The sequence below is a fragment of the Nilaparvata lugens genome, chromosome 9, assembly GCF_014356525.2.
Source record: "Nilaparvata lugens isolate BPH chromosome 9, ASM1435652v1, whole genome shotgun sequence".
Classification (NCBI taxonomy): Eukaryota; Metazoa; Arthropoda; class Insecta; order Hemiptera; family Delphacidae; genus Nilaparvata; species Nilaparvata lugens.
Window position 1 is genome coordinate 13315186 of NC_052512.1, and position 225192 is coordinate 13540377.

At 35.9% G+C, this 225192-nt stretch overlaps 2 protein-coding genes and 4 pseudogenes across 4 annotated transcripts; 2 read left to right on the forward strand and 4 right to left on the reverse strand.

Moving 5' to 3' along the window:
* Positions 1-514: 514 nt before the first annotated feature.
* LOC120352918 lies at positions 515-1842 on the reverse strand (annotated as a pseudogene).
* A 3543-nt stretch (positions 1843-5385) lies between these two features.
* Positions 5386-9357, reverse strand: LOC111055231 (annotated as a pseudogene).
* A 7592-nt stretch (positions 9358-16949) lies between these two features.
* LOC120352919 lies at positions 16950-20917 on the reverse strand (annotated as a pseudogene).
* A 1149-nt stretch (positions 20918-22066) lies between these two features.
* LOC111055232 lies at positions 22067-24219 on the reverse strand (annotated as a pseudogene).
* Positions 24220-67135: 42916 nt separating this feature from the next.
* On the forward strand, positions 67136-163162 carry LOC111060342 (microtubule-associated protein futsch). Its single transcript, XM_039435254.1, is given in 12 exon segments — positions 67136-67268; positions 136560-136658; positions 138807-138979; positions 141050-141337; positions 145707-145771; positions 145773-145932; positions 147798-154143; positions 154203-154335; positions 154416-159091; positions 160185-160442; positions 162309-162506; positions 163106-163162. Coding segments are annotated over 11 exon segments (12498 nt in total). The 5' UTR covers positions 67136-67138; the 3' UTR covers positions 162479-162506; positions 163106-163162.
* A 12758-nt stretch (positions 163163-175920) lies between these two features.
* On the forward strand, positions 175921-220537 carry LOC111051124 (cilia- and flagella-associated protein 58). Of its 3 annotated transcripts, none has more exons than XM_039435515.1 (8): positions 175921-176168; positions 184867-185054; positions 186189-186297; positions 187713-187891; positions 199192-199365; positions 216911-217073; positions 218478-218711; positions 220428-220533. In XM_039435515.1, exons 1-5 carry the CDS (start codon positions 176132-176134, stop codon positions 199348-199350), a joined length of 672 nt encoding a protein of 223 aa, XP_039291449.1. In that variant the 5' UTR covers positions 175921-176131; the 3' UTR covers positions 199351-199365; positions 216911-217073; positions 218478-218711; positions 220428-220533. The 3 variants fall into 3 exon arrangements, with proteins under 3 accessions (XP_039291449.1, XP_039291450.1, XP_039291448.1); XM_039435516.1 differs by lacking the exon at positions 175921-176168 and adding an exon at positions 179294-179403 and having other exon boundaries at positions 220428-220537; XM_039435514.1 differs by lacking the exon at positions 175921-176168 and adding an exon at positions 182024-182633.
* Positions 220538-225192: the final 4655 nt, after the last annotated feature.

Consider the following 225192-nt stretch of genomic DNA (forward strand, 5'->3'; position numbering starts at 1 on the left):
GTTGCATGCACGCTATTGTTCCCCCACTTCAAAAACTACAAAAGGAATGATTTTATTCGTTAAAGCTTTAGTTTTTATCTTCTTGAAAGATTTCAGCGACCTTCTTTTACAATTTTTATCAAACTTATTTTTCCTCTCTCTCTCTTCCTAGCTTTGAGTAATTTATCTTTACTTCTCGATTCATACTTCAAATCAATGGAGTTGATATAATTATCATTATCAATGCTATGCACTATACCTCTATTCGCATTAGCATTGCAGTTTCCTCTCTTATCAAATTCAACTAGTCTTGCTTGTTTATTTCTACATTCATTGGCATAATGTCCTATTTTCTGACATTTGAAGCATTTCATATAACGCATGGTTTTAGTGCCATTAGTAGAATTTGAAGATTCCATTTTATGTTTATAATCTGTTCTTTAAAACTGTCATTGTTAGGATTTGATCTACACACTTTAGCCATATGACCTAATTTTTGAAAATTATAACATCTTAATGGGACTGTAACCCCTTCTTTAAATGTTCCTTGTACGTTTCTATCTGAATGTGACTCAAATCGATCTCTTTCTCTATCCGCAAATAGAAGATTTTGTGATTGAATGCATATTTCGTCGAGGTCCCTAAAATTTCTAGGCTTGAACTAGAATACTAATCTTGATCTTTCCTCAGGATTTAAACCTGAACATATATTAGTGACAATCTCTTCTTCTGATTTTTTCAATTGCAATAATTTGACTGCCTCTTTTATAGAGGCATTAAAGTGGATTAAGCAAATCTGAAGCCCTCCGAGCACTCGTGAATGGCTTTCAGAAGGTTGTTTCGCAGCTTCTGACTGTCCTCATACACTGGCAAGTCAAGTTGATTGAAACAGGTATGAGCCGAAGGAAAATCTGTCGGTTGACCTCTCATCATGGTGTATCTGGAATTTCTTGACTCCATTCATACCCTCAAGGGCTGAGAAGCCTTGGAGTGGCACTTTCGATGTACCGGTCACGAACTGAAGGAACTTTGCCCTTTCAGCTAGGTTGAATTCACATAGGGCTCTCCAGAACCATTGAATCTGGAGGGAGCTGTGTTGGTAATTGTAGGCGAGTAGGCGAGACTTTTGTAGGAAGTGTAATCCTCACTTTCCATATCTGTTTACTTGACCGGAATATCCAGAATTCGCTTGTAGAAGGAACAAGTAAAGTGGCACTGGAGAAGTTTGTTGTCATAGATTGCTTTTGCAATCACCCTCCTGATGAATTTGAAGTGGAGAAGATGGTCCGGGTTGTAGTGCAATGAGGTATTTATAGTGTACATCACTTTGTCGCCCTCTGATGTAGTGAAAAGTGCATAATCCGGGTTGAAAATATCCCTCGATATAATCATATACCATTCTCTCAACAGGCCTCCGGCATCCTGCCCTTTTTTCCCTTTGAAGACGTTGTAGTAGCGGTTATTCCATTTTTCAGGAGTACAATGGTGCAATTCGTGGAAGGAGTCCTCAAAGATGGATGCCATCTTGACGTGCAAAGCAAGTTCTTTGCGATGAGCCGCCTCATCAACACACTCCAGCTCACTGCGGAAATAACGTCATTCCACGTCAAAGTCCAACATGCGGGTATGTTTGACCAACACCAAGAAAGGCCTGTCCACAAGTGGCCTGCTGCTCTGGCGCAGAATGTGATTCAGCACTGTACGGTGCGTTTTGGCAAATTTAAGGAACTTGGATTGGGTAAATTCAGGTTGTGATGATGATTCACTCTCCAAGCCATCAGTAGGCAGAGGCAAGAGAGGGGGCGGAGTGGCCAACTCACTTGAGAGCCAGCACCTCCCTTGCTGCTTGTGGATTGGCTGCATGTGGCCTGGTCGCTTGTGGCCTGGCTACTGCCCTGGTTGCTTGTGGCTGGCTACTGCCCTGACTACTGCCTTGCTCGCTTTCTTTGCTGGGTACTGCAGCCTCTGTGCTGCTGGCGTGCACTATAAAGAATGCTTTGACGGCCAGCTGCAAAATGAGACAGGCGTGAGTGTCTTGAGACTTGTCAAGTTGACACAAACAGTCACTGAGCGATGTTCACAGATCATCCAGTTTCAGAAGTTTGCTGAGAGGTGTAGGAGTATTCCTTTTTCTCTCTCTGCCAGCTCCTTGGCCATTTTCATCAGCAGCCTTTCTGTCATTGCTTCTCGCCTGTGCCTGCAGGTATAGCTACTGATCCTTATCTTCTCCCTCTTCATCATCTTCATCATTTTCTTCATCGTCCTTGTTTCAAAAGCGCAAGTTGAACTTCTGATTTGGACAATGACTTTAAAAAGACGCAACATGGAGGATTAGCTGGATGTTTTTGAGATCAAAGGTCCCATTGCAGACAGTTGAAGATCGATACTGGTCTTCACTCTTTTTGGAGTGGACACCACTATTGTATCATTCATAAATCGGTTCTTCAAGATTCCTTCCCTGATGGTCTCGGTTTCGTCATTCTTTTCTTCATTCTCTGCCTTGCTTGCTTTCCAGTAGGCAATCACTTCTTCCATCAAAGTCTTTATTTCTTCGTTGATTTTCTGTGCCAAACTATTGCAACTGTCAAGCAACATGTTTTGGATCAGCTCTCTGATTGGCTTGAGTCGAACGGACATGTGGAGCAGAAGTGCGGTGGCATCCTGAATGCCCTCCTCAGTGCAGCAAATCGATTGAAAGTTACCTAAGTAACAGATACTTTTCCTGGATGAGTTGGGGAACAACCAAAGCGAATTATTAAAATACGACGATATTGGTGTCCCACAGGGTAGTATCTTTGGTCCTGTCTTCTACAATATATATATTAACTCAATTTCAAGCATAATCGGAAATGGTGACATTTTTATGTATGAGCTGATGAAACAGCTTTAATTGTTGGTCATAAAAATCTCAAAGTTGCAGAGCAACAGTTGCATTCTGAATCTAATAGGATTCTTAGGTGGTCACATGACAGAAATTCAGTCATGAATAAGAAGAAAACAGTTTTAATGCATTTTAAATCACTACATGAGATGAAATGAAACTCAAGAGTCATGACTGCCTCTGTCTTTCTAAATCACTTCAAACTTGTAGTTGCCCATCACTAACTCAAGTTGACGATACCCAATACCTAGGTGTGATAGTTGACATGAGAATGAGATGGCATCCACACATCAACTACATCTCGGATAAACTTCAATCATTAAGCGCAAAAATATTTCACATGCATAAAACTATTCTACTCAATTTAGGTGTCTTCACCTAATTTATAAATCTCCAGTAGAGTCCATCATTAGGTATGGTATGGATTCATGGGGCTGTGCAGCTGAGTATTTGTTGCACAGAGTAGAAAGAATTTAATTAAGAACCCTGAAGTGCATAACATCTCGATTGCCTCTTATCAACTTAAAAATTAACTTCAATAATCTTTCTAATGTACAATTTTTTTACCATACACTAACTCCAAAAAATTCTATATTTATAAGATTATAATTTTTTTCAAGAATAATATTAATACAGATCCTTTGCTCCACCATCTCCTCACAATTTAAGATCACCAGTTATATATCAGTTACCTCGATTTAGAAATATATATATGGAGGAAGATCACTCCTCCACATGCTTCCTAAATTATCAAATAAATTGCCTCTGAATATTCGAGATTATTCAAAAAGTGATGTTCTTAGCTATGTAATAAATAACAATAATCTCATATAAAGAAACAGTTAGCAGAGATTTTGCTGGTACATTAATTTTATTGAGTCACTGCCGCCAGCTAGAGCAACTACTTATTCCTTGAAATTAAAACTTCATTTCTCAATTTTTTCCCCCATGTATGTTCATTATAATTTGTGTTTTCATAAATAGTAAATACTCATTTTTGATGATTTATGATTTTATTTGATTGATATTTTTCTTTCACTTGAGTAGTCTATCTCATTTCTTTTCTTTAATTCCATTATTTATAAGATGATTGTATATAGAACGGAAGTCAAGGCTTGTGCATCTATACTTATACTGATAGGTTGTTCTCTGAGTACAGAAAGTTGTTAAATGTTTACTTTCCTCAGATAAGGGCATCTGATAATATGCTTGATTTAAATCTAACAACGAAAAATACTTGGCATTATGGAACCAGTGGAATATGTTATCCAGATTGGGCAGCGGAGTAGAATCTAATGATATCTTCTTATTTAGTGCACGATAATCAACGACTACACATTCACCTCCACCCTATTTTGATACTAAAAACGCTGGGCTAGAATAACATGAAGTCGACTTCTCAATTATTCCCTCTTTGAGCATCTTCTTGATTTTCTCATTCATGATTTCCATTTTCATAGGGTTTAATTGATAGGGAGCTTTTCTTACTGGTTCCTCTGATATAAGGCAAATTTTATTCTCAACTAAATTCGTTTTTTCCAATTTATCAGTGAGCACATCATCAAAGTTGTCTAGTACTCTTTGCAATTTTCTCTGTTGCTCAGCATTCAAATTATCTTCACTCATGTCTGAACTAATTGCATTTTGTATTTTCAATAAATCTGGATTCATTTTACTTTCAAAGGAAAATTTGAATCGTGGTCTAAAATTGAAATAATACCTCTTGTTGAATAAATCAATTACTAACTGTGTGTGATGTATAAAATCACAGCCAAGTATAACTGAAGCTGAAAGATTTTCACTAATATGAAATCGAAATTTCCAATTGGAGTATTCTACTTTAACTTTTATGAACGCTGCTTCCTCCAAATTCAAACATAAGTTATTAGCTGTGATACAATTTAGGATTTTTTGATCTTCTTTAACTCATAATTTAGGATTAGCAATCAATAACTCATCGGAAACCTTTTTTGAAATGATACTCCTACTTGCACCAGAGTCTATCAAAGCGGTTGCATGCACGCTATTGTTCCCCCACTTCAAAAACTACAAAAGGAATGATTTTATTCGTTAAAGCTTTAGTTTTTATCTTCTTGAAAGATTTCAGCGACCTTCTTTTACAATTTTTATCAAACTTATTTTTCCTCTCTCTCTCTTCCTAGCTTTGAGTAATTTATCTTTACTTCTCGATTCATACTTCAAATCAATGGAGTTGATATAATTATCATTATCAATGCTATGCACTATACCTCTATTCGCATTAGCATTGCAGTTTCCTCTCTTATCAAATTCAACTAGTCTTGCTTGTTTATTTCTACATTCATTGGCATAATGTCCTATTTTCTGACATTTGAAGCATTTCATATAACGCATGGTTTTAGTGCCATTAGTAGAATTTGAAGATTCCATTTTATGTTTATAATCTGTTCTTTAAAACTGTCATTGTTAGGATTTGATCTACACACTTTAGCCATATGACCTAATTTTTGAAAATTATAACATCTTAATGGGACTGTAACCCCTTCTTTAAATGTTCCTTGTACGTTTCTATCTGAATGTGACTCAAATCGATCTCTTTCTCTATCCGCAAATAGAAGATTTTGTGATTGAATGCATATTTCGTCGAGGTCCCTAAAATTTCTAGGCTTGAACTAGAATACTAATCTTGATCTTTCCTCAGGATTTAAACCTGAACATATATTAGTGACAATCTCTTCTTCTGATTTTTTCAATTGCAATAATTTGACTGCCTCTTTTATAGAGGCATTAAAGTGGATTAAGCAAATCTGAAGCCCTCCGAGCACTCGTGAATGGCTTTCAGAAGGTTGTTTCGCAGCTTCTGACTGTCCTCATACACTGGCAAGTCAAGTTGATTGAAACAGGTATGAGCCGAAGGAAAATCTGTCGGTTGACCTCTCATCATGGTGTATCTGGAATTTCTTGACTCCATTCATACCCTCAAGGGCTGAGAAGCCTTGGAGTGGCACTTTCGATGTACCGGTCACGAACTGAAGGAACTTTGCCCTTTCAGCTAGGTTGAATTCACATAGGGCTCTCCAGAACCATTGAATCTGGAGGGAGCTGTGTTGGTAATTGTAGGCGAGTAGGCGAGACTTTTGTAGGAAGTGTAATCCTCACTTTCCATATCTGTTTACTTGACCGGAATATCCAGAATTCGCTTGTAGAAGGAACAAGTAAAGTGGCACTGGAGAAGTTTGTTGTCATAGATTGCTTTTGCAATCACCCTCCTGATGAATTTGAAGTGGAGAAGATGGTCCGGGTTGTAGTGCAATGAGGTATTTATAGTGTACATCACTTTGTCGCCCTCTGATGTAGTGAAAAGTGCATAATCCGGGTTGAAAATATCCCTCGATATAATCATATACCATTCTCTCAACAGGCCTCCGGCATCCTGCCCTTTTTTCCCTTTGAAGACGTTGTAGTAGCGGTTATTCCATTTTTCAGGAGTACAATGGTGCAATTCGTGGAAGGAGTCTCAAAGATGGATGCCATCTTGACGTGCAAAGCAAGTTCTTTGCGATGAGCCGCCTCATCAACACACTCCAGCTCACTGCGGAAATAACGTCATTCCACGTCAAAGTCCAACATGCGGGTATGTTTGACCAACACCAAGAAAGGCCTGTCCACAAGTGGCCTGCTGCTCTGGCGCAGAATGTGATTCAGCACTGTACGGTGCGTTTTGGCAAATTTAAGGAACTTGGATTGGGTAAATTCAGGTTGTGATGATGATTCACTCTCCAAGCCATCAGTAGGCAGAGGCAAGAGAGGGGGCGGAGTGGCCAACTCACTTGAGAGCCAGCACCTCCCTTGCTGCTTGTGGATTGGCTGCATGTGGCCTGGTCGCTTGTGGCCTGGCTACTGCCCTGGTTGCTTGTGGCTGGCTACTGCCCTGACTACTGCCTTGCTCGCTTTCTTTGCTGGGTACTGCAGCCTCTGTGCTGCTGGCGTGCACTATAAAGAATGCTTTGACGGCCAGCTGCAAAATGAGACAGGCGTGAGTGTCTTGAGACTTGTCAAGTTGACACAAACAGTCACTGAGCGATGTTCACAGATCATCCAGTTTCAGAAGTTTGCTGAGAGGTGTAGGAGTATTCCTTTTTCTCTCTCTGCCAGCTCCTTGGCCATTTTCATCAGCAGCCTTTCTGTCATTGCTTCTCGCCTGTGCCTGCAGGTATAGCTACTGATCCTTATCTTCTCCCTCTTCATCATCTTCATCATTTTCTTCATCGTCCTTGTTTCAAAAGCGCAAGTTGAACTTCTGATTTGGACAATGACTTTAAAAAGACGCAACATGGAGGATTAGCTGGATGTTTTTGAGATCAAAGGTCCCATTGCAGACAGTTGAAGATCGATACTGGTCTTCACTCTTTTTGGAGTGGACACCACTATTGTATCATTCATAAATCGGTTCTTCAAGATTCCTTCCCTGATGGTCTCGGTTTCGTCATTCTTTTCTTCATTCTCTGCCTTGCTTGCTTTCCAGTAGGCAATCACTTCTTCCATCAAAGTCTTTATTTCTTCGTTGATTTTCTGTGCCAAACTATTGCAACTGTCAAGCAACATGTTTTGGATCAGCTCTCTGATTGGCTTGAGTCGAACGGACATGTGGAGCAGAAGTGCGGTGGCATCCTGAATGCCCTCCTCAGTGCAGCAAATCGATTGAAAGTTACCTAAGTAACAGATACTTTTCCTGGATGAGTTGGGGAACAACCAAAGCGAATTATTAAAATACGACGATATTGGTGTCCCACAGGGTAGTATCTTTGGTCCTGTCTTCTACAATATATATATTAACTCAATTTCAAGCATAATCGGAAATGGTGACATTTTTATGTATGAGCTGATGAAACAGCTTTAATTGTTGGTCATAAAAATCTCAAAGTTGCAGAGCAACAGTTGCATTCTGAATCTAATAGGATTCTTAGGTGGTCACATGACAGAAATTCAGTCATGAATAAGAAGAAAACAGTTTTAATGCATTTTAAATCACTACATGAGATGAAATGAAACTCAAGAGTCATGACTGCCTCTGTCTTTCTAAATCACTTCAAACTTGTAGTTGCCCATCACTAACTCAAGTTGACGATACCCAATACCTAGGTGTGATAGTTGACATGAGAATGAGATGGCATCCACACATCAACTACATCTCGGATAAACTTCAATCATTAAGCGCAAAAATATTTCACATGCATAAAACTATTCTACTCAATTTAGGTGTCTTCACCTAATTTATAAATCTCCAGTAGAGTCCATCATTAGGTATGGTATGGATTCATGGGGCTGTGCAGCTGAGTATTTGTTGCACAGAGTAGAAAGAATTTAATTAAGAACCCTGAAGTGCATAACATCTCGATTGCCTCTTATCAACTTAAAAATTAACTTCAATAATCTTTCTAATGTACAATTTTTTTACCATACACTAACTCCAAAAAAATTCTATATTTATAAGATTATAATTTTTTTCAAGAATAATATTAATACAGATCCTTTGCTCCACCATCTCCTTACAATTTAAGATCACCAGTTATATATCAGTTACCTCGATTTAGAAATATATATATGGAGGAAGATCACTCCTCCACATGCTTCCTAAATTATCAAATAAATTGCCTCTGAATATTCGAGATTATTCAAAAAGTGATGTTCTTAGCTATGTAATAAATAACAATAATCTCATATAAAGAAACAGTTAGCAGAGATTTTGCTGGTACATTAATTTTATTGAGTCACTGCCGCCAGCTAGAGCAACTACTTATTCCTTGAAATTAAAACTTCATTTCTCAATTTTTTCCCCCATGTATGTTCATTATAATTTGTGTTTTCATAAATAGTAAATACTCATTTTTGATGATTTATGATTTTATTTGATTGATATTTTTCTTTCACTTGAGTAGTCTATCTCATTTCTTTTCTTTAATTCCATTATTTATAAGATGATTGTATATAGAACGGAAGTCAAGGCTTGTGCATCTATACTTATACTGATAGGTTGTTCTCTGAGTACAGAAAGTTGTTAAATGTTTACTTTCCTCAGATAAGGGCATCTGATAATATGCTTGATTTAAATCTAACAACGAAAAATACTTGGCATTATGGAACCAGTGGAATATGTTATCCAGATTGGGCAGCGGAGTAGAATCTAATGATATCTTCTTATTTAGTGCACGATAATCAACGACTACACATTCACCTCCACCCTATTTTGATACTAAAAACGCTGGGCTAGAATAACATGAAGTCGACTTCTCAATTATTCCCTCTTTGAGCATCTTCTTGATTTTCTCATTCATGATTTCCATTTTCATAGGGTTTAATTGATAGGGAGCTTTTCTTACTGGTTCCTCTGATATAAGGCAAATTTTATTCTCAACTAAATTCGTTTTTTCCAATTTATCAGTGAGCACATCATCAAAGTTGTCTAGTACTCTTTGCAATTTTCTCTGTTGCTCAGCATTCAAATTATCTTCACTCATGTCTGAACTAATTGCATTTTGTATTTTCAATAAATCTGGATTCATTTTACTTTCAAAGGAAAATTTGAATCGTGGTCTAAAATTGAAATAATACCTCTTGTTGAATAAATCAATTACTAACTGTGTGTGATGTATAAAATCACAGCCAAGTATAACTGAAGCTGAAAGATTTTCACTAATATGAAATCGAAATTTCCAATTGGAGTATTCTACTTTAACTTTTATGAACGCTGCTTCCTCCAAATTCAAACATAAGTTATTAGCTGTGATACAATTTAGGATTTTTTGATCTTCTTTAACTCATAATTTAGGATTAGCAATCAATAACTCATCGGAAACCTTTTTTGAAATGATACTCCTACTTGCACCAGAGTCTATCAAAGCGGTTGCATGCACGCTATTGTTCCCCCACTTCAAAAACTACAAAAGGAATGATTTTATTCGTTAAAGCTTTAGTTTTTATCTTCTTGAAAGATTTCAGCGACCTTCTTTTACAATTTTTATCAAACTTATTTTTCCTCTCTCTCTCTTCCTAGCTTTGAGTAATTTATCTTTACTTCTCGATTCATACTTCAAATCAATGGAGTTGATATAATTATCATTATCAATGCTATGCACTATACCTCTATTCGCATTAGCATTGCAGTTTCCTCTCTTATCAAATTCAACTAGTCTTGCTTGTTTATTTCTACATTCATTGGCATAATGTCCTATTTTCTGACATTTGAAGCATTTCATATAACGCATGGTTTTAGTGCCATTAGTAGAATTTGAAGATTCCATTTTATGTTTATAATCTGTTCTTTAAAACTGTCATTGTTAGGATTTGATCTACACACTTTAGCCATATGACCTAATTTTTGAAAATTATAACATCTTAATGGGACTGTAACCCCTTCTTTAAATGTTCCTTGTACGTTTCTATCTGAATGTGACTCAAATCGATCTCTTTCTCTATCCGCAAATAGAAGATTTTGTGATTGAATGCATATTTCGTCGAGGTCCCTAAAATTTCTAGGCTTGAACTAGAATACTAATCTTGATCTTTCCTCAGGATTTAAACCTGAACATATATTAGTGACAATCTCTTCTTCTGATTTTTTCAATTGCAATAATTTGACTGCCTCTTTTATAGAGGCATTAAAGTGGATTAAGCAAATCTGAAGCCCTCCGAGCACTCGTGAATGGCTTTCAGAAGGTTGTTTCGCAGCTTCTGACTGTCCTCATACACTGGCAAGTCAAGTTGATTGAAACAGGTATGAGCCGAAGGAAAATCTGTCGGTTGACCTCATTATCATGTGAGAGAGAGAGAGAGAGAGAGAGAGAGAGAGAGAGAGGAGAGAGAGAGAGTGAGAGAGAGTGAGAGAGAGTGAGCCCGAAGGTGTTGAGTGGGAGTGACAGAGTTCGATATATTATATGCTATATGGTGGGTGAGGAATAATAGTGTGTCCCTTACGCTACACTCACAGATATATATATATATATATATAGTACATAAACCATATCCATAGATATTGGAAGCGGCATGCTATCTTTTCAATCTTTTGAAACAGCATTTATTGTCTAAGGTTGGTGAAAGAAGTTTTCTGCATTCCATAACAACAATCTGCAGACTGACGTCTCGGGTATTAGAACCAAAAGGCCTTGCTTTATAGAACTATAAATACTCATTCAGTATTACAATGCCTTGCTTCCATGAAACAAAGCAAATGTTTCCCGTTAGGTACTTCTGGAAAGCCCGGTCAATTTGTCATCGGTGGTGTCCAGGTAGAACTACCCTGCTCATAGACTATGTTCACTGAAGCGTGAAACCAAAGTTAACCAAATGCTTCTATTTCTAAAAATTCTATTGCCAGGTATAAAGTACTGCACTTTGGCGGCAGGAAGAAGATGAACAATAATAAGAAGAAAAATATAGATAGGAGAAGATTATAACCGTTGAGTACACTATTTTATCTATAACCACTCTTTTGACGAATTGAAAACTTATAAATTACTGGTGGTACTCCCATACAGTAATAGTCAGGGGTGTATTCAAATACCGTTGGATAACATCTTTCCAATATTGTTACATTCATCTAGAAGTATATAATCTGTTCTTTCTTACATTGATATCACTTATGTATAAGTTACTGCAGAATCAAAATTATTTTATATTGACTGAACAATTAAAAGTCACATTGAAATAGTTATTTTGGAGTTTGGTGGAAATAATACATTTACATGGAACTCAATTTATTCATTTAAGGCAATCTACATAATTCTAATAGGTTCTGATAACACATAATGATAAAATAGGTATTCAATGAATTAATGAAGCCTAACAACTTGAAATATATTTCAAATTATTTAAGATTAAATTGATTCTATCTCGGTGCAAGTCAGCTTCACATTTGTACATGTATCATTGTATCGAATTATTAAATATTTGATGATTTTGGTAAAACAACATTTTAATCCTGGACTAGTAGTTCTATGAACAGTAGACCTCGCGCAGTATAAAACACAGCCTCGTCTCATACTGTCCATAAGAGTAAATCCTGTTTGTATGTTGTGTCGGCAAGATGTCGGTGTGAAAACGGCTAATGGCTGTTGGGGTTAGTGTATCAAAAATATGCTCACATCAAAATCTAATCTCCTTCAACTTACTGGCAACAGGTCAGACCGAGTTGAAAGCAGATCAAGGTCGAGAGAAAATACTATGTTTTCTTTCCGTTATTAATTGCATGCGTCATTGCATGCAATGAAAAGTCAACACGACAGCTGATTTATTACTAAGTTACATTGATATATTAATTACATGCGTTATTGCATGCAATTAAAAATCCACTCAACAGCTGAATTATTATGGATGATTCTATTCTGATTTTTACTGTAATATTGGCGTTCGAAGGAGACTTACCTATTGTATTAACCTTAAAATGCAAATTTTAAAAAACCTTGTATATACGTCGAGGCACAATTTAAAAAGAAATATACCTGTCAAATTTCATGGTAATCTATTGCTGCGTTTCGCCGTAATTGCGGAACATATAAACATAAAGAGAAATGCAAAGCCGTCGACTTGAATCTTAGAACTCATTTCGCTCGGTCAATAAATCGAAATTTTAAGAAACCACAAATATCCTGGATGAAAAGGGGAATCAATTGTTATGTATAGATTTGAATCTGAATGTCTAGGATCCACTAAACAGTCTACTAAATTCATCATTTTTTCTCCACAGGAGAAACGTTTAAAGCTGGCTTCAAATGATGTCACCACATTATTAACATATGTAAATTATATATTTATATATGTATGTCACGTGGATTGAAGGAGCGTTGTTTGTGACGTTGTTTGTTGATTGAAGGAAGATTCTATTTTACTATTCAAATAAATCATAATGTAATTTACTTATCCACTTCGAGATTTACATAGTGATAATAAGTAGGAAATGAAATGTATAGCAAACACTTCAGTTGCTATGTAGGCCTACTGTATTGTATTCTGTAGTGTCTTATTTTTTACTAAAGTGATGAAGTATCAGAAAATACTATCATTCAGCATTGTTATGTATTATTTTCTATGTCATTTTTTTCTCTTTCTTTTCAATAATTTAAAATTTGTTATTATTTGAAATAAGTAGATAACTTAACTATTGTTTGTTTTTAATCATATTATTTGTATTTATTTTTTTCGTATTGTTATAATACTTGATAGAGAGTTGAGTGTAAGAGAGGGTCGACTGCGCCCTAACTTCGCTTTCTAAAGGCAGTCATTCTATTCTATTCATGTCACCATAATATAGATGTATATGTATTAAAAAACAGACGCTTTCTAAGAAAAATAAAGGCAGTCATTCTATTCTATTCATGTCACCATAATATATATGTATATATATTAAAAAACAGATGACATCCAATTTATTAGAGCAAATGGAATGCCTTCATCTTCATGTGTAGGCAACACACCACACCAACCTTGTTCCTGTGAGACCGACCTTGTCTCTGTGACACTACACTTGTTCGAATGGGACTCTACCCCTCTTCTTGTTCCACTGACACTACTTGTTCCAGTGAAACAGACCTTGTCTCTGTGAGACTCACCTTGTCTCTGTGAGACTCACCTTGTCTCTGTGAGACTCAACTTGTCTCTGTGGGAACTGCAGCCTCTGTGCTGCTGGCGTGCACTATAAAGAATGCTTTGACGGCCAGCTGCAAAATGAGACAGGCGTGAGTGTCTTGAGACTTGTCAAGTTGACACAAACAGTCACTGAGCGATGTTCACAGATCATCCAGTTTCAGAAGTTTGCTGAGAGGTGTAGGAGTATTCCTTTTTCTCTCTCTGCCAGCTCCTTGGCCATTTTCATCAGCAGCCTTTCTGTCATTGCTTCTCGCCTGTGCCTGCAGGTATAGCTACTGATCCTTATCTTCTCCCTCTTCATCATCTTCATCATTTTCTTCATCGTCCTTGTTTCAAAAGCGCAAGTTGAACTTCTGATTTGGACAATGACTTTAAAAAGACGCAACATGGAGGATTAGCTGGATGTTTTTGAGATCAAAGGTCCCATTGCAGACAGTTGAAGATCGATACTGGTCTTCACTCTTTTTGGAGTGGACACCACTATTGTATCATTCATAAATCGGTTCTTCAAGATTCCTTCCCTGATGGTCTCGGTTTCGTCATTCTTTTCTTCATTCTCTGCCTTGCTTGCTTTCCAGTAGGCAATCACTTCTTCCATCAAAGTCTTTATTTCTTCGTTGATTTTCTGTGCCAAACTATTGCAACTGTCAAGCAACATGTTTTGGATCAGCTCTCTGATTGGCTTGAGTCGAACGGACATGTGGAGCAGAAGTGCGGTGGCATCCTGAATGCCCTCCTCAGTGCAGCAAATCGATTGAAAGTTACCTAAGTAACAGATACTTTTCCTGGATGAGTTGGGGAACAACCAAAGCGAATTATTAAAATACGACAATATTGGTGTCCCACAGGGTAGTATCTTTGGTCCTGTCTTCTACAATATATATATTAACTCAATTTCAAGCATAATCGGAAATGGTGACATTTTTATGTATGAGCTGATGAAACAGCTTTAATTGTTGGTCATAAAAATCTCAAAGTTGCAGAGCAACAGTTGCATTCTGAATCTAATAGGATTCTTAGGTGGTCACATGACAGAAATTCAGTCATGAATAAGAAGAAAACAGTTTTAATGCATTTTAAATCACTACATGAGATGAAATGAAACTCAAGAGTCATGACTGCCTCTGTCTTTCTAAATCACTTCAAACTTGTAGTTGCCCATCACTAACTCAAGTTGACGATACCCAATACCTAGGTGTGATAGTTGACATGAGAATGAGATGGCATCCACACATCAACTACATCTCGGATAAACTTCAATCATTAAGCGCAAAAATATTTCACATGCATAAAACTATTCTACTCAATTTAGGTGTCTTCACCTAATTTATAAATCTCCAGTAGAGTCCATCATTAGGTATGGTATGGATTCATGGGGCTGTGCAGCTGAGTATTTGTTGCACAGAGTAGAAAGAATTTAATTAAGAACCCTGAAGTGCATAACATCTCGATTGCCTCTTATCAACTTAAAAATTAACTTCAATAATCTTTCTAATGTACAATTTTTTACCATACACTAACTCCAAAAAAATTCTATATTTATAAGATTATAATTTTTTTCAAGAATAATATTAATACAGATCCTTTGCTCCACCATCTCCTTACAATTTAAGATCACCAGTTATATATCAGTTACCTCGATTTAGAAATATATATATGGAGGAAGATCACTCCTCCACATGCTTCCTAAATTATCAAATAAATTGCCTCTGAATATTCGAGATTATTCAAAAAGTGATGTTCTTAGCTATGTAATAAATAACAATAATCTCATATAAAGAAACAGTTAGCAGAGATTTTGCTGGTACATTAATTTTATTGAGTCACTGCCGCCAGCTAGAGCAACTACTTATTCCTTGAAATTAAAACTTCATTTCTCAATTTTTTCCCCCATGTATGTTCATTATAATTTGTGTTTTCATAAATAGTAAATACTCATTTTTGATGATTTATGATTTTATTTGATTGATATTTTTCTTTCACTTGAGTAGTCTATCTCATTTCTTTTCTTTAATTCCATTATTTATAAGATGATTGTATATAGAACGGAAGTCAAGGCTTGTGCATCTATACTTATACTGATAGGTTGTTCTCTGAGTACAGAAAGTTGTTAAATGTTTACTTTCCTCAGATAAGGGCATCTGATAATATGCTTGATTTAAATCTAACAACGAAAAATACTTGGCATTATGGAACCAGTGGAATATGTTATCCAGATTGGGCAGCGGAGTAGAATCTAATGATATCTTCTTATTTAGTGCACGATAATCAACGACTACACATTCACCTCCACCCTATTTTGATACTAAAAACGCTGGGCTAGAATAACATGAAGTCGACTTCTCAATTATTCCCTCTTTGAGCATCTTCTTGATTTTCTCATTCATGATTTCCATTTTCATAGGGTTTAATTGATAGGGAGCTTTTCTTACTGGTTCCTCTGATATAAGGCAAATTTTATTCTCAACTAAATTCGTTTTTTCCAATTTATCAGTGAGCACATCATCAAAGTTGTCTAGTACTCTTTGCAATTTTCTCTGTTGCTCAGCATTCAAATTATCTTCACTCATGTCTGAACTAATTGCATTTTGTATTTTCAATAAATCTGGATTCATTTTACTTTCAAAGGAAAATTTGAATCGTGGTCTAAAATTGAAATAATACCTCTTGTTGAATAAATCAATTACTAACTGTGTGTGATGTATAAAATCACAGCCAAGTATAACTGAAGCTGAAAGATTTTCACTAATATGAAATCGAAATTTCCAATTGGAGTATTCTACTTTAACTTTTATGAACGCTGCTTCCTCCAAATTCAAACATAAGTTATTAGCTGTGATACAATTTAGGATTTTTTGATCTTCTTTAACTCATAATTTAGGATTAGCAATCAATAACTCATCGGAAACCTTTTTTGAAATGATACTCCTACTTGCACCAGAGTCTATCAAAGCGGTTGCATGCACGCTATTGTTCCCCCACTTCAAAAACTACAAAAGGAATGATTTTATTCGTTAAAGCTTTAGTTTTTATCTTCTTGAAAGATTTCAGCGACCTTCTTTTACAATTTTTATCAAACTTATTTTTCCTCTCTCTCTCTTCCTAGCTTTGAGTAATTTATCTTTACTTCTCGATTCATACTTCAAATCAATGGAGTTGATATAATTATCATTATCAATGCTATGCACTATACCTCTATTCGCATTAGCATTGCAGTTTCCTCTCTTATCAAATTCAACTAGTCTTGCTTGTTTATTTCTACATTCATTGGCATAATGTCCTATTTTCTGACATTTGAAGCATTTCATATAACGCATGGTTTTAGTGCCATTAGTAGAATTTGAAGATTCCATTTTATGTTTATAATCTGTTCTTTAAAACTGTCATTGTTAGGATTTGATCTACACACTTTAGCCATATGACCTAATTTTTGAAAATTATAACATCTTAATGGGACTGTAACCCCTTCTTTAAATGTTCCTTGTACGTTTCTATCTGAATGTGACTCAAATCGATCTCTTTCTCTATCCGCAAATAGAAGATTTTGTGATTGAATGCATATTTCGTCGAGGTCCCTAAAATTTCTAGGCTTGAACTAGAATACTAATCTTGATCTTTCCTCAGGATTTAAACCTGAACATATATTAGTGACAATCTCTTCTTCTGATTTTTTCAATTGCAATAATTTGACTGCCTCTTTTATAGAGGCATTAAAGTGGATTAAGCAAATCTGAAGCCCTCCGAGCACTCGTGAATGGCTTTCAGAAGGTTGTTTCGCAGCTTCTGACTGTCCTCATACACTGGCAAGTCAAGTTGATTGAAACAGGTATGAGCCGAAGGAAAATCTGTCGGTTGACCTCTCATCATGTTGTATCTGGAATTTCTTGACTCCATTCATACCCTCAAGGGCTGAGAAGCCTTGGAGTGGCACTTTCGATGTACCGGTCACGAACTGAAGGAACTTTGCCCTTTCAGCTAGGTTGAATTCACATAGGGCTCTCCAGAACCATTGAATCTGGAGGGAGCTGTGTTGGTAATTGTAGGCGAGTAGGCGAGACTTTTGTAGGAAGTGTAATCCTCACTTTCCATATCTGTTTACTTGACCGGAATATCCAGAATTCGCTTGTAGAAGGAACAAGTAAAGTGGCACTGGAGAAGTTTGTTGTCATAGATTGCTTTTGCAATCACCCTCCTGATAAATTTGAAGTGGAGAAGATGGTCCGGGTTGTAGTGCAATGAGGTATTTATAGTGTACATCACTTTGTCGCCCTCTGATGTAGTGAAAAGTGCATAATCCGTGTTGAAAATATCCCTCGATATAATCATATACCATTCTCTCAACAGGCCTCCGGCATCCTGCCCTTTTTTCCCTTTGAAGACGTTGTAGTAGCGGTTATTCCATTTTTCAGGAGTACAATGGTGCAATTCGTGGAAGGAGTCCTCAAAGATGGATGCCATCTTGACGTGCAAAGCAAGATCTTTGCGATGAGCCGCCTCATTAACACACTCCAGCTCACTGCGGAAATAACGTCATTCCACGTCAAAGTCCAACATGCGGGTATGTTTGACCAACACCAAGAAAGGCCTGTCCACAAGTGGCCTGCTGCTCTGGCGCAGAATGTGATTCAGCACTGTACGGTGCGTTTTGGCAAATTTAAGGAACTTGGATTGGGTAAATTCAGGTTGTGATGATGATTCACTCTCCAAGCCATCAGTAGGCAGAGGCAAGAGAGGGGGCGGAGTGGCCAACTCACTTGAGAGCCAGCACCTCCCTTGCTGCTTGTGGATTGGCTGCATGTGGCCTGGTCGCTTGTGGCCTGGCTACTGCCCTGGTTGCTTGTGGCTGGCTACTGCCCTGACTACTGCCTTGCTCGCTTTCTTTGCTGGGTACTGCAGCCTCTGTGCTGCTGGCGTGCACTATAAAGAATGCTTTGACGGCCAGCTGCAAAATGAGACAGGCGTGAGTGTCTTGAGACTTGTCAAGTTGACACAAACAGTCACTGAGCGATGTTCACAGATCATCCAGTTTCAGAAGTTTGCTGAGAGGTGTAGGAGTATTCCTTTTCCTCTCTCTGCCAGCTCCTTGGCCATTTTCATCAGCAGCCTTTCTGTCATTGCTTCTCGCCTGTGCCTGCAGGTATAGCTACTGATCCTTATCTTCTCCCTCTTCATCATCTTCATCATTTTCTTCATCGTCCTTGTTTCAAAAGCGCAAGTTGAACTTCTGATTTGGACAATGACTTTAAAAAGACGCAACATGGAGGATTAGCTGGATGTTTTTGAGATCAAAGGTCCCATTGCAGACAGTTGAAGATCGATACTGGTCTTCACTCTTTTTGGAGTGGACACCACTATTGTATCATTCATAAATCGGTTCCTCAAGATTCCTTCCCTGATGGTCTCGGTTTCGTCATTCTTTTCTTCATTCTCTGCCTTGCTTGCTTTCCAGTAGGCAATCACTTCTTCCATCAAAGTCTTTATTTCTTCGTTGATTTTCTGTGCCAAACTATTGCAACTGTCAAGCAACATGTTTTGGATCAGCTCTCTGATTGGCTTGAGTCGAACGGACATGTGGAGCAGAAGTGCGGTGGCATCCTGAATGCCCTCCTCAGTGCAGCAAATCGATTGAAAGTTACCTAAGTAACAGATACTTTTCCTGCATGAGTTGGGGAACAACCAAAGCGAATTATTAAAATACGATGATATTGGTGTCCCACAGGGTAGTATCTTTGGTCCTGTCTTCTACAATATATATATTAACTCAATTTCAAGCATAATCGGAAATGGTGACATTTTTATGTATGAGCTGATGAAACAGCTTTAATTGTTGGTCATAAAAATCTCAAAGTTGCAGAGCAACAGTTGCATTCTGAATCTAATAGGATTCTTAGGTGGTCACATGACAGAAATTCAGTCATGAATAAGAAGAAAACAGTTTTAATGCATTTTAAATCACTACATGAGATGAAATGAAACTCAAGAGTCATGACTGCCTCTGTCTTTCTAAATCACTTCAAACTTGTAGTTGCCCATCACTAACTCAAGTTGACGATACCCAATACCTAGGTGTGATAGTTGACATGAGAATGAGATGGCATCCACACATCAACTACATCTCGGATAAACTTCAATCATTAAGCGCAAAAATATTTCACATGCATAAAACTATTCTACTCAATTTAGGTGTCTTCACCTAATTTATAAATCTCCAGTAGAGTCCATCATTAGGTATGGTATGGATTCATGGGGCTGTGCAGCTGAGTATTTGTTGCACAGAGTAGAAAGAATTTAATTAAGAACCCTGAAGTGCATAACATCTCGATTGCCTCTTATCAACTTAAAAATTAACTTCAATAATCTTTCTAATGTACAATTTTTTTACCATACACTAACTCCAAAAAAATTCTATATTTATAAGATTATAATTTTTTTCAAGAATAATATAATACAGATCCTTTGCTCCACCATCTCCTTACAATTTAAGATCACCAGTTATATATCAGTTACCTCGATTTAGAAATATATATGGAGGAAGATCACTCCTCCACATGCTTCCTAAATTATCAAATAAATTGCCTCTGAATATTCGAGATTATTCAAAAAGTGATGTTCTTAGCTATGTAATAAATAACAATAATCTCATATAAAGAAACAGTTAGCAGAGATTTTGCTGGTACATTAATTTTATTGAGTCACTGCCGCCAGCTAGAGCAACTACTTATTCCTTGAAATTAAAACTTCATTTCTCAATTTTTTCCCCCATGTATGTTCATTATAATTTGTGTTTTCATAAATAGTAAATACTCATTTTTGATGATTTATGATTTTATTTGATTGATATTTTTCTTTCACTTGAGTAGTCTATCTCATTCCTTTTCTTTAATTCCATTATTTATAAGATGATTGTATATAGAACGGAAGTCAAGGCTTGTGCATCTATACTTATACTGATAGGTTGTTCTCTGAGTACAGAAAGTTGTTAAATGTTTACTTTCCTCAGATAAGGGCATCTGATAATATGCTTGATTTAAATCTAACAACGAAAAATACTTGGCATTATGGAACCAGTGGAATATGTTATCCAGATTGGGCAGCGGAGTAGAATCTAATGATATCTTCTTATTTAGTGCACGATAATCAACGACTACACATTCACCTCCACCTATTTTGATACTAAAAACGCTGGGCTAGAATAACATGAAGTCGACTTCTCAATTATTCCCTCTTGAGCATCTTCTTGATTTTCTCATTCATGATTTCCATTTTCATAGGGTTTAATTGATAGGGAGCTTTTCTTACTGGTTCCTCTGATATAAGGCAAATTTTATTCTCAACTAAATTCGTTTTTTCCAATTTATCAGTGAGCACATCATCAAAGTTGTCTAGTACTCTTTGCAATTTTCTCTGTTGCTCAGCATTCAAATTATCTTCACTCATGTCTGAACTAATTGCATTTTGTATTTTCAATAAATCTGGATTCATTTTACTTTCAAAGGAAAATTTGAATCGTGGTCTAAAATTGAAATAATACCTCTTGTTGAATAATCAATTACTAACTGTGTGTGATGTATAAAATCACAGCCAAGTATAACTGAAGCTGAAAGATTTTCACTAATATGAAATCGAAATTTCCAATTGGAGTATTCTACTTTAACTTTTATGAACGCTGCTTCCTCCAAATTCAAACATAAGTTATTAGCTGTGATACAATTTAGGATTTTTTGATCTTCTTTAACTCATAATTTAGGATTAGCAATCAATAACTCATCGGAAACCTTTTTTGAAATGATACTCCTACTTGCACCAGAGTCTATCAAAGCGGTTGCATGCACGCTATTGTTCCCCCACTTCAAAAACTACAAAAGGAATGATTTTATTCGTTAAAGCTTTAGTTTTTATCTTCTTGAAAGATTTCAGCGACCTTCTTTTACAATTTTTATCAAACTTATTTTTCCTCTCTCTCTCTTCCTAGCTTTGAGTAATTTATCTTTACTTCTCGATTCATACTTCAAATCAATGGAGTTGATATAATTATCATTATCAATGCTATGCACTATACCTCTATTTGCATTAGCATTGCAGTTTCCTCTCTTATCAAATTCAACTAGTCTTGCTTGTTTATTTCTACATTCATTGGCATAATGTCCTATTTTCTGACATTTGAAGCATTTCATATAACGCATGGTTTTAGTGCCATTAGTAGAATTTGAAGATTCCATTTTATGTTTATAATCTGTTCTTTAAAACTGTCATTGTTAGGATTTGATCTACACACTTTAGCCATATGACCTAATTTTTGAAAATTATAACATCTTAATGGGACTGTAACCCCTTCTTTAAATGTTCCTTGTACGTTTCTATCTGAATGTGACTCAAATCGATCTCTTTCTCTATCCGCAAATAGAAGATTTTGTGATTGAATGCATATTTCGTTGAGGTCCCTAAAATTTCTAGGCTTGAACTAGAATACTAATCTTGATCTTTCCTCAGGATTTAAACCTGAACATATATTAGTGACAATCTCTTCTTCTGATTTTTTCAATTGCAATAATTTGACTGCCTCTTTTATAGAGGCATTAATGTGGATTAAGCGAATCTGAAGCCCTCCGAGCACTTGTGAATGGCTTTCAGAAGGTTGTTTCTCAGCTTCTGACTGTCCTCATACACTGGCAAGACAAGTTGATTGAGACAGGTATGAGCCGAAGGAAAATCTGTCGGTTGACTTCTCGTCATGGTGTATCTGGAATTTCTTGACTCCATTCATACCCTCAAGGGCTGAAAAGCCTTGGAGTGGCACTTTCGATGTACCGGTCACGAACTGAAGGAACTTTGCCCTTTCAGCTAGGTTGAATTCACGTAGGGCTCTCCAGAACCATTGAATCTGGAGGGAGCTGTGTTGGTAATTGTAATACTCAGTGTTTGCTTTGAGATCATCGATGAAGATTGGGTAGGCCGAAAATGAGCAATTCAAGTTCGTGTTTGTTAAAAATACCCATCAGTCGGTTGGGAATGATGTCGTAAAATCCTTTGAGGAAAGCATCCAGTTGCTTGCGGATGGCTCTAGTCATTTTCATCTGACAAACTAGATGTATGTACTCGAGCTTGTTCTCTTCAGTGACGGGTATGTTCTTTGTCCATCTGTTTTCAGTTCCCTAACCTCAGTCACTCCAACTCCTTGCACCTCTGCACTGAATGTCAAATCATATCCAATGCTAGAGATATGGTTCTTCTTCAAGTAGGCGAGACTTTTGTAGAAAGTGTAATCCTCACTTTCCATATCTGTTTACTTGACTGGAATATCCAGAATATGCTTGTAGAAGGAACGAGTAAAGTAGCACTGGAGAAGTTTGTTGTCATAGATTGCTTTTGCAATCACCCTCCCGATGAATTTGAAGTGGAGAAGATGGTCCAGGTTGTAGTGCAATGAGGTATTTATAGTGTACATCACTTTGTCGCCCTCTGATGTAGTAAAAAGTGCATAATCCGGGGTTGAAAATCTCCCTTGATATAATCATATACCATTCTCTCAACAGGCCTCCGGCATCCTGCCCTTCTTTCCCTTTGTAGACGTTGTAGTAGCAGTTATTCCATTTTTCAGGAGTACAATGGTGCAATTCGTGGAAGGAGTCCTCGAAGATGGATGCCATCTTGACGTGCAAAGCAAGTTCTTTGCGATGAACCGTCTCATCAACACGCTCCAGCTCACTGCGGAAATAACGTCATTTCACATCAAAGTCCAACATGCGGGTATGTTTGACCAACACCAAGAAAGGCCTGTCCACAAGTGGCCTGCTGCTCTGGTGCAGCATGTAATTCAGCACTGTACGGTGCGTTTTGGCAAATTTGAGGAACTTGGATTGGGTAGTTTCAGGTTGTGATGAAGATTCACTCTCCAAGCCATCAGTAGGCAGAGGCGAGAGAGGGGGCTGAGTGGCCAACTCACTCGAGAGCCAGCACCTCCCTTGCTGCTTGTGGCTTGGCTGCATGTGGCCTGGTCGCTTGTGGCTTGGCTACTGGCCTGGTTGCTTGTGGCTGGCTACTGCCCTGACTACTGCCTTGCTCGCTTTCTTTGCTGGGTACTGCAGCCTCTGTGCGGCTGGCGTGCACTATAAAGAACGCTTCGAGGGCCGGCTGCAAAATGAGACAGGCATGAGTGTCTTGAGTCTTGTCAAGTTGACACAAACAGTCACTGAGCGATGTTCACAGATCATCCAGTTTCAGAAGTTTGCTGAGAGGTGTAGGAGTATTCCTTTTTCTCTCTCTGCCAGCTCCTTGGCCATTTTCATCAGCAGCCTTTCTGTCATTGCTTCTCGCCTGTGCCTGCAGAAATAGCTACTGATCCTCATCTTCTTCCTCTTCCTCATTTACTTCATCGTCCTTGTTTCAAAAGCGCTAGTTGAACTTCTGATTTGGACAATGACTTCATAAAGACGCAACATGGAGGATTAGCTGGATGTTTTTAAGATCAAAGGTCCCATTGCAGACAGTTGAAGATCGAGACCGGTCTTCACTCTTTTTAGAGTTGACACCACTACTTTATCATTCATAAATCGGTTCCTAAAGATTCCTTCCCCGACGGTCTTGGTTTCGTCATTCTCTGCCTTGCTTGCTTTCCAGTAGGCAATCACTTCTTTCATCAAAGTCTTTATTTCTTCGTTGATTTTCTGTGCCAAACTATTGCAACTGTCAAGCAACATGTTTTGGATCAGCTCTCTGATTGGCTTGAGTCGAACAGACATGTGGAGCAGAAGTGCGGTGGCATCCTGAATGTCCTCCTCAGTGCAGCAAATCGATTGAAAGTTACCTAAGTAACAGATACTTTTCCTGGATGAGTTGGGGAACAACCTAAGCGAATTATACAAAAACGACGATATTGGTGTCCCACAGGGTAGTATCTTTGGTCCTGTCTTCTACAATATATATATTAACTCAATTTCAAGCATAATCAGCAATGGTGACATTTTTATGTATGAGCTGATGAAACAGCTTTAATTGTTGGGCATAAAAATCTTAAAGTTGCAGAGCAACAGATGCATTCGGAGTATAATAGGATTCTTAGGTGGTCACATGACAGAAATTCAGTCATGAATAAGAAGAAAACAGTTTTAATGCATTGTAAATCACTACATGAGATGAAATGAAACTCAAGAGTCATGACTGCTTCTGTCTTTCTAAATCACTTCAAACTTGTAGTTGCCCATCACTAACTCAAGTTGACGATACCCGATACCCAGGTGTGATAGTTGACAGGAGAATGAGATGGCATCCACACATCAACTACATCTCGAATAAACTTCAATCATTAAGTGCCAAAATATTTTACATGCATAAAACTATTCTAGTCAATTTAGGTGTCTTCACCTAATTTATAAATCTCTAGTAGAGTCCATCATTAGGTATGGTATGGATTCATGGGGCTGTGCAGCTGAGTATTTGTTGCACAGAGTAGAAAGAATTTAATTAAGAACCCTGAAGTGCATAACATCTCGATTGCCTCTTATCAACTTAAAAAAAAACTTCAATAATCTTAGTAATGTACAATTTTCTACCATACACTAACTCCATAAAATTTCTATATTTACAAGATTATAATATTTCTCAAGAATAATATTCAATACAGATCCTTTGCTCCACCATCTCCTTACAATTTAAGATCACCAGTTATATATCAGTTACCTCGATTTAGAAATATATATGGAAAAAGATCACTCCTCCACATGCTTCCTAAATTATCAAATAAATTGCCTCTGAATATTCGAGATTATTCAAAAAGTGATGTTCTTAGCTATGTAATAAATAACAATAATCTCATATAAAGAAACAGTTAGCAGAGATTTTTCTGATACATTAATTTTATTGAGTCACTGCCGCCAGCTAGAGCGACCACTTATAATTATTCCTTGAAATTAAAACTTTATTTCTCAATTTTTTCCCCCATGTATATATATTATCCTATTTCCTAGATAATTTTACCTTCCTCACCACAATCCTTCCTTTACATCCTCTTCTTACTTCTCAACTTCCCTTTGCATGCAAAAGAAAATTTTTTTTCTCTCTTCCTCTTATCAAATTTGTTAATTTTGTTTCTTTGTAATGTACGATTCTATTATTTACTATGTATACTTATATAGGCACCTACTGAAAAACCTTCGGGTTTAGTGGGACCTCCAATGTAAATATTTTGTTCAATAAAACTTGATTGAGTGATTGATTGAATCTCAGTTACATATTGGAGATCGACCCCATCACGGTCCTTAGACCAGCAAGAAGTTTAGGAAACCCTATTTTAATCAGGATCTCAGTTACAGACTAGAGATCGACCCCGTCGCGGTTCTTAGACCAGCGAGAAGTTTAGGAAGATACTTGTAAATCCTTTCCTATCCTCTCATAATAGTCGACATACTGACTATTAATTTAAAAGCGTTTTGGACGATTGAGAGCGATTCCCATTCCCTTTAGAGGCGGCTGATGTCAGCTGTGGAAGCCCATCCCATTAGCCAGGCAAAGGCTGAAAACCAGTGAGGATAGAATCTTAACATTCTATACTCTCTGCTAAAAACAGTACAGTGTGAGAAGCGAGAGCGCTAGGTGAGAGAGTGAGTGAGTGAATAGAAGTGCAAATACAGAGGCAGATGGCCATAACCAATCGATTGTTGAAAAGTCTGTCCAGTCTAGAAGCAAAGAGAACATAATAATTCTTCTATTCTTTTGTCTCTGCAAAAGCAACAAACAAGTCTAGAACTCAAGTCGAAATCACAGGCAAACACCTTGAAAACAAGATGACAACAAAAAGTTTCATGGTCCTTTTATATCGCTTGTATTTTGATAATCATTCAAGTTATTTTACCGTCTTTTGCTCAAACATTTTTGGAAAACCTTCCTTTATAATTTTTGATATGTGCAGTTCACCCCTATAACACAAATTTTATCCAGTTATTACGTTGTAAAAGACGGAAAAACGTTTTCTGACATCTGTTTTTCATGATAAAAAATATTATTTTTGAGATTTCCATCATGGATATTCATTGAATCCTTATTGGAGAATTTATAATTTGAATCTTTTATTGTGTAATTTTAGTTTATTTCCTTTTTTGATATTCCCTGAAGTTAGTAGGGTAATTTGTCGATTCTGGGACAATGATTGACAGCTTATAGTTCTGTTCTTTAATCCGAGTAACCAATTATTATTGAATGAGAATACGGTGTTAGTTATAGATTTTGATATTCATTGAAGTTAGTAGAATAATTTTGTCGATTCTGGGACAATGATTGACAGCTTATAGTTCTGTTCTTTAATCCGAGTAACCAACTATTATTGAATGAGAATACGGTGTTAGTTATAGATTTTGATATTCATTGAAGTTAGTAGAATAGTCTTGTAGATTCTGGGACAAGTATTGACCACTGATAGAATTGTTCTCTTATTTTAATCAACCAAATCTTGTGAATGAAAATATTGTGCTCATTATAGATTTCTGATATTCATCAAGATTAGTAGTATAAATTTTGGAGTTTCAGAACCTGTAGTAATTATATTCTGTTGAGATAGTTTTATTCTTGCAGTTAGTTAATAAGAGAATTTGGCAAGGCCACCCTTGTGCCCCGAAGGAGAAGGGCGTAGAATATAAGCATTTGTCGGACATCTTTGTTTTTCTGCCGCACCACCCCAACCCCTAGTTCGGTTACAATAAGCTTCATCAACTGCCTCAAGTCCCATGTATGAATAAAAATTCAGGAGCTCCGCCTCATCCATGCAAAGTTTGATTTTAGATTTCCAATTATCAGGCTCCAGATACAATTCAAACAAAAAAATCAAGTGGAATAGATTGAGCATAAAAATCTCTACAATCAATGTTCAGTAACATTATCACCTTAAATTGAAAATAAGCTCGAAGTTCGAGAAAATGAGATTATTGAATTGCAAACTGTTGATGCTATTGAATCATTTACTACGAAGAGATAGCAGACTTCGTGTGTCTGCAGCGTTATTGTCCTGTCACCAGCTGGCTTAGATCTTTCTATTGTAGACTTGAGATTCGCGTAAGTTTAGGAGCATAAGGTAAGAGTATAAGGTAGAGCTTATTCATATAAAAATGAGCTAATGCTTATGCTTTTACCTAATGCTTATGAGCAAAACTTATGCTCCATGCTCATGCTCATAGGCATTTGCCCAGTTTCTATTCATATGACCCAATATCCCATGTATATTCATCATGGGATAAAGCCGTACCCCACCCGCTTATCCTGCACGACCACTTTATTTATTGGAAATTCCATTCTTTCTAATTTTGTGGAGAATGATTTTTCTTGAGAATCTCAAGGTTTTCGTGATTGAATTGGAGAATTGGAAAAAGTCCGAAATTCAAGGGGGTTTTGGGGGTGAAGCCACCCTCTGGCATATCAGCAAATTTCATATTCGAATTCAGCATCTCAAAATAAATATGTATTGAAATGTCGAGAAAAATTCTTACTGAGCTGTATCCTGGAAAACGACCATTTGACTGGACTAATAAAGTGATCAGAGTCACATACATACAAACAGACTATGAAAATCCGAGTTAAAAGATAGACCTCACTGTGTTCGGTCAAAAAGTTGAGCTTATTATTTGTGACCAAATTTCATTTATGGGATTCTGTATTCATGTGCGAATTTTCCATGCTAAGGGTGGTAGGAGGTAAAATTTCTAGTCCATTGCAACGGTGATAAGGGAAGTACTGACTTTTTCTCTCATAACCCACTGCATTCTTCCTTTTCTCCCTCCCACTCTCATTCTCTCTTTAAACCTTTTCAAAAATATTCAGCTGTGCTGATTGAAATCCTTGACCTAAAATTAAAAATAAGCTCAAAATTCGAGAATTGTGATTATTCAAATGCAAACTTGATGAGAGAGCAACTGTTGATTCCAATGTACCTAGAATGTATTCTTGATTGAATCTATTGAATCATTCACTGGTAGAGATAGCAGAAAAAATGATCTCGCCAGCTGATCAATTTTGAACTAGTAGCTCTGTGAACATTTCGTCGCGCAAAACCCAGTACTTTTGTCATCATTTCCAGTATACAGCTCAGTAAGAATTTTTCTCGACATTTCAATACATATTTATTTTGGGATGCTGAATTAGAATATGAAATTTGCTGATACGCCAGAGGGTGGCTTCACCCCCAAAACCCCCTTGAATTTCGGACTTTTTCCAATTCTCCAATTCAATCACGAAAACCTTGAGATTCTCAAGAAAAATCATTCTCCACAAAATTAGAAAGAATGGAATTTCCAATAAATAAAGTGGTCGCGCAGGATAAGTGGGTGGGGTACAGCTTTATCCCATGATGAATATACATGGGATATTGGGTCATATGAATAGAAACTGGGCAAATGCCTATGAGCATGAGCATGGAGCATAAGTTTTGCTCATAAGCATTAGGTAAAAGCATAAGCATTAGCTCATTTTTATATGAATAAGCTCTACCTTATACTCTTACCTTATGCTCCTAAACTTACGCGAATCTCAAGTCTACAATAGAAAGATCTAAGCCAGCTGGTGACAGGACAATAATGCTGCAGACACACGAAGTCTGCTATCTCTTCGTAGTAAATGATTCAATAGCATCAACAGTTTGCAATTCAATAATCTCATTTTCTCGAACTTCGAGCTTATTTTCAATTTAAGGTGATAATGTTACTGAACATTGATTGTAGAGATTTTTATGCTCAATCTATTCCACTTGATTTTTTTGTTTGAATTGTATCTGGAGCCTGATAATTGGAAATCTAAAATCAAACTTTGCATGGATGAGGCGGAGCTCCTGAATTTTTATTCATACATGGGACTTGAGGCAGTTGATGAAGCTTATTGTAACCGAACTAGGGGTTGGGGTGGTGCGGCAGAAAAACAAAGATGTCCGACAAATGCTTATATTCTACGCCCTTCTCCTTCGGGGCACAAGGGTGGCCTTGCCAAATTCTCTTATTAACTAACTGCAAGAATAAAACTATCTCAACAGAATATAATTACTACAGGTTCTGAAACTCCAAAATTTATACTACTAATCTTGATGAATATCAGAAATCTATAATGAGCACAATATTTTCATTCACAAGATTTGGTTGATTAAAATAAGAGAACAATTCTATCAGTGGTCAATACTTGTCCCAGAATCTACAAGACTATTCTACTAACTTCAATGAATATCAAAAATCTATAACTAACACCGTATTCTCATTCAATAATAGTTGGTTACTCGGATTAAAGAACAGAACTATAAGCTGTCAATCATTGTCCCAGAATCGACAAAATTATTCTACTAACTTCAATGAATATCAAAATCTATAACTAACACCGTATTCTCATTCAATAATAGTTGGTTACTCGGATTAAAGAACAGAACTATAAGCTGTCAATCATTGTCCCAGAATCGACAAAATTACCCTACTAACTTCAGGGAATATCAAAAAAGGAAATAAACTAAAATTACACAATAAAAGATTCAAATTATAAATTCTCCAATAAGGATTCAAATGAAGTTAGAAATTAAATTAACAAACTCAAAGACAAAAACTAAAATCGAAAATAAACTAAAATTACACAATAAAAGATTCAAATTATAAATTCTCCAATAAGGATTCAAATGAAGTTAGAAATTAAATTAACCAACTCAAAGACAAAAACTAAAATCGAAAATAAACTAAAATTACACAATAAAAGATTCAAATTATAAATTCTCCAATAAGGATTCAAATGAAGTTAGAAATTAAATTAACAAACTCAAAGACAAAAACTAAAATCGAAAATAAACTAAAATTACACAATAAAAGATTCAAATTATAAATTCTCCAATAAGGATTCAAATGAAGTTAGAAATTAAATTAACAAACTCAAAGACAAAAACTAAGATCGAATTAATGATTACAAAATTAAAATTGTTCAATAGCCTAAACAGATAACATATAAACTCTCCAATATAGATTCAATTTAAAATCGAAATTAAATTGTCAAAAGTCAAAGAAAAAATCTAAAATTGAATAAATTGATAAAAATTTAAAAATCGTTCTATAATCTAATCCAGATAACAATATCCACAGGTCATTTACTCTCTTTCTCTTTCCATTAGAAGTTACCAGAATAATTATTCAAAATGCTTGTTACTTGTTAAACAAAACCAAAGGGAGCCCGCCCTAGTCTGCCTGCAGTTAAAAACAACTAATTTTGGACTGAATTCGATAATAGGAAAATGTTCGAGTTTTTCACTCACCAATCGCCATCAATAGAAAAAGAACTGAAAACACCATTATGCTGTACGGATAGTCCAGTGGAACCCGTCCAGGCTGGATACGCTCGCTAACACTGTCCCTCGGCTACTGCGCCGTTTTTTAAAATTCTATTAGCAATGAGCTAATATTTCTCTAGCCTGGGAAAAGTTTTCCCACTAGAATAAAAATCATGCCACTGTCAAGAGAGAGAAAGAGAGTACTAATTCTACTTGAGTTAGACAGAGACACTGTCTTGCGCTGTTGCTAATGCCAGGCGCTAAAATGCTGAGGCATCAGCCATTGTTAAAATCACCATCACTTTTTCATCAATAGGATTTCCACTCTATTACATTACCCTCCCCTTCAAATAAGAGGGTGGGTTTCACTTGGGGAGCTTTGCTCCGTCACTTTCACAAGCACTGGAGCCTTGCTCCGTCACTGGCACAGGATTCATCTCGATGCACTCTGCTGCTGGTTGGTCTTCTGCTGCTGATGATGGTCCTGGGGTTGGAGTAGTCACGACCTTGTGGCTTCTCCATGGCAACTGTAGAGATCCCCTCCAGTACAGCAGGATTGCACAGGTGGTGACCGCCAAGAGGCCTCCACCAAATGCCAGCAAGATGATGGTGGTGTGCTCAGCCTCTGCCTCAAGGTCAAAATCTGCCAATCTCTGGTGGATGTTGTCCAGGGTGGTCTCGGGTAGGCCTGAGGTTCCCCTCCAATAGGGTCCCTCCTGCTTTATGTCGCTCATCAACTTCTGCAGCTCTGGTGGCCCCTGGGTGTTCCTTGGAAGTTGGAGCACCATGGGCAGGGGTGCTGCCATGGTCAATACTCGCTTGGGCAGCTCCAAATCCCCTCCAGCTCTAGTAGTTGGTAGCAGGTCATAGAGGTTGGTGGAGAGGGTACAGCCAGCTGTTGCTTTGACCTCACCAAGGCCAGTGATGTCAACTTGGGTGACGGTGGTCTTGTCTCCTTGCCGGCAGTGGGACACCAATCGCTCAGAGGTGGCCACGCTGTAGATCCACACGTTTCTGGGTCCATCCCAGATCCAGGTATCAGGGGGTTGGCCCAGTAATGCAGTTCTAGGGCAAAGTTGTAGGGCTGTGGCTGAATCCTCCAGGAACAGCGCACTCAGACAGGATAACTGGTGACTCTTGAACACAGGCAACTGAGCTGGGCAGATGATTACCTCGCCAGGTAAACATTGGGCAAGCAGCTCTTGGGTTGGTTCTGCATATCGTTGCCGATCCTCACTGATGAGGAGGTGATGCTGGTGTAGATGCACATGGGTTGCCAGGCGGTTGGTCTGATCCGCAACCGGGATGGAATGGGCCTGAAACAACTCAAATCGCCTTCCTGCTTCCGTCAGTGGTAAGTCTACCAGGATCTTGATGATGCCATCCACTGAGATTGCCCGAGTCTGAGCTAGCCGGTAGTAGTGATAAGACTGGTCCGGCCCCTCTAACAGCCCTAACCCCCTTGGCAGACTAGTTTGGACTTTGACAAGAAGTTTCCCTAACTCATAAGGAGTGATTAAGCCTACGCTAAACTTATTCCTAGATACATTTTCTATGGCTAACAACAAATTTCTTAATTCTAATAACCCAGTCATGACCGCCAGCTCTAAGTCCTGTAACTTAGTCGTGATGTTTACTGTAATCTGTAAAAGTGTGTCATCTTTTGAGATTTTCTGATTCACCTGGTTTGCCCATGCACCAATTGCTTCTGCTTCCTTGCTGAATCTTGCCGCAAGTTGTCGGATCAGTACGGTATTTGCCTGCGTTCGTCGGCTCAGCTGTCGGGTTACAGTTACGTGTTCATGCTGAAGGTGGACAATCTCTGCGGTTTGTCCCTTCAGATGCTCTATGGTTCTCTCGAGGTGCTCCACATCCTCCTGCTCAGCTGTTCCAAACAGCATTCTCATTACTTTTCCTCCCAGGTTCATCAGGCCTCGACGAGGTCGTCCTGATGGTAATAAGTCCTTCAAGGCTTGCCCAGCCTCTTCCAGTTGAAGCCCTGAATTAATCAGGCGATTCAAAAACTCCTTATACACTTCTAACTCTGGTACTCTGACACTTGCCTTCATCCATGTAGCCTGAGCAGCCTCCACCTGGGCTCTCAGCTCCCCTATTCCTTGACAAATCTCGGTTGCATTAATTGATACTATTATTCGCCAACGGTCTCCAGTCAACAGCACACTCCCCTGTCGCACGAACCACACCCCTAAGTCCTTGGACTTATGATCAGATAGGGTTGGTTGTCCTGTAAAAATAAAACCGTCATTACTCCTAGGTTCTCAGTTATTCTTCTGTTACTTACTCACTTTTTACTTTCTATCTTCAGTTTCTTGTCCAATCAAGCTATTACAGTCTGGGTTTCTTCTACAATATTCCCAACACTTCTCTGCCCACATCCCCAACAAGCACCCCCTACTCAGTTCAGAAGTGGCTTGCTGGTTCCTTAGGCAGTTAAGTTAGGGAGGGTACTCTGTTCCTCAATGGGTAGGGTGATCGTTGGGTCACCCTTTCTTCTTCTACTTCTTCTGGTTCATAGGTGACATCATTTGGGTCATCTACTGGTACATCTGGGCTGGGTAGATCAAAGATTTCTTCTTCTTCTGGGTCAGCATTATTTTCTCCCTCAACCTCCTCTGGCTGTGGTCTTGGATCTTCCTCATTGTCTGTCTCTTCCTCCGAATCTACTAGCAGTGGATAATCTTTCCCATTAGAGTCTTCTGGTTGAGGTACTGGGGAAGTTGTCAATTCTTCTTCTGGTTGAATTTGATCTTCTTGCTCCACCTCTCTTCCAGTAGCTTTCCCCTCCAGGCAGGGCTTCATCCGATTGATGTGAACTATCACTTGCCGACCATCTGGCAGGTTCAACATGTAGTTCACGTCAGAGATTTTCTTCTTTATTTGGTAGGGACCTCCCCAAGGATGATGCCATTTCTTTGCATCTCCTGGTCTTAGTGCTGGGTCATGTGAGTAGACCATTTCTCCCTCCCGAAAATTTCTAAGTTTTCTGTCTTTGTTAGTTGTCTGTAGTCTCCTCTCAGCAGATTTGCTGGAGTTTCTGAAGGCTTCACTAAATGCTTCTTGTAGTTGGTGCTTCAACTGTTTTACATGCTCTTCCACAGGGGCTCCTTTAGATCATTTGGAATGGGGAATTCCCCTGGTAAAATCATTTCTCTACCATGTTGCATGTAATGTGGTGAATAACCTGTTGATGCATGAGCCACACTTCGATAAGCCATGAGGGCATATGGGATCCACTGGTCCCAGTCGGTCCCATCTTTCTGCACAAAGTGTGCAATACTATCATTCAAGGTTCGATGAAGTCTTTCTAGGCGCCCATTTGCTTGGGGATGATATGCAGTGGTGCGCAGTTTATTGATTCCTAGAAGTTTACATGTGGATGTCAATAGTTCTGATAAGAAGTTTCTGCCCTGGTCAGTCAACAATCGATCTGGTACTCCATGTCGGGTGATAATGACTCTTACGAATGCCCTAGCCACAGTTTCTGCAGTCTGATTTGGCAAAGGAATACCCTCAGCATATCTGGTGAAATGGTCAATAAAGCTGAGAAAGTATCTATTCCCAGAAGTACTAGTAGGTAATGGGCCAACAATATCTAGGCTGACCATTTCCATAGGTCTGGTTGGCTCGTAGGCTTTGACCAATGGTGCTGCCAGTGAGTTTGGGATTTTTCGCAAGGCACAAGAGTGGCAACTATTCACGTAAGCCTTCACCTCATTGGCCATTCCTTGCCAATAGCATCGCTGCCTGACTCGCGCCAATGTGCGTTCCACCCCAGGATGACCTGCCCATGGGGCATCATGGTTGATCTCCAACACTTGCTTCCTGAGGGATCTTGGTATGGCCAATCTCCAGGAAGATTTATCAGGATCACCATTTGTCCACCAAATAATACCATCCTCAGTAGTCCCCTTTTCAGTCTTTACCAACTCTGTGCACCAGTCATCACTCTGCTGCTGGGTCTGTACTAACTCATCATCCAGTCCTTGTGTCACAACAGTAGTCATGATTCTCCTACTTAAGGCATCTGCATTTGAGTGGTGCTTTCCAGGTTTGTGTAACACCGTATAATCATATTCGGCCAGCCGTAAGGCCCATCGGGTGAATCTTGATGATGGATCCTTCAAGCTAAGCATCCAGCGGAGTGCTGCGTGATCGGTTATCAAGGTGAATGTCCGACCCAACAAATAGCAGCGGAACTGCTGAGTAGCCCACACCACTGCCAGTAGTTCACGTTCTGTCACTGAATAATTTCTTTCAGCTGCATTCAGTTGCCGGCTAGCATAGGCTACCGGCTGTTCTCCCTTATCTGTCACTTGAGAAAGAACAGCTCCAATAGCTGTGCCAGATGCATCTGTGGCTAGTAAGAATGGTTGGCTGAAATCTGGGTATACCAACACCATGTCTGAGCACATTATATCCTTGAGCTGCTGAAACGCCTTTTCCTGCTCGGTATCCCAATGATATTTCACATCTGACTTGGTGAGAGAAGTAAGTGGTTCAACTAACTCGGCAAAACTGGGGACAAATCGGCGGTAATAGCCTGCAAGGCCCAGGAATCCCCGCACCTCTCGGACATTCTTTGGGGTTGGAAATTTCTTCACCGCCTCAATTTTCCCTGGGTCAGGTTTGACGCCATCAGAGGTCACCACATGTCCCAAGTAGTTTACTTCTGGTTGAGCAAAATGACACTTCTCAATGTTCACCTTCAGGTTGGCTTTTTGTAGAATTGCAAAGACATTCTCCAGTCTTTCAGCATGTTGGGTGATTGTGTCACTGAAGATCACCACATCATCCAAGTAGACTAGACATTCTGATCCCTTGATCTTTGCTAGCAACTGGTCCATCATTCTTTGAAATGTTGCAGGCGCTCCAGTTAGGCCAAAGGCCATCCTCTCATATTGGAAATGTCCACCAACGGTGGTGAACCCAGTCTTCTCACGATCTTCTGGTGCAATCGGGATTTGATGATAGCCGCTGTGTAAGTCAATAGTGGAGAAGTACTTGCACCTCCCCAAATTCTCCAAGGTTTCGTTGATTAATGGAAGAGGGTAAGCATCTGCTTTTGTTATCTCATTCAGCGCTCGGAAGTCAGTGCAAAATCGCCACTTTGCACTGCCATCCGTTGTTTTCTTCTTCACAAGCACCACTGGTGCCGACCACGGGCTGGTTGATGGAGAGATGATCCCTTTGTCAAGCATGTCTGCCAGATGCTCTTCTACAACAGGACGGAGATGATAGGGCACTCGATATGGTCGTTTGGCTATAGGTGCTGAGTCAGCTGTAGGGATGCGGTGTTGAACATTCACCTGACAACCATCTCTACCTGGCTCTCCAAATAGGTGTTGATACTTTTCCAGCACTACCTGAATCTGTTCTGCTTCTCCTCTTGGTAGGTGCTTGGTCTTTTCAACAAGGGTCTCTTGCAGTTTGCCACTAGTTTCTAGGGAGCTGATGGCATGTACTTGGAATGGTTCCACTTGATCATCCTCCATTTCTAGGAAATCTACTCTCCCCAAATGTTGCTGTTTATCTATCTGAATGGGAGCAGCTGTCAAGTTCATCACTCTCACAACAGTGTTGCCAGCCCTTGATACATTGAGGCTGGGACCAATGCGGATTCCAAGTTGTGGTTGATTCAGGGGCTCTGTTACAAATAGTTGACCATCTGCCAAGTTTGTCTGTGCCTGGACTGCCATTTCTGAATAAGCTGGGATGGTGCGATTTTTGCTTGCAGAGATCCAGTTCATGTTGTCTTGGGTGTCCTCCCTTAGTCTCCGTATTGTTGACACTTGAGGAGACTGCATATTGGTCCTCACTGGGTTAGGTCCCTGAACCAGAGCTTGAGTGGCAGCTCCCTCGATATTATTTATGCCAATAACTGAGGTGGCAACCCCCGTGAAGGTAATGATCTGGCTCTTGGCATCAATCACTGCCCCCAATTTCTTTAAGACATCCCAGCCAATTAATCCATCTCCTGCTATGTCCACTGTAGCTATTACAAATTGATGGGTTACTTGCAAATTTGCCACCTTGCAAGTAACTTCTTGAGTGCCCAGGATGCCCAGAGCTGCGCCTGTAACTCCTCTAGCTCGAATACCTGCAGCCTTGATGGGAACCCCTGGAATTGCTTCTCTCAAAATACAAATCTCAGCTCCTGTGTCTACCAGCAAGCTTTTGGTCAGCCCCATTATTTCCACCTCCACCATTAGCCCACTATTGGTGGTGTTGATGCTGGGAATCCGCTTATATAGTGTTTCCGAGTCTACTGGCCGGGAAACGAGGTGGTTCCCGGCCCCTCCCCGTTTGGGGAACCAGTTCGCTGTTGGGTCTTGTCAGCTACCACTTGGTCTGCGGGTTGGGTCCGCCTCTGTGGGCAGTTGAACGACAGGTGATCCCTTTTTCCACAAACAAAGCAGAATCGACTACCACCTCTGGCATTGGTGTTGCGCTGCGCCGGTTGGTTATTGCTGGTTCGCCACTGGCCCTTGGGTTGGGTGCTTCTCCATCCATCACGATTGGAATTGTTGGACCTACATTCCCTTGCATAGTGTCCAGGTTTCCCGCAGGCAAAACAATTCTGTTTGCTAGCTGGTGGTACTCCAGCTTCCACTCGGGCTACTGCTGCAGCACAACCTGTTGCTCCTGGGTCAGTCTCCACCATGAAGATATTTGGGTGATTTGGTTTAGATGGTCCACTGACAATCCCCTCCATTCGCTCCCCAATCTTGATGGCTGCCTCCAGGTTGGCTGGTGGGTACAACTGTAGCATTGTTGCCGCTTGGCTCTTCAAACCTCGGATGAAGGATATAAGGATGGTCTGGTCCATCTGTGTACGGGCCCAATCCCACTGGCCAGGGGTGGTCTGTGGTGGTGGGGCCCGTTGCCCTAGCATCCTACATCTATCTGCAAAAGCTCTTGCCGTCTCGTCTGGTCGCTGGGTTGTCATCATCAGTTCGAGTAGATATTGTTGGGGATCTTGGGTTTGTCCAAATCTTTCTCTCAGGATGCATTCCACCTCTGCAAATCCAACAGTTGGTTCAAACAGTTCTGGGTAGGAGTCGAGACATGCTGCTGCTGTTCCTGTCACCTTCAGTCGGCAAATTAGTTTTCTATCTGTCTCCTCCCAGTGGCCGGTTTCTGAAGCTTTGCCTGTGAATGGCTTTATCAGCGATTGTAGTGATAGGTCCTTTCTGACTCGGGCTGGTCCTGATGCTTGCTGCTGTGGGGCACCTCCCTCTGTTTCCACTCTCTCCCTGAGAGAGCTGATGTCACTGGCCATTTGGTTTCGCTCTTCCATCAGTCGGGATATACGTTGTTGTAGCTCCTGTACCTCGTCTGCATTTGTTGGCGCATCTGCCGAGTTTGTTGGCGTTCCTGGCGGATTCGTTGGCATTGTTGCAGCCACCCCACACCTGACACCAAATTATGTAACCGAACTAGGGGTTGGGGTGGTGCGGCAGAAAAACAAAGATGTCCGACAAATGCTTATATTCTACGCCCTTCTCCTTCGGGGCACAAGGGTGGCCTTGCCAAATTCTCTTATTAACTAACTGCAAGAATAAAACTATCTCAACAGAATATAATTACTACAGGTTCTGAAACTCCAAAATTTATACTACTAATCTTGATGAATATCAGAAATCTATAATGAGCACAATATTTTCATTCACAAGATTTGGTTGATTAAAATAAGAGAACAATTCTATCAGTGGTCAATACTTGTCCCAGAATCTACAAGATTACCCTACTAACTTCAGGGAATATCAAAAAAGGAAATAAACTAAAATTACACAATAAAAGATTCAAATTATAAATTCTCCAATAAGGATTCAAATGAAGTTAGAAATTAAATTAACCAACTCAAAGACAAAAACTAAAATCGAAAATAAACTAAAATTACACAATAAAAGATTCAAATTATAAATTCTCCAATAAGGATTCAAATGAAGTTAGAAATTAAATTAACCAACTCAAAGACAAAAACTAAAATCGAAAATAAACTAAAATTACACAATAAAAGATTCAAATTATAAATTCTCCAATAAGGATTCAAATGAAGTTAGAAATTAAATTAACAAACTCAAAGACAAAAACTAAGATCGAATTAATGATTACAAAATTAAAATTGTTCAATAGCCTAAACAGATAACATATAAACTCTCCAATATAGATTCAATTTAAAATCGAAATTAAATTGTCAAAAGTCAAAGAAAAAATCTAAAATTGAATAAATTGATAAAAAATTTAAAAAATCGTTCTATAATCTAATCCAGATAACAATATCCACAGGTCATTTACTCTCTTTCTCTTTCCATTAGAAGTTACAAGAATAATTATTCAAAATGCTTGTTACTTGTTAAACAAAACCAAAGGGAGCCCGCCCTAGTCTGCCTGCAGTTAAAAACAACTAATTTTGGACTGAATTCGATAATAGGAAAATGTTCGAGTTTTTCACTCACCAATCGTCATCAATAGAAAAAGAACTGAAAACACCATTATGCTGTACGGATAGTCCAGTGGAACCCGTCCAGGCTGGATACGCTCGCTAACACTGTCCCTCGGCTACTGCGCCGTTTTTTTAAAATTCTATTAGCAATGAGCTAATATTTCTCTAGCCTGGGAAAAGTTTTCCCACTAGAATAAAAATCATGCCACTGTCAAGAGAGAGAAAGAGAGTACTAATTCTACTTGAGTTAGACAGAGACACTGTCTTGCGCTGTTGCTAATGCCAGGCGCTAAAATGCTGAGGCATCAGCCATTGTTAAAATCACCATCACTTTTTCATCAATAGGATTTCCCCTCTATTACATTATCAATGACTTTTTTAAGTGAAAATGTGATCAAAATCGTTCAAGCCGTCTTCGAGAAAATCGCGAAAAACCCTGTTTTTGACAACATTCTCGCCATTTTAGCCGCAATCTTGAATTGCATTCGATCGATGTTGTTCAGTCTGGATCCTTATACACACACATACACACACACACACACACACACACACACACACACACACACACACACACACACACACACACACACATACAAAAAGACACACACGGGTATCCTGGCTACAGTTTCGAACAGCCGAATAGAAAAGAATATTATTGCTACTTATATAATTATATAAAATAATCAATTTTTGATGCTAGGTTCTATGATACTTACTGGTCGGCAACGTAAATAATTGGTCAAGCCGTATAAATTGAAATTTAGCCAGACACCTGTGGCAAATTTAGTTGTATACAAATAGCATTTGCTTAAAATGTGATCCAAGGATTTGGTAACCACATGGCATGTTAATGTAAAAGGAAAAACATTTTAAAGAATACAAAAAAATTTATTATATCAAACGAGCATGTACAAAATATGTAAAATACATAAAAATATTAAGGAAGTGTAGTATATTCTACTTGGCGCATGGATACATTGTAATTTTAGAATAAGCCAATCAGAATACAGTAACCGACTGGCAGTAAAAGCAAGTCAATTCAAAAATATACTTTATTTATTATAAAAATGATAATAATTTGTAAGTTATACAATACTCAGTTCATGTAACAGATGCAATTTGAAAAATTAGAAAATATAATGTGTAATATTTATGCAATAACCTAACAGATTGAAATGGACTATTTTGATTATTTAATTGCATAGCAGTTGAATATTTAAATAATATGCAAATTTGGAATACGGAAGTATGATCATAGAAAGAATAGGGAAAGATGAGGGCCCACTTGCTTGCCAGAGGTCAATGGGAACAGCCACCAATTTTATAGAGCACAAATCCCTTTTTTAATAACTGTACGTTTAAAAAGTTTAAGTTTGAATTAAAAATTAATTTCATAAGACTGAGTGAGGTTGTATTAAGGCGTGAGTCATATAGAATACTTTATTCATTGGAGAAGACGATATCAGCCCACCAGAAAAGCCTAGGACGTCAAAAGAATCAGGATCATCATCATACTTTGTGAAATTCGACACGTGAGTTCTATAGTAAAAAAGAAATTTCAAGGGCGGCCTCAGTGCTTCAAATAAATCAAGATTCATAAAGCTAGCTTGACGAAAGGCTATTCAAATATTGAAATTAATATCAAACTGGCGCAAGTCTTTAAACTTAAAGGGAATTCTATTACAAACGATATATCAGATTTACATGTTTAAATATGCACAGATAAAATATTTATTAAATTTTGATGTTATAATATATATGCTCACTCGATCATTCTTTTTATTAGTAAATTATAAAGATGTAAATGAAGCTCATGTTCATTGGATAAATTGATTTATCTGACTTCCACCAGAGGCCAAACCTTTAGCCCTGAGAGTTACATATTAATATATTCAGAGATTTAAAATTTATAATTGGTTATTTATATTAATTTGGGAAGAAGATATAGATAGCTTACTTGTAAAACCTTGTAAGTCTGAATTTCATGGATTATGGGTTTTTGGTACCATTTTATTCATCTTTTTTTCGAGCTCTATCAGGTGATCAAAACATTGTAAGTCTGTGTCGACTGTAGCGCTTTCTATGAGCAGTTGAAATAACTTGTAAGTTTTCATCGTTTATATGCAGGCAGTAAGAGCTTGTATGTCTAGCAGTGCTGTGTTGTATTTGAGGTTAGAAGCTCATTGTTTTCTTTTGGTTTCTTCTGTGGCAAGTTTAGGTCCTATCGAATCTCTGCTATGGGAGAAAAGAAGAATAAAACTATTCCATTGGTAAGTAAACTTTACTATTTTCATATTAGTTGCAATTTATTTATAAATAAGCAGTTCAAATCCGGTATAGACTTGCAAGGTTCTATAATTTTAAGTCTATGAGTTTGAAGGTAAATCTTTGACAAAAATAAATTATAACTACATCATCTACTATTATTCTGATTTCCTTTGCTTAATTTAAATTTTTAATGGTCCTGTGTTTGAATTTCCTTGCAACCTAATTTTCTTAAAAGCACAATGATAAGTTGAATTGTAAGGTACATTTCAATCTAATAATTATTCTAATTTCGAAGGCGTTTCATGATGATATTAATGTCTCTGAAATGGGAATGCAATTATAAACAACATCGCAAACTCTAGTGAATTTGACAGAAGAAAAAACTTCTCTTGTCAAAAATTTGTGAAAAATATCAAATGAAGCCAATTTTAATCTTTCAAATTTACACCCTATTTACCACACAGTAATCAAGTAGGCTAATTATTGTAATGCTTCATTAATTTTTTCTGTTTTGTATAATAGTCCAGTCAAATGGTCGTTTTTCAGGAGACAGCCTGAAAGATTTTTTCGCGACGGTTCTATATGTATTTTGGGCGCTGAATTCTAATCTGAAATTTGCTGACACGCCAGAGGGCGGCTTCACCCCCAAAACTCCCCAAAAAAAACAAAATTTCGGAATTTTTTCAAGTTTTCCATTTAATCTTGAGAACCTTCAACTTTTCGAGATAAAGCATTCTCTAAAATATTGAAGATAATAAAATTTCCAATAAATTGAGTGGTCGTGCAGAACTCTAAGATTTTTTATTTCGGGGCTGAGAGTTTTCAAAAATGGGGTATTTTTTAAGGGGTTTTCAAAATTATGCAAACCTACCACTTCTACCCTATACAACTAGGATATTTTTCAAGTAGTGATAGAAAGCCACACATCACGTGAATTAACAATATCAATTCTGAACAGAATTCCTTAGGTATTATTGAATTTAGTAGTGGTGGCAGGGGGAATACACCCAAAAATAGAAAATCATGTCCTTCTGCCAAAATTCAAATTCTCATTATAATACCTTATCATGGCCTTCCTGAAAAAAAGAAACATATTTCGGCAGAAATCACCTAACGAAGGTTATGTTCTATGAGAATCACTCGTTAGATTTCAGTATTTCCTAGTGGGGGCACACAATAAGGATACGTCCAGGATCAAAACTTTAATCACTTATAACTTTTGACTGAATGATCACATCTCCTCGTACTACAGCTCGTTCATATCAGCTCGTCAAGGCGGTTGAAAATCATGTATCATAACATTAAAATTTGTAAAAAAATAAGAAATTCCTCCTTTAGTGTATTTTAGCCCATACTTCAATGCATAGAAAAATGACCGATTTCTATATTCAAAACTGTGTGTCTCGGTAACTCAAAATGATACCTTGTCTTGATTTGAAGAAAAGAATCTCCTCTTTTATGTGAGGTGAATGATTTTTGTAAAAATATAATCGTGAAATTAGATACTTTTCTTTCAAAAAATCAAGAAATTTGCGATATTTTTCTCATTTTCACAGTCTCGACAGTTTTTCGATATAAACAGTAATGCAAGATCAATTTAAGGCAACTCAACTTATAGAGCATGAAATTTTCTCTCATTTAAGACCAATCGCAAGTTTCTATCATGTATTGTACTCAATTTAGAGACTCTTTAATAACAGTAAAATCGCAAGAAAAATTAGAAAATAAAGATCATCATTCAATTGGCTGTAACTTTTGAACGATATTAGAAACAGAATTATAATTAATGAGAGTAAGAAGAGGAGAAAATTCATCGCAACCTCGACTACTTTTTGGATTTTTTATCTGAAGTGTTCCATAAGATATGCAACGTTTCATTTGCGAGACTGTGAAAATGGGGGAAATATCACAAATTTCTCGCACATTCAAAGTTGCGTATCTTGTGGATCACTTCAGATAAAAAATCCAAAAAGTAGTCCTGTGCGACCACTCAATTCATTGGAAATTTTATTATCTTTAATATCATATAGAGAATGCTTTTTCTCGAAAAAATAAAGGTTCTCGAGATTAAATGGAAAACTTAAAAAAAGTCCAGAATTTTTATGGTGAAGTTGCCCTTTGGCGTGTCAGCAAATTTCAGATTAGAATTCAGCGCCCCAAAATACATGTAGAACCATAAAAAAATTCTTTCGGGGCTGTTTCCTGAAAAACGACCAGTCAAATGGACTATGAGTTGTTATCCTATTATATTAAGTGAGCAATTTCTGTATATCTGTTCATATTTTTCTATTTTTAAATCTGGCTATCTGGTTATATGGTTATTTTTCAGGAGACAGCCTGAAAGATTTTTTCGCGACGGTTCTATATGTATTTTGGGCGCTGAATTCTAATCTGAAATTTGCTGACACGCCAGAGGGCGGCTTCACCCCCAAAACTCCCCAAAAAAAACAAAATTTCGGAATTTTTTCAAGTTTTCCATTTAATCTTGAGAACCTTCAACTTTTCGAGATAAAGCATTCTCTAAAATATTGAAGATAATAAAATTTCCAATAAATTGAGTGGTCGTGCAGAACTCTAAGATTTTTTATTTCGGGGCTGAGAGTTTTCAAAAATGGGGTATTTTTTAAGGGGTTTTCAAAATTATGCAAACCTACCACTTCTACCCTATACAACTAGGATATTTTTCAAGTAGTGATAGAAAGCCACACATCACGTGAATTAACAATATCAATTCTGAACAGAATTCCTTAGGTATTATTGAATTTAGTAGTGGTGGCAGGGGGAATACACCCAAAAATAGAAAATCATGTCCTTCTGCCAAAATTCAAATTCTCATTATAATACCTTATCATGGCCTTCCTGAAAAAAAGAAACATATTTCGGCAGAAATCACCTAACGAAGGTTATGTTCTATGAGAATCACTCGTTAGATTTCAGTATTTCCTAGTGGGGGGCACACAATAAGGATACGTCCAGGATCAAAACTTTAATCACTTATAACTTTTGACTGAATGATCACATCTCCTCGTACTACAGCTCGTTCATATCAGCTCGTCAAGGCGGTTGAAAATCATGTATCATAACATTAAAATTTGTAAAAAAATAAGAAATTCCTCCTTTAGTGTATTTTAGCCCATACTTCAATGCATAGAAAAATGACCGATTTCTATATTCAAAACTGTGTGTCTCGGTAACTCAAAATGATACCTTGTCTTGATTTGAAGAAAAGAATCTCCTCTTTTATGTGAGGTGAATGATTTTTGTAAAAATATAATCGTGAAATTAGATACTTTTCTTTCAAAAAATCAAGAAATTTGCGATATTTTTCTCATTTTCACAGTCTCGACAGTTTTTCGATATAAACAGTAATGCAAGATCAATTTAAGGCAACTCAACTTATAGAGCATGAAATTTTCTCTCATTTAAGACCAATCGCAAGTTTCTATCATGTATTGTACTCAATTTAGAGACTCTTTAATAACAGTAAAATCGCAAGAAAAATTAGAAAATAAAGATCATCATTCAATTGGCTGTAACTTTTGAACGATATTAGAAACAGAATTATAATTAATGAGAGTAAGAAGAGGAGAAAATTCATCGCAACCTCGACTACTTTTTGGATTTTTTATCTGAAGTGTTCCATAAGATATGCAACGTTTCATTTGCGAGACTGTGAAAATGGGGGAAATATCACAAATTTCTCGCACATTCAAAGTTGCGTATCTTGTGGATCACTTCAGATAAAAATCCAAAAAGTAGTCCTGTGCGACCACTCAATTCATTGGAAATTTTATTATCTTTAATATCATATAGAGAATGCTTTTTCTCGAAAAAATAAAGGTTCTCGAGATTAAATGGAAAACTTAAAAAAAGTCCAGAATTTTTATGGTGAAGTTGCCCTTTGGCGTGTCAGCAAATTTCAGATTAGAATTCAGCGCCCCAAAATACATGTAGAACCATAAAAAAATTCTTTCGGGGCTGTTTCCTGAAAAACGACCAGTCAAATGGACTATGAGTTGTTATCCTATTATATTAAGTGAGCAATTTCTGTATATCTGTTCATATTTTTCTATTTTTAAATCTGGCTATCTGGTTATATGGTTATTTATGTTCAATGGATCTCGGAAACGGCTCTAACGATTTTCACAAAATTCGGAATATAGTAGGTTTATGATATCAAAACTCGATTGCACTAGGTCTCATCCCTGATAAAACTCCCTGAAGGACATGAAAAGGATAATTCATCCTTGGAAAAACAGATGATGATTTCGTCATCTGTCGATAACAGAAGATGCGTGTGCCTGTGTGGATCAGCTGTGTAATCAATTAGCTTACCGTATCTCGCGAGAAATCTAGAAATTTTAATTGACTCGATCAAAATACAGTGATATGATTTGTTGACATGAGATGGTATATATCATAATATTCAAAGTTAATAATTATTTTACAGTTCTAAGTGATTAGTGAGTGTTATTTTGTTATTAGTGAATAAATCAAAATTCGGGGAAGAAACAGTTTTTCAGTACTAACATTTTTCCAGTACCAATGCCTGTTAGTACTTCCCCAATCATTTTAAAGAATTGAGCTCTGTTCATCAATGAATAAATTACAAGCAAAGCTCGGTGCCCCGATATTTGGTACAGCCTGTCAGGAATAGCATGAACTCAAAGTTCAAGATGCGCAGTAGCCCAAAAGAGAATTTTAGTGGTGGGGGAAGCATTTGACTCAGTCACAACTTGACCTCCGTATGGTGCACATCGCTCCGGTCAACAACAAGCTCCAGCCACCTCCCCACTCTTAGTTTCGAGCGGCCTACCCACTCTCACTTCTTTACCTCTCATCTCGCGCATCTCACAGTTCATGCTATTCCTGCCTACCAGTATTAATAGATAGAATTTACAAAATGTACTTGTTCAGATGATATCTTTATTCCAAAAACCAAACCATTTAAAGATACATTTTGTTCGACTTGTGTGATTTCCTCCTGTAATGTTAAAAAGTGAATACTACCAACAACACAACATCAGTGACAACCTGTTCCATCCAATTTATGATAAATATTGGGACACCGAGCTCCGCTCTGGAGTACCTACAGAAGCATATTAAAATTATTACAAAAGAAGAAATTATAAAAAATATTCATAGTTCATACAGAAAGGTTCTATCTAATCACAGTGGATTGAGATTAATTCACAGAGGAATGCAAAAATTTCTCTCACAAAAGCATGTTGAATTTTAATCCTGATTAATTTCACGTGAACCAAATCACAGAAGACCATCTCAAGAAGATAGCTTATCTGATTGGTTCTACTGGAATTAATCAGCATTAAAATTTAACCGACTTTTGTACAACTGCCACTAAGTACCTGAATGAATTAGGTACCTACAAAAGTTCAACAGCTGAGTCATAATTTTGTCTCAGTCCCACACTCATGCACTCGCTCACTCACTTCCATCATCAACAGACGACGAAATTATCAGCTGTTTTTCCAAGGATGGATAAATTCTTTTAATGTCCTTCAGCGAGTTTCCCCAGGGATGAGACCTAGTGCAATCGAATTTTTATATTATAAACCTACTATGTTCTGAATTTCATGAGAATCGTTAGAGCCGTTTTCGAGATCCGGTGGAATACAAACATCTAAACATTTAAACATCAAAACATGTAAACATCTAAACAGAAATTGCTCGTTTAATATTATAGGATTTGGAATACCTAAACTTGCCGATATTATAATATTGTATGAATAAAATCGTTCCAAATTTTTATGTATGTTTAGGTACCAAAATTGCTATGCAATATTCTTTTGCAATAAAGAATTATCAATGATATTATTATTCAACTTTTTATAAGTAACCTCAACATTTAAAAAGCAAAGCCTCCCTTACTTATCTTTTAATATCCTATTAAAATATTTGCCATGTAGTATTTCCTGATGTAATGTAGTACTTTCTAGTCCTCCGAACAAGAACGGATGCACTGCTAGTCTCAAAAATATATCAAAAAGATACTTTATTTCTATTTTAAACGAGATAAGAAACGATGGTTGTAACAATAAATATTGTTACAATAGTGAGTGATGAGAATTATGCGAATTAGCCTGAGAAGTTAGCCTGTTGTGAAAATGGATTTTGCTGTTTTGCTTTTCTACGTTGTGTTGTGTTGACTCTGTAAGTGTGTGCATAGAAGCTATAATCCTAAGAATAACAACAATTTTCCTGGAGTATCAGCTTAGTTCATGACCCTTGCTTTTCTGCGTTGTGTAGTGTCGACTCTGTAAGTGTGTGTGTAGGAGTTGTGGTACTGAGAAGATCAACAATTTTCCTGGAGGAGCAGTCTGGTTCACGACCTTATAAGGCAAGGAATTTATAGCTGTCAAGGAAAAATAGCTGTCACTTGGTGGGAGAATGTATCTTAAATTGTAGTTGTAACGTTCCTTTCTATTGGTGGAAATTTTTCTAGAGAATAGTAACTGCCAATCACAGTTACGTTGGTTGGTCTATCTAGTATGGACGATCACACAGCTGTCCACGGCAAGACGAGAAAAGCAAAGTGGATTCACTCAGCGTCTATCCTCCGTCATAAGCAGTACAAAATGTAGTCTGATCAATATTTTTTGTTAATCATGGCTTCCATGCCAGCTTTAGGCTTTTTAGTGTTTGATGCTGAAACCTTTTGTTCCAGTAGCATTTTTAGTTTTTTCCGCCTCAGTAGTTGCTTTAATTAAGGAGAGAGAGTATCAAATTGTCACCTCACAATGGAGATTTTCCTCCTATAACCGCTACTAAAGCGGTGTAAGTACGAGAACATCAAAGTATGGGATCAACGTGCGAATCCATCAATTCGTATGTATCCATGAACCCGTATCATGAACGTGTGTCTTTAAGCTGCTGAGACGCCTCTGAATCGATGGCAGTCCTAGAAGTATGGGGTATGCTGTCTCCTGTCCATCTGGACGTGTAGAGCTCGATCACCGAGCCTAGATTCAATTTGAAGAAACAGCTATGAGGTAACAACTTTTTTCCAAATTAAACGAACGTCCCAGGAACTCCGGATGTGACAGAATGGGTTTTAATAATGATAGACTTTCAAAAAAGGGGAAGGGTGTAAAACGTGCGGAACTAGACTTTTTGTTAAATCGTAATTTTGAGACATTATTGGGGATTGATAGTTTACACATTTTATTAATTTGGTTTGATTAATAGATTTCTGGTTGTATCTTCACATTGAAATGTGAGACCATATTTTCTCTGTAAGGATCCAGCTGGAATTTCAGTTTTCTTTAAATTTGTATTTTATTATCTTCTAAACTACTAAAAGTTGAATTAGTATATGAAATGTTTAAAGGTCCCTTATTGATAAATTGATGTTTTAAAATAATTTTCATCTTAAAGTTGTAAAGGATCAAATGAAGTTTCAAGGACCCTAGCCTTTCTAAATTTATTTTGATAACACATATTTTTGAATAGTCTTCTACGTAGAATTTCGTGATGTGATACTTGAGGAATGTTTGTCTTTGCCGTTTTCATGATATAAGATACAGAATAGTTATTATTGGGGATTATTAATATTTGATAATGTTTTGATAGTGTTTTAAAGTTTCCAAGTGTGTTCTAAATTCAATGTTCTGAGAGTTTCCTGAATTTTATGTTGATCTTTTCTTAACATGTATAGTTATTTATGATTAACTTCTGAAGAATATTTATGATAGCTTTTAATTCTTCTTTCTGAAATTAGAGTCCTTTAAGCTTCAATGATTCAATCTAAAACGTTTCCAATGTAAAGCAGACAAAGTAGGTTATTACCGAATTATCTATATCAGAGATAACTTTCTAAATTTAGTAATTTTATTATCGGTTTTCATGATGTAACTTCTTTTGTTTTATTAATTGTTGAATTTTACTGTAAGAGGTGACATATAGTTGATATCTTCTCTCTATTTCGTTGTCTCTCTTGTCATTTCTGGTTTCCCATTCTCTAGCACTGGTATGTTTATCAAGAATCCCGTTTATTAAGTTATATTGTGTGTGCTTCTAAATTCTAAATTCCAAATTAACTTTCTAATTCATAGCACGGCATATGGTATATATTTTTACAATATTATGGAAACAGAAAGAATTCCTCACAAGACCAAAGGTAAATAATGTCCTTTGGAAGATTAGAATGTAAGATGTGAATTTTATTGTCATACACTGACTAATGTTAAAAACTAAAGGGTTGGGAATTAGGGTACTTTGGGGGGGCATTACTCTTGGATTGGGGGGGGGCATGCGCCATTGCCCTTGGGGGGCTGGGCACCCCTGAAGGAAAAAAAATCCTGAAAACTTTGACAATGATGTGAAATGCCAGGTGATAATTTTTGCTTACTGTAACTTAGGCTTCTACAACTTTTTATAAACTGTTATGGTATTGTTACAAACAATGTCTAAAGCTACCGGTACATCGCGCCCAGTGTACTGCTAGCTTCACACTTAAAAGATGAAGTTTAACCAACAGAGACAAAATGCATATCTGCATTAAAAAGTGGACAAAACTATAATTTGATGTGTAATACAGTATCTGCCATAACACCAGATTATTCATCATGTACCTACTTTATCATCTACTAGAAAAACACATTACTAAAAAAGAATCAATTTTGTATTAATGATTTTTATCAATTTGTTTCAGGTTTTAAGTACAAATGGCTTATTGGATTCAAACCCAAGTGATAATGATGAGGAAATAATGAGTAATGCTGTGCAACATGCATCATCATTATCAGGAAATGAACAGATTCTGAATGTTCCAAATCAGAGCATAACTTCCACAAAAATAATAAGCAATGCTCTGACTGATAAATCTCTTCTTTCAGAAATGGATTTTGATAGGATGGAGGTAATTTTTCACAGATTTGTTTCATAACCGAATTTTTCTCACACCAGATTATTCATCAAGTACCTACTTTGTCATCTCCTAGAAAAACACAATACTTGAAAATAATAATTTCAATTTATCACATCAGTAGGTAATATAATTTTGTATTAATGATTTTTATCATCAATTTGTTTCAGGTTTTAAGCACAAATGGCTTATTGGATTCAAACCCAAGTGATAATGATGAGGAAATAATGAGTAATGCTGTGCAACATGGATCCTCAATATCAGAAAATGAACAGTTTCTAATAATTGTTTCAAATCAGAGCATAACTTCCACAGAAATAATAAACAGTGCTCTGACTGATGAATCTCTACTTTCAGAAATGGATTTTGATAGGATGGAGATAATTTTTCACAGATTTGTCAAAATAATAATTATCATACCATTTTACACTCTTCTTTGTGCTAATCTATCAAGCTACTCTTCTCTTTCTCCTGAAGCTTTCAATAATGCTTTTACAACACTGTAGAAGTATGGGGTGGGGATATTTTCACTGGGAATCTTTACTTGTATTTCAAGACCTTTCGTTTGTAATTATTAACTCATTATTCTCAGTAAGTACTGAACCAAGCATTGAAACTTGCATATTATTTTTTCAAATACATTGTCTCTTACAAGTAACTGTGAGTTTCGACCTCCATACTACTATCACAGAATCAATTTCAGAATGTTTGCTCTTTGCTATGATTTGCTTCTCTATACTTCATACTGTTCAATTCTTATTAGCTGAGCTCATTTTTTCTTGGTCAAAGGCTCCTCAAAACTATTGTCAATCACCAGACCTCTAAGTGACAACACAAATCGAGTTTGTAAGGATTATTTTACATTATTTTACTGATATTTTTTTACAGTCTGATGATGTCCTTCTTCAAGTAGCTGATGAAACTGTATCATTACTTGTCGAATCTACCACTGCAATGGAAGAACAACTTTGTGAAGGAGTGACTCAACCTCTTGATTCAGATCAATACACAGTCAATAACGAAACCTTTGGAAAAGAACTTATTTGTGAAGAAGTGATACAACTCACTGATTTAGAGCAGCAGATCACCTGTAATCAGACCAATGAGGGAGAATTCGTTTGTGAGGAAATCAGTGAGCACAACAGTTTAGACCAGCATACACCCAGTGACCAACCACATGAAGAAGATGCAATAGGGCCTAAAAGACTAAAGAAAGCTAATACATCTTGATGGATTCGACTCAGTAATCAAGGAAAGCGGAAAAGGGGAGAAGAATACCATGGAGTGAAAAAAGTATCTGCAAGTTGGCATTATGATGTACGGTACCTAGACCAGCAAAACAAATGAAAGAGCATTGTAATTGTTCTTTGAGTAAGAAAAGTGGAAGAATCAACTGTAATTTGTTCCAAGAAATAGAAAGACAAAATCTAGTTGATCAGTTCTGGAAAGAGTTTGGATGGGATCAAAGAATAACTCATATTCAAGACATGGTGGACTCTTTACCAACCAAAGATTTGAAAAACAAACAGAATGAAGTTTCACATAGAGAAATGTCATTAGTTCATAATTTAAAACTTGATGGTAGAAGATTATGAGTATGCAAGAAGATATACTCCGAATATCTCAAATCTACCATCGAATATACTGTTTTGCCATAAAATGTTTGCATGACTTGTTCAATCTGGTCGGGTCCTTCTCGATCGTCATCCAGTATGCGGTTTAAAGCGCGAGCATCTAGGCATAGTCTCACGGTTCCATCTTTCTTGATCGGTAGGCTATAGGGTGCCATTGATTCCTCTATGATTCCCAGTTGTTCCATGTGGGTGATTTCTGCTATAGTGGCTGGTCGATAGATGAATGGTATGGGATATGATTTGCGGTAATAAGTGTCATGTGGCTTAACTTTGAGTGTGCATTCAAAGTGAGTAGCTAGTCTGGGTTGTTCAGAAGAAACGTCTGCATTTTCACGGAATACTTGAATGATTTCATTTTTTATGTCAGGGTTCCAATCTGTATGCTGATGGATCTTATTTATCAAGATCTCTAATAATTCTTCAGTGTTAGAGTCTGCTCCTGGTTGTACCTGGTTCTCAGTTGTCAGACTTAATACTTCTATATCCTCCATAGCATTCTTGATCTCGTGATACCCTACATCCTTGGTGCGCCTTCAATGTAATGAGCAAAATGTATCTCCGTGACTTCTTCAGTGCACTTCTTCAGATCCAGTGGTAATATAATCTCATGTGATTCAGATTCGGTAAAAGCGTGAAATTTTAATGTTTGAAAATTTAAGCAGGCTTGGAAGTGTTGGAGAAAATCGGTACCTATTATTAAGTGTGGACCGGGTACAGGTAATACAAGAAACGTATAGGCGAATTGTTGTTGTTGAAGGTCCATTTCCAGTAAACATTGGGTGGTTATATGTATTCGCCAAATCTGTATTGATGCCTGATACATATACATTTGTTAGCGGTAGTGTAGCAAATTTTGTTTTCTCTTTTATACTCTAAAAGCATCCGATTGTATAAGACTGCATTATGAACCACTATCTACTAATGCTTGAACCTTTAATCCATATAACTCAATATCAATATATGCTTGCATTTGTGTGTCGGGCATCCTGTGTTCTCTTTCCGGTTCTTCTAATAATATTTCCGGTAAATCGTTCAAAAAGGTGTTATATGAGGCTGAGATATCTTTATTTTCCTTATCTATTTTTTCTGAGCTTATGTGGGTTGTATTGAAGGTATCATATAGTCATAATTGTTCAGATGTAGTCTTCTCTGTATTTGGTGGTGGGTTATCTCGTGTTGGTTTCTGTGTTTTTTGTTTGTTTAATCAGGTCACATGCTCTACTGTATAATTTGTACTTACTTGTTGTGGTGGTGGTTTATAGTTTCTGTTGTAATTATTATTGGTATATCTGGTATTAGCATTCAAACAGTCACGGCCATCATAATAATTTCTTCCGTTTGCCGGTTGTGAATAATGGTTTGTTGAGCAATTCTGAAAATTCCCATTATTTATGTTATTACTCTGATTCTGTTTGTTGCAATGCTCAAAACGAGGTGGCATTTGGGAACGATCATATGTTGACGATTCATAAGCTTGGCCGCATACCGATTAGCATTTGAATTATATTGATTTTGTGTTCATGACTGATCTGAACAGTGGTTGGATATTGCCATCACAGATTGTATACCGTATAAATGATTTATCAGATGTTTACAACCGGTTATTGGCTGTGTAGCGAGTGCCATTCTGACTTGGAAGGGTAGTTTTTTCAAGATTATGTTTGCTAAGGCAGAATCATTAATTGGTTCTCCCCAATGAGAATTTTTAAATTGGAGGGCAGTGACGAAAGTAGTATATGCACCATCTAAATTGGGGTTGAAATCGCATGATATGATATCTGCCAGTGCATCCAACTGTTTTCTTCTGCTCCAATATTGTTCTAGGAAGACAGCGATAAACTCATCCAACAACAAAAATTCATGTGCTCTACTCCGGAAAAACAACAGGGGTTCACCACTCAGCAAGCTGGTTAAGTGGAGCCGCCACATATTCCAAGAGTTGGGTGCAAGAGTTTGAACCAATTTTATTTGGTCAATAAACGGTTTAGGGTTGCAAATGGCAATTGGTATTATCAAATCTGCCTACCTCATCTGTCTATATCTACTGCATCTGTATTTGCGGAATCCAACAAATCAGACACAGAAACTGTGAACTATTGGAGCGGCCGACGTCAGTAACCAGCAAAAGCAGAGAACTGTGGAAGCTCCTGAGAGAGCCGGTAAGAAATTGGTATTATTACTATTCCAGGAACCACAAAAAGGGTTATATATCTTACAAATCTTGCTCTACCGACTCCAGCCAAGCAGGGCAACACGTTACTGAAAAAAATAATGTGACAACACACACACACACACACACACACACTTCTTCTTCTTCTTCTTTTTCTCCTATTTCAGCCTTATGTGAGATACTTCTCGTATCAGTGTGGTTCACGATGGTCAGTCCATAGAGTTCATCAATTTTTTGTGAAGAATGAAAATCGCTCAACCATCGTGATGTCATGGTCTCTGATGCTAGAAACACGATTCTCGAATCATATTTGCAAAATTCCTCACCGTTCAGTAGATTATGACCATTTGAAAATTGAAAATTTCATGTTTGATGCTTCATCTCCTCCTTCTTCTTCTTCTTCTTTTTCCTCTAAATCGTTCAAAAAGGTGTTATATGAGGCTGAGATATCTTTATTTTCCTTATCTATTTTTTCTGAGCTTATGTGGGTTGTATTGAAGGTATCATATAGTCATAATTGTTCAGATGTAGTCTTCTCTGTATTTGGTGGTGGGTTATCTCGTGTTGGTTTCTGTGTTTTTTGTTGGTTTAATCAGGTCACATGCTCTACTGTATAATTTGTACTTACTTGTTGTGGTGGTGGTTTATAGTTTCTGTTGTAATTATTATTGGTATATCTGGTATTAGCATTCAAACAGTCACGGCCATCATAATAATTTCTTCCGTTTGCCGGTTGTGAATAATGGTTTGTTGAGCAATTCTGAAAATTCCCATTATTTATGTTATTACTCTGATTCTGTTTGTTGCAATGCTCAAAACGAGGTGGCATTTGGGAACGATCATATGTTGACGATTCATAAGCTTGGCCGGCATACCGATTAGCATTTGAATTATATTGATTTTGTGTTCATGACTGATCTGAACAGTGGTTGGATATTGCCATCACAGATTGTATACCGTATAAATGATTTATCAGATGTTTACAACCGGTTATTGGCTGTGTAGCGAGTGCCATTCTGACTTGGAAGGGTAGTTTTTTCAAGATTATGTTTGCTAAGGCAGAATCATTAATTGGTTCTCCCCAATGAGAATTTTTAAATTGGAGGGCAGTGACGAAAGTAGTATATGCACCATCTAAATTGGGGTTGAAATCGCATGATATGATATCTGCCAGTGCATCCAACTGTTTTCTTCTGCTCCAATATTGTTCTAGGAAGACAGCGATAAACTCATCCAACAACAAAAATTCATGTGCTCTACTCCGGAAAAACAACAGGGGTTCACCACTCAGCAAGCTGGTTAAGTGGAGCCGCCACATATTCCAAGAGTTGGGTGCAAGAGTTTGAACCAATTTTATTTGGTCAATAAACGGTTTAGGGTTGCAAATGGCAATTGGTATTATCAAATCTGCCTACCTCATCTGTCTATATCTACTGCATCTGTATTTGCGGAATCCAACAAATCAGACACAGAAACTGTGAACTATTGGAGCGGCCGACGTCAGTAACCAGCAAAAGCAGAGAACTGTGGAAGCTCCTGAGAGAGCCGGTAAGAAATTGGTATTATTACTATTCCAGGAACCACAAAAAGGGTTATATATCTTACAAATCTTGCTCTACCGACTCCAGCCAAGCAGGGCAACACGTTACTGAAAAAAATAATGTGACAACACACACACACACACACACACACACACACACACTTCTTCTTCTTCTTCTTTTTCTCCTATTTCAGCCTTATGTGAGATACTTCTCGTATCAGTGTGGTTCACGATGGTCAGTCCATAGAGTTCATCAATTTTTTGTGAAGAATGAAAATCGCTCAACCATCGTGATGTCATGGTCTCTGATGCTAGAAACACGATTCTCGAATCATATTTGCAAAATTCCTCACCGTTCAGTAGATTATGACCATTTGAAAATTGAAAATTTCATGTTTGATGCTTCATCTCCTCCTTCTTCTTCTTTTTCCTCTACTTCTATTTCATCAAAATCTGAGATACTTTTCGCCTCGGTGTGGTTTCACGATGGTGAGTCCATGGATTTCATCGAATTTCTGTGAGAAATTAAAACCGCTTAATCTTTCTGAACTTATGGTCTTTGATGCGAGTAACACGAATCTGGAATCATATTTGCAAAATTACTTACCGTTTAGGAGATATGACCATTTGAAAAATTGAAAATGTCATGTTAGATGCTCCTTCTTCTTCTTCTTCTTCTTCTTCTTCTTCTCTTCTTCTTCTTCTTCTTCTTCTTCTTCTTCTTCTCCTCTTCTTCTTCTTCTTCTTCTCCTCCTCCTCCTTCCTCCTCCTCCTCCTCCTCCTTCTTCTCCTCCTCCTCCTCTCCTCCTCCTCCTCCTTCTTCTTCTTCTTCCTCCTCCTCCTCCTTCTTCTTCTTCTTCTTCTCCTCCTCCTCCTCCTTCTTCTTCTCCTCCTCCTCCTCCTCCTCCTCCTCCTCCTCCTTCCTCCTCCTCCTCCTTCCTCCTCCTCCTCCTTCCTCCTCCTCCTCCTCCTCCTCCTCCTCCTCCTCCTCCTCCTTCTTCTTCTTCTCCTCCTCCTTCTTCTTCTTCTTCTCCTTCTTCTTCTCCTCTTCTTCTTCTTCTCCTCTTCTTCTTCTTCTCCTCCTCCTCCTCCTCCTTCTTCTCCTCCTCCTCCTCCTCCTATTTCAGCACTATCTGAGATACTTCTCGTCTCAGTGTGGTACACGATGGTTAGTCATGGTTAGTCAATTTGTTGTGAAAAAAATAAATCGCTCGATCCTCGTGATCTTATGATCTTTGATGCGTGAAACACGAATCTGGAATCATATTTGCAGAATTCCTTACCGTTCAGGAGATATGACCATTAAAAATTTGAAAAAAATTGAAAATTTCATGTTTGATGCTTCTTCACCTTTCCTACTTCTTCTTCTTCTACTTCTATTTCATCTAAATCTGTCATCAATTTTTGTGGAAAATAAAAATCGCTCAAACTTCGTAAACTCATGGTCTTTCATGCGAGAAACACGAATCTGGAATCATATTTGCAAAATTACTTACCGTTCAGGAGATATGACAATTTTTAATTTGGAAATTTCAGGTTTGATGCTCCCTCTTCTTCTGGTTCCTTTCTTCTATTAAGGCTAAATATGAGATACGTTTTGTCTCGGTGTGGTTCACGATGGATTTCATCAATTTTTTGTGGAAAATAAAAATTGTTCAATCTTTCTGATCTTATGGACTTTGATGCGAGAAACAAGAATTTCGAATCATATTTGCAAAATTCCTTACCGTTCTTGAGATATGATCTTTTGAAAATTTGAAAATTTCATGTTTGATGCTTTTCTTTCTCCTTCTTCTTCATCGTCCTCTTCTTTTTCTTCTTCTCCTTCTTCTTCTATTCGAGGAAAATCTGAGATATATCTCGAAGGGTGGTCCATGGATTTCATAAATTTTTCGTGAAAAATGAAAATCGCTCAACCTTCGTGTTCTCAAGAGGTCTCTGATACGAGAAACACGATTCTCCAATAATATTTGCAAAATTCCTTACCGTTTAGGAGATATGACGTTTTTAAAAATTGAAAATGTCATGTTTGAGCTCCTTTTTCTTCTTCTTCTTCTTCTCCTTCTTCTTCTTCTTCTTCTCCTCCTATTTAGCTTTATCTGAGATACTTCTCTTCTCAGTGTGGTTTACGATGATCAGTACATGGATTTCATCAATTTTTTGTGAAAAATGAAAATCGCTCAAATTTTGTAATCTTATGGTCTTTGATGAGAGAAACACGAATCTGGAATCATATTTTTTGTAAAATTCCTCACCGTTTAGAAGATATGACCATTTAAAAATTGAAAATTTCATGATTGATGCTTCTTTTTCTTCTTCTTCTCCTTCTTCTTCTATTGAAGCTCAATCTGAGATACTTTTTGTCTCGGTGTGGTTAACGATTGTTGGTTCATGAATTTCATCATTTTTTTGTGAAAAAAAAATCGCTCAAAGTTTGTGATCTCATGGTCTTTGATGCGAGAAACACGTATCTGGAATCATTTCTGAAAGATTCCTTACCGTTTAGGAGATATGACCATTCTAAATTAGAAAATTTCATGCTTTATGATTCTTTTTCATTTTCTCCTTCTTCTTCTCCTATGTCAGCTGAATCTAAGATACTTCCCGTTCCAGTGCGGTTCAGCATGGTTAGTCATGGTTAGTCAATGTGTTGTGAAAAAAGAAATCGTTTGATCTTCGTGATCTTATGATCTTTGATGCGTGAAACACGAATCTGGAATCATATTTGCAGAATTCCTTACCGTTTGAAAATGTCATGTTTGATGCTTCTTCTTCTTCTACTCCTTCTTCTTCTACTTCTATTTCAGCTAAATCTGAGATACTTTTTGTCTCGGTGTGGTTCATGATGGTTATCATCAATTTTTCGTGGAAAATAAAAATCGCTCAAACTTCGTAATCTCATGGTCTTTCATGCGAGAAACACGAATCTGGAATCATATTTGCAAAATTCCTCACCGTTCAGGAGATATAACAATTTTTAATTTGAAAATTTCATGTTTGATGCTTCCTCTTCTTCTTGTTCCTTTCTCCTATTTTTTTCAGCTAAATATGAGATACTTTTCGTCTCGGTGTGGTTCACGATAGATTTTATGGATTTCAACAATTCTTTGTGGAAAATAAAAATCGCTCAATCTTTCTGATCTCATGAACTTTGTTGAAAGAAACACGAATCTCGAATCATATTTGCAGAATTCCATTCCGTTCTGGAGATATGACCATTTTAAAATTCGAAAATTTCATGTTTGATACTTTTTTTCTCCTTCTTCATTTTCCTCTTTTTTTCTTCTTCTTCTTCTTCTTCTTCTCCATCTTCTTCTTCTTCTTCTCCTTCTCCTTCTCCTTCAAGGGTATCTAATTCTAATAGAAAATCAGCACCCTACTGTTATCTATTATCCTATCACTCCCACTGACCATATGCTAACTCTACTTTTAACGCTGAACCACGTTTACTTGTAGATAAGGTTGCATTTTTATCATGATTCATACGGGGTTTAAACTAACAGCTGACATTTCTCCGTTTAAGAGCTAATATGCTAACACCACGTTCAACGCAAAATCACGTTTACTTGTAGATATTGTTGCATTTATCATTATTTTTTTGTTTCATACGGAGTTTAAACGAACAGCTGAAATTTCTCTGTTTAAGGGCCATATGCTAACACCACGTTCAAACGTGGTTTAGCGTTTACTTGTAGATATTGTTGTATTTATCATAATTTGTTTCATACGGGATTTGAAGGAACAGTTATCATTTTTCCGTTTAAACTGAGTATCTGGCTGCATAGAGGCCTTACGGGCTTACTATAATGACGGTATGCCATTCATTGGACGTGTCTGTGATCAGCTGATTGAAATAGTTGGCCCCGGTTGGTGCAAGGCATGAAAATATCGATCTGACTCAGGAAGGGAAGAAAATCACGTTGCAACGTGCTAAGTCATCCCTAACCCTAACATCAGCACAATCAAGCAGCTGTATCTTCAGGGAAATTTTCTTTGTCGATGGGAGTTTTCGGTGTGACTTTGCCAGTACTGGCTGCTGAGTTCGTTGTCGTCTCCTATCAGGAGTACTTGACACTACAGACAGACAGAACATATTTATGGCGCATGAGCTCTGTATTGTTCCATCAATAGACACTGTGAGCGACTCCGTTCGGCGCAACTCAAAAACTTTTTCGCCAATTTAAAGGTTAGTTTTCTGCAAATTTTTCTGCCAGGTAGAGGGTTATACAAGTGGACAAATGATTTACAAAGTGATGAATAATACTATCACTATTAAATACAATTATATCATATTTAAAACTTGAAATTCGCTACGGAAGGTTGAATAGCTTTCGTTCATTATTTTTCAATAATATTGACAGTTTTAAAACACATAATTTTCATATGGATTGACAAATAACTGAGAAAAATGAAAGTTTTGAGAATCATATAAACTTGTGGACGTATGCAAAGGATACTTCACTAATAATATGCTGTAAATACTTCACCAACACTATAAATTAATGTAAATCAAAAGTTAGTAGAATTTAATTCTAGTTCAATTATGTTAGAACTCAATCTACATCAATGTACATCCCACCAATTAATCAACTATTTTGTCTTACATAAAAATTGAAAGCTATTAATGGAAAGAGGTTCTACACAGCTATTAAGCCGGCCGGTGTACTAGTATTGATTATTGATTAGCCCACACAGATGTTTTCTCTTTTTTGCTGGCGACTCCCTCAAATCCGTGGTGGTAATCCGATTTGTTTCATTCGGATATCTGCCACTTTTTGGGAGAATTTGGGATTAATTTGAAATTTTCTTCATGAAGTTTATTACATAAAGTTCTGCAATATTATGTCAGGGGTGATTTCTTAACATGAATGAATTCAGGGTTGAATGCCAAGTGCCTTCGCACTTTAACTAGAACTTGGTTTAAGCAACCATTAGTTCTAAACAAAAATAAATCATAATTATCAAATACCAATTTCAAATCATTTGTTTACTGATTAGACTGAACTGCTGTTCGAACCTAGTTTTAGATTTTTCGGGCCCAAGTTCTACGTTAATTTGATCAGTTGGTGGATTAAATCAGGTTATTGTCGCATCTAGTGTTTTACTTCACAAGCTTTATTCAATTTAGTATAAATGGTGCAAACGACCCTCGGGCTAGTAAATTTCAGTTTGATCGGAGATTGGTCAGCGGATGGTTCAAACCCGGAATTTTACACATTATAATAAATGCAACCACATCTTAATGTGAACTTGATTGAACATAAACCGTTGATGGTACGTACTGTGGGCCTCGGTTGCAGTAACACGGATTATAGGCTACTATATCCTTAATCATCTGATCCTGCTTCATTTGCATTACAACAGATCTCGGATCAAATTTGATTTTGCTAGTTGGTGTAATCAGCAGCATCAGCTTCAATCATTGAATGAGCGTTAGCGAGTTCTCACTTTTTACTTACTGAAGGCCAAAGACGTTGTCCGTGTCTTTGTATGTTCTTCAATTCATTTAGAAAGAATTGATCAATCAGCTTCAAATTTTGGATACGTATTCTTTAAAACATTTTACAGGTCAAGTTGGTTGGACAACAAAATTGACTCACTCCTTCGTTCTTCTCCATATGATATAAAAATAACATTGATCGTGCATAAGAAAAAAGGTGTTCTGATTTATCATTTAGTCAGCTGAAGAATTCATTGCCTGCAATTACTACCATTCATTCATAACATCAGCTGAGACTATTTGGGAGCTATCACACAGACAGTCGTTCATGCGCGGACACATGATTTTAGCTGATTAATATACAACATAATTTACAACTTTTACATCAACAAACTGATACGGTTTGAGATATCAATGTACGGTTTTCGCCATTCATTTTATTTTGGAACTCTGTATTGAAATCATGTATCACATGCTTGACCACCTTCTCATTTCAAAAAAATGAATTTGGATTCATATGAGGGTCAAAGATGTTGAAGCGACAGAGTAATTTTTTATTTCGAATAGGATCACCAATAGATACTTCTGTCGAATCACTCTTCTATAACACCTTTGTTGAAGCTCACATGGTTATGTCATTGATAACTAATTGGAAGAAGCCATACTATTTTAAAACTGACACTAATACGATGTTATAAGATGAAAGTAGTCTACTAGAAAACTGACTATAAGCTTTGGTTACTATTCAAAATGCAGCTTTGAGGATTCACAACTCCTCATCACTTAGACCTATCATGATACTATTTATCAATCAATTTTTATTCCAATCAACACAATACAATACACATAAAATAAATCAAAACACAAAAAAATCACAATCATAAAAAATTTCTAACGAAATACAAAAACCGGCTTCATGGCGGGGTGTACTGGAAAAAAGAAAGGAGGAAAAATACCTAGCCAACTATGATTTCCCATAGAATAGGTACCGGTAGGTAATATCCATGATTTATATATATGGATCTCATCCTAATTATAGATGTATTTTGCGTATAGTTTGTTGGTGTTATAGTATACATAGTGAGTCATATGTATGGGGACCCTTAAATAAATTGTAGACTGTTGTGGATATAATACTGCCACTTCCAGGATAAGTTATTGGTCGAATACTTTACCTTTTGACATACAACTGAATTTCAACCCCTCATAAGGGGGTGACTTGGGGTTGTAACTCGAATATTTTAAATGTAAACACACATTGTGTGGTTACATCATTTTAAAGGACTTTTTGAAACAAGGAAGATGACATCAATCAAAAGCTCTATGATACTTGTATCAAAAATGGCGGCTGATTGAAGTTTTAGTTTTTTAAGAAATGAGGGGTTGTAACTCAAATATTTCAAACGTAAATACTTATTGTGTGATGCATCATTTTGAATGGCGGCTGATTGTACTTTATCAATTGTTTCTTTGAAACTAAAACTCCAATCAACCGTCATTTTGGATAAAAGTATCATAGAACATTTTTATTGATGTCATCTTTCTCGTTTTTAGAAGGCCTTCAAAATGATGCATCACACAATAAGTATTTTTGTTTGAAATATTTGAGTTACAACCTCTCATTTCTTAAAAAACTAAAATTCAATCAGCCGCCACTTTTGATACAAATATCATAGAACATTTCAATTGATATTATCTTCCTTGTTATAGAAAGGCCTTTAAAATGATGTAGGCTACCACACAATGGATGCTTACATCTAGGATATTTTAGTTACAACCCCTAAGTCATCCCCTTATGATGGGTTGAAATTCAGTTGTACTTCAAAAGGTTTAGTATTCGACCAATAACTTATCCGGAAAGTGTCAGTATTATATCTAATACAGTCTCCAACTTATTGATGGGTTTCCCATACATATAACTCACTCTGTATAATTATCATGAATAGTGAGCTCGTTATGAATTTATACATGAGTCATTCACGATCTTATATCCTATTATATTAAGCGAGCAATTTCTGTATTTATATACCTGGCTATTTTTGTTAGGTCTATGATATAAAGATTCGATTGCACTAGGTCTCATCCTTGAGAAAACTCGCTGAACGACATTAAAAGGATAATTCATCCTTGGCTGAAACAGCTGTGGATAGTAGAAAAGTGAGTATGTGAAAAATCAAAATATCGCATCCCCGAAATTCATAAGATGACGTATAGCCAGCTGTGAAATATAAACACGATCATTTTAGAGAATCGTGTTCTGTTTATCAATAAAAAAAATAACGAGCGAAGCTTGGTGCCCCGATATTATTCATAATCGATTCAATAAGAATAAGTTTATAGCTTCAGTACAATCATCATTTAATTTGCAATGTGTTACAGAATGTTAGTAGTTTATACAATAGTTTTATAATAAGGGGTTTTAAAGCATGAGTAAGATTTAGAGCTGATCAACCAACCAATCTTTATGGTAGAAAGATTGAAATTACAATAGGTGAAAAGCAACTCAGAGAGAATGAACAGTAAACTTGATATACTGAGAACTAGACAAACTGAAACCATGACATACAGAAAACTTGATAAACTGGTAACTTGATGAACTGAAAATTGATAAACTGGCAACTTAATGAACTGAAAACTTGATAATCTGAAAACATGATGTAACCTACTGGAAACATGATAAACTGGTAACTTGATGAACTGAAAACTTTATAAACTTGTAGTAATGAACTGAAAACTTGATAAACTGAAAACATGACGTACTGGAAACTTGATAAACTGAAATTTGATAAAAAATGGTAACTTGATGAATTGAAATTTGATAAACTGGTAACTTATGGAATTAAAAACTTGATGAACTAAAATTAGATGAACGGGTAACTTGCTGAACTAAAAACTTGATCAACTGGTAACTTGATGAACTGAAATTAAATAAACTGGCAACTAGATGAACTGAAAACTTGATAAACTAAAAACATGACGTACTGAAATCTTGATAAACTGGTTACTTGATGAACTGAAAACTTGATGAACTGCAATTTGATAAACTGGTAATTAATGAATTGAAAACATCACATACTGAAAACTTGATGAACTGGTCACTTGATGAACTTAAAACTTGTTATATTGAAAATTTGAAACACTGAAAACTTGACAAAATGAGAAATAATAAACTGAGGTATCAACGAATTGATGATTTGACTTACTGAAGAATTTATAAAATTAAAACTTGACGTAGTGAAATATTTGAAATATTGTCTTATTGAAAACTTGGCCAATTGAAATTTTGTCAAACTGAATACTTGACTTTGTGAAAACTTGACAAACTGAATCCGGCTTAGCATCGGCCAGCATCGGAAACCGTGTTTTAATGTTGATGCCACAGCAGCGAAAACCGAGTTTTAATGTTCAACTCGTTGTACATAATGTTTTTTATAGTCCAGTCAAATGGTCGTTTTTCAGGAAACAGCCCCGAAAGAATTTTTCTCGACGGTTCTATAAGTATTTTGGGGCGCTGAATTCGAATCTGAAATTTGCTGACACGCCAGAGGGTGGCTTCACCCCCAAAACCCCCGAAAACCATCAAAATTTCGGACTTTTTTTCAATTTTCTCATTTTATCTCGTGAACCTTGAGTTTCTCAAGAAAAATCATTCTTGTAAAATTAAAGAGAATACAATTTTCAACGAATGAGTGGTCGCGCAGGAACCTTCCACTTCTACCCTATACAACATGGATATTTTTCTAGGATAGATAAAAACCACGCATCACGTGGAAGAACAATTCATTATGAACTGGATTTTTTAGGAATTTTCGAATCTGGTAGTGGTGGAGGGGGGATATACCCAAAAATAGAGAATCATGTCCTTCAGCCAAAATGCAAATTTATCATTATAGTACATTTTCAAGGCCTTCCTGACAAAAAATACTTATTTCGGCTGAAATCATCACACGCTGGCTATTTTCTATGAGAATCACCCGTTAGAAACATTTAATTTCAGTATTTCCTAGTAGGGGGTACATCATAAGGATACGTCAAGGATCAAAACTTTAAACTCTTATAACTTTTGACAGCTTATTTCTTTATTCAAAACTGTGTATCTCGGTAACCCGGAATGGAAAAAATGTTACTTAGTCTTGTTTTTAAGAACAGAATCTCCTCTTTCATGTGAGGTGAATGAATTTTGTGAAAATATAATCGTGAGGTAAGATACGTTCGATTCAACAAATCAAGAAATTTGCGATATTTTCCTCATTTTTACAGTCTCGACAGTTTTCCGATAATAAACAGTCATGCAAGAAGGCAACGTATCTTATAGAGCATGTAATTCTCTTTCATTTGAGACCAATCGCAAGTTTCTGTCATGTATCTTACTCGTTTTAGAGACTCTTGTATAACAGTAAAATCGCAGGGAAAATGAGAAAATGAAAATTATCATTTTTTCAATTAACTGTAACTTCTGAACGGTACGGAAATCAGGAATACGATTCATGGGAGCGGAAAAAGGATAGAATTCTTTACAACCTTGACTACTTTTTGATTTTTAAACTGAAGTTTTTTACAAGATACGCAACTTCGAATATACGAGACTGTGGAAATGATTAACTTATGAAAATTTTTCGCATATTCAAAGTTGCGTATCTTGTAAAACACTTCGATTAAAAAATCGAAAATGTAGTCAAGGTTGTAGAGAATTTAATCCTCTTTCCGCTCCCATGAATCGTTTTCCTGATTTCAGTACCGTTCAAAAGTTACAGCTTATTGAGAAAATGATAATTTTCATTTTTCTGCGATTTTACTGTTATTCAAGAGTCTCTAAAACGAGAAGATACATGATAGAAACTTTCGATTGGTCTCAAATGAAAGAGAATTACATGCTTTATAAGCTACGTTGCCTCAAACCCATCTTGCATGAATGTTTATCATCGGAAAACTGTCGAGACTGTAGAAATGAGGAAAATATAGCAATTTTTTTGATTTTTTGAATCATATGTATCTTACCTCACGATTATTACTTTTATAAAATTCATTCACCTCACATGAAAGAGGAGATTCTGTTCTTGAAAACAAGACTAAGTAACATTTTTTATCATTCCGGGTTACCGAGATACACAGTTTTGAATAAAGAAATTGGCTGTCAAAAGTTATAAGAGTTTAAAGTTTTGATCCTTGACGTATCCTTATGACGTACCCCCTACTAGGAAATACTGAAATTGAATGTTTCTAACGGGTGATTCTTATAGAAAATAGCCCGCGTGTGATGATTTCAGCCAAAATGGGTATTTTTTTGTTAGGAAGGCCTTGAAAAGGTAATGAAAAATTTGTATTTTGGCTGTAGGACATGGTTTTCTATTTTTGGGTATATCCCCCCTCCCCCCACTTCTAAATTCGAAAATTCTTAAGGAATCCAGTTCATAATGAATTGTTCTTCCCCGTGATGTGTAGTTTTTTATCTAACCTAGAAAAATATCCATGTTGTATAGGGTAGAAGTGATAGGTTTGCATAATTTTGAAAACCCTTTGGAAAATACCCCTTTTTTTGAAAATTCGTAGCTCCGGAACCAAAAATGGTAGTATCCTGCGCGGCCACTCATTCATTGAAAATTGTATTCTTTTTAATTTTGTCAGGAATGATTTTTCTTGAGAAACTCAAGGTTCACGAGATAAAATGAAAAAATTGAAAAAAGTCCGAAATTTTGGTGGTTTTATGGGGTTTTGGGGGTGAAGCCGCCCTCTGGCGTGTCAGCAAATTTCAGATTCGAATTCAGCGCCCCAAAATACTCATAGAACCGTCGAAAAAATTATTTCGGGGCTGTTTCCTGAAAAACGACCATTTGACTGGACTATTAAATCTTAGTATAGTTTTTGGATTGATTGACTGACCCCTGTTACGGGGTTGAATGTGATGCTGTATGTTCGCATTAGGTTACATCACAATACGGTCGTAGATAAAATGAATTCAAGAAATGTTGTTGGTTTTCAGGGCACGTCGATGGAGGGAAGCGGGGTGGGGGGGCCAGATGCCCCGCCAAGCCCCCTCTCGGGTGCTTATCTCCTAATTGTCATCGGGGAGCCGCATTCTTCACTGCATCGTCAGCAAATTCTCACCAAAGTCCAGAACGGTGAGTCTCGCTACTTTTTGTCACCACCTTGTAAAATGTCTTTTTCTCAATATCTGAATTCTACAAGATTTGTGCCTCTACCAGGGTGATTCAAATCTCGACATTGAAAAACCTCGTTATAGAGTTCAAAAAACAATAATTCAAAGCTAATTGGTTTTCCATAGTTTTCTCACTTCAGGCTTGATTGAATCAGCGATAGATTTGAATTATGTAGCACTAGGTTGCAAAATTTCCTTTTTTGATGAAAAAAACATTGAGTTATATCCCACATGATTGGGATATCATGATAATTTAAGTTTTTCAGTCTAGATTTGCTTGATGCATCCTTGGGATACTGGTGTGAATTTAGGGTACTGGCCAGATCGTTTTTTAACAATGTAGAATTATTAATTAATTAACAAAATATTCAATCTTAATTATTAAAATTCATTATGAAATTATTGAAAAATAAATTAACAGTTTATTTTTCAATAAACCTGTATCAGCTACCATCTGTAGAAGGCATTGTCAAGACAGAGGATCGGCAACGTTGGCCTCCTATCTTCCTCTTATGTCATTATAACGAGGAACTCACTATATCCATAATTAAGTAATTGATTTTCATATATAACTATTGAGAATACATCTTCCATGCAAACGATATGACAATGACGTGGAATTGAAAATCGATTTATCTGCTTTGTGACGGTTGCACAAAAGCCGAATAAATTTTAATCCTGGTTAATTCCATGAGAACCAATAAGGGAGCCGTCTTTTTAGAATGGTATTCTCTGATTGGTTCACGTGAAATAAATCAGGATTAAAATGTAACTGGCTTTTGTGCAACCGGGCCTTGCCAATGACAGACAATGATAACAAACCAATGTTAAGCAGGTGCTGACTTTATTACGTGAATTTCATTATGCTTAGGCCTACAGTCATATTATTTGCAACAGTTTATTGTAGAATTTCTGTACGGTACTAAAAATAATATTGAAAAGTGCAATGACACAAACAAACTGATTCGAAGATAGTTACCAGTTACGTTTATAAATAGAGTGTCAGACCTACCCTACCCTTTCAGTTCTTCACCCCTCACTGTAACTATTGAAATAATAACAGGACATTTAAGGTGAGAAAGCCGCATACATTTTTAATGATAGTTGTGAGTCACTCTACCTCTCTGACATGCTGGTTGGGTTGAATGCAGTCTCATTATTTATGCATTTGGGGTGTAAAATAACTACTACATCACCCTCTCTGAAGTCTCTTTTTTCCAGCGTTAAATTTCTACCTCAGTCATTGTTTTCTCCTTCTACTTCTTCAATTTCTTTCCTCAATTTTTCATTTTTCTTTCATGCCTACGTTTTGTTCCCCGTTTTCTACCTCTAGCTCACTTCTTACACCTTTTTTCACTCTTCTTGATACTTTCAATCTCTATTCTTTTAGTCCTACTTGTCTGATTCTTCTTTAATTCAATTCTTTGTTTGATTTCTTCAACTGTTTTATCTTCTACAACTTCTATTCTTTTCTACATCATTTCCTCCACGTTTCTCTGACACTTCTTCTTCTACTCAATCTTCTTTCTTTCTCATTCCATTCTTCTTCTCCCTTTCCTCCTCCTCATCAATCGTCTCATCCCCCTCCAGCACCCCGTCTTCCTCTTTCTCTTCCTTCTCTTTTTTCTCTGCTTTCGATTATTTTCTCTTATCAATCATAGAAATACTAGCAGGTACCCCGTGCTCCGCAAGGGTCCATTCTAAAACTTGACAAGCTGGAAACTTGACGCAATGAGAGCTTGAAGAATTGAAAATAGGCCTGCAACCATCCTCGGTTTATTAAAAATGTATATGCAAAATTCCAAGTTAATCAGTCCAGTAGTTCGGACATGATGATTCGTCAAACATAATTTTCCTATCCCTTACGTGTATAAGCCAGTTCTTTCCTTTATTATAGTATAGATAATGATGGTATAACTTATTAGGCATCAATCTATACTAGCATTACAAAATGTGCCGATAGGCACATCAGGCATTCAATAGTCACGCCATATTCAGGATTGTGAAGTTGGTTGAGGGATTATCATTGGGAGAGTTGACTAGGGAATCCAGGAATCCACTGATTCCGTCCCGCGGTCAGAATGTGTATGGCCACTCACATATTGAACGTCAGTGACGTCATATCGCTCTCACTAGCAGCTGATATTACGTTCCCCAACTAAAGGAGCAAATTTGCACAATAGTTTATCCGTATTTCCCAAGCGCAGGCGGGACGGTTGCAAAACCGATTTTATTATAACAGTCATCCCTATCCCTGTTCTCAATAATATGGATATTTTCATTTTCGAAGTACCCCTTTCTGAAGCGGACCATAGACCTGTAAATGACGTAAATGACGACGCGAACTGAAGTCTAAGATTCAAGTCGACGGTTTTGAATTCCTCTTCATTTATCTATGTTTATGTGTTCAGAAAGTGTAATAATCAGTTACTATTTTATCGAAATCATATTATCATGATGTCGAAATAATTTTGTCGAAGGATCTTCATCAGAATTGAAAATTCTCAGCGAAATAAAATGTGGATCGAACCCGTAACCTTTCATTAATCAGTGAAAGCGTGCTACTAATTACGCTATTAAATCACTTGGAGGAATATCTTGTTGGGCTTTGATCATTCCGTCAATTAGATTTACAAGCTGAATGAATTTGTCTCAAATAATCAATTAAAATTGATTGATCAATAAGAATTGGAACCATCCTCGATAGATTCAGAATCTAAGGGCCGGTTTTCGAGTTTGGGATTCAGCTAAGTTCTAGACTTTAAACAGCTGGAGTCAGAAAACTGGCTCTCCAAAACGGGGCGTAGTTGCGGTTTTTATGATAATCTTTATTTCTATAATTGCATACGTTTTTCCTTGAGGAAATGAAACATTCCTAAATAATTCAAAATAGCTGGAACTACTTTTCTAGTTTCTCGAAATTTAAGTTAAACGTGGACTACGACTATGCCCCGTTCCAGAAAGCCAATTATCCGATTCCAGCTGTTTATAGTCTAGAACTTAGCTGAATCCCGAGCTCGGAAACCGGCCCGAAATGTGAATTTGCAAGTTGATCAGTTCATCAGTTCGTAGTGATGCGTCAATCGTGTATTTGCTATACCGTAAAGCCCCGCACACACACATCGATTTTTGTTCGTACGATATTTTGCCGTCCTTATGAATTCTATCAGATTAAACGGAACTTGACAGACATCATAATTATGTTTAATTTGATAGAATTTATAGGGGCGGAAAAAATCGTACGAACAAGAATCGATGTGTGTGTGCGCGGTTTAAATCTATAAGATATTTCCCTCCTTTATTTATAATATTTGGATTAAACATTGTTTTGTAAAAAGTACTTGGTCTATAGAAGTCATTCATTCAATCCACGAATGATTAAAATGTGAATACTCTCATCAAGTCAAAAAAGCCTTAGCAGCTCATGACCCATAATACCGTGCCAGACGCTGAAGGGTCTTTTTAACCCTCTTTCTCCTCCGTCACCTCCTCTTCCTCCTCCTACCTCTATTCACCACCTTCGTCCTCCTCCTTCTTCTCCTCCTTCTCTGCCACCTCTGCAACAAATCGATAACATTATAACAGTGTCAAAAGAGGTGGAACTCATGTCCCACACCCCAATTCACCTTGGAGCCCTTGGGAGGAAGGCTGTCTGTAACCTGGTTCAGTAAATACCCTTCAAAATCCTCTTCCCTAAGTTGAAAGGGATGTTTCAAAACTACTGATGGATCTGGTGATAGGTTGAATCAAGGCTGTGTGAGCGGCTTCTTAGTCTTACTACTGCTGATATTTTCCAAAGTTTATCGATTTATCAAAATAAAACAATATCAATTCTAGAAAAAACAATTTAATTTCCGAAAATTGATGTTTTTGAAAAAATTCTTAATTCCATCAACATATCCTTGAAATTCATAAATTCCATAAATCTTACCAAATTTGAAATGATCTGTTTCGAAAATTTGAACTTCAGGCACTACTTATCGAAAAAATGTATAATCGGATAAACAAATTTTTCCGAAAATATTTTCATATTGATAGTTGATAGTATTTGAATCGAAAAACTTTGAAACATAAATCATACATAAAGAAAAATGCAAAACTGTCGTTTTGAATCTTAGACCTCACTTCGCCCGGTCAATTATCTATATAATAAAAAGAGTAGGGTTGTGTTTGTTTGCATCAAAACATGTCAACTTGTGGATTGCTTACCGAAGAAACGGGAATGATTTAGAACTCCAAATTTTGCACATAGATTCTAAAAATATCAATCTCGTGTACCTCGAAGCCCAAATTTCAATTTTCCTTATTGATGTCCAATATTAACTGTTTATGAAATTGGTTTATTGATGTAATATTAACTGTTCATTTTCATTGAAAATAATCAATTATATTTCATTAAGTAATCAATTATATTTTATAATAATTTCACAATGAATTTACATACTTAAGATGAAATATTTTGTTAATTAATAATTATCAATTCTATATTGTTAAAAGACGATCTGGCAACAGAGCAGAGCGAGAAAGAGATAGCGCTATCCGCTTTTGTTGGATGAAAGACATGGATAGTAATACCATTGCTAATCAAACACTGCCATTATAACGTGGACCTCACTAAAGTAGAGTTGCTAATAAAAGAGGAAACTCATTGCTTCCCTACCATCTATCCACCTGCAACCAGAATAATGAATGAATTTCATGTTTATGAAACACAGCCAGAATGACAGCTCCAACCAGAATTAACCTTATATTATTATCTGTCTAGACGTCTAGACGAGTGCAGTGTTACAGCTGATAGATATAACTACGTCTAGCGTTATCAATGTCCAAACGAGTACAGTGTTAGAGTCATCAATATTCATTCATGGCAGCTATTTTTGGTGTCCTCGAAAACCACAATATAACATTATTCCTATCTAGACTTGTAGGACAATGTGAAAGACCTGCTCTGAACACAGACCATCTAATTGAAGACAACTAAGGTTCAGCTTGGAAAACTATATCATTCTATTCAACCACTTACATTGCTACAAATCTGGGAATAACGTGTTGTCAGACCTGTCCCACATAAAATCGGGAGTCGAGACTGATTAATTGCTCTCAACAACTGTACATTGGACTTTTCAAATTCAAATTCAAATTCTTTATTTGCCATAATACAATACAATTTTTTCAAAACAAAAACACAATTAAAAACTTAATTTAAACATTAACATGAAATAAATAATAATTCTTCTCAAAATTAGCTTATAGGCGTTGCCAGCAAAACCAGAGGTTTGTGTGCTGCAACGAGTATCAATCTTAGAAATCTTAACTTACAAAATTAATAAACCATTTAATCGATATATCAATATTGAAAAAAAAAATAAAATGAAAATAAATAATAAACAAAAGGAGTGCTTTATTACAGAGATGGCTATAGGAAAAAACACCTGAATTAAAACTAAAAATCTATATGGAGGTGACAAAAGATAAGGAGATCAATTATGGAAGAGGTGAGATACATTAACAGATCTTATCCATTCAACTATATTTCTTATGGATGACTTAGTTATATGTTTTACTAGAAAGTGTTGAGGTACCAAGTTAATAAGTTTATTGCTGATGTAAGTGAATTGTCTTCGGCAAACAGTTAAGTCAGTTCTATTTATAATATAGTTCGGTTGCGCTCGGAAGTTGTATGACATCATGTATGGTTTAAATATATTTTTACATTTATTCAGGTACAGTATTAAATTTTTTATATAGAGCTGCTTTACCGTTAGCACGGGGAACTCAACAAACAGAAGATTTGTTGGGTAGCGTCTGGGACGGCCAAGAGCGGCTTTTATTATATGTCTTTGCAATACGAGAATCTTGTTCATGTGCGTATCCAAGGCACCACCCCACACCCTGATTCCATACTGAAAAATGGACTGAGCATATGCCGAGTACACCAATTTTACTATATTCGCATCCCCGAGACCGCTCAATTTATGAAACTTGTATATGACATGTCTCAATCTTCTACACAGACTATCAATGTGAGCATTCCACTTCAGATGACAGTCGAACATAACGCCTAAATATTTAATTACATTCACTTTTTCTAACGAGCTGCAACCACAGTCCTCGTGCCTCACCCGTTGATATGCGTAATAGGCGCAGTCAGGGGAGTGAATTTTAATACCCGTATGTGACCCTTCCGGGGGGCTGATCTCACTGAGGGTGAGAAGGCCATGTAAACGCTTTTCTTTGCATTTAGAGTTAATGAATGTTGATCCAGCCATGACTTCACAATAGCCAGACCCGATTCCGTCAATCGCTCCACCTGCCTCCAATCTGGTCCGGTGAAAACCAAGGCAGTATCATCGGCAAAAGATATAGTAGTACAGTTATTAATATTTATTTTTAAGAGATCATTAATGTATATCAAAATAATATCGGTGAGAGGACTGTACCCTGGGAAGGCCAAACCCAGTCAATATCATGAAACTTGTTTTTTCATTTAGAGTGAGTACCTGAGATCTATTTTGCAAGTAGCTTTCAAATAATTTTAGAACTGTCCCTCTAAAACCTATACTTTCCAACTTATTCAGAAGGGACCTGTGAGGGATGGTATCATAGGCTTTTGCTAAATCCAGGAATACTGCTAAAGTTTTTTTGTTGCTCTGAAAGTTATCTGTAATTATCCTAACTAAATTTGTCATAGCATCCTCAGTTGATTTGCCCTCTTGGAAACCGAATTGATTCTCAGCTAAAATTTATATTTATTAAGGTATTCTATCAATCGTCGTTTTATAAGTTTTTCAAATATTTTAGATAGATTGCTTATCAAACTGATTGGGCGATAGTTTTCGGGAGCCTTTCTGTCACCTGATTTGAATAGAGGAACTATTTTTGCTATCTTGAAATGAGAAGGAAAATGACCCAATTCAAAACATTTGTTGAATAACACTGACAATGGCTTCGCTATAATATCAGCAATATTCTTCAAACATACATTACCCAGTCCATCCACCCCGGGACGAGCCAGATTTCAAGTTTCTGATGATAACTAATACCTCATCGGAGCTCGTTGGACGCATGAAGAATGAATGTGGACTGTCCGCCGCTAAACAACGTAAACGTTGTGCCTCCACTGAGTGTTGTACAATATCGATTCTTTCAGCATAAGTTCTCCCCACTCCAGCAAAATAACTATTTAAAATATCTGGATCAATATTGGGCGGTTTATTTGCACGTTGGATGTCTAGAATTTCTTCTATGCAATTCCAAGTTTTTTTACTATTTCCTTTAGAATTAGAGATTATGGTTTTGTAATGCTCAAATTTAGTTTTTCTTATAAGTTTATTTAATAAATTTCTATATGTTTTGTACCTAGATTGTAATTCAATATTGAATGGCTGACTGTTTAGTTTTTTATGCAATTTATCACGCTCTCTAATGGATCTTATCAGCCCCGGAGTTATCCATTTTTTCAGTGGTCTATTTTTATTTTTTATTTTTATCTGTTCACTAGCTGATTTAATATTGCTTATTAACTTACTACAAAATTTATCAATCTTATCATCTAAGTCTATATTTTGATCATTGATGGAAATTTCATTTCCCCAACTTTCTTTTTGTAGCCCTTCTATCAATTTCTTATAATTAATTTTTTCTGTGAAGACCTCTCTTACTTCTTTAAAAAATGTGTTTGGATTTCTCACGTGAAAAGTAGTACAGAAATGATCAGTAATATAGGTTTTCTGTATAGAGCTTATTACATTATCTTCTTTAAAATTTACATTTCTCCAAAATATGTGATCAATACATGTTTTTGTTTTACATGAAATTCTAGTTGGCTTATTCACAAGAGATCTTAGACCATACATCTGCATAAGGCTACTATATTCATTTGCTAGATTACTATTACGCAAAATATCTATGTTTAAATCTCCAATCAAAAGAATATTTTCTGTCTCATGAATGTCAGACAGACTTGCATCTAGCTCATTCAGAAAAAGATCGATATTAGAGGATGGAGACCTGTAAATTGCAAATAATGTTATGAAGTGGTTGAAAGCTTTTAATCTAATCGGAATTATATCTGCCTCTGAATTTTCGTAGTTGAGATAATCTACGTCAATGCTATTTTTCACAAAAACATAATCCGTTACTCCTGTTTAGTTGCCCCGGCTTATCTATAACTCTATAGCCATCTAAACTGTAATCAAAAATTTTATCATCAGTCATCCACGTTTCCGTTAGAATTATTACATCGTAATTTATTTTACAGTTTTCTAAGACGTATACAAACTCATCAAAATTTTTCCCCAAACTCCGTATATTCATATGTATTACATTAAAAGCTTCAATAGAATCTGTTGTTGCATCTATATGAAAATAGGGCTCAAAACTAAAAATATCATCACTCTCAATTGTATCAAAACACTCCAAATCGATCACCTCATCAAAGCTATACTCATTATTCATCAATAACCAAAAGAAAAGAAAATAGAAGAACAAAAAAGTGAAACAAGACAAGATTTTAAATTTTAAATAAGGTTCAAAATTTTAAATAAGGGAAATAATATGAACCTGATAGGAAAATACAGTCAATAAAACCAATGCACTGCGCAATAATAAATTTCAAATAAGGAAATAATATGAACCTGATAGGAAAATACAGTAAGTAAAACCAATGCACTGTGCAATAATAAATTAAGAAAACATTCACATTGACGATCTAATTATTATATTCGTTCAAGTCCTCTTCGTTCATGATTCTTTTTGTTCGAGAATGTTCACTTTTTTTGACAAAAATTTTACAATCACGAACCCAGACGAAAGTAAGCTTTTTATTTATTTTTAGACTTTTAGCTTTACCTAGTAATCGTTTGTAGTAGGGTGAGAGGTGTTCATTCACATAGACGTCTGATCTGGGTAGCTTGTTGCATATATCGGTGGACTTGATGCCTTTCATTTTCCTTGCCGCGGCGATCCATTCAATTTTCTTACTCCTGGAACTGAATTTCGCCACGATAGAAGAAGATCCTTTGGCGGTTGGCATTCTGTGGACAATCGATAGGTCTTCCTTCTTGAAATCCACGTTTATAGATTTTGCGACAGCCTCCATGACGACCAGTAGATTTTCCTGCTTGGTTTCGGGAATACCAACGATTTCTAGATTATCCTTTCTGGTATACTGCTGAAGATCGTGAATTTCATTTTCCAATTTCTGAACATGCATTTTGGTTTCCGAGTTCTCCTTCTCAAGTTCATTGTACTTTTGTTTCAAAGCATGATGTTCGACGGTGAGAGTGTTGATGTGTTCTTTAATTTCATCAGTTTTTGTGTTCAGATTTTCCAGTGTTTTGTTGACTTCGTCCAATTTCGAGTTGAAGGAGGTTTTAAGATCAGTTATTTCTCTTCGAAGACTTTCTATTATTTCTGAGAAATGTTTATAGTGATTATCCGACTGATCTGAAGTATTTTTATCCTGCTTGCAGTTGTCACATTTCCATGCAGCTTTGGCTTGTGAGTTCATTTTTTTAAACTCTCGATGGATTCTAGTCTGGTACACACTGGGTGAAACCCATTTTTACACTCACTACACTCTACCACGATTTCTTTATCTGAGAAACTCAATTTACACTTGAAACACTCTGCCATAATAGATTAATTTAGTAAAAGTTCGTTCTGAAAATTTTATCGCGCAGCGGCCGGTTACTGATTAAAACGACACTATCGACACGACCGCTCTCATCGAAGGCTAGACTGATACTGCCGTATCAGCAGCAGTAGTATCAGGACTTGTCGCAAACTAAGTGTCATCTGACAGCATGACAGCACTTCTACAGTCCGGGTCCTGTGGCTTTGAAAATGTATTTCTCCATACACAACAGATGCTCTTTTTTGTATCTTCTCAAAAGCAACGTGTTGCATCCGAGAAGATACACAAGGAACTTTAATGCATCTTTCCCTAATCAACAGATCCTCTTTCTTATCTTCTCGAAAGCAACGTGTTGCATCCGAAAAGATACACAAGGAGCTTTGATGTATTTTTCCCTAAGCAACAGATCCTCTTTTTTCATCTTCTTAAAAGCAACGTGTTGCATCCGAAAAGATACACAAGAAGCTTCTTGGAGTTACGTCCTTCTAGCACAACACAGCTGACATTCGTTCAACATGTTATTTCCGTTGTTGGTGATACGTTGCAACTCTCTCATCCATGAAGAATCTCTGTGTGTAGGGAGCTTCCTCCATCTAGGGATCTTGGGTCTCTGAAGCATGATTTTTTTGCAAAGCCGTGAATATCACCCCGCGAAACGTAACCTTGCCAATATGCCGTTTCAAAGTCACGGAGGCAAAGCTACGGGATGGGTACTATAAAGGATAAGCAAAAAAATTGAAATCGAGAAAAACCAAGAATGAGAGGGTGGACATTGAAAAAGAATTGAAGGCAGAGAGTTGGAACAGAGAAGTAGAAAATGAAAGGAGAAAGCAGTGCTCATTCAACTCTTCTATTATTCGCCAGGACTTTTCATGCTTGAAGAAAACTCGAACCCTAATCGGTTTTTCCGAACATCAATTTCCCGGGAAGAGATTGCTATCGATCCGTCCAATTAGCTTTCCTGGTATTTCTCTCAACGTGTCCTCTTGTAATCTGGTTTCACGAAGCTTGAGTGGAACAGTTCGTTAACTCTTTCAGGAGTAGGAATGTTCAAAATGGAATTGTTGATGAGAAATATTGATTCCTTGAAACTTTGAATTCTTTTTGAAGCCTGATCTTAACACTTTCACAACTATTCAATCATTATTTATGCATAATAAATCGATAATTGACCCGAAGCGATGCTGAGGTCCTATGTTAGGCGCACACCAGTTAGTCGAGACAAGACAAGACATGATCAGACAGTCACAATTACTTCACATAGTTGCTTATGAAGTCATGTCTAATTGCAATGACTAATCAGTGTGAGTTGCGTCATGAGCAACAATGTGAAGTATTGTGACTAAACATGTCTGATCATGTGTTATTGTCTTGTCTTGTCTAACTGGTGTGCACCTAGCGTTAGTTTCGACTCGATCGGCTCTCTGTTTGTACTACAGTTACAGTCCCAGTTATTGTCTGATTTGGATAAAATTAAGTATATGAGTACTTTGAAACAAGGCGCGTCGAAGTATATGATATAAGTTGTTTTGAAATTTTGCATTTGAAGGATACTACAAGAGGAAAAGGAGTCTTCTTCGAACGCCAATATCACCGTGAAAATCTGACTATAGAATTATGCATCATAAATCAGCTGTCGAGTGGATTACCAATATTGTATGCAATACCACATGCAATCAATATCTCAATGTAACTTGGTAAAAATCAGCTGTTGTGTGGACTATTAGTTGCATGCAATGATGCATGGAATTAATAACTGAAGGTAAAATAGTATTTTCTCTCGACCTCTCTCTGCTTCCAACTCAGGCTGACCTGTTGCCAGTATGTCTTGAAGTAGATAAGCTTTTGATGTTGGCATTTTTGATACACTAACCCCAACAGCCATTAGTCATTTTCACATCGATATCTCGCCGACACGACAGGACAGGACAGAATTTACTCTGATGGTAGTATAATTGAAAGCTGCGGTTCACAACTGCGCGAGGTCTACTGTTCACAGAATTACCAGTATAATAAAGGAGAGTATCGACTTATACACGTACGAGATAAGAAATTCACGGATAACCTATCTCTCTCTCACTCACTCTTACATATTATCCTCTTTCAACAATTCCTTCTCACTCCTTCATCCCAATTCTCCCCAAATCTTACTCCATGAACCTCATCTCATAAAACCAAAAGCGGAGGGGGAAAAGTAATCTCGAATAATCAATTTTCCGGTTAAACTTTTTTTTTGACATAGCAATGGTGAAGGCGCCGGGTAAACTGCCTAATAAAAGAAAGAATTGGCATGTACATAGGGGATAGGAAATTCACGAAAGACGCATCATCACGTCTCAACTACTCAACTGATTTACATGGAATTCTGCTTATAGATTCTTAAATTTGGTTTGATTTGATTCACCGAGGATGGTTACAGGCTTTTTTTGAATCCTTCAAGATTTCAGTGGGTCAAGTTTTTAGTTTGGCAAGTTTTTGATTAGACCTTGCGGAGCACGGGTTACCTGCTAGTCTCATATAAATTATTATGTGCCTCATTCACATTCTAACGAGATCATTGTTTCCTCAGCGAATCACGTTTTTTCACTTTTCAATTTTTTTTACTTTTTTTCTCTTTTCCAATATAAAATAACGATGCTTCATGGAGTTGATCTAATCCATCAGAGAATTTATGTAATAAATATCTTGTGATAAATGAATATAGGATAATATGTTCCAATCCATTCAGACGAATTCAATCTTATCAGATGAAAATGACAGTGGCGTTGGAAAGAGTGTTGAAAATACAAAAATGAAATTGTAATTGTAAGAGAAGACATGGAGGCAACGGCCATATAATAACTATAATTGGATCCTCAATGCTCTTACGGCTAGACGAAGTAATTGAATTCCTAATGTGATTACGTTACGAGAATAGTATTTCATTCGACAAACACCAACACTGAGCCGTGTCTCTCCTACTTACACTTCGGATTTAAAATACTTTCCCTCTCATGAATTATTTACCAATTATAATATTCTTCTCATTATTCTTCCAAGCATATTCACTTACGCCTATTCAAATAGAGACGTTATTTGAATACATTTTTTCCAAAATTCAATTTCATGGGTTAACAAACATCATTACATTTTGTGGCCTGTATGAAAGCTTGAGCATGAAATCGATTAGTTCTATCAAGAGTTCACTGTGGGAGATATAATGTTTACCTGGTTTTGTCTAATAAAAGTTTACACTTCCGTTTATCGAGAAAAATATTTCGTATAAAAGTTAATATAGCTCCTTTCTGTACCTTCAAAATACACAAGTCAAACTTTTTTTATATCCTATAATCTAAATTGTCCAGGCTAGTTAAGTTACACACAGCGATTTTTGGACGTACGATTTTTGCCGTCCTTATAAATTCTATGAGATTGAAGAAATAATGTCAAATATATTATGTTTGTCAAGTTCTGTTCAATCAAATAGAAAATTGTACGTTAAAAATCTATGTGTATGCCTTATCTGCACAATGAAGCCTAAGGTTTTCTCGCACTAGATACTCTTTTGAGTAGTACTACCACCAACAGGTGTTTTCGGGATAACTGTCATTAAGGGCCGGTTTCCGAGCTCGGGACTTAACGAAGTTCTAGACTTTAAACAGCTGGAGTCAGAAAATTGTTTTTTTTTTTTTTTTTTTTTTGAAACGGGGCGTAGTACTAGTTTTTATGATGATCATTATTTTCTCATTTCTATAATTGGAAACGTTTTTTCTTGACGGAATGAAACATTCCTAAATAATTAAAAATTGCTGAAACTTTTCACTATTTTCTTTTTATTCTATTTTGTGTTAATTCTCTAGTTTTATGAAATTCAATTGAAACGTGGACTATGACTACGCCTCGTTTCGGAAAGTCAATTTCTGACTTCAGCTGTCTAGAACTTAACTAGATCCCGAGCTCGGAAACCGGCCCTAAATGTTGAATTGCAAATTGATCAGCTCATCAGTTCGTAAGTGATGCTTCAATCGTGTAGTTTCTATACTATAACGTAAAGCCCCGCATACACACACATCGATTTTTGATCATACGATATTTTGCCGTCCTTAAGAATTCTATCACATTAAACGGAACTTGACAAACATCGGCTGTTCAACTTAGATGAATCCCAAGCTCGGAAACCGGCCCTGAAAGTGTTGCTTTTTTATCAATGGCATCCACATTAGAAGCTCTTGATGATAGAGAAATCAATTTGGAGAGTCCTGGTTCACAATTTGAGGCCATACCAATTTGCTTTTGCTTGAGTGTGAATCACTGACATCACTCATACAGGGTGGTTGAAAAATCCGAGAACGGCCTAATATCTCATACACAAAGATAATTTCACGGTGGGTGTGATTGGGGATCCTACAAAAATTGAAAAAAAAAACCTTATTGTAACTTCAAAAATCTGGTCCGCATCTCGGATCCTATTTTCAAATAGGAAGGTGGTCATGCAATACATGATTTCAATACAGAATTTCAAGAGAAAATGAATGGCGAAAACTGCATTGATATATCAATCCTTTTCGAAGATATTCACATTATTAATCAATACCATTAAAATCCTATTATATTAAGCGAGCAATTTCTGTTTATATTCATAGGTGTATTTGATTATTTATATCCAATTATATTAAGCGAGTAATTTCTGTATATATATTCCTATATTTATCCGACTATTTTTATATCTGATTAAGTGGTTATTCATGTCCAACAGATTTCGAAAACGGCTCGAACGATTTACACGGAATTTGGAACATAGTAGGTTTATGATATAAAAATTTGATTGCACCAGGTCTCATCCCTGGGAAAACTCGCTGAAGGACATTAAAAGGATAACTCATCCTTGGAAAAACAGCTGAGACTTACGTCGTCTATGTATAATAAAAGTCAGTGAGCGAGTGCGTCTGTGGAAAATCAAAATATCTCATCCCCAAAATTCATAAACTGACGTATAGCCAGCTGTAAAATAAAAACATGACCTCCCCCATAATAAAAAATATTAGTCATTCTCCAATCATTTTAAAAAATTGTGTTTTGTTCATCAATAAATAAATAACGAGCGAAGCTCGGTGCCCCGATGTTCAGAAATGGAATAGATAAGTGGTATTAGTTGATAATGGTATTAATCAGACTTTTCACCCACTGTGTATACGACAGTATACTATACATTCATCGCATGTCATCACACACCCTAATCATCGTGAGTCTCCTCTCTGTAACGCCTCCCCTGGGAGCAATCCTCTCCGCAATAAAGGGTTCACGGAGTCATTAGTCATCAGCGCATGGATTCATTGATTGCCTGCAATGTAACATTGATGACCTTATGACCGGATTCCATGACTTTCATCAACTGTCATTGATTGGTTCCCCTTCTGCAATTGACATAATCTGTTGCTGATGAGCTGCCTATCGGTTAGCCATAAACGAGCTTCCTGTCATCAAGCAGATGACAGAGCTTTCTGACAAAGTGCCGGTTGCACAACAGCCGGTTAAATTTTAACTGTGATTAATTCCACGAGGTCCAATCAGAGAAGTTGTCTTTTCAAAAAAGCCTTCTCTGATTGGTTCTCGTGAAATTGATCACGGTTTAAATTTGACCGGCTGTTGTGCAACCGGACCAAAGTGTTTCAATCAGGCTTGTTTCCTTGAATGAATTGGTTGTCAAGCTGAAAGTTCATGAATATCAATAATATACGCGCTTCTTCTTCTTTTTTCCTTTCTTTTCGGTAGATTATGGATGCTCTCATCCTTCTCCACGTCCTCTTCCTTCTTCTCCTTTTTCTCCTTATCGTCTCTCTCCTCTTGTGTCTCATTCAACTTCAACTCCTCCACCTCCTTCTTCTTTCACACCTTCTTCTCCTCCTTCTTCTCATCATCCTTCTTCTCCACCTACTTCTCCTCCTCCTCCTCCTCCTCTTCCTCCTCCTTCTTTCATTCTCCTCCTCCACCCCCTGCTTTTCCTCCCTCCACCCATTCTCCTCCTCCATCCAATTTCCACCTTCTCCTCCTTCTCACACACCCCCTGCTTCTCCACCATTCCTCCACCATGTTCCTCCTTCTTGCATCAGCATCCTCATTTCAAGTCGTCTCTTATCCTTATTCCAATATATCCTATGTATCCTATCCTATATTCCTATTTTATATAAATTTTCATTCTAAAAACTTATTCCTAATAAGTTTATTCCTACAAACTCCCCCTCCTCATCATGTCTCTTCGATTTTTGCATCGGTAAAAATCCCCCTTTCTTCCTCATCCTTCCTTTTCATCCCTCTGGCTCCCTCTCCACCTAATTTCCCATTTCTTCTCCACTCAAGATTTTTTTATACCTTTCCACCTCTGGAAACTCTATCCTCGTGGAGTGGATGCTTTCAAAGTCTGAACTCGCTTCTCACTTTTCGCCGTCCCGTTCCACACTAGCAGTTGGCTTTCCATCAACTTTTCCTCACGAACTTCTCAGGAAAATAATCTACTGTTGAAAATTCTCTATAGTGAGGTCCACGTTATAATAACAGTGAGTGTTCGATTAGAAATGGTATTGCTATCCTTGTCTAACAAAGCGGATAGTGCTATCTCTTTCTCACTTTTCTCTGTTGCTAGATTGTCTTTTAACAATGTGAAATTAATAATTAATTTACAGAATATTCCTTCTTAATTATGTAAATTCATTATGAAATTATTGAAAAATATAATCTCTTGCTTAATTGACCGAACGAAGTGAGGTAAGATTCAAGTCAACGGTTTGGAATTTCTCTTAATGTTTAAATGTTTAAGTGTTCAAATGTTTTTTGTTGCGCATTTACGGCGAAACGCGGTAATAGATTGAAATTTGACAGGTATGTTCCTTTTTGAATTGCGCGTCGACGTATATACAAGGTTTTTGGAAATTTTGCATTTCAAGGATAATATAAAAGGAAAATGAAGCCTCCTTCATACGCCAATATTACCGTAAAAATCAGACTATAGAATTATTCATCATAAATCAGCTGTCTAGTGGACTATAATACTACCCGTTCAAAAACATCGAGCATCTCGAAAATTGTATCTTTCCATCAACGTTGTTGACAGTTGCAGCCAGACCTGATAACAGCGCTCACACTCACATTCCGGGACGTCACGTCACGGTACGATATAGGACAGAAAGCTCTATGTTTATTTAGTTTTTTTTCTAGACATTTTTAATTGATAAATTATTTATTAATTTTTGAGAAAACATAACAACAGGTCAATGTAACTCACTGAGCGCGAGGTCTACTGTTCACAGAACTACTAGTAAAATATAATTGATTAGGCTATTTCACACGAGAATGAACAGTAAATATCTCATCAATAAACCTGCATCAGCTACCGTCTATAGAAGGCATTGACAAGACTGAGGATCGGCAACGTTGTTTTGGTATCTTTCTTCACTACCATTATAACTTACATTGGATTTACAATGTTTTGTTAAAAATCACTTCACTAATATGGGCTACCTTTCTTCAAATTAATAAAAAGAATATAAAAACTTGTAGTACCCTTTATTAAAAAAATGTAATGACTAGTGTGGACCATAGGTCATTTTCAAGTTAAAATCTCAACTTAACTTTTAACTTTTTCATTTGATTTCAACTTGAAAATGACCTATGGTCGAAACTAGTCGTTCAAATATTTTGAAGTTTTTAATAAAGAGTATTAAAAATGTTTATATTGTTTTGATTATCATCTTCAATCCAAGATGAAGGTTGAAGAGAACTCAGTTTGGATGGAGGAAAATCATCTTAGTTGAATACTCTGTATGGTGAGGTCAACATTATAATGACAGTGGGGAAAGATAGGAGAACAACGTTGCCGATCCTCTGTCTTGTCAATACCTTCTATAGACGATAGCTGATGCAGGTTTATTGAATTAACATAAACTGTTTATTTTCGTTTAAAATAATCAATTATATTATATTGAGCAAGAAATTATACCTTTCAATAATTTAATTATGAATTTTTATAACAAAGATGAAATAGTGTATTAATTCTGCATTATTAAAAGACGATCCGGCAACAGAGCAATGCAAGAAAGAGATAGATAGCGCTATCCGCTTTGTTGAATGATAGACAAGGAAAGCAATACCATTGCTAATCAAACTCTGCCATTATAACGTGGAACTCACTATAGTGTGAAAGCTCTCGTGAATTTACATTGTTTTGCTTTTATTATTGCATCAATCCAAGAAATTTGATGGAGTGTGGTGAAGGAAATTCTGGAAAATTCTCCACTGAATCATGAGGGAATTGAGCTTGGATGCTGTTAGATTCACTGGCAGCATTAGATAAATGACAAGCAGTGATGTTTGTTATGAGAAATACTGACAGTTCAATGAGAATCTCTTGAGCGTAAGAATAACCAGTACCTAAGAGCACCATCATTTCGAAATATCATGCTATTTTCGCAACATACCGTATCTATGTTTCATCTCTGAACCACGCTAGGTTTCGCTTCTGGGACTTTGCAATTAATAATGGAGCCCGTGTTGTATACATTAATAAAGCTTGAAAGAAATGGATTCTCATGTTCTCACTACATACTCACTACTTTTATAGGCTTCTTCTCAGATTCTCAACAGAATCAGAGAATGTTGCATTTCTGAACCACGCTAGGTTTTGCTAGTGGGACTTGGCAATTAATTATGAAGCCCGTGTTATATACAGAGATAAAGCTTGAAAGAAATGGATTCCCTGGCTATCAATACATACTCACCACTATCCTATTATATTAAACGAGCAATTTCTGTATATATTCATATGTTTTATATGGGTATATGGTTATATAGGTATATATGATTATTTATGTCCAACGGATCTCGAAAACGGCTCTAACGAATTTGATGAAATTGCCAATAAATGAGGCTACCTTGTTAGAGCTGATTTCTGACATCATCTAAACTATAATAAAGTTAATAAATGGATTATACACGTACGGGATAGGAAAATTATGTTTGACGCGTCTGAACTACTGTACTGATTAACTTGAAATTTTTAATATAGATTCTCAATTGACCGAGGATGGCCTATTTTCAATTCTTCAAAATTTCATTACGTCAAGTTTTCAGCTTGTCAAGTATTAAAATAAACCCTTGCGGAGCACGGGTTACCTGCTAGTATATAATAATTTCGTTGTACTTTTTGTTGTAAATACATCAGTTTGCTATAATGTTACACTTTCATTGAAATTTATTCATCTGCCTATCAAATAAATGTCAAAACTAAATGAATATAGTACTGTTGTGATATAGTATATAAAAATGAATGACTGTGTGTTTGTTTGTCCCCTATAGACTTGATAACTACTTGACAGAACGGCATGAAACATTGCGAATATGTTGTGTGTATATTGGGGATGGTTTCTGACCAGAAATTTCAATGGGGGAGGACTAATAATGATTATTTATTAATCCATTTTACAGACCTATGTTATCGAATTTGTCGGCCGAGTGTCTACCGAAGAACGGAAAGATGATCATGATTCAAGATCATGTTGTGATAATATGATTTAGCATCTAAAGTTAACAGCTGTAATGAACAGATGAATAATATTGTGTAGTGGTATTAATACGGTAGTTTGGAGTTCAAGTTTAGTTGATTGGTACAAGCTGTAGATAATGGCTCCGTAGAAGACCTGCTCAAATAATAATATTATCACTCCCCTATCATTGAGAAACTGGAAAATGTTGGGAAAATGATTTACGTCATGAAAAAGAGTTCATATTGCATTAATTGATTACTGAAGAATGACAGAATAATTTACAATCTATTTGAATTTAGCTTAGCTTATATCCATCCTTAATTGAAGATGGAAAGAATATGTAATTCTGTGTGATTCACCGTATATCGATATATCGATATACCGTATTATCGCATATTTTCTGGATTATCCATTGACAATCAACAACTATGAACGCATTAAATTCATCTCTGAAACACTGATTTAACCTATCTATTTTTTTTTATTCAACACTTGAATGATAGATATTACTACCAATCGATTGAGAAGAATATGTATTCGGAATAATAAATGCTGCATGACTAAGCACATAGGAAGTCCTAATTGAGATTCAAATGAAAATATTGATTGTAAGATAAATTTCATGATTCACCAAAAATGTCAAAAGTGACATGAGATACATTGACTTTTTGGCAGTACGAAGTTCGCTGGGCCAGCTAGTATAATATATTGTAGCAAACATGAATAAAAAACTCCAATCTATCTAATGACTGTGATGATTTTAATAAAATTGATACATTCATTAGAAAACTTGAGCTTTGTTCGTGGTGGAGTGTGGAGTTGAAGAATATTGCATGTGGTGAGATGTGAGTTTGGAGATGCCTGAGTGTGAATTCCAATAGACACTGTAGGTGTTAAACTGTTGATTCCACTGTGAATTGAGGTGTGATAGTAGTGGAATCAGTGTAATTTTGTTGGTGATAGTTGACACCGGTATTTGTGTTTGAAATTAGTGGATTCTCTCCTATCGCAAACAGCTGTCATCATGATCAAAGGACTCTGTTTTGACAGTAATTTGGTTCATTAACGCAGGATAAATCAGACATCATTTGCTTGCTCTTGTTTTCGTGTGTGTTTGTGTGAGAGAGAGAGAGAGTAAGAGAGAAGAGAGAGAGACAATTGAATTTAATTGAAACGCTGCTTCTATTAGAAACCTGGGATGGCAAAGTTAGAGCGCAGCCGGCCCTCTCTTACACTTAACCCTCAATACAATTCTAGTTCATACATCATAAAACCATAAATTAAAGGTAAGGAGAACGAAATAGATTCAGAGAAAAAATTAATAACAAAGAATAAAAAAGGTAAACTCTTCCAAATGAAAAAGAAAACTGTAAAACCTTTCAAACAAATGAAAAATACATTTATTCGTAAAATAAGAGGGAGATTGGATCAGATTAGAGTTCTTTATCCATGTATGCTACAATATTTACTGGCTTATACACTAATTTACATTAAATGACGGTTTTGCTAATTATTCAACGAATTTTACAAAGTATAAAAAATCAATAAATGTAATATTGAATGCAATTAGAATAACGATAATAATTATAATATTGTGATGTAACTTCATAAATCGGCGGTGTTTCAACAAATAATGGTCGATTCTCTGAAAAGGATATAAAATAATATCCTTTCCATCAACACACGACCGGGAGATTGGTTGATTGATTGAGTACTCTATTTATGTAGATTACAATATATACTGGCCTATTCACTTATATTCAATAGCTTACAATACAGCAAAATTATAGATGAATTTACATAATATATACTAAAAAAATGATTATTGAACTATATGATATGAAAAAGCAATTTATAATATAATAACTATAGATAATTACATTGTTATGCATCTACATAAATTAGAGGGAAAGAGAAGAGAGAGGGTGACAGAGGAAGTGATAGAGTGAGGAAGAGGGAAAGAGAGTTAGAGTTCTTTATTTATGTATGTTACAATAGAGGTATGTTTAGATAAAGAGAGAGAGAGGGACTGAGTGTGTGATTCAGATTCCTTTATTCATGTGTTTCACAAAACGAAATTCAACTATCGTTCCAGCATTTAAAATAATTACCAGTAAGAATAAAATAACATGATAAATCATGTACAGATTGAAGAGTTCTACTATAATATTGACCAAAGGAATTTGATAAAATATGCGAATATCGAGGTATTACTGTAATGTTTAATTGAAGATATTGTACTTGATTTTCCAAACCGGAATAGAATAATTTATTCGAATGTAGATTTGTAGTTATTTCCAAGTTTCTAATCATTGATATAGGTATTCTTCGGTCCAAAGCAACATTCTTCAATTCATTAGTGTCGGTTTTAGTACGGTTTGAAATCTTTTAGTAATGAAGCAGTATTGTATTTCACTACATGTCATTGAAGTTGTAGGGTTGTAGTGTAATTTGTTATTTGTGCGGTATGAAAGCTATGTACCCTTGTTCATTGGAACATACCTCTGCATATTATCTACTCCAAACCTCTCAATTAGTCAAAAACTTCCATAGAATTCAACCTCATAGAAATTCAGTTCACCTCTCACATTTTGCGGAATATCTACATCAATACGAGACTCGATATCATGAATTCACATTTGATTTTCGAGTGGAATTCAGGTAGATAGAATTGAGTAACTCGGAATTCACTGACTCGCCATATGAATCAATACCATATGATCAAAGCATACGGCAGTTTAACATGGAGTCGGCGAATTCCGAGTTAGTCAATTCTATCAACCCTGGAATTCCACCAGGAATAATTAATTTTCAGAGCAAGCTGCTTCCTCGAGAAATTACAAGGTCAATTTCAATTCGTGTACCTATCTCATAATTATGAGAATTCTTAACACTCCACTATTGGATTCAATTCGTAATCATAATATTATATATTCATGAATTTGTTTTACCAAATCATGCCATTAATATGTGGTATATACAATACATGCGCTCATAACTGTTCCACAACGCAATTTCATTTTAGCTCATTCACGCTCTAAAATCATAGTGGTGAGAGACAAAGAAGAAAAATAAGAAGAAGAAGAAGAAGAAGAGAAGAAGAAGAAGAAGAAGAAGAAGAAGAAGAAGAAGAAGAAGAAGAAGAAGAAGAAGAAGAAGAAGAGAAGAAGAAGAAGAAGAAGAAGAAGAAGAAGAAGAAGAAGGAAGAAGAAGAAGAAGAAGAAGAAGAAGAAGAAGAAGAAGAAGAAGAAGAACGGGATTGGAAATTCACGAATGACGCATCATCATGTCTGAACTACTCAACTGATTTACTTGAAATTTTGCATATAGCTTCCTTATTCACCGAGGATGGTTTTAGGTCTACTTCAAACTCTTCAAGATTCCACTCGGTCAAGTTTTCAGTTAGTCAAGTTTTAAAATGGACCCTTGCGGAGCACGGGTTACCTGCTAGCACCACCATAAAGGAAAGAGCTAGCTTATACACTTACGGGATATGAAATTTACGAATGTCGCATCAGCCTGTCTGAACTACTCAACTCACTAACTTGAAATTTTGCATGTAGATTCCTTATTTACCGAGGATGGTTATAGGCCTATTTTCAATTCTACAAAGATATCAGTGGGTCAAGTTTTCAGTTGGATCCTTGCACGGGTTACCTTCTAGTCATTAATTAATTTGTTTTAAAACCAAAATCAAATCAAGTTTTATTAAATGACAACATTTACTTAACAAATTCCGTTACACAGATGATATTACAGATCATTGAATACAATAATGTTTGCTTAAGAAAATTCTTGTCTGCAAACAGGAGTGAAATACATTCAGACTCAACTAAAATGCTTATATACAGAGTGTCCCACCAAGGTTGTAACAGCCGTTGGCCATAGATTCTACTCGACATTTCTGACAAAAAATGTTCAGAAAACTTTCTTCCTATCGATCTTAGTTTTAGAGATATATAGATTTTTCTATATTTTCAGAATATGCCCACCTCTGGTCATTAAATACTGAATAACTCGAAAACTCTGATCGAATTCCAATTCCAAGGGTATTGTTGGAAAGAGAAGAACATTTCAAACAAGATTAATGTAATTATATTTGTTGTCAGATATGCTGTAGTTTTTTATTGGGGCTTAAACTTAAAAAAATGCTATTCTTCAAATTCGAAGTCAAATTTCAAACTGTTTTATCTCGATTTTCCTCTGGTGACTATAGTGGTTTCAATATTTCAAGAACTTCTCCATTTCATAAGATTTCAAATAAGTATAAATTCTAAGAGGTAAGTTCCATGATAAATTGTTAAAAACTGCTAATATCTGGAATGAACACCTTCAAAATGAGGAAATTCACAAACAGCATGCTTTAAGTGGTGATCTTAAGGGTGAAATCACCTGATTATTGCATTATTGAAATTGCAATTCGACCAGTAGTTTTCCAGTTATTCAGTATTCAATGACCAGAAGTGGGCATATTCTGAGAATATAGAAAAATCGATACAACTCGAAAACTAAGGTCGATAGGATAAAAGTTTACTGAATATTTCTTGTCAGAAATGTCGAGTAGAATCTATGGTCAACGACTGTTACAACCTTGGTGGGACACTCTGTATAAACTCAAATGAAAAAATCTGGTGTGGCGCCCTCACACAACTTTCCATCTCAAGTCTACTATTCAGAGATATGAGAAACCTGGTGATAGGTCAATAACGCTGGAAACACATGAGGTCTGCTATCTCTTCGTAGTGAATGATTTAATAGAACCAACAGTTGCCAACAGTTTATAATTTAATAATCACATTTTCTCGGATTTCAAGCTTATTTTCAATTCTGTATGAAAATGTTACTGGACATTAATTGCAGAGATTTTCTCGCTCAATCTTTTCCACTTGAAATTTTTTGTTTAAATTATATCTGATGCCAGATAATTGCGAATCCAAAATCCAACTTTGCATAGATGGGGCGAAGCTCCTGGAATTTTTACAGATATGAGGCTCGTAGCAGTTGATACAGCTTATCAATGACTATTTTAGGTATAAATTTGATCAAAATCGTTGTAGCCGTTTTCGAGAAAATCGCGAAAAACCCTGTTTTTGACAACATTTTAGCCGCCATCTTGGATTGCATTTGATCGAAATTGTTCGTGTCGGATGCTTATAGTGTAAGGACCTTACGTTCCAAATTTTAAGTCATTTCGTTAATTGGGAGATGAGATATCGTGTACACAGACGCACATACACTCATATACACACACACACACACACACACACACACACACACACACACACACACACACACACACCACACACACACACCACTTTTTTGGATTTAGAAGTTGGGGTACCTTAATTTTTTCGGAAAGCAATACTTTCCTTACCTATGGTAATAGGGCAAGGAAAGTAAAACTCATCTCAATTGAATTTGATTATCTTAATTCATCCCGCACACGCATACACACACCAAGCAGAAATTATAATCATCAATAAGATAGTGGAAGAAAATTGAAACAAATCACTGTCAGATTCACCATATTATTTTTGAAGGTGTTTCCCAGTGCTTTGATGAATGGTGATATCTTGCTTTTCACCGGCACTGACGAAAAGTCCTGCAATGACGCAATGCTCAGTCCTGATTTGGAATTGTAACCATGGTAACGGTCAGAGCCTCTCAACACCAACTGTCTGTCTCATATTAACATGGATCAATTCTATGATGCAATGCGATTCGGATGGGATGATAGCCTTCACATCCAGTATCTGCTTTCTGTGTATTCTGCATTGCTAATATTCGACTGAGTCACTGTCCATGTTGTAGAACCGTTCCATATTGAAAGAAAAGTCAGGTCAGCTTGAAAATGTGACCTGTGTAGTCACGAACCCATGGTCCTGTACCAAATAAAACTATAGAATTTGACGATAAACAGGGTGGGTGAAAAGTCCGAGAACGGCTTAATATCTCATACACAAATGTTATTTGACGTTGGGTGTAATTTGGGATCCACTCAAATTGAAAGTAACCACTTTACTATGACTTCAAAAATCTGGTCCGCCATCTTGGATCCGCCATTTTGAATGCAACTTTATTTTTTCAAATAGGAAGGTGGTCATGTGATACATGATTTCGATAGGGAATTTTAAGAAAAAAAATGATTGGCAGAAACCGCTTATCGATATCTCAAACCGTTTAGAAGATATTCACATAATTAATCAATACTATTCAAAGTAGAGAGGAGAGAAAAAGTAGTCTGAGAACGGCTTAATATCTCATACACAAAGGTAATTTGATAGTGGGTGTGATCAAATTGTAAATACTACTTTACTATGACTTAGTATCAGAAGATATTCACATTATTAATCAATATCATGCATATCAGAAATGAAATAGATAAGTGGTATTGATTAATAATATAAATATCTTCTGAACGGTTTGAGATATCGATGTGCGGTTTTCACCATTCATTTTTTCTTGAAATTTCGTATCGAAATCATGTATCGCATGACAACCTTCCCATTTAAAAAAATAAAGTTGCATTCAGTATGGCGGACCAGATTTTTTAAGTCATAGTAAAGTGGTATTTTCAATTTGAGAGGGATCCCCAATCACACGCACCTTGGAATCACAATCTTTCATGAGATACCAAGCCGTTCTCTTACTTTTTTCTGTCCTTTCTGCTTTGGATAGTATTGATTAATAATGTGAATATCTTCTGAACGGTTTGAGATATCGATGTGCGGTTTTCACCATTCTTTTTTTCTTGAAATTTTGTATCGAAATCATGCATCGCATAACCACCTTCCTATTTAAAAACAAAGTTGCATTCAATATGGCGGATCCAAAATGGCGGACCAAATTTTTGAAGTTATAGTAAAGTATTATTTTAAATTTGAATAGGATCCCCAATCACACCCACCATCAAATTACCTTTGTGTATGAGATACTAAGCCGTTCTCGGACTTTTCAATCACTCTGTATGTGTGTTTTTATTCCATTGCTAATATTCTAGTGAGAATGGTTCACTCATCATTGTATGAAACTGTGCATCACTAAACTAAACATATCTGCCGAATACGCATGTGAATGAAGAACCAATACATCAAATACTGCATACAATACATAACTACAATCTCACTCTGTCTATTGTGAGCTATTGATTCTGTGAACAGTAGACTTCACACAGTTTCCTCATTCACAAGTATCTGGTGTCACCTGTTCTAATTCCAGCAGTAACAGTCTTACTCCAAAATATCTGTCATATTAAATGAAAAAGAGTAAAGCCGTGTCCACACTGAACAAATATTTGACAAACATGTTTGTCGAAACAGTTTGGGAAAATTTTATTATGTTTGACAAACAATGTTTACCCGTGGCCAGTGTGGACGCGTCACCAAACAACATATTTGTAAGTTGGGAGAACAGCTGATGTTTCACAGCAAACTCTGAAAATGTTTGGAAAAAAGTAATTTCTTGTTTGACAAACAATGATTGTCCAAACTTTTTAAAATGTTTGTCCCTGAGCCCCTCAACAAACATGTTTGCCGAACACGTATGTCGAACATATTTTGTTCAGTGTGGACACGGCTTAAGAAATAAATTTTCAAAAGACCACAGATTCATTGATACTTAGAAAGACCGGTTTCGGTTATTACACCATTGTCTAAAAATTGAAATCTGAACTGAAAACTAAACTGAGTTTATCAGAGATTGACAATTGTGTAATAACCGAAACTGGTCTTTTTAAGTATCAATAAATCTGTGGTTTTTTGACAAGTTCTTAGTATTTTTCATTTAATATTAATAATTACCACAGTATCAACTACTCAACTACACAAAAAGTATCTGTCATATGTTTTACATACATAGACCTTACAGAAGACAGAAGAAGAAGAAGAAGAAGAAGAAGAAGAAGAAGAAGAAGAAGAAGAAGAAGAAGAAGAAGAAGAAGAAAAGAAGAAGAAGAAGAAGAAAAGAAGAAGAAGAGAAGAAGAAGAAGAAGAAGAAGAAGAAGAAGAAGAAGAAGAAGAGAAGAAGAAGAAGAAGAAGAAGAAGAACAAGAAGAAGAAGAAGAACAAGAAGAAGAAGAACAAGAAGAGGAAGAAGAAGAAGAAGAAGAAGAAGAAGGAGGAGGAGAAGAAGAAGAGACTATTCTCCTGTACTCCTGTGAATGTATTATATAAATGTTGGCTACATCAATGTTGTGAACAGAAAATGGAAGCTTGGTACCTTGCAGTTGAATTGGACAGTCTCCGACATTTTTCTCGAAAAGTAATCTGAAAAAGTGCAGTAGCCCCAAGCTGTAAAGGTGGTAGAATTGAGGTAGACTCAAGAAGATATAAGAAGATTGAGAAGAAAAGAAGAAGCCAGCTGAAGAATAGAATCAGTGGCTATTTTTGGACTAAAGTGTCGCATGTCTCCCCATATATCCAGAATTAAACTTCTTGCCCTTCTAGCGAGTCTCACTTTGTTAATGGGCGGCTTACAGAATAACATCCTTCAGGACTTGGACAGGAACTGCTGGAGAGAGGGAGAGAGTGAGAGAGAAAATGTGTGAGAAATTTGTAGACAGGAACTGCTGGAGAAAGGTAGAGAGCGTGAGAGGGAGAAAGACAGTGTGAGAGAGTAAGAGAGAGCAAGTGAGAGTGTGAGAGAGAGAAGACAGAATGAGAGAGAGCGAGAGAGAAAGACAGAGAGAGACCGAGAGAGAGAGAGAGAAAATGTGTGTGTGAGAAAGAGAGAGTGATGGAGATTGATTTATTTGTCACATGCTAGGTCTTGAAAACCTTATTGCATTACAATAACTACGGTATACAATGCGAAATTAGAAATGATAATAAATTAAAAATATTATTCCAAATATATACAAAGAAGAAAAATAATAAGTAAGCTCAGTTGTTAGAGAGAGATTAGATTAGATTACATTTCTTCATTTATGTCAGTTACAATATTTACTGGCTTATACACTAGTTTACATTGGTACATAAAGTCTACATTTACATGACGGTGATGCTAATTATTCAACGAATTTCACAAAGTATGAATAATTAATCAATGATAATAAAGAATTAGAATAACGATAATATAATATTGTGATGTAACTTCTTAAATCGGCGGTGTTTCAAAAAATAATTGTCGATTCTCTAAGAAGGATTCTCTAGGAAGGGAGTGATGGAGAGGGCGAAAGAGTGAGTGAGTGTGAGTGAGAGAGAGTATGAATTGCAGTCAGGAACTGCTGGAGGAAGGTAGAGAGCGAGGAGAGGGAGAGAGACTGAGTGAGAGTTATTGAGTGAGAGTGTGAGACAGAGAGAGAGAGTGACTGAGTGAGAATTGCAGACAGGAACTGCTAGAGAAAGATAGAGAGCGTGTGAGAGAGAGCGAGTGAGTGAGTAAGTAGTAAGAGAGTGAGGGTGTATTTGAGGGTTACCATCTTCCGGTAACGATTGTGAAGTCTAAAATAAATGCTTTCAAAACGATCATTGTCTACTAGTTGTAGAATGGGGCTTTAAACTGGGTCTTAATTCCTCAACTAAAGTAGCTGCATGTTAATAAATTGCAATAATCTATACTTTAGTAGAGGAAAAAATCTGGTGTGGCGCAATCACACAACTTTCCTTGCCGTTATGAAAATTGATCAACTGACACTAGTGTTCACGTGCATCTCAAGTGTCCACTATTCAAAGATCTAAACCAGCTGGTGACAGGGCAATAACGCTGCTGACATACAAAGTCTGCTATCTCTTCATAGTGAATCATTTAATAGAATCAACAGTTGCCAACAGTTTGCAATTTAATAATTTTATTTTCTCGAACTTCGAGCTTATATTCAATTTAAGGTGAAAATGTTACTGAACATTAATTGTAGAGATTCTCATGCTCAATCTTTTCCACTCGAAAGTTTTTGTTTAAATTGTATCTGAAGCCTGATAATTGAGAATCTAAAATCAAACTTTGCATAGATGGGGCGGAGCTCCTGAAATTTTTACAGATATGGGACTTGTGGCAGTTGGTGGAGCTTATCGATGACTATTCTAGGTATAACTTTGATCAAAATCGTTGGAGCCGTTTTCGAGAAAATCGCGAAAAACCCTGTTTTTGACAACATTTTCGCCATTTTAGCCGCCATCTTGGATCGCATTTGATCGAAATTGTTCGTGTAAATTATAGTGTAAGGACCTTAAGTTCCAAATTTCAAGTCATTCCGTTAATTGGGAGATGAGATATCGTATACACAGACGCACATACACTCACACACACACACACACACACACCCACCCACACACACACCACACACACACACACACACACACACACACACACACACACACACCACACACACACACACACCACACACACACACCACCACACACACACCACACACACACACACCACACACACACACACACCCACCCACACACACACACACACCACACACACACACACACACACACACACACAACACCACACACACACACACACACCACACACACACACACACACACACACCACACACACACACACACACACAACACACACACCACACACACACACACACCACACACACACACACCACACACACACACACACACACACCACCACACACACACACACACACACACACACACCACACATACATACATACATACAGACCAATACTCAAAAACCACTTTTTTGGACTCAGGGGACCTTGAAAAGTATAGAAATTTAGAAATTGGGGTACCTCAATTTTTTTCTGAAAGCAATACTTTCCTTACCCATGGTAATAGGGCAAGGAAAGTAATAATGTATGACTTGAATATTTTATATTAAAGACTGATGTTTTTTTGTTCGATTACACACGAAAATAGTGAAAAATGGTTAACCATGAATAATGAATAATGCTTAAGAATAATAGTTATGTAATGAATAACAATAATGATTAATATGATGAATAATCCTCAAGAAAAATAGTTATATAACCTGTCAAATTCATTTTGTTAATTTTCTGTGAGGTTATCTTTTTCAATGAAAAGATTTACCAGCTCCCTCCAAGAATTTTTTCACATCCCGATATACATATAATTTTGAAGACATGACCGATATAGCTGGTCTGCTTTCAACTTTAAGAATGAACCTATTTTATCAAATTGTTCACTATTCATCACGGCGACTTGATTTGAATTGAAACTGAACTGGAGATGATTTTCTGGTAGCTCTAGTGTGCAATGACAGATAATACTCAATGGTCTGACGTGATGGCGCGACAGTCTGGTGGCGACACAAAATCGGCGGCTCGAGCCACCACATTCCTGGAAGCTCGGCTGGTGGCTGCTGGCTGGTGACTTCAACAGATAACTGTGGTGACCTTGATTTGAATTGAACTGAACTGGAGATGATTTTCTGGTGACTCTAGTGTGCAGTGACAGATAAGATACAATGCTACCACGTGGTGGCGCTTCCGTGGAAGCGCTTCCATGGTGGGCCAGTGTGCAAAGTGCCTGGACTTGTCCACATCACAAAATGGACCATTCTCATTCAGTCCGAGTATGGATTATCCTAATAGAATTATATTTTTATGAGAATTATTTATATTTCCACTGTCTCATGTGTGAGACACATGTTCACTGGGGGGTTGGTGACCGACCACGATCATCTATAGTGAGGTCCACATTATAATGACAGTTGAAAAAGATAGGAGAACAAGGTTGCCGATCCTCTGTCTTCTCAATGCCTCCTATAAACGGTAGCTGATGCAGGTTTATTGAAGTAATATAAACTATTCATTTTCGTTTAAAATAATCAATTATATTATATTGAGCAAGAAATTATATCTTTCAATAATTTAATAATGAATTTTCATAACAAAGATTAATATTTTGTTAATTAATCATTAATTCTACATTGTTTAGCAATACTATTGCTAATCAAACACTGCCATTATAAAGGTGCGTACGACTCGAGCAGAGCGATTGATGATCGACCGGGGAGCAAGAGTGGAACGCGAGAAGAGCTAACATCTCCCGTAACGTTCATGATCGGAGCGACTGCGGCTCACTTTCGGCTCAATATATACATGATACATGTGAAATTAATAAAAACAATATAAAAACCGTGTAGTACCCTTTATTATTAAAAACTTGAAAATGACCTAAGTTAGGGTCGAAACTAGTCGTTGAAATATTTAAAATTTCTTATAATAAAGGGTGCTACAAGGTTTTTATATTGATTTTATTGATTTGTACATAAGTAGCCCATGTAAGTGGTTTATGATACATGTGATATGAAATCATGTTATACATGATTTCGAATCTTCTTCTTCGGCTGTTACACTTTTCGTGGGACACTCTGTTTATTGTAATCCACATAGGTGAATAAAAAATACTTAATTTAAGGAATAACTAAAAGGTTAACTTAGGAATAACTTGGTAACCAAGGGTTACCTTAAGTTATCTTAAGGAATAACTTAATAACTAAGGGTTAAGGAACTCGCTCATGAACTGTTGTATTGTAGGTAATCTTGAATCCGCAACTTTTATTTATTTAGATTTGATGAAAATAATGAAAACTAGCTATATATTTCTCTTACAATAATGATTTGACAGTAGGTTCCATTGAAATGGGATTCTTTAAAAATGACTCTCAAAAATTACTCTGATGCTTGAACAATTTCTCCCTTATATCAATCCAAATTCATTTTTTTAAATTAAAGAGTGGTCATGTGATACATGATTTCGATACTGAATTCCAAGAGAAAATAAATACTCTTCAATGTTTCTCTCCATTACGGACTGCTTGTTAATGATTACTTTCAAATACTTTATTTACAACGAAGATAAATGACGAAAACCGCAAATAGATTAACCTTAGTTAATTTTATTATTAGTTATCATTTTGTTGATGTAAACGTTGTAACTAATGTTGTATATCAACCAGCTGAAAATCATGTGCCAGCGCATGTGATAGCTCCCAAAATAAGGCTATTTAATAGCCTCAGCTGATGTAATGATGGAAAAAACTGTAGAAATTCCATGCAACGAATTCTTCAGCTGACTAAATGATAAATCACAACAAAATCTTTTCTTATGCACCTTCAATGTTATCGTATTTTCATTTCCTGGAAAAAGGACGAATGTGTGAGTCAAATTGGTTTTCCAACGAACATGACCTGTAAAATGGTTCGAAGAATACGTGTTCAAAATGTGAACCTGATACTTTCTAAAGTTATTGTAGAACATACAAACATCCGGATAACGATTTTGGCCCTTTGTAAGTCACAAGTGAGAACTCGATAACGCTCGTTCAATGATCTAGATTAAATTGTAAATCAGTTGCAATCACCCCACTCACAAACGGCAATCCTTTGAAAACTTTGGAGCTTCCAGTGAGTATTTCATATCTCAACCCTGCTCAGCAAATTCTACATCCAAAAACTTCCATTAACTACCCTCGCCTCTTCGAGACCATAATCATAAACTCATTCTCTCCATTTTCTATGGTCGGACGGAAAGTTTGACGTCGGATTTTGTAAGATATTATTTTTATTACTTTGGTATTCGGTCCGAAATTCCCAGTACCCGTTCCATGTATACATCCTTTTTCTTTCCATTCTCATTCCCTCACTCACTCTCTCTTTCTCTGCTTCTTTCATTCTTTTTATAAAACGTCTGCTTCCATCTTTTCTTCTTTTTTCTTCTTTACTTCAACTCCTGTCCTTCTCGTTCAATATTATTCTCCCACTTCTCTTCTTCACCACCCTTTTTCTTGAAACCCATATTTTTTCCACTTTCTACTGCTCATTTTTCATTTCTCTACTTCCCGTCACCCTTTTCCAATTCACATCTCTATTTCCAGTTTTTCAGCTCTTCGCCCTCTTCTGCTTCCACATATTATCTTTACCCACATTATCGCACTTCATTACGTCTTTTCAAATTCACTAAGGGCCGGTTTCCGAGCTCGGGATTCAGCTAATTTCTAGACTAGACACCTGGAGTCCGAAAATTGGCTTTCCGAAATGGGGCGTAGTTGCAGTCCACGTTTGAATTAAATTTCGAAAAAATAAAATTGAACACAAAATAAAATAGAGAGAAAATAGTGTGAAATTTCAGCTTTTTTGAATTATTTAGGAATGTTTCATTTCTTCAAGGAAAAACGTTTCCAATTTTTTATAGAAGTGAGAGAATAAAGATTATAATAAAAACTACGACTACGCCCTGTTTTGGAAAGTCAATTTTCTGACTCCAGTTAGGTCTAGAACTTAGCTAAATCCCGGAAACAGGCCCTTGTTCACTCTCGATACATAATAATAAAGTTTGCGAACAGAACTAATAAGTCACAGATAAGACCGATGACTAAGGGTAGGCGCACACCAGTTAGTCAAGACAAGACAAGACATGATCAGACACGTTTAGTCACAATTCTTCACATTGTTGCTTATGACGCAACTCACACTGATTAGTCATTGCAATTAGACATAATTATCCTCATAAGCAACTATGTGAAGTATTGATAGAATATGTTGTCTGATCGTGTCTTTACTAACTGGTGTGCGCCTACCCTAAGCAGCTGAACATTGATAAAAGCATTTATAGTTTGTATAAAATTTGTTGAGATTGAGGAAATTATGAATGTTGCCAAATTGTGCAAAATTCCATTTTTTTCATTCTAGTCGACATGACAGGATGTGACACAAACGAAAACATCTCATTACACACCTCCACAATAATCTAAAATATGATGAAGGAAAAAACTGGCTTATAGTATAAAACGTACGGGATAGGAAATTCACGAATGACGCATTATCACGACTTAACTGCTGGACTGATTGAAATTTTGCATACAGATTCTCAATTCACCGAGGATGGCTATAGGCCTATTTTCAATTCTCCGAGATTTCATTACGTTAAGTTTTCGGTTTATCAAGTTTTAAAATAGACCTTGCGGAGCACTATTTACCTGCTAGTCTATAATATAATAAAGGAAAGAATAGGCTTATCACGTACGGGACAGGAAATTCACGAATGACGCATCATCACGTCTCAACTACTCAAGAGATTGTAATTTCTCATATAGATTCTCAATTTACCTAGGATGGTTATAGACCTGTTTTAAACTCTTCAAAATTTCATTACGTCAAGTTTTCAATCAGACCCTTGTGAAGTACGCGTTACCTGCAAATCTGTTCTATAATAAAGGAAAGAACTTGCTTATACATGTAAGGGATAGGAAAATAATGTTGGCCGCATCATCACATCTCAACTACACAACTGATTAACTTGAAATTTTGCATATTTACATTCTTAATTTACCGAGGATGGCTAAACGCCTATGCTTAATCCTTCAAAATTTCATAACGTCAAGTTTTCAATCAGACCCTTACTGAGCACGGGTTACCTGCCAGTTATGAAATAAAATAATGTAGAGAATAGTTGCTGGAAGTAGAAATGGACTATGTAGACTAAGGGTCATATGCTAACACTACGTTTAACGCTGAACCACGTTTACTTGTAGATATGGTTGCATTCATCATAATGGGTTTTATATGGAACTGAAACGAACAGCTGATATTCCTCCGTTCAAACAGGGTATCTGCATACAGGCATAAGAATAGGGGAACAACAAAACGGAAGAGACGGACGGATACTACAGGTACTACAGTGAGGTCCACGTTATAATGGCAGTGCTTGATTAGCAATGGTATTGCTATCCTTGTCTATCATTCAACATAGTGGATAGCGCTATCTCTTTCTCGCCTTGCTCTGTTGCCAGATCGTCTAACAATGCAGAATTGATTAATAAATTATAAAATTTTTCATCTTAGTTATGAAAACTAATTATCAAATTCTTGAAAAATATAATTTCTAGCTTAATAAAATATAATTGATCATTTTAAACGAGTATAAACCGTTAATATTACATCAATAAACCTGTATTAGCTACCGTCTATAGAAAACATTGACAAGACAAAGGATCGGCAACGTTGTTCTATCTTTCTCCACTGCCATAATAACGTGGACCTCACTATGAAAGTAGATTAACAAGAAGGTAATCTAAAACTAGAAGAGAATATCTGCCAGAGGCAGATTATTAGTAGCTTTAGAAAATCTGGAATCAAGGAACAAGGCGGTGCATAACGAACGACCAATTTGAGAAGAAATCCAATTAATTGAACATTAATTGGCTGGTCGCTTTCATCGGATTTTGCTGACGTAAGCAAAATTAGGTCAGAACTCGTAGCTTCAATTTGAAGTTGTTAGCTGTTCAGAGTTTGAATATTGTTGGAGCAGTATTGCAATGGAGTTTGAAGCCTTGAGGAATGGAAATACGGTACTGTGGAATAAGTTGACTCTTATCAGAAGCACAACACTGTCATCTACAGTCACTGAAATTAGAGAAAATGAGAGAAATTATAGAATAATGTCTAACACTTGAGTCGCACCGTGCACTGGAGAACTCGCCCATGAACAATAAACTCTACTGATTTCGAAATCTGCAAAATGTGAATCAATATATTTTCTTAGTTGACCGAGTGAAGTCAGGTCTAAAGCTGTGTTTACACCGGAGTTAATAACATGAGCTATTAACTTGACTGAACCGTCAAAAATTTCTCTCAACAAAATTTAATAACTCGTGTTTTAACAGGAAATTCCATGTTATTGGAGAAAAATTTATTAACATTTATGTTAGTGACTTTTTTATCAACATCAGTTAATAACAAAAATTCTAGAAAACTTTAGTTATTAACTCCAGTGTAAACGCAGCTCAAGATTCAAGTCGACGATTTTTTATTTCTCTTCATGTATCCATGTTTATATTTATGTTCCGAGTACACAGCCAACTGACAAAATAGATCATGTAAATGCAGTTAGAGTACATAAAAGGACTTGCTCAAATGACCCCAACAATGATGATATGAGTTGTTCATGTCCTGTGTTAGAGAGGGTAACTGAAACAAAGTATTTAGGTGTCACTTTGGACCCAAATCTAAGATGGAATAAGCATATAGATAAGATGTGTAGCAGGATGAAATTCATGATTCATAAATTCTATAAATTGAGCTTACTAAAAGAGAAATCTTTAAGTAAAATGGTCTATCTTGCATACGCCCAATCAGTTTTTCAGTATGGAATTAGGGTCTGGGGTGGTGCTTTTAATGCTCATTTCAATAAACTAAATATTATTCAAAAGAGTATCCTCAAGGCAGCACTAGGAGTGCATAGAAGGTACCCTAGCCAGCAACTTTTTATGGAGTTCGGAGTTCTGTCAGTTAGGCAACTGTATATCAGAAATCTTGTTAAATATATCAGCAACCATATACATCTTTTTACACCTCATTCAACTAATTATAGTTTTAGATCAGTAAATAGATGCTTTGTTCCTCGAACAGATCTAACTATATGCAGAAGACAATTCAACTATACAACAAAAAAGCTTATTAATTTTATGCCAGAACATTTCATTGCAGGAAAACCTACAAAAGCACTTAAATTAAAAATTGAAAGCTGGATAAAGACAGAAGATATCATACCTAAAATATTTTAATTTGATGTACATATACTGTCTTCCTCAGTTCCTCTGAATTTATTATTAGTAGGGCTATACTCCCAGATTAATTTTCTCTCTCTGAGTTTAAGTTTTATTTTTTGTGTCATGTGTACTGTATTGTATTGTTTTTCTAATTCTCTCTTTGCTTACAAAAGGAATTGCATATATGCTACATATGAATTACATTATGTTACTAAATGGATTATATATGTACAGTGAATTGTAGATTAATAATTACATGAATCATCTCTTTTTCTTTTGAGTTTTTAAATTATTATGAATTCATTCTAGTTTTTCTGCTCTCTTAATATTTCACTCTTAGTACTTCTTCTTTTGGGATTGAAATTTTTTTTTTCTAGTTTTTCATACATTCCATATGTTTCTTTTTTCTTTATTATATTTTTTCTATTTTCGACTGAATCTCAAGCCACTAATTATAGCCGACTGATTATTCGTTGCCATCGCTCAAACTACTTAGTTTTGCTGGTAACGCCAATGATAATATTATAATCGATTTTCAAATGGAAAATATTTTAATTTTAATTTTTGTAATGTATTGTATATGAAAATTTATTATTGAATTATTTAAAAATATGATTTCTTGCTTAATGAAAATAATATAATTATTGATTATTTCAAACGAGATTATTTCAAACGAACAGTTAATATGACATCAGTAAACCTGTATCAGCTACCGTCTATACAAAGCATTGACAAGACAGAGGATCGACACCGTTTTTCTCCTATCTTTCTCCACTGCCATCATAACATGGACATCACTATAGGAGCGTTGCAGTTACGAGGGGAAGTAGTTCAGTTGTTGAAATACAGTGAATGAGAGAGGGGGGGAAAGTCATATTTCTCCATTCATTTTTCATTGTGTGACAAGCGGAAAGTTTGCAACTTATTTTTAGAATATCATCGATTAGATAGCGGGTAACCCGCATTATATCTCACAGCTCTTCCTTCAACATATCTCTGTATCAACTAATAGAATCCAATCATACTATCTATTCTCTCACCTCTTTCCTTCTACTTTCATGTCACAGTTTTCTTATCAAGTTCACCTCTTTTTCTTAATTTTTCTTCACACGCTTCAGTCTTCTATTTGTGCATTCTTAATCTCTTTTCAGTCAGTTCTAAACCTCAATGTCTTCTCTTCTACTTTCATTTTCTTCATCTCTTCAATTTTATAAATTAATACATTCCTCCTTAGAATTCATAGAAAAAAGATAAGAGATAATAATATTTAGAATGAATTTATATTATCATTCATTGATCATGAACATGTCAATTAATAATATCGTAAGTTATAGTGAAAATTATATTTCTCAATAATTTAATAATCAATTTTCATGATTGAGATTGAATATTTTGTTAATTACAGTTGAACCTCTGTATAATTAAGTTAATTATCCCGAGAAACAATTCGCTGCAGAGAGGTATTCGTTATTGAGAGGTTGCTATGTCAAGAAAACTGCCACAATCTTATGGATCTTATAATATATCAAGGGCGGTAATTAAATTATTTGGGCGGTAGTTAGTGTCTTATTGAGCAACAATTTAAAGAATATACCATTCTCATCAACATTGGAATCGTCTTTCGGTTCATGATATTTTCTGAGAATGTTTTCTGAACTTCTCTAAGAACATTTTCTTTCCAGAATTCACAAGAGGGTACATATCAACACTAGCACTTTCACCCGATATCACTTTTTGGACGATGTCATGCCGTTTTTTTGAATTATTCTAACCAGTCTTTACTTGCCTTAGAGGTACTGTATCCCGATGATACTGCAAATTCTAAAGCCTTTTTTCATTGATTAAATTCCCTGACAATGGAAGATTTTTCTCGTGCATTACAGTCTCCCATTTTATCACCGGTTATCGGTATCATCAAATGTACAAATTTACAATGTTGCAAATCATTAGCATCACTTAGTATTAGAATCTGATCACGATTTTTTTGAAACTGAGTACAATAATATTCAACCAGCAACATTGAAATGTGTAACAAAAGCAAATGGTGGGAGGATGGAAAAATCCAGCATTCCCGTTCCTTTATCTATGAATGACGAGTTCTAACAATTGAAATGTGTGGCAAAAGCAAGGATAAGAAAGTCCAGTCGTTTACCTGCCTGGTCTACGAATGACAAGCTCTTGGAAGTCTATTTCCAGTAACTTTTCAATTTCCGACACGTGTTTCAACCTCTATTGACTGTTTCACACCCTATCTTCTTCCTACCTGAATTGCTATTCATTTTTAGTTCTTTAGTCCATTATTATTGACCTTTATTCTGAAACTAGACTTTTTCTTTGAAAATGACTATCTGCTTCTTATAAACATTACATTTTGTATGTTTAAGTCAAGAGAAAACTTTGTTGTTGAGAGGTCCGAAATTCGTTAAATATAGGTAAATAAGCAGCCAAAACTCTAAAATGTCATGGGACAAGGTAAAAATTGTGTAGAGGATTTCGTTGAGTGGAGGTTCGTTATAGAGAGGATCGACTGTACATTGTTAGAAGACGATATGGCAACAGAACAAAGTGAGAGAGAGATAGCGCTATCTACTTTGATGAATGATAGACAAGTATAGCAATACCATTGCTAATCAAACACTGCTATTATAATTTGGACCTCAATATGAGAGGGTTTTCTAGCTTCCCAATAGGAGAAGAAGAAGAGTAAGACCGAGGTGAAAGCAAAAGACGTGGAAGGAGAAGAAGTGAAAGACGAAGAAAGAGAAGAATGAGGAAGAAGAAAATGCAGGAGAAGATGATAAAGAAGAATAAATAGGAGAAGAGGCAGAAGGAGGGAGGAAAAGGAAAAGATTCAGAAGAAGGAGAGTCGAAAAAGAGGTAAAAAAAGGTGGAAGAAGAAGAAAAACAAGAGGATAAGAACAAAAACAAGAAATGAGAGTCGGAAATAGGTAGAGAAAAATTAAGAGAATACGAAAGGTTTAAAAAGGAAATCAGATGATAAATTAACAGAAGCTATCATTAGACCTCCAGCCACTTTTAGTATCCACTTTTCATTTAATTTTACCCATTTTCTATTCAATTCCATACGAGAGACAGATAGAGCACTAATAGCATGAAGCGACCGCCCTGTTAAATTGAAGGTGCAACTTGTTAGGGTATGGGGTTTCCCTATGCGGTAGTCACGTGACTGTGACGTCATAGTGTGAGCGAGATCGATTCACGGGTTCAGGGGGTGTACGGAGGGAAGGGGGGTTCACCAACCCCTCACCCCATTCCGACTAAGATCATCACTAGCAACTCACTTTCGACTCAGCTTCAAGACATTGCCAAAAACATTGGGCCTCGATCAGCTGATTACAGTGTCTACTCATTTCTCACCAACATTCCTGTCATACGATCTAGTAGTACAGTTAATATAGACAAAAAAAAGGGTGTGCTTGAACTTATATTATAGTTCTGATTTTTTTTATATATTATTTGGATACATGAGAGATGTCCAGATCCAGTTTCTTCATGCAAAATTTCTTGTGTTAGATACAGGGTGTCCCGAAATAATGGTATTTTCTGTTTTTTTTTTCAGTTTTCAGCTATTTCTGTCAAATTCAGTTGTCAGGCAGAAAAGTTTGCTCATACCTTTTTTTCAGATTGTAGAATTCTTAATGGAATGAGATCATTCGGAACTCTTTATCTGAGTTATGATTTTTCAAAAATGAGTGGAATTTAAAGAAAAATTCAATTCTGATAGATGTTAGTTTTTGATCAACAATATCTTCCGATTGTAAGCCTTTGGATTTATAATTCAAAATCTCTCTGGGGGTTTTTTGTGCTCTACAATCTGAGATCAGGTAGAGCGCTCATCCCCGTATAGATTTCCAGGTACACCTGACAACAATGCTCCTTGTATTGTGAAAAACACATAATTTTCAGCTTCAACCATCATCACCAACAACATTGCCCTCACATTGATATTTTGCACAATTATATGAGTTCATGAGATTATGTTCCATGAGAATTACCCGTTAGATGCACTCCATTTCATTATTTCCTAGTGGAGAGGCGCGCATAAGGACACCTCAAGGATCAAAATTGCAAACACTTATAACTTTTGACACATTGCTCAGATTTCAATATACTACACTTTATTCTTCTTGGCTCGTCAAGACGGTCCAAAATCATGCATCATGAGTCAAATTCGGCTGAAAAATGGAAAATTTATTGTTGAGTGTAGGCCCATATTCCAATACACAAAATTGGCCAATTTGAGACGTGATGCTCAACTAATGAACTGGTTAACTTGAAATTTTGATTATAGATTCTGAATTCACTTTGGTGGACTAAGGCTTATTGACATAACTATTAATCATTTCATTCTCATTTTATAATTGAAAAGAATTCATTCAATTTGTGATGTACCAAAGTAGATTTGCTATCTCCAAGTAACTCCGTAGCTTAGTTGGTAGCGCGCGTGGTTCAGGGATCAAAGTGTTTACATAACCTCAGTTGGACTATTTTTATCAAAGTAAGGAGAGAAACAGTTTTTAGTTAATGCTGTTGATTCTCTACCAATCATTAATCTGATATTGTGATTGTGGAATGTAATAAATAAATAAAATTACAACTCCTACAGAGATTTTCCACGTAATTTCGAACAAAATAATGAATATTATTCTATTTTTTATATTTTCTGAACATAAGAAAACTGCATTTTACAACACCTAATTCCTCATGGAGCAAAATACGGGTTACCTGTTAGAATTATGGATGTATGTTTACTGTTGAAGTATTTGATGTTACACACCCCGCCCCCCCAACATGCATCCGTTGAAGTTAGGACCAGGTCAAGGGCAAATGACACTGCGGATTTGAAACCCCCCTTCACCCAATCATGACAAAAAGGGGCCCTTCCTCCATGCTCAAACAAGGTTGAAAAGCAATTTCGGTACTGCCTCACTCTCAATTAGGCTAAACCTACTCACACGCTATCTTTTCTCCCACTCACTCTCTCTCTTTCTCTCTGACTCAGCTCTCCAGCTGCTAAGCCATGATATTAATTGTAGTGTCTAGTGCAAAATTCTTCAATAAATTGTGTCCTGTTCTCTCACATTGTGTAATTAATTTCTCTGATGAATCATTCTCTGGTAGCTCCAGAGACGGACAAACGCGCAAACTGTCCAATTGAAACTGTACTCTCTTAACAAGGGATAAAAGTGAACTTGAAACCTTATTGATTATTGCGGAAGTATTGAAATGTAAGGAGCTCCATTTTAATTTAAACATAAGAGAGATTCATGGCCAGTTTCCAAGCTAAGTTCCAAACTTTAAACAACTTGAATCAGAAAATTGGCTTTCTTGAACGGGGCGTAGTCGCAGTACACGTTTAAATTAAATTTCGTAAAACTAGAAAATTGAACACAAAACAAAATAAAGAGAAAATAGTGTAAAGTTTCAGCTATTCTAAATTATTCAGGAATGTTTAATTACGTTAAGGAAAACCGTTTCCAATTATAGAAATAAGAAAATTAAGATTATCATGAAAACTACGACTATGCCCCGTTTTGGAAAGCCAATTTTCTAAATCGGCACTTGAAGATTTGTTATATACAATGAGAAGTTTCCCAATACTAGGTATATCAACCAAAAAAATTTAGAAGTCAATTTCGGTAAAGTCTGGTGGATTACTTACAAGGGAAATTTGATACATTTTTTTTATGGAATTTTTTGTCGCCCAGGTTTTGGGATAGAATAGTGCTTTGAATCTCGAGTGACATTCAATTCGTTGATCAGCAATCCTTACACGTGAAGACTTTATGGGCCGGTCTCCGAGTTCGGGATTTAGCCAAGTTCTAGACTTTACTTAAACAGCTGGAGTCAGAAAATTGTAGTCAGAATAGTTGTAGTTTTTATGATAATCTCCATTTTCTCATTTCTATAATTGGAAACGTTTTTCCTTGACGAGATGAAACATTCCTAAGTAATTAAAAATAGCTGAGGCTTTACACTGTTTTCTCTTTATTTTGTTTTGTGATCAATTTTCTAGTTTTCGAAATCTTATTTGAACGTGGACTACGACTAAAAAATCAGAAAGCCAATTTTCTGACTCCAGCTTTTTAAAGTCTAGAACTCAGCTAAATCCCGAGCTCGGGAACCGGCCTCAAATTTTCTGAAAATGCTGAAAATCTGAAGTAATTTTATTCCCAATAGGCTATACTAAACCCATGAGCAGTGAGTATAGAATGTAAAACATTCTCACAAAACACAAAATTACAGTCCGGGTCATGTTTCACCTATCAGCGAAGGGCCACTAGACTACAATACTACCCGTTCAAAAACATCCAACATTTTTGGAAATGTATCTTTCCATAAGCAACAGAAGCTCTTTTGTATCATCTCAAAAGCAACGTGTTTTATCCGAGAAGATACACGAGGAGCTTTTAGGAGTTACGTCCTTTCAGCACAACACAGCCTATCAGCTGACATTCGTTTAACATGCTCTTCCCATTGTTGGTGATATGTTGCAACTCTCCCATTCATGAAGAATCCCTGTGTAGGGAGCTTCCTCCATCTAGTGTCCTTTTATCTCTGATGGCTGATGTTTTTGCAAAGCCGTAAATATTACCCCGCGAACCATACCTTGCCAATATGCCGTTTCGAAGACACGGTGGCACAGCGGTACAAGAGGCGTACTGTACATTATACAGAGTGAGTCATATGTATGGGAACCTTTCAATGAATTAGAGTTGTGGATATAATACTGTAACTTTCAGGATAAGTTATTGGTCGAATACTTTACCTTTTGACGTACAACTGAATTTCAACCCCTCATAAGGGGGTGACTTAGGGGTTGTAATTCGAATATTTAAAACTAGCATGTAACCCGTGCTTCGCAAGGGTATTTCTTAAAACTTGACGTAATGAAATCTAGAAGAATTCAAAATAGGCCTATAAGAATCCTCGGTTGATTAAGAATTTATATGCTGCATTTCAAGTAAATCAGTATGACCACCTTTCAAATAAAAAAATAAGTTGGATTCAAAATGGCGGAAAAAATTTGGGTGTGACGAAAAACCTGTTTTTATCATTCGAAAAGGATCCCCAATGATACATATCTTCTAATTACCCTTTTAAGAGAAATCTTCTGCTGCTTCCATACAAACTGGAAGCATGACAAATATTTGAAATTTGACAAACTGAAAACTTGATGTAATGAAATCTTGAAGAATTTAAAATTGGTCTATAACCACCCTCGTTTAAGCAAGAATCTATATGCAAAATTTCAAGTTAATCAGTTCAGTAGTTCTGACGTGATAATGCGTCAAACATAATTTCCCTATACTTTACATCTGTATAGGCTGCGTTTATAATCCAGTTCTTTCCTTTATTATAGTATAGAAGATGGATGGATGATCATTGTTATTTTACTAAAAGATAGAATAAGTTCAATAGTTTCCTTTTCAGAGGGAGTTTTGACAACCCACAAAACTCATTTTTCATTTGAAGATATAATGAAAAGGTGCATATGACCTTATTTTTTTGCTCAGCTTGCCAAAATACCCCTCATTTCAATATTAAAATTTTCGACTGACTGTACAGTGAGTCAGTCATTCTATCATGACTCGAATAAATTTTGAAATTTTAATTAAATAAAAATGGAAGAATATAATTTCTTTATGTAAATAACAACACCTTCATTCAAAGACATATTAACTGCATGCGTTTTCATATTCAGCGTTTTCATACAGAATTGATGAAACTGTAGACGTTTATTCAGCACTTTGTCTCAAAAATTTATTGTTCTAGCTGAAAAATTAATAATCCATGCCACGTGTAGGCCTAAACATTGCATCAGGAAAACGAAGTTTCAAAACTATGTTTTTCAGGCAGAAAGCAATATAGAAACAGATGTTCCTTTCTTAATTTCGACCATATGATTTGGTGATTTTTTAATGAAATTTAAACATTAATTCTGAAAAATCTAGAGGGAAAATTAAAATTTGGGCTTCCAGGTGCACGAGATTGATATTTTTAGAATCTATGTGCAAAATTTGGAGATGTAGATCATTCCGGTTTTTTCGGTATGCAATCCACAAGTTGACATGTTTTGATGCGAACAAACGAACACACGAACACACGAACAAACACAACCCTACTCTCTCTTATTATATAGATGTAAACACCCATTGTGTGGTACATAATTCTGAAGGCCTTTCAAAACAGGAAATATGACATCGATAAAAATGTTCTATGATACTTTATCAAAAAATGGCGGCTGATTGAAGTTTTATTCTTTAAAGAAATAATTTATAAAGTTCAATCAGCCGCCATTTTGAAGGAAAGTATCATAGAGCATTTCAATTGATTTCATCTTCCTCGTTTTGAAAAGGCCTTCAAAATGATGTATCACACAATGGGTGTTTACATTCAAAACATTTGAGTTACAACCCCTCATTTCTTTAAAAACTAAAACTTCAAACAGCCGCCATTTTGGAGAAATGTATCATAGAACATTCTTATTGATGTCATCTTTCTCGTTTTAGAGGTCTTATAAATGATGTACATTAGAATGGGTGTTAACATTTGAAACATTCGATTTGCAACCCCTAAGTCACCCTCAATTCGGTTGTACGTCAAAAGCTAGAGTATTTGATCAATAACTCATCCTGAAAGTTACAGTATTATAATATGAACAACAGTCTCCAACTTATTGAAAGGTTCCCATACATAAGACTCACTCTATATACTCACTGTTCATGAGACCTTGTGGATATTGTCCAAGATGGAAATGATAATCAGTTTCCATTTCCACAACCAGATATCGCTTCGCATGCCGTTATTTACATGTGGCTATGTTATTATACGCTATTATTGAGCAGCTGATAAAACATGCTATAGTGAGTTCCACTTCATCCGGTCAGCATTCCTTAGGAATAACATAGAGGTTTCACATTCAATCTACTCTGACAGATGTGAATCCCGTTATAGTGTACCCTATGTTTTATGTAGAATGGAGATGGGATGTGGAAAATGGATGAAGAATGGAAAGGAAGAGAGATAAGAATATTTGTCATACGGTGCTCTAGGGTTTCTCTATAAGATACTTCTTCAAAGACAGGATAAAGCCCGCTCGGCTCTCAATCCATCTAATAGAGTTGGGAAGTTTATTCCATTCACGACAAGCACTGTCAAGGAACGATTTGGAGTAGATAGTAGTTCGATGATTAGGTATCATGAGAGTATTTGCACCAGTATGGGAAGCGTCTATCCTCCTATCATCGGAAACAAATTTGAAATAATTTTAAAATAGTTGGGATTATCATATTTTAAAGTATCTCTAACAAGATTAATTATTCGGAGACGTCTCTGATCGGAAAGCTTCAGGGTAGAGCTAGCAATGTGTGCTGGGGTGATATGTTCATGGTGTTCAAGAGAGTAAACGAAACGTAGACAATAATTTTGACAGGAGAAGATGACAGATGAAGGAGGAGAATAAGAAGAAGAAGAAGAAGAAGAAGAAGAAAACCATAAAGAGAAGATAAAAAATAAAGAGTAGCTCAAGAGGATAATGTGTTAGGAGTGTTGCACCGCCATTGACCATGAAAGAGATGTGTAGGCCTACTTTTGGGATAAGTGATTATTCGGCCCAAGCATTGCAGGCATTATAATGAAGACTACAGAGAGTAGAAAGTGAACTGGGAATATTGTTATGTGCTGCCATGTGTGGGCCCATCATAACTGGAGCGAAGCGCTCAACTGACTGTGTAGCCTGGCCTCAGTCAACTCAGATTCACTTCCAACAGACAGCATTATAATAAAGGAAAGAACTGGCTTATACACGTACGGGATAGGAAATTCACGAATGACGCATCATCACGTCTCAACTGATCAACTTGAAATTTTGCATATAGATTCTCAATTTACCGAGGATGGTTATAGACATATTTTCAATCCTCCAAGATTTCATTACGTCAAGTTTTCAATTTTTAAAGTTTCAAAAAAGACCCTTGCGGAGCACGAGTTACCAGCTAGTACTATAATAAAGAAAAGAACTGGAGAGTCTTTCAAAAACATATTGTCTGTTCTTCAAATGTTTCACAGAAATAAATTTACAGGTGAAGCACGAGCGGGACATTTTCATGCATTATACAAGACTCTCGACTTTGAGCTGAATGACAAAAATACATTGGAAAGGACAGGGAAATGTGAGTTATGAGTTGGATTTTTAAGGCGATGGGTGAGCTAATTCATTTGAATTATAAACCTTGGGTAGCTAATGGGAACTATATTTGCTCGATGTGCAACCTGCAGGAGGTTGAGGATGTATTCCATTTCATTTCTCGATGCCCTTGTTTGAAGGAATGGAGGAAGAAATGGTTTGGTGTTGTTGAACAATCAAGGGAAGAATTTACTATGTACATGAACGGCGAAGATTGGAGGAAACTAGCCTCTTACTGTAGAGAAGCCTGGAATTACCGACATGTTATCACCTATCATTGGCTACTTTGTCGAGGCACTCACTACATATTCATTTTCTGCTTTCGTAAACATTCTGTTCATTTTAGTTTAAGCCTTAAATGTTTTTTGTTTTATTTTTGAGTTTGTTTCAATTTGAAAATTCAATCTTTCTCATTGTATATTCACTTACATTACTGAATAGATCATTACACTATACATTATATTGCTCACTGTGTTACTACTTGGTTCATCATTATTCGTATAATTGTTTGTTTTTCACTATAAAATTGAATCGTATTCATATATTTTCTACAATCGCATGTTTTTCCGACTTTTGGCTGGCGATCGTGTGATCAAGCCGTAAATGTGTGTTCCATTATCATCTGTATTCATAGTGTAATGGAGAATAAAAGCATTTTTCTATTCTATTCTATTCTGAAGGAAAGAACTGGCTTAAATACACATACGGGACAGGAAATTCACGAATGACGCATCATCACGTCTCAACTGCTCAACTGATTTATTCACTCATGTTTATAAACATTTTGGTTCAATTTTCATACCATCCCTACATTCTCACAACACGAGATATGCAGCCAAAGACCTTAAAGATATCTCTTTAAGGTCTTCGTATGCAGCCACAGTTGGGATCAGATCTATCCAGCTGACAAGATCCTTCTCAACAACAAATTGCTTCTTCTTATCTCAAGTAATATATCGTAATTATAAAAGATTATTTCCGCAAAATAACATTTTTTCAGCTGTAAGTCTTCCAATTTTCAAAAAAAGATTGAAATATTGGTTGTTTGAAATAAGTGAGGAGGAGGCTGTGGCTCTGGTCTTGGCGGGCGGTGGACTCACCTGACTGCAAAATTAACATGACTTTTACTGACTCTATACCAATACTGACTGACTCTATACGATACAGACTGGCTATATACGATACAGACGGACTTTACAATACAGAATGACTTTCTACGATACAAAACTATGACATTAATTTGAATGAAATTACCCTCATAAATTGAATTAATTTTGGCTCTCTTTCTTCTCCCCCTTCATAAAGATTCCCTATACCTACTTGAAATTTCAACTCGAGTCTACGCACAGGCCACAGTGCCCATGTAGGCTCATTCCATAACCTATAATATGGAAACTTAATTTAAGTACATAATTATTCGTATTTTATATTTTATATTATTCATCATTTGTGTACCTACTGTATTTTTGGAATAAAGAATATTCTTGATTGATTGATTGATTGATTGATTAACTTGAAATTTTGCATATAGATTCTCAATTTACCGAGGATGGATATAGGCATATTTTCAATGCTCCAAGATCTCATTACGTCAAGAATTCAATCTGTCATGCTTCCAGATTCCAGTTTTATTTGTTATACTTAGCTAACTTTGCTTGAGAGTGATCATAAATAAAATAGTGTATTCAACGGTTTTATTTCCTGTCTTCTATCCATATTATATAAATATCCTCTTCCCCATATCTACACTACCTCTACATATAGAATTGATGAAAATTATCTAAACAGATGAATATTTCTTTTTTAAAGGGGAAAGGTGTGATTGGAATAACTACTTTTGTGGTACATCAAAATTTTGGTCCGCTATCTTGGAACCGCCATTTTGAATCCAGCGATACATTCTCTGGCCATTTGATAAATTATATAGATACTGAATTTCAAGAGAAATTGAATGGTGGAAACCGCAAATCGATATCTCAAACTGTTCAAAAGTTATTCACATTCAAATATATCGACAAATCATATATATATTAATAAAGAAGAGAACTGGCTTATAAAAGTACGGGAAAGAAAATTTACGAATGCTCATCATCATGCCTGAACTACTAGACTTATTCACTGAAAATTCTCAATTTATCAAGGATGGTTATAGGCCTATTCAGAATTCAACAATATGTCAGTACGTCCAGCTCTCAGTTTGTCAAGTTTTCAATTCGTCATGATTCCAGTTCATTGCTAACTCTGCTTGAGAGTGGATAAATATAAAATATTTTATGCAACGGTTTTATTTCCCGAATTCGCCAGGAAAGGAAATATGAGAGAAGAAAAGAAAGAAAGAAAGGAAGAAGAAGAAGAAGAGAAGAAGAAGAAGAAGAAGAAGAAGAATAAGAAGAATAAGAAGAAGAAGATGATGATGATGATGATGATGATGATGATGATGATGATGATTATACTAGTGACATTGACGAGAAACGGAACAATTAAAGAGAAAATACTAAGAGACGAGAAGTTAACTAAGGAATGAGAAGAGAATAAAGAGCAAATAAGAGTGAGGTGAAGAGTATGGAAAAAACTATTTTAAAAAAAATTATATAGAAGTGATAAGCATAAGACGGTTGAAGATTTATGAAGGAGAAGACTAAGCGAATGAGAGGATAGGCAATAGTAGATATTCATTATCTACAGTGTTTTTCTATAGTGAGGTTCACGTTATAATGGCAGTGTTTGATTAGTAATGGTATTGCTATCCTTGTCTATCATTCATTAAAGCGGATAGCGCTATCTTTTCCTCGCTTTGCTCTGTTGCCAGATCGACTTTCCACAATGTAGAATTATTAATTAATTAACGAAATATCAAATCTTGATTATAATATCATTGAAGAATATAATTTCTTGCTTTATAAAATACTATTGATTATTTCAAACGAGAATGAACAATAATTACATCAATGAACCAGTATCAGTTACCCTCAATAGAAGGCATTGACTAGACAGAGGATCGGCAAAGTTGTTCTCCCATCTTTCTCCACTGTCATTATAACGTGGACCTCACTAAAGCTCGTTCTAATTATTTATTGAATAGGAAAATTATTCCAGTTTATCTATCAAAGCGTGACAGGAAATCAGTAAAGGCGAGAAACATTTCCAATTATCAAGCTCGGAAAAACTTTTTGATCAGTGAGGAAAATCGTACGCTCAAAACCGGAATTGGATTTTCTTTGAAAAGCAATAAATAATTACAATCAAAGAGTCCATTGACTGTGAAAGAGAGCTTAACTGTCCTTCATGAAATAAAATCTTCATTTCAGTTCAGTCCAATTAATCAATTTTATCTATAATCTGAGCATAATTCAAGTAATAAACATAACCTATTTTTGGACAATTTCTATCCAAATTTGGGAAAGGAACAGTGTCGGGCTTTAAGCCTCTCCCAATCATAGCTGAAAATGGAATATGAGAGTAGTAAATGATATACAGCAATCTATTGATTAAAGTAGTTAAAACAGAACAATTTTTCCATTTAGACTATTTTATTCTTACATTGATAGATATACAGAGTGAGTCATATGTATGGTAATCCTTCAATAAGTTGGAGACTGTTGTAGATAATATTATAATACTGTAACTTTCAGGATAAGTTATTAGTCGAATACTTTACCTTTTGACGTAAAACTGAATTTCAACCCCTCATAAGAGGGTGACTTAGGGGTTGTAAAAGAATATTTTAAATGTATACACCCATTGTGTGGTACATAATTCTAAAGGCCTTTTCATAACAAGAAAGATGGCATCGATAAAAATGTTCTATGATACTTGTGTCCAAAATGGCGGCTGATTGAAGTTTTAGATTTTGAGGGAATGAGGGGATAAAGCTCAAATATTTTGAATGTAAACACCCATTGTGTAATACATAATTTTGAAGGCCTTTTCAAAACAAGAAAAATGACATCAATAAAAATATTATATGATACTTGTGTCCAAAATGGCGGCTGATTGAAGTTTTGATTTTTAAGGAAATGAGGGGTAACTCAAATATTTTGGAAGTAAACACCCATTGTGTGATACATAATTTCCAAGGCCTTTCTGAAAGAAGAAAGATTACATCAATAAAAATGTTATATGATACTTTCATCCAAATGGCGGCTGATTGAAGTCTTAGTTTTTTAAGAAATTATTGATAAAGTTTAATCAGCCGCCATTTTTTATAAAAGTATCATAAAACATTAAATTTATATCGATGCCATCTTTCTTGTTTTGAAAGGCCTTCAAAATTATCTACCACACAATGGGTGATTACATTTGAAATATTCGAGTTACAATCCCTAAGTTACCCCCTTATGAAGGGTTGAAATTCAGTTGTATGTCAAAAGGTTATTCGACCAATAACTTATCCTGAAAGTTACATATCTACAACAGTCTCCAACTTATTGACGGTTTACCATACATATGACTCACTCTGTATATCTATCAATGTAAGAATAAATAAATGGAAAGATTTCCTGTTTCAATTACTTTAATCAATAGATTGCTATATATCATTTACTCAGATACAATATTCTTATCAGATTTTTTCACCAATGAACTATTTGATTGGAATATTATTAGCGCGGTTCAAATAAAACCTCATTCAGGTTTCGAGCGTGCGATTTCCCTCAGACTATTTTATCAGATACATTATATTTATCAATGTATAAATAAATGGAATTTTCTGTTTCAATTACTTTTATCAATAGATTTCTGTATATCATCAATTACTCTCATATTTCAGCGGTGTCAAGCAAAGATCCCCCAACCCACAAATTCAGGGTCTTCAGGCTTCATGTTGAATACTTCTGACTTTTTACCAGTTTTGAAACCCCTCAATATTTGTTTTGGACACTCCTCCAAGAAATTCAATGACGCAAAGCCCCCTTCTGAGCACCATTGTATGTCTTAGTGCCGGTTGGACAAAAACCGTTTAAATTTAAAAAGTGACTAATATTCCAAGAGAAACAATCAAAGATGCCGTTTTTCCAATAAAGCTTTCTCTGAAATTTAACCGGCTCTTGTGCAACCGGGCCTTACTCTTATAAATAAGCACTAAAAGCTCTTAAACATAATAATTCTAATAAATTATCAATCTGATCATTATTTGAATCACATACAAAATAATTAAAGAACTTGATAATAATGATTTGAATACGAAGATGTATAATAATTCCAGGATGATTTAAATTCTCAGTCTCAACAGCATCTTCAAACAGATGAAGAAGCACTTAACTGAAGCACTTCTAAGGAGAAGAGTTATTACACAACTGAGAACCAAATCTTGAGGAGGAGGAGGATGAGGAGGAGGACGAGGAGGAGGACTTGGAGGAGAAGGAGAAGGAGAAGAAGAAGAAGAAGAGAAGGAGAAGGGGGAGGAGGAGGAGAAAGAGAAGGAGAAGGGGGTTGGAGGAAAAAGAGAAGGAGAAGAGAAAGAAGACAAAGAAAAAGATGAAGAAGAAGAAGAAAAGTGGGACTGAATCACTATCCAGCAACAAGAGAAATCCATTTCACGTTGCTTTGTGTTAAAGTGTTGAATTGCTTTCAATTTCAAAGATGGGCGCTTTAAAATCATACTTTCCACCGAATTTTCCCCCATTGGTTCAATTCTATTAGTTCTATCTTCTAGTTAAAGAAGTTATAACCTGTGCACAAGTTCTGTAAAGATCATGAAGGCTTGTTGTCAAGTCCAGGCTACGATGTTCCGTTTCTATTTGTATTCTATTCTCTTCCGGTTTTTATTTGATATACCCACGAATATTACATCTTAGGGGCGAGAATTCTATTTTTTATACTTCTGAGAATCATATTTTCTTTCCATTTTCATTTGATATACCCACAATAAATAAAATAAGCCAATTTTCTGACTCCAGCTGTTTAAAGTTTAGACCTTAGCTAAATCCTGAGCTCGGAAACCGACCCTAAGTCATCTAGAAAGAAGTACTACTGTACCGTATACTCAAGCACTGCTGTTTAACGGAGCATAATGGTCTATCATTTTCAGGCTCGTTTCAAAATTGGAAACTGTGTGGACGCAGTAGAGATGGACACTTTTTCAAGAAGGGGACATATATTTATTATCATACTGAATATTTATGATCTTTCCACGTGCGTAAATAAGTGAAAGCTTTCAATTTTCAAAGATCAGTTTGTATTATTTACATTGTATATTCAATTTTAATGTATTCACTTCCAGTTACTAGAGAAATCTACCAAACATTTGAATTTTTCACAGTGCGGTGATGAAAGCTTTCCAGTATTACAATTCAGGTTTTGCAGAACTCAAATTCTAAAATTTCGCACTGAGGAAAATTCAAGTGCTTGGTTGATACTATGCATCAGATTCCTTTAGCATCCATATTTGTCTGAGATGAATAATTCATTCTATTCATCACTTCACTTGAATATCGTCTTCTTCTTTTTCTTCTTCTTCTTTTTCATCTTCTCCTTCTTCTTCTTCTTATAAAAAAATTAAGATGATGATGAAGATGAAGAAGAATGAGAGAGGTCAACACTGGAACACTCTAGGTTTTACTAAAAATAGATGCAGATTTGAAGATGAAGTTCAAGACTTGTTTCGTTGATGAGTAGAGCATTATCCTCCGGCAATATTTTGTTTTATCTGTATTGCGATACGATTGGAATCTCAAGAGGATTTTGGCAATAGACATCAAGAGTTCAATGTTGGAGAAGCTATTTTGAGATTCAATGTTCCAGTCTGAAAATCTTTGAATTTTTCTCAAGATTGAAAGGGAGTTCGATCAATAATTTGTAACTCTTAATTGCATTTTTATCTCAATGCATTGAATTCCAGATGGTCGGATATCAGTGGCATTTTTTGATCAGCATTATAGCTGGCTATAGTGAGGTCCACATTAAAATGGCAGTGGAGAAAGATAGGAGAACAACGTTGCCGATCCTTTGTCTTCTATAGACGGTAGCTGATACAGGTCTATCATTGATGTAATATTAACTGTTCATCCTTGTTTAAAATAATAAATTATTCTATTAAGCAAGACACTATATTTTTCAATAATTTAACTATGAATTTTCATAAGTTGAACTATTATGTTTATTAATTATCAATTCTACATTGTTAAAAGACTATCTGGCAGCAGAGCAAAGCGAGAAAGAGATAGCGCTATCCACTTTGTTGGATGATAGACAAGGATAGCAATACCATTGCTAATCAAACACTGCCATTATAACGTGGAACTCACTATAGAGTCTGTTTTTCTCTCGATAAAGCCGGCTCCAGACATGCGGCATTCGGCGAACACCGAGCAGCGACTCTCCGAATTGAGAATAGTGTGGATGGATGTTTGTCTATTAGGCAAAAGTTTCCCGAATAGTTTTCCCGTTCAGTGTCGGTCTTTTGCACACATCAGTGGACGATTTTTCGGCAAAAGGCGAACTTCCCCTCATTTACACATTCGGCTTGGTGCTTGCATCATTTTGTTGTTTGTTTTTGGATTTGGATCTACATTAAGGTCGAGTTAATTTGTAGATAAGATTACTATTTTATTACAGTCCGTACATGATCATTGAGTTATTAATATCACTCACTTTCAATATTAATGAAGCTCATTTGAACTTGTCAAACACATATGTTCATTATGTTTATGATAAGTTATGTTCAATTCAATAGAACCTATAAGGATTGAGTTATTAACATTTTGTTAATAGCTTTAGTGTGAACGCAGCTTAAGGAAGCTCATGTAATAGATTCAAACCTTCATGAAATCTAGATAATAACCAGTCCCGTCCAGGTTACTGAATTATAGCCTGAATTCTTAAAATGTTTTAAAAACTTCTACAAATATTTATTTTTAATCAATTAAAGATGAGATTCTAGGGATTTTCATGTCCTATACAATTATTAACCGGGGTACATAGGGTTAGTTCGGTTTATTTATAAAAGCAGGATATACAAGAAGAGCACCATCAACATCGACATCCATGTTAACGGTAGATGACAGATGACATTCAGCTGACGAATATTTGCTATTCCCAAAACGAGCAAGTGCTCGGCAAACCACACACGTGTGTACATGTCTGCTCGTTCATCGGCAAATAGACGAATAGTTCGCCGAACGCCAAACATTCGGTGCTTGCCGAATGACGCATGACTGCATGGAGCCGGCTTAAGATAATTGCATGTTCTAATGAGTGATAAATGAATTAATTAACAATGCAATGAGGTCAGCTCATCAGCTTGGCAGTAGCAGCTCATCAGCTTAACGAGACTCAAAATCAAGTAACATTTTATCTCTCATATCGAATAATACAGCTTGTTATCGCACTACACTCCCAGTTCCCATTGATAATCCCAACTCGATTTCGCCGCTATTAAAACATCGAACGTACTATTTTGAAGGGATTATCGGATTTGTGAAGGTTCCACTGCTTCGCCGCCCTTATCAACGGCTGTTTCAATTCCGTAATCCCATTGTTTTCCGGTCACTGAACGATGAGCAGAACAGCGATAATATTGTCACATTGTTCAACTCCGACAGATTGATTATTCCGAGTCGATTATCGAGTTAGCATCTATTGTCAACACGCTATGTTTACTTGTAGCTCATCGTATGAGCTACAGTGATGACTCTCTGAACCGTTAAATCTGGATACAGTTTGTTATTAGATTCTGTATGTTGGCATTATTCTTGACTATGTGTTTTATAAATTTCAATATGTATACAGTATCAGTACGCTTTGTTCAACTCGAAAATATCCATACCAGTAGATCTGTGAACAGTGCACCACGCGCAGTTATAAACCACAGCCTCCTCTTATACTGTCCATTAGAGTAAATCCTGTCTGTATGTCATGTCAGCAAGATGTCGGTGTGAAAACGGCTAATGGCCGTTTATTTAATTAGAATTAATTAATTAATTCAATATAGTATTTTTCAATTTAAAAGTGATTTTTGTTTTTATGGATTGTAAATTGAGTGTGTAATTGAAGAATTTTGAAGTGGCACATAACCTCTAGCTACATTTGGACTGTTATGAAAATTAGAATTGTAACCGTTTTGGGTGTAGGTTACCCTGTGGTTTTTTCTGTAAGTTGTATAATTCTGAATGATTGAATGAATAAATAAATGGCTCTTGAGGTTGGTGTATCAAAAATGCTAACATCAAAAACTAATCTCCTTCAAGACATACTGGCAACAGTTCAGTTGAAAGCAGAAAAGGTCGAGAGAAAATTCTATGTTACTTTCAGTTATTGCATGCGTCATTGCATGCAATTAATAGTTCACATAACAACTTATTTTTCACCAAGTTACATTGAGATATTAATTGCATGCGTCATTGCATGCAATTAATAATCCACTCGAAATTGATTTATGATGAATAATTCTAAAGTCTGATTTTTACGGTATTATTGGCGTTCGAAGGAGACTCCGTTTCCTTTTGTATTATCCTTAATATGAAAAATTTCAAAAAACCTTATATATACGTCGACGCAAAATTCAAAAAGGGGCATACCTGTCAAATTCCATGAAAATCTATTGCCGCGTTTCGCCATGAATGCGGAACATATAATCATAAATATAAAAATGTAAACATAAAGAAAAATGCAAAACCATCGACTTGAATCATAGACCTCACTTAGCACGTTCAAAAAGATTGTAAGCATACACCAACCAAAACAGTCATCAGCCGTTACCACACCGATATCTCGCCGACACGACAAGACAGGACATACAGGATTTACTCTGATGGACAGTATAAGAGGAGGCTGTGGTTTATAACTGCGCGAGGTCTATTTGCGAAGGTCATTACTTAGAATGACCTTCCCACAATTTTGTCCCTTTGAAATCTTCAAAGAGCCAATTCGATAAAGTACTTCACCAAGGTGCTGTTCTGCTGTTTCCCTGGAGCCACACAAGCAAGCAATCTTCTATTGTTAGAAAATGAAATGGGGAAGGAAAAGTCGAAGAAAAATGGTACAGGAAGAAAAGAGGCTGTGGAAATGAATGTGACGGCAAAAACGATTCGAGAAGAAGAGTATGGACAGAGGATGAGAGAGAAGAAATAGTGAAAAATTTGTTGAAAAACGAGGGGAAATCTTTGAGAAGTCTACTACATCTTACTGAGATTTTATCTTCATAGATAGTTCCATGTTTTCCAATTTTCAAGAGTGCGCTTCATGCCGAGTAATATAATTGAAATCACAGTTACATGCGCTCGTTCAATCTTTTGTGATAATATGAGATTTCACTCTAGTAATATCGAGAGAGCAAGTCAATATGACAGTACTTCAGTCTGCTTTTAACGTTGTCAAGAAAAGGTTGTATTTGTCAAGACTCCATCATTGACCGAATCGAAGCTAAAAATTCGATTGCACTAGATCTCATCCCTGGGAAAACTCGCTGAAGGACATGAAAAGGATAATAATAATAAAAAGATTATTCATCCTTGGAAAAACAGATGATAATTTCGTCGTCTGTCGATAACAGATGCGAGTGCCTGTGTGGGAGAGAGACAGAATTATTATGTTCAGCTGTTCAACTATTTGCCTAATCAGCTTTTCTCACGAGAAATATTAATCTAGGAATATTAATCGACTCGATCAAAATAATCTGATTTGTTAACATGACATGGTATATCATTCTAAATTTGAGTATATCATAATTTCCGAAGTTAATCATTATTTTACAGTTTCAAGTGATTAGTGAGTGCTATTTTGTTATTCAATCAATTTGGTTTGTGAACAATCTGAATTGAAACTATTCTGTATTCAAATGTTTGGACTGAAAATTGGACCTAAATCCAAGTGTATGGAAATAGCCTACTTTTTTGGACTATTTATAGTGTATAAATCAAAATTCGGGAAATAAACAGTTCTGGGCAGTTCTGGGCTGGGCCTGTTAGTCTTTCCCCAATCATTTTAAAGAATTGTGTTCTGTTTATCAATAAATAAATAACGAGCGAAGCTCGGTGTCCCGATATTAGTTTTGTAATATAAATTCAATTTCAACAGTGACAGTGTTGAAAGAAAACTACAGCAAGAGATAGGAGGTTGCAATTTTCAAGCCATCTTGAGGCGAGAAAGTGAGTACACTTTGACTCGACTGAATATTGAACGAGATTGCTAGAATCCACTCGAGGAACTCTCAACTTGAATTACATTTTGAAGCTCTACTCTGCTCCCCCCCCTCTTCACCATCACCTCGTTTCTCTTCATAACTTATTCTCATTCTCATTTTTTCTTGCCCTTTTCCTAATCTCTTAACTCTTAAAGATCGAGTATCTATTGTTTTTATATTGTATGTATTGAGTGATTTATACAGAGTTGGGTAGTGAAATATGTATAATTTGCAATATCAAAAACGCACTCATTTCCAAAAGAAACTGAACTTTTCCTTCAAGTGTGTAATCCTATTATATTATGCGAGCCATTTCTGTATATATTTATATATTTGGTTATTTATCTCGTTATTTATAAAGTTATTTATGTCCAACAGATCTCGAAAACGGCCCTAATTGTTATAGAGTGATTATGAGCGTTGAATGTTATCTAGCGATATTCACGAATTTTGGAACATAGTAGTTTTAAGATATAAAAATTCGATAGAACTATAGCATAGAGAAACAACAGCGTAAGGTAATATACTATTAAGGTAATTCAACTTTTATGATAAAATTGGAAACATCGCGAAGATTTGTTTTTCTTTTGAATATCACTTCTCTCAGAATCATGGGGCGTTGTAATGCGTAATAATTTTATATAAAATCACGGGAAGAATGTATCCTTTCTATTGATGTTTGGATCATTCCTATCCGACTTATAGTTATTTTCTAATCAATGATTATGTTCGTCAATGTCGAGACATTTCGAGCAGAAAACATTACATTTTCGACATACTAGAAACTTTCCTGTTTCAAAAGATAAGGAGGTAGTGGAAGCGAAAAAGTTTCTCACAAATAATTGAAATTATTTTTCCAATTGTCAAACGTACTCGGAAGATTGTATTTTGGCCTCTCAAGAGCTTCAAAGTCAAGAATAGCGGCTGAATGGTGTGCCACCATAGGCTATCAATAGCTGGGATCAACAAAAACAAAAAAAATCTGGTGTGGCGCACTCACAAAACTTTCCTTGCCGTTATGAAAATTGATCACCCGACGCTAGTGTTCCTGCGCATCTCAAGTCTACTATTCAAAGATTTGAGCCAGCTGGTGACAGGGCAATAACGCTGGAGACACACGAGGTCTGCTATCTCTTCATAGTGAATCATTTAATAGAATCAACAGTTGCCAACAGTTTGCAATTGGATAATCACATTTTCTCGAATTTCGAGCTTATTTCTGATTTTAGGTGAAAATGTTACTGATCATTAATTGTGGAGATTCTCATGCTCAATATCTTCCATTCGAATTTCTTGTTTAAATTGTATCTGAAGCCTGATAATTGAGAATCTAATATCAAACTTTGCATAGATGGGGCGGAGCTCCTGAAATTTTTACAGATATGGGACTTGTGGCAGTTGATAGAGCTTATCGATGACTATATTAGGTATAACTTCAATCAAAATCGTTGGCGTTGGAGCCGTTTTCGAGAAAATCGCAAAAACCCTGTTTTTGACAACATTTTCGCCATTTTAGCCGCCATCTTGAATCGCATTTGATCGAAATTGTTCGTGTCGGATCCTTATATTGTAAGGACCTTACGTTCCAAATTTCAAATCATTCTGTTAATTGGGAGATGAGATATCGTGTACACAGACGCACATACACTCATATACACACACACACACACACACACACACACACACACACACACACACACACACACACACACACACACACACACACACACACACACCACACACAACACACACACACACACACACACCACACACACACACACACCACACACACACCACACACACACACACACACACACACACACACACACACACACACACACACACACACACACACACACACACACACACACACACACACACTTTTTTTGGACTCAGGGGACCTTGAAACGTACAGAAATTTAGAAATTGTGGTACCTTAATTCTTTTCGGAAAGCAATACTTTCCTTACCTATGGTAATAGGGCAAGGAAAGTAATACAGAACGATTGAAAAATTCAGCAACTGCAAGCCACATGATTATAAATAGTGTAAATGACAACCTCGCCTCGAATAATCCAAGCAGTGTTTCATTGCAGCCTTTCTAGAGGCAATCAGCTGCTTGCGTTTGAAATAATTCAGTCAAAATAAATTAATCTTGTAAATTGCCAGCCTTTAGCATACAATTTGGTACACAATGCATACCATGCAGCCGCTCTCCTAACTTTAAAATTCCTTGGAGACCAAAAAACGATCTTCCGACTACTTTTCACAATCAATTAAAAAAAATCAATTATTTGTGAGGAACTTTTTCGCTTTCACCACCTACTTATCTTTTGAAACAAAAAAGTTTATAGCATGTCAAAAATTCCTTGTTTTCTGCTCGAAATGTATCGACATTGACGAACATAATCATCAATTAAATAGACAGAAATACATACAGAAATTTTTAATCTTTTTAATCACAGTTAATTGAGATCAATTCCCAGAGGAATGCAAAAATTTCCTTCACAAAAGCCGGTTAAATTTCAATCCTGATTAACTTCCAAATCAGAACCAATCTGATAACTTTCACTTCTGTGAACCAAATCGAAGAAGACCATTTCAAAAAGATGGATCCACTGTAATTAATCAGGATTGAGAATAACCCGGCTTTTTTGCAACCGGCACTTCTAAGTACCCGATTGAATGATTACAAACGTTCAACAGCTGAGTCATATTTTTGACACAGTCCCACACACATGAACTCGCTCACTCACTTCCATCACCAACAGACGACGAAATATTTATTATCAGCTGTTTTTCCAAGGATGAATAATAATTATCCATTCAGCGAGTTTTCCCAGGGGTGAGACCTAGTGCAATTGAATCTTTATATTATAAAACTACTATGTTCTGAATTTCGTGAGAATCGTTGAGCCGTTTTCGAGATCCGGTGAAATACAATAAATAAACATCTAAACATCTTAACATCTAAACATCTAAACATCTAAACATATAGACAGAAGTTGCTCGTTTAATAGTATAGGTTCAATAAACCTGTATCAGCTACCGTGTATGGAAGGCATTGACAAGATAGAGGTTCAAAATCGTTTTTCTCCCATCTTTCTACATTGCCAAAATAACGTGGACCTCACTATAGTTTCAAATAAATATCAATACATCTGACTAAAAATTGTGTCAGTTACCCATACTTTCTCTGCTGAATCCTGTATAAGCATTATTATTCTTGCTCTGAGTACAGACTGGAACATTTGTCAATTTGCGAAGTCAATTTGGAGCGTAACACCTTCAGAAATCAGTAGAGCTAGCGTCGCCGACAAATAATGGAGCAATTAATTATTTTGCCTCATCGGACATCGAGGGTTTTCTCACTGGGTGGAATTTCGTGGTCGGGTTTCGGAGAGGTTGAGGTGGAAATTGGGGCTCGTAGGGTAGATTTTAGGGTAGATTGAGGTTGAGAAAGTTGGGGGTTGAATCTTAGGTTGACCTCAATAAGATCTCAGGGTGAGGAGGAAAGACAGAGGGTAGACACCACCGTAAACCAATCTAGTCTGATGGACAGTATCATCAATCCTATCTACCTTCACTTCTTCTTCTTCTTCTTCTTCTTCTTCTTCTTCTTCTTCATCATCTTCTTCTTCTTCTTAGAAGAAGGGGTTAACTATAGTGAGGTCCACGTTATAATGTCAGTGGAGGAAGATAGGAGAACAACGTTGCCGATCCTTTGTCTTCTCAATGCCTTCTATGGAGAGTAACCTATAACGGTCTATTGATGTAATATTAACTGATCATTCTCGTTCAAACCAATAAATTATATCTTAACAAGCAGGAAATCATATTTTTCTATTATTTCATAATGAATTCTCATATTCAGATTGAACATTTTGTTAATTATTGATTCTACATTGTTGAAAGACGATCTGGTAACAGGGAAAAGCAAGAAAGAGATAGCGCTATCCGCTTTGTTGAATGATAGACAAGGATTGCACTATCATTGCCAATCAGACACTGTCTATAACGTGGACCTCACTATAGTTGACAGTGCTATTCTATTCCGCAACGTTGTCATTCAGCCTGCGGCGAATGACAAGGAGCGAATTTTACTATTTGAGAAAACTTTAGTTTAATCAGAGATCATAGAAATAGAGAATAAATGGAATTGAATAAGTTCACATTTGCTCGAGTTATGATCTGCTGTAATAGTATCTTACGTCACATGGACGGGAAGGGGCCTTTTGCAGGCGAGATGTTGCTCGGCTAACGCCTCGACTAGAATAATTTCATTCGAGCACAGCAAAAGACATTCATGTCAAAGTAACGTAGCCTACACTATTTTTGACATAATAATCTGAAAGAGAATAATTGAGAAATAGAAAACATCACCTGCTTATGCTGAAGTTACTACATGCATTCTATAAACATAAACTAGTTTACAAATTCCGAATCAGGAATTTAGTGAAAGTTGACAAAACTTTCACCTGGAGCGCTGAAGGTGGTTTTTTTGTAGTAGTTTTGCTGTTCCCATTTCAGAACTAGGAAACATACTCGACTGTAAAGAAAACATATTATGATCTCATTACAGTAGAACAAGCTGTAATGAGAATCATATGTTTATTTGTTCTGCAAACAGCTGTTTACCTGCTTGATTTCATTCATGGGAAACAGCTGAGGTTGAATGATCATAACAAAAAAGTTATTGAAGACAGAAACTTATCAACTATGGCATTCTATTAAAACCACTGACACAATCAATTACATCAATTTTACAATATATTATATATTTGTTTGATTTTTGTCAGTGTAAAATAATTAAAAAACATGATTCTTTTTGAAATAAATGGATTAAAATTATTGAAAAAACTTCCAGATTGAATGTGGTCTTCTTGCAATTGAGCATGATAATTTCTTATTTCATATTCATCGGAAAATACAATTTCTTATCTATTTCCACAAATAAAACGTTTGATTGGCTGAATTGGAAATCATTATTATCGAACGAAATTCCAAATTGAATGCAGTCTTTTCAAATTAGGTCAAATATAATCGATCATCATTTTTGTATTCATCAGCATTGGAACTAATGCAATCTCTCATCTTTTTCCATTTAAACACACTTACTTTATGGTTTAATAGAACTTAGAGAGGTCTACTGTTCATCGAACTACTGGTAATATATTTTGGATTTTTAGAGCGTGATGTAAAGATCCAATATGGTCATACTTTTCACCAACCGTCCAGCAATTTCCATGCAACAGGGAAAATCGTATTTCAGCATGCTTTGAAAGCCGCGCTGGAAAATCTGCCATGCGATGAAAATCTACATGACAAAGGCTGTTTTCCGAGTAGTTTTGGGTGGGGAGTGGGGTAGTGGGGTGAGGCTAGGACAATCCAGTCTCATTTTGGTGAACCACCTTTTGTTAGGCTGTCATCCAGAGGTGGAAGGGGGGAAGGTTCTGTGGAAGGACGTCTCTTGAACGGGGTTTAAATGTTGATTATGGTCGGTGTGAAAAGGAATTCTGTGATACCTTTGTCATCCAAATCTCCTCTCCCTTACTCTCACACACTCTCTCTCTATCTATCACACTCTCTCTCTCTCTCTCCCTCTCTCTCAACCAATCTACAGTATTTCCATAGTAGTGAACTATTTTATTTTAGTCCAGTCAACGAAAGATTATATTGGGTTGTACAGCAATCAATTCTCTTTAATTTGATGCATTACTTCACCATTTTATGCTTTCCATCAATTGATATAGCAGATTTAGTGTTGAGTAATTCGTTGAATAATTAGCAAAACCGTAATTTAGTAAGTTTTGAGCCAGTAAATATTGTCACATACATAAATAGAGAACTCGCTTTTTTTCTTAGTCAATCATTAAATCGTGTGACCCAACTGACTCAGTAATGTTACTCATTCCCTTTCATTTTCTCCCTTTTTTCATCCTATCTTGTTCCATGTAGAACTTACATCTTTACAATTGAATCACTCTGGCTCTACCACTATGAACAACTGTGGGAAGCTTCATAGAAAACAAATAGTGCACCTTTGAAACATAACAGTGATATTGAAAAGCTTTTTGCTGGTGAAGCGATTGCTGGTTTGAAAATGCATCAGTGCAAACAATATACGGTGAGCTTCACTGGAATATGGAATATGGAACAATAATGGAAGGTAGAAGTTTAATGGAAGATGAAAGGGGATTGATTCACTTTACTCTAGCTATGGTCTGTGGCAATATAACATGATACATTTTCTATTTGGGAAGAGAACTTACTTTATTATTGCTTTAAGGGACAATTGATCAGAGAGGTACCTCTAATATTTAGTGTCTCCACAAAAGCACTCTGTTGTGTTCGTACTTCAAAGTCTTCTAATACTATAGTGAGGTCCACGTTATAATGGCAGGGGTTTTAACAGCAATGGTATTGCTATCCTTGTCTATCATTCAACAAAGCGGATAGCGCTATCTCTTTCTCGCTTTGCTTTGTTGCCAAATCGTCTTTTAACAATGTAGAATTAATCATTACATTAACAAAATATTCCATCTTAATTATGAAAATCCATTATGAAATTATTGAAAAATATTATTTGTTGCTTGATAACAAATATCGGGGCACCGAGCTTCGCTCGTTATTTTCATTTATTGATAAACAGAACACAATTCTCCAAAATGATCGTGTTTATATTTCACAGTTGGCTATATGTCATCTTATGAATTTCGTGGATGCGATATTTTTCACATACTCACTCACTCACTCACTCACATGTTTACTATCAACAGCTGTTTCAGGCAATTATGAATTATCCTTTTAATGTCGTTCAGCGTGTTTTTCCAAGGATGAGACCTAGTGCAATCGAATTTTTATGTCATAAACATACTATGTTCCAAATTTCGTGGAAATTGTTAGAGCCGTTTTCGAGGTCCGTTGAACATAAATAATCAGATATAAATGTTAATAACCAGATATAAAAATACAGAAATTGCTCGCTTAATATAATAGGATGTAATTGATTATTTTAAACAAGAATTAACAGTTAATATTACATCAATAAACCTGTATCAGTCACCGTCTACAAGAGGCAGAGGATCGTCATCGTTGTTCTCCTATCTTTCTTCACTGCCATTACAACGTGGACCTCAGAAGTCATTATATGAGACGACTGTTATCCACACAGAATGTAAAACCGCTCAATGATCATCAACTTGCTCTGCCGTGTGTAGACCGATTGAGTAGGGGTAGTGCTATTAACTCCTTGCGAGAAAACAAGATTTCCTTCATTAGAAATAGACTATTTACCTCCTGGGTTGGAGAACTTGCTCAAAAACTGTTGTATTTTATATTTGAAATCCCCAACTTCAAAATATACAGAGTTGATGGAAATCATGTGAACATATACATATTCATCTAACAGGAATAATTTTACAGTGGGTTTCATTGGGGATCCTATTTGAAATGAAAAGTTACTCTTAAAATTTACTTTGTCTCTTGAATATCTTCGACCCTCTATGAATCCAAATTGATTTTTTAAATGAGAAGGTGGTCATGATTTTGATACAGAGTTCCACGAGAAAATAAATGGCGAAAACTGCACAGTGTTGATAGCATTATTTTGTTAATGTGAAAGTTGTTATTTTGTTGTATATTAACCAGCTGAAAAGCTCCCTAACAGCCTAAGCGGATGTTATTATTGAATGAATAAATGAACACTGTAGCAATTATATTGCATTCAGCTGATAAATCATATGAAGTTTTTCAATCTTATTTTCATATCCTCAAAAGGACGAAGGATTGAGTCGATTCTGTTGTCCAACGAACTTGACCTGTAGAACGGTTCGAAGAATAAGTGTCCAAAATTTGAAGCTGATTGATCCATTCTTTCTGTAGTTATTGTAGAGCATACAAACAGACGGACAACAACTTTGGTCTCCAGGAACTCAAGTCAAAAGTGAGAACTCGCTAACGCTCTTTCAATTACCACACACTTGAAATAAAATAAGAGAACTGAAAAAAAACACTGTATTTCAAATAATGGTCACTGTTGGTTACACAATGATTCAATTTGGAGCTCGTCTCTCCCCATTTAAGTTGTAGGGTTGCTTCTAACTAATTATTATTACATAATTCATCGATGTAATGGAAAGTAGAGAGCTGAAGAGAGTGAGAGAGAAATTGAGATAAATAACAAAGATAGAAATGAAAAGTAGGACGGACAAATAAAATGAAATCATTTTTTATTTAACAAAAAAACACAAGTCAGTGAAATAAAGGTATAAACTTCTATAAAGTTAGCTCCTGTCAAAACAAAAATACTACTTGCTAAATAAACACTGAAGCCTGGTTTCCAATGGTAGAGTTCCCTGGGCAAGTACTAACTATCTTGTGAACTCTCCCAATGAAAACGTTCATTGCTTCTCTGACTGGTTCTCGTGGAATTAATTACGATTAAAATTCAACCGACGTTCCTGCAAAATGTCATGCAATGCGGCATTATGTCATGCAATTTGTAATCTGATCATCTAAGTCGCGCTTAAAATACTATTAGTTCTGTTAACAGTAGACCTCGCGCAGTTATAAACCACAGCCTCCTCTGTCCATACTGTCCATCAGAATAAATTTAGTTCTGTCCTGTCGTGTCGGCGGGATATCGGTGTGAAAACGACTAATGGCTGTTTGGGTTGCTGTACAATGCTAATCATCTGTTGATAACAACTACTATCATCAAAATCTGATTCCCTACAAGCCTGGTTTTCATTAGTAGAGTGAGTGATAGATGCTCTTGGGCAAGTACTAACTATCTTCTGGACTCTCCCAATGGAAACTTTCATGGTAAAGTACTAGTTCTTAGTAGAGTAGAGTGGGATAGCACCGTGGGATAGTACTCTACCAATCGCCTCCCCCCACCGCTGCTTCTCTCTCTACTCTACAACTACTAAGCTAATGAAAACAGTCTCGAGCTAATAGCTATAGTGAGATAGTGAGGTCCACGTTATAATAGCAGTGTTAGGGTGATTAGCAATGGTATTGCTATCCTTGTGTATCATTCAACAAAGTTGATAGCGCTATCTCTTTCTCGCTTTGCTCTGTTGCCAGATCGGCTTTCAACAATGTAGAATTATTAGTTAATTAACAAAATATTTCATCATTATTATGAAAATTCATCATAAAATTATTGAGAAATGTAATTTCTTACTTAATAAAATATAATTGATTATTTTAAATGAGAATGAACAGTTAATATGACATCAATAAACCTGTATCAGCTACCGTCAATAGAAAGCATTGACAAGAATGAGGATCGGCAACGTTGTTCTCCTATCTCTACCCACTGCCTTTATAACGTGGACCTCACTATAGTAGAGTCTACGGAATGTTCCGTATTGACATTTTTAGGTTGGTTCTGTTCACTAGACAACACACATTACCTACTATTCTTAATTGTAGTGAAACAGTTACTCGACCAAGTAAGTAGAGTAGAGTTAGCTCGGTAGAGTTAGTATGCCAGTTCCTCGACCACTAACTCTACTAGTGAAAACCAGGCAGTGTGAACGTGAGAAAAAAGCGAGAAAAAGTTGTGGAAATGAATTAACTTTGAGTGGAATTGATGGATAAGGGTAGAAGGGAAGAGAAGAGGAGGGAATGGAAGAGGAGGTACGAGTAGAGGGGGGAGAAGATTAAATAGAGAAGAGAGGTGGTAAGAGATGGGGTGGAAAGGTGGGTTCTGAGAATCATCAGGAAGCCATTAAAGATAATCTGAATAGAGAACTGGGCTTCACAGAATTTGCATAACCACTATTCTCTCTCTCAACACAAGCCGGTCGTGTGTTGATGGGAAGGATATTATGTTAAATCCTTCTTAGAGAATCGACAATTATTTGTTGAAACACCGCCGATTTATGAAGCTACATTACAATTTTATACTATCGTTATTCTAATTGCATTCAATCTTTATTCTCATTGATTAATTTCTTATACTTTGTAACATTTGTTGAATAATCAGCATTACCGTCTTTGAATGTGAATTAGTGTATAAGCCAGGAAATATTGTAATAACATACATAAATAAAGAACTCTAATCTAACTCTTTCTCTTTATCACTCTCCCTCTCTCTTTCTGTTTCTCTTTCTCACTCTTCCTCTCTCAACCCTTTTGATGATCATTTCTACCTCGTTCTCGTTATTCACATTAATTCAACATTCAGAACTACTAGTAACTTTAGACCCTGACAAGTTGCATACTGCTACGGAAATAAATATTGAATCATGCTGCAATTGTTGAGTAACGGTTGTTACTCAGTTGATATTCAGAAGCTCATTGCTGGAAACGTGTCATGAATGGCAACCATTCTATTTCCCGACACATCAAAATTGAATGAGAAGAGAGAACGATGAAGAAGTGGGTGGTTGGGGGAAGAGCAGAAGAAGACGACGCTGAAAAAACGACTAGCAATATTTTTCGGAAACGGTAAACCAAAAGAGACGAGACAGGGAGAGAGAGAGAAAGAGAGAGTGAGTGAGAAATGAAAGATAGATTGGATGAGATCGAACAATAATAATAATGATAAAAAGAAGAAGTACAAAAAGAAGAAGGAGAAGACATGAGGAGAGGAAGGTCGTGAGGAAGAGAAGGAGGAGGAGGACGATGTGGAGGGGGAAAATGAGCAGGAGCAGGAGCAGGAGAAGTAGGAGGAGGAGGAGGAGTAAGAGGAGGATCAGGAGGAAGAGGTGGAGGTGAAGGAAAAGGAATTTGTTTCAATCACCTGTCGCTCTAGACCTGATTATTCACCAATTGAATTATGTAAGATAAAGTTATTTAGGACTAGCAGGAAACCCGTGCTTCGCAAGGGTATAATTTAAAACTTTACGTTCTCTAACTTTCCAACAACCCTGTATATTGTGTAGATATTGAAAAAGAGGATTTATAGATAAAAGAAGAATGAGAAGATAGAAAATGGAACTGTCTTTGAATAAAATATGACCACTCTCAAGTAAAGTATAAACTGGAATCATGACAAATCGCAAACTTAACAAACTGAAAAGTTTACGTAATAAAATCTTTTAGAATTGAAAATAGGCCTTTGACCATCCGAATAAAATGTTAAATTATGATAAATGGTGAATAAAGAATCTATATGCAAAATTTCAAGTTAATCAGTTCAGTAGTTCAACTATTGGGTTGAGACGTGATGATGCGTCATAGTAAAATTCCTATCCCTTAAGTTTATAAGCCAGTTCTTTCCTTTAATGTAATCAATATTGATAATTGTTGATAATCGATGTGTTTCAGGGTTCCTTTCCTGGGACAAGGAGTCCTGCCATGTGGATCTTGAGAAGGAGTTGCAAACACTCGCCAGTCAGTCACCAGATGGCGAAGAATCAAAAAATGGTAGGTACCCTCAATTTTACATTTAGGGCCGGTTTCCGAGCTCTAGACTTAAACTTGCTTTAAACTCTGGAGTCAGAGAATTGGCTTTCCGAGTCAGAGCGTTAACGTAGTCGAGGACTCAAATAGACCCTGGAGTTTAGAGATCACGTTGGACCCTGGAGTTTATAATTTCGCTTTCTGAATGAAGGGGCTTATAAGTCCAGGACATGCATTAGATTCTTGCTTCTTTCCAAGTCAAGGATTTATCAAAAATGTTAAGTCCAGAACTTAAAACATCGTGATTTTAAACCCTCTACTGGGGTAGGGTATACATTTAAGTTCTGGACTTAAACTGAGCAAACACATCTCAGTTATTGTTTTGGAGTAGATGAATAGCCAAATAAATGTCTTGGAATACGTAAATTATTTGGATTATAACATCTAAATTTATCTTTCATAATTTGCAAGTCTATTTTAAAATAAATTTCTATAAAAATTATGCGTAAAAACTAACCTTATTTTACGAATGAGACATAACCTAAACATTTTCATGAAAAATAATACAAGGATTGCCTTGGAATTTTATCTTCCAATGTGAATGTTATTGATAAATGTCATATTCAATATATTAATAATAATAATATACCAATAATGTCAATGATAAACTATCATTCCAGTTTTTTCAAAACAAATACTTTTTCCAACTCAATATAGCCTACTAAAATGTTTATTCCGAAATCACTGGCAAGGAGCAATGATCAATAATAGCATAACGTGAATTGAAAATAATGTTTATTCATTCATGTTTCAAAAGGTTAGGTTTTGCTTTGAATAGACCTACAAATAGATCGAGACGTATTTTCACGAAATAGTTTGGAGAGCATGTTAATTTGAATTTTAATGAGCCCGCTTCAATCAGCTGTCTCCCATTGCCAAAATAACAACAATATAATATTGTGAACTATTGCCAAAATAACAACAATATAGTATTGTGAATTTCGATTTAGACCCGAGTGCTTATTTTAGTCCTGGACTCTGTAAGTCCAGAACTTATAGATCCCGAGCTCGGAAACCGGTCCTTAATGTATTTTTAGAAGCACAAATCATTGATGGTTATGACTGGTGAACAGGAGTAGCCCAATTTCGAAACTCGTTATCTCCATTTTTTTTCAATTCAGAGTTAAGACCGTTATTTTGTTCTCTGGGCTCATATACAACTATTCCCACTTGTTAAATTCTGCAGAACATGTTAAAAACGGAGGAAACTCCCTACACACAGAGATTGTTCATCAATGAGAGAGTTGCAACGTATCAATATAGACTAAGTAAACATCAAGAGATTAGGTCAAAGTTGAATCTGTGGTATCACCAACAATGGAATGAGCATGTTGAACGAATGTCAGCTGATAGGCTGTGTTGTGCTAAAAGGTCGTAACTCCATAAAGCTCCTTGTGTATCTTTTCGAATGTAACACGTTGCTTCTGAGAAGATACAAAAGAGCATCTGTTGAGATAAATTTCCAAAAATGTTTGATGTTTTTAACGGGTAGTATTGACCCTCCGCCGATATGCAAAGCTACAGGACCCGTACTGTAACATAGTATTTTCTTCAGACCTTTCTGTGCTTTCAACTAGGTCAGCTTTTGATGATAGTAGTTGTTTACAACAGATGATTAGCATCGTAGATACACTAACCCAAACAGCTACAGCCGTTTTCACACCGATATCTCGCCGACACGACGGGACAGGACAAAATTCATTTATTCTCCAAGGCAGCTCTCCACAATTAATTTAAGCCCAGGCGAATAATAATACAGTACAGTCAGTACGCGTCCTGTAGCTTTGTCACCGTGACTTTGAACGGCATATAGGTAAGGTATGGTTCGCTATTCCGACTTTTACAAAAAACATACGTCCAGTATTCCTAGATCCCTAGATGTAGGAAGCTCTCTACAGATGTTCGATGTTCTTGAACGTGTAGTATTGTAGTCTAGTGACCTTCCGCCGTTAAGCAATGCCATAGGACTCGGACAGTACAAACGTTCACTCTAAATTATCAGAGGACATAATTTACTCTGATGAACAGTATTGTAGAAGGCTGTTGTTTATTAGTACGCGAGGTCTACTGTTCCAGAACTACTAGTATATTTGGTATTGCAATTTGTTGCAGGAGAACGGCTTATCCAGTATGCCAGTGAGAACCTGGTGACGGAAGTGCTGATACATCCGACCCTGAACACGCTGACTCAATGTGTGCGAAATCTGCTTTCATCTTTCACACGCCACCGTCACATCATACATGCCGGATACACTTTCGCTGGCAATGGATCCTGGATTGTGCAGGTCAGTAAAGTAATGTTCAGACCAAAATCTGCATCTCTGCAGTGTCTGTGGATGAATGGATATAAAAAGATCTGTCGCTGACTAAAGGCTGGTTGCAGACGAACTACTATCCCATGTGGGATGTGGGACTGACATACCACAGAACAATACAACTAATGTAGAGAGAATTTCACACTACATTTGAGAAACGCGCATTAGTGCAACAGTTTTCATATGTTTATATCATTTTCGGGTGTTTTTATCAGATGTTTTTATCATACAGGTGTTTTAAAAGTCACAGCGACTGCGATTGTGGTACAGAAGCTAGGGGAAGCGTAGTGCTCAAACCAGTGGTACCACAATCGCAAGGAAAATAATCGCTACTACAGCGTGCAAGGTCATGTAGAAGTATCAGTACCACTGCCATGCCTGCCAATGCATTCCGTATGCACTGCGTTTGTGGTGCAACTGGAGGAAAATAGTAGCTCACACATCCCATATGCGATTGTGGTTCATTTGCAACCGGCCTTAATCAATGCGGAGTTCACACCGACTTTTGTGTATCTGCCAGCCGACGTTCCAAGTTCCAAGAGAACTCGCATGCAGATGTTTTTGAATCGATCTGGGAGCGATTTTCTCCAGGCATCCCAGTGGATGTTTTTGATAAAGATCTCTCATCAAAAACCTAGAAACCTAAATCATATAAAAATGGTGATAGAAGAATTCTAAATTCAGATTCGGATTCAGCGCCTTGAAATAAATGATTTGGCTCAAAAAAATAGAAGTAATAATTGAAAATTTTGGAATCAAAGTGCAACTGAGAGCAGAGCGAAAATCTGCCAGCCCACAGATGTTTTTGGTGTGAGCACAGACTCTGTTGACGTTCAGATATTGTTATTTTGATCTGCAGAGTGAAATAGCTTGGTCTGAACATACTTGGAGTCTGTAATTGATTCACAGATCTTTTTGGTGTGAGTAAAAACTCTGCGGACGTTCAGATATTGCTCTCTTGCTGCAGTGTGAGATAGCTTTGTCTGAACATACTTCATGTTTAATTACAATTGAATTATTGAACGAGCATAGCGAGTTCCTACTTTTGGATTGTTGAATAAGCGTAGTGAGTTCCTACTTTGGACTTGAGGCTCGAGTCGTTGCCTCTTTGTGGGTCTGTATGTCAACGAAAACTAACTACTGTCTAATGAAACTTTTATTCATCTAAATTAACTCTACGTAAATTGAAAGTGATACTTCCATGAAACACATAGCCCCCGTTGCACAAAAGGTTTTGTACAATAGTAATGTACATCATAATTTAAAACTTTCACATCAGCAATCTGATACGGGTAGAGTTATCAATGTGCGGTTTTTGCAATTCATTTTCTCACGGAACTCTGTATTAAAACCTTCTAATTAAAAAATAATAATTTGGATTAATATGAGGGACAGAGATGCTGAAGCGACAGAGTAATTTATCTATTCAAATAGGATTCCAAATGAAACCTACTGTCAAATTATTCATGTAGAAGAAATATTTTGCTCTTTCCATAATTTTATCATTGAAAGTTGTGGGTTTCAAAGATTACAATCCAACAGTTCTTGAGCGAGTTCTCCAACCCAGGAGATTACTACTTATGATTTGTTGTTGATTCAGTTGTGACACACTTTGAACTTGGATTGTTATGAAAAAGTTCTATGACAAGAGAAATTCTATTTATTGAATGAGCGTGTATTTTCAGGGTTATATTTCATAATTTTCCATTTTGTTCAACTGTTCAGTTTGACTTCTTCTTTTCCTTCTTCTTCTTCTTCATCATCTTCTTCTTCTTTTTCTTTTTCTCCTTCTTCTTCTTCTTCTTCTTCTTCATCACCTCCTCCTCCTCCTCCTCCACCATCTTCTTCTTCTTCTCCACCTCCTTCTTCTTCTTCTTCTTCTCCCTCACCTGTCTTTTTCTTCTTCTTTTTCTCCTTCTCCTCCTGTCTTCTTTTTCTCCTTCTTCTCCTCCTTCTTCTTCTTCTCCTCCTCCTCATTCTTCTCCTTCTCCTCTTTCTTCTTCTTCTTATTAACATTTAATGTTACTGTTGCTGTTGCAGGACGGCACATTCTCACTGGCTGACCTGATGGATGCATTCCAAGAGACAGATGTTCTGCGTGTGCTGCGCGCCTATGAGAACACAGTCTCTGTCGATGTTCACTGTGCGCCTGAAGCCGATTGGAGCACGGCGCGCATGCGCAGAGAGTCGTTCAGCAAATTGTGCTGTGTGCGCATTAATCCAGAGCCGAGTCTGGCGCCAGCCAAAAACGTTGATGAGTTCATGGCGTTTGTTGGGCGCCATTTGTTGGAGGCTGACTTGGAGCAGCTGTTGGAGCCTTCAGATGTGGTTGGTGTATAGACTTATGCTCCACATGGGCTTTGAATAATAATATGTACAGATACATAAGTGTTCTTAAGCATTGCTGAAGAATAGTGTAGCCTGTTACATGCACATCAATTTTTGGACACACAATATTTTTGCTGTCTTCATAAATTCTATTAGATTAAACAGATGATGAAATTTAATCCAATTCAAATTATCCCACCAAAATCACAAAAACAATACAAATTTGTGACAATCAGAAAAAACAATAATTTTATTATTCTGAATATTTACTATTATTATTCTGTATATGAACTATCTGTAAAATACGGGTGATATTTCATATTATATTTTAGATTATGTTTGTCAAGTTCTATTTAATTAGAAAGAAATCATAAGGATGGCAAAAATTCTAGGTTTCACAAACTCTCAACATAGGTTTTCCATCAGCTGATTCATATATACCTTCATCTTAACATATTGAAAAAGTGATAAACATAGCTGATGAATTACTTGATAGCTATTTACATCACAAAGACGGGGAGTGACCCGTTTTCAGGGCTAAGAATGATGTTTCTAGTGGAGGCGTCAGCTGAGACTAGAATTCCATTTGAGCCCTGCAAGAGGCATTCATGTACAAGCACAGTATTTTTGGTCATAATAATTCAATGAATAATAATCATTGGGGAATATAAAACATCACCTGCTTGTGCTGAAGCTAGATTTTGTGATTGTAGTTGACAAACTTTCACCTGTCCTGAGTGCTGAAGGTGGTTTTTTGTAATTCATTTTCTCACGGAACTCTGTATTAAACCTTCTAATTAAAAAATAATAATTTGGATTAATATGAGGGACAGAGATGCTGAAGCGACAGAGTAATTTATCTATTCAAATAGGATTCCAAATGAAACCTACTGTCAAATTATTCATGTAGAAGAAATATTTTGCTCTTTCCATAATTTTATCATTGAAAGTTGTGGGTTTCAAAGATTACAATCCAACAGTTCTTGAGCGAGTTCTCCAACCCAGGAGATTACTACTTATGATTTGTTGTTGATTCAGTTGTGACACACTTTGAACTTGGATTGTTATGAAAAAGTTCTATGACAAGAGAAATTCTATTTATTGAATGAGCGTGTATTTTCAGGGTTATATTTCATAATTTTCCATTTTGTTCAACTGTTCAGTTTGACTGCTACTGTTGCAGAATGAAACATGTGTCTTCTTCTTTTCCTTCTTCTTCTTCATCATCTTCTTCTTCTTTTTCTTTTTCTCCTTCTTCTTCTTCTTCTTCTTCTTCTCCACCTCCTTCTTCTCCTCATCCACCTCCTTCTTCTTCTTCTCCACCTCCTTCTTCTCCTCATCCACCTCCTTCTTCTTCTTCTTCTTCTCTCTCACCTGTCTTTTTCTTCTTCTTTTTCTCCTTCTCCTCCTGTCTTCTTTTTCTCCTTCTTCTCCTCCTTCTTCTTCTTCTCCTCCTCCTCATTCTTCTCCTTCTCCTCTTTCTTCTTCTTCTTATTAACATTTAATGTTACTGTTGCTGTTGCAGGACGGCACATTCTCACTGGCTGACCTGATGGATGCATTCCAAGAGACAGATGTTCTGCGTGTGCTGCGCGCCTATGAGAACACAGTCTCTGTCGATGTTCACTGTGCGCCTGAAGCCGATTGGAGCACGGCGCGCATGCGCAGAGAGTCGTTCAGCAAATTGTGCTGTGTGCGCATTAATCCAGAGCCGAGTCTGGCGCCAGCCAAAAACGTTGATGAGTTCATGGCGTTTGTTGGGCGCCATTTGTTGGAGGCTGACTTGGAGCAGCTGTTGGAGCCTTCAGATGTGGTTGGTGTATAGACTTATGCTCCACATGGGCTTTGAATAATAATATGTACAGATACATAAGTGTTCTTAAGCATTGCTGAAGAATAGTGTAGCCTGTTACATGCACATCAATTTTTGGACACACAATATTTTTGCTGTCTTCATAAATTCTATTAGATTAAACAGATGATGAAATTTAATCCAATTCAAATTTTCCCACCAAAAACACAAAAACAATACAAATTTGTGACAATCAGAAAAAACAATAATTTTATTATTCTGAATATCTACTATTATTATTCTGTATATGAACTATCTGTAAAATACGGGTGATATTCCATATTATATTTTAGATTATGTTCGTCAAGTTCTATTCAATTAGAAAGAAATCATAAGGATGGCAAAAATTCTAGGTTTCACAAACTCTCAACATAGGTTTTCATCAGCTGATTCATATATACCTTCATCTTAACATATTGAAAAAGTGATAAACATAGCTGATGAATTACTTGATAGCTATTTACATCACAAAGACGGGGAGTGACCCGTTTTCAGGGCTAAGAATGATGTTTCTAGTGGAGGCGTCAGCTGAGACTAGAATTCCATTTGAGCCCTGCAAGAGGCATTCATGTACAAGCACAGTATTTTTGGTCATAATAATTCAATGAATAATAATCATTGGGGAATATAAAACATCACCTGCTTGTGCTGAAGTTACTACATGACCATTCTGTGAACATAACCAGAGATTTTGTGATTGTAGTTGACAAACTTTCACCTGTCCTGAGTGCTGAAGGTGGTTTTTTGTAACGGTTCTGCTGTTCCTACTTCGGAACTAGAAAACATGCTCGACTGTAAAGGAAACAAATGATTTCATTACAGTAGAGTATGCTGTAATGGGAACATATGTTTATTTGTTCTACAATCTGGCTTGATTTCATGCATGAGAGGCGGCTGAAATTGAATGACTATGACATAAAGCCTGTTACGCACATTGATTCTTCACTGTCCTTATAGATTCTATTAGATTAATTGAACAGTCGATGTTTGTAAAATTCCATTTAATCTAGTAGAATTTATAAGGACGGGGAATAATCGAAAGAATCAAACGTCCAAAAATATATGATAAGTGAAAAATGTTTTTCCTCTACCTACTGTTTAAAGTACTTACTTTACCCCCTGGAACATAATGATAAAGTGTACTTACTTTTTGCTCTTGCAGAACTGAAAATAGAAAACCTTCCTAGAAACTAAAAGTAACTTCATTTAAATAACATGGGAAGCATCTATATTTTGAGAACTCACATTGGAAATAGGTTGGGAGGTCGAAGCTCAGATGAGGAAACATAGAGTTGTCTGTCATTGAGCCAACTGGATTCAATACCTCAACCATGAATTTGATCAACTCATGGAATATTATGTTCGTATGATATTACATACTCAATATTAGTAGACAATGAACATTTTTACATATTTTCAAATATTTTATTCTATTCAAAATACCAGCCAACATATAGTTTTCATCTGCGATTCAAATCTGAAATGCGCGAGCTGGAGTCAGCCATTGTTGATAGTCGGCCAGAAAATGATTGTTACAACTTTTGCCGATAGCGCAATAGAAAAAAATGTCACCAATAACGTGATTTGCAGTTTCTATAAAAATGTAGGTGGAGGAAAAATGTTGTGTACATCACGAGTGAAAAATGCTTTTTCTCCCTCAGGGAAATTGTTGCACTCGGCTTCGCCTCGGGCTTCAAACTTTCCTCTCAGGGAGAAAAAGTAGTACTTTTCACTCTAGATATACAAATAACTATTTCTTCCTAAGGGAAATTGTAGAACTCAGCTTTGCTTCGGGCATCAAGCTATCCGCTCAGGGAGAAATAGCTGTATTTTTCACTCCAGATGTACAAATAACTATTGATTTGATTCGAATTGGGGAATTGAAATGGCGGTAACAGAGTGAAAGTGTTTCTTGTCAGGTTGGCAACATCCGGAAATGGCGGTAACAGAGTTTGTTGTCAGGTTGACAACATCCAGAAATGGCGGTAAAATTGAAAGTATTTGTTGTTAGGTTGGCAGCATTTGGAAATATTTATTATTACTATTATTAGTATTTCATTCACTGACCACCTGTAAAAGGGGTACCCTATTAGGATTTGTCAATTTGTCATTAATCAAACAGTGAAATGTTATCTATCTCCTTAAACCTCCATCTTGAGGTTTGTAAAAATCTTTATATTCCTCCACTGAGTAGGCACATATGGATAGCAGATCTTTTTTCAAAGTCTGAAAACTTCACCCGATGTTTCTTTTATGTGAGATGGCATTAAATTGTACATTCGGATACCTGAACTCCTTACTCCTCGCTCATACATAGTACTTCGGTATGCATCAGCTCTCAAATTATTTCTGTATCTGGTCGAATATTGGTGAAATGTTTCTCCTGTATTGAATTCATTCATGTGTTTTTTTAAAAAGCAGATTGTTTTCAGCAGTAATAGAGTGAAAGTTTTTGTTGTTAGGTTGGCAGCATTCGGAAATGGCGGTAACAGAGTTTGTTGTGATGTTTGTTGTCAGGTTGGCAACATCCGGTTCAGCCACCCGACGCTGTACGTGTTTCCGGGCGGTCAGGGTGATGCGGCGAGCTTGCTTCTGGGACTTCACACGACATCTGGACAGGTTGGACGCCGTCCTCGTCACACGCCTCAACAACGCCAACTGTCTCGGCATCGCCGCCGTGCTACGTCGCAAGCGCCACGCCCATGTCTATCCGCAGATAGGTCACTTCTTCTGCAATCTACAGGTGCTTAGCTGACACTATTATATAGTGAGGTCCACGTTATAATGGCATTGAAAAAAGATAGGAGAAAAACGTTGCCGATCCTCTGTCTTGTCAATGACTTCTATAGACGGCAGCTGATACAGGTTTATTGATGTAATATTAACTGTCCATTCTCGTTTTGAATAATTAATTATATTTTATCTAGCAAGAAATTATATTTTTAAATAATTTCATAATTAAGATGGAATATTTAAATTAATCATCAATTCTACATTGTTAAAAGACGATCTGGCAACAGAGCAAAGCGAGAAAGAGATAGCGCTTTTCGCTTTGTTGAATGGTACACAAGGATAGCAATACCATTGCCAATCAAACACTGCCATTATAACGTGGACCTCACTATAGTACTGTCCACTTTGTAATGGCAGTATTTGATAAACATTGGTGCTCCTGTGCAATCCTCGTCTATCATTCGACAAAGCAGATCCCCACCCTCATAACATTACCTGGTCGTACTTCAACAATGTTGGATATGATTGAATGGGTCCCACTAGAAACGTTGCAACTGACAAAATCTCATAATGTGATGTTTCAGTGTAAAAACGTTGATAGAATGGTTGGTAGAAGATGTCACTACTAGGTAGAGAACCATTCTACCAACGTTTTCACACCGAAACATCACTTTATGAAATTTTGTCAGTTGCAACGTTTTCAGAGGGACCCATTCAATTAATGAACAATACAATCTCAATTATGATAATTTATTATTCAATCATTAAAAATATTTTTCTTCCATAGCACCTTGTTAAAGACTGATAAGCTATTCTATTTTGACTTAAATTGATAAGATAATTATTGTTTGTGAATTTAAAACCCATTGGTCAAGTCTTCGATATTGGTCAAGGATTAAATAAAAGGTTATTTTTTACATAAAATAATACAGTATTCTGCTTTTGCACTTCCATTTGAGCACTTTAGCATTAAACTAATTCATGTGGCTTTCTGCGTTGTAGTCTTCTTACTCCATGCACGTTGAGCAGCTGGATTGCTTCCACATTCACATGCTGGGGAAGTCTTTCCTCATCTTTTTCTGCAAATCTTCGGATTTCACTGATGCTATATTCCCTTGATGGATAAAATATAATTGATCATTTTCAACAGGAATGAACAGTTAATTCCACATCACATATATTGGTATCAGCAAATTCTATAGAAGGTAGATAATCGGCAAACAAGATGAATCCGGCTCTGCTTCTTGAGAAATGGCCGAGATTTGTTGAAATCTCAGCAGACAACTCTGGTGTAAATGTGACTTCACATGTGGAAAACATTCCAACCCTGATATTTTATACGAATTGGAACTTTTAACCTGAGTGTTGCATTGTAGTTTTATCAGGAACATTGAATCAAAATTGAAATAAAGATAATTGATGAATGTCACTATTGACTGCTACATTCCGTTGTTATTAACTCCGGTGTAAACCCATCTTAAAACGGTGATTGAGGACATAGTCTAGGCTTACTATGATGAGTCACCTTATTTAACGATTTGTTACTCTCATATAATAAGGAAGAGATAAAAATAAACTCAATTACTGACTCGATGAACAATTCCATTCTCTATTTCTCTATGTTATGTAAGTTCTCAAGCATCATATCAATCTCAATTGTCTCTCTTGTTAGAACCACTCTCTTGTACTCCGCCTTCATTGAACACAAATTATTCACTCCAGATAATGTTGCTGGTGAGATGTTTGATATCTATCCATAATGTAAACACTGGACCATTGGTGTCGAGACTGAGACATGTTTGTTATTTTACAATAAGTGATATTTTTGACAAAATTCCCACATATTATTGAATTATTATTATTGTTTGCTTATAGGAAAGACGCCAACAACAATCACCAGATTGTGAGAAAGAGGGTGACTCACTGCTAGTGAACTTAGCTGATATCGGACAAGAGATGGTGGTCAACTGTCGTCAGCTGCAGCTGAAGCCACACGTCTGTCATCGCGATGTGAACATTGAACCCATCAACCTCTATCATAAAGTCGGCCATGGAAAACTGGACATGTATGTCATAAGTCCTGCAAAGGACAGTCGGGACCTCAAAGAGTTCCTGGCCAAATGGCATGCCAACGACCAGGCATTGTTCTCTGGTTTGTCCAAGAAAAAAGGAGAATTCCAGTTTCCATTGCATAACCTTGTCTCAATCTGTGCAATGCTTGTTTGGCAACCTGCGAATCCCAACGAAACAATAACAAGGCTACTTTTTCCTGGTAGCACACCTCAGCATAAGATATTTGAAGGTTTGGAGAAATTGAAGCATCTAGAATTTTTGAAGCACTCAGTTTGCTCTGCTAAAACTTTGTCACCATCATCATCAACAATTGGCATGACTACAAAAACAGCATCCGGAACAGCAAAACCAAAACCAGCCTCTGCTGTAATCGATAAACTCCTGCCAGGCGAAGGTTTGAGCAAACCCACATCAAGAACCATCTCCACTGTAGAATCTGTCAACAAGCAGAATATTGCAAAAAGTGCTACAATACCGGTTGCTGCACCAATTCTGTCAGAAGGAAAACAGAAGGCGGCTGCTCAAAAGGCAGCAAAAAAGATTGAAAAGCAAGCTACAGTGGACCGCCGCCCCTCAAAAGAAAAGACTGAACTCGAAAAGGAGAAGGATGTGATGGATAAGAAGGATGATGAGGGAAAGGATAAGGAGACTGAAATTACTGAGACTGATGCTAAAGTAGTAAGTGTGCCCTCAAAGCCGGCTGTGGAGAAACCAATTGTGAAAGTAGATGTTAAGAGTAAGGGGGAGGCAAAGAGTGGTGCAGCCAAGCCCGTAAAGAGCAAGATTGATTCCAGACCAAGTGTGGAGAGACCAAAGCCTGAAAGGAAACCATCAAAGCAGCAAAGTGTGGAGAAGAAGACAGATTCAGTCAAGTCTTCACCAACAACACCAAAGAAGACAATTGAATCAAAACCAAAAGTGACAGCTGCCAAGGCAACAAGCAGAACAAGAGCATCACCAACTACCACGCCAGCAAAAAGTGCCAAAGAAGAGAACAACCGTAAAGTGGTTGAGTCAAAGAAAACTACTGCTGCTAAGCAAGCTACAGCTACCAAACCTCCCAAAAAGGAAGTTTCCAAAACTGAGAAACGACCTCCAAGGAAATCACTTGCAGCTTCTCCAAGTAAAGCAGCACCAAAGACAGATACTTCACCTAAAAAGGCAGTGTCAAGAGTTGGTCGTGGTAAAGGGAAGAAAGAGACAACCAAAAAAGACAAAATTGAGCCAGATAGAGCAATTGTTACAGACTCTTCCACTGTATCAACACCTTCAACTGCTGATGTTGAAATTCCTGCATTAAAAGCGAGCATTGGGGGTGTTGAGAAATGTGTAGATGGACCTGAAAAGAGTATCACAACAGACAAGGGGGAAGTCAAAAGAGATGTTGAAGTGATCGATGATGCTGAAAAGCTGGAAGATGAAGGCATTGAGAAAGATGTCGAATCAACCGATAAAGGTGATATGAGTGATGATGTAGATTTGAAGGTGGTGAAAGATGAATTGGTGATGGAGAAATCTGCGGATGGTGAAGAACTTGGAGATGAGAAGTTTATAAAAGAAACTGTAGGTGATGTGAAAGAAGGTGTCAATACTATCAGTACTGAAAAAGATGAGAGTGAAAGGGATGAGGAGGATGAAATTCTTGTGATTGAAAAAGTGGAGCTAGATGGTTATGATAACTCTGCACAGGAACCAGAGAGCCTGGAGTCTCATGGTGTAGAAGAAATTGAAGATGAGCTGCAAAAGCATTTGAGAGATGAAACAGAATCTGAGAAGAAATTAAAAAAGGATGATGATTGTCTTCTGGATGAACAAGACAAGAAAAAAGATGCTCAAGTTGAAGAGGACAAGGAATATGAAGGAGCTGTTGTTGATGGCTCTCTTGAATATGAAGAAGAAGAGGGAGACAAAGAGAAAATTGTGATTGGAGATGATGAAAAAGAGGAAAATTCCAACATTGGGGAGGGAAAGGGAATAGGAGAGATGAAACGGCCCACTCCTGATAGTTTGAATCTTAAAGATCAGTCAGCCCAATCAATTGGTATTCTATCACCAGAAGATAAAGAGAAAATTGTAGAAGAAGTGCAAGGAATTATAATTTCAGCTACTGAATTTGTGACAAAAACAAAGCTGGAAGCAAAAGATGTTCAATCAGATGATCAGAGGTCCAGCGAGGTGAAAGGATCTCAAGAATCAGGCTCTGATAAAAATATCCCTAAACCGGATGACAAGAAAGATGATAGTGATGAGATGAGAGAGAAATCAAAGGATCAGGGAGACTCGAAGTATGTTGCAGCTGAGGAGAGTCAGCCCGATGAGAAGTTATCTACAACTATCGAATCTGGAGCAACTACAGCACCCACACTCCCTGAAGATGAGAGGATCCCACTTGATGAGATCAAGGAAGGAATTGAAGAGAAATATGTCAAGGAGGAAACAAAGGAGAAAGATGTCATAGATACTTTGCAGAATAAAGTGGAGCAACCAACAAGCCTGCCTCAAATTGCTGTTGCAGGAAGTAGAGCATTTGGATCAAAAGCTCAGATCCCACGTGATATTGTAAAAACACCTGATGAAGTTGCTGATCTTCCAGTGCATGAGGAAGTTGATGTTGAAATGTATATGAGTGAAGAATACACTAGTAAGGAATCCCAACAAACTAAAGATGACCTACTTGATGTTTGTGCAATCAAGAAATCAACAGATGTCAAAGGTAACAAAGATTTGAACCTGCATGAAGATGAAGTTCTAGTGGACTCCAATGTGGCTGAGGAAGATGAATGCAAAAAACTGGAGATGACAGAGGAAGAACCAATCGAAGAAGGTACAAAAGAATTTCTGGAGACTTCATCAAGAGTAACTGAAGAGACAAGAGTTGGTGACCTTAAATCTCAAGATAAGAATTCAACTTTGGAGGAGCAGATTATCCATTCCACATTGAAAGCTCCAGAAGTACCAGAATATGTTATGCTTTCACCTGATTCTGCTCCTGAATCACCTCTTCCAAAAGATGAAACAAAAGGGATTTTGAAAGATTCAAAAATATATAAAGAGACAGTTTGTGAAGAGAAAGAACTTGATACTGCAGAGAAGGATCTGCATAAACTTGAATCAGATGTGAAAGGAAAGAAGAAGGAGCAATTAGATCCATTGGATGTGAAAGCAAGCAATATTCAAGTAGGAATATCAACTTCAATAGGTATTTTAGATATTGGAGAGAAAGAAATACTTGTACAAGAGCCTGATGTATGTTCAAAATCCAAAAGTCCAGAATCAAGAACATCTGAACTCGGAGGTGAACCAATTGAAGATGACAGAGATGTTCTCATTGATAGACTGCTGAAATCTGATACAGTGACAAAGAAAGAAGAATCCGAGCAATACAAGGAACTAGAAAAGATGAAAATGAGTCCAACTGCTTCATCAGAGTCAAAAACAAATGAAAATAAGTATGAACAAATAAAATCCTCAGAAAAACATGATGACCTTGATAATATGATTCAATCAGAGAAGAAAACTGATTATGATCAACAAGATCAATCAATTGTGATGGAAGAGCAGAGAGCAGAAAAAGAGAAAGTTGACATTGCTAAATCAGTTATTGAGGAGACATCATCAGAGCCAACCTCCAAAGATCAGAAAGAGGCATTGGATATCAAATCGACAGTCTTAGATGGAGAACTTTCCACAAAGTCACCAAGTCCTACTTCTTCTATTTTGAAGTCATCAAAATCTGCATCACCAGAACCCATTGAGAAGGGTATTCTTGAACCTTCTGAGAAATGCACCAGCCCTTGCCCTTCAGAATTAGCAGGCAAGACTGTAGCATTTGGCAGTCCCACTCCATTGGAGCTTGAAAGATCTAGAACTGCTTCTCCAGAAGTTCAGATCAAAGGTAGTGGAGAGGAGTCATCTTTGAAAACATCAAGTCCACCATCAACTGGAGAGAGAGGACAGACAGTAACTACTATTTCAGAGATTGAAAAAGAGTTCCAAGACAACACCAAGAGTACTTTCCCATCTGAGAACTTAGCAATTCTAATGTCTGCCACTTCAAAGCCTGGAGATATGGTCTGTCAACTCCCAAAATCAGTCAGCCCAGTTCCATTGGAGACAATATTATCAAAAACTGACTCACCAGTGCCCACTGATATTTCAGGTGTGTCAAAGTCAATGAGTCCAGCTCCATCAGAAGCAAGAATATCAAAGCCTGGATCTCCAGATTTCAAAGATAAGCATGTTGCTATATCAACAACATCAGCTCCATTGGAAAATGTACCATCAAAGCCTGAAATACCTGTTACTGCTGATGTATCATCTGTATTGAGCTCTGTGAGTTCAACTCCATCAGAAGCTGGTACATCAAAGCCTGGATCTCCAGATCATAAAGATGAGCTTGTAGCTATTTCACCAACTCAAGCTCTCTCAGAGGATGTTCCATCTAAACCTAAATCACAAGATTTAAAAGATGTAATCAAATCTGAATTATGCAGCCCAGCTCCATTGATGACAGAAGTATGCATGCCTGGATCTCCAAGCCTGATAGACAAATCTGCAACAACATCAGATAGTTCAGCTCGATCAGATATCAAAACATCCAAACCTGAATCGCCTGATCTGAGAAATGGAAAAGCAGCTGAATTAGTGAGTCAAGTTCGGATAGATCCTATAGCAATGAAGCCAGGATCTCCAGAGCCAAGAGATCAATCAGTAATAGAGAAAGTCAGTCCAGCTCCATCTGAACCTGAAGCATCAGAATCTGCATCACCAGAGCCTACAGATGTTCCAAATACAGCTAAGGCAATGAGTCCAGCACCATCAGAACCTACAAGATCGAAACCTGGATCACCAGAGCCCACAGATGTATCAACTACAGCTAAGTCATTGAGTCCAGCTCCATCAGAACCAAAAACATCAAAGCCTGTATCTCCAGACCCTACAGATGTATCAACTACAGCTAAGTTATCGAGTTCAGCTACATCAGAACCAAAAACATCAAAGCCAGTATCACCAGAGCCAACAGATTTCTCAACTACAGCGAAGTCAACAAGTCCAGCTCCATCAGAACCAAAAACATCAAAGCCTGTATCTCCAGAGCCTACAGATGTATCAACTACAGCTAAGTCATCGAGTTCAGCTACATCAGAACCTGAAACATTGAAGCCTGTATCACCAGAGCCCACCGATATTCCAACTGGAGCTAAGTCATTGAGTCCAGCTAAAACATCAAAGCCTGTATCACCAGAGCTCACCGATATTCCAACTACAGCTGAGTCATTGAGTCCAGCTCCTTCAGAACCCAAAACATCAAAGCCGGTATCACCAGAGCCAACAGATATTTCAACTACAGCTAAGTCATCAAGTGCAGCTGAAACATCAAAGCCTGTATCACCAGAGCCAACAGATATTTCAACTACAGCTAAGTCATTGGGTCCAGCTACATCAGAACCTGAAACATCAAAGCCTGTATCACCAGAGCCGACAGATATTTCAACTACAGCAAAGTCATTGAGTCCAGCTCCATCAGAACCTAAAACATCAAAGCCTGTATCACCAGAGCCGACAGATATTCCAACTACAGCTAAGTCATTGAGTCCAGCTCCATCAGAACCTAAAACATCAAAGCCTGTATCACCAGATCCCACCAATATCCCAACTACAGCTAAGGCAATGAGTCCAGCACCATCAGAACCTACAAGATCGAAACCTGGATCACCAGAGCCAACAGATGTTCCAGCAAAGTCATTGAGTCCTGCTACATCAGAGCTTAGAACATCAAAGCCTGTATCACCAGAGCCAACAGATGTCTCAATCACAGCAAAGTCATTGAGTCCAGCTCCATCAGAGTCTAGAACATCAAAGCCTGTATCACCAGAGCCAACAGATGTCTCAATCACAGCAAAGTCATTGAGTCCAGCTCCATCAGAGCCTAGAACATCAAAGCCTGTATCACCAGAGCCAACAGATGTCTCAATCACAGCAAAGTCATTGAGTCAAGCTCCATCAGAGCCAAAAACATCAAAGCCTGTATCACCAGAGCCAACAGATGTCTCAATCACAGCAAAGTCATTGAGTCCAGCTCCATCAGAGCCAAAAACATCAAAGCCTGTATCACCAGAGCCAACAGATGTCTCAGTCACAGCAAGTCATTGAGTCCAGCTCCATCAGAGCCAAAAACATCAAAGCCTGTATCACCAGAGCCAACAGATGTCTCAGTCACAGCAAAGTCATTGAGTCCAGCTCCATCAGAGCCTATAACATCAAAGCCTGTATCACCAGATCCAACAGATGTCTCAATCACAGCAAAGTCATTGAGTCCAGCTCCATCAGAGCCAAAAACATCAAAGCCTGTATCACCAGAGCCAACAGATGTCTCAGTCACAGCAAGTCATTGAGTCCAGCTCCATCAGAGCCAAAAACATCAAAGTCTGTATCACCAGAGCCAACAGAGTTTCCAACTACAGCAAAGTCAATGAGTCCTGCTCCATCAGAGCCTGAAACATCAAAGCCTGTATCACCAGAGCCTACAGATGTTACAACTAAAGCTAAGTCATCGAGTCCAGCTACATCAGAACTGAAAACATCAAAGTCTGTATCACCAGAGCCAACAGATCTCCCAACTACAGCAAAGTCAATGAGTCCTGCTCCATCAGAGCCTGAAACATCAAAGCCTGTATCACCAGAGCCTACAGATATTACAACTCCAGCTAAGTCATCGAGTCCAGCTACATCAGAACCGAAAACATCAAAGCCAGTATCACCAGAGCCAACAGATTTCTCAACTACAGCGAAGTCAATGAGTCCAGCTCCATCAGAACATAAAACATCAAAGCCTGTGTTACCAGAGCCCACAGATGTCTCCACTGCAGCTAAGTCATCAAGTCCAGCTCCATCAGAATTTAAAACATCAAAACCTGTATCGCCAGAGCCTACAGATATTACAACTACAGCAAAGTCATCAAGTCCAGATCTGTCAGAACCCAAAACATCAAAAGCTGTATCATCAGAGCCTATAGATGCTTCAACTTCAGCAAAGTTATCGAGTCCAGAGCCATTAGAATCAAAAACATCAAAACTTGTATCACCAGAACCTACTGATGTTCTAACTACAGCAAAGTCATCAAGTCCAGCTCCATCAGAACCTAACACATCTAAGCCTGGCTCTCCAGATTTGGTGGATGAGCTAGCTGCTAAATCATTCAGCCATGAGGAGGCATCAAAGTCCACATATCAAGGTCCAGTTGATTCATTACTCCTAGCAAAATCAGAATCAGTCAGTCCCTCTCCAGTTGAAATCAAAACACCAAAATCAATCACTCCTGAGCCAAATGGGAATAGATCATCATCATCATCTCTGCTTGACAGAGGAGATGAGCCAAAATTGGAACAAATTGAACTCTTCCCTAAACAAAATGATTTGATTGACTCAGCTGATGAAAAGTCTCTGTTTCTGGATGAGAAAAATAGTGGTATCAATCAGGAATCAGCATCAAAAGTTCCAACAAGATCCACAAGTCCTGAATCTATCATTGGAGGTAAGCTTGAATCCTTAGAAGATAATAAGGAATCAATAGCCTCAAAGATAGATGAAATGTACAAGGATAGTAAGGAATCAGTAGTCTCAAAGATGGATGAAGTGTACAAGGGAAAAAACCCAAATGAATCATCAATGATCTTGCAAGATTTCTCATCAGTGATATGTGGATCACAAATTAATACTGGTGAAGTGTCAGAGAATGAAACAGTTCCTCAAGTATTGACGAAAGATGAACAGGAGATTTCAGGATTTCCAGAGTGCAAGAGAGGTGAAAAGGATTCATCAGTTTCCAATCTATCTTCAAGTCCCACACCAATTGAACTTATAACTTCAAAAATACTCGAAGGGAAGGCTCCAGCTGATGAGATATTCTTTTCACATGATGAATCATCTAAAGAATCAACTAAAAGTCTAGATCTCAATTCACAGTTTCATGATCAATCAAGTATGGATTTGGCAGGTGGTTCTATTCAGAAGTTATCATTGCACAAAGAGATAGAAACTAAGAAAACTGGACTGTCAGAGTCAAGTTTGGACAGAGCTTTGTTGGAGAGTTCAGGTGAAAAAAGTAATAGAAATGAGACTGAAAAGGAGATTGTAGATTTATCGTTGACTGGTAAGTCAAGCACTGCTTTTGATAAAATTTCCTCCAAATCTGTGTCTCCAACAACTTTGGAAATTGAAAACAAAATTGGTCTTGGAGATGACTATAATAAAATCAAGCCTCTGACCTCTTCAACTTCTCATACTCCTAGATCCATATCTCCTCTCCCAAGGTATGAGATTGATGGCAGAGCTGACCTTATGGGAACATCAGATCACTTGATGTCTTCTTCAGCTGTCGGAAAGGATATCTTCCTTAAAGATACTAGAATTGATGATATTGAACCATTCTCCACTGATAAGACTGATGTTATCGAATCAACAATGGAACTCATAGGTGATACAGGATCTTCGAAAAATGGAATTGATGCTAGGGTAGAGGGTTTGGAATCAAATGCATCAATTATTGAGTTTGGAAAAACTCCAAAAACAACATTTCAGGAGACAAGTGCCAGTGATTCACTTTTATCAATCAAGTCAGATCATTCAAGATCTTCATCACCTGCTTCAAGTTTGAAGGAAACAATTGATAAGAAAGATTTACCCAGTGATTCCAAAGTGAGCTCCAAATCTGTGTCACCAGTCCCTTCTGAAGTTGATTCAAAAATGGATGAATGGATGAAGTCATTGGGTAGGAAGGATCTGGACTCCAAGATATCATCCACCATTGGATCAAAGACAGAAACCCCAAAATCTATTTCTCCTGTGCTCTCTGATAAATTTGACTTGAAAACAATTTCAACTCCCCCACCAAGCCCTAAACTTCTTGAATCAACTTCAAATGTAATTGCTGACCTTGAATCCAAAGTTAGTCCTCCAAAATCTCCTGAATTAGGTGTTCCTCTGGGATCAACAGTCATGGACAGTCAGAATATATTTGAGAAAGTCACATCAATGACATCAAGCTCACCCACTCCTTGTGGAATTTCTGGCTCTTCAACATCAACTACAGCACCACCATCAAATCAAGTGATTTCATCTGTTAATGGATTTTCTAATACACTTGATTCTTTGACTGGCATCAAGTTATCAATGACCGATGGGATCGTGAGCAAAGACTCTAGTGCAGGCTCATCAAAAATGTCAACAAAATCAGCAATTGATGAATCTGCTCTTCCAATCACTGATAAGTATGGAGAATCAAATTTATTGACTGATACAACCTCATCTTCCACTGTATCAACAAAAAGTGATAGTTGTGTGCCAAATGATAGTGTTTTGAAATCAGAAGAGATGAAAATCATAGCTTCAGCTTCAGAATCTGTCAAACTGCCAAGTGACAGTCAGTTGATGAGAGGTGAATCTTCTGTTGGTATGTCTGAAGAATCTAGTCAATTTAGTTCTAATGATTGTAAGGAAGAGTTGAAAGGCAGTGAGAAATCTGGTTTGTTTGGAGGCTTGAGTAAAATGATTTCAGAGGCGGTTGAAGGTGTTGAGACAGCTGTCACATCAACAGTTGATTCAGTCTTGTCAAAAACAGCTGAACATGTTTCCAAGCCTGTAACATCAGAAAAGCTTGATGATGAATCAGTGGATGAATCTTCAAAAACAGTACGCAGAATGGTGGTGACAGCCAGTAGTGAGGATGGTGGAAATGAAACAGAGTTGTGTGCTGGTGGAAGTATCTCATTCACACCGAAAGATACTAAAGTCAGTGAAGATACCAAAGATGCTTACATTGCTACAGATATAAAATATGCCAAAGATGATAGAAATACCAAAGATGTTGAATATGCCATAAATTCTAAGGTTACCAAAAATGATAAAGATAACAAATACACCACTCAGGAAACATCTCTAGATGCTGGTAAGGATGATGCAAGTGGAATCTCATCTGAATGTCAGATAATCACAAAAACTTTAGGGAACGAGGATGGTGGAGTAACAACGTTGACAACTGTGATCAAACCATCAACAGAGGATGTCAAAGTTATTGAGAAAGCAATGACAGAGCTTCCAGGAAAATCCAGTACCCAGAAAGGAAATGTGGAGGATGTGTGTTTCAAGAAAAATGTAGCAGATGAAGTAACTAAGAAAGAACTGATCAATATCTCTTCACATGCATTCAAACCGTTGGCTGCTGACTCCAAGTTTCTGAGTGGTGTAGTTGGTGAATTGAAGAAGGAAGCTTTCGACATAACAAGAAGTGGCACACCAGGATCAGAACCAGATTTTGATGGTGGAATATCAAGCCCCCGCAGTGATATAAGTAGTGGACAAGCCTCTAGAGCATTGACTGGCAGTGAGGAGCATCTTGATAGTCGCAGTTCGCCAGATAGTCCTGGTTCACCATGTTTGGCTGGTCCTTTCGGAAGTATGACTGGATCAATTATTGGCAGCTTCAAACCATATGCAATGCAATTCGGAGGAGTTGAGCATGGTGATGATTACAAGATTAGTCAGATTCTTGATGATGATGACGATGAACACAAGTCGATTACAGAGATGATTACAACAAGTGGATTAGTAGGGAAGCAGCCTCCTGAGAAACTGGGAAGCCTGATACCAAAGGACTCTGTAACAAATGGTCAAAGCTCAACTATCACAAGTGGGCAAAGCATCAATGTGACAGGGAAAGTGGAAGAGCCTTCTGCTAGTGGTGAGTCACCAAAGGCTAGAGAAAAAGACAGCAAAGTCAGTAGCTCAGCAACGACATCTTCGACATCATCCAGTCTCCCTCAGTCTGCTGCTGATTTGACATCTGACCCAATAAAAGGATGGGGTAAGCCTTTGGGGCTACCCCCACCTCCTGAAGAGAAAAACCGCTGGTTCCCAACATGGGATCCAATCGAAGAGTGGGGAAAACCCTTGGGATTGCCCACTCCAGCTCCACCACTAGTCAAGAAAGACTCCTTGGAAGACATGGAGACGACCTCAACCAGCAACAAGACTACACCAAAGAAAGTTGCCAAGAAGAACGCTGAGAACAATAAGTCGGCTTCTAATACAAATATGGGTGAGTTGATGTTATTCTGGTTGATGCCATCATAGCTATACAAACCACAATCTTTAGTTAATGTATGTCTCGAACTGGAATATCAGCTCAGTATCAAACTAGAGTAAACCACATCGGGCTCATCTTATTTTAATTTCTCTGTCACTTCATTCAATACCCAATCATAATATGATTGGACTATATTATAGTCCGTTCAAACCTCAGTTTGCAGCATAGGGCTTTATGGCCAATGTTATTTCAATAGAACAATAGGAGCGCACTGTTGCTGTTCTTATGCTGATCCTATCAAAAATGCCTAGCTCTTTTTCCGCTCTTTCTCTCACACAATTATTTCACAGGCTCTCTGGATTCTGTAGAATCTGGCAACACTGCACTCCATAAGAGCAATGCTGCAAACTAAGGTTAGCACAGACTATAGTACCCATGCAAGCTCAAGCATTTATTTTCCAATACTCGTCGCATAATATTGAGACGCGATGCATTGTTACATGATGTGATCTGGTCTACTAAATGAGTTAATATCATAATAATGTTCACATATGCTTGCTTCGTCTCAATGTGACCGAGCGAAGTGAGGTCTAAGATTCAAGTAGACGGTTTTGCATTCCTCTTCATGTTTTTTAAGTAGGCTATATTTGTTCTGCATTAACGGCGAAACAGGGAAATAGATTTCATGAGATTTAACAGGAATTTTTCCGTTATTGATTGCACGTCGATGTATATTAAGGTTTTTCTGAAATATTGTATTAAAAGGATATATAAAAGGAAATAGAATTTCCTTCATAGTCCACTATTACTGTAATAACTATCTGACCATAGAAGGATCATGACCAGCCGCAGGTAACCCGTGCTCTGCAAGGGTCCAATTAAAAACTTGACAAACTGCATGAAAACTTGATCTACTGTAATCTTGAAGAATTTGAAATAGGTCTCAATAACCATCCTCGGTAAGTAAGGAATCTATATGCAAAATTTGAAGTTAATCAGTTGAGTAGTTGAGACGTGATGATGAGTCATTCGTGAATTCCCTATCACGAACGTGTATAAGCCGATTCTTACCTGTATTATAAACATCTATTTATCTGTTTTCAAGGTAAAGAAGCAAATACAAAATCAAAGCGTCCGGAGTCACCAAATAAAAGAGGCACAAACAAGGAGAACAGGAGATCGGGATCTTACATTTATGTGGACCTAAGCTATGTGCCGCATAATGGCAACTCGTATTACAGCAATGTGGAATTCTTCAAACGCATCAGAGCACGTTACTATGTGTTTAGTGGCACGGAACCGAGTCGAGAAGTGTTCAATGCTTTGCTCGAGGCCAAACAAACCTGGGATGACAAGGATCTAGGTAAGCTATCACAAAATTTATGTATTCAAATCAATATTATTTTTGAAAAAATTTCAATTTGAATATAGTAAATGTTTAGAGGAAAGATAGCCTCGAGTTCCATACTCTAAAAGGAATACTTTCATAGGTACAGTCCGGGTCCTCTGTAACTTTGCCTGTCAGTGGAGGGCCACTAGACTACAATACCCGATCAAAAACATTTTCGAAAATATAGCTTTCCATAAGCAACAAATTCTTTTTTCTATCTTCTCAAAAACAACGTGTTGCATACGAAAAGCTACACGAGCAGCTTTAATGTATCTTTCCATAAGCAACAGATGCTCTTTTGTATCTTCACAAAAGCAACGTGTTGCATTGGAAAAGTTACACAAGCAGCTTTAATGTATCTTCCCATAAGCAACAGATGCTCTTTTGTATCTTCTCAAAAGCAACGTGTTGCATCCGAAAAGATACACAATTAGCTTTTTGGTGTTACGTCCTTTTAGCACAACACAGCCTATCAGCTTGCATTCGTTCAACATGCTCTTTCCTTTGTTGGTGATACGTTGCAACTCTCTCATTCATGAAGAATCTCTGTGTTCAGGTAGTTTCCTCCATCTAGGGATCTAGGGTCTGTTTTGATCAGGATGATGTTTTTGCAAAGCCGTGAATATTACCCTGCAAACCATACCTTGCCAATATGCCGTTTTAAAGACACGGAGGCAAAGCTACAGGACGCGTAGTACTTTCATGATAGTATTATTTTAATAGTGTGTACAGTACTCGTCCCGTAGCTTTGCCCCCGTGACTTTGAAACTATATACAGGCAAGGTATGTTTAGCGGTGTGATATTCTTCTTTTTAAAAGAAAATACCCTACAGGGGCCTGTTTCTTAGAAGTTACAAGTCCTGTAATACAGGAAAAGTTCGTGTATTACAGGTAAAAATTGAAAGTTTGTGTTTCATAAACAATTGTCCCTGTAAAACAATTTACAAGTCATTTGCCTGTATTAGAAGTAAATAATACAGGACTTTATCATTAGGTGTTTCATAAAAAGTAACTTCCTGTAGGTTGTTGAATATTTTATCATTATTTAGACCATCCGAAAAGTTCTACAAGTGTAGGTAGAATCTTGAAAAGTGTCATTTTGTTGTAAAGGAAACGTCTTAAATGGATGAAGGTTGTAGTTCTAAAATTAGAAGGTTCTAGTTCTAGTGAAGATGACAATGTTATTATTCATAGGTCAAGAATTTTCAAGGACAGAATTCCATACAATATGTTGCAGGAAACTTATGAATATAATGAACAGTTTAGATTAAGCTTTCCTTAGTAAAGCGTTATTGGAAATATTCAGAAAATGTACGTCTATAATGTTTTATGTTTTTTATTAAACAAAAATAACATAGGCCTATTGAATTAATGTCGTTGATTCAATTATTAACATTTGATTATTACCTACTTTTTCCAACAAAACAACCTGAGTAGCACTTTGTTCAGATCTTATAGTAGGCTCGCTGGCACGTTCATCGTGATTCGTTAGGTCACAGTCCAGCTACTACAATGAAAATATTAATTCAAGATAACGGAACTGTAATAAAGGCGAATATCACAGGTCATTTTACGAGTCTAGAATGTTATTTTATGAAACATAATTTAACAGGATTGTAAGTTTCAATTTATAAGTCCTGTAATACAGACCCCTGGAGTAAGCTCCCTACAGTTTTGAACGCTTTCGATGTTTTTGAAAGGATAGTATTGTAGTCTAGTTGCTCTCCGCCGATAGGCAAAGCTACAGGACCCGGACTGTAATCTTTTGCTTCATAAATTTGTCGTTGTCTCTGGAGAATGAATTTGATGGCATTAATATTCATGGACTGACTATTGCAGAAGTGACCATCATCCCGACATATGACACAGACGTGCTAGGCTACTGGGTGGCTGAGAATGAAGAGGTGTTGGCCAAGAACAAGATCGATCTGTCGCCGTCTGCCAGTAGGTGCACCATAAACCTTCAAGATCATGAGACCAGTTGCTCGGCGTATCGGCTCGAATTCTAAGCATCACAAACATGTTTCAAGTCATTAGGTAGGTGTACAGTAACTACAAAGTGTTCAAAAACTTCTTACCAATTACTCTAGGGCATTGTCCTGTGTAAAAAAACATATCTAAATATCATATTTAAATTGTCCGGAAGTCTTCAGTCCCCCATACAGCGGCCATTTTGATTTTTACACTTATTATATTTTTTCTAAATAATGGCTAAATATACGAAATTGAAACTTTGCACAATCATTATTTTTTATAACAGCACATCTCAGTATATTGGTCGAATCTTAAAAAATCAGGTATCAATCGATAGGTAATTAAATATTTTACTAAAAACAGTTATTCCTGTAAATTTTCGTAAAATTAACGGTTCCTGAGTTATTTAAGAAACAACATTTTTAAGTGTTTCACGAATTTGAAAAAAATCATAATTTTTTGTAGCTTTGTCTAGTTGTTATAAATGATTGTTCAACGTTTCAATTTGTTTAACTATCATTTAGAAAAAATAATAAGTGAAAAAAGCAAAATGGCCGCTGGTCAAATTTGTCTTGAATAGAGTGAGTTTAGACTCTGACAAACTCCCAGTAAATAACATACTGGTTCTCATGAATAATAATGCTCATTTATATTGATTGCAGGAAACAGCAGCTTCCATAAGAATATTCTGAAGCTCGATCGCGCAAATTTGGAAGGTGCAAAAAACTTAGACTACGGAAAATTATAGTTTGTTAAATAATTGATGGCGGATGAGTGTGGAACTGCGAATGGGAGATGGAAGATTCAAAAGAGAAAAATGGATAAAAGAGGACTGAGGCAGAGGACGGGTAAGGAGGAAGGATAATATTACGGAGAGAATGGGTATTTTAGAATTTTCTCGGATATCAATCCAATGTTTATAACCTTCAATAGATTGAATTAGATTAATCTTAGAGGGCCTGACATCGTATTCCAGTGAAATAAAATATATGAATTGAAGACTTTAAATACATCATATTATTAAGTATGCACTACTATCGCTTGATGTAAACAGTTAATGTAAATGATATTTCCATTGCTGTTCCTCTCACTTGAGTATTACCTATATTGAGCTTATCCATAGTTGCTGACATTTTGCTCCCTGGAGAAATTTCGACTACAATTATTGTACTTAACTTAGTTATTTATTGAACTTTCGCCAAAGTGTTTTTGGTCCAATTTTGCTTGTTATCTAGCTTAATGTTGTTGTTGAAATATCATTATTGTTTTTAGCTGTAACAATTCGCGTTTGTCTGGAATCGTTCTGATATTTGAAAATAATATTCCATGTGCACAATAATAATACTATCAATAGAACATAGATGATGGTCGGTTGATATTCAAAGTGATGGATATTTATTGGATAAGAGTTGGGAAATTTGATGCGAATCTCAAATTTAGTATTTCCTCTTTACATAAAATGTACGGTAGAAGCCATGTGTAAGTGTTCTTTTCAACTGTACAGATCACAGTATATTACAGTCCGGGTCCTGTAGCTTTGCCTATCGGCGGAGGGCCACTAGACTTCATTACTACCGGTTCAAAAACATCCAACATTTTTGAAAATGTATCTTATCATAAGCAACAGATACTCTCGAAAGCAACGGAGCTTTTTGGAGTCACGTCCTTTTAGCAATATCCCAGCCTATCAGCTGACATTCGTGGAGAATCTTTGTGTGTAGGGAGCTTCCTCCGTCTAGGGATGTAGGGACTCTGAAGCCTGATGTTTTTGCAAAGCCGTGAATATTACACCGCAAACCATACCTTGCCTCTAAGCCGTTTCAAAGTCACGGAGCCAAAGCTACGGGACGCGTACTCTAGTCCTACATCTAATTTTACAATTCTACTAGAGGGCACGAGTAAGATATGAGAAATAGGCTGTGCTGGAAATGCAGAAGGGCTACTAGGAGTAGACGGCCAGTCTACGCATTTGATAGTAGGCCTCCAGCGTGCTGTTGTTGTAGAACGTCACAAAACAAATGGTGGAGTTTGGAGCTATGGTTTGAGAACTGTAAACTGACAATTTTTTGGAATTATACTTTTTTTAAATCCATGATTTAGTTCTATTAAGTTCCCATTCCCTGAATAGAATTTACAATGAATTGTGTTGGCTATTCCCTGAATAAACCAATATGCTCTCAATAAAATTTATGTGAGAATACTGCTTAGTTAATACATCCAACAATGGGGAGTTGCGCTGTAATGAAGTTAATACGGTACAGTATTGACCCAAAAATGCAATAAAATTCAAACAAAATACAGAATTTTCCATTTGATACATGGAAAATATTAAATTCAAGTCTTTGAGGTAATTATTATTATAGAGTTTCTGAAATATTATAATGAAAATGTTTGCTTACAATACATCCATCCTTAAAATTATAGGGTAATTATTCAAAATTGAGAATATATTTAAAAAAAATCTAAAAATTATGTATTCATACGAATTGTTTATTGTATATGTAGAAGGTTGCCATTGTCTTTTCAACATATGATACACACTGTACACGAAATAATATTGATTGAGTTGCAAAAGATGTTCTGATCCTAAGAGGGTGAACTTTAACTGCGTGTTAAATTTAAAATTTTGTCAGAGTTTCGAATGAAAAACAACAGAAATGAAAACGCAAAACCGTTATGAGTTATTGTAAAATTATAAAAAAATTTTACTCTCCCCGATTAATTTATCATGAAAATGATATTAGTCGGTTATACTCTCCTCAATCGTGAAGAATCAAATTCAATATTATTGATTTTTTAGAAGGTTGAATTTTTTATCATGAAGATGATAATTGAAATCTTCACTTTATAGAATAATCTAAATTCAATAAGGGTTATCTAAATAATTATTATGATACATCCGATAATATTCGTACTTTTATTTTTTTTTCATGTCACCTTCATCACAATAGCACAAGCTGGATTATCAATCAATGAATTATCTTCATTTAAACCATTAATTTCTTCTACGCCCAGTAATCCTTGCTGCCGGTTGCACAAGAGCCGGTTAAATATCAATCGTGATTAATTTCCTGAGAGAACCAATCAGAAAAGTCTTCTTTCTAAAATAACTTTCTCTGATTAGCTCTCGTGAAATTAATCACGATTAAAATTAAGCCAGCTGTTATACAACTGGGCTTAAATGATTCTTGTGATTGTTTAATAAATTTTTTACACACAATATAGCCTATTATTGTTAGAGATTACCAAATTTGTTCCATTTGTAAATTCTTCAGATTGTTTTATTAAACCCAAGCACACATAATCAGTACCGGTATCTCACAAACTACTCAACAGCAAGCAGATCAGTAATAAAATCAACATTTTCCCCATTTCATTAACATTAGCGTTTGCTTCATTTACTCTCACAGTACCTATTACTGATTGAAATAGTACATTTGAAAAAATGAACGAAGAAAAATAAACAGTAAAACAACCATAAAGTTAAAATCGATATATGTTTAGATAGATATTATGTGTCTAATGGACAACCTTCCAAAAATTCATATTAATGTGTACGATGCACTAATTTTTTGTTTCCGCTATGATCATCATTTAGCAATTGGATTTGCAGTATAATTTGCATGAGTAATTCAAAGAAATTCAGTTGAAGCTAAAAAACTATTAAGTAGTGGAAGTTTCTATCACTTTATGGATTTATTTAGATGGAAATAATTATTCATTGTAAGCTTCATTACTCATTTAAAAACGTGAAACAAAAAATCAGTGGAGGATGTACTTAGAACAGAAAAACCTAGTTTATACTGTTTAGAATACATTATTCAAAATATATGAATATTATTAATTATTATCAAAAGTGAGTGTATTATCGATGATAAATGGATGAATGGGCGTGAATGAATGCGTGAATGCATGAAAACGAAAATCGAACTGAAAACGAAATCGGAAGTAAATTGAAGAAAGATAAAGATGGGAGAGTTAGCTCACGAGAAGTAAGAGAAAATTTTGTACCGAATAGATTTAAGACGAGGTAGGTTGTTCGAAGAGCGGCGGTGATTTTCTAATTTTGTACTACTGAGATTTCAGATTCATTTTGTATTTGTAGTTGTATTTTTTTTTTAACATTCTGTTATGAGTTTATCGAACAACTCTCTCTTAGTATTAACTTCTAGTCACAAATTCCTGTTTTCAAACACTAAAGAGCTTGAGAAATATCTCTATTTATCTGTATGATAAATTATTGAATCGGAATATTCATGCTAGTGAATATAATCCATCATTATGAATGTTGTTAGAGTTACTTTGTTGTTTTTTTTTAATTATTCAATACCGTAAGCTACAAGGTACTTGTAAGAAAGTTCTGAAGTTTTATTTCTCTATACCTAATTTTAGCTCCTTGATTTTATTCCTAGCTCCACTCAGAGTGACCTTATATTCTATTGTTACTGTAGTTATAAGTAGGTTATAAATTATTGTTCATTTATTGAATATATAATGCCAATAATTAGTGAGGTGAATATAAATATTTACAGTCATAATATGTTTTTTAAATGAATAACAGAGTAATAAAACTCAACTATATTGATTAGTTACATTAAAAGCTTGATGTTTTCTCTCCTATTCAGAAACTTAATTCCAGAATTCAATTATCTAATCTATTTCGATGTAATTATCCGAAGATGCATCCATGGTGAATCTTTTGAATATTTAAAGAATGTAAACGACTTTAGTTTAGTTTGTAGGGTGAATATTGATGTTGTGGAACTTTTCCATAATTGAATAGACTTGAAATGTTATCAAAAATCCACTTTATTTAAATAATAACATTTTACAGGAGCATGCTTTAAATAAAGTGGATTTTCGACAATTTTTCAAGTCTCCGACCTTGTCGCTTGATTAACTTGTATCCGAACTTTATCGCTCGAAACTTGAAAATTTCAAAATGAAACAGAATTTTTTAGAAGTCAGGGTATAATAAAAAATGATAATAGTAGGCCTATTGAGAAACTGAAGTATTCAGTCCCTTTTAAATGAAGTTGATCTTCACTGTAATAAATCATTAATGATACTTGGTTCTAATCTTCCGAACATGATACTGAAATATTTTTTTTCACAATAATTACGGTATTCTTCTGATACAAGAAGATTGTAAACCACGCTTATCAAAATTTTTCACTGATTTGATAGTATCCAAATTAGAAAATGTTTCAAAATCTCAATCTAAGATATGCAGCCTTATAACTGATATTAATCACAAAGAGGAGCTTCGTCTCAATTGGTATCAAACTATAAATAGACCAAAACTAACTGATCAGCTCTAAATAATCACAAATAAGTTACAGCCAATGACTATAGTGAGGTCCACGTTATAATGGCAGTGTTTGATTAGCAATGGTATTGTTATCCCTGTCTATCATTCAACAAAGCGGATAGCGCTTTCTCTTTCTCGCTTTGCTCTGTTGCCAGATCGTCTTTCAACAATGTAGAATGAATAATCAATTCAAAAACAATTTCATCTTGATTATGAAAATTCATTATGAGATGATTGAAAAATATAATTTCTTGCTTAATAAAATATTATTGATTATTTTAAACGAGAATGAACAGTATACTTCATCAATAAACCTGTATCAGCTACTGTCTTTAGAAGGCATTGACAAGACAGAGGATCGGCAACGTTGTTCTCCTATCTTCCTCCACTGCCATTATAACATGTACCTCACTATGGAAATCAACAAGTAATATCGTAGTGTAGGCCTAGTCTAGTTGAGTTCTTTCTTCAATCAAGATGTTCAATTATTTTATACTCTGTATAATTCACAAATCATAATATTGATAATTGTGTTATCTCACAATTTTTTATTATTTAATGAATAATAACAATTAAATCAAATGAATAGTGATTCCCTAACTCGTATTCATCTAGGGTATGATGTGCCTGATAGAGCAAAGTTCTATATTATATTTGTATGATAGAAGTTTATGGAATATGTCAAATATTCCCAATTGTGCTTTTCAAATCACATTTATTAATATATTTATTGCCAAGTTATGTATTTTGTCAGTTCGTATTCATTCGAGTATGAATTAATCTAAATATTAAGTTATTGATCACATTATAATATATTGATGTTTGCTGAAAGATTCGACTATCTCCTAAATTACAGAATATTCTTCTTTTCGAATTCAAATGAATAATTAATATTTTCTTAATATATAATGATACTTTGTATTCTGATATTAAAGTATAATCAATAAATTTCAGCCAGAGATTTTGATTCCACATTATTTGATTATGATTTGGAATGATTTCAATTAGGGAAACTACAGCTGATGATGAAGCACCCTCAGCTAGCATTGACTCTCGAATTTTGTGTCAATAGGTCTTATACAAAGTGTTTCTTATATCATGTTTTTCCAAAAATGACTGTTTCAAATGATTTGTTCAGAAATCCATTCTGTAGTATTTGTTTCATTATAAAGCTTATCAATATTTTGATTACAAAAAGGATGGTTATAGAATATAGATTACTTATTTTTGAATTTATCCTAGATTTATTGGTGCTAAAATTTATAGAATCACCCTTAAAGGCCTTCATATAAATTATCATCAACATTAAACATTATATCTATAGGTTATGCTGTAAGTAAGAAGTAAGTTAGTATCCTTACGCTGTAGGGATACTAAGTAAGAAGTTTATAAGAAGCTTGTAAGAAGCTTATAAATTATATTGTTTGCTTGTGGAGGAAAACTCCAGAATTTGCACAGAAAAATGTAGGAAATTTGTTTTTACGAGTATGTGTCGCACTACTTCTGATAAGTTGAAGTGGACTAGCAAAACAGTCAATTTCCATGAGGGAAGAATAATTATTCGAATCAGGTTTGAATTGCCATACACAACTAATCAGAATTTGAATCAAGCTGTAAAGCAGTGTTATTTTATATTAACACTTTTATCAGAGATATTGTGGAACTTCTCCATATTAAGATAAAGAAAGGAAAAAAGATGTTGTCGAATTCCACTATAACATCTAATTCCACTATAACATGTTATAGTGGAATTCGACAACATCTTTTTTCCTTTCTTTATCTTATTTTATATTTTTGGGAACAGAAACTTGATTTGAAAGTTTTCCTTTGTTAGAAATTCTATTTCACCTACATCATAGCCAACTCGGAGTAAAACGAAATGAGACTTGTAAAATGCAAAGTTAGTAGACAAAGTCTGTCTACTAACATTGGGTGAAATATTGCAAAATTGTGCATTATTGTGATACGTCTCATGCAACACCGTATGTTTTATCCAATGAGAACCCTGCACACAGTGTGTTTTGTCAAATTGGATATCCGTCATATAATATTTATGGGCTTGCATAAAAAGATAGAGCAATTTCGCACAATTTGGCAATGTGGGTTTTTCCAAGTGTCTACTTTGTTTTCATCCAGAATATATAATCAACCAACACAATCTCATATTAAACGAATTCTCCTGTCACACTTAGGCCCGGTTGCACAAAAGCCGGTTGAATTTTAATTCTGTTTAATTTCACAAGACCAATCGGAGAAGTCTTTCTTGAAAAGAAGGCTTCTCTGATTGGTTCTCGTGAAATAAATCACGATTAAAATTTAACCAGATTTTTTGCTACCAGCACTCAGCTTACAGCTTCCAAAATTAGGTTGTGCGACTCCTTGTAACACTCCGTATATTGCTTTATAATATTGGACATTTGTCCCAATATATTGCACTGTGTAAACTTGTCCTATCACTGTACTTCCCAACGATGTTTTACCATTAATTTCTAGTAAATATTTTTTTTCTAGTCTGATAGATTGAATATTCAGTTAGTTTTTATCATGAAAACCCTCAGCTTTTATGTTTTTATTTTTATACAGTATTTATGAGTAACAATAGGTAATTGTTTATTGTTATATTGTTATTAATATTCATTTAGATCAAATCTACGATCAATTCGTTGATTTTGAAAAACTTTTTGTGGAAAAAATAATAATTCTGTATAAGAATGTTAAGGGTTGTAGCGTTTTGAAGAATGTTTTGAAAATAATTTGTCTAACCAGCCTATTTGGTATATTATAGTTATGAGAATGCATATATTATGATTTTTTCTATTGCTAAAATAAAGGAGTAGAATTAAGTAGCCGGATATAAAAATAAAATGGTGATATTGCTTGATTGAGAGCAAACGAAAAATATAAACGAGATTTGTATGAAAAGGTGTGCATTGTATGATTATATTGGCGAATAAACGTGTGAAAACAGTGATTCTATGCTTATTTTCCTCAATATATGCAGCCTTCATGAAGGGACAGATCTACACTGCAGCATCCTAAAATAAAGAGATGTTAGATTCTTCATAATATGTAAATTACTTATAATATGCTGTCTTATACACTAAACCACAATAAAAGACGTAATATAGCTGACTATTCACTGAATTTTACAATGTAGAAATGAGGAGAATTTTTGATTGCGATACTACAATAATTTTTGTTCTTCATAAAATTCAACCATAGACTACATGAAAAAAATTATAATATTTAGAACCTGGCTGAGTCTCTGTAACGAATGGGGGTGGGGGTGGTTTGAAAGTACCATGTCTTGGTTTTTCACGTATATCTTGAACAATATGCGTCTTACAGACATTTTCATCGAATACAAAATTGAGGCATATTCATGTAAAATTTCTTATTTCATATTTATGTAGAAATTTTTCTATATCTCTCATAGTTTTCTAGAGATACGCTATCGGAGGGGTTACATTATAGAGAAAAACCCTTCTGCCCCCGATTTTTTAATCTTTTTGATTTGTGAAGCCGTATTTGGATATACCAATATATGCCCCACGTTGATAGTGATTTTTATATGAAATGCAAACAGTGATACTCTGATCCCTATTATGCAAATAAATTTGCAGAAATTGAAGGCCGTCCGGCTCGCAAATATGATGGGGTTCTAGCCACAGCTTTAGCTCAGTGATAAATGCATGAGTGATTTTATAATAATGGACCATGAAGGGTCTAGACAAATGATATTTACTAAGTCTTATCGCGCCCCCTGTGGGTTGGGGGAGCTTTGAGTCGATCATCGTACTCAAGAATGTGTTGAAAACCAGAATTCAGCCACAGTATCCATGCTTGTCGTAGGAGGCGACTAAAATGGACCTCAAGGCAACTCCAGAAGTTGCCTTGCCTTCAAACCCACGGGTTCTGCCCCATCAGGGCAGTTTTGGAGGGGCAAAAGGAAAACCTAAGAGACCAGAGATGGGTGAAACTCCAGGCACAAATGTGGGTCAAGAGGCTGAGTCGAGGGTGGCCGGGCGCTGGGCGCCCTAGAGGCAGTTTGGCGTCCCCTCTCTCAGCGCAATGACCTACATAAAGACCAGGAATGGAACTCTCGTGGGACACGAGTTTTGGGTGGAGAGACCAAAACTCACCACTGCTCAAAGAAGGACGGCCATTTAGGCGAAACTTCATGGGAGGAGTGAGGCTTCTGACCCTGCGAAGTTTCGAAGGGGCAAAAGAGAAAACCCAAGAGACCGGAGATGGGTAAAACTCCAGGCACAAATGTGGGTCAAGAGGCTGAGTCAAGGGTGGCCGGGCGCCCTAGTGGCAACTTGGCCACCCGTTTCTCAGCGGTAGGACCTTCAAAGTAGGCCAGGAGTGGAACTCACATAGATCATGAGGACTATCAGTCTGAAGAGACATCCAAGCATATCACACTGGATTTCAACAAGCAAACGGGTGATGAATGGGATCCTAGTATAGGAAAAACTCCTGGTTCTTGTAAAGAGCACAGGTATTGATTTGCCTAACTAACATACTACTTGGGAACACAATAAGCTTCGGTTGACGTGTGGGGTTCTTTGAACCTTTGGATCCTTGAATCCGTCCCTTCAAAAACAATAACCAATAAGTCTTACCGCCGCTCTCTTGAAGATATTGTAGAATACCAAGAAAGAAATCAAAATATAGTTGGCCATCAAACGATAGTCACCATTTGAATTTGGTTGAAATTCAGCTATGACTATACACTTATTTTGGCGAGCTGAACAAGAAAGCTTGTGATAAATTGTTTTTGGGAAACAAATTTTAATTTGTCCAAAATATTCGGGGGAGCACAGGGGTGCCGGGAAGAAGAATTTTGAAGGTCTGGAGGTTTTCCCGTAGCCTCCAGTGTAGTATGCAACAGATTTGGTGTTTAGTGTTCACAGCGAACTCATAGTTTTGGCTGGGAATTTTTTGCATTTTGGAAAACTTCAAATTTCCCGAGTCGCCATTTGAATTTGGTTGGAATTTAGCAATGGCTATAGGCTTATCTCCGTGTCGAAAAATTTTGGGGGGCTAGGGGTGCCAGGGGGGTAAAATTTTTGAGATTTGGAGGTTTCCCCATAGCCTCCAGTGTGTTGTCTAACTGATTTTGAGGTGGGTTTCCTGTGACAATCAGCCGTATTGGCTGTGAATTTGTTGTCTTTGCAGCTTTAATATAATAAGATGTTGCATTGACCATAAAGGAAAAGGAAACAACAAACAAACTGCCTTTCGCATCATTAATAAACCTACTATGAAAATATCGATATATTATCAATATATGATTATTAATAATTATATATTTTCAAACTTCTTTGGAAATGCATGATTCAAATCACATATTTTTAATAAGTAAAAGTGGAATACAGTAGGCCTACTAATTTCTACATTTTTTAATGCAATAGAATCAGTTTGCCCCCAAAAAAGTTAGAATTTGTTTGTTTGATATATTGATTGTTGAAACTTTGATACTTTCATTTCATAGTATCAATATATTGATATTTTCATTCGATACCATTGTATGCATATGGATAGTGAGAATTTCAAAATTATTGAAATATTTCAATAATCTTATTGAAATATTTTATATTTCAGGTGCGGGTTAATGATTTTTATGGGGGGACATTTGTGCTTTACACTGAAATAATGTTGGAATCAATAAAATAGTAGGTGGCTATTATTTGAATTGAAAACCTAAAAATCATTGGAAAGTCTCAGTGTGTAGGGTAATTCAGATAGGCCTACTGCATCATTTTCCCCACCCATAAACTGTGATCTAATTTGAAAAAGTGATAAAACTTTTCCAATTTTGGATAGAATCATTTGAAATTCTAAGATAAGGTTGATAATACATACAGAAATGTTCATGATGTTTTTCGGAATTTTTCATAATCAACTACAATATTAAATTTTTAAAAAGTTAAACGTCAGTAGCACGTTAAAGGCTCGTCTGACAGGATTTTTGCAAAGAACAAAATGTGCTGGAAATTCTCTTCTACACCTGAATAAGTCATCATGAATACATTGTTTTGGTAAAATTGAAAATCTGTCAAATTTATTCAAAGTTTTTAACTGCATTTAAAATTACCGTAAAAGGTCTATATATCGTTATCATTAACGGTGGTGCGTTGTAGACGATTTTTGCAAAAGACAAAAAGTGCTGGAAATTCACTTCTACACCCGAATCAGTTATAAAAAATACATTGTTTCTGGAAAATTGAAAATCAGTCAAATTTATTCAAAGTTTTAAACTGCATTTAAAATTACCATATCGTTACGGTAAAATTACCATATTCGTTAACGGTGCGATGTAAACGATTTCTGCAGGAGACAAATATTGTTTGAAATTCAATTCTGCTCCCGAATTAATCACCGTAACAGAAAGCCTGAAGTGAGAATTTCTTGGAAAACTCCAGAAATTTTCATCAAATTCAATTTAATTGGCATGAAACATTTTGTATCTCCATTACAGTGTGTTGTAGACAATTTTTGTAAGAGATTGAAAGGTGTAGAAATTCGATTTTACATCTGAACTGTTGGTCAGAAAGCCTAAATTGAGAGTTGAAGAAATGTTTAATTTTCACTTTTAAGATTTTCACGTGAAAAAAACTTGATTTTCACATTGTGTGTTGACATGGGTAATATCATCCTGAGAGCTCAGAAACCGGTCCTTATTGATATCAATGAAGATTTAATATAATCAATTTTCTGTATTCACCATGATGTCAATTTGTTTGTATTTACTTCTTATGATATCCATACACATTTATTGATATCACTAAACGTTCAGTGATATCAATAGACGTTCATTGACTATTTACCGTGATGTCTATTGATATCCATGAACTTTTATTGATATCCATGAACATCTATTGATATCCATGAGCATCTATTGATATCCATGAGCATCTATTGATATCAATAGAGTTTTTCTATTGATTTCTATGGATCTCTTCCACTAGGGCCTTCAATAAATTGTTAGAGGGAAGCGAATGTCAGCCTAATACTGGTTATGACTTGGCTGAAGTACCTGTAAATATTTTCAATCAACAATATCGAATAATTATTGATACAGGGAGTGAAATAAACGCAATTGGTAGTGAATTATTATCTGAAATGAGAATGAATAACAATATTTACCTTATTCTGGCTCCTAATATTAGTATTGTTGCTTACTATAAAAAATATTAGTTTTTCATATATTAAGACGAACACATCAAAGTAATTTCAAAGAAATTATTCAATATTAGTATTGGAATAATAATATATAACAAAACGAGCTCTGCAAGTTTTTTCGTTAAATCAATATGAGTTTTTAAAGTTTTAGTTGCACAGTTAAGCCGGTTTGATTCTAATTGTGATAAATTGTACGAGAACCAATTAGAGAGGCCTTCTTTCGAAAAAGCTTTCTCTGATTGGTTCTTGTAGAAGTAACTACGATTGAAATTCAACCGGCTTTTGTGCAACCGGGCTTTAAAGTAACTTTTGAAACATTCTATATTAATTTCAGTGGAAGCTCGTGTTAAGGTTGCATGGTTGCACAACCCCCTTCATTTTGATGATAATAAATTAATTTATTTTTTTTTTGAGTAAATGAAGTGACTGAATTTATAAGTGAGCTCTATTATTATCTCAATATTACTGATATTATCTTCACAATTTCATCATAGTCCTATAATAAGAGCAGCAAACTGTAGAACGTGCACGCAGTTCACGCGAAATCAGACGCTGTGGTGGAACTGAATAGTGAATATAGCATTGGAGGTAGCAATCCTCCTGCAACCACTCATGTACGCGCACTATGTATATTAGTAGTGTGATATATTTTTCCACTCGAGCCCATAAGACCAATGTGGTGGCAATTTTTCTGCAACCATCCGCTTGAGTCACTAGCAGTCCATACCACACTAGATGTGAAATTACCCCGTACCAGATTCTGATGAATGTGAAAGTCTGCTATCTGCTCTCCCATGAGTATCCTAGAAACCCTCTATGCCATCACCGTCAGGCGCCGTCCGGCACCGACCGTCACCGTTGCGTACCGGCAACATTGCTTTGCAATGTTTTAAACGAACAGCAACCCACTATACCCGTCCGTCACCGGCCACGACCGTGTCCGTCAGTCACCGTCGGCCACCATTGCTGTTTGGGGCATTCTTACCGGATAGCCGGTCCGTTTTTTTATCATTCTTCCAGTCGACATTCAACTATCAGTGAAGTCACATCGCCAGTGTTTTGTTGTAGTGCGCATTTGTTCTGTGAGCAATGAGTACGGATGAAATGTTGATAGAGGCTATTAGGGAGTATCCCTTCCTGAATAATACTAGTAATAATAGTTATCACGACAACATGAACAAAGATAATGCTTGGCAGGAAATCTCAAAAAAGTTTGATACCAGGTAAGTTATTTACAAATATTATTCTGTAAGCGAAATTATGAAATCAAAGTTTTGGCCGTTTGATTATCACACGATGATGGGAAAGGGCTCAAATTAAAGTTCTTGATCCAAGGGACTAGGGAAAAGTTAGCAGTTGTCTTAAAAGTCATCAGCAAGCGATAAATAACGTAAAACTGTTACTGTGTTTCAGTAAACGTTACTGTGTCTCACTGGGAATTTCAGTAACTCGAGCAATTCGTAGAACTTCTTTGGAGTCATGCGGAAATATAAAAAGAACTTAGCATCGTCTTTTTTCAAGTCATCAAACAAATGATGAAATTCACCACATTCGTTTCTTCTTCTGAAGATTCCGTGCACCCAGTACCTATGCTTCCTCCGTTTCTGTATCTCTTCTTCTTCAGCACATGCTGCGGCTATTACTAGCAATTCCTCGTCTGATGAACTCTCCATCGCAACTGATGCATTTTTTCTGGTTAGCTCCGGTTTCTGACGGAGCTAACCAGACCGTCAAGTGGTTTATCGCCGGAAAAATGATGGTGAAGGCGGCGACTTACGGTGACAGTCGGTGTTGGACGGTGCCTGACGGTGACGGCATAGTGGGTTCCCTGCTTTATACTAGTAGTTCTGTGAACAGTAGACCTCGCGCTCAGTAAGTTACATTGACCTGTTGTTATGTTTTCTCAAAAATTAATAAATAATGTATCAATTTAAAATGTCTAGAAAAAATCCTAAATAAATATAGAGCTTTCTGTCCTATCGTACCGTGACGTGTCATCCCGGAATGTGAGTGTGAGCGCTGTTATCAGGTCTGGCTGCAACTGTCTACAACGTTGATGGAAAGATACATTTTCAAGATGTTCGATGTTTTTGAACGGGTAGTATTATAGTCAACTGTCTACTAACGTTGATGGAAAGATAAATTTTCAAGATGTTCGATGTTTTTGAACGGGTAGTATTATAGTCCACTAGGCAGCTGATTTATGATGAATAATTCTATAGTCTGATTTTTACGGTAATATTGGCGTATGAAGGAGGCTCCTTTCTCCTTTTATATTATCCTTGAAATGCAAAATTTCCAAAAACCTTTTATATAATGTCGACGCGCAATTTAAAAAGGAACATACCTGTCAAATTTCATGAAACCGAAATCTATTACCGCGTTTAGCCGTAAATGCGCAACTTTTAAAAACATATACACATTTAAACATTAAGAGAAATGCCAAACCGTCGACTTGAATCTTAGACCTCACTTTGCTTGCTCAATTAAGCAAGCAATTTCTGTACATATCTGGTTATTTTTATATCTGCCTGGTTATTTTTATATCTGGTTATTCTTATATCTGGCTATTTTTATAACTGGTTATTCATGTTTTAAGGATCTCGAAAACGGCTCTAACGATTCTTACGAAATTTGGAACATAATAGAAGGTTTATGCACTAGGTATGCACTAGGTCTCATTCTTTAGAAAACTCGCTGAACGATATTAAAAGGATAATAATTCATCCTTGGAAAACAGATGATGTGGGAGCTGTGTGGGAGAGAGACAGAATGATTTTTCAGCTGTATAATCATAATCAATCAGCGAGAAATTTTATCTAGCTAGACAATTTAATCGATTTGATCAACATAATCTGATTTGTTGACATGACATGATAATCCTCCTAAACTAGTGTATATCATAATTTTCAAAGTTGATCATTATTTGACAATTTCAAGTGATTAGTGAGTGTTATTAAATTTGGGCTAAAGTGCACGTCAAGTGCCAACATACCTGTCATCAAATTTTTGGTTGGGATCGATTTATTATGTTATTTTGAGCACAAAATCACAAAAATTAAACGGCGCTCACTATTGTTTTTAAAATAAACTAAGTTCAAAGTAGCAGTACTTTACATGCATTTAACCTATAAGTAGCAACCATAAGTAGCTAAGGTTAGGAAAAGCTTTATGTTAGGAAAGCTTAGGTTAGGAAAAGCTTTGGGTTAGGAAAACTCAGATTAGGAATATCATAATTTGATGATTTCAATAATCAAAATAGCTGCGTGTAAAATTGTGCTACTTTGAACTTGGATTATTTAAAAAACAATAGTGAGCGCCGTTCAATTTTTGTGATTTTGTGCTCAAAATAACATAATAAATCGATCCCAACCAAAAATTCGATAATAGGTATGTTGGCACTGGACGTGCACTTACACCTTAACTTGTACACTTGTAACTTATATAATCTAAATTTTTTTGTTTTCAAATGTTTGAACAGAAAATTGATCCTGAATTCAAGTGTATGGAAGGAACATAAACCTACTTTCTGGACTATCTATAGTGTATAAATCGAAATTCGGGAAAGAAACAATTTTGGGCTGTGCTGTTAGTATACTTCCCCAATCATTTTAAATAATTGTGTTTGGTTTATCAAAAATCAATAAATGAATAACGAGCGAAGCTCGGTGCCCCGATATTAGTCTAATTTATTATGATCTATATGATATATAATATTATATATAATATGATATATAATATTATAACAGCTTCAATAGCATGATGTAATAATTTATCATCATGATAAAATAACATTATAATAAATATCATGTTCAACTGTTTTGATATTTTCGAAACAAAACAAGTAAGTTACGGTAGGTCCAATAAAAAATGGACTTTTCTGAATTACTGTTGTGTCGTAATATGCAATATTCATTTGTCCAGGGAACATGAAATATGGAAAAATCATTATTTTGTTAAAAATTTTTTGTTCATCTTTTTATCAGAGTTGAAAATTCTCAGCTGCCAATTACGCCATGTTTTCACTTGGAGAATGCTTTGTTTGGATGGGCTTTTATTGCTGTGTAAAGATAGAATCAGAAATTGAATAAATATTTGTTTTAATCATTAAGTTAAACTCTTACCTCCTCCCCACACATCAGACGCGTGTCAATTAAGGTACCAGTTATTGAGGATTATATTGTAAAAACAGCAACCCCCAGTATTTTCCAGGGTAGCCTATATAGAAGAAGACCACTACCGTTTTCATCTAAATACCGTGGTATTTTCAATCACCAGCCGCCACTGATAATATTAATATAATACCCTAGCCTGAGATTTTTCCAGCTGTTTTATGGTAATAAAATTAATAATGCAATGAATAGTGCAAATCACACATGAAATTATGGTTAGTTTCAAGTGAGCGGTTCATTTTACGTAGAAGTGGCATAAAATTTTTACTGAAAATGGAGAAGCAAGGTAAAGTCAGAGTCCTTACCAAATATTTCTCACAGAATAGTATAATTTATTCTTAATAAATGACGAATGATAGGCCTATTAATAATATTTTAATCTCACAGATTATAGAACCGTACGGTACTTAAAGAATACTAGTGCATCAAATTTATTTTCATGGTGGTTCAAAACATTTCCCTATGAGGCTATTATAAGCTGCGTTTACACCAAAGTTATTAACAAAACTGCTATTTCTCCGTCCTCCAAAATTGCTATATTCTATTAAATTGAACGGAACTTTAAAAACACATATGCACATTATTTTGTATGCTAAGTTATGTTCAATCTAATAGGCACTTATGCACTTATAAGAACGGAAACATAAACATTTTGTTAATAACTTTGGTGTAAACGCAGCTTAATCAGTGTTATTTCTTCTAATAAGATTTATAGTACCTATTTTAGATTTCCTATATTGAATCAATCTATTGTATTAATATGGTACAATAGATTATCGTAGCTAATTTCCTTATTGTAATCAACAAATCTATATTTTGAATTAACTACTCTGGTCGCGTGTTGTACCTTCGACCAGAGACATTATTAGTATTAATTAGCTGTTCAAGAGGCTTATTGACGGTGGAATGTGGAGCTGACATGTTGCATCGGCACGTACGTACCAAGTGTAAGCTATAAATCACTAGATGGGCCTACCTAATAAAATAAACAAACTCAATATTGCGTAATAAACTGTAGGGTATCATTCGATTAAATGCACAGACTTCACAGGAGTTTGTCTCTTTACACAATATATCTATATAAATAAAAATCATCTATATAAATATAAAGAACATAGGACTAGAAGCGGACTTCTTCTGCATCCCAAATTAGAGAGAAATTCGCGAGCTGTTTGCGACAGAAATGTCTCTTATGTAATTAATATGATTCTACGGAATGCTCCCCCCCATATAAGTAATCCTGGTTCTTGTACTATACTAAAATACAAGAAAGTGCTACATGAATGGTTGGCATCTTTAAATGACTAGATCAGTGTGGTAGATTGATCAAATCAATGTATGTGTAACGCCTTGGAATTTATTCACTCATGTATGTGCGTAGTGTGTGCGTAGTGTGTGTGTGTGTGTGTGTGTGTGTGTGTGTGTGTGTGTGTGTGTGTGTGTGTGTGTGGTGTGTGTGTGTGTGTGTGTGTGTGTGTGTGTGTGTGTGTGTGTGTTTCCCTTCCCGTGCGAATGTTGATAGTTGAGCTCGAATATTAAAATTAAATAAGTATTTTTATCTTTTATTTAAATAGTTTTGATATTGTATTATTCAATACTATTAAATATTGGTAGCTATCTATAATAGACTAGTAATATTACTTCTCTGTATCATAGATAAGTTATCTGTGTAAATTGAATTTCAATATACTTATGCAAACTCTTACTCACGAACAGACCGACAGGTCCATGTGAGTACCGTACAGTTTCTATTATTTTGTGAAATAGTTTAAACATAGATATGATTTTATTTAAATTTAGTACATTTACATATGTTTTATAAGTCTTATAAGTCTTTTTTTGTGAAACAATAAAATTCAATTCAATTCAATTCAATCGGGTCTCAAATTTTGAAATTCAATAACATTTTATGTGTGCACCGAATTTGATGATTTTTTTAGCTGTGTTTGTTATGTTAAGGAGCAGATTAAAGGTAGGCGCACACAGATCGTCATCGGACGGACGGATCGGTTGATTAGATTTGATGCATTGTTTTCAATTGGCGTGCACATACCTATCCGCATCGTATTATATGCATGCGCACTCCAATTGAAAACAATGCATCAAATCTAATCATCCGATCCGTCCGATGACGATCTGTGTGCGCCTACCTTTATAGCCTATCAAATTTATGATCCGACTTCAGGACTCTTTCCTACGGTCCTTCAAAGTTTACATGTGATCCTTATGAGAGGAGGAGATTTGTGAGCTGGTCACACACAGAAATAAAAATCAGCTGTTATAATCATTGCATCATCCACCAACCGTTGGTAGATCTGTTTTTCTATTTTCTTTCTACTGATTTACAAAATTCAATAATTCTAATAATAATGCCGCGTGACGAACGACGTCCAAACTTGGGTTGTAGAACTCGAAATGCTGTTCTAAATATTAGAAATGCTGGAGATTTAGAATATGCACGGGAAAATCAGCAGCAAGGTATACTAATCAATTTCCCAGCAAGTTGCATTCAACTATATCTAAAAATGCGAACTGCTGCACAACTAACTAAGCACATAGGAAGTCCATATTAAGATATAAATGTAAATACTGATTGTTGGATAATTTTCATAAAAATATAGTGCATCAGATTAAGGCTATGCACACCTGAGGAGGTGCGGCTTGGTGATACAAAGTGTAAAGTGATCTTATGGAGATTGCCTTATCACACCGTTCCACACCATATGCCCAATTTACTGTGTGTGAGTTCTTTCATTCAAACCAATAAGCAAGAAGCACCTGGATGCAAAATGCCGCATATCTCGCCTCCTCAGGTGTGCATCCAGCCAAAGTTTGTCATGAGAAGAGATGCATTAACTATTTGGTGCTACGACGTTCGCCGGGCCAGCTAGTCAATAAATAATATTACAAACTTTTAAAGAACATGTGTGAAGATCCACACATGGACACAGATGTTATTTTATGCCTACCGTATGATAGGCATGTTCAACGTTTCTGTGTTTCCAATTTGTGTGGATGTGAATTTCAATAGGTTAATCAATAGGCAATTTCCCAAAGTATTTGACGTTATATGAAGTTGGTGTATTCATTTCATAACTATAGAACAGCAAACCGCTGTTGCACGTTAAGTTTTACTGTGAATATTTAAAATAAGAGTTCTCAATAAACTTGTTAAAATGAGTACTAACATCCCCAAAATGGAGAAAATTCTAAAACCAAAACGTCTGGTGCTTGATCCGTCTAGTATTGGTGTAGAGACTGAATGGAAACACTGGAAAAAAGTATTCAACAATTACCTGACCCAAACTCAAGCAAAAACTGATGAAACCAAACTAAAAATTCTCTTTAATTGTATATCTTCTAATATTTTCTCCTACATAAGTAGATGTGAGAAGTTTGATGCAGCTATTTCTGTATTGGATGCTCAGTTTTTAATGAGAGGTTTGAATGTTTCTCGTATTTCGCGTGCATCATATGGTGGAAGAATGAGTGTTGCGCATACAGGTCATAGCAATGGTGAGTTTACCAATAAGTGATTTGAAAATTTTGTAAAGTGAACAACTACAAGACAACCTATTTCGGACTATGTTCAACTTTATCTAAATTTGGGAGAGGAATAGCACAAGGTTACCCTTTTTCTCTCCCTATTATTTTTATGACGAACTTATTGTATGAATCAATAAAGAATCATAAAGAATAAAAAAAGTGCATCACAAACACAATTATAGATTGTAAATATCTTTTTCTTCTTCCTTTATTGATTTATACAATAAGTGCATCATCAAAATGATAGAGAGAAAAAAATAATTGAAGTTGCTTTCCATGATGAAACACTATATAATAACTTTGTTGAAGTTCTGACACTGTGTTACTTGTAAATATTTGAAAAAACACTTACTTTTGTTGGAGTATTGAGGAATGCGTTTCACTCCTGAAGAGAAGCTTCATCAGCCTGATGAAGCAACAGTAACAAAAGTAAGTGTTGGTATACTCCAACAAAAGTGTTTTTTCAAATATTTACATGTAACACAGTGTCAGAACTTCAACAAAGTTAAAAAAAATAAGGTAGCCTTATTGTGCTATTCCTCTTCATCCCAAATTTAGATAAGGTTACACATAGTCCGAAATAGGTTAAGTAGTGTAGTTTGTTATACACTTTACAAAATTTTTAGTTCTTAATTATTTTCACAAAGTAGAATTTCAAATTTAGATGCTTCAAAATCAAACATAAAGAAAATTTCACCTTATGTATCACTAAAATGGGAAATATTCATATATTAAAGAAATAATTCTTAAGGACCAAAGAAAAACTATGATGTTGACTTAATGTTCACGTGATTGTTAGATAGTTTAGACTTGAGACTAAAAAGGGGTTGATATATCTACAGTGCGCATCCCGTTGCTTTGCCTGTGTGCCTTTGAAACGGCATACAGACCCACACAGCACGGTTTATGTATCAGATGCATATCCTTGCTTATATAGGATGCTTATCGTGGGGTAATATTTACGGCTTTGCAAAAACGTTAGACTTCAGTGGCTCTAGATGGAAAAAGCTCCCTACACACAGAGATTCTTTATGAATGAGAGAGTTGCAACGTATCACCAACAATGGACAGAGCTTGCTGAACGAATGTCAGCTGATAGACTGTGTTGTGCTAGTAGGACGTAACTCCAAAAAGCTCCTTGTGTATCTTTTCGGATGCAACACGTTGCTTCTGAGAAGATACAAAAGAGCATCTGTTAGTTTGAAGTGAATAATAGCAGGGGTGGCCAACTCTCCCCCTTCCAAGTCCATGGACCTACCTCCCCTTATATAGAAAGAAATTCAGCTCCTACACCCCTCATAAAAGAAAAGAAATGTGTTATTAGTCATTTAAATCATTCCAACAATGCTGATCGTTTTGAGACCTCTCTCTCGAGGTGACTTGATTTCTATCCCCCCACCCCCTTCTATCACCACAGGAAATGCGAGGACGCAGTCAGTGCCTTTGCCCCCCCCCCTCTTTTTTGGGCACCCCTGCTAATAGAGTTCGGAGATTGCTGTGATGTTATGCATCTAAATTCGGGAGTTAAATAGCGTATGTAAAGGTTGACTTGCTCATTTGGGTCTATATCTCTCCCAATCCCAATATCTTTTGAAAATTATGAGTAGGCCTAATTTATAAATGCATTTAATGAAAATCAGGAAATTCCTATATAGTGAAATTTACGTATATTCCTATAGATTCACTTTAAGCTGTCATAATTCCTTGAAAATAATAACATCAATGCTTCTTACTCAAAACATTGGGAGAGCATATTTGTCACGATTCCTTATACACCGCCTAATAGAGTCGATATTATTGTGGTTCAAGTAATCCCGGTGAACCGAAATATTCTTAGTACGAAATAGTCTTAGTATGCTACGTCATTTTGACGTCACCGGGCATGCGCAGAAGGCGTACACCGGTATATAGCCTACTTTGATTCTTCCTTTATCATATTTACAACTGGTATATTTACTGGCTCCGCAAGGGTAAAATTAAACTTGACAAACTGAAAACTTGACGTGATGGAATTTTGAAGAATTGAAAATAGGCCTATAACCATCCTCGCGGTGAATGAAGATTCAGTCCAAACAAATCAGTTTATAGTAGTTGAGACGATGATGCGTCATTCGTGAATTTCCTATCCCATATAGGTATAGTTAGGCTAAGCCAATTCTTTCATCTATTATATTGTAGTATGATTATTCTTCTCGTTTTACAGAGGGAGATCATGCCCTGATTTTGAAATTGAAAAGTACAGAGGAAAATCTGAACAATAAGATGGTGGAAGTCGCCCAGTTGAAGAAGAAACTCACAGAACATGCAAATGTGATAAAACAGGAACAGAATGCATTACGAATGATGGAAACAAAGAAAATCGCGATAGCGCATAAAGTGACAATATTCGAGGTGATTTGCACTGATTAACTTATTCATATACGGTAGTCAACAAATCGGTGAGAATTAATTCCAAGTTAACTCGAAATTTGATTCAAAGTGAGGCAATTAGCTGTTGTTTCAAGATTGAGTTTCTTTTCAAGTTTTAAAATTTTCAATTATTAATACCTACAGTATTTTTCAGTTATCAGTGAAGATTTCAATCAATCAATATTTTTATTCAATACAACACAAAATACATTTAAAAGAAATCAAAGTTCAAAAAATTAGTTTTTACTAAAATACAAAAACAGGATCCATGGTGGAATGTACTGAAAAGGAAAAAAGGAGGAAAAATACCTAGTCAAAACTATTATGGTTCCGCATGTAATAGGCAGTTAGAGGGAATAAAAGTAAGGAATGAAGGGTGAAGAGGAGTGGAAAAGGAAAAAATGGAGAAGAAGGCGAGAAAAAATATGAGCATAAAGTGTAAGCAAGTTCACTTTCAACAAAATATATCAACTAAACTGTTTTTCGTTGAATTTTCGACTGTTTCTCGTTGAATTTTCGGCTGTTCTCGTTGAATCATCAACTGTTTTTCGTTGAATTTTCAATTGTTTCTTTTGTAAGCTTTCAATCTGTTACTATAGTGAGGTTCACGTTATAATGGCAGTGGAGAAAGATAGGAGAACAACGTTGCCGATCCTCTGTCTTGTCAATGCCTTCTATAGACGGTAGCTGATACAGGTATATTGATGTAATATTAATTGTTCATTCTCGTTTAAAATAGTCAATCATATTATATTAAGCAAGAAAATATATTTCTCAATAATATTCCGTAATGAGTTTTCATAATTGAGATGAAATATTTTGTTAATTGATTATATTTTTACATTGTTGAAAAACGGTTCGTCAACAGAGCAAAGCGAGAAAGAGATAGCGCTATCCGCTTTGTTGAATGATGGACAAGGGTAACCATACAATTGCTAATAAAACACTGCCATTATAACGTGGACCTCACCAAAGTGACAGATTGAGAGCTCACAAACGAAACAGTTGAAGGTTCAACTTAAATTCCATTTTAAAAACTCAAATTTCAAGCCTTGACCAAGATGAATTTTGAATGTATATAGATACCTCCTTGTTCAACTACAGTTGATTTTCTAGGGTCAAATAGAAGATCTGAAAGAAGAGAAGAAATTAATGGTGAATTTGGTTGAAGAGCTGAGGGCCGAGCTTGCTTTGAAGGAGAGTGCAATCACAAAAAAGGAACTTGGTAAGTATTCTTGGCAATGGATAAAGAATGTATGAATGAATATGTTCTGTATTGAGGTTTGAGGACGATAAAAATATGAATGTTCTTAAAGCACAGCATTAATATTTGAATAATAGAAATGTGAAGTGAGTATACAAACAGTAGTCCTTTGTGAAGGACTAACTTCATAATTCAATCAATGAGGGCTAATATAAATAGTCTAATAATAATATTGAGGGTAATGCCCACATAAGCTCTTAGGCTTGTGCGTGCTGGGTAATGAGTGAGAGGGATGATGATGAGAGATGACGACTACTCTTTAGGTAGTCGGGACCGACGAATAATCGTCTCCTCCGAAAGACGCAGTGGCCGTGATTGTGCTGTGGTCAAAAACCTTTTGACCCGGTCGAGATTCGAACACGGGTTCTCTCCAATGAAAGTAATGTTAAAACCGGGCGTAGGCCTACAATATAAAATCTTACGATGACATCATTTATGTATTCATACATTGATAGATACAATATCATTCTCAATTATGAATGATTGGGAAAGGAGCAACAGGCTCAAAGCCCAAAACTGTTCCTTTCCCAAATTTGGATAGAAAAACAACAATAGCATTATTATATATGGTTGGTGAGCGTGTAGCGAACGCTAAATATGAAATTCATACAAAACAGAAAATATAATTATTATAGTTTGTCCAAACAGGCGTGAGGTCTGAAGGATTAGGCCGACCCACCACTACTCACACACATACAAGCGCAGTCCACGTTTAAGGGGACGGTCTGCATACCTGCCTGCTAATAATTCTTCTATGAATCGCCTTGTTCTAGAAAAATAAATTTTTCCAACTGTCAACTTTACTCAATTATTTTACTCAAATTACTGAACTCTAAAAATTATTCCTTTAAAAATGAGTCCAAACACGGTACAATTGTGATAACTTTAAACAGTTTTATAGTCAATCGGTTACAACACCTGTAATAAATGAATTGGACTTTTTTAAAAGCTTAGAGTTGTCACAAATGTACCGTGTTTGGACTCATTTTGAAAGGAATTGTATGTAGATTTCAGTAATAAGAGTAAAAATTAAGAAAAGTTAACAGAGAAATGTAATTTCTCAGGACAAGGAATACTTGGTGATAGCACAGGCATTCTATTGGTTTCAATTGAATTGTTCTTCGTTCATTCCTGGAAGACCCAATAGCGCAGTTAGGCAAAGCGTGTGTGCCTGCGCGTGGGGAAGCGAGGGTCAACTTAATCCTTCAGGGCGCACGGCTGCTTGGACAGACTATAACTCAGTATGATTAATACGTAGCAGAATGCATGAATAAATGTATTTATGAATAATTGTTGAATTGCATCACTCCGAGTGATTTTTCCTAAATTTTATAACTCCTTTATATCTTAAAAATAATTCTGAAATTGTTTCAAAGCATTGAGAAAAATACAAACACAAAAAGACAGTCTCCAGGAAGATGTTCAGAGATGGCAGGATGCTAATAAGGAATCACGTAAATCAGTCAGTTTACTTCAAGAGAATTTGAAGGATGCACGAAATTCTTTGAAGGAACGTGAATTCGACATTGAAAAGCTGACTCTTGATAATAAGCACGTAAGCATAGAATAATAATTGAACATAGAGATCATATGATATTATTTTTCTTACATTCTTGATATCTCATCTGTATACTGATCAGTATAGAATATAATCAATAGGACATCTCGTCGGTGCTTTTGATCCTTTAGGACGACACTCTTATCTCAGAATCTCAGTCAATGTTATAACACAGGCTTCAGTGCCTGGTTGACAATCACTATAATAGTGAGGTTCACGTTATAATGGCAGTATTTGTTAAACATTGGTATTGTTATCCTTGTCTATCATTCGACAGAGCAGACACGCTATCCTTCTGTAGCTCTGCAATGAGGCCAGATCGTTTTTCAACAATGTAGTAGAAGCATGGTTAATTGACAAAATATTGTAATAGAACTACATAATTTTTATTATTTGTCATGAATTTTCACAATGAATAGATAAATTGTTGACGACGGTGAAAATTCATGACAAGTAAAATTATGGAAAAAATGAGAGGCTCTAGTCAGTCGGTTACGAGGACGGGACCTGGAGCTATCTACAGCAGATAATCGGGCTCGGCTCTACCCTTCTTTTCCGAAACACCATTTTCCTGGTTCAGTGAGTTCAGTGAGCTAATATTATCAATTTTATTATTATATATTATTCATCTTTTTTATTGAAGGCAAATCCTGTAATTATTCTATCGTTTGTTTAAAAAGTTTTCTCAATATTATTTTTATTTAGTTTCCAGTTTCATTTTGAGTTACAATTTGATTAAATCGATTACTTAGTTCTCCAAAATATAACTGTTTTGTTTATTATTTTAAAATATAGTTCCTTTCTCATGAGTTATAGAGTTAGATCAATTTAACCTCTCGCAAGCCAAGCGATTCCCCTATTATAAATTGTTACCATAATGTCTAGGGTTGTTCTCACAACCTTATAATACCATCACAATACCATACATAATATAACCCCAATATATTCCGATTTTAAATACCCCATTACATGGTGTTGGGCGTCGTTCTCATGAGAAAGAGTTTATTAATTGACAAGATTAGCCTTCAAATTATCTATTGACATTTTCATTTCAGGTCATTATCATAATTATTATATTCTGTGTTTGATCTCGTATAATTATGTCCTCTATTCTCTCAACGTACAGGGTAAATATGATAATTGTTATTATTGTTATATTGAGATGAGTAGCTCTAGTTCTAGTGACTCTGAACAATCACCTAGTGAATTCGAGGTTTCATTATTACGTTTACCTATTGATTTAAAAGTAAAATCTCTGGATAAATCAGAATTATTAGAGCTAGGCAAACAGTTAGGTATTCACATCCCTCAATCTGTTAATATTGAATACTTGAGATTCGCTGTTGACTTGGCAAAAAAAGTTTGTATTTATGTGGACCACGATTCAGGAGCTAGAGATGCTCTAAGTCGATTACTTAAGTTAGGGTCCCTGTCTCAACGCGATCGTATTATCTTCCCTATGTTAGCCGATTACGAGCGAATAGTAGGCAAGCTAGGCAGAATCAAGAACACATCTACGACACAGTAGCTCCCGATAACTTAGCAAATATCCTAATTCCAGAAAATAATATGGCAGGGAATGATAAAAGACCCTTTGCGAAACCCGAAAGCTATGGGGGTACAAAGAGTGAAGACTTCAACGAGTGGTTGAAAACCTTCAATAGGGCAGCAAAAATAAATAAGTGGGATGAGGATGATAAAATCTTGTATTTACCCCTCTACCTCAAGAAAACAGCATTGGCAATTTTCGACATATTTTCGGATAAAAATGAAAACGCGACATTTCTTGATGCAGTAGGCCACTTAAAAAGTAAACTTGTAGACCCTGTTCATGAAGAGACAACCAGACAAAAACTCGAAAACAGAAACAAATTACCAACAGAACATACACAGAATACACAGCAGATATAATAAAACTTTGTCACATTCTTGAGCCTCAAATGTCAGAGAAAAGAATAGTAGGATATGTTTTGAGAGGCTTAGACGTAGGAGCATTGCAACATGTTGCTTTCATGGACAATGCATCAGTTGAAGATTTAGAGAAAAATCTCGCCAAATATGAAAGATCTCGCTTCCTTCTAGACAAAAAGTTAGGAATGCATAATGCTTCAATCGAACAGCCTGTCCAAAAATAAATGTAGTAGATACTTTAGAGAAGAAATTGAACGATCTGAGTATTGTGGTGAAAAATTTGAGTAGAAATGTAGGTCAATCACAAAATCCCAATCCTAATAGACAGTTTGGAAATAGGAGCGGAAACTTTTCCCCACACGAAACAAATCAGAACAACTTCCAAAGACAACCTTATTCAAACAATAATAATTACAATGATCGCGACAGAAACACACAATCACATAATCCTAATCCTAATAGACAGTTTGGAAATAGGAGCGGAAACGTCTTCCCACACGAAACAAATCAGAACAATTTCCAAAGACAACCTTATACAACAATAATTACACACAATCAACATCAGTCAATTACAGGACACCAATCAACCCTAATAGGACTAGATTCTGTACATACTGTAAGAGGAATAATCACTGGAAAGATGATTGTTTTTTCTTATCAAAAAACTCGAATACAGGATCCCGAGCCTAGACGAATCGGATATGAACTTGGGATCCGGATTTGAAAAACAAAGCGCTGAATTTCCATTTTATAATTATTCTCCAAATTCAATTGATAAAGAAGAAATCACATGTAATATAATATCTTCTGTATCAATGAAAGATGAACAATCCAAAGCGATAGAATTTGTCAGGCAATTTTTTCTCAATGCCAATAATAATCAGTTATACTCAAATGAAAGTGAAATTAATTGCTCTAACGAAATAGAAAGTGAAACCAACTTCAAACAGCTATTGTCTTCCGAAATGCATGCTCAGCACGAACTTGGAATGAATGGATCATTGACTAAAGAGAGAAGAATTCAAGTCCCAGTACTTACTATTAATGGAAAATTCAAAGGAAAAGATGTATCAATTACCATTGACACCGGTACGAACGTAAACATAGTTCAAAAAAATCTTTTAAGTAGCGATGATCTAAAACATTTGAAAAATAGTAGTATTGCTTTATCGGTAGCTAATGGTTCATTAATGCCGATCACAGGAATGATCTCGAGTGAAATTATATTATTGTTGGAAATTCCTTCTTCTCAAAATATAAAATGAAATTAGATTATGAGAATAACATCATTTCAATGACCGATAATGGTAAAATAGTCGAATTAGACATGGATAAAGAGTGGATTTGTACATTAAATAGATTACACAACGATTCTGAAACAAATATTACAAAAGAAGTCTGCATACCCAATCCCGTAAATTTCGTCAAATGTGCTCTTGAAACAATAATCCCCGCTCAAAAAGACGTGAATGTCAAAGTCAATCTAACACAAAAATTGCTCAAAGTATCCCATTTTACTCCAAATGAATCGTTATTACATAATAAAAAATTGCATGTGCTTTGGAATGAGGATGATTTTGAAACAAACATGAGTGAAATTAGAATTTTGAATCTAGGAAGGCAAGATATAAGATTGTTGCATGAAACTATTATTGGTGAAATTGAAGGAGAAGTTTGTAATTACGACGAATCTGTTTCATTAGTAGACTCTGTTCTATTCGATGGAGGGGGTTGTGAAATAGATATTAATAAAGATCTTACACCAGAGCAAAATTCCAAAGCGAAAAGACTCATCAATAAATACAAACACCTATTTTCAACAAACGAAATTGATTTCGAGGAAGCGAAATTACCCGAATACAAGTTCAAACTTACAGATTACACACCCATTGCTAAGTCACCGTACAGATTACCTATCGCTCAAAGAACAGAAATAGACAGACAAGTAGAGTTATTGATAAAAGCAGGAATAGTTTGTGAAACCCAGAGTCATTATGCTTCTCCCGCATTTTTAGTTACTAAAAAAGACGGTGGATTCAGATTGGTTGTAGACTATAAAATGTTGAACGAGAAAATATTACCGGATAGATATCCCCTTCCCCTTCTTCAAACAATTTTTGATTCTCTTGACAATTCGGATTACTTTTCCACCCTAGATATCAGACAAGCATTTTTCCAACAGCCATTACACGAAGATTGTCGAAAATATGTAGCATTTGCAACTCATAAAGGGCTGTACACGTTCAAAAGACTACCTTTTGGTCTTAGAACATCTCCAAATGCTTTCCAACGAGCAATCAACCAAGTATTCAATGATTATTTGTATAGAGGAGTTTTGATTTACTTGGACGATATCATTAGCTATGGAGAATCATTTGATAAGCAATATCAACAGCTCGAGAAAACCTTGAAAAGATTGCAAGACGTAGGACTAAAATTGAATACATCTAAATGTCACTTCTTCTACCGAAAAATTAAAGTACTTGGACACACTGTCTCAAAGGAAGGGATACAACCCGCTTCCGAAACCTTGGAAGCTATCGAAAAATACCCTATACCCAAAACTGTCAAAGATGTCAGAGCATTTCTTGGTCTTAGTGGATTTTACCGAAAATTCATTCAAAACTACGCTATAATTGCAAGACCCTTAACAAATCTGATATCTAAAAATAACGAGAATAAACCAATCACTTGGGAAGAAGATCAGCAGAACGCATTCTCGGAAATAAAAAGCAAACTTTTATCACAACCCGTACTTCATCATTTTAATAATGATAAGGAGGTAGTGGTACACACAGATGCTTCTCGAGTTGGAATAGGGGGCATTATCTCGCAGCCTGATGACAATGGAAAATTACATCCAGTAGCTTTTGTTTCCAGAAAACTGACAAAACATGAAGAAAATTGGGCAGTAGGAGAGATTGAACTTCTATCAATAGTGTATTGTGTAAATTATTTCAAACAATACTTAATTGGCCGATTGTTTACAATCTACACAGATCATGCTAGTTTACAATACTATAAAACTTGGAAAAACCCAGTATTCGAGTCAGTAAGTTACTTATGAAATTAACGGAGTTCACGTTCGATTTGAATATAAACCAGGAGCCCAAATGCACGTACCTGATGCCTGAGTAGATATCCACTAGAGAAGGATATAACTGATCTCACAAAGGACGAAAACTACAATATATTCGAAATAGAAGAAATAGACATAAAGACTTACAGAAAAATGATGAGAGTATAAGAAAAATATATGATGCAATACGAAACCCTAATCATAGTGATACAGCTACGATTAGAAAGGCGAGAAAATACACGATCGAAAAAGACATTGTCTATCTGAAGAAATTGATGGGCATACCAATCAATTGAAACTTCTCGTACCCCGATCTCTTATCAATAAAATCCTTGAAACATTCCATGATGATTCCTTAACAGGTGGACATACCGGCATTTATAAAACCCATGAGAAAATATCATCGAAATATTATTGGAAAATATGTATGAAAACATTGCGAATTATGTAAGATCATGTAAAAATTGCCAAGAGAGAAAAACCCCTACTACGAAGCCTCAAGGTTTCTTATCACCCATCAAGTGTGATAGTAAGCCTTTCTCAAGTATCATGATGGACTACATCGGTCCGTAGAGAGCTCAATGGGCTATTCATACATTCTAACGATTGTTGACTTAACGACCCGATATATTTTAGCTGAACCTTGTAAACACGCCGACGCAAATAATACCACTAAATGCTTATGGAAATTAATATACCGATTTGGCGTTCCAAAAGAAGTTCGATCCGATAGAGGTACACATTTTGTAAATAAAAAAGTCGATGACCTTATGGTTGAGCTTGGAATCAAACACATATTGGATCATCAAGTCACCACCAAAGTCAAGGTCTGGCCGAAAGAGCCAACCGGACAATTCAAGAGATGCTAACAGCTTACGTAGCCGATAATAGGAAATTGTGGGTACAAATGCTGCCGAAAGTTTTATTCGCATACAATACTTCGAAACAATGCTCTTTGAAATATACACCCTTTTTCTTATTGCACGGTTTTGAAGCCACTACTCCTTTAGATTTGAAAATCTTTCCCGAAAATGACGACGTCACTTATCATTTAGACGCGAGATTAGCAAATCTTAAAGAAGTGCGAGAACAGATACCATCAATCTTATCAGATGCACAAGAAAAACAGAAATACTATTACGATAGGAATAGAACAGATTGCATTTTTGAACCAGGAGATTTAGTTATGGTCCACGATCCTGATGTAAGACAAGGACAGTCTAGGAAATTAGTCAAAAAATATTCAGGCCCATATGAAGTAGTAAAGAAAGTAACAGATGAAGTCTATGAGATATTTTTTCCGCTACGAGGTACTTATAAAAATGTAGCTTTTCATGTAGATAAATTGAAAAAATATTTCATACGAGATTGTCTAACTGTATTCTTTATTCCAGCACTTTTCTTTATGCTAGCAATTATACCTCGCTCATCCTAAATCTTTGCCTTTCATTAATTAAAAGACAATTGATGAGAAGAAATCGAGATGAAACACTCATGTAATTTATTTATTTTCCAAATCATTGAAAAACAATATCATGCTTACAACTGAATTTTTAGAGAATTTTGTTTGCGAGATCAGTATTGACTTGTGAAGCGATCAAATCCATTTTCTCACGACTAAATATCGAGATAATAATAATAATAATAATAATAATAATATTTTATTAATGGAGACAACAGGATAAAACCCATTTTGCCTCCTTCACACAATACAATTTTCAACACATTATACAATTTGGAATACAAGAAGATAAAAAATGAAGAAATATACAATTAATATGAAAGAATACAAATAATCATTGAAGTAATTGTAAACAATATAATTGATTATAAGAATAATTATTAAACAAAATAGAATCAAGTAATAATAAAAAGAGAAAAAAAGAAGAAGAAAGAATGAAGAGAGAAAGGATGTCTGTGTAAAACCAAGAATGAATAATCAAATTAATAATAATAGAATTTATAAAATCAATCACAAAAAGACAGATCACATGCTACCCAACCAAGTTATATGAGATCTTACGGAATTTGAGGGGGAGAACCAGAAGACGTCTAAGTGCTCCGAACAATGATTAAAGATTCTCTGAGCTCTATTTAGAGGAGAGTTATAATGACTTACGGTTCTAGAGCGCGCTATATGAAATGAAAACCAGAACGGCGAGCAATGGTATTTCATATATATTAATTTTTGATAGCAATGGGATGAATCAATTTTATTATTTAGTAAATTATAAAGGAAATAAGTGATTTGACATCGCGTCTTCTTTCAAAGAAGTAAAATCGAACTCATTTCTAAGTGAATTGGAAGGATAATCAAAAGGACAAAAGATATTATGTTTTCTGTAATAAATGCATCTCAAAAATTTGTTCTGTAAACGTTCCAGTAGATAAATCTGTTCATTATAATATGATTCCAAATTTCACATGCATATTCTAACAGGCTTCTCACAATTGACTTATATAGAAGTATCAAAGGCTCTACATCACTGAAGGGCGAGCAAGTCCTCAAGATGAATCCCATCTGCTGATTGGCTCTATTAACTGTGTACTCAACATGTGAGTTGAAAGAGAGGTCATAGCTGAATACCACCCCCAGGTCCTTGAACGAGATGATTCTCAAATCACAATAGTATGCAGTTTTCAATCAATCAATTAATTAATTGGATTTCTACTTCGATGAAACAATGAAATATAATTGAGCTCTGATAGACAATTTTACTAGACATTCTAACGATGATTCATTATTAAAAGATGTGAATTGTTCTCACGTTTTTGTTTATGAATGAATGCTATTTGAAAATCATCAAATACGATTTATGCTTGAATATTATTCTCTTGACTCGTATGTAATAAAATGTTTCTCTTTTTCAGAAACGGATGATTCTTGATATAATAATTTATTTATTTATAAGATTATTTATGTGAAAACGTATATTTTAATAACAATATTATCTGTATTGATGTTAATGAAATAATCAATTCCAGTAGGTGATTACGATTGGAATATAGAAATAGCTATTAATTTGACCATTTACATAATCTATTTGTAGGTTTTTGGGGATTTTACTAGTAATTATTGTTTATAAATTGATATCTTATAAGAACTGTTCATTGATAGATTAATATAGAGTACTAACTGATATAATATTTTTAAATGAATACCATAATACTTTGTTCCTTAGCATTTGTAGAAATGTTGTACGGTATTGTCTCAAGAAATTTCTCTTTTTCACGGAGCTCTATTTAAAGAAATTCACAATGTAGTATTTTACGAGTCCACAATTCCAATAACATTCAGTATTCCTAGGTCAAATCCTTTATTTGTTATGAGGAACCTTCTGAGTACTCCTTTAAAAATTGACTCATGTCCTTCCCTTCCTCATCGGAGTGTGCAGTATTTGATCAGATTCATCGAACGGAGCTGCAACTTCTACAACTACAAGACGGCATTTACATTGGCAGCGATGACGACAACACTCCAGCTGAGAGCGAAAATCGACTACCACGCCGCGAACGCTCTATCGATACGATCGGGGCGGTCCTAAACTGGTGTTGCGGAGTAGCTACCGACGAAGAATTGGGCGCATACGTGAAAACCGAAACCGACATCACTTCTCATCTCAGTAATCTTCAAGACTTCGTTCACGCTGAACATGTCGAATTGATAGACAACACACGCAAGATGAACGGCATGGCAGAGAACGTGAAGAAAGTATTGAACAACATGAAGCATGACCTTATTCTTTGGCAAGAATCATTCACCCAACAGAATAAGTTTCAGAAAGGGAATACTACAACCGATGTACTGAAAACACAACTGAGGACTACTATTTTCATGTATATGATGACTCTATCTAACAACTACAATGAAATCGACATGAGATGCTACAATCAACAACTTTCTCATCACGTCATTTCAAAAGAAGACCTAACAATCGACTTCAAGAACTCGAAAAGAAAATAAACAAGAGAAACTTCACCATATCAACAAAAGACAACGATAAAATTCGAAACTTGAAACTAACATCCTGCAGAAAATCCGACAACGAACTATTGGTTACCCTCAAAATACCAATAAAGAAGAAAAATTCAACTATTTCATTATTCCACCTGCAATCTATCCCGCTTCATTGGAATGGTCATACCTGCCGTTTGACCTCCCAACATCACCTGATACTTAGAGAAGAAAATAAACTGCAAATCCTGTCAGATGACGAAGAAGACGATTGCCAGTTCAAGCAGAAAGGCCTCTGCTTGATTCCGAGGAAAAAGATGTCGAACTCCGCCACCCAAGCCACTTGTCTCCACCTTCTAACATCAGAAGCAGACGTATCGGAGCTACGAGAAGTCTGCAAATTTGATTGTAAAGCAACTGACAATCAAACCCTAATCACTCGCCTACGAGAAGACACCTTCCTATTCCACAACACCGGCAAAAAGACGACAATTCGCTGTAAAAACTCAACAACTGAGGTCCCAAGCAACAGTCCAGGAACCCTATCGCTCCACATCCCTTGCAACTGCGAACTTCAAGACGACAACGGCGACGTACTGATAAGCACTCTTTATCCTTGCGACTCCCGTCCCATCCTTCTCCAGCTATTAATAACTTAATTCCTCACATGTGGACAAATTTATCTAAATTGAGCATCCCAATTTTTAACATGAGACTCTGCCTCAGTACTTAAACCTTTCGGAAATCTTAAATGAAAATTGGCACTTGAATTTTTCAAAATTTGAAGAGCACAACTCATCTCAGAAGACATTTTCCATCATGTTGAAATGCCAAATAACTTGATTTGTTAGGGGTGAACAATAAACTGATCATTTATATTATTATTGTCTGGCAAACACTGATAACTGTTATATTCTTGTATTTATGTCTTCAAAATTATATTAAGAAGAAAGCAAATCAACTGAGAGTCCCGAAACGTACTCCAATTGTGGACTACCCACAGGAGCTTTAAGAATATATGTGTTTTAGTAAAGTAGTATGTAATGAAATCATTAAAATAATGGGTTAGGATATAGGAAACTATGCAAATAATAATTACTTATTCACTATTATTGTATCCATTTACTCTTTTATGCTATCGATTCAAATATTTTCCCAGATTAGAAGATAAACTATTTCAATTATTATTATTATTCTTATTTTCAAGGTCCACAATATTATTTTGCTTACTCGAATACTATTCGGACTTGATGTTTAATTTTTGCATTATGATTCAATTTTATTACTTTCGTAGATTTTGTAGGTTTAATTTTATTCATCAATATAATTGAAATTTTTTCCATTCAATTCTTATTCAGATATGAATGTATTGAATTGTTGATTTGAAGTTGATTGATGTGTTAGGCTAAGTTTGATTTTTTATGAATTAGTTCACTATAATGTAATTTATCACTTGCATTTAGCTTATGAATTGGCACTCACATAGATTTAAGGTATTCATTGAAAGTTATGTTACATATAAATATCCAATTAGAATAATATTGTGAATAATAATAATAATTTTAGCTTGCGGTAACTTTGACTTTAATTTTTGAAATATTATTGAAATGTGTAAAAATTAACTTAGAGAGATGCCGTTTTTTCGATAACTTCGGGTCGAAGTTTAGGGGGACCCGGGGATGTAATAGAACTACATAATTTTTATTATTTGTCATGAATTTTCACAATGAATAGATAAATTGTTGACGACGGTGAAAATTCATGACAAGTAAAATTATGAAAAAATGAGAGGCTCTAGTCAGTCGGTTACGAGGACGGGACCTGGAGCTATCTACAGCAGATAATCGGGCTCGGCTCTACCCTTCTTTTCCGAAACACCATTTTCCTGGTTCAGTGAGTTCAGTGAGCTAATATTATCAATTTTATTATTATATATTATTCATCTTTTTTATTGAAGGCAAATCCTGTAATTATTCTATCGTTTGTTTAAAAAGTTTTCTCAATATTATTTTTATTTAAGTTTCCAGTTTCATTTTGAGTTACAATTTGATTAAATCGATTACTTAGTTCTCCAAAATATAACTGTTTTGTTTATTATTTTAAAATATAGTTCCTTTCTCATGAGTTATAGAGTTAGATCAATTTAACCTCTCGCAAGCCAAGCGATTCCCCTATTATAAATTGTTACCATAATGTCTAGGGTTGTTCTCACAACCTTATAATACCATCACAATACCATACATAATATAACCCCAATATATTCCCGATTTTAAATACCCCATTACAATATTCTATCTCAATTATGAAGATTTATTTTCAATCATTAAAAGATATATTTTCTGTTACAAATAGCTTATAACCGAACGAGACATTTGCAAACAACAATTGAAAAAGACAAAGGACGATAATGAACGCTTGAATAAGAAATTCAATGCATTTGCAGAAATCACTCTACACGGAAAAAGCTCTAATATCAGAGAGAACCGAAGATATCAGACTTTTGAAGCTTGATTGTGATAATTTACGGTGAGAATTAGATAATTTTTTCTTATAGTCTAAATAATTATTATTCGTATTCTGATGCTTCCATAATGTTTCATCATATATTTAACATTGGAATTTCATACATTGGAGTGTTGCATCTTAAGCCTAGATTAATTATAATAATTAAGGAATGATATTCTTCTTCTACAGATGGAAATGAAATGAAAGTTGCATTTGTTCAAATGCTAATTAATGAATAATTATTATTAAACGCAAATCCCAATTAAATGCTGTAAATCACCCCGAAGACTTCTGCTACTGCAAATATTGACAACAGGGTAAACAACTAGATGGAAATTCGATGAGCGCTACTATACTGGTAGACTGGCTGGCCGCTATGGCTTTGTATAAAATGAGTGTGAACTCTTTCCCACTGTCGGTCTTTGTTTAGAGTGGGTTTCGAACTCCCTCACTCTATACGGTATTTTGCCCGGCGCCAATCAATTACTATGAATTGATAGAATAATTACTTTACTATAATTTCACTCACTGTGTGGATACTTATATTCACTCACTGAACTAATAATGGTATTGAAGAAAAAGATAAAGATAGATAGATCAGGGTCGTGTGTAAGGGAATGTATAAAGTGAAAGGCAAAACAAGGTTAATTATGAATTATTGATAAACTTAAATTTAAGAGAATTTATAAAATGATTTAAGTATAGTAGTGATTCAAAATATACAAGATTATTGAGTTTTTGAAAATATTACAGTTCAAGTTTTATTTTATGCAACAAAATTTAACAAACAGTTCCTATTTTAACAGGTTACTTGGAAAATAAGTGATTAAATCAAAATATTGAATAACTCTAGTTAAAAATATGATTATAGTCAAAAATAAGAGAATTGATAAAGTTTGAAGAATGAATATGATTAGGGGAGCCTTGCTTTAAAAAACTATTATTTGTGCTTAGAAGTGAATTTCAACTGTAAGCTTCAAGAAATTAATTAAGATTGTGTCTTTAGATATGAGTTTAAAGAGAAGTAATAATTAAGCTTGCTCTTTACTATAATGCTATGAAATTTGATATACTTATTTGGGCTTTTTAGGGTGGGGTGGTGTGGATTTTAAATGAGAAAAATTGAAAATTCTAAATAAAATCTTTACCTGGCTCAGTCAATTCCCTATAGGATAATTGAAGTCTGAGACCAAAAACTCACTCCTACACTGAACACTGTCAAAATCCAAGAGACTCACAGCAACTAACAGCAACTAACTGCAACCAAACTGCAAGACAGGGTCTGCCTGTTTATATACTAGAACCACGATTTTCCACCCCTTATCACCCTTGCCCTCTAGCTCCGCCTACACTCAAACTCTTCAGCCTAATATTCTGCTTACAAATTGGATTCAAATATCAATTTGAATTCACTATAATGTTTATTATGTTATATCATTTTAAACTATGGCTCCCCTTCATTATTAAAACAAATGATATCATACATTTTACCAATATTTAAACTCTAAGTTTGGATACTGACAATTGAATGCATTGATTTGATTAATACAGTAATCAATCTTATAAATCCAATATGGCAAATACTTCAATAATAAATACATGAAATGAACAAAATACAATGTCATACAGTACATCATTACAATCGAGTTGAATAAATCAAATAATAAGATACCAATCAATTACTACTTAATTAATTAAGCAGGTTCTTATACTCATTGTCAACATGTTTCAATCAAATATACCTAATTTATTCTATTTACAAATTTGTCCTTAGCCTATGAATTCGGATTCAACTAGCTTAATTAGCTTATAATAATTATTAAATTATAATTCATTGTACAACATTATATTTGTTGAATACTTTATACATATAGCCTAATCTACTTCACGCCCTAGTTTATAAATACATTTACTCATATATCATGTTTATCGTTTTATGTGATCACCATTCAAATAACTGATCATCAAATAATTGCTTCAATAATATTCATATGCTGACCATGTGGTAAAATTGTAGCATATGCTGACCACGTGGTTACATTTAAAACTACATATCTATATTTACTTCTCTCCTAACTATATATCTATATCGCTATTCACAATCTTCATTTACCTGCCATCAACTTATGCTATAGATATATACAAGGGTTGACACAAAGCACAGTGGGCCATGTGGTTTCTATTGTAGACGTGTCAGTGACTGACGTTACTGTTATCATATATTGTTAGCAATTCTCTATGACAGAATGATTTTTGTTTCAAACTATTTTGAAAAGAATAATGCCCCAGCGTCTGTCTAGGTAGGCTATTCAAATGCATTCTCCATAGTTTCGAGAAACGGTTCTTTTTATTATTCTAGCTCTTCGAGCGTTCATATTCCTAAACACAATATGTTCAGAGCACGTGTTACCACATAACAGAAATCTACAATTTTTAAATTTTAGGAGAGCACGTGGTCGCCATTTGTGGCTCAAAACCCCCCTCTCAAGAGCAAATACTAAATGAAACATGAGTTTAGTCTTTGCGACATTAACACTAAAAGGATGGTAATTAAGAGTAAACTACATGATGAAATTAATGTTCTCACACTTCAGACACCACAACATGAGTTCATAATATGGACGGTCTAGAAGTTTGAAGATCACTGTAGTTCTCCATCGCTGTACAACCGGATCATTGGATGCTGCATGTTACGTTGAATTCTGACTGGCCGTTACCCTAGTGACTCTCGTAAGCTGATGATGTCAACTTAGTCAGCTGCTCCATTCATCTCCAATTCCCTATCTATTTACAATCTCTTCATAGACTATATTAGCATTTAGGTTTACTCCTTCTAAGGGCTACTCAATCCACCCTTATCGTGAGCTTCACTAAATGCTAGTCTACACGTTCTCCTGTCGCCTTTTTATATGCCTTCATTCTCTCTATATTGTACACACCAACTAGTTTATCGTCCATAGAGTTAATTACGTAGCAGTTGTCGCTCTTCTTCTTTGAAACTTGATACGGTCCTTCATATTTTAGACACAGTTTCGAAATTATTTTGTCCTCCTTATTTGAGTGGATATTCTTCTTAATAAGAACTAAATCTCCTTCCTTATATTGAATAGGAGATTTTATATCCTTGTCATGTCTCCTTTTCCTTCTTTCAGCCATTTCTTCCAATCTGCTTCGTATTCTAATCGTTCTTTGATTTTCTGATAGCATTTCTCTATCATCCAAAGGATAAACGATTAATTGTTCAAGCGGCTGTTCTGGTTTTCTTCCTAACATTGCTTCAATTGGTGTCATCCCAATACTCTCATGATATGTACTGTTCATCACTTCTTCTACTTTTATTATATTATCTGACCACTTGGAATGCTTTTTATGACACAGAATTCGAAGTTGTGTCACCATATCTTTCAGACTCCTCTCACTCAAATTGCTCTGAGGGTGGTACACAGATGTCAAACGATTTTTAATGTCCAATCGGGTCATCTCACTTATCCAGGTGTGACTGACAAAGTATGTTCCATGATCGGTGATAAGAAATTCCGGTTTCCCTATTTCATCTATAATATACTGTTTTACTTTGTTCAAAAGTTGTTTTGCCGTGGATCTTCATACTGCATACAATTTCGTGTATTTGGTGAATGCATCATGCATGATGAAATGTATTCATTGCCGAATCTCGACTTGGTAGCGGTCCACATACATCTGCGAATACCTGGTGTAGTTTCCTCTCTGGAAGAATGCATTTCATTAGTCCAGCTTGCTTTTTATTCGATGGTTTCGCTTTCTGACACAGGTCACAGGAAGAAACTAAGTCGAAAATTTTTCTATACATCTGCTTGAAGTAACACGTTTCTCGAAGTGCATGATAAATTTTGTTTATGCCTGTGTGTCCTAATATTTTGTGATATTCTAGGATCAGATCTTTTTCCAATGCTGCAGGAATACATAATTTCCAACTTTCCTGTTTATCATCCTTTCTGCTAAATAGAATGTCATTTTTTATTATGTGAAAACGTTTTGCTACTTCCTTCCCTTGTTCTAAACATTCAATAATATTTTTACATGCTGCGTCATTCATTTGGAAATCTTTTATTCTCTTCAATTTCTTTCTCAGTTCTGAGTCTTCAATCTTTATAAGGTACACTTCAAATGCTCGATCTTCTAACATCTGCTCTGCTACTTCTTCATTCTCTCTAGATAAACAGTCAGCTACCTTATTCTCCGTTCCTTTCACAAATTCCCACTGAATATTATAGGGAGCTAATATAAGCGACCAACGAGTTAGTCTCCTGTTGGTAATTTACATGACCTGAGAAATGTAATTGCCTTGTGATCAGTGCGTACAATCAATTCATTCCCCAGTATATACTCTCTGAATTTAATACAGGAAACACCACGCTGTATAACTCCTTTTCTGTTGTACTGTAGTTTATCTCCTGTTGATTTAGAGTTTTACTGGCAAAACTGATAACAACTTCATCTCCATCTTTGTTTATCTGTGATAAAACACCAGCGACTGCAAATCCACTTGCATCACACGTAATTATAAACTTTGAATTGAAATCAGGGTGCTTCAACACGACACTTTCTAGAAATTTCACCTTGATTTTTTGAAAAGCTTCATCTTCCTCTTTTTCCCATCTCCACTTATTCTTACTGCTCAAATTATGCTTGAATGGAACAGTTAATTCAGCATAATTTCTTTGAAATCTTCTGTAAAAATTTGCCATTCCAAGAAAAGACTGCAGTTTTTTTTTATTCTTTGGAGTTTTGAAAGATATGATAGCGCGTGTTCTCTCCTCATTCATCCTAATTCCATCTTTAGAAATAATATGTCCCAGAAACAATACTTCTTTCTTTAGAATGTTTGATTTTTCTAGATTGATTGTAACTCCATATTCATTTAGCTTCTTAAATACTCGATCTAATATATACAAATGTTCTTGGTAGGTCTCTGTTATTATCAATAAGTCGTCAACGTAAATAATTACTTTGTCTGCGAACTCTTCCCCCAAAACATGATGCATAGCTCTCATAAGCGCCGACGTACTAACACACAAACCAAACGGTACTCGTTCAAAACAATACACTTGACCCTCGAAGCGAAATGCTGTCAGTTTCTTCGACTCTTCTGTCAATTTTACCTGCCAGAAAGAACTTTTTAAATCGATGCTGGTGAAATACTGTCTATGATGAAAACGTTGTAAAATATTATTGATGGTTTGTGGGGTTACGTGATCTTTTAACAAAGCATTATTTAGTCCTCGTGCATCAATGCAAACTCTTATTGAATTGTCCTTCTTCTGCACAATAACGAGAGGGTTTATGAATTGAGATAAACACTGTCGAATTACTCCTTGCTCTTCCATTTTTTGTATTTCTTCTTTAACTGCTTTTCTTTTCGCTTGTGGTACGGGGTAAGCCTTACAAACAAATGGTTCATTATTCTTCAATTTGAGATCATATTCGAAGTTTTTTATGCAACCTAATTCTTCTCTAAACAGGGTGCGATGTTTTTCTAAAATTTCAAAAAGATTAGTAGCATTGATTTCCGGATGATTCTCTTTTATTTGTCCAGCTATTTCGTCCATGAAAACATTCCATTTCTCTCCTTCTCATGTACCCATTTCCAGTTGACAACTTGCTACAAGCTTTCTCTCTTCCTCATTCAACCCTTCTCCTTTCACTGTCACCCATTCATTGTCAATACAAAGCCGTATCTCTCCTTGTCCCACGTTAATAATTCCTCTATAGGCCTTTAGTGTGTCCATTCCTACAATAATATCTATATTAAGCATATCTACCACTAAGAACGTTGTGGGCATTAACCTATTTTGTACATGAATGTCAATCATCACTTGTTTTAAAATACGTTTTGCACGAACTCCCGTTACACCAAATATACTGAGTCCCGCAGCAGGTAGATGCCTAACCTTCCCTATGGCCCTTTCGATTTCATCCAACTTCCCCTTTGTCATGACTGAAACTGCTGCACCGGTATCTACAACCACTTTCACTTTCTTATTTCCTATATTTACAAACATTGTTAACGCTCTGTTATAGTCCTCTATTGATTCATTGCTTGGCCTGTCTTCTAATAATTCTTCTTCCATGTCAATATTATTCCTTAAACCTACGCTGTTTATTCCTAATCTATTATTTATAGTTGTCTTCTTATTTGTTTCGTTACTGCGTTGCCCTAGATAATTTGTAACACACAGTGATCGGGCCTCACTCTGCGTGTTGTTTAGTTTTTTGGATTCTCTTGCTGTTTTTCTCCTTTCTCTCCTGCTGGACTCTGCTGACTGCGTGGCTGTGGCTGATTCACGTCTCTCCTCCTCCAATTCACATTTGGTGACGAATTGGTGTTCTGCCAATTAGCATTCTGGACGCTATTCCATTTTCCATCTCGAATGAATCCTCCTCTTCCCTTATTGCCGTTGAAAGTCAGATTGTTGTCCCGACGCTGCTGTCCGTTACCAATCTCCTGCTCTCTTCTTTCCATTTGCGGACTTTTTCTCTCTTCTCTTTGTACCCATACATTCTTCTCTTTTTTTTCTCGCTTCTCCCTTAATTCGATCTTCTCAACATCGATATTTTGCAAGTTCCATTCTTCCAATAGTTTTTCCATCTCGGGCACTGTCTTAACATTCCTATTGAATCTAGCTGTTTCTAGTCCAGTTCCATAGTGTTTGACTAGTTTTATTATGATTTCTTCATCCGAGAGTGCTGGTGTCAAATTCCTTGCAATGAGCATCTGCTTTATGAAGTACTCACTTGCGTTTAACTTCCTCTAATAAATTTTCCGGTTCTCAATCTCTCTCGCACTGAATCTTGAATGAGTTGGCTCCAGAATTTATTAGTGAAACGTCCTCAAATTGTTCTAAAGAGTCAATGCTAGCCTGAATAATCATTCACCATGCTGAGTGTTGACTATCAAATGACTTTTCAATGATGCTTGATTGCTCACTCCAGTTAATTTTCCCACTACGCCGCAAATATTCTTTCAACTTAATCAAAAATTGCATAGGATTCTCCAGATATTTCTCAAATTTTGGCACTTCATCCAATCCTCTACAGCTGGTGTTGACGATAATCGGTTGTGTCCTGGCCTTCTCGAATTCCGTTTTCATCCTTTCCTTCTCTCTGTAAAATTCCGCGAGCTGCTCCTCAAATCTTTTAAAGGCTGCATTATCCATTCCACCTGATTTCTCTGATAGCTCCTTTCTCACCGATGCGATCTCTGTTGAAAGTCTCTTATCTATTCTCTCGACGTTTTTCTCAACTGCTGTTATTTTTATTGCTATCTCATCACAAATCTCTTTAGTTTTTTCCTCCATTTTCTTCTCAAATCTTCTCTCCAGCTGTTCTACATTGCTACTTAACTTTTCTAACTTCTCGTTCATTTCTTTCTTATTCTCTTCCAATTTCTTACTGTTTTCTTCCAATTTCTCACTGTTTTCTTCCAATTTCTTACTGTTTTCTTCGAATTGCTTGCTCATACTTGTCCGGCTTTCTTCGAAACTGGCACCCATATCTTCCCTCATACTTGTTAATAAGTTGAAAATCTTGTCCATTTCGTTCCCTGATAGTCCTACTTTTTTCCTTCTTTCACTCGGAATTTGTTCTTGGTCGTCGTGAGAGTCACCAGGTTGATTTACCATGTCAGAATTCGGTAACATCTCCGGTGAATATTGCTCCTGACTCTCAATGGTGTTGTCTGTGCTGCCCTCACTGCTTTCGAAATTTGTTGTGGTGCTCTCATTTGTTGCCATTGTGTCTGATTGAAGTGTGTTCACAACCCTATTTCTAAGAAAATATCCTGACATAGGTAACCTATACTTCGATCCTATTACTAATCCTACCTATCACGAAGCTCATACATGACCCAAAAAATGTTCATACAGAAAAATTAAATAATGTTTAATAAACTACACCCACAAATAAATAATTCAAAATTGATTTTCTATAATGCTTGACTGGATAAAATATATAAAAAAAGATCCAGGGCTTCCAATTCTCTACCTCTATACCCAATTCTACTAATATAACCCAGAATTATATCACAAGAATAATATAATGATGATTGATTAAACCCAAATAACAGACTTTTGAAATAAACCTACCCCTAAAGTAATATTGAATGAGAATGAATAATATCAACTTTCCTATAACCAATATAAAAATCTACATATAGTTGAGCGCACCAAATACGAATTCAAAAATTCACATACAAAATAATCAAGTGAATAGGTTAAACACTGAGAATTTGAAGAATTTAAACGGAGAACTCTCCCACCTGGCAATACTAATAATAATAATTATCACACTTCTGTAACACACTCAATAAGAATTTCACACAAATGAGGGTGATTATATATACCAATTCACTATTATGCACTTTCACTTGATACACTTCAGCAGATTAACTTAGAATCTGGCCCCACGTTGGGCGCCATTTTGAACTCTTTCCCACTGTCGGTCTTTGTTTAGAGTGGGTTTCGAACTCCCTCACTCTATACAGTATTTTGCCCGGCGCCAATCAATTACTATGAATTGATAGAATAATTACTTTACTATAATTTCACTCACTGTGTGGATACTTATATTTCACTCACTGAACTAATAATGGTATTGAAGAAAAAGATAAAGATAGATAGATCAGGGTCGTGTGTAAGGGAATGTATAAAGTGAAAGGCAAAACAAAGGTTAATTATGAATTTATTGATAAACTTTAAATTTAAGAGAATTTATAAAATTGATTTAAGTATAGTAGTGATTCAAAATATACAAGATTATTGAGTTTTTGAAAATATTACAGTTCAAGTTTTATTTTATACAACAAAATTTAACAAACAGTTCCTATTTTAACAGGTTACTTGGAAAATAAGTGATTAAATCAAAATATTGAATAACTCTAGTTAAAAATATGATTATAGTCAAAAATAAGAGAATTGATAAAGTTTGAAGAATGAATATGATTAGGGGAGCCTTGCTTTAAAAAACTATTATTTGTACTTAGAAGTGAATTTCAACTGTAAGCTTCAAGAAATTAATTAAGATTGTGTCTTTAGATATGAGTTTAAAGAGAAGTAATAATTAAGCTTGCTCTTTACTATAATGCTATGAAATTTGATATACTTATTTGGGCTTTTTAGGGTGGGGTGGTGTGGATTTTAAATGAGAAAAATTGAAAATTCTAAATAAAATCTTTACCTGGCTCAGTCAATTCCCTATAGGATAATTGAAGTCTGAGACCAAAAACTCACTCCTACACTGAACACTGTCCAAAATCCAAGAGACTCACAGCAACTAACAGCAACTAACTGCAACCAAACTGCAAGACAGGGTCTGCCTGTTTATATACTAGAACCACGATTTTCCACCCCTTATCACCCTTTGCCCTCTAGCTCCGCCTACACTCAAACTCTTCAGCCTAATATTCCACTTACAAATTGGATTCAAATATCAATTTGAATTCACTATAATGTTTATTATGTTATATCATTTTAAACTATGGCTCCCCTTCATTATTATAACAAATGATATCATACATTTTACCAATATTTAAACTCTAAAGTTTGGATACTGACAATTGAATGCATTGATTGATTAATACAGTAATCAATCTTATAAATCCATATGGCAAATACTTCAATAATAAATACATGAAATGAACAAAATACAATGTCATACAGTACATCATTACAATCGAGTTGAATAAATCAAATTAATAAGATACCAATCAATTACTACTTAATTAATTAAGCAGGTTTCTTATACTCATTGTCAACATGTTTCAATCAAATATACCTAATTTATTCTATTTACAAATTTGTCCTTAGCCTATGAATTCGGATTCAACTAGCTTAATTAGCTTATAATAATTATTAAATTATAATTCATTGTACAACATTATATTTGTTGAATGCTTTATACATATAGCCTAATCTACTTCACGCCCTAGTTTATAAATACATTTACTCATATATCATGTTTATCGTTTTATGTCATCACCATTCAAATAACTGAGCATCAAATAATTGCTTCAATGATATTCATATGCTGACCACGTGGTAAAATTGTAGCATATGCTGACCACGTGGTTACATTGAAAACTACATATCTATATTTACTTCTCTCCTAACTCTATATCTATATCGCTATTCACAATCTTCATTTACCTGCCATCAACTTATGCTATAGATATATACAAGGATTGTAGACGTGTCAGTGACTGACGTTACTGTTATCATATATTGTTAGCAATTCTCTATGACAGAATGATTTTTGTTTCAAACTATTTTGAAAAGAATAATGCCCCAGCGTCTGTCTAGGTAGGCTATTCAAATGCATTCTCCATAGTTTCGAGAAACGGTTCTTTTTATTATTCTAGCTCTTCGAGCGTTCATATTCCTAAATACAATATGTTCAGAGCACGTGTTACCACATTTGTGGCTCAAGTGTTGCTATCCAGAGATTGTCAGTTTGGGTAAGGGTATACGCATTCCTGACCGGCAATTAGGAGGTACTGGTTTGGATTCCCGGGCTGACAAATAATTTTTGTATAGTAGCGCTCATCGAATTTCCATGTAGCTGACTGTTTAACCTGTTGTCAATATTTGCAGTACCGGGTAGCAGAAGTCTTCGGGGTGATTTGCAGCATTTAATTGGTATTTTCGTTTAATAATTATTATATTCTTCTTCTCTAGTTGGCAGCAACTCTCCATGCCTCTCTGTCATCCGTCATCCTTTTGAGATCTCTGTAGTTGGCTCATCTCAGATCCTTCTTCAGTTGTTCTATGTACTCCAGTTTTGGCCTTCCTCGCGCATTCCTTCCTCTAGTCATGACCAACTAGTTGTGCTCTTTCCTTTTTATTTTCTCACTAGAAAACCTCTTTCTCCAACTCTTTGAAAAACCTCTTCACTCGTTACCTTCTCTCTCCAACTGATCCTCAGCATTCTTCTGTAGCACTATGTCTCAAAAGCAGAAATTCTTCTCTCTTCTTCCACACACATCGTCCAATCTTCACTTCCGTAGGTTGCAGTGCTCCATGCAGACGTTTTGAGCAACCGTTTTTTCACTTCCCTTCTAGACTCAATGTTCTTGCAGTCAATACCATCTTTTTATTATTGGAAGAATTCTTTGCTTGATAAATCCTGCTAGCTATGGAATGATATTATTACCTTTCTTATTGAGAAGTTTAGAAAAATGGTTATTTGGTGAACTGTCTTGGAGAAAATTGGAATGTATAGGGTCTAGTGTGGTGTGCCGTGCTATGAATTTAGAAAGTTAACTTGGAATTTAGAATTTAGAAGCACACACAATATAACTCAATAAAAGGGATACTTGATAAACATACCTAGTGCTAGAGAACGGGAATCCAGAAATGACAAGAGAGAGAACGAAATAGAGAGAAGATATCAACTATATTGTCACCTCTTACAGTTAAATTCAACAGTTAATAAAACAAAATGAAGTTACATTATAAAAACCGAAAATACAATCACTAAATTTAGAAAGTTATCTCCGATATAGCTAATTCAATAGTATCTTACACTGTCTGCTTTACATTGAAAACGTTTTAGATTGAATCATGAGAAGCTTAAAGGACTCTAATTTCAAAAGAAGAATTGAAAATTATCATAGATATGTCTCAGAAGTTAATCATAAATAACAATAAATATTTTAAGAAAAGATCCACATAAAATTCATAAAATTCTTAGAACATTAAATTTAGAACACACTTGGAAACTTTAAAACACTATCAAAACATTATCAAATATTAATGATCCCCAATAATAACTATTCTGTACCTTTATATCATTAAAACTGCAAAGACAAATATTCCTCAAGTATCACATCACGGAATTTTATATATGAAGACTATTCAAAAATATGTGTAATCAAAACAAATTTAGAAAAGCTAGGGTCCTTGAAACTTCTTTTCGATCCTTTACAACTTTAAGACCAAAATTATTTTAAAAGATTAATTTTTCAATAAGGGACCTTTAAACATTTCATATACTAATTCAACTTTAGTAGCTTAGTAGATTAAAATATAAATTTAAAGAAAACTGAAATTCCCAGCTGGATCCTTACAGAGAAAATATGGCCTCACATTTCAATGTAAAGATACAACCGAAAATCTATTACTCAAACCAAAATTAATAAAATTAGTAATATATCCATTCCCAATAATATATCAAAATTACGATTTAACAAAAGTCTAATTCCGCACGTTTTACACCCCTCCCTTTTTTGAAAGTCTATAATTATTAAAACCCATTCTGTCACATCCGGAGTTCCTGGGACGTTCGTTTAATTTGGAAAAAAGTTGTTACCTCATAGCTGTTTCTTCAATTTGAATCTAGGCTCGGTGATCGAGCTCTACACGTCCAGATGGACAGGAGACAGCATACCCCAAGCTTCTAGGACGGCCATCGATTCAGAGGCGTCTCAGCAGCTTAAAGACACACGTTCATGAACCCGTAAATTGATGGATTCGTACGTTGATCCCATACTTTGATGTTCCCGTACTTAGACCGCTGTTAGAATAAAAAAATAAACTAGGATAATACAAATTAACTCAACTTCAGTTATATAATAAAATCAACCTACTTTAGGTTATATAAAACTCAAATCAATACTTATTACTTTAAAACATAAATAGACATTACCTACTTCAATCTCTTGATTTAATAGAAAAGAATTTATTTGTAATCAGCGTTATGCCCTATACACAAAGCGATGAGTACATAGTATTCCATAATAAGCCTACATAATTCACAAGTTGATTGAATTACTTCATAATAAGGTATTTCAAGTATTGTTGTTAGTTTAGTCAATTCCCTTACATAAATTACATATATGGTGTAATTTAAAAGAATAAATTACATAATAGGTGTTTCCTTGAGAATCAAGAAAGCTTTTCATTAGAATCAACAAACAAATAAAATCTATAACACAAAATCCTGATAGAACTCATAATAATATACTATAGACATCAATCAATTTGGATTTAAACAACAGTAATTGAAATTTAGGTTAATAGCTTCCTCTTCAAAAATAATTTGAATCAAAAAATATCTTAATTCCTACTAATAGGTATTCTAAATCTCTACAAAACATATATCGTTCATTTTCTTCCAACATTTATCAGTTTGAATTACCATTACCATCTTCCATTCAAATCAAAAAGGACTATTCTCAATTATTACACTTTAATTACGGTACATTACAATAAATACTTTGATGGAAGCTTTCATCGATAATAATTTCCTTAATTATATTATAAATCTATGACATACCTTTAGTAGCGGTTATAGGAGGAAAATCTCCATTGTGAGGTGACAAATTTGATACTCTCTCTCTTCTTTACTTAAAAAAAAAACTTCTAAAACACAAGCAAACTAAACATTGCTACTACAACAGAAGGTTGCAGAGCCAATAAAAGGAAAGACTAAAGCCGGCCGAAAGCCATAATAAATACCAAATCACTACATAAGTTCAAGCAAAGTCTAGAGACTACATCTTCAGTTCTGTTAGCAGCAATGGACAGACGCTGAATGAATGCACTTCGCTTTTCTCATCTTGCCGTGGACAGCTGTGAACGGCCTAACTAGATGGGAACCTAACCAAAGTTAACTGTGATTGGGAGTTACTATTTTCTAGAAAAATTTCCACCAATAGAAAGGAACGTTACAACTACAATTTAAGATACATTCTCCCACCAAGTGACAGCTATTTTCTCTTGACAGCTATGAATTCCTCACCTTATAAGGTCCTGAACTCAACTGATACTCCAAGAAAATCGTTGATTTTCTTAGTATCATAACTTCTACACACACACTTACAGAGTCGACACTACACAATGCAGAAAAGCAGAGGTCATGAACTAAGCTGATGCTCCAGGAAAATTGTTATTTTTCTTAGTACTACAACTTCTACGCACACACTGACAGAGTTGACACAACACACCACAGAAAAGCAAAACAGCAAAATCCATTTTCATAGCAGGCTAACTTCTCAGGCTGATTCGCATAATTCTCATCACTCACAATTGTAACAATAAATATTGTTACAGTGGTCTACATCATAATGGCAGTGTTTGATTAGCAATGTTATTGCTATCCTTGTCTATCATTCATCAAAGCGGATAGTGCTATTTCTTTCTCGCTTTGTTCTGTTGCCAGATCGTCTTGGTATGGTATGATAGGCTACCGTATGGTACCTATGTATTCATGTCTCATGAATGAAATTTGAAAATTTTAATTCTAAAAAATCTATAAGGAAAATCGAAATTTGGGCATCGAGGTGCACGAAATTGATATTTTTAGAATCTATGTACAAAATTTGTAGATTTGAAACATTTCCGTTTTTCCGATATGCAATCTACAAGTTGACATGTTTTGATGTGAACAAACTAACAAACACAACCCTTCTTTTCTCTCTCTCTTATTATGAATATAGACAAGTAGTGTAGCAAACTAATGCTAAGCAGATACTCCCTTTAAAACCTGGATCTCACTGTAGGCCCTAACAACAAATTAATTATAATATGATAATCTGATGTTTCCACATTAAAAACCTATCTGGATGGTGGCATTGAACGGTCAAGAGAGAACAATACCGCCGCTCCACAAACGCCGGTGGAATGGGAAACAATAACTGTCAACCCATGTGCCATGTCAATGCTCAACCAATATTCAACAATAGATCTCCTTATACCTCCATCTAGATAAGTTCAGCAACATCATATTTTCACAATTTACTCCAAATTTCTGGTCCGTAACTTACATAATATGTGTATCGATCAAAAATATCAAGTAGCACTAACAATAGAGTTTTATATATTCAAATGTATAAACTTGTAAGTTTATCATCAATGGAGTATTTCCTTGGAGTTTATGGTCTACCATCATAATTTTTATAAACGTAAAAAACTAGCATTACACATTGATATACCCTTATCAGTTGATCACCTACAGAGTGGATGAAAAGTCCCAAAACGGCTTAATATCTCATACACAAAAGTAAATTGTCGTTGGGTGTGATTGGGGATCCTACTCAAATTGAAAAGAGAACTACTTAACAATGACTTTAAAAATCTTGTCCGCCATTTTGAATGCAACCTCATTTTCTTAATGGGAAGGTGGTCATGCGATACATGATTTCGATAGGGAATTTCAAGAAAAAGTGAATGGCGGAAACCGCATATCGATATCTCAAACCGTTTTGAAGATATTCGCACATTATTAATCAATACTATTCAAAGCAGAGATGAGAGAAAAAAGTATGAGAACGGCTTAGTATCTCATAGAAAGAAGAAATTCCAAGGTGGGTGAGATTAGGGATGTTACTCGAATTGAAAATACTACTTTACAATGACTTTAAAAGTCTGGTCCGCCATCTTGAATGCAACTTTATTTTTTTAATAGGGAGGTGGTCATGCAATACATGATTTCGATACGAAATTTCAAGAAAAAATGAATGGCGAAATTCGCACATCGAAATCTGAAACCGTTCAGAAGATATTCACAATATCAATCAGTACCATGCAAATCAGAAATGAAATACATAGGTAAGTGGTATCGATTAATAATGTGAATATATTCTAAACGATTTGAGATATTGATGTGCGGTTTTCGCCATTCATTTTTTCTTGAAATTCCGTATCAAAATCATGTATCGCACGACCACCTTCCTATAAAAAAAAATAAAGTTGCATTCAAAATGGCTGATCCAAGATGGCGGACCAGATTTTTAAAATCATAGTAAAGTAGTATTTTCAATTTGAGTTAGATCCCAATCACATCCACTTTGGAATCACATTTCTTATGAGAAACTAAGCCGTTCTCAGACTTTTTTCTCTCCTCTCTGCAACGAATAGTTTTGATTAATAATGTGAATATCTTCTAAATGGTTTGAGATATCGATATGCGGTTTCTGCCATTCATTTTTTCTTGAAATTCCCTATCGAAATCATGTATCGCATGACTACCTTCCCATTAAGAAAATGAGGTTGCATTCAAAATTGGCGGATCCAAGATGGCGGACCAGACTTCTAAAGTCATTATAAAGTAGTTTTTTTTAATTTGAGTAGGATCCCCAATCACACCCACTGTCGAATCACATTTGTGTATGAGATATTAAGCCGTTCTCGGACTTTTCACCCACTCTGTATAATAATTTGTAAACGCACTTGTGCTGGGCCACTATGCAGTGATGCTCAATTCCTATCACTCTGGGCCACAATAAACATATGAAATTGTTTGATATTATATAATGAAACTGCTCAATCAATCCATGGAATCAGCGGCCCAGAACGAATTATTGTTCTTTGATAATATTAGAATTGGCTCAAAATTCTGTTCCATATAGATGAAATTCAAACATTTTTCTAAATGAGCTCTATTTTTCCAAATTCAAGTAACATTCTAAATTCTAAATGCTTAGTGTCGAAAATGTGCTAAATCTACCTGCCCAAGGTTCTCGCAGTTGTATATTGCTCTCGCTTGACCGACACGAAAGTACGAAGAGGACTCGCATCCTACCTGCTGGCTGAAGGTTGGTCATAAATCATTTTCGTGAGAGTACGAAGAAGACGCGCGTCATTTCAGTGCGCTCCTTCTCCGCACCTTGGTAATTGCTGCGCCTTTTTCTACCTGTTGCTGTTCTCTACCTGCTTTCGTGGAATTATGATAATATTTATAAATATACATGCTGCTACATGTTTTTTAGTTTTCTTCAATAAACACCTTAAAAAATCGACGTACGTGTTGAGGACCGAATGGTGAATATTGAAAAATATTAATATTGTAGATTTCTGTTTGTGTTCTTCAGTTCTGTTGAAGTGATTTCATTTAAGCCGAATTTATTGATATGAATTCCAGTGAACTTCGATTCATGTTAAATGTTAATTATATTTTCGGGTTTAATTTTAAGTGTTAATTTTATTTTTTGACTGGAGTACGATTATGCTGAATTACTTCTAAGCTGCTTGAAAGCTGCAATAATTTCAATAACATAGAAGTAATTTAGACTTATATGTTGTTGATATTATTGCAACTTTTAAGCATTTCCAGAGTTTTGTTTTTGAGTTACTAACCTGTAAAAAGGTTTGAAGAATTCGTGTTCAAAATGTGAAGTTGATTGATCAATTCTCTCTGAAGTTCTTGTCGAACATAAAAACAGGCAATAAATGCCTTCAGTAAGTAGACTATAAAGTTAGAACTTCGCTAACGCTCGTTCTAATGTGAAGACTTACGTTTCAAGCTATATATACTCAGCCTGAATTTTGGACCCTTGTCAACACTTTTCAAACTCGAATCCTAGAGATACGAAAGATCATTTCAGTGCGCGCTCTCTTCGTACTTCACTGATTCACCCTTCTGACAGCTTGACTGAACTTCTGCATGCGCGCCGTCTTCGTTCTCCCGACCGTCACATGTCCCCATTGAGATAGGTTTTACCCAAATTATTGTATCAATCGAATGCAAAATGTTTTTCACGAGTGATAAATAAATCGATGAATCACTAATGTCTATTTTCCTCTATTCATTGCAGGAAAGAAAGATCAAAGCTGATCAAGATAATCGACAATACAGCCGATCACCAATCGACCATTTACAATCTCGAAAAAGACCTACTGAAAGAACGGTTGAAAGCTAGAACTTTGGAGGAAGAATTGCTAAAACCAATCAACGTACATAGGTGGAGGAAACTAGATGTAAGTAACTGTGATCGGAAAGAGGTGAGCTCTCCTAGCTTTAATTGAACGAGCGTTAGCGAGTTCTCACTTTTGATTCACTCGCAATTCCAAAGTCGTTGACCGTCTGTTTGTATGTTCTACAATAACTTTAGAAGTAATTGATCAATCAGCTTTAAATTCTGAACACGTATTCTTCGAACGTTTTTACAGGTCAAGACAACAAAATTGACTCAATACTTCGTCGTTTTCCAGGAAATATAAAATTACATTGAAAGTGCATAAGAAAAATTGGTTTTTATTTATAATTTAGTCATCTGAAGAACTCATTGCATGCAATCACAATAGTTTTTCATGAATATCATCAGCTAAGGCTATTTGGAAGCTATCACGCAGACAGACCTTCATGCGCTGACACAATGATCTCAGCTGGCTAATGTATAACATAATTTACAACTTTCACATCAACAAACTGATACGGGTTGAGATATCAATGTGCGGTTCATTGCAATGTGCTCGACGTCATTCGTTTTTTTTTTTAAATTCTGTATCGAAATCATGTATCACATGACCACTTTCTCATTAAAAAAAATTGATTTGGATTCATATGAGGAACAATGATGTTGAAGCGACAGAGTAATAATTTGTAATTTCAAATAGGATTCCCAATGAAACCTACTTTCAAATTATTCTTGTAAAAGAAATATTTTGTTGTTTACATGATTTTCATCAACTCTGTATATTTTCAAGTTGCGGGTTTCAAAGATCACAATACTTGATTAACTGTGAGAACTTGATTATACAAGACCCGACCAAAATAGTGGTGGGAGAAGCAAAGACCGTCTGTGGTCTTTGGTCAAAGCCGGCAGACGGTCTAAAAGTCATTAATCGGTCTAGACAGCCCTACACACTATAGTGAGGTCCACGTTATAATGGCAGTGTTTGATTAGCAATGGTGTTGCTATCCTTATTGTCTATCATTCAACAAAGCGGATAGCGCTATCTCTTTCTCGCTCTGCTCTGTTGCCAGTTCGTCTTTTAACAATGTAGAATTGATTATTAATTAACAAAATATTGAAAAAAATATGAAAATTCATTAGGGAAAATTATTGAAAAATATAATTTTTTGCTTTATAAAATATGATCGATTATTTTAAACGAGAATGAACAGTTGATATTACATCAATAAACCTGTATCAGCTATCATCTATAGAAGGCATTGACAAGACAGAAGTTCGGCAACGTTGTTCTCCTATCTTTCTCCACTGCCATTATAACGTGGACTTCACTATACAAGACCAGGTCATAGACTTGGACCGTCTCAAGTCTGGTCTTGAAGTGTGTAGGCGGCCTTAGTCTACGCTTCAACTTTGCTGATACTGTGGTAATTTTTTATCGGAAGATAAACATTCTTTGATCCTTCAGGGTGCTGATCCGGGTAAGATGGAACTGCAGCAGAAATACACTATTCTGCAGAAGAAAATGCTGAAAGAAGTCAGTATGAACCATGAAAAGAGTGAGAAGCTAACGGAGACGGAGCAGAAGTGCAAAATACTAGGCAATAAATTGGACAATTGCAAAAAAGAGAACGAAGTCAATCTCAGTGATAAACTACGTAGTATTCAGAATGTTCTGAGAAAAAAAGATACCAGTCTAAAGGTAAAAATCGATAAATTAATAATAATAATAATAGATCAATAAAAATTCAATAACAATAGAAAACAATAAAAATATTTAAAAAATAGAATAAATTATAGCACCCTTTTTTGAAATTGATGAAATAATAGATTAAAAATACATTTTATAGCCCAGTCAAGGAAGTGTTATAAAGGGAAAAGTTTGGAAGACAATTTTTGACCCCGCAGTTCTGTTTAGGGTAGGAGGAGTTAAACATATCAAAAGTCCCCACCCTTACCCCCTGTGCTAAGGGGGTGGTGGTGGTTCAAAGGTATCATTTTTTTGGTTTCTCGCATATAAATCGAAAATTATGAATTTTTCAGACATGACTATTCTATCTTTAAGCTTACACAGTTTCTGCAATATTGATCTTACAACTTTTCCTATATCTCTTTCACTTTTTGAGATATCCGCTCTAAAATATGTGACATTTTTTAATAAAACGCATTTTCCTTCAAATTTTTACTATTTTTGCTGTTATGACTTCTTGAATATTGATGGGAAAAATCAATGCTGATCACGAGCTTATAGAGCATCAAATTCTCTTCAATTTGATTTATAATATTTCAAAAGTTTACGCACATCCCCACAACTGTTGCAGCAGCTTCAGTGTTGAGTGTGAGATCTTCAGCTATGCAAAAATAGACCAATTGACAAAGGAATTTAGAGAGAATGTTATGAACACTATTTTTGACTTCGCAGCTATGTTGTGATCAGTTAGAGGGTGAAAATATCAAAAGTCCCCATCCCTACCCCTTGTGCGAAAGGGATGAGGGTGGTTTAGAAGTTGCATTTTTCAATGTTTTGCTTAAACGCTCATATCTTGAGAAAAATGCGTTCAACCGCACATGACTAACTATTCAGAAATGAAGCTTGACAAATTCTCTACAATAGTTCTGTGGTGAACTCTGATATCTCCAACAGTTTTCGAGATATACGCTCTTAAAAGTGTAAAATTGTTGAAATAACAGCTTTTAATCCTATTTTTGATTTTTCAGGGCCTACAACTCCCACACAATGCATCGTAAAAATGAATGCTCACCGTAGATTTGTAGAGCTTTGTTTTCTCTTCAATTTGATGTATTATTTCACAACTTAATGTTTTTCTTCTATTGTTATAGCAGATTCAATGTAGGGGTGAAATTTTCAACCCTGCAACAAGTGTCAACTTAGCAGTTCCACACCTTCAATAGACGGGCTAGAGATGCGTATTTTTGCTATCTTTACATCCCAACTAATCTTTATTAAGCTACAAAGTAAAAAATTGTGTACCAGGTGTTCCAGACTCAAATTTCATTGTCAAGTGATCGAAAGTGAGTGATTGTTACAAAATTAAAATTTCACCCCCTACATTGAATCTGCTATAACAATAGAAGGAAAACATTAAGTAGTGAAATAATATAAATCAAATTGGAGAGAAACAATGCTCTACAAATCTATGGTGAGCATCATTTTTACGATGCATTGTTGGAGAGTTGTAGCCCCTGAAACATAAAAAATAGGATTATTAAACGTGATGATGCGTCATTCGTGAATTTCATATCCTCTACATGCTATAGCCGATTCTTTTCCTTCATTATATTATAGATAATGATTTTTTTCGATGACATATAGACCTGTTTTCACATATCTCTCCTACTCAACCTTGTATGTTCTTCATGAAAAAAATAGGTTTCTGTAAAAGTTTCCTTTTTCCAGCTCCAAAAAACAAAAACAAACTGTTTGGTGGCACAAAATGCAAATTTGAAACTGAATTGGAGATGGCGTTGAAAAAATTGAGTGAACTTGATAAATTACAAAGAGAAGAGGTTAGTAGTATTCATTCATTACTACCTATATATTTGAAGGAGAAATGTGATACAAAATACAGTCTGGGTTCTGTAGCTTTGCCTATTGGCGGAGGGCCACTGGACTACAATACTACCCGTTTCAAAACACCATATTTTCGAAATGTATCTTTCTTTAAGCAACAGATACTCTTTTGTATCTTCTCAAAAGCAACGTGTTGCAACCGAAAAGATACACGTCAATTAGATAATAAGCTAACAACTATAAAGTAATGATAGTCTAATTATAAGACAATAAATTCAGACAAGGATTCGAGCACGCTAAACCAGGACTAATTTTGAATTAGGATTAAAAAATAGTGCTCGCTAAGGGTACAATTACTCTGCGAGCAGGATGAATATCTGATAATTTATGATTTTAGAGAAGTGGAAAAATAGAAAAAGAAGAAAGAATAAAAATTAGCAACCAATCACACACATGCACACTCAGCAAGCTCACTTTCCAATTGCAGCTCTTTTCCCAATGCATAACCAACATTATCAAATATTCAACTATGAAATCGCATTGAATAAGGTCCCTAGATAGTCGGCCACGGAGTTGAGAACACGTTTTTTTCCTTCTTCCGCGGTCAGGCATAAGACCACTAAGCCATCTAAGAACTTTTGTCTTAAAAACAGTCGATTTTGTGTTCTCTTAATATTTCAGAGGAATATTATTGAAAAACATCTTAGTTAAAACTAAGAAATACAAACGATTTCTGAAAACAAGTGGTATACGATTTAGGAAGTCTTAGTAAATCAGATGTCACTCTCCTATAGTGAGTCCACGTTATAATGGCAAAGGATTAAGATAGGAGAACAACGTTGCCGATCCTCTGTCTTGTCAATGCCTTCTATAGACGTAGCTGATTACAGCTACAGGTTTATTAATGTAATATTATCTGTTCATTCTCGTTTAAAACAACCTTTTATTTTATTAAGTAAGAAATTATATTTTGCAATAATTTCATAATTAAGATGAATATTTTGTTGAATGATTATTAAATCCAAATTGCTACGAAATCTGACAACAGCAAAGCGAGAAAAAGATAGCGCTATCCGCTTTGCTAATGATAGAAGATAGCAATACCATTGCTATTCGAACACTGACATTATAACGTGGACCTCACTATATTTTGATAGCTATAGGAACATCCCTGAACAACGCATGACCCCAGTTTCCAGACATAATAGAACATATATACTACTTATATATAATACCTTGAAAACAAGGTTTGGCATATAAGCCAATTGTATAATAATGATCAATATAATTTATCTCCTTTTTATTCATTATTTTCAGAACAAGAAGGCGTCAAACTAACTGTGAAACCGGGGAAGAGTAAAGAAACATTTACAGTAGATTATCAAAATTCTTCTCCATTACCACCTATGTGCGAATAAAAGTATCTAAACATTCTATTTTCAATATTTATTCAAATTGTATTATTTTATTTGCTGAGTGATAACGTAAGTGGTGAGGCAATGATATTTGAAATGAATAAACACCATTCTTGCATTTTCATCGTTTAAATAATGATAAATGAAAAAAACTAAGAAATGTCAAAGAACCACAGATTTATTGATACTTAGAAAGACCGTTTTCGGTTATTAAACCATTGTCAATCTCTTATAACTATCAGAATATGAGAGATTGACAATTGTATAATAACCGAACCGGTCTTTCTAAGTATCAATAAATCTGTGGTTTTTGACAATTTCTTAGTCCTTTTCATTTAATATGAATGAATATCGGGCACCAAGCTTCGCTCGTTATTCATTTATGATGACCAAAACATAATTCTTTAAAATGATTGGTAAGTACTAACAGGCACAGCCCAAACGGTTTCTTCCATGAATTTTGGTTTATACACTATAAATAGCAGTATAGGAAGGCGGGATTAAAAAGGAACTCAGTTACTTGTCTGATTTCTCTTTCACATGGCTTTCGTAATAGCAAAAAGGAATTTAGAAATATGGTGCGAGTAAGTGAGAATAGGAGATAACGCATGGGGCCATCTGTTTTTTCCACCTAGTAGTTTGCACAATCTACAAGTAATGCTTATGCGAGAGACAGAGAAACGATGGGTGTATCACTCTCTCTCTTGTACCCTCCGAATTATTCAATTTGCAAAAAAACCCGTCTTAAATCCTAGTTTATATCTACTTGTGAATGTGGGAAAATGCAGTGTCATGAGGATTACCAGTCAGAGGAACATTACATTGAACAACGCTCTGTATCATATTAATGGCATAATTATTAAAGAAGTAGAAAATTTCAAAGACTTGGGAGTTGTTTTCGATCACAAGCTCAATTTCTCTCTGCATGTTGAAAGGATTGTGAATAAGGCATATCAGCAGCTTGGTTTCATCATCAGAACATGCTCACATTTCAACAGCATACGGACTCTGTGCTATCTCTTCAAGACACTTATTCGTAGCGTTCTGGAGTATGGTTGTGTGGTTTGGAACCAATACCAGAATTCACTGATACATCCTTTGGATTGTGTTCAAAACAGATTCCTTAGATATTTATATTTTAAAAAGTTCAACAATACATGCCCCTTCGACTTTCCCACATCACAACTCAGAATGATGTTCGGTGTGGAATCATTAAAATTGAGACGTGATTTTAATATGCTTTTGTTCGTTTTCAATGGCAGAATCAGCTCAATGTTTTTGCTTTCCCAGTTAAATGTGTACATTTCTGCAGTGCCTCGCCGTTCCATTTTTAGATTATTTATACCTTATTGCAACAGTTTAAATCATCAGAACTCTCCCATATATAGATCATCATTCATTCTCAATTGCTTCTCGGATCATCTTGACCTGTCATTCGGTTACAGTCGCTTCCGTTGGGATTGTAGGCGACTGTCGAGTGTTTTAATGTGTCTCTTGTCTGTTGAGTTGATGTTGTGTTTTTTTTTTAAATCCACTTTTGCACTAGTCCTTACGGGTATGATTAGTACTGATTCGGTTTTTTTTGTTCATTTCTTTTTTTTCTATTATTTTTCCTCTTCTTTCATTGTAATTTTTCAATATTCTTTTTTTCTGTACTCTTACTATGTATAATGAACTATTGTAATTGTGTTGTTATGGAAGCAATTTTTGGGAGAAATCCTGTATGCTTCCATGTTTTTCATAAATAAATAAATAAATTAATGTCCTTCAGCGAGTTATCCAACGGTTGAGACCTAGAGCAATCGAATCTTCATATCGTACACTTACTTTGTTTCAAATTTCGTGAAAATCTTTAGAGCCGTCTTCGAGATCCGTTGAACATATTTATTTATTTAGCGTATGGCATTTTTTTTGTCAATATTATGAAAATTTCACACTTTTATAAGTGCACGTCAAGGGATGAAATATACTGTATTGCCCGGGGACTTGCTACAGCGAAGTCGTTAGCCTCGCCCAGGTAGGCACGTCTCTCACACTCAAATATAATGTGGTGCACTGTCTGCTCCATCGCCCCACAGTCACATACTGGGGAGTCTCCAAGTTCCCATTTGAAAAATGACGCATTGCATCTCCCATGCTGGGTTCGAATTCTGTTGAGTGTCACCCAGATGCACCGGGGGAGCTCAAAGCCAGGAGGCCTAGTGCATGAGAAATAGCTCTCCGGTATTCCGGGGGGCACCTCCTCTCTCCATCTTCTGTTCAGAGAGAACCTCTCATCTCTCAATTGCTCTGCCATCCTGACCGCTGGCCTTCTGGACTTCAGCTCCCTTCTATATAAATCCGGAATGTCCTGATGGATTGGAAGTAGATGATTGGACGAAATCCTTTCATAGAGCCTAAGAAGAGCTTGTGCTCTGCGAAGAGGAGGTGGGGGTATGCTGCTGAGCACTGGGAGCCAGGAAACTGGAGTGGATCGTAAGGCTCCTGTAATTATTCGCATTGAATTATTCAGTTGCACATCTACAAGGTGAGTGTGACAACTGTTGATCCAGGAAGATGCACAGTACTCAGTAGCAGCATACACCAGGCCCAGACTAGAGCACCTCAGAGTTGAGGAAGATGAGCCCCAAGTTGTGCCACATAGTTTCCTAATAATGTTGTTTCTTGTCTTCAACTTGGCTGCTACATTCCTTAGGTACTGATTAAAAGAGAGGGTCCTGTCCAGGGTGATGCCAAGATATTTCGGGAACTTATTATGTTTCAAGGCAGCACCATTCATTGAGACTTTCAGCTCAGCATTTGCTAGTTTATTGCTTAGATGGAAGGCTGATACTTCAGTTTTCCCAGGGCTGGGGCACAGCCTCCACTTCGAAAAGTATTCTGTCAGTACAGCCAAGTCACTTGTTAGTGTCTCCTCTCCAGTCTCAAGGTCACTACTCTGTGTAGCCAAGGCCAAATCATCTGCATATGCAAATACTCTGGACCTGACTCTTGGCAGGTCTGAGACATAAAGGTTGAAAAGGAGAGGAGCCAAGACAGATCCTTGTGGCAGACTATTGTCAAGCCTTTTTGTTCGACTCATCTCATGCCCAATCAACACCTGGAAGGATCTGTTTTTCAGCATATTGTTAACAAGTCTTACTGTATGTTGACATGGAATGATTTGCAACATTTTATATATTAGACCTTCTCGCCAGACTGTATCATATGCTGCCTTCAAATCGACAAAAGCTACA

Coding starts and splice junctions, on each gene's coding strand:
- LOC111051124 (XM_039435514.1), top strand. CDS start 182,294: ATGAGTACTAACATCCCCAAAATGGAGAAAATTCTAAAACCAAAACGT. Junction 185,055..186,188: donor ATAAAGTGACAATATTCGAG/GTGATTTGCACT, acceptor TTGATTTTCTAG/GGTCAAATAGAAGATCTGAA. Junction 186,298..187,712: donor AATCACAAAAAAGGAACTTG/GTAAGTATTCTT, acceptor ATTGTTTCAAAG/CATTGAGAAAAATACAAACA.